This window comes from Aphelocoma coerulescens, chromosome 5, assembly GCF_041296385.1.
Source record: "Aphelocoma coerulescens isolate FSJ_1873_10779 chromosome 5, UR_Acoe_1.0, whole genome shotgun sequence".
NCBI classification, from domain to species: Eukaryota; Metazoa; Chordata; class Aves; order Passeriformes; family Corvidae; genus Aphelocoma; species Aphelocoma coerulescens.
The window spans coordinates 9,958,079-10,246,436 of NC_091019.1; the positions used below are offsets into that span (position 1 = coordinate 9,958,079).

The 288,358-nt window shown below is 40.2% G+C and overlaps 2 protein-coding genes across 6 annotated transcripts; one reads left to right on the forward strand and one right to left on the reverse strand.

Moving 5' to 3' along the window:
• The first annotated feature begins 5,298 nt into the window (after window positions 1-5,298).
• Window positions 5,299-13,039, forward strand: ARL14EP (ARF like GTPase 14 effector protein). Of its 3 annotated transcripts, XM_069016501.1 has the most exons (5): window positions 5,307-5,404; window positions 5,438-5,673; window positions 9,095-9,601; window positions 10,560-10,690; window positions 11,529-13,039. In XM_069016501.1, the coding sequence occupies exons 3-5, from the start codon at window positions 9,179-9,181 to the stop codon at window positions 11,755-11,757; spliced, it is 783 nt and encodes a 260-aa protein (XP_068872602.1). In that variant the 5' UTR covers window positions 5,307-5,404; window positions 5,438-5,673; window positions 9,095-9,178; the 3' UTR covers window positions 11,758-13,039. The 3 variants fall into 3 exon arrangements, with proteins under 3 accessions (XP_068872601.1, XP_068872603.1, XP_068872602.1); XM_069016500.1 differs by having other exon boundaries at window positions 5,299-5,673; XM_069016502.1 differs by lacking the exon at window positions 5,438-5,673 and having other exon boundaries at window positions 5,305-5,404.
• Window positions 13,040-48,409: 35,370 nt separating this feature from the next.
• Window positions 48,410-155,383, reverse strand: MPPED2 (metallophosphoesterase domain containing 2). Of its 3 annotated transcripts, none has more exons than XM_069015894.1 (7): window positions 155,133-155,383; window positions 149,984-150,226; window positions 118,052-118,233; window positions 96,040-96,265; window positions 54,115-54,230; window positions 51,312-51,425; window positions 48,410-48,621 (listed from the first exon to the last, which is right to left on the reverse strand). In XM_069015894.1, the coding sequence occupies exons 2-7, from the start codon at window positions 150,109-150,111 to the stop codon at window positions 48,503-48,505; spliced, it is 885 nt and encodes a 294-aa protein (XP_068871995.1). In that variant the 5' UTR covers window positions 150,112-150,226; window positions 155,133-155,383; the 3' UTR covers window positions 48,410-48,502. The 3 variants fall into 3 exon arrangements, with proteins under 3 accessions (XP_068871995.1, XP_068871996.1, XP_068871997.1); XM_069015895.1 differs by lacking the exon at window positions 155,133-155,383 and adding an exon at window positions 153,963-154,008; XM_069015896.1 differs by lacking the exon at window positions 155,133-155,383 and adding an exon at window positions 151,814-152,284.
• Between the last annotated feature and the right edge of the window lie 132,975 nt (window positions 155,384-288,358).

Below are 288,358 nucleotides of genomic sequence, written 5' to 3' on the forward strand. Positions count from 1 at the left end.
ACCAGCTACCCATAGAAGCAGTGTCAATGCCAGTATAGCCACGTCAACAGAGTAAATGTTTTCCTTGAATAAAAATATCACAGGAAAATTTCTCCCTTTGCAGAGAGTATCATACACAAGTTTCCATAAAATGGCTAATAATCACTGCTAGCTATTTTGCTGGATAGGTTTTCCAAAATTAGGACTTAACTAGAGTGCTTTTCACTGGCTGGTGGCAGCTATGGCACCGACACTTCTTGACCTAAATGCCGATCTGTTCGTTTCTTCCCCTCAGCTTTAGTGTTCAATTCAGACAGGCTTAGAGCTTGTTCTCTGTGGCAAACAGCATAAAAGGAATGCAGAGTAACCATGAATCAAGCCCTACGATTTAATAGGCAAAAATCATGGAAGGCTTCCTGGAGTGATGTATGATCCATAAACCCACCCTTACACTCTGCCATATAGCCCACTCACAAGCACTTATTCATGATCCATGCTCTTTGCTTCCTGGGACATAAGGGTGCATTGGGAAGAAGTAACACACTGAAAAATGATCCACCACACACCAATGCAAAAAAAGTAGTTTTCCCTATTTGATTCTTCACCAACTGTCAGATTAACAACCTTCATTTTCCATCAAGTCAAGCATGGAGAGGATGTTTTTCTTAGGAAAGGACAAATCCTAAATTCCTTGAACATCCTGACCTGTTACCAGTGAGTAAGCATTGACTGTCTTAGCTCTGTGCAAGGATTAGTTGCTCTGGAAGTCACTAGAAAGAGGCTGAATGAGATTTCTTTTAGAAATGTCCCTGCTTTTTGAATCAGAAATAAATTCAATACCTTTAGAGATGGGTAAAAGAAACTCCTAAACATTGGGTTTGTATCCCAAATGAGATACAAGCTGGCAGAGAGTCGCTGCACCAATCCCAAAGGACAGCTGGCATCCAAATTTCTGAGCACGTCCTCTTCAGCCCCAAAGCAAAGAACACAGAATAGCAACAGGGTGATGCTACATCATCTGTGAAGTTGCTCAAACAAGAGGAGCAGACTGGAAGCAGCAGCCAAAATCCTCCTCAACACAAAGATCTCACTGAGTAGACAGACAGAATGTTCCAGGCAATAAATTTATAAGGACTGTCACGAAATCAGCCTGGAAAGGGCAGAAGATTCCCAAAGAGGCATCTCAAGGTTAGATGCCAGTAAAGTAGAGGATTCTCTTCGTGACACAGCAATGATCAAAGTGTTGAGGGGGATTTTAGTTTTTTTTCAGCCTGACACCGTTTATATTATTTCTAGATACCTCAAAAATCGAAGCATGATATGAATCCAAATATTCAACAGTTGTGTGCCAAAATTTAAATGCAAATTTTTAAAATAATCAGAAGTCCTTATAACATTGCCAAATTTAAATTAAAAAATAGAATTACCAGGCCATAAAGTAATTTAAGCCAGTACACGCATGCTCTTATATCCACATCTTACAAAATAAAACTTATTAGCATGCTACAAAATATGCCAAGGAAATTTTTAAGATTTTTTAAAATTAGTTTTATGGTGATACCCAGACTTTTGATGATTCAGAGGTTTGGTGTGAAATAAACAGTTCTGTTGGTGACATTACTTCATGACTTTTAGATAAAATGCAGCACTTGGCATCACGTTTTCTACAAGGAAAAGCTCATGGAAGCTACTTATTTTCATTTTTCCATTTAAGTCTCAATGCTCCCTACCAAAACTATCAGCTTTTTTGTGCCTTTTTCCCTGCAACAATTGCCCTTTATATCTCCAACTTTATATTTTTGAAAGAGTAGATGACAATATTTTATAAGAAAATCAGAGGGAAACCCAAAGCAGACAACATCTAGGCCTACCTGGTGTTCCAGCACATTTTGTAGGAGCTGGACAGAGAGATGTTTGCCTAAAAACTCTGAAGAAAAGTAATAGGATCCCTGGTGGTAACAAAAATATATAACCACAATTAGATTCAGTTTTCTTTATCAAATATGCCAAACTGGATTCATTTTTTTATCAAATATGCCAAATATAGTAACATGGACATTTTATTTCCATTTAACACTAAAGTTTAAAAGAAACAGTTCATGAGATAGTGATTCTGTATTAGCGGAACAGCTTAGCCTGTTTCACTTTAATAAAAAACCAATTTAACAGCATCCTCAAACTTGCTTAGACTGAAGAAATTAAATCTCTGACCCTTACCAGTATTTTGCTGATTTCTAGACCAGACCACTTGGATATTATATAGGTGAACTGAATCTCTGGGAGGTTTTTTGGATAAGGTGTAAGATCCTAAAACAAGGCTGAACAATGCTGTTCAAATGATAGGCGAAGTTATGAAAAATTTTTGCTTGACTACCTCTGAAATTTGAGGTGAGCTACCTGGAATTTATACTATATTGAATAGTTACAAATACCTTTCTTCTGAGTCTATCCCAATGTTTTTTGCAGGTCAGCAGCAAATCTGTCACTCTTTGAACTCTGGAAATCAGGGCAACAGAAAACCACAGCAATTTTTAAGTGATGATGTATATCAATACAGCTTTATTGAGTGTTTACACGTGAGGGAACTGAGGCACACATGAATCACTGACACAAACTGGAGAGAGTAGGACTTCTGCTACTGTTCAACACAAAATCCATTAAAAATTACCTTGACATACATATTCCTTTGCAGCATGAGCTTTGACAGATGCCCTTATGAATGAAAATGGCAAATGGAGTCAACCTGCATTGGCAGAGAAACAAATTTAAACTCCTGCCCAGTATCACTAGAATATATGAGAATATTTCTACCACATCTAGTCTAGCTCCTCTTCCTGTTACCCTTCATCCTTCATATCTAGAATCCTTTTACTCTAAACCCCAAAGGTCTCCCTTATTAAGGCACCATTCCATTTACATAGAGGAAAGCTAATGTGATCAACCAAAACCAGTCTAAATCTATGGCTGGCAGATTTGTTACAAGCTAATTCCCAGATAACCTGAAACCAGCTCTATACAGTCAGCCTCACACATTGACACTAACACTGAAAAAGTGAATACACCTCACTGCTCTTCCTGTATTTATGTAACACAAATTGATGTCACAACCTGTATCTCAAATATCTCGTCTCATGAATTATTCCCCTTCATTAACTCTACATATTTCATCCTACATTTCAGCCACACAAGTCAGCAGAAGCAGCCTTATTGAAGCTTTCTTGAATGATAGCATTTCAAAGTCTCTGTCATCGTTGAGCCACTGTATGACTTAAGCAATATCTGTGGAATTCATAGGTTTTCTTTAATGGTCAGATGGGGAAACAGCTAATGGCACAACCTACATGCTGTTATTGCCACATTGCAGCTTTATATTCCCATGCTTTATAACCCTGGGTATCTCCTGAAGCAAGGATAAAATAATATCTCCACAGGCTTTAAATTATTTTCAGACAACAATCCCACCAATTCTTCAACACTGTTCAAAAAGTTAGGTGAAAAGATACCCTGATTTCCTGTCTTGCATTTTAAAGGCAATTTCAGTGTCATGTTTCTACAAGAAAATACCTTTTCCCTAATCTTTTTCCTTGTACTGACAAAGGCTAGTGTAAACAAAAACCCAAAAACAAAAACCACTTTGCTGCTCTGGGTCTTTTGTGATGTTTCTATTCTATGTGCCCAGCTGGCTTCAGTACTTCATTTCCTAACACAGAAAAATATAGCAAAAATATAGCAAAGTCATAAAAAAACTACCCCTAGATCTCAAGAGAGCACCTAGATCTATACCCAAATATTTATGACTAATCAAGGTGAGCTTCTATTACCCAAATTGCTGCCTCATCTCAGTCCCAAAATGATTTGCTTAGAACGAGGTGTCAGTTGTTAGCACAGCTGTGTGAAGCCCCAAGGAATAAGAATGGTGTAACTCGCTGTTCTGTTACTTACACCAGTTTCCATGGCTCACTAAAATTCTTTTTTCAGGTTCTCACCATGCTTTTCTGGATTTGCCCTAAGACTCAGCTTTCTTACTATTAACATCCACTGGAGATCTGTTGGAAAGCCAGTTAGCAATTATTTAGTTAAACCAACAAAAACTTTGTATGGGCACTAAGAGGTGACTTAAAGCTTTCTTTTAGATATCACTAACATCATCATAATTTGAAACCAGGGTTGGTATTATAAATTTAAGGGACTTATTAGGGCACTTCTGTTCTGTTTATTACCATCTTTGTTCCAAAACCTCCAAGAATAATTAGGATGCACTGACACCACCCAAACGTGGACCAAATGAAGGCTGATCAAAATTTCATACCTCCTGCCTGAAAAATCCATTGTTGTCCTGAAGATGTTCATAGAATCATCAAGGCTGGAAGAGACCTTCAAGATCATCCCAGCACATCCACCGTATCCCCTAAACCACCACACAACCCAGACGCCTCTTGAACACACAGCAGAATTTTAAAAAGCCAACCAAGCAAAAAACCCAAACCAAACCGACCAAACAAAAAGAGCAACAGACTTTTGAGAGGAATTCTGGTGACTAAAAGGCCGTGTTGGGTTTTCCTCCTGAATGAAGAGACAGAGTTGACAGGGCTTTGTTTTATTTAAAACAATGAACAGTTTTGATAGCGCTGATTTCGGGGCCGGGGTGAGGTGCGAAATAGTGTCTGAGGAACCTGAAGGAAGCACAGGGAACCCCTGGGATAGCACAGGGCTCTGTCGGGACAGCACAGGGCACCCCCGGGACAGCACAGGGCACCCCCGGGACAGCACAGGGCATTCCCGGGATAGCACAGGGCACTCCCGGGACAGCACAGGGCACCCCCGGGACAGCACAGGGCATTCCCGGGACAGCACAGGGCATTCCCGGGACAGCACAGGGCACTCCCGGGACAGCACAGGGCACTCCCGGGATAGCACAGGGCACTCCCGGGATAGCACAGGGCATTCCCGGGACAGCACAGGGCACTCCCGGGATAGCACAGGGCACTGCCGAGCCCCCGGTGCGGCCCCGCTCCCGCTCCGGCCCCAGATCAGTGCCGCACTCCCTCTGCCGCCCCGGCGCCGCACTGCAGCACGGCGGAGCCTGCAGCGGGCCGCAGCCCTCCGCTCACCGGCCGCCGCCAGGAGCGTTCGCTCAGCTCCGGCCTCGGCCTCGGCCCCGGCCCCGGCCCCGGCCCCGGCCCCTCCACCCGCGCCAAGAAGCGCCGGGAAGCACTGGGAAGCACCGGGAAGCACCGGCGCCCGCCGGACCCCGCGGGCCGTGGTCCCCCCCTCCGCGCCGCCAGGTGTCGCCGTCTCAGTTTCCTCGGCCGGAAGCGCCGCCCCGGCCGCCCCGCGGGTCTGTGGTGCGGGGCCGTTGATGGCAGCGCGGAGGGACAGAGCCCACGGACAGGGACCGGCACGGCGGGACAGACATCGCGGGGAGGTACCGGCACGGCGGGACAGACATCGCGGGGAGGTACCGGCACGGCGGGAGAGAGCCCGAGGGGAGGTGGCGGGGCCGCCCTGAGGGCGTGCGTCCGGCAGCGGAAGGGCCAGGCCTTTCTTTCCCTGTGGCAGTTTTAGGCCAGTGCTGCCCGTGTGAGGCAGTTTCCTCCTTCCCTTGTGCCCCCCCAGCCCCGTGCCGGCTGGGCGGCAGGCGTGCTCCGCTCTGTGCTGCCCCTCATCGAGCTCTGGGCTGTGGCGTTTGTTACGGTGAGCACTGATTAAACATTGCACAGGTGCACATACAAACCTTGTTTTTTGGGGTTTCAAGCGCTTTCCTGTTTCCACCAAGGAGAATTCACAGGAGAAGCAGCCGTGTGCTCCTCCCAAGGGGAGAAGAGAAGAAACGCGCTGAAGCTTCCTCCAAGAATTCCTGCGAATTAGGTGGATGAGATCCCTAAGTTATGTCGGCAGTTCTATCATTTGAACAAACCGAGGTGACAGACCTGTTGTGTTCTCCCGCAGTTTAATACAGGGAACATTACATGGCATAGTCTGCTGTCAAAACAGATACCTGACAGGGATAGCATGATAATAACTATTTGGGGGTCTTTTTTCCTTAGAAGACAAACTGGGTTTCTCAATAAGAACGTCTTCCAAGAGTTCTGACTTACAGTCCATGTGCAAATTTTAAAAATTCAGGCCATCGCTTGTATATTGACCTAGTGTGTTTCAGCCACACACACAAACCTCACCTTCTGCAGCAGGAATCAGTCAAAAATGCACATTAGTGCTTGAAGCAGGCTTGGTGCAGAGCCTGTAACAGCTTTCTTTGAGTAAAGTTATTTGATATTGCCTAAATTGCTGTTAAAATGTTAACTCAGCTGCAGTGAACTTTGATCGTTCACAGTTCTGGTTTCTGGTTACCTTGGTTTGAAACATGAACTTTGTGCAGCTAATAAAAAAAGATTAATTGTCATTAGAGCTGGTACACTAAGATGGTGAAGTTTGATAGGTGGTCTTTTAAAAAAGTTTCAAAAAATCATTCAAAGTCAGTACTGCAGTAGAAGCATGTAAATAGGTAAAGGCACTGGGACTTCTGTGTAGTGAAACTTACCACAGTCACTGCTCAGCAGCCACTGGAAATAAGAATTTTTTCAATTTCATTGAAATTTACCCTTTACTTCTTATGTGTGTTGTTCAGTGCAGATGTGAAAAGCTCAAAACTTCAGGAGTTAACTTAGACTACAGAAATGTGAGTGAAGAAGAGTTCAGATGGCCTAGCAACTTAGGAGTGGACTAGGTATAGCCCTAAAAACACAGGATTTAGGTTTTGACCTGAAAAATTGGTGTTAAGCATTAGAATACTGAAGTCTTTGTACTTTCAGATCACTTGCAAAAAACCAAAACCGGGTTTGCATTGTTTTCAGAATGGAACACACACTCTTTCTCACAGGTTTATAACATTGTATGTGTAGTTCCTCTACATTTAGGACTCTTTGTGCCTGTGTTTTTTCTTGCTTTAATTTAAATGTGGAAGTTGCAGCATTCCTAACAGTAGGCTGAGAAAACTTGTTTAAAAATGTTCGTTCCGTTATAATCAGTTGTGTCTCAAATCAGATATAGGATTATACTTTCAGACAAGTTTACTGGCCCAAGAGGAACCTCACAGATCATTTATATTTGCATCAGTTAAATCACTAGGAAATATCATGTCCTATGCAAGACCTTTCAATTACTGTGCATACAGTTTAACATATGGAAAAGTGTAATTGCTTCAGATACAAACATTTGCTTCAGAAAAACTGAAGTATTGCAGTCAAGAGCATTTCTGCAGCAAAAATACTCCAAACAGTGGCTTTCTAAATAATTCTAAAAATCCTATTGACTTACTATTCTCTTATAAGCTCTTGCATGGTTGTGTTCATATTTTTGTATATTGGCTAAACTTACTCATTTCATGTTGTTAGATTTTTATGATGTTATTTGATTTTATTTTATTGAGAGTAGAATCCCAGACTCTTTTGCACTGGACAACTGGTAGATTCTTCTATTGATTAAAAGGCCATATTACCCTGTTCAGTGGTTAGAACTAATAAATGTGTGTTGTGGTTTAACCCCAGCTGGCAACTAAGCACCACACAGCCATTCACTCACCCTGCTCACTGGGGGGAGGATCAGAAGGATAAAAGTGAGAAAGTTGTGGGCTGAGATAAAAATTAATATGATAATATAATAATGAGCTTAATAATTAAAAGACATTTCTAAAAACATTGTAAGAAAAATGAAAAGAAAACCAAAAGAGAGCAGAAAGTAAAAGCCAAGAAAAAACCAAGCAGTCCAAGTGAAAGCAGTTGCTCACCACCAACTCACCAATGCTCAGCCACTCCCAGCAACCCCTGCCCACCAGCCTCCACTTTACTGCCGAGGATGAGGCCACATGCTCAGGAATATCCTTCGAGTCACTTGGGGTCAGCTGTCCTGGCTCCTTCCCTTCCCAACTTCTTGTGTACCCGCAGCCCCACTCTGTCCGGGTGAGAGGCAGAAAAGGCTGTGGTGCTGTGTAAGCCCTGTGAAAACACCAGCGTGTTATCAACATTGTTTTGGTCACAAATCCAAAACACAGCCCCGTACATACAGCTATTGTGAAGAATTTAACTCCATCCCAGACACAACCAGTGCACTGCTTTTTCATTTTTCTGGGTTTTGCCTTTGCAGAATAGGATGTAGGTGAACATAAGCATCCCAGTTAGGCTATACTCACTGTAATTAAGGTAGCCTAACTGGGCTGATCTTGGAGGATTTGAGAGCAAGGGATTCCTTTCTTTTGGTAAAAGTTTGTTTTTTATATTTTATGATGCAGTGGAAAATAGGGCAAGATGGGCTCAGGCTCTGGTGTGTTAGGGCCAGCATTGGACTAGCAACAAACTTTGGCCAGGGTGTGAGACCAGTCTGCTGTGGCTCACTTGGTATTTAGTAATTTAATTTGGTAATTGAATTAGTGTATAACTGTATAATAACTACCCAATAGAGGGCACATGCACACAAACTGCACACACAGGCCACGTGACCACAAAACTGCACACATCTGGAACCACCAATCTTGGTGCATAGCCCAGACTGGTTCTTGGAAGGCTCAGATTGATCCAGGGTGTTGATCTGCACCTGATATACATTGGAAGAACGTACAGGAAAGTACTGCTGGATGGGAGTTGCTGACTGACATCAGCCAGTCTGTGCAGCCTACCTTGTGCAACTTTTTTTCCCCTTTGGAAACAGGATGGGTGAATTGTTCAGCCATCAGCAGTCCCTTTCTGTGGGCATTCTCGGTCTTGACTAACAGGGATTGTCCCAAGAGATGGGGTCCCCAGGAAAACCAATGACCAGAGCAGCCTGCTATGTGAACAATTCATCCACCTCATACCTTGCTCCCAGATTGCTCTTGAGAAAGTAATGCTGCTAAACATTTTGAATAGATATTTATTTTAGCAAAAAAAAGAAAAAAAAGCCTCTGAAAGAAACAGAAGATGCATGTTTTAATTCCAGAATAAATTTAGTATCTTTTTAGTTTTATCTAGACTAGAAGGCTGTAATTTCTTTACATGTTTTTTACACTACTTCAGTGCAGTATGTCTGGCTTATGGATAAAAGTTTGCATGGTGAATCTGATTGATTTTAATGCTTTCTTTAGGGTGATCTTCACAGAAGCTTGTAAAGGCTTCAAAGAATTCATTTTAGGCAAGATAAATGAAGTAAGTTGTTCTGATAAAGTAAAATGGATCCTTGTTCAGTTGGAGTTCAGCTTCAAGCTACCAATGAATGCCACAAGACCTATTACACTCGTCACACTGGCTTCAAGACTAAAGAAGATATATCTTCATCTGACCTCCTGCTGCTTCAGCTTAGGACTGGAGTAACCCTGTCAGAGAACAACACAATCTGCTTCCAGCATGCAAAAATTTACATCGAAAGATTTGAAGACTTACAAAAATCCTGTTGTGATCCCTTCAACATACACAGAAAACTATCAAAGAAAAACTTGCGAGCAATTGACTTAGATGATGCAACTTTTCTAAGTGCCAAGTTTGGAAGACAGTTTGTACCTGGTTGGAAGCTTTGTCCCAAATGTATGCAGATAATAAATGGAAGTGTGGATGTGGAACCTGAAGAGCGACAAAGAAGAAAACTGGACCCAGACGTATGTATATGGATCTGTTTTCCCATTCCCTCTACATTCTGCAAGCTATTAAGAGTTCATATAGCTACTACATAAAGAAATTAACTTTTTCCCTCATAGAAATAAGAAAGGATGTAGTCTTTTAGATGTGCAGGAGTTTACTGTATTTAAACCTTTATTTGGAGGGCCTTAAAAATCTTTTTCTCTAATTAAATATTATGGCCTTTAAGTTTTGAAAAATTGTGTCTGCTAGAGTGACTTACAACTCATAAATTCATGTAAATACCAGACTGCTGCTGGTATTTTAAGCTGTTATTCAAGCCTTGAAACAACAAACTCCTGTCCTTGAAACTGAACACTGCAAAAGTTGCTTCTAAAGATGTCTGTTCAATTAATAAAAAAAAAAAAAAAGGTGTTTTCTCTTGCAGTTCATTACAAAATGAACTTCATTGAGGTGAATTAAGTGTCCTCTTGTTGTGGTGTCTGGGCTGTGAAGGCCGTGGCATTTGGTCAAGGGCAGTGATGAACTGGTGTGGGAGGATAGTTATCCAAGTGCTGAGCTTGGAATATGGCTGGTACCTTGCTCAGTGCATTGTTCAGGCTGTGCACAGGGAATCTGTTGCGTGGGCAACCAAACCAGCAAGAGCTTGTCCGTGTGCACCCTGAGCAAAGAGGAGTTGCAGTCTAGGAGCTGTTCCCCAACTGTATTTTTCAATTACATGTCAGTATGATTAGGAGGCTGATAGGAGAGTAATTTGAAAGCATTGATTAAAACTGCTACTATAAAGCTTATGCTGCTGAGTTCAGAGACAGGTATAGGTCTCTGGCATAAAGATTTTAAGACTTAAATTGTGTCTCCTGGGAAATCATAGAATCATAGGTCAAGAATTCATCTAGGTTATTACAATATCCTTGACTGGACATTTTCTTAAGATTAAGATTTGTATTTATAATTAAGTGACATTTTCTCTTTCTTCAGGGGCGTACAGCTAAGGCTTTAAAGTCTCTCCAGTTTGCTAATCCAGGACGACAGACTGAATTCACTCCGGAGACCAGTAAAAGGGAGAAAAGAAGGCTGCAAACAAAAATTGCAGCGTTTAATTCAGACAGGTAATTTGTTAGTTGTATTTACATTAACTGCCATTTGAAAATAAAATATCCTTGATGGTCAGCCTATAACATTATCTATGTGGATGTTTGTGTGTGTATGGATTGGGTTCTTGATTTTAGGGATGCTGAGACCACTGTCATTCCTGAGATAAATAGAAGATAAAGTGTTTGCTTGCAGTCCATATTTCAGGCAAACACAGAAGGGTGTTTGTGAGGCACAACAATATTACATAGACCATAGATGTAGCTATTAATACATGCATAAGCTAAAATTCTGATAATAAGCTAAATTTGAATATAGTAAGATCAAGTAGGCTGCACTTAAAATATTGGAGTTACTGTCTTTCAGTAAACTCAATAGTTACACTTGGTAAAAAAAGTGTGCAAATTAGGACCTTACCTTCGTTTTGAAAAACAAAGTTAATGTCCAAGTTGGATAATACTGGATAACAAGTTACAACCTTCTAATGTGACTGATTAAAAAAAAAAAAAGGACATGTTCTATTTGTCAAAATATGCAAGGAATATCACATTAATGTGTTGCCCCTGCTCTCCACCTAAGTGTAACTGTACCAGACAGAAACAGACACTAGATGTGCTGCTCACCAACTACACATCCTTTCCTCTCCCTCCGTTTCTTCTGCTTAATTTGGGCACAGAGTGGAGATATAATTAGGACTGAGAAGTGTTGTCAAATACAGTAAGGTATGTATATCTTTGAAATTAACAGTGTTAAAGTGAACACCTGAAGAAAGCAAACTTCCCTCCACAAATACTAGCAACTTGGCATCAAAGTGGATTTTAACATGGAAAATAACTGTTGGTTTTCATTGTACAGGCAAGTTCTGCCAGCCAAGAGTAAAGTGTACGATAGCCAGGGCCTGCTGCTCTACAGCGGGATGGACCTGTGTGACTGCCTGGATGAAGATTGCCTGGGCTGTTTCTATGCGTGCCCCAAGTGCGGCTCCAACAAGTGCGGCACAGAATGTCGCTGTGACCGCAAGTGGCTCTACGAGCAGATCGAGATAGAGGGAGGAGAGATCATTAGAAATAAGCATGTTGGGTAGTGTAAGTGTGCATTATTTAATCCTGACTCTATGGCCCATGCTTTGATTAAACACCGCACATTCAGCATTTAGTAGTTGAATGGAAGCCCTTGGAATTTGTGATGATCCACATGATGAATGTACTCCCTTTCACAATCATTTTCAGTATGGACATAATTGTGCTGCTGTCTTTTCACACTTGAGTCTGCATTGAGTACAAACTCAGGCTTCTTAGTCATCCCAGTAAGATCTCACTGAGCAGTCTTTGTATTAAAGTACAGGGTGCTAAATTCTAATGTGATCTATCCTGAGCTGCTCACTACTGCTTCATACATTGTTTTATAGAATGTACCATCTGCATGTATCCCCCATTTCTCCTTCTCTAGTTCAGGATCTCATGGGTTTTAACCTGTTTTATGTGAAACACTGAAAGTTCTCAATGAATTAACATGCAGTATTAATAAGGCTCTCTAGTATTAATAGTGAATGCTGTATCATCTGTAGAGTATTGAAGCTACATCTGGGAAATCCAATCCTGTTCATTTAAAAAGGAGTCAAAAAGAGAGCATTTAGGTGTTCAGATCTCATCCCAGTTACTGGGATTGGCAATCAAGTTATCCTTATGAATTCAAGCCTCACTCTTAAAATACTGAAATTAAACCGTCAAGGCATTGTGGTAAAGTATAATTTATTACTTTGTTGGTTTCTGTAGAACAAAATTAAAATCATTTTGCTCTGTTATCAGTCTGTAATTGGTCTGAACCAGTACTTCAACAGCCCTCTCCCTGTTTTTTTCTCTTTTTACTGATTTTAAAGGTTTATACGCCGCTGAAATGAACTTGAGCATCTGTTTCCAAACCAAGGTTATCTAGGCTGTTACCAAAAAAACACTGCTGAATTGAAAGTATCTTTGGTTGATACATTATCTGTCCTCAGAATACTAAACTTTTACAATATAACAAGGTGTAGTGACAAGATTTTATAAATGAAATCTTGGTAACATTTTTATTCTTTGTATTTTTGTTGTGTTTTGTATAAATTTCCTATTCTTTGATAACTTGGAAAATCTGCATGTTTGTTGGGTCACATTTTTTTGATAATACTGTTAGCTTCTTACAAACATACTTGGTAAAGTTGTATAATCTTGCTATTTGTTCAGCAGATTTTTTTCTTTTCTGGCGAGTGTCATGAACGTTGCATTGCCAAAACCCGAAGTTATGCTTTGAGTTGTGCTGACATCTGCTGGTCCTGCTGGAGTAAGCACTGAGATACTACATTTTTATTAAATCTGTTATAAAAATAATCAGACTCTCTTTTTTTTTTGGTCAGAGCATTGGCTCTTCTGCAAGTGGGTATCTCTCATTGGCCTTTGGTTCCAGCCACATTTATCACAAGAACCATGAGGTGAGTCTTAGGCAGAGCCACAGAGTCTTTGCAGCTTTCCAGGCAGCAGCACCACAGCTGAGTAACAGCCATGGCTTGCTTCCCTTCCATGCCAGTGGCATCTGACACAGCAGTGAATCTTGTGCACTTGATCCGTGTTTGGATCTGTTTCATCTCTTAAGCAATCTTTTGAATTAAATGAAAATATAAACAGGTAACTTCCAGGATAGTGAGAGGGGAAAAGCTGGTTGAGGTTGAGTCGTGTCATTTACATGCGTTTATTATTTTCTTTAATTAGACCAGAGTCAGCAATACCCACTGTTAATGAGCTTAACAGGCTTCTACGTGTGTGATGAGTGTAACTGACCACTTCTGGTCTGCAGCCAGGTTTTGGATTCAATAACTACTGAATGCCTAGAGCATCCCATTATTACAGCTGTACTTCTCCATCTCCATTAAGTCTCTGCAAAGTTAGTACATTCAGCCTCTCATTTTACAGATGCACTAGCAGGTGATTACTTTCCCAGATAAAACACTTATTTCCTAACAAAATGCGCAGGACTGCTGTTTGACTAAAAACCTGCATCAAGTAGTGGGTACTGTCCCTAAGGAGACTTGGGGTTTGGGTTTTTTTCTGGTAAAAAAATGACTTCTTGGTGTTCACTGTTCACATATCATCCTAACATACTTAGGACATTTGCATTTCACTGCATTTCCTTAACATGCCTAGGCTGTAGTGTGTTACTAAGTTCAATAGCATGTATTTATACAGTTCCACGTGCCCCACAACTATTTTCCTCTTAAAAGACATTGTTACAAGTCAGACTTTACCATCTTGTTAGATTTAAAATGCTTATGGCATGAATTTTTCATTTTTCTGTTTTGACAAACACCACACAAGCTATTTTGTCATCATCTAAAGTGAGTGCATATGACTCCCAGCAGCACAGGTACTTCCCCATCTGCCAGAGTTACTCGCAACTAAGCCTGTTAAACAGGACATTCTTTTAACAGAGCCAAAGGAAACAACTACTTGCCATAAAATCCAAAATTCGTAACCACTTTAAGCTCTGCATGCAGTGAAGCCAACTGCAAGTATAGCTCAGTGGCTGTATTAAAACTTTTCTTTCGGTATTAATTGCAAAAATTAATGCCTTGGCAAAGTTTACATATTCAAGAGACAACAATTAATGACAGTAAAAGACTCTGGTTCATGAAGAATACATACCCCACGAATCAGTTGGAGTTTACTGAACAGAAGCTCCAGAATTGTGCTCTTGTAAGAAGCCAAGCCAGTTCTTAGCACGCTGCTTTCTCAGAGCAAACTTCACATCAAGATTAGAACATGGTCAAATTTAACATCTTCTAAAGTCAGCGAGGGTTCTTCTGTGGATCCTGTGAGAATTACCACACAACCCCATGGTCATACCTGAGTTAGGATGTGTCCCTTTGTGAAGCTGAAAGTTTAAAACCAGGTAAATATCCCTTTGGATTATTTTTGTTAAATACTCAAGTAACAGTATGGTACAGTCAGGTGATTAACTCAGAGAGGGTTTACATTAACATTTTCAGCATTATGCTACAAAAAGACATTTGTCTTTGGGAGTATGTTATAACCTTATCCTTAGACACAGCATGAATTTGGGTTTTTTTAATGAATTAAATTCACTACTTCAGTAACTAACATAAGACAACTTCTAACTTTTGAATCTCTTACCATTGAAGACATCAGAAAGAGCTGGAAGTGGACAGACCTACACAAAAACTGTAATTTTATAAATCCAGAAGTCAGAATTAAAGCTTCTAAAGGAAAAGAAGGAAACAATTAAGGTGACTAATTTTTACTTATTTTAGATCTGTTTTAATGTTCCTTTTAGCCTTTCCTCATAAGCATTACTCATATTAGCCAGAATGGACCAGTAGTCAACTGCACAAATGCTCTCACTGAAATCCCATAGTGACAGATCTCCAGTGACATTGAGTGTTTCGGTGGACATCTGTCACTTGATGTGTCACAGAAACAGCTACAGCTACCTGCAATCAGCATCAAGGCCTTAAGAGTTCTAGGTCTCATGACAAAGCACAAACATACAATTTCCAGTTTTAATTTGTTTACCCTTAAAATTAGAATTACTTTTTTTTGGTCATATTTGTGTCTCAATAAATGCAGTGTCAGCATTTTCCAACTGATCTCTCAGTGGCCTATAGGATGTGCTGACATACAGTAGCTTGTCCCTCAGGATCCAGGTCTTTTTCCCCAGTAATTCTTCAGCAATTATTCTGAAAGCTTTTTTCACCTTTGTACTGGCTTCTAACCAGTCAATACCACACTAATGCAACTTTATTTAAAGGCCCCTTTAAACACTTCTCTCAAGCTTCAAATTATATATGCTTTTAAATCCAACTGATAGTAGAGGAACAGTTTATTGAAATTATATTTGATGATTATTAATTACAAGTTGCATCTAATACTCACCAATGTGGAAGCCATAAGCAGAACTACTCTGTTATTCGTTCACTGCAATAAGATTTCAAATCATCCTGTCCTCCAACACGTATTAAAAAGTATTGTAAGGAGGTGTGAACACTTGCCATTAAACTGTCCAGTTCACTCTTTGAAGGAGTTTTGTGTCATTATCCTGCTCTGAAATAGGGGATTCATGTGTTTCAAGTCTCCCATACCCAGCAGAGGGCATCAGCCTACTGCAAACCTTGCCATGAGTTCCATGGTGCACCTCCAAGAGATGGGTGTTCAGAACTGGGGGTTTCCTCGAAGAGGAATTCATTGACAGGTTCAGAAATCGAGCACAGAACAAGAGAAGTGCCACCCACATCCATGAGTTTGCAGTATAGCAGACTCAGGTGTAAGATTAGCACTTAGGAGAAACTGATTTGCTTTTTGGGCTTTATGAGAGCTTCACACCCAATCCCCAAATACCTCGATGATTGCTAGCTCTTTAAGAGAAAAGCAACACATTTTTATAGATACATTTACATTTTTGATTTCACTGTGAGACCTTGGTTTAGAGCTCCTGCCTGAACATCACCTTAGAAATGCCTCCCTGGGTAGCCAAGAAGCCACTCATAGCAGGGCCCTGCACTCATTAGCAAAATGGCCAACTTTCTGACATCCACAGTGGTGCTTCTGCCAGTGGCACAGAGCCACATGTGTCCTCTTTCCCAGATAAACAGGGGAGTACTTGGACATCATTTTACTAGAGTAGCTACAGCAGGAGCCAGAAGCAGCCTAGCCTAAGGGCTGGGGTAGGGAAAAGACAAGAGAGACAGCTGGAGATGGGGAGTTTCCCTGGTTCTCCTGCCACGACTAAGTGGTGAGAAAATGGCCCTAATTCTTCTCTTCTTCCCTCAGCTTCCTTCAGTAGCCCTTCGCCTGTACTCAGCAGCAGATGAAATCTGCATCACACACTGACTTGCCTTTCTAAGCTCTAGTTAGGACAGTATTAACACCTTGTGTCACAAGCTCAGTTCTCCATCTCACCCACAGATGTCAGCATTACCCATTACAACCTCCTGAGAGTGGGTCCTTGCAGAGCTCCAGCCTGCAAGGCTGAACCCGAAGTAAAATCAATTCTCTTCTATCCTCTTCTGATTTTCTCCTTGTTATTCTTCCATTTGTTCTTGCATTTTAACTGATAGCTCTGCCTACTTTTAAATTGATTGTTTTAGCTGCTGAATTAGTACTATAAAGTAGACAAGATTAGTTAACAAATTTAAAAGAATATATATATATATATGCAACAGCAAGCACCAGCTCTGCAGCCTGGGTAAGATACTTACCAGGACCATCAGAACTTAAATTCTCAAAGAGAAATCACTGGGAATTCAATGATCCTACTTCATTCACAGCTTTTAAGGCCTCACAAGTCATCTGAGAAACCTTTTAACAGAATTACTTTGCCTAAAGGTAGAAAATAAGATTTTACCAAATTTCATAACATAAGTTTTCTTAATTCAGTATTTCTTTTTCTGGTTAATCCTGCATTAGAGTACTTTATAATCCAGGTGAGAATGAGTTTTCTTCTCACTTCATCCATTTTCTGTTGTAAGTTTGGAGCACACAAAAACCCCTCCCAAACCCACAACCAACCAAAAACCCCACCATCCAGCCTCCAAGCTGCTCCTTTCCTTCTGTTTTATAACATGGTAGTGCTCTCTCAGCTGACTTGCTTGTCAGTTTTCAATCAGATGGGCTGGATCTTGGCAGTTGACTTCAATGCTTCTGAAACTTTTCTCTTGACAACCATCTCTTTTTAATAGTCATTACAATTAGAGTGATTATATTTCGGCTTAGTTTTCATTTGTTATCTTTGTGCTGCTTCCTGGGATTTTCAGTTCAACCTCTAATAAAAGAGAAAAATCGGAGATACTTCTCTGTAAATACACTTGTGTAGGATGCCTAACCTCCAGCAGGCTCCTTAAATTGTACAGGCTCCTCATATCAGCACTGAGGGAGCCCCAAATCTCAGCTGCTCTGTTGCATGTCTCAGTAGTGAGCTCCTACTAACAGTCCTGGTGACTTGAGTGAAATTTCTTAGAGGAGTGAGCAAGCCAAGCAAAGAGGTACATTCTGCCCAGGTGAAATATGTCAGGATAAAGTGCTGAGACTGGCAGAACTGTTTGGACAAAGACACCATTCACCCTCACTGGTTGTGTGTGAAACAGGAGGAGCAATTGTGCCCTAGATCTTATGATCCTAAGAAGCCACTGAGAAAAGCAGCTACAGAGTGTACAGTGTACACCTAAAATAAAATCATCTTCTGTTGTGGGATTCCCAAAATAACATGCTGCGTAAGCTTTACAGGGCTGTTCCCTAAAGATCCAGAGAAGCCTGAAGTCCCTATGAAATATTATGTGCCAAATGCCTGGATCTGAACTTTGATACTTATGTTTCTCTTTGGAGTTCACAATGAGGCTTGGAGATGGGGACAGGGCAGCCAGACAAGCAGAAGCAGAACGGATGGCTTTTCTTGAGCTTTCTGTTGGCTGTGGTCAGTATAAACTAACTGGGTACATAGCTTATGCTAATGAAAGTTGGTTATATCTCCAGACAAAACCAGAATTTTATTTTTCACAAGAGGTTTTCTTCCTATTGGGTTTGAGGGTTTGGTTTTGATTTTATCAAAAATCCCAGAAAGGCCAAATTTATCCAGCCTAGTCTGTGCCAGCTACGTCTGCTTTATGACTCTCCTGTGTTAATTTCTTGTCTGTGAACTGCTGACTTTTTGAAGTAAAGATTGGGCTGGCTCTGGTGTGGAGTAGATGAGGATGCAGGGCTGCTGTCAAAGGACATCTGTCATAGGAGTTGCTGCAGAAAATATCTGCAATTTCTTCTGTGGTGGGAGTGGGCCGCAACACCCAGCTCTACATGCACTACACTCCATCCCAACCAGGCACCTCCAACCCAAACTGGGCTAACAGGGTTTCCTTGTCTACCCTCTGAGCACATCCTGACTCCTTAGTTTGAGGTACTATTTTTGCTCCAGAGTGGCAGAACCTAACTCACTAACATTGTACCTGTAACTTATTTAATTTTTATCTGTATAGTGCTCCAAATGCTCCAAGGCTGATTCAGATCTCAGTAACGTGTCTGTGTGCACACATGTGCTTGTAGTTCTGTATGTGCAGTTGATCCAGCCAAACTAGTTGGAGCTCCCCTCTCAGAAATACCAGGTGCAAGTGGCATTGGTATAAGTTGCCACTGATCTGGATTTGTTTGAATCTGTCCAAGAAGGAAGAAGTAAAACCACTTTTCTGCCTAAGTGTGTGTTCTGTCCCATAGGGTGTGAGGAAAGGGGATCTGCACTCCATTGACTTGTATTTGCTGTAGCAATTATTCAGTAGTTAGCTGGAAGGCTGCATCTTCTGCTCCAATGTAATTTTAAAGGCCCATCCATCACTCAGTTACAGCTGGTACCCAGCTCAGTATTTAGACACCTCCATGTGCAACAGAGACAGCTTCTGGAGGAGCAGAGCTGTAGCCCTTTCCCCTTTCACATCTCTTCTTTCCACTGACACCACTGATTTCACAATATTATTTTTCCCATCCAGCACTAGTTGCTGATGCTTCTCACATGTCCAAAATTGCTACTGACATTTCAATTTTGTTTTATTTTTCTCCTTTCTTTGATAGAATTATAGAGAACATTTATATTTGAATAAAAAGCAAATAATGCATGTCAGAGTATGCATCAGGGAGCATCAAATTGTTTTTTTCCAATTACAACTCTATTTCAAATAGGGTAATGCAATTAAAGGATAATTACTAGGAGTGCAAAGCCAAGGTTATGATCAGAAATGGTTACCCTTTCACTTCGAAGGGCTGTCTGACTAAATAAAACATTCCTGTGGGGCAAGTTACTCTGCATGGCTGCAGGTATCCAGAAGCAACGTCTGGCACTACAGGTAGAGTAGCTCTTCCAGTATAAACTACCGTTTTAGGAAAGGGGACAAATATAAGTGGCTTTATCACTGATTAACAGTGGTGTAAATTCACTTCAAGATAGGATATTAATTAATAATATATTAGTAGTTTTTAATAAGCAGCATCGTAACACATTTTAAATAGTAATTACGGTACACTAGTAATACTTCCTTAGCAGTGAATTTAGTTTGAGTTCTCATTGCTTTGATAAACAATCAGCAACAAGATAAAGAAGTGCAAAGGTAACTCTGGTGTTCCCCATGCTTTGCTCACTGAGCACGTTGTCCCAGCACGGCAGGGGAGCCATGCTGAGGGCCAGGGGATGCTGCTCCCCTGCAGGAGGGATCGGCCGTGGTGGAGGAGCTGGAGGGCAAAGCCACCAGTGCCTGGGTGTGGCTCAGCCCACAGCAGGTGCAGTGGGCTCCTGCTGCCATAGGCGTGTCCAGGGGCCCAAGCAACCTGGCACTGGTGACGTGGCTCTGGGTTTTCATCCCCGTGTCCCGGACCACAACCAAGCGAAACAAATCCATGTGTACTGCATCCTGGGGGGCCCTTCAGCTGCCTGCAGGGACACATTCCCTGTCCTTTCAAATGGCAAAGGACCTCAGCCTGAAACACTGCCAGAGGGACCTCCCACCTTCCTGCATCTCCTGTACCCAGTCATGGCAGAGATGGAGCCATCGGGACCAGCCTAGAGCAGGAATTGGGGGTATCCCCTCCCCCAGGGAGGGGCTTTCCCTCTGCAGTTTGGTTGTCTCCTGTTAGGAGTGCTGAGGCAAGCCAGTTTTCAAAAGTGCAGGATTCCTTTTCCAGAGCTACTTTCACCTCCTGGGGAGATGCACAGCGATGCTGTAACCCGGCTCCTCTCAGGGGCCATCCATTGGCAATCCAGCTGCTGGAGAAGTCAAGTTGTGCCAGCTGTGCCACCCACATGGAACACAGAACTAAAAGGTACTTTCCTGTGACACGAGCTTAAGTTACTAAGGAGCACAAAGTGTTAACTAGCACTGCCTCTCATCAGCCTCTGTGTCACTGCCAGTACCCTGGGGAATGGGGCTTTTTCCTTCAGCTGGGCTCAGAAAAGGTTAAAGAGGATCTAAAAGTAGCTGATGACTATGGGAGGTGTTGCTATAAAGGTGAGGGTTCTTCAAACTTTATTCAGGTAGTCATGGACTCCCACCCTTCAAAAGTCTGAAACTGCTGGAAAGTCCTGCCTTTCTTCAGAAGCCTGTCTGCTGATGCTTGAGTGTCAGATATGATTAGTAAGGTTTTGCCAATCTGTTTTATTTAAGTGCAGGAAATAAAGCAGCAATCCTTTATTATTAGCTGCTTTATTGGACTGGTAATAGTGCCTAAAAAGGGTTGGGACTCCAATTTGCTCCACTTGGAAACACTATATGCTGTGAGAGCACATGGTCTCATTTCCTTCAAGGGTTTCAGTGGGACAGGGACTGAGTCTTGATTCTGTTCTGTTTGTCTTTTTTCTGGAGGTGGCTGTCAGGCAATGCAAAGTGCCTGTTACCTGCATCATGGGAGCAAACCTTATTTCAGTAAATGTTCCAAACCACTTGGGTGAAAATGCAGTGGTTTTGGCTGTGCCCACTGGCTTTCCCCTGCCAGGCCCTGGAGAAGGGGTTTCATGATGTTATCTTGGGAGCCAGCTGAGCCCCACGGAGCTTCACACCCAAGATAACACAGAGGGGGTTTAGCCCCTGGTGCTGTTAATCCCCTTGTGCTCTTCTAATGAGAAGCCAGACAGTAAAATTAAACATATAAAGAATTTGTTTCATAACATTAACAAATATAATAGTAATAACAATAATAACAACAACAACAATAATGACACTGATAATAATAGCAATTATGATAATAATAATAATGATAGTAATCATAACATTTATATTAACTGATAAATTGTTTTATTTCTTATGCCAGTCTTACTTCCAAAACATTTATTTTGCCTGCATCCCACTGTACCTGAGGCAGACAAAAATGCTCCTCTGTTTACAAACTAGGTAAATGGGGCAGAGCAGCAGACCCGGAAATACTGGGACCTATGGAGCAAACAAAAAGTGGAAAAGCAGCTGAGGTAAAGCATTTCCCTCATTCCCTGGAGGTATTTCCCTATCTCAATAACTGGTGGAATAATAAGTAAATAAATACAATGTTTTATTTAGCCATATTGTTTTTGGAGTCCTTTGTCTGTAGAGTACTCAGAAAAAAACTTTTGGATTGATCTGGAGTGCACAAGCCTATTTCCTATTAAAGTGTATTAATGCCAGGTTCTGGGCAATTAGTGAAAAGTCAATTCCCATTACTAGTTAACACTATTGAATATCTGCTTTCTTTAATAAAAACCTATGTCCAGCATAAAGACAATAAATCGATAAGCAGCCACTTTCTAAATCTATTCTGTCTCCTCCAAAAATGCAGAGAGAGTGCTGCCATTTGGAAGTCAGAAGAGGTTTAGAAGAAGAGATCCCCTGAAACTCCATTTTTCCTTGGAAAAGCCTTTGCTCCTTTCTAAGAGCTGTACACATGCAAACTGGTGTTAAAATTTTACATTCATTCAGCAGCATCACAGCCTGGGTTGGCAGAAATCCTCCATGGAATTAAGTTGTCTCACAGGTTTGAATCATATACAAGCATTATGATTTCTTTTACTGTGAGGGCGGTGAGGCCTGGGCACAGGCTGCCCAGAGAACCTGTGGGTGTCCCATCCCTGGAAGTGTTCAAGGCCAGGTTGGATGGGGTTCTGAGCAACCTGGTGTGGGGACTTAGGGCTGGTGGGATGCTGCCTTTCCAGTGGTCATGGAAAGTAATTGCTTCCTACCACGACAGCAGAGATTTGTGAGTGCGAGGAGCACCTGAATGCTTAGCTAAAAATCAGATAGGGAGAAGTGGCAAAGGTCTGCTTGATGCATTTTTAAGCTTCTCTGTGCAAGTTGCATGTCTGGTTAACCCTCAAATAAATGAGGAATTTGATTTGAAATTAACAGAAAATAACTAAAACAGGAGGAAAAAACTTGTTTTTCTTGGGTCAGAAAAGTGAAAGCTAAACAAGAATTGAGAGGAAGTGTGAAAGATTTATTGTTCTGCTCCTGATATTTCTTTAGTTTACTATTGGTTTTCACTTTCACGGATCTGCAAAATCCCAAAGGCTGCTGCTTGAAAGTGAATAAAAGGCAACTAAAAGGCAGCTGCTGTCAGTAGCCTTTTTTTGTTGTTAATGGTACCTGCAGAACCAGGGGGAAAGGAATGACTGGGTGGCAGAAGAAGCTAAAGATGGCTAAAGGAAAGCAAATGTATTTTCCTTCATTCTTTACAGGGAAGGAAGGAAATAAAGCTGCTCTGCCTGTTTTAACGATCATTTGCTAAACATCCCAGCGGCTGAGTTGTTAGTCAGAATGAATGTAGATGAAATTCAGACATAGACAAAGCTATTTGTAGAAATTTGATTTTTATAGACACATTAGCAGTACTTTTTCCCCACAAGTATTACATTTTGATTTAGCTGAGGAAAAGGAATTATATTATGTGATTTAATTACACGATTGTGACTCACACTTTGTTACAAATACTGAGCAGTGAAAACGGAAGCAAAATGCAAGCTATCTGTTAGGTAAACATGTTCTTTTAAACTGTTGACTGAATTTGAATAATGAATAAATTGGAGGAAATGGCAATCTGCTTGTGGAAGTTTCAGAAAAATAAAGAAGGGCTAAGCTCAAAAGGTGAATTATTAATGTTGGTATATTCGCTTGGCTCCCGCTATTTGTAACATAGGAAATGGGATTTGTGTGTATATGTCATTTTAATATTAACACAGTTGCCAGCTCAGATCTAAAATAATGAGACAGATTCAAGTATTTCATTTCCAGAGAAGAATTTTTAATGCAAATGAAATCATATGGTAAAACATTCTGCCCAAGGAAGAGCTAGAGACTGGGGTTTGGGAGGTTTTATACTCTCCATTTTCTCCCCCTGTGGTGGGACAGACCCATGCACACACCGAAGAGGAGGATAACACACGCTTCTGCTTCTGAGCCCAGCACATGCTGAGATCTTATCTGCAGTGAGTTCGATCAGGAGCAACTACAAAACTATAAACAAGAATAAAAAATATCAGATACTTAGACACAGCTGTGTACAGCTGCAGGGCCTGAGAGTTAGTGAGTGAGAGCTAACAGCCTTGGTGGGACGCTCTTGGGGAAGCCTGCATGTCGGCAGGAATGCTGCACAAACCTTCTTCTTTCCATCTCCAGCCCTTCCTTACTATTGTATATAAATACAAATATCCATTCCCTTTTTTTTATGCTATATATAAAAATATCTTCAACTGCAAGTGCAGGAATAAAATTTAATTAAATAGAGTTGTAAATTACAGCTACATTTTTTGTATATTTGAGTGTCTTCTTAATTTTAGATTTGAGAGTTTTGTTAATTTGGTTGTGATGTTTCTCAGAAATGCTGTGGTTTTAGTACTTGCAGATGGCAACTGTTGGACCATGCTGGGCCCTGAAGCCTTATATTTTACCCCAGCATACAGACAGATCCACTTTTCAGGCTTTGCTTTGCCAACACGCCTCTGCCTGAGAAGAACCATGTCTGGGACTGAGAAGGTTCTCTAAAGTTTCACAAGTCAAGCTAAACCTAGCCAAAGCTGCTCTGTGTGTTGTTGAAGAATCATTGACACCAAAAAAGGGGCAATTTATCTCTTTCACGGTCTGTGTTTCAATATCAGTGTGTGTGAGCAGGTGTGCTGGGGATGTCCATGAACTCAGCCATGGCAGAGGAGCAGGCGACCTCCCCTCATACCTCTGCCTATGGATTTAAGAGTGCTCAGAGCCAGGCCCTGCATCACAGCCCCCACTGATGCTAACTGTCCAAGGGACATGGCTGTGAGCCCATGTGCTGGCTCTGGGCAGGCCACTGGAACACCACTGACAACACTGCTGGATGTACTGAGAGCTCAGAGGGCTTGAGGCTGTGCTGGCTCCACCACACAAGCCACCCCCAGTCCTTGTGCAAGGACCCTGACACCAGCGTGTGAGACAAGGTGTGTTTCAGTTTCCTGACGCTGAGTGGGGAAATGCCAAGGGTCTGGTGAGTCTTAAAGGCCAATGCAGTAGAGAAAAACTTAGGCCCTCTCCTCCTGTTTTGGGCCTAAAATGGGTCCTGCTGGTGTTTCCATGTAAGTTATCATCGAATTTGTCTTGGAGATCAAAGGGAAATGACAGACTGGGTCTCATCTGGCTTTGAAGCTGCTTCAAAAAGGAGGGAACCCCCTAATTTTTGAAGGAAACTCCCTAGAAAGCTGGCAAGATCCCTCAAGAGAGCAGATCTCCTTTTGAGGCTCCCCCTGCATCCTTGTATGGCTGCAGCTCCCTCTCCCATCTCTGCTTAGTGTGCCTGGTGCGTTTACATCAGAAAGGGAAGAGCCGGTGAGCAGGCCCAGCCACCCCTGTTCCTGTGGAGCAGCATCCATGTGAACAGGGCAGGTCATCATTGTTCCTGCTGTTCTGTGTTCAGCCCATTCAAGGAGGATCTTGAGCCCAGCTCAGGTCAAGTTCACCTGTGGGCTTTTCAGAGACCTGTGCAGCGTGGCTGTGCTCCAGGTGTGAATGAGCATAATGCAGAGGGGAGCAGATTTCATGGTAAGAAAAGCTTGGACCTATCCCTATCCACTGCAGGTATGAGCTGGGATTTTGGCTTCCAGGATGTGGGAAATACAGAGCATTGAGTATAACTATACACCTTGCCCTGGATGGTTACTCTAGACCAGTGCCTCAGACCAGAGCAGCCCTGTGGTGACAGGTAATGGCATGACAATGAAATAACACTCACCAGCTTCAAGATCAGCTCTCTCAGTGACAGACATAGAAGAAATAATAACGGGAGTTGGCTTTTTGTTTTTAACTTGGGCACAGCTTGTGCCAAGTTCACTGGCAGGATCACCTACAAGCTCCAATGTGTGAAAATAATACTGGAAGGCAAAATCCAGGTCTTATTTTCATACCAGAGGAGGATAGCAACTCAGGTGCAGTTACAGCTGGATAAAAATGCCTCTCTATTTAACTCAAAGGGTGCTGGACCAGAGGTGAAATCACTGTGGAGTTTGGCCCAGCACCTCTCCTCTTTATAAGGCTGTACATGTCTTCAGACGTGCAGCCCATGTTGTCTCAGGGTGAATCCAGCTTTCACACCGAGCTGATGTTGCTGAGTTGCCCTGCACAGAGGCCAGGAGTATGCTGGGTTCCTAAAGGCTTAGAAGTTTCCTCTCTTCTTATTTTCCATGGTGCTGATTCTGTATTCCCCAGAGGCTTCTTGTTAACAGCACACACCATCACCAAAAATTATAAACAAAAAAAGAGGAGGGGGGTGGGGAGAGGACAGGAAGGGTGAGGAAACAAGACATACCTGCAGCAGTCCTTGCTGTATATTCCCTGTGTCCCACCGACAGTGTCATGCAGAAGGAAAATTGTTCTATCAGTGACTATGTTAGATTCATGACCCCACCACAACCTTGAATTGGCCTTTAGTTGTCGCTGATGGGAACTGAAGAACAGCTCCTGTCGACATGATTGCTGCTCTCCAATGAATCAGAACACACAGGGCACAGAGCAGCACATTAAACTAGCAACAGAAATATATCACTGTACTTTTATATAGATGTATTGCTTTTGCCCAGGCATATAAATGATTGGGCTATCCACTTATTTTTTTTCCAAGGACTATAAATTAAAAATAAGCTAAGGGTTTGGAAATTATGTTCTCTCTCTTTCCCCCCTCCCCTCCCCTTCTCTTTTTTTTTTTTCAAAGCTGGGTAGCTATTTTAGGTTTACAGTAAAACATTTTAAAGGTAATCTTACTGCTTTTGTCTACTTGACCATCCTTTTTTTTCGAAGAGAAATCTAGCACTGCAGTTCTTGCTTAGGTAATTTAACACTTCAGTTTGATCACACTAACTGTATGTATGGATCCCCATGCTACTTCTGCTGCTAATGAACACCTACAAGGCTGTATTTTTTCATTTACTAAGACAAGTTTCTGAAATGGCAAAATCTATGTATGCCAGGTGCTGGGGGTTTTTCCCCTAACCAATATTTTATAAAGCAAGATTATTTCAATATACTTTGACCAAAGGTCACTTTGACTTGAAAGTTAGTTTGATACACTGCTGCATAATTCAGTGTAGTGCCTCAAAACTGGAAATGTTTCACCATTAAACTGCATTTAATTTTTGCAACTTTCTCTGCTTGCTGATTGAATCATCTGTTTAAGACATCCCTTTAAATCAGAGGTGATAGTACCAGATCTGCAAAGATTGGGGTACATTTTGTCCATTGCACATTTCCAGTTTTTTGCAATTTATCACTTACCAGCTTTGCAGCCAGATGTAGAAGCAATAAGAAAGCTGCTCCCCTTGCATTCTTCCCCCATCTTAGGGGATTTTATTTTGGATGAAAGGCAGAACTAGAGTCCAGGGATCCATTTTTTGTGGTCTGAGGCCAAGACAAACAAGCATCATAGTGTTTTTTCCAGTCCTGGAAACCCTTGTCCAGATGAGCAGCCCCTGGTCATGAAAGTAGAACAACTGACTACCAGAGGGCAAATTTTTCCTACAAGAATCTGTGGGACTGAGCTTGCCAGATTGTTTACTGCTACTTTTTGAATGTGTTGTAAAAGACTTTTTAACTTTACTTTTCTTGGGCTACCTGCTAAAGGAGTTTGGTGGTAACCACATGTCCATGGGCTGGATAAAATGATGTTGCTGGCCACAAGCCTGCAAAAGACCTGGTCAAAAAAAATGAATGAGCTGGTCACAGCTATTTCCCCCCAACAGTCATAAGCACCATAATAGTTTTCACCAAGCTTTGGGTGATTAAATCTTTACTGTGTACCACTTCCTAGCAAAACTACTAAGGTATAAATGAAAACCTGGCTGCATTATTATGTCCTTAAAAGACCAGTAATTTCCAGAACTAATGATAGTATGGTCTCAAGGCCCACAGTTAACCTGGGGCTGATGGATGAAGGGCAGCATTTCCTCTTTGCTGTTTTTTCTCAGGGAATGGAACCACAGCTCTTTGGGTGATCGCCTATATGGAGACCAACTCTTTGCTTGCCCAGAGAGTTGCCCACAGGAGCCAGATGTCAGGCTTGGACTCTGCTCCCACACTGCCACCAGCCAGCCAGACCCATCTCCCTGTGGATTCAATCCCTTTCAGAGCCCATCTGAAGGTCAGTCCATCATGACATTCTTAGGGTAATGGATGCTGATAACCTGTCCTCCAGATTTAAAAAAAATACTGTCATTCTATTTAAGGAAAGAAGAGACTTGCTTTGTGGCTAAAGGGCTGCCCCAAAGCATATCTCTCCCCAGTACCTGTGCAGTTTGCCACATGGGCTTGGGAAAGCCACGTAGCTGGTACTTGTTTGTGGAGCTGGACAATTAGGAAGGTTGGGACGTATTTCTTTTTTCCTTTTTACAGAATTGTTGTAAGTCATGACTTTCTAACAGCTTTAGTGTATCCTAATTGTTTATAAACTAACTTTTAAGCCTGACTGGTGCTCAATTCCAGAACTAATGGAGTTTCATGTCTCAGGATTTGCTTCTGAGCTGCTTTGGGCTGTGAGGATGAGTCTATTTTCATTGCCCTCCTGTCAGGCCTGGAGGCTGCAGGGGCATTTCTCCCTCTCTGTGCCCAGCAGAGGGGGCAGAGCCACAGCTTGGCTTTTGCTCTTTACTGAGAAAGGGTCGATCTCTCACTAAGCTGGGAGCCAGCTCAGGTACTTCCCTCTAGAGGAAGGGGACTATGAGACTGTAAGGGCAGTGAATCTCTGCCAGCTCTGGGGAGGAGCATGCCTGCATGTTGCTTCCTATAAAATACTATATCATTTTCTAATCTGGTCTTAAAAGACTGGAGAAAGCTCTTGAGGGCAGCCACAGAAAAGCAAGTAAGAGACTCTAGAAAGTATCACAAAATGGGATAGTGGTAACCAGTGAGCAGCACAGTTTCCCAGCTCAGTGTTCCATGCCCAGAACTATTTACCTCCAATTGTAACTCAAACTTGCCCCGATCTTAAGTGAGGTGAAGTTTAAGTGATCAACAGTTTTGTAAATGCCAGTCCCCAAACTCAGACAAACCTGAAATACTCACAGCCAATAATTATCATTCACACTAGAAGGATACATAGAAAGTCATTACTGAAAGGTGCTAACTTTTCTGATGAAAATGCATTAGTTTTCTGACTCCTTGAATGCTTTGTCAGCCCAGTCAGGAGATTGTTTATAGCACAGGTCTGGCATTGCTGCTTGCTTACTGATGTTATGAATGTCCATAATTTTATTTAGGGTTTAGGTTATCACCAGATGTTGAGATTGTATAGCGGTGGGAAAGAAATCTTGCAATATCCTCACCTGATCTACTCAACTGTTTGTCCAGAAGCTCATGTGAAGGGGAAGGTTGACAAATTCCTGATATCAAACCCAGCTGTCAGAACAACACGGGGTAATAGCTGTCCTTGTCAAACGCACCAATTAATTCACCAGCATGCCAATGCAGGTGTAATTGATAGACTCCACATTCTGGCTGAGTAATGAAAGTCTAAAGCATTACTAAGAACATTTCACCTCCTAAGAGATCCTGTAATCTCACCTGAGCTGTCAGTGTTGTGGTGAGGGGCACTTAAAAAAAAACCTAACAAACAGAACAACAGTTTGCTGCAAGAGCAAGTAGATATTTCATATGAATCTTCATTTCAAAAGTAGAAAAGGATGTGAAAAGAAAGACTATGAAACAATGCCCTAATATTTTGGAGTGACAGCTTTATTCAAATACTCCTTGAAGTCAAATAGAAAATACAATTAGAGGAATTGTTTCTCTGTGAGAACCCGTGTGTTCTGGAGTCTTCCTGTTAATGAGAGAGTTGTTTTTAGAAGAAAACGTGGCCATTGTCTTAAAAAGCTGTGGAAAGGCAGTGTCAGCTCAGCAGGCTCATTAACATAATCTTTTGTCTGACTTAGAAATATTTGTTAAGAACTTCTAAAACAACAACAAGAAATTGCTATTAGAGTTCCCTGACTACTGTGCTGACTCATCCATTTGCAACGTGGATTTTGTTTTAATAAATGCTTTGAGGTCTTCTGGCTTTAGAGTGCAGGTTTTATAGTAGTCACTCATTTCACCTAAAAAAAAAAAAAAAGCTTTCCTCTTTATCACCACAGCACAGGGATAAGGTTGCTGGACCTACAACCAGGCACGTGGAAGCCAGAACAGGTCTGCCAGGGGATGAGTACTCAGCTGTGGACTCAACAGCATCATAATGAAATACAGAATAAACTGTTAATGGGAAAGGCTAAAACAGCAGAAAAAAGAAGGACTGGCATTCTCCAAAATCCTGAATAAAGCGGGTGCTGCCCTGTCACGTGTTTGAAGCAGTCCTCTGCTCCTGCCCATGAGTTCAGCGAGGATGATGGCAGCCTCCCATGCCACAGTTGCCCCTCACACAGCCAGATGTTCTGTGCAGGAATATGTAACACACCTGAACTCCCCGGGGAAGGTACATTCCTCTATTCACCCATGAAATGTGCCTCACCCTCTTCCAGCACGCTGCACTGCCTCAGCTGGGCTATCACAACTGGGGGTACTGCAGATGCATCTAGGCTCTTTGCTTTGAGAAATACCTGCTTGCTAGAAAGAGCAGGGGGCAGGGCCAAGCCTACTTCTCTGGGGTAGCACAAATCATGAACAGGAGCCCCAGGGAGGAAACAAAGCCACCCGGGATTTTAATGGATGCTCTGAGAGTCTGAAATAAAAAAAATGGATCTTCTAAGATAATTTAGGAGAGCTTTTTATGGGGAGGGACTGCTGTATTGGTTCTTTATGCAGTTCAGGAGATGATTGAGGACATTACAACCACTGGCAATGATGAGGAAAGCAGATGAATAAGGACCAGCAATGCTGGTAGCTCTGCTCTCCTGCTTCCTAGGATTTATGTACTTATGGATGAATTTAATACTTAGTGATCAAAAGAGTTCAAATAGTGGTTGTATTAATGATTTCAGCATAACCTCTAAATCCCAGGATGGCAGTAGAAATCTTCAGCTTGGTCTTAATCTCCTGACGTTTTTTATGAAGAACAAAATTAAGTGCTGTTGCCTTCTGATAAAGCCGCTTACAGAAGTGTGAACTGTGGCACTGCCACTACAGTGAGTGTACACTCTGTGCCCTGGTCTCAAGCCCTAGTCACAACAGTCAGACCTTTCCCACGAAATGAATTACTGGAGGATAATATCTTCTTTGGTATCCTTTTAGGTTTTTTGCTGGTATTTGGTTAATTCTTACCTGGTCTTTACAGTCTATGGCTCTGACTGTGCAGAGTGATGCACATTATTGCCCACATTTGTTACATTATATACTGAGCCTATGCCAACTGCTTTGGTCCTAAATTACCACTTTTTCTTCCTGTTTTTCCAATAAATGTTTGGTACCCATTAAAGATACCTGCAGGGCTCCTAGCTCATACAAGTATTATGCATCTTGAAGCAAAACCTACCTTATCTTGGAGTTTAGCTCACCTGTGATCTGTGTTTTGTGGCCAAGGAAATATTAATATGCCTCAGAATAATATGGGAATCATCTCACCATTGCTCTTCTTCCCTTCCTCCCACAAACTCCCTGAAGCATATTGATTTTTGATGTGCTTGCTTTCTTGAGCCAATTTGAAGACAAAGTGTCTGAATTGGGGATGGAAATAAGTGATATTTGAAGCTGTTCTCAAACCTTAAGACAGTTTATTCTGGCTCTGCTCTGTGAGTCACAAAGACTACTCAGTTTCTCAGTTAGGGGTAGTGTTATCTGCTAATAAAAGTAATGGCATCCCCAAAGATGAAAACTGCCAGCTCTAATCTTTATTTTGAAGCTATAAAATAAGGCAAGATCTGATCCCAAGGGTCTTGAATGAAGGACAGGGATTTTGGGGTTGACATGCTATTGTACTCTCCCCGTTGCAGCATGGCTGTTAAGGACACTCCTATTGCAGAATTGGATGGTCATGCAGAAGTCAGACAAAATAGTTTCTGCAGTTCATAGTTTCTTCTCCTTCCTTACACGAGGGACCCCAGATCTCACAATATTGATTGTGATGTAGCGTGAGAGATGCTGAGGACAGGGATCTAATCACCTCTTCTACAGGCTGTGCTCATTCCAACACAGCCCTGATGCTGTTGGCCACCTCAGCTGCTATGACACTGCTGTTCAGCTCACTGCCTCTCCCACTGATTTTTCCCAGCATGGCTGCTTCCCAGTGCCGTGCCACAGGGTTAGTCCCTCCACAGTGCAGGAGTTGTGTTAGTCCTTGCTGAATTTTGTCGGGTTCCCATTGGCTTGTTCCTCCAGTCTGCTCCTGTCCCTCGAAACACTCAAAGATCTTTGGACCGAAAATGAAATGCTAATGTTATTTTATTGTTCCCACATATGATTTGAGGAAGGCAAGATGTTATACTGACAGCTCCTGCTTATTAAAATGCATCTAGGATACATCCAGAGGAAAAAAAATGGGAGGAGGACATGGTGACAGTATCTCCATGCTCCCCCACTCCCCTGACCACAGGTTAGTTGAGTCCCTGTTTGTATAAGATATGTGGCAATAATATCTGGATGTTGTGGCCTTCAGTGAATGCAAGGTTTAAGATGTGAAGGGAAGACATTCATAAATTCTCTGTGATGAATGGTTGGCAGTTTCATTTGAGTACTTTCTGCTACAGATATTTAACATTTTTTCCAAGGTGTCGAGGTTTAACCCCAGCTGACAATGAAGCCCCATTGAGCCACTCACTCCCCCCTGGAGAGATGGGGGAGAGAATGGTAAGGGTAAAAGCGAGAAAACTCCCAGGTTGAGGCAAAGACAGTTAGAGGGAAAGCAAAAGCCACACATGCAAGCAAAGCAAAACAAGGAATTCACTCCCCAGTTCCCATGGGCAGGCAAGTGCTCAGCCATCCCCAGGAAAGCCAGGGTCCAGCTCCCATAATGGTATCTTGGAAGACAAATGCTGTCACTGAATCTCCCCTCTCCTTCTTCTCCCCCAGCTTTATATGCTGAACATGAGGCCATATGGCCTGGAATATCCCTTGGGTAAGCTGGGGTCAGCTGTCCTGGCTCCGTCCCCTCCCAACATCTTGTGCCCCCTGAGCCCCTCACTAGTGGGGTGAGAGGAGAAAAGGCCTTGGTTGTGTGTAAGCCCTGCTCAGCACGAGCTAAACATCCCTGTGTTATTGACAGCACTTCCAGCACAAGTCCAAAACAGTCCATAGCAGCCACAAGGGAGCAAGCTGACCCCAGCCAAAACCAGCACGCAGGGCCAATGCCAGAGAACAGAATGGGGAGGTGGTTCCAGCTGAGCACTTGCATCCCTAGGGCATGGACACCATGGCCAGCAAAGCCAGAGCAGTTGCACATGGAGCACCCAAGTCAGGAGGAAGTGGAGTGGGAGCACAACTGGGTGATGGCAGAATGCTGACATTAACACGATGTGCTTTGCTGGGCAAGGTGGAGGATGCGACGTTCCCAGCTGGCAACTGCTGGTAAGGGAATACTCCCAGCTGGAGGCTGGGGGGGGCGATATGATATTCCCAGCTGGTGGCCACAGCCTGCCTCAGTGCCTTCCCATTCGTGCATGTGGCTTCCCGACACAATGGGAAGGGGTGGGCAAAGCGTAATAAAGCAGCTGGTCTATTAGAAGATAAGCTTTGTGGAGAATAGCACAAACATGCAGAATCTCCTTAATCTTAAACTTTATTACCCTAGATAATAGGCTTTGGTAGTGACAACAATCAGTTGAAATGCAGAATTGTCTTGGCTCCTGCAGCACCTGCCACGTCAGTCAGTCACAAGCCACCTCCTGCCGCACAAAAAGGTGGCTGTGTGGGATAAGCAAGCTAAAAGTTTTGTTGGTTTATTTTGAAAAGGCCAGGGAAAGCTGGGCACACTCCCTTTGCAGATTTAAGCATGCACTCTGAACCCGCCATGGGGGAAAGGCTAACAGGATATGAAAGCCTGCTTTCTTTACCTCCAAGGGTTGGAGCAAGGCTTCTTTGTCCACTGAAGCCCACTTGAAAGAGTAGAGCATGTTATTCCCACTCTGAATTAGGTCAAGTTTCCCAATATTCAACCAGCAATTAGAAAGGGAAAACCCGTGAAATCTGTTTGTAAAACCGTTATCTGTGTCCTTTGGAGCATTTCTGACATAAAACACATTTAATTATCTGAGGCAGAACTCGGAAGAAGCATCTCATATTCTCCTTTTGGTGAAACAATTGGATCCACAAAGCTCAATGCACACACGCAAGATCCACGCTTGTAAATGGGGAGGAACAGAGAGCTTTCAAATGAAAAAGCATTTTACTTTATAAATGGCCTTGCTCTTATTTATTTTCCAGGGTGCTTTTTAAGTTATATTTTTTCCACAGTCCTGTGATCAAAATATGAAGGGAAAAAAAATCTGCTTACCAAAAAATTTTCTTTTATTTAGAAATATTTCATATGAAAATTGATTAATCAAATAACTACAAAGTGACAGGGTGATTTTTAAATCATGAGACATAAAAGTGGTTCTAAAAAAAATTTGTGCTGCTTGTTTCAGCTTTTCTGGGCTCTCCAGCAATAGTTGCTACAAGAAGCGTAACAGAAGCTCACGGTGAAAGGGGCTGATTTAGGGAGGGGGTGTTTATAAATGTGCTGGTTTGGCTGGAATAGAGTTAATTTTCTCCTGGTAGCTGGTACCGGGCTGTGTTTTGGAAACAATGTTGACAATACAGGGATGTTCTCCTTCCTGCTGAGCAGCACTTACACAGTCTTGGCCCTTTCTGTCCCTCACCCCACCCCAGCAGTAATTAGATTGGGGTGCACAAGGAGCTGGGAGAGGACACAGACAGGACAGCTCACCCCAGCTGACCCAAGGGATATTCCAGACCATATGACATCATACTTGCATCTAGAGCCGGGGGAAGAAGGAGGGAAGGCAGGTGATGGTGTTTGTCTTCCCAAGTAACCCTTACATGTGGTGGAGCCCTGCTCTCCTGGGGACGGCTGAGCACCTGCCTGCCCCTGGGAGGTGGGGGAGGAATGCCTTGTTTTGCTTTGCTTGCCTGTATGGTTTGTGCTCTCCCTATTAAACTGTCTTTATCTCAACCCAGGGTTTTTGTCACCTTTACGCTTCTCATTCTCTCCCCTATCCCGAAGTGGAGGGAGGGAGGGAGTGGCTGCATGGGCTCAGTTGCTGGCTGGGGTTAAACCATGACAGGGCAGGTCCAGGCAGTATAGTTAACCAAGTCTAAATATTATGAATATTAAAGCTCAGTCCACTGGGTTAGATTTCTGTTCTTAGTTTTGCCCACAAATTCAGGATTTTTCCCATCCAGCATTTCATTATCTCCTCTGAAGAAAGTGTGAGTGGAGACATAAAAATCAGGAAATTGAAACCAGCAGTGTATTTTGACTTGAACAACTATAAACAGAGAGGGAAGAGAAGGTGCACTGAAACCTGCACTCTCTGCATGTCTCTGAAGACAGCAGAAGTCAGGGGTGAGGCAGCAGCAAGCACCCCAGCTGCACTGACTGCTGGAAAAGCATCGCCATGGCAGAGCAGATCAACCTGGCTGGGTAAGGGCTGGGGAACACTGAAACCTAAGAGAGGAGCTGAATAGCAGCTCAGCCAAGCTTTAGAAGAAACAGTTTTGAGCCTGGTTTCCCTCAGCTCAGTTGTCTTTGAAACTCCTTGTCTGGTTCAAGCGATTCAAGGGCTCCTGACCATTTCACCAACTCTGTGGCCCTGGTGTCCCAGCAGGATGAGACATCCTCCCTCCTGAGGCAGTTCCAGTTCCTCTGGCAGACATGACCAGCACACCCTGGCTTCCTTAGCGATGCCATATTGATTTTTGCAGGCTTTCCTCCCCTCAGGAACTGACTGCACTAGATCAAATTAAGAACAATCTGAGCATTTAATGGGGCCCCTTCAATATGATGAAGTTTGATTGCTTGAAGTTGAAGTTCATGATAATTATTTACGCTGACAGCACCCTCACAGACAATAAAGCCTGGCCCTTTCCTGAAGGCCTGTCTCTCCATCAGGGAATTATTTTAATCCTGCTGTGCTTACCTGATACACTTACTTCTCATTATTAAATACGAGAATAATGATCAGAGAATGAAATATATTATATTTCCACCAAAAGTGGTATCAAAACTCTGATTTTGGTTCTGTTCTCAGTTACCAAATAAAACCCACATGCCTGACCAGCACCAGCAGCTCACCTGCAGTTTGGAGGTTACCAGCAGAATATTTGGCTCTCCTGGGTACAGGATCAGGGCTCTCTCTGCTCATTTGCTCATTTGCACAGGACTTATAAAATCCATTTGTGATGAAAATTGCAGCATTTTTGTGCTAAGAGGTCTGTCCCGAGGATTGCCTATAATCACCACTCTGAGTTAATAAACAGGTTTAACTGTGAGCAGGTATTTTCATGAGTGACAGAGAGGCTGAAAATAAATCTCTTGCAGCTTCTTGAGTTCTGCTGTTAAAAACCCTCATGGCTGGGTATAGTGAAAAGAGTCCTCAAGGTCCGTGTGTGTGTTTGTGGGTATCCACAAAACCAGCTGTCCTAGCACCTGAGGATGTTTGTCAGTGCACAAAAAATCAGCAGGTTTTCATCTGTGGTGTGTATACACACAAACACACACATGAAAGTGAAAACAAGATGTGTTGTATTTATACACACATATAAAAATACACGTGTGAAGTAGCCCTCCACCTGCAGCTCCTATAAATGGAGCAGTGTAACTCCTCAGCCCCCACAAAAGTGAAAAGGGCACCAGGTAATTAAGGAAAGAAGCAATTTTCTGATTAATTTTTTTTTTTAACTTTCCTCCCCTCAGACAACAGCTACACCCATCCTACTTTTCTCTGGAACATAACTATCAAAATAGAATACATTTTGGGACAGCCCTACATGAATGCTGCTTTTTTTATGGCAGGGAGAAAAGCAATGAATATGGCTTTCTCACCAGGAATGTAGCACTCACCTGGGTTGGGGAGTCCTCCTGTGGTGGAGAGGATGGTGATAGGGCTCTGACACAGACTCATAAAATGGACCTTGCTCCTTTGAGCAGCCAGCCTGGGATCCCTGCTGTGTCTGTCCCATTCCTCCCCAGTGCAGGTTTCTCCCTCTCTATGCAAGTTCTTGGTATTAGATCGTTCAGATGCAGGAACAGCTGCCTTGCATTACACGGTAATTCTCCAGCCAAGGGACTGAGTAGAAAAATCAGTCTCTTAAGTCATCTAAATGTAAAAATGATGTTACTGAAGAAAAGTTGGAAAACGTGAGGATGGAAATGAAGCTGCAGGGAGGCAGCAGAGGTTCCCTGTGGCAGCACTCGTGCTCACACAGCAGTGACAGCAGCCCAAATCCATGCCCACCACTTCAGCTGGACGGGGAAGGAGCAGCTGATCAAGGGGAAAAAGCACATTTGAGGAGTTCCCTTAGATGGCCATGTTTATTTCTTGTCTTGGCTTTCATTTGCTCTTTGTCACATCTCTGTTCATCCCTTTTAGACTGTGTGTCAAAACAGATCTTGTCTCAGTGGATTGCTCTGAAACCTAATGATGCCTTGGCTTGTTCAATACCCCTGAGGGGCCAGGCAAAAGGAGGCTGGAGCTGCCTCCCAGTCCATGTCAGGGTTTGCATTTGGGGGGGAGTTGGCTACTTGGAGAAGGGGAGGGGTTTTGGGCAGCATGGCTTGATGCAATCAAAGAAAAGGGCTTAAACCTGCTTCTCATTTGAAAAAAAAATAAAGAAAGGAGGCAGGGAGGCAAGAAGGGAGCTGCTATATTTCTTTAAGGGAGGGAGTCTGTGTCAGCCCCTCTGCTGAGCAGTTCATGCCATTCACTGCCCTGCTCCAAGTTTTTCAGTGATACTGAACTCTGGGTGACCCTCACAGACAGTAATTGCTTTAACATAGGTTTGACAACAACAGCAAGCTGCTCCCTAAAAATAAGCAAAGCTTAAAATAAATTTCAACTCTGGAGCCCTGCTCATGTGAGGAATCCAGTACATCGCCTGTATTTTCCTTGATGAGCACCACAGCTCTTGGCAGCTGGAAAAAGTGACAGTTTTCAAGGGATTTCCAGTGCCTCCTGCTCAGTGCCTAACCTGGCAGGGAGTCAGCTAGGAAAGACAGCAGGTGGCCTTTAAGGGAACCTCATGGGATAGCTCCAGGCCAGCATCCGTGCTCATTTACCCCAATAGCTGCCTTATTTAAAACTGGGATTTAGAGAAAACCAAATTTAATTGCAGTGCCTGGGATAAATGTCTTGCCTTGCTTTGTAGCTGTAACATAGTTCATTAAAAATGGGTTCATTGTACCTGGCAATAAATAGTACCTGAAAGCCCTTCATCAAAAGTGCATTTAGTCACCCTTGTGTTGGGAGAATGAAACAACTCTCTGCCCCTCATCAGGAAAAGGGGAAATTTCAGCTGCCAGTGCTGTAGGAATTGTTTGTTCTCGAAGAGGTGCCCACAGGACATACACAGAGCAGATTCCAGAGCACTTTTAGAGCATTTCCTGTTAGAACAAACCACTGCAAATTAGCCCTGATCCTGCCAAAGCTTAAAGAGATGCACGTACCTTGCCGCTACACTGAATCTGGGGTGCAAATTTTCAGTAAATCTGACAGAAAGTAACTCTTCCTTCAACAGGGAAGAAGAAAGTGTTTTACTTGAAGAGAATGCAGTTTCCTTTTTCTAGCCCACACTGTGGTGGCATACACAGGATGGATTTCAATTTGATGAGTAATGAAGAAGAGAACCAAATTGTTTCTCTCTGGCTCTTTTTAAAGACGTTTTTCTCAGTTTTCCAGGCTGACTTCCTGCAGGCAGTTGTCTCACAATATGAACTATTGAAAGTTAAAATGTACCTGTCCACGTGGCATAGCCTCCCCTTGTTCATGTTTTAGTGGATGGTATGTCAGGAAAAGGCTCTCAGGGCATTGGAGAAGAACCACAAACACATGCATGGAATTGTACACGGCAGTCAGTGAGTAATCTGGGCTCCTGTGTTTTATCTCTTAGGAAGACTTCAAGTATTTCAAGTAAAGAATCAAGTTTCAATCCCCTATAGCAAACATCCAGAAAATAAATGTTTCAAACTTCAAATACCAGTGGGTTCCAGGATGTGTTGTGTGAGGCAAGAGGAGACAATTTCCCTGCATACAGTTGTCTGCAAATTGGCTCCTTTTTCTTTTCCCTCCCCCTCACCAATAAAAGCCAGAGTCATATCCCAACTGTAAACTGAAATATTCACCTGACAGCAAATATTCAGATATTCCAGGCAATTCTAAAGCAGCACTTTCTCCTGTGACAAATGAAAGATCTGAATTCTGAAAAACATATATATGGAGTCTACATCCTTTGCTTGTTTTCTGATTAAATACACTTCTGCTCTATCATCACTGATGAGGTCAGTTTGGTCCGATAATTTTTGATGAGACACAGTGGTGGACTTGCTGTTGGCTTTTTATTAAATGCCTACATTTTAGAAAAAATTGTCTGTATCAGCTTGCTAAATAAAACTCGTGAAATTGCTTATTTTAGTCATCATTTGGATTAGTAGTAATTATGCCTGTAATAGTAAAATGAGATTTTAATGCTGATTAATGAAACTGCTAAATTGTCAAGACTGCTAGTCACAGTTACCAGCCTCTGGAGACTGTCCCCTAAAACAGTTGTCATCGTATGTGTAATATGGCTTCTTTTGTAGGACCAGATGCGAAGCATATGGTGACCTATTACAACAGGGATGAGCTGTAAGTCCAGAAGGGCTGAATTATATTGGACAAACTATCCAAATGAAAAAATAATGTCCAGTGATCATTGTAGGATCATAGCAACTTTTTAGACGGTAAGGGATGATGAAGGCCTTGGGAAACTGCCTAGCTCAGGTAATCATCCCTGTAATACTGGTATTCTTTATTTGTATGCTAGAGGAAAGCTGTGCTGCTGTGCATGCAAACACACTAAAACATATTGCTACTGCTTGTTCTCTCTCCTGCCTGTTTCAGGGACCCATTCCCACTGCTGGAGGGAAATCCCGTGGGGGGATGGGTGCTGGCAGGGGGAACCTGCGGAGTTGCCCAGCAGCAGCAGCAACCCTCAAAGGTGCTGCTGCAGAGGAGGAAATGAGCTGGGTGGTTGGAAGGATACCGGGCCAGCCAGACCACAAAGAAGAAGGCAGGAAAATGAAAACTAATAGAATGAAACTCAGTGCCCTCATATGCAGAGACACAATTCTAGTGCGTTGAGCACATTTTACCTCCTTTTGGCCATTGTCACTGGGGCAGGGTCCTTGCAGGAAAGCAGTGAATGGCTGCACTGAGCTCAGGAGGGCCATCCTGAGAGCACTTGTGTCCCCTGGTAGGAGGAAAAAGAGTAAACTTCTCTGAACAACCATATTTCCCCTTACCCATTAATGTGATTGTTATTAAAAACCGTGCTTAGTCTTCAGTACATTGGCAGGTACAACCCAGAGCAAAATATAATGGGCTGCTTTTCAGTTTTGCTACTGCCACTTTGTATTACACCTCATATGATTCTATCATTTTATGAACAGTTTAACCTATTTACTCATGTGTAAATGGACAATGGTTGAAGATTAGAGAGGCTCCATTTGCTATGAAGAGCTACTATCTTGTCTCAAAGGAAGAAGAACCAGCTGAGCTGGATGGCAGGTCAGGCACTCGTACTGCAGATGTGCATCAAATTATCGGCACACTGTTGGCCTGTGTGTGGAGTAACAAATACACAACAGCATAGATACAGACTGCTTTTTAGAGGCCAAGGAAGTTTACACAGCTATTTCAGGAACTAAACACACAAGTCAATATGCAGGATGATTCAGATGATTCATAGGCACGTGCATTGCGCTTCACAGTAATTTCTAAAATCAGCTGTAATTGCTGAGGGTCAAATTTCAGGCAAGATGTTCTTGTTTGAATGCATGCTTGGAGGAGGGAGTAAACTTTGAGTTATCTACTACACACATTCCCAGTATTTCTTCCATTGCCCCATTCTTGGGCTTTAGGATTGTTCTGTCCAATAGAAGTGCTCTTCCTATAACTTGTCAGGTCTCGCTGTTTTGTAGATGGTTTCACAGCAGCCAACCCTGCATCCCTAACACACACGAGCAGTATCACCAACTTCACAAAATTAGATCCCCAGAAATGGTGAAACTACATCCTACAATTCTGTAGTCATGCAAGGCTGATCTACTGCAGCAGAAGTCCTCTTCGAATTGTCTGGCAACAGAAACTGAGGTATTTTTATTATATGGCCAAGCTTTCTGTGACAAACAGTGCTACCACAGCTTAATTGGCATTTATACAAATATTCAGATCTATAATGATACTAGTGGAAGCCAGAGCTACAGCTGGGGTTGTCTGCATATGGTTACTGCACTCCGGATAGATGATTTGTTCCTTGGAAAAGTCTGTTTTCATAGTAACGTGGTTACAAAGCAGCCTCTCAAGTGCCACTGTGTCGGGAAAGCACATCACAGACAGAAGGTAATGACTGCTGACACCAGACCAGCTTTCCTCTTGTTCCATATAAAAGCCAGCAAACTCTAAATCATCAGTGCAACCATGCCATGTACCTGCCCCCATTGTTCAAGCTTGGCTTTAAGCTGGGAACAAAATCCATCAAAATGCGGTTTCAGAAAAAAATTTACTGTGCGACATGTACAAGTCCAACTGGCTGGTCTGAACAAAACTAAACTGGGATTAAGATTTCAGCAAAGAGCACTTCCTACTAAGGAATAGGGGCCTTGGGAACTACTTCACACTCACAAAAAACCCCCCTCCAACACTCCACCTCCACTCTCCAAACAAAAGAAAAATCTGGGCTGAGATGGTCTTGGAATTGTTCCTGCCCTGGCATTTTGGCACACACCCTTAAGAAGGAAGATTACAGTAAACAAGCCATAAAATACTGTTTGTCTAACATTTGCCAAAACTATAGCCTGTGTATTTTAGCCTGGAAATCCAGTTTGTCTCTCAAATGCCCTTTCTGTTATCTATTGGTTATCATTGGTTCAAATTACAGTTTTAATGTGAAATCTTTTGTGGGCTTTTAAATTATTTTGTTTCTCTAAGTTAGGATTAGAAAGCTGGTTTGTTCTCATGGTATGATCTTTCTAAATAAAAAGTTGTGAGGAACTAACAGCAGCAAAAGGGCAGATCAGAAAATAAGGATTCCATCCTTAGCTTGGCTACAGGCCATTGGTTTAACTGTAGCTGATCAGCTTGATTTTTGTCCCACAGCTGCTCTAACAGTAAATAGCAGTTACTGGCTTTTTGCTTTCCCTGATTCTTGTTTGACTCGGGCTTCACAGTAAAGGGACACTCTGACCATGGTGGACAAGGAACACTGAGTCAGGAAAGTCTTTGTGTTCCTGGAGTGTAGCTGAGAGCTCCAGCTTTTATTCACATAGCTGACAGTTTGCTCTAGGGCATTATACTAAGAAGAGTAAATTTTATCTGTGACTAGCCACTGTGCTTAAGTCTAACTGGTACCTACAGTAGCTCCAGAAAAATCTTAGAACAACAGGTAAGATTTTTTTTTTTAAGACATGCCACAAAACTGGAATTCTTTCAACGTACTTCCAGCTACAAGTGATGGGGTGTTCAAGACTTAACACATTACTGGCAACCTAAACATATCTGAAAATCTGGCCTCAACTTGTTAATAGAAACACAAATCACAAATAAAAACAAACCATCTGAATTTCATTTTAAACTGATACAGCTCTTGGATTTCAAAGTTTTATATCGAGTATAATTGATTATGAACAAGCCCATGTATTTTACAGTTTCAAGTCTGCAGAAAATTCAACAGCACTTTGTGCAAGAAGCTGTTCTGTTGATTAGGAGACCGTAATCAAAACAATTTAGCTCCTCTTAGGAACTGCCCCTCTCCCAGCCAGAGTTGGGCTTGAGCTTTGTAGTGTCAGTAGGATGCTCAAACACACTGTCTCCAAAATTCTCTAGATACCTCCTAACACAAATCCAATAACAGTGTGGTGTTACTGACAAAGCTGCAGTTTGTATCTCACAATAATGCAGATTTTGTACCTGCTTCAGACCTGTTAAAGAATCTACGATAGTGCTCATAAAAAAAGAAACTTTACATTCTTCCTCCAATTGCAGCAACTCACCAGAAGAGAGAAAATATTTTCCTGAAGTCCTCACACAACAGTGAATGTTGAAAATGCTTGAGCAGAGCATGCAAAACCCTTATACTTATGGTGCTGTTCTTTTAGTAACTGAGGGCCTTTGGGAACAGACTGACACTACTAAGCCACTTCAATAGTAATGGTAACACAAAAATAGATGTTATTGCAATTTGAGGAAGACTAAGTCTTTTATTTTGTACTTTTAAGTCTGTGCTTTCTAGTCTGTTTTTTGGAATATGTTGCTGTTCATCTAAACTCTTAGGACTTCTGCAGTCCCAACTCCTCAGTTCATAAAAATGACAAGCCCTATTGTACCACTGACATCTACCTAGAGAAGTACTACCCACTGTTTGAGGAAGAGATGAATGTAGGCTGTTCATTCAGTTATCCTGAACTCAGGTACAGGTTTTTGTCACACCCTCTTTCACCTTGAAACCTTTACAAAATAAGTGACTGAACCATGTAGTAAGAATTGCAGAGAAATGCTGCCCAGAAGAAATGAAGGACTCCTCTGATTCTACTCTATAATCAACAAAAAGTAAATGGAGCCTGAGGAAAACAAGAGCTAAACCAAAATGAGATGTATCCTTATAGCCACATCCTAATAGAATCATTACAACACTGGCTGGCTCCTGCCAGGGGTGGAGGCACGGAAAGTGATTACTAGATGGGGAAGAAACAAATCAATATGGATGACTGAAAACTGATTTAGAGCACTAAGCTCACTCAGACTTCTCTTGCATTTTCTCTTGGTTAGGCTGGCGGGAACCGAAGATGAAAATGTTAAAACCTGACTTTAGTCTTCCATGCTGCACTTAGGCTGCACTCTTGTGTCAGAGTTCCTTTCCCTGGATTTCTGCAGGTCAGGCAGAGCTCTGACAGCTGGAACCCACCCACAGGGGTGCAGAGGCTGTCCTCTGGCAGCTTTATCCTTATCATCGAGCTATAACATGATTTTATTTGAGTAGCTAAAGTAAATTAGCTGATGATAGTGCACAACAGCCTGGTTACTGCAAATGAGGAATCTGCAAGGAAGTGAGGATTAGAATAAAGGAAAGAAAATACACTCGCTTTTACAATGCATTTCTTTTCCAGTAAGAAGCTATGATGTTAGGCAAAGAAAAATCAGAATCCCTGCCTGCCTACAACTGCTAGAGAATATCAAGTTGAAAAAAGAAGGGGGAGGAAGGGAGAAAAGGGGTGAAAAGAAAATTCCAGAAACGTAATTGAAACACATGGTCAAAAAGCAAGGCCGTAAAGAAGGCCCTTGGGTCAGTGTAACACAGAATGGAAGGACTACAGAGTTTGGAACTCTCCCTGTGACTTAAATTACAGATAGTTTCCAAAAGCTTCCTTAATAAAATTTGTCTAAGGAGAAAATATTGGTGTCAGTGAGGGGAAAAACTCTGATTCACAGAAAATGGAAAAGAGAAAGGCAGCTTCAACCGGGAGTCAGTCATCAATCTATTTCTTAGACAGAGTCTTGGCAAAACCCATTCTCCTGGTAGAACTTGCCTGGAGTAGACCAGATTGATTCGACAGTCTCTTAGCCTAATAAATGCTTGACCCCAAGGTCTGCTGAATTCACTAAATTCACTATGCAGAGAGAACTGGGAACCAATCACCTCTGGGGAACATCCTGTTCCCCAGCCCTCCCCTGCTAAAGGCCTTGACTGCTTTCAGCCTTATCGAGATGACGAGATGGAAGCTGCTCTCACAAGAAGAAAGGTTAATCGACTACACTGCTGTTAATCAATCACTTGGAAGGATTCAGCACTTACAATAGGTAGGCCCCTCTTCCTGCCAAGAGGTTCTTGCATGCTAACCAAGGACCATCTCCTCCAGCTTGAAGGATGAGTAATAGACAGAAACACAATCCAGAGAGATGCCAGGCATCTGATCCAGAGCCAGTTGAAGTCAACAGAAAGATTCCTGGTGAGTTCAGTGGGCTTGGACCAGACCCCAGAGAAAGACTTATTACCCAAGGTTTATTCTGCATACATGTATTGAGCTACTTTTAGCTACTTTTAGTAGAGAAACATCCTTGAAAAGAAGCAGATTCATCACACACTTTTGCCTCCCTGTGAAATCAACCTTCTTCAAACCATACTGTGTCCCAGTTACCCTGATTGTCAGAGATGGCTGACATCCAGCAAAGGAAAATTACCTGCCTGTGACAGCACAGACAGACACCTATACATTTCAAAATCTCTAAGGAGTACAAAAAGAAAAAAAGCCAAACTGCTAATATTTTCCCGGCCTTTTTGTAACTGCTGCTAGCCAAAATGAGAGCTTCCTCAGAAGAGGAAAACTAGATCAATTTCTGAAAGGACAAAAGAAAACTGAGGGAATAGAATTTAAAATACTCTGGCATGGAGGAGAGAAGCTCAGTGCTGAACCACCAGCAAGGTGAAGCTGACAGAGCCTGAGAGAGATAAAAATACCAAGAGAAAACCCAGGGTTAGACAGTACCCCTGAAGACTTCTGTAAGTTTACAGCCGCATTTAGCACCAACACCAACTGATGACAAAGAAGTGACAATCCTTGATGCGTCTAAATGGAAGGATGAAGTCTTAGCCTGTGGTTACAAATCCAGGCCTTGCAGAACCACTTGGTAACACACCTGCTGCAGCACGCAGCCAAAAAGCCACATGGCAAAGAGCTGAAACCAAGATTCACACCTTTAGGACATCTATGGCTACAGGTACCAGTTTAGAGATTATTGCAGAGGCTGCCTCTTCACGGCATTGCTTCTGGTCTTTTCTCACTACCAGTCTTACCCAAGGCAGACTCCTGGATGCACTTCCACTACCATCCACTCACTTTGCTGCCCGAAGTCTGCTCAAATCCTGGAACAAACCTGTTGGCTTGGAATTTTTGCTTTTGGAATAACCCATTTTTTGTTAAGAGGCAGAGACATGATAGACTGGTGCCATGGACTGTACCTGCTGTAGCTAGTGAAGAGATGCCAGGTCCTCCACAAGGCTGGAGAGCAACACAGATACAGTGGCTATTCTCTGTTCATCTGAAAGTTCATGGCACTACAAAGCATCTGAGGCTGTGGGTGTTTCCTCCTTATGCAGTGACAACAAGCAATGGATCAGTGAAACAGAATAATCAAAGGCGTGCCACATACATGAATTCTATGTGCTCCAAGAATTGCTTTCTCCAAGGAAGAACAGCCATCTCAAAAGTTCTCTGCCAGTAAACAGCTGTGGTTGTCAAAACCCATTTCCTAGTCTTCTCACTGCTAGCTAAAAAAAGCCCACAAGATAGATTCTGCATCTACATCCAAAAGTAAGGACTAATATTGCATGACCTTTTTTCCTTTGGCTCAATCGACAAAATAACCAGCACTGCAAGCGGAGAGGCAGACATCATTAAAGAGTGAAAGTATCTAGTATTTCATAAGGAAACCTGACAATAAATTCCACATACAGAACAAGAACTAGATTTAAGAGGTACAGCAGCTTCTTCCCCAAAAAAGACTTTAGTATAGTAGCCTTATAAATCTGAAGATTTCAGCCAACTCCACAGATATGGGTCATGCACGTTGCATCAAAATACAGACAGTGGCCCTCTAAGTTGTACTCTTGGATTTGTTTGTCTATAAACTTTGTATCAAAATAATGACAAAAGTTAACAACCTGCTAAGATAAATGGGGATACTCTGTCTCTCTCCAGGTCTTGTGAACAGTACTGCGGATGCAGATTCAGGAAAGCTGTGCCTTATTTTCTCGTGTTTGAAACTGGATTTTTGCAGCCATACCTTCTGTTTTGGAACAAGACTCTGTTATTATCTATATAACTGTATGCAGCAACACCAGCAGGCCCTGCAGTGTTTGTCATTCCACTGACACACACAGAACCACACTCCCCTGCGATTCCCCTGCCAGTGGTGGATCCCGCTGTAGCCACAAAACTGACAAGAGATCCACATAAAAAGTGATGTATTTCACCTATTGACTATTCATTTTTTAACCCAGAGTGGATGAGCATAAGACACCTGCAGCTCGGTGCTAATGACCAAGTGAGGAAGTACAAAGGTTACTGCCTGATCATTTCTTCCTCGTGTCATTTGGAATAGTGTCCTACAAGGCTTGATGGCACAAACTTGATCACACTGAACTGCAGCACCTAAAGACAAAATCCCCTCTGTCCAAAAGGAATGGAGAGATGGATGGCAGAGAAACAGAAGGGAAACTCTGAGTGCTTTATCGACCCAACTGACATCTGATGAATGGTCTGCAATATAAATTTATTGAGAAATAGAAAACTTCTTACTTACCCTTATGATCACTCCCCAAAATTGTTCATTCCACAAAAAAAACGTAATTCCCTTGAACCACGTATTTAAAAATCTTGCAATTTTATTTGCATATAAAGGCCGCTAGATATAATATCACAATAAATTTAAAGAAACAACTGCTTTTCTAAATTCCATTAACAAGGTAACATAAAACAGAACAAAGCTCAATAGCATTTACAGTGGTGGAACAGAAATAACTATCTGCAACAATATTTTGTGCTAGTGAGATTGCATTTACACACAGTGCAAAATAAGAAAAAGGAAATAAAAAAGACAAGAAGAATATTTAAATATAAAGGACAACTAAGCCTTATTTTATTTAGGCTTGATTGTATCCATTTGACTCTATACATGCCTGAACTACAACAAAGATTTAACTCAGGCTCTTAAAGGCCTTGAGCACTTGGAAAAATGTGTCACATCCTTCATAATTTAGATGTGCTGTACAGCATAATTTTGCAGATGCTATACTGGCAATATTAAATCCTAGCTTAGTTATAATGCACAAAAAATACATATATATATAAATTCATATTTAAAAGGAGTCCGCATTTACAATTTTTTTTTTTTTACTGCATGAAATACCTGCTCTTTGCAGCTTTCACCCCCAGTCTTTTAAAGCTAAAATAATTTAAAAAAAGAAACAATAGAAGGTAGATATCACATACAGGCTGTGGCTATCTAGATCAGTCTTTATAAAGCAGGTAGAGACAAACAACTGAGAAGTCTATTCTCCCCTTGCTGCATTCTACCATGGATAGAAACAAATTTAAGTACATGCACACATATCAAGAGGTAAATGGACCCCAAAACATTGTTTGTGCTACTAAAAAAAATTGATATAAATGGAGATAAAAAGCTAACATTTAAACCTAGGGAAAAAGAAGACACTTAAAAAAACCCCGACAATAACATAAGTTGTGCAAATTTGGGTGTTTTTAAATGCTGCCTATTTTTTAGCTTATAATATAATATTAAAATAAGGTCTCTCACTTATTAAAAGAAAGCTTGGCTGTCCTTCTGAGAACACTATAACAATTTACAATGGCAAATTTATTGAAAAACAAAATTCATTTTACAAATTCACAATGCTTTATCAATTTAAAATGAATGCTGCATTTCCAAAAAGCACAACCTCTAACTTTTCTTCTTGTTTCTTTTGCACCAGCAATTTACAAATAAAAAAAAAAAAACCCCAAACCCCACCCCAAAACAAAAACCCCCATGGTTCCCCCAAAATCCCCCCTAGCCCCTATTTTGAAATAAACATGTAACTGAATGTAAGTTTTGTAATTAGAAAATGGCAGTTTATAGACCTTCCCCAGTTCCAAATGTGCAGTAGTGCTTCAGGATCCTTGAGGGGTTGGAAGGTCAAATATGATGGGAGGGTTGGTGGGCTGGAAGCTGACTGTGCACGTGGAGGCGTTGATGTAGGTGGTGTAGCCGTCGGTCATGATGCCATAACCTGTGGGGACAAGGGGGCACGCTCACTGCCAGGGACACACGGGGCTGCCCCGGGCAGCCGCACCCCAACGCTGCTGGGGCATCCATGCTTTGCAATAAAAGCAAATTAACCCCTTCAAAGTGACACCAGCTCTTGAGAGCTGCCACAAAAGCTTGACTGAAAGAAATACATGGTACTGTGTTTGAAATAAGAACGGGTGCTTTTGGTTTATGTACAAATATTTCCCCACTCACAGAAAATCCTCTGTTGCAACTGGGTATGGCAGAAACACAAACCACACACGTTCTTTTTCTAATTACTTAATTAGTGAGCTGTAGTTTGCATGCCTGTCATGTCTGTCAGAAGTAAAAGACAATTCAGAAGCAAAAGATTTAGAAGTAACTTTGGTTTATCCTAAACACCCCCTCTCTGGGCAATGACCTGAGCTCTGTCATCTCTCACGTGCTAGCCCTTATCACCCAGTTCCTCATCCTAGCACTGCCCAGCTGATGTTCACACTGGCTTCTGAGACCTCAGGAACTCATCAGCAGGTTAAAAATATACACATGCACATACTCAGGCTGCCCAGAGGAGCTGTGTCTGCCCCATTCATGAAGTGTTCAAAGCCAGGCTGGACAGGGCTCGGAGCAACCTGGTCTAGTAGAAGGTGTCCCTGCCCATGGCAGAGGGTTTGGAATGAGATGATCCTTAAGGTCCCTTCCAACCCAAACCATTCTATGACTCCATTATTTAATTTATATATATATACTTAAAATTTTTTTATAGAAGTGTGAGCATTTTCAGCTGACATCCACAAAAAGCTAACAAAGAAGCTTGAAAATATCTAGGAAGTATTTGGCCCTAAATGTACTTAAAAAAAAATAATTGAAAAAAACCTCCAGAGTTTCATGGATGAAGAGAGCTTCCTATTGCAAACCCACAGAGGAAAAATGTTTTTCTTTTAAACCATTATGATACAGTACAGATCACTGCTGTCTGAAAACCAAGATAAATACAGCTACCCACAGTGCCTATCAGAAAGAATAATCACTTCCGAATTGCTGCACTGTCCACCTGTATTACTTTATTTATTTAGACTGGCAATTTTGATTTAGATCATCTCATGGTAGGGAAAACCTTGTTTGTTGTTGTTTTGATTATCAACCAGGGGAAAAAAACCTACATCACCAAAATGTGTGAATAGCCTCTGTTGGTTCACAGGAATGTGGCACCTGTTCATCTCAGCTGGAGTTGGATAAAAATTAATTGCACTATAAGATAATGCTCTGAACACTTAGCTATTTCTTCCTGTACTGAAACAAGCCATTCTTATGTCTTCTGTGTAAGTACTGGAAAGGATTTTAAGTTTTTGGTGGTATTCTTATAAGAATTTATTTGAATGTTCACTTTTAATATGTGCTGCCACTTTTCCTCGGAGATTTAAATGTAGGGTGCTGCACGTGGTTCCTTGGTGCTTTCTCATAATAATGGTCTTGTACATTCAGACACCCTCCTCTCTCACCCTTAGCACTATTACAACCAGAAGTTTCACCACCTAATGTGCCTACAAAGGCTGTAGACAATTTACACATTTTAGCTGGAAGTCTTGCTATATTCATTTATTTTTAATATTCACAGACTAATATTTGTACAAAATACCCAATCTTTTCCTGGGTGCATTAAAGGGCTGTTATTTATGCCTCTACGCAGAAGGTCATGTCAGTATTCCCAGTATAAACTCTTTATTTACAGATGCCAGGCATGGAAATCATTGTATGAAGTCACAAGGGCTTCAGGAAAACCAACACCACTAGCAGAGAAAGCTGTCCTTTTTTTATTTTTCTTTTATGGAGTCCTTGAAATCTTTAGGGCTATGGAGAACCTAGTTAGAGACAATGGAGAAACCTCCAGGGGGGAGAACATAAAACATTTAATGTGTAATTTTGAGTTCTTGGGTCATGAAGTCTTACACTCTCTCTCAGGCAGAACTCCTAGTGTTTGTCTCTCAGCCACACGAAAGCTACAAAATCATATTAAATATTTAAGTATCTCCAGAATGTGTTTAATCTCTCAGTCTTTTCCACTGCCACAAACTGAGCTCATTGTTTCTGAAGCTTCACACTCTGCCTGTCCTGGCACTGACAGAGGGGGAATATCTCTTCTAGAACATGAGACTCCTGGAGGGTAACACAGAGCACAGACTGCATTACAGGGTGCTTTTAGAAATGTATGCACTGTGACTTCTGGCAGTGTCTCCTCCTGGTGCCTGAGTCAAGATGCCCTCCTTTCTGCTTCTCCTTATACCTTGAAGGAGGTGAGCAGAGACAGCAAGTTGTCTTCGCGTTTGTTTTTTCTCTAGCACTTTTCTTAGCTCCTTTACTTGGAGTAATGGGGATAATTTTCATTTTGGCTTGCAAGTGTGGGGAATCTCATCTGTTTCTCTAACCAAGTTTGTCAAAATTTGAATTGCTTTCAAATAACCTGTATAGAACAACCTTTGCACAGTGAAAGATGTAGGTGGCTAAATGTAGCACACATTCCTGAAACAGTCTGTTTTAATTCTGGAATAAATTTACAAAGTGCTGTGCATGCAACCACTTCCCTGAACTCCTTCCCTACTTTAATCCAATATACCATTATCCTTTGCAATACACCATCAAAATGTGCTTCTTGAAATCTGAGATGAAACAGGGAATAGTACTGCTCCTTACCTTCATGAATCCCACCAAAGACATGGAGTTTGGGCCTTACTCGCCTCTGCACTGTGTTCAACAGCTCCACACAACCCACTCTCTGCAGCTCCTTCGGAACCCAGTCTCGAAAACCTGAAGGCACAATGCAATCAATACTGTTAATTTTCTCTATTCAGGTAAGGTTTCACATAGTCTTTCAGGAAGTCATAATTCACACAGGGTTTATTACATTATCTCTAGTCATAACCTCTCCATTAAAGCACACAATGGCTTTTAAGAAATGTTTCACTGTCACTTTGTCTTCCTTAAGATTTCCTCCCTCCATCTGCATTAATATTTTTCTGGATGTGATTTGTTTTTTTAAACTACAGGTTTAAACTCATCTTCCACCTTGAAACCCTGGGACATTTATTCCTGGCACTGCTGCAGATTTTTCTTCCCTTTCCCCAGCTCTTAGAGGAGTCAGCTTCTAACTATGTGGTTACTCCAGAAATGAAACAGTTCAGGAAGGTGAGCTGAGCTACGACACAATACAGTTGCCACCCCAAAGACTTAAAATACAGACTCCTGCAACTTCCAGAGGACCACGGTCTGCAAGCATCAGCTTACTTCTGAGCCCTTGTCACCAATCCCAAGCAATGCAGCAAAACAGCTTCCAACAAACCAGTGCTAATTGACTACATTGCCACTTGGTCCTACAGATAATACAGAAAAGTGTACAAAACCTGACATCAGTCCTTACAGGAGTCTGCTGCCTGGACTAGCATGGAAAAGGATCAGCAGGGCAAGGTGAATGAGGAGGAGTAAAAGGGAAATCAGAAGCCAGATCCAACTGTAGCACCATGCTACTGACTTCAGCAAAATTACAGCCTGTGCTAAGCTAATTCCAGGTAGTAAAGACATGCTGGGACATGAACTTGGCTAAATTTTAGAGTGACCAAGGAGTCCAGTTACAGCTCTACCTCCCTTAATATTTACTTAATAAGTAAACAAGTAAACATTTATTTAAAAAGCAGTATTTTATCAATATTATCATGCAGGCTGAGACCTAGAGCCCCTCATTTTAGGCACAGTACTGACACCTAATCTGTGTCTGTAGTTAAGATACAGTGCCAACCTTTTGAAATTGAACTCCATTATCTCCTTCAAACATAAAATTTAAGCACGCTTATTCAATTAAAGCACTCATTAGTGTCTGCAGCGTCACAGTATTTCTGTATGAACCCAATTCAGAGCAGATGGATGAAAAACCCATTTAGAACAGCACCCATGAAACATTACAAACATACTTGCAGGGCTTTTTTTGCTTCTTTGGGAAAATTAAGCGATTAAGAGAGTGCTATTCAAGGCCCTGGTTTGCAATATCCGGTGGCTCCACTGTCAGGGGATGCTGTGTCACTGCTTTAACACAGCAGCACGCTGGGAGCTCCAGGAAGGTTAAAGGGAATTTGCTGATCATCTTACAACATTCTCTAAGTAGTATTAAAAAACTAACCAGAATATAAAAGGATCAGTAAGTACATTGGTCAAAAACTTTCTGGACATTTTTTCACCTTAGCTTTGCTCAGATTGCTGACTCTTAACTTAATTGTGGTAAAAAAACAGAAGCATGCATCAATTCCTGACTCTATGAGAACACTGAGCCAGCCTGGAAGCACTTAAAGTGCTGGTTTATAATGGCACCATGCAATTCTGAGAAGATTTTTCTATATTCACTACCATGAATATAGTATGTGACTGTGATTCAGTGACTTCCTGTGATTGTGTGATCTGACCCCTTGGATTGCAAGAGCTTACCAAAACCCTGACCAAATCACTCTTCTCACAGTAAGGGTAATGAGGAGACTGCCACACTTCCTCATCCTGATAAGTCATATTTATAAAAGGCTCAGTTGTTGTAAACCCAACTGAAATACTTAAAATACAGCCCCAGACTGCTTGCCACATGTGTCTTAAAGAAAAGCAGTAAATAATATGTGATGCTACCTTGTGGGGCACAGGATGGAGAAAGGATAGTGGGGCTTTCCAAACAGTTGTAGTGTGGGCTTTAACGACTTCAGATATGCCAAAACTGAGTACCCCTGCCCCTGCTGAATGAGTATCCTGGTGTCTCTCTGAGACTATCAGAGCTTAGTTTAGATCTTAAGAGTTAAAACGGAGATCAGTGAATGACTCATATTGACAAGACAAGCAAAATTCAACTAAATGAGAAACTTTAGCTATCTAATGAAGAAACAAATTATGCATTCATAGACTGGTGCTCACCTGTCATTAGATCAAGTAAGGAACAATTATCTAAGAACATAATTTCATTCCTTCCCAAATTTTTTATAAGCCAATTAATACCTTTAAAACTATTCTTATATATTCCAAGTTTACAAGGACATTATCAAGGAGAATACGTGACTGCATAGTTCTAGACTCTTGACTGCTACTCTCAAACCTTAAAATAACATGACACTGTAGTGAGAAAAGGTTTCAAAAGTTTTAGTCAATCTCTAAAAAATCATATGGGATTGGAAACTGGTTGTCAGATGAATACTATTCTTAAATAAAATGTCAAACTATAATGGTTATAGAGTCAGGTAGTTGATCTTACCTAGCTTGAATTTAATAAAAAAATTCAAGGGTTTTTTTTTTATGGAAACTCAACAGATCAGCTAAGCCTAATCATAATTTTCCACTTCTTTCAAAAAGGTTTTTAATCCATAGTTTTGAGTTGGGGTGCAATTACAGCATCTCTTATAGCATTATTAACTTCGCTTATTTTGAAAGTAAAATTCTCATGCAAAAAATCACACAGAACTTTTGTTTCACTTACCAAGGGGAGGTCCATGTGTCATTAGTATATCAATTCCCTCAGGAATAAGGTTCCACTTGTCTAGCAAAGACTGACCTCTGGGTAGATTAAAGCCCCATCCATTAAACCATGGTGTCCTTTGGGGAAAATAAGACAAACTGCATCAGTGTAAAATAAAAATCTCTTCCCTTCTCCAATATTTTTCTGAATTAAGACAATTTCTGTGCTTCAGAGATTACTTGCAGACAGTCTTTTTGAAGGGGATGCCTTAAAACACATTGATTCAAATACATACATATGTTAAAGTATACATTTGAATTTAGTTAATGTCTGATGTTATTTTGGTACGTCAAGAGTATTCAGCCCTGGGGGCATTTATTCACTAGAGAGAAAGGAAAAAACATTAAAATAAAAAAGTCTAAATCTAAAGCTTTTTATCAAAGTTTGGGGATGTTCAAACGTAAGAACTCCTTCCCTATGCTAACTACCAAAACAACAACAAAAAATTTTTGGAGGCAAAAATCAATTTCTCCCAGCACAGGGTAGCAGTCACAGTTCAACAAGATACACGATGTGGCAGCTATAAGCACCATCTGTGCTATGGCATTTCACTAAACTCAAACTTGCTCCTTTTATCACTTTTAATACTGGAACACTGTCACCCAACTTGGTTTTGAACCCCTGAGCCTCCTACAGATCTCCATCCAATGACTTTTAAAAGAGACCTTATAATTTAAAATTCACTTGGTATTTCTTAAGGAAAACTGATACCCTCAGTGTTCTCTACCATGGCGTAGAGCTGTTCTGAGACACTGGTTTATCCACCAACCCAAGCATGTAGCACTGACAAGCACAATTTCTAGGTGTACTTTTTCAACAGATAACTTTTTCAACATATAACCTATATAATTTTGATACAGGTATATCACGATAAAGCCTTTCCTTATCAAATAAGTACACAAAGCAATTGTTCTGAAGAAATACTGGAATGTTTACATTTGTTACTAATAATGTTTTATACAGCTCTTAGTATTGTACTAAGTTTAAGAGTTTTCATCCATGTGCATGTTTCCTAAAGCTCAGGCAACAGTTGTACACTTTCTTTTCTAGGTAGGGTAATCCTGTCCTAGCCCTAGTCATATTTCTGAAACTTTAAGCTACTCCTGAAGTCTTCTGTATACTGCAGTTCTGAAAAACAGAAAACAAAAACTGGGGGCAAAAAACAACCACAAACCAACCTTAAAAAAGCCCATACCTGTTAAAAACAGAGACTGTTAGAGTCCTATGTAATTTCATTATGCAATCTGCCTCCTCTACCCACTAAATTATTCATTTTCCCAGCCTCAAATATGCATTTAAGTGGGAATGTCCTGCTGAGATTACATCTCTAATTTTTATTTTTTTTATAATTAAAGCATTTTGTTTTCCTGAGACAATAATTTGACCAATGAGGATTATACCCAGTTATATGGATGATCTGCATTCCTGACAATCAGCAGTATGGAAAAACAGCAGGCGCTGCTAATATAGGGGCAGGAAGGTCACTGGTGTCTTTGTAACAAATAATAGACATATCCCATGTAGTCCTGCTGAATAATACTTATACTACACACACACAGGAACTCATTCAAGCCAGCAAACTTCCTGAATGAACACTAACAAAAGATAGGAAAATTAGATGTAGTCAAACATTTTACGTGAGCTATGGGTTCCTCCTGTGCTCAGCCATGAAGCTTCACCTCTCACAGCTGCCTTGCTCTGCACCCACTGAAGGAAAAACCTTCCTGTGTTCTGAAGTAAGGTCGGTGCACCTCACGGGACGCTTGTAAGCAGCTGAATTAAAACTGAAGGTTGTGTCTTGGCTCTAACTAAACCACAAGAATTTCTGCTTTTCTAGGATTGGCCTTCCTGAAACATGTATCTAAATTTCCTTTCCTATAACATTCCTAGGTTTTAACCTATCAAGATTATTGTAACCTTCAGGGCTGCAGTCAGAAGTTAAAATATCGTTTGGCTAAACATTCAGCTGCTTAAAACAAACACAGAGCTTGGGTCAAGCTTTTCACTGTCAATTAATGATTCTTTCCCCACTTGCATTTCTCCTGCAGATAAGACTGTAGTTATTACAACATAGTTAAACCTGAAACATGAAACCACATCTGTGATTTCTCTGGAGCTCTTTGGAGACTACAACCACAGAAAAACCTGGATTTGTCTGCAGGATTTTTATTTTATTTTCTTCTGAAGCACTGTGGAAAGAGGAGGAGGAGAACCTGAGCTCAGATATATTCCTCATTCACCAACCTCTGTAATTAGCTGTGACTAACAGGCGCCACACGGGAATGCACTTGCAAGAAAACTTTTGAGAAACCTTCCTCATTATGCAGCATGTGCACAAAAAAAGATGGTCAAGTACTTATTTAATATACTAAAGATTTTCATACAAAATGGATAAATCTAAGAAAAGAGCAGGCATTTCTGGAAGAACACCTGGATTACAGATTTAGGCTGCAGACATTTAAAACATGAAAGAGTGCATATTCTCTGCACCCTGGCCAGGCAAACTAAGGGTCCCTGCCTTTCAGAGAGGGTTCAGGCCTTGCCAAAAAGCCAAGCATGTGTTCAGAACACCACCAAGAAGCCAAACAGCTGTGTGGCATGGGCTCAGGTTTAGGTGAGATCACAAGGAAGGTGACCTGATGTTTGCTGTGCTGCACTGAAGACGAGATGGGGTTGATGTGCTGTGAATCCCGTGAGCAGACAGTGAACAGCTGGTTATCCCAGCAAACTTTAAATGCCTGCAAGGAAGACAAAGCCTGCTCTGTAGGTAGGTAGGCAGCGTCCTGTCACGGGGTATCAGAGAGGGGTAATTTACTCCTGTTAGTGCCTTTTTTTGCATACATAAGGATTAAATAGAGTCACTGTCAACTTCTAAATAATTTAGAAGAAAAAAATTGTGCACAGACTTAGGTGCCTTCTGCAACATATTTTCAAGCTGATTATATACTGTGAGAAACCACTTCCTATCTAGGAAGAAATGTAGATAATGAACTTTGGCTGCACTGTCATGGTTTTACCCCAGCTGGCAACCAAGCACCACACAGTCCTTTGCTCATTACCTCCTGTAGGGTGGGAGAGAGAATCAGAAGGGTAAAAACTCTTACACACACTCATGGTAAATTGCAATCAAGTGCAAATAATTAATAAAGGCTACTTAGTCATTAGTAGCAATATTTCAGATCGGACCTAATTCCTTTTCCTATGGATCTCTAAGTAAAAGATACCAGTTAATTCCTAAAACTTCATTTTTGAGTATAGCTGGCAAGAGCAGAAAGCTGTTGGCTGTTGAATAATGCCACAAGGGAGGCATAGATGGAAAAGCCACAGGGACTGGTAATGAGAGATTACAAATGATTTTGTCATTTTACGTTTGATGGACCAGAACACGTCCTCATACCCGATGGCTGGCGTGTCAGCCCGTGTGCAGGAGAACCTAATTGAGCCTCTGCTCGTCAGAGCCATGCCACACTTCACAGCATCCCTCACATGCCATCAAACCGTCACAGTAATTCCCCATCCCGGCCCACCTGACAGCTCAGCCCTCGCCTGGCTGCAGAGCTTCCTTATCATTTAGGGAGAGCAGCTATGCTGGCACCAGATGTGACACAGGGAATACCCTTATGAAAGGCAGACACCTGGCCCATCCTTACTCTCCTCAGTTCTTCATTTCTACACAGGAATTCCCACAGATCCCCCTCCACCTGGCATTTTGGAAGCTATATTTTCTGCAATTAAAAGAATGCTTATGCAGGAGGCTGCAAATTATCTTCACACCTTTTGCTGCAAGAGATGCAGACATTACTTGACATAATTCCAGGAAGGAGGGAATGTTAAGTTTCCCAACAAGACTCATCCTCCTTTTACAGGTGCATTGGGAGAACCCCCGGACAGGACACACAAATCCATCTGCTTTTAACAGCAGAAAGCTGCAGCTTCAGCAGGTGATCAGATCTTCCGTCTCCCAAGTAAGCACTGTACAGCTCTATTATTTTACTAATACATTAAAAAAAACCCCAAAACAGACCCAAACCAACCCACAACAAAAGCACAGTGATGGAGCATCATTTCAAGACACAAAAAATCACAACTGCTCCTTGGTGCATCTACCTCAGAAGCAACACTATTGCATGAGGAAAGGAGACACAAAGCCACAGCAAATTCATCCAGGTAACACAGAAATATCAGCTCCTTCTGGAACTTTAAAACTTTTAAAGGATGGTAATCCTACAACCTACTTTCATCTCTTCTCTGACTCATGAATTTAATTACCTGATCCTCTGAGTTCAACAACTCAAAAGGTAAATGTACAATGAGACCTTCTAGATTCAGATTTTCCTCTTAACTCCACCAGTAAATCCATTTATTTCAATAGTTACTTCTAAACAGGATTAGAAAAAATAAATTATCTCATGGGTCTTTAATCCCAAATATTCATTCATTTTTAAGGCTACCCAGTCTCTTAGGAAAGCTTCAATTTTATCCTTAATCCAATGAGTAAAGTGCACAGGAGGCAAAAATCTCAGTCTGTCTCTTGCCACAGGATAGCAGCTGAGGGAGCATCTAAAAGGCATCACAGTGGGAAGCATTTCCACACAATCAGTAACAACAACAAAATGCTCTCTGTTCTTATCAGCATTCAAACTGAACACACAGACCTGGCTTACGAGGGAGGGAGGCAGTTCCAGCAGCAGAATGAAAAAGGTGGGACAGGACATGGATGTGCACTCCTAGGCTTGCTTAGTGCGGGACTGTCCTACACACACATCCCCAAAGCATCTGTTCCTGTCCTGGGCAAAAGCTGCAGCCTTGCAGTGGAGCAGCAGAGACCAGACTGCAGAGTGACAAAACAGCCACAAACAGTGCCCTTTGTGCAGGGAGAAGGAGAGGCTCTCAGTGCCCTCCCTGGCCTCAAAGGCACACAGGGGTTTGCCAGGGCCAACTGCACACACGCGCCCGCTGCCACTCACCCCATGCACGGAGCCCACCGGGAATACACAAACAGGGACAAGGGCAGGGAGGAGAGCCTGTGTAATCAGCTAGACAAAAGACTGAGCAGGGCAAGTGCACAATGGATTGAGGAAACACATTTTACAAGAGCTTCTGTAAAGGCTTTGAAACTTGCCTTAGGTGCCACAAAAGCACTTTTTTGGTTAAGCTCCTTTTTATAGTGAAGATTCAAATGCTTTTTCATAATGTAACAACCACCAGGAAATGGTAAAGGCTAAATTGTTTCCTAAATGTGCTCATTATATGCAGTGTTGTGACATCAGTAGTAAGAGGCACAGCCTGCGGGCTCGAGCTGAATGTCATTCCCACTAGCACTTACCTGCTGTGTCTCAGTGTCCCATTTAGAAAGTGAGAATAATAATACAGAATCGAAAGAAGCATCACGGAGCCTGGTTCCTTGGGATTTTGCTTACCCTGCATCTTTAAACAGCTGAAGCTCTCACAAAAGTGAATTATCAGTACTGCAATTATGCTAGCCATGTTACTATATGTACCTCCTTATTACCAACCTGCACTTAAGTCAGGAAGTCTATAAAACATAGTTCTGCTATTTTCACAATGTTAGAAAAATCTCACACCTCAACAGCTGCTGGTTGTTTTGATTGGTTTTGTTTTGCAGTTTTTCTCTCTCTCTCTCTTCTAACTTACAGTCTATAACCTCTAAATGCTGGTTATCTAAATGGCAAAGCATTTGAGAAGCACAACCCCCCATCTTCACCATGTTTGGAGGGAAAGAGCCCATGCAGTGCCCCTTCCCCAGGAAGCAGTCCTTCACAACAAGAAGCTGCAGAATCACCTCACCAGCCAGTGTGACCTGGCATACTCCTTGCACCAAGTCATTCTCAATTTCTACCTCAGACTGTACAAACTGGTCAGTGCAGGTTTTAGTTTAAACTTCTGTCAGATAGAGATTCATGCCTGGATCTGTGAGAGCTATGAAAGGAAAGAAAAATCCAGGACCTTTACTGCTGCCATACGTCACGTTCCATGGATGTGCTGATCTGGACCAGAGCATCACATAAAATAGGACAGGAGCAAGTGCAGCTTTAGCCATCCATACAGCTGGAAACCAGTACATGAAAAGAATTCCCTCCTGCATCTTTCCTCTCTCAGTATTTGCACATCTCTGCCCCTGCTGCCTCCAGGCTGCCCCAGCTGTTATTGACAGGTAACTGAGCTCTGGTTCCCAAATCTAAAGCCTGCTACCACTGTGGATACCTTTCACTTATTTCTCTTCTCTGATGGTCCACACCAGCCACTGACATCTTCTACCCTGTGTCTGGAATGGTTAGTGATCCTTCTTGGCAGAGGATTGTCCATTCAGTTCACATGTTTTGTGTTAACAATACCAGAACACCACAGACAGTATTTAGGAAAATTCATCTGTGGGGAAGATGTGTTTAAATAAAAAGAAAGCCAAAAAAAATTGAGTAAAGAAACACATAAAAATACGCCACTTGAGAGCAAAGGAGCAGACAGGCAGGAGGTTGAAACACCAGTAATGTCGCAGAGCATCACAAGACACTGAGGACAGCAGGACACAGAGCATGGGGCTCCCAGAGGACAGTGGTAAAGAACACACAATGAAGCAGAGGAGTGGGCACCTCCAGGAAGCCAGTGGGTACTGGAAAGGAGAGGGAGTAAAAGAATTTCTCAAATTTATGATCCAGACTTTGCTTAAGTATCTGAATTGCTCATCAAAGAGGAAATTTCCTCTAAACCTTCTGAGGCTTTCCAATCCCTAACTGCATTGTAATTATTTTATTTAGGGCTTTACTTAATGAGATCTGGGAGATATTTTAATATCCCAAAAATATGAAAATAATTCAAACTTGACTCAAGGGCTAATTTCATTCTACTTTTAAGAAGAACAGAATTACAAAGGCCTACTAATAGAAGCAAGTATTAGACCTTACATATTTCTGTGCTGCATATAGTTGGGGATGTCTTGAAGGATAGACCTGGTTTAAGTTAGGACCAGCCTCAAATGGATCCATACATTAAGCAAACTGTGTTTCCTCACGTGGCAGTGGTGTTGCACTGTGGCAGCAGCTCAGACCTATGGAGTACCATCCTGGACTGACTTGTAGAACTGCTTCTCATTCTAGAGAGAGCACATTTACCCCTTCATTCCCATACTGCATCCCTGTGCAGGGTATATGTGCCCTTGAGGCGTCAAAGGATGCTGCAGTACTGAAAAGAACTTAAATGACTCAAGTTCTTATGGTAAAATTTTGTGGTCTTCGTAAAAACACAGAGAATCTTAAAATATCTGTCTAAAGGAGGAGCTCTCTGGTCCTGAAGCTCACCACAACATAAATCAAGTGTCTGTTCCAAGGGACATGCCAGGGGAAAGAGGAAACAAAAGAAAAAAACAGCAGCTGTCTGAAGTATCGACTCAATTTTGCTCAACAACTGTGCATGTTAAAGAATGATGCTTGGATGCTTCATTTCTTACAGTAAGCATGATCATAATAGGCTAGTTATACCACATCTTAAATTAATTTTCTACATTCCTCTTACTATCTGTGCAGGAAATGTAAATTGACAAAGCTTCCACCCCAGGTCAGTCTGGGAGAAGCTTTTACTAGCTTCTGTGATGACAACACACATTGAAGTCGAGCAAAAAAAAAAAAAAAGTAGAGACCTCTCCCCCAACACACACTTAATAGTGCATATTTTCAATCCACTGGGGTAGTCTGTGTGTTTGACATGTAAAAAAGCAAAATCTGAACAGGTCTAATTACACCCAGTAGTTTCTGTTGAATATTTAATATATTTGTAAAAGCAGCATTTGGAAAATATTAACAGAAACATGTCTGCTTTTAAAACAAATAAGCTACATTTCAGTGAATTATGAAAGAAATGTTGCCAGATATAAGTTAGTATAACAAATAAAACACTCCAAAGTAGTTATGTCAACCTGCCCTATTAGTGAAATTGGTTCTTGCTCCTAAGAAACAGCCTCTAGATATTTAATTATTTGGAATGCCCCTTAAAACAGAATTCTTTAGCATTGATAAAGTCTTTGTAGTTCCTCCAAAAGGCTGTGAGGGTCAGCAGATGTGATAGCTTGTTCATTAATTAATGCCACAGACCAGAGGAATTCCAGATACATATTTTTATGTAGTGCTTCAGCACCCTTATATATGGTTATATATCTGCAGCCTGTACTGCTCCTAATATACGTAACCTTTAATGAGATCTACAGGAAAGGTGTGTCTTCCCCGTGAGGATGAATTTTGGCCAGGGACTCCCTAAGAGCCACCAAACAAATGTACCAATTCCTTGGTACTCAGAGGGCCACCACCCCCCATGCACCCATCACCAGTCACACAGTATCTCAAGTTGGAACAGACTCACAAGAATCAAAATCCAGCTCCTGGCCTGGTGCAGGACACCCCAAGAACACCATCATATGTCTGAGAGCATTGTCCAAATGCTTCCTGAACTGTGTCAGGCTTGGTGCTGGGACCACTTCCCTGGGCAGCCAGTTCCAGTGCCCAACCACTCTCTGGGTGAAGAACCTCTTCCTGATATCCAACCTAAACCTCCCCTGACACAATTTCAGGTCATTCCCTGGCTACCAGAGAGCAGCAATCAGTGCCTGCCCCTCCTCTTCCCCTCATGAGGATGCTGAAAACCATGATGAGGTCTCCCCTCAGCCTCCTCTTCTCCAGGCTGAACAGACCAAGTGCCTTCAGCCATTCCTCATACAGCTTCCCCTCAAGGCCCTTCACCTTCCTGGAGGCCTCCTTTGGACACTCTCTAACAGGTTTATATCTTTCTTATGTTGAGGCAGCCAAATCTGCCCCCAGCACTCGAGGTGAGGCTGCCCCAGCACAGGGTTGTCCCTCCTGGCTGCCAGGACACTGCTGACTCACATTCAGCTTGCCATGGACCAGGTCCCTTCCCACAGCATTGCTCTCCAGCCTCTCCTTCCCCAGTCCATACACACAACCAGGGCTGCCCCGTCCCAGGTGCAGAAACTGGCACTTGCCCTTGTTGAACTTCATACAGTTGGTTCATGCACCAGCTCCAGCTCTTGCAAGCCCTATCCATTTGAATCCTGACTAAAAAACCAGGGAGAAACCCTAGGTGATGTCACTACTTCCACAGGCCACGGCACAAACCCCAGCCTCAGATAATGGAGTAAAAGCAGTAGCAGGGCTACCTGAAGAGAAGTCACTTTTCTCACTCTGCTGTCCTCTAAAGATAACCCTCTGAAAATAAGAGACTTGCGGTTTTATGCTTCAGGAATACCTACTAAATACCACCTCTGCTTAGAGCCACTTTAAGAATGCCACCCATCACCAGAACCCAAACTCTCACAGTAAAACTGTGGTTAGTACACACCTAGAAAGATTTCAAGTTACAAAGTCTCTCAAAGAGTGCACTTCAATAAGAGACAAATTTTGCTTTTGTTCTTGCATTGCTTTAGAGCTTTCCATATAACACACTATGTGCTATGTGCTCTACCACATAACATCAAGAAGAAAAGGGTTTGAGTCTTTGTGCCTTTATGTTCTGGATGTCTTGGTTGCCCATGCTTTTCCTGTTCTAATTTCCAGAGTTATCAAACCAGTTTGTTGTTTCTGAAAAATAAATAAACCAAAACCAACCCAAAGAAACACACTAAGCACAAACCTGCATCACAGGAACTTGAAGGCTTTCTAAAACTCTTTCAAGTGCTTTATAAGTAATAAATAATTTAGGCTCAGAACAGTCTAGACAGAGCACTGTTTACAGAGGTACTGAGAAGAACTAGGTTGGCTAACCCAAGAATAAATTTGCCAGAATATATACTTGCATAAAGTGAATCAGATGGGGGACACAGAATTCTGCCCTCCCTGATTTTCACTATTAGTCTTTACCAATAAGTCAATTATTCTTAACTACTCCGATGACTTAAAATAAGACACTGAGATTGCTTCTTGCCAGATGGTGCTGTTTATCTATAAATACCATCACTATTTTTATTTATGTTTTGCTCAAAATGCTGGTTAGCATTCCTCAATAAGAAACTGAAACTTTCCAGAATGCCTGGTAGGAAAACCAAACAAGGCTCACATGTATTAAGTCTTCAGACACACACAGCCCACGATATTTAATTGTAGGAACTTGTAATGTAATCTTCTGAATATTTACAGAAAAGAATGGAAACAGTTAGTTATAATTAGCTCACAGGATACTCCCAGCATTTCTTGTATGTCTGAAGTCTGGGCTATGTTCCATTCCAGCTTATTCTTGAAGCTGGATGTAAAGTTGCTTACCCTCACTAACCAGATGAAAACTGAGTTTCCAGTGTCACAATACATGCTTAGTTGGCATTTAGGTACAGTATAAAATATCACGGCTGGATCTTAAGCCGTAATACTGGTTTACTGTTTAATTATAAGTTTTAGGAAGTGTCTTTTATTTAAAAGCTATGCAGATTTGGTTCATTCTCTTCATTTATTACAGGCCTTGCTTCATGCAGAAATTTAACATCTGGCATACTCGAAATTTCACCTTTGCTGAAAACCATGATCCAACTTTGGAGCCTGCAGGAGGGGAAAGTTACCAGCTCCTGACCAGTCTTAATCAAAAAACACTGCTACCTTATTTGCCAAATTCTGTCTACCAAGAAACTTCTTCTGTAAAGTCTTCTGGGGAAAGGGATGATCACGGATCTCAAAATGCATATCACACCTCCTTCTCAGCTCAGGAAGACTCAGGAGACTTGAATGCAAGTGAAGTTCACACAAACAGAAAATTCTATACCTGATGTACACCTGATGCATACAACATGTGCACTTGTGTGTGTGTGTGTATATATATATATATATACAGTATAAAAACACATTCGTTCCCTGCTGCTCTGCTTGTATCAGGGGAACTGACAAACAACTTGCAGAAATGGTACAATGCACTCCCAAACCAATGAGAACTCCAAGTGCTGCAGCACTCAAGCATGGCCACAGTAATGTGAGCGAACATTTTCAGGTTATTACCTGGAGGAGCTGTCTTATGTATGAGCCAATTCAGCAAATCAATTAAAGTAATGCAGTTACTTGATCAACAGATGAACACAAAGGGAAAAAAATGACAGAATAGATTGAGGGAAAAACATAAGGGTCATGAAAAAAGAAGCAGCTGAAAAGACTGGAGAGAGCATTCAGCATCACAGAGGTGAATAGAGCATTATTTTAATTGAAAAGGATCTTTTTAAGCAATGGGTCACTTGTTTTTGTTGCCCTCAAGATTAAACAAGGAACTCTGATTACAACTGGGTCATTTACACAACACTTCATTTTAAGCTCTCCCACCTTTATGTTGTCCTTTCAGTGTGGTTTGTGGGAGATGCAGATTACCACAGACTGGAGGAGAATTAATTTGACTCTTCTGGTGAAAAATCTAATAATAATAGAATAATATTTCTAATAATAGAATGATTAGAAACCAATGTATCAGAACTTCTGCATCTGTGTCAGTTACATCACTTGATAAACAAAATATTATTCATGCTTGACCCAGTTCTCACCTTGAGGGAGAGAGGATTTGACCCCCACATCTCTCTGGGGCCACATTCAACATCTAATTCCTCTCAAGAGAGTGTTAATGGAACATAATTAACTAGAAGCAAACAGCAGAACTACGATGTAGGGAAGATGTCTTTCTCAGTGGCCACCAGTCAAAATTGCAGATTTTATGAAAAGCCCGAGTTGCCTCCTAGTAGGTTGCAATGTAGTTCAAAAAGCTGAAGAAACTGCTTTTCCTGCAACCATAAAGCAGCAGCTCCAGTCTGAGGCACCACGCAGTGGGCAACAACTGCTGTTTCTGCGGCTACAAACCATAGAATCATAAAATGGTTTGGGTTGGAAGGGAGCTTAAAATCCATCTAGCTCCAACTCTCTGCCATGGGCAGGGACACCTTCCACAGGACCAGGATGCTCAGAGCTCCATCCAGCATGGCCGTGAACACTTCCAGGGATGGGGCAGCCACAGCTCCTCTGGGCAGCTGTGCCAGGGCATCACCACCCTCACAGTAAAGAATTTCTTCCCTGTATCAAATTCAAATCTACCTTCTGTCGTTTGAAACCACTCCCCCTTGTCCTGTCACTACATGCCCTTGTAAAAGTCCCTCTCCAGCTCTCTTGTGGCCATGCTAGGCACTGGAAAGCTGCTGGAAGGTTGCCCTGGAGCCTTCTCTTCTCCAGGGTAAACAGCCTCAATTCTCTCAGCCTGTTTCCATAGGAGAGGTGCTCCAGCCATGCTGTAGTTTCACAGTTACATATTCACCCCTTGGGATATTATATACTCATATTTTTAAAAAATATGCATTCAAAGAAAAGTTGTGAGTTCATATTACAAGTTCTCAGCTGAAGTAAATTTTTTACTGATGAGTTACCAGCCTATGAAATGGTGGTTTATAATAGAAAGGCAGACTGACATTTAAATAGAGTGGCACTAGAATAATGGCTTTACATTAGTATTTTATGAGAGGCTGAATAACCACAGAGTTAACATACTGTATTTTCTGGCAATAAAAAATCCTTTGAAAACAAAAGGTCATTTTATTTGATAATGTAAATGAATTAGATTTGTATTGTATGGCCAAGAGAGTAAAGGAAAGATTAATTCTTAGAGAAGAAGTCAATATATCAGGATGGCTAGGATTGGTTTGGTTTTAATTCTTTAAGCATGCTGTAAAGCCTGTGGTTCATAACCCACAGCCATATATTGCTGTACACTGGGGGTTTTAATACAGGCCCTGGACTTCAGTGTGATCTGATAAAAATCTGAAACTTGCAGTAGGCCATTATGTGGGCAAACTATTCATTTTATATTCACCTCCTTGTCGTGTCAGTGCAGAGGTCATCTAAAGAGGGGGCCTAATTAATCAAACTGTCAGAGCCGATGAGGAGGAGCATGTTAATGGGACTTTTATTTCACCCAGGAAAGCAGTGGTCTGACAGGAACCAGAAAATATGGCCTTGATGTTGCTGTTTATTAGCAATGCTGAGATCAGTAGTAATAGGTGCCAAGCAGCCTATGTTTGATAAAGCACTGGATGTCAAGAACCTGCACCAGCCAGAAATTAGACTGACAAGAGGCAGGAATCACCACACACTGATGACAGCTACTGAGCACAGGTAGGGGTTGGGTGTGAACACAGAACCCTGCACAGGACACGTTCTCGTTTCTTCAAAAGTAAATTAAAAAAAAAATCCCCAAACCCAACAACCCCTTGCTCTCAAATACCAAAACCCACCAGCTATTTTCCTGCACTTAGAGGTGAGGCTTTGCAATATTTAATGCCTGTCTGGCTTGCCTACTAGGCAAGCACAGTGGCACAGAAAAAACCCTAAATTTGGTACAAGAGTGCTGGACTTAAAGGATTGCCTTGATGGGAGGCCATGTGGTGGTGCAAGTCCAGCACACTGCTGATGCCCTCTGAGAGACATCTCTGATTCCCTCTGGGAGTTGTCAGAATTGTAAATGGTCCAAGAGCAGCACAAGACCTGACACTACCTGAGCAGATCCACGCAGGATGAAGGAAGCACAGCACTGGCAGGAGTCAGGTCTGTGCACCTCCTGCCTGTGCCAGATTGGGCACTCAATGAGTTCAACCATGGCCCCACAAAACACAATGATAATGCTAAAATAAACACAGTGAGGATTTAATTTCTTGCCCAAAGCCTTTCTCTAAAACTTAACACAAAATGCATGCCCAGAGTAAAGAAGAAAACAAGGATATCTAAAAGAGAGGGAAAGAGTGGGAGATATAAGAGATGCTCAGTTTTTGAAGGGCACTGGACTCATTTTAGCAGCAGCCAAGGCATTTGCTGTGTGGGTGATATATATAAAATTTTAAATTAATTATTTTAGTAATGCACCCCTACATGATTTCTCAGTCTGCAATGTATTTTATACTTCAGGCCATGGTAGGCTTTATAATTAACTACTTTCTGAAGCCATTTTAATTATTTTTTTCCCCCAACACCATTATTTCCAAATGAATAGAGAGCTAACATTAAATAGCCTTCTAAATAGAGAGCTGCAGGAATCTACTCTTGCAGGATAAAGCACTTGGAATTAAAGCCCTAGCAATGCCCCCAGAAAGGTTTAAGCAGCTGAAAGGAAATACGTTGCCAAAGGAAAACCTCAGACACTAACAGGGCATGCAAGTCCCCAACTGAGTTAAATTTTTTCTTGGTGGAAAAGGAAAGCTATTGTGGTTTTGGATGCTGCCATGGATCCAAATATCCTCATCCTGAATCATCTTCTTCTTTTCTCCATTGTCTGGGTCTTCCTCTTAAAGCCAGCAGTACTAGAATTGGAATTAAATGATTCAGAACCAAATTCTGTCCTCTGACTGGGGTGACTCAGCCTCCCAGGCTGCTGTGCTCCGTCCCAGAGCTCTCAGCAGGCTGTGGGAGAGGCAGGAGCCCAGGGTGGCTCTGCCTTCTCTGCTGGGAACAGCTGTCCCATCAAGTGGACAAGCATAATTCCATCTACAGAGGCTACAGAGAGATGCTGGCAGAAAGGTATTTTTCTTTGTTAGCAAAACAACTTAGAAAACCTCCTGCTTCTCTCCTGAGCCTCCCCCTGTTCCTCCCTGCCACAGGCACTGCTCTCTTCTGGCGGTACTGATGAGCCTGAGATGAGATCACTGACAACACCCTTGTCTGTAGAAACTGGAAGATCTTTTGGGCTATTTGGTTTTACAGGGTTCAAATCTTCAAGCAGCCCAAATATGGGATGGGAGAATGACAGCACTGGGCTCAGGAGTGGTTGTTCAGGGCAGGAACTGCTTCTCTGACAGCAAAACTCACAGCTTTACCATCAAACTACAGCTTTAAAGAAAACAATGCACTCCTGCTGTAAAAGAAATATATGAAGAAGAATAAAGACACTCTTCCTGTCCTAATCTTCTGCTGTTGACAATGCCCTTTTGAATGGTTAAAATTATATTTTCCCTTACACTTTCATACTTTCTAATTTAAACATAAGGCACACCCCCTGTACTTCACAGAAAATACATTAGATTGAAAATATATGCAGAAAGCTAAAATGTAGTTAAAATAACTACCTTTTAGAGCTTTAGATGGCTGCTTTCACAGCTACAAGAAAAATAAATGTTGATGCATAAAATCTTAATGGCTATGAGCTGCATTTTTATATTTCTCAATGGCAGTGGTGTTAAAAACATTAAAGTCAGTTCACTATTAGCAAATGGAATAGTACAAAAATTTGGGACTATGTTGAGCATCTTTAAAAAGAGTACCAAAGAGGGTTTTCTGGTGTTGACAGTGTATTACTCAACCATTGCCACGGTATTGTTAGTGTTAGGATTTTATTACCTATATTGTACTCTTAGCTTGTTGGAGGGGAGGTCTGAATCTTTTGTAATGTCACACCTTCATTTACAAACATTGTGTAGTCAAAGTACAACCACAAACCTCCTGCTTCAAAGGCTTTGCAAGAGTGTATTCCTAAAATGCCTGCCTAACTTCATGGAGATATTGCTCTTATTTTGAAACAAAAGAAAACCTGCACGTTAATCCCAATGACATTGCTACAGGAACCTTATTTACAGTATGATTAAAAAATGGTCCTTTCTTACAGCCTCATTAAATCTAAGCCTCATTTAACTACTAGGACATTTTTACAATGGGTTTACTGACATACCATGATAAATGTCTGTATAACATCCTTCAACAATAGCCCTGACTACAGCCATAACCACAATGTGTATAAACACTGCATCAGCTCTAACAATGCGCTGTCCTGAATAGTAGGAAATGAAGTAACACTAAACACATTTTTACTAAGCCCCACGTCTCCTGTATTTTGTTTTAGGTTTTTTCATTGGTTTCTCTTTTGTTTTGGGGGGCTGCTTTGTTTTGCCTTCTCAGTGGGAAAAGAAACATTCTCTTTAAAATTATGAGAATTAAGATGTTAAACTTTTAAAATATTACAGGATCCTTTGAAATTCTGACCTAGGCAGAAAGGTTTCCTGAAATTTGATTCTTTAGAGATAAAAGGGCTGGCAGCCGGATGAAAGCAGCCCTACCCTTTTTTCCATGTCAGAGAAATGAATGGAACAGCTTATGAATACATGTAACTCACCCATTCAGGAGCCACGCTGGTGCCTATTTGTCCTGAAATATCAGTGTTAGGTTACTGTGCAAAGCAACAGCACTGTGAGCCGGCATCGACTCCGTCCACGAGAACAATGAGGGCCACAATAAGGTTTTTGGAGATTTAACAAACTTTTTAAACTTCAAGGCAAGGCAAGGAATTAAAAGACATTTCTGTGGGAATCATGCTTTCAAAACACCTCTAAAAATGGTTATCCACTGTAACTTACTCCTACAAGGCACAGAGATCAGGAGTACCAGAATTGTACAACAAACTAAAACTGAACAGGCTCAAATGCGTTCCTGTTCATGGCTGGCCTCTGATTTAATTTCACATCAAATGATATCACAAAGCTGGACATAGTAAACCTACAGTATTTTCACTGGAGACTAGGGTCTGACATTCTGTCTAAATGAAATTTCCCAGTTGTCCCAAACACTTTTTATCTTATTTCCATGCTAGCAGTTTGAAATGTCACTATGCATTGCCACAATGACAGATGAGCAAAGGCACAAGAAAGCAACGGAGCTGCTTTCTCCAATGAACCATGCGTGGCAAATGTGAAAATTCACTTTTGCCCCTGGCTCCTGGCCCACCCCCAGGTATTGATGGTAACAGGGGAAGCTCTGTAATGTGACTTCACGCAGGTTGAAATACAGCGCATGAGTTAAGAAAACTTTGTACTTATGTATGTACATACCCACGTTATTAAAATACATCACTAAGGGTCAAATCTTGCAAATATTTTTTACTTTATTACCACAGGTTATAACATACTACTGACAGCAATAAACACCCTGGGATACAGAAGATTAAGTCATGTGGCCATAATACATATTTTATGTGGATTAATAGACTGAGGCTTAGATGGTAGTGGCAAAAAACTAAACATCCTTCAGAAAACATTTTTGTAAGAGACGATGCCTCATGCTCACAGGGATTTCAGAAGCTACAGACATCCCTTCAGTGACAGTGGGGAGGAGACCACAGTAACATTTCTCACTGCCATAACTTATGTATTTCTATCAACTAGAATGAATTGTTCTAAGGACAACTTCAAACTGTGAACTAGGGTTTCTCTTTGCTAAATCCGTTTTTCCTGCTGTAGTGAAATAATAATCTTCTGCCTCTAAAAGGCAACTCCTTTATATAGGCTTGCTCATGTCATACAGCTGACAACCAGCAGAAGAAAAATAAATGGGGTTATATTAGCAATTAACACCTGGATATTGCTTACTCTCTCCCATTTGAGTCAGTGCTCACTCTAACACTCCTGTTTGCCTCACCTCAGTGAGACAGGCAGAGCTGCCACTCCCTGCAGTGACTCCTTCTGTGTGCTGCTAAAACGGAGCAGGGAGCATTTGTATGCAGCAACCTCCCCCCAGGAACACCCCGCACTGGGATCAGGGTGTGTGAAATGCTGCTCTCACTGAAGTCAGTGCTTGAAATTTCACCCATGATTTATTTTTCAATAAGTCATCTCTTGCTGTCCTGCTCTTTGATATTGCTTTGGTTCTGAGAGCACAGAAGATATGAAAAGCTGCATTTCTATTAGCAACATCCACTTTAAAACTTCGCATGCTACCCTCTTTACAAGACCCTGCTGCTTTCCATTCTCTAATACAAGCTGTTACTCAACCTTCTCCTGCCTTTATCATCAGAAGAAATCATATTGACTAGCACAATAAAACCCAGAGGTCACCATTATCTCTTTTATAAGCATTAGGAAATAAACTTTTTAGTAGAAGTAGGGTAAAAATCAAGTTTTGCACCATATTTTGGCTACATTCCCCTGAAGAAGTTAATCTATACAACTCTTTTCTTTAAAAGTATAAAACCAAGGTCCCAGATAGACAGAATTTTCCATGACTGAGATGATACAAATGAGTTATACCATATTTTGGGGATATATTGTCAGAGCATAGTGGGATCCATCTGAAATCTTTCTCTTCCAGGCATGCAGGAGATTACATCTGCCCCCAGGACACCCTTAGCCAGAGCCATTTCCTTAGCTTACCATTCCCTTGCTCCAGCTGAGAGAAAAAAGGTGAAGGGAAGACTGCTGGGATGGTGACTTCAGTTTATACAATCCTCCAGTGGTTAAAAAAACTTCCTCAGAAATTTCTCATTCAGGAGGTATGAATGCAGTACTTTTCAAAAACCAAACAAAAGCCTAGAGGAACAGTCTCAACATCTACATACAAGGTCAGCACCTCTATGCATGCAGAAACACACATATATGCACCACAGTCCATATATTCTTTCATATCTACCTATATACATACATAGACAGGAGGCTACATTACATGCTGTGCAATTGCTACCAAGCAATGACATCAGCAGGATGATCTGGCACGTTGAAGTAGTTTGACACACTTGAATATCAAAACATACAAGCCCGACCAAACTTTTTTCATCAAATTTTTAAAGCAGCTCAACTTCTGCCTGCTAATATGAATTTATAAAAGGGAGAGCAGTATTTACTGCTCTGTCTTTGCCTAGCTGCTTAACTGCAACTTGTATTTGGCCAGATGAAATAACGCAGTATTTGAAATACAAGCAATGGCTGGCTGTCATCAGGAATGAGTTTTCCACAGTGTTCAACACTTTGCAGTGCTTCAACCACTGTCACGATATCCTTACAGAGGTAGCCTAATTTCTTACAATGCATCAGGAGCAAATATGACCTGTTTCCCTCAGCTACAGTGCATGCAAGTCTATTAATACTGCAGCTAAATTCAGCCGTTCAGAAGTCAAATGTTTGGTACAAGGCTCCGTTAAGGGCAATGGAGAGAGACAAGCCCTTTTGCACAGGGTACAGTTAGTTCACAGGCTAATGTGTAAAGCATCTGGGATGGATTGCAGGTGCTGCTTTCAGTCTCCTTTAATGAAAATAGCAAGCTGAGGAGCTCTTGCTTAGTTTCAACTTGTAATGTTTAAACAAAAAAAAAACCCAAAAATCAAACCTCCAACCCCAAAACCAAGAATTTACTGTACCTTAAGGGACATCATACATTACATAAAATACAGCTCCTGCAAAAATGTGGTGAGATAGGTGTTTGTTCACATGAGCATGCACGTATATATACAGCATATAAAATCTGACACCTAAAAAAATATGTATATCAACTTCTGGCAATATTGAAAACCCTTCAGCATGTTTCTTGTGTGCAATGCTTATAAGAAGGCAACTGTGATACTGTTTTTAAGCTATTTTAGTAAGGGCCCTTGACAAGCTTCACATAAAATATTCAGCATTGATGCTTTCAAGTCCACACTATTTAACTTGAAAAGCTCTCTTCTTCAACCCACATTATAAATAGGTTTATTATAAAGGTGGCGTGTGGATTAGATGCCTCCCTTACCCTTCCCACTTGCCTTCCCCTAAAGCATGATTGTATTGGGCTGCACCACAAACACAAGCAAAAATTGAAAACCATTTTCTTTTTAGAATTAAAATTATTTATTCAAAGTTTTGATCGTTTTTAAGAAATTCAGAGGAATTTCACATACTGTTTCAAATAGTATGTTACATCTCCAATCTGCATGGCTGAAAAGCAGTCAGAATTCAAAGGGTCCTCTATTAATTTAGTCCTCTAGTATGAAACTTTATTGCCCCTGCCTTTAACGGGAAGAATTTGTCTTCTAACCTAACTTTTGAAATTACATCCTGTTTTTACAGAACTGAGGAGCAAATGCTACTGATTTCAGAGGGAGCTGACTTTCACCCCTAATCTTTTATTTTTCATCTATATAATGTACCTATAACCTGCTCAGTGTAAGGAAGTTCTTAAAATAATACATTGAAATACTGAAAAACATCAATGCTGTGGAAAACACAGCATTCACACAACTTTTCAGACCATAGGGGCAATGAAGGACCCTTTGCAGGCAAAAAGAAAAAGCCTTTTTCAAATTCTTACAGGCTTGGGAGACTCCAATATATTTTTCTAAGCTATTTCGATGCCCAAGCTGGCATCAAGACAGAGACATGATTGAGCCGGCATGCTGTATTTCATAATGTAAATCTGCAGTCCTGAGTCAGGCAGAATTCCAAGTACAGTATTTAAATTTTTCTCATCTGTTGTCTAAGAACTTCAGGATCAAACACATGATTTAAAGCCTACTGAGATCAGTGGGAAAATCCTATTGGCTTCAATGCGCTTTGGATGAGACTCAGAGGACCACAGTCAGAAAGTTATCTAGGGCTGGAAAATGCATCTAGTGAATTCTTGGACAATTTTGTAGCTCAGCACCAAAACTTCTGGTCATCTTAGTTTTTATCTCAACTTTTCTACATTTCAATCCAAAACTTTACTAATCAGACATCTTCTTTATTCAAAAATCTAGTGTGTCTTTTTTGCTCTCCTTCCGCCCTCTTCTCTATTTGGTACATTTGGGAATTTTATCCTTGACAATAGAATTTATGATAGAATAGAGACCAATAATACTTTTAATTTCTTCTAGTGTTATGCAAAGATATTTTAACTGCTGTTGAACTCAAGCTATAGGAAATGGTGGTTTCAAAGTGAACTTGGTAGGGTCATTGAAATATTTCCTATAAATATTTTAGATGGCAATTCTGTTCTTCCCAAAGAGAAAATGACTTAATTATCAGAGGCTTCTGCTCACACTATTCATGGAAGCAGATATACTTTTTAGCATATTTAAAGATACTAAATTATGGAAAGCAGTTCACATAGGGTAATTATTTGATAGTTCATTATGATGAACAGTACATTTATTTATAATAAGTGCCATGTTTCATAGCATGATACCAAAATCAGACACTGCTTCACAGACAGAAAGATCTCCTTTGGCACTACCAGAGTGAAAAATCACTGCAGCCTGCTAGTCCAGTCCCGTTCAGCTCCAGGCACACTTCTCTTTCCAGTATCAATATTGCACAGCTACTGCAATCAATTCCCTTGCCCAGAGCCTCCTGGGTCAGCGTGCTGTCTTACAAGAGCTATGTATGCTGTGCACGTGGGTAAATACACTTTGCCATTCTCCATGTTTTATAATCTACCATTTAACCTTTAAGCACGTGTTTACCAAAACCTCTGCAAGCACAATGGCTTTCTTTAGCTGGAGAACACCAGGCACACAAGGCAAGGTTTATACAGTAACTTCTGCTTCACTGCAAAATATATCAAAACAGAGTCCCTGTTTATCTTGGGGGAAACAACGTTCCTCTGTCTTCTCATCCCAGATCTGACAGTCATTTACAGAGACTGAGACTTCATCTTCCACTGAAAGGAGGAGAGGTCTGCCCAACGATTTAAAGTGGATCAAGATTTAATTGAGGTGAATATTGGCAACACATTTACTGCAGAGTTATTGCAAAACACATTTCATTAAAGACAATGATACTAAAACATTGGAAATCCATAAAGGTGGAATCAGAAAGACTAGACAAAATGCTCATGGGAGTCAATGGAAAGATGGAAATAAGCTCTGGACCCCACTTTGCTTACAAAGCAACACCTTCTTTAGAGCTAAAATTTTACACAAAGGATTAGTGACGTGTTACTTATCATTTACATAAAATGCCCATAGAATAAATGTAAAAGAGTAGATGTGGATGGTGAAAACACAGTAAGGGAGTGGGAAGAGACCCAAGATCATGTTTCCACAAACACACAATTACTGACACTCATTCAGGGGAGCTGCTTGTAACAAGTGAAATTTTTCACACCACAATTTGCAGGAGGGACTCATCTGCCTACTTTCAGCAACCCCAACGCATATTTGAGAAATCAAGTGTAGAAACGAGAGTGTACAAACTTTACTTTGAGTTTTAACATCAGCCTTTCTTTCCACCCTGCACAGGTCCCCAAATGCAGTGTGTCTGGCCAGGAGCCACGGAGCAGCAGCACAACATGGACCTTGTGCTCAGAGCCCAGGGAGCTCCCTGTGCTGCTCTGCTACCTTGAAGGCAGCTGTTTTAAGGAATCACCACACTAATGAAAAAATCTAGTTGCTGGGCCAGAATATCGAAATGAGCAGTTCCTGCTCCTTCACAAAGTTTGCCCTTTCTTGTCAGCTTGTGCTGAAGTAAAAATGAATTCACCTGAAATATAACCACCAGAGTGAGGTGAGAAGAAAGTGCAATATTATTAGGACCAAAGTGAAAGCTGTGATATGAAAGTCACAACCCCCTCCACCCCCAGTATTTATTCCAACTAGAATAACACCTTTGCTCATGCCGATATTCACCTTCTTGTCACTTGAAGAGAAAAAAGTCAGACCAACTTTTAAATTAACTTACATACCACACCTCCAGAAATGATTAATACTTCTTGAAAGGATAGTTAAGAACAGCAACAAAAGAAAAACCTAGATTACTGTAAATGGGCAGAATTTCTTCTTGAACTAACCTCAGACAGAAAGATTTAATTGCCCATGTTGTAAGGTCAGCTGCTACAAAATTCTGATTATCTAAGGTTTTCAATGCACAATTCAGCATGATGCTTCTGTATGGAAGGCCATGACTGTGACAGGATCACAGAATTAACTAGTTTGGAAAAGACCTTTGAGCTCATTGAGTCCAAGCTATGACTAACACCACCTTGTCAACCAGATCATGGCATTGAGTGCCACATCCAGTCTTTTCTCCAACACCTCCAGGGATGGTGACTCTCCCCGGGCAGCCCATTCCAGTGCCCAATCACTCTTTCAGTGAAGAAATGCTTCCTAATACCCAGCCTAAACATCCTCTGGTGCAGCTTAAGGTAGGCTGAAAAACACAGGGACCTTCATTGCAGAAATAAAAGAGGCAAACAAGAAAATCTGTGAGAAATCCCTGGGGAAGACTGAACTGCAATGCCTGCTTCCTATCAGCCCCCATGGACTGAATTCATCAGCACCAGCACCATCCATGTCCAGGAGCTCCCTCTGACTGTCAAGGGCACTGCAGCTTTCCAGAAGTTGCCCTGGCCACAAGTCCACAGGGTTGATTTCTGTTTGCATTAGCTGTGCTCTAGAAAGCATCACAGAGCTCCAGAAGCAGAGGAATACTGAAGTGTAGCTGACTGTGCATGCAGGGTTTGCTTGCAGTGACTGCAATGGCTCATTATTATTTGTTGCAAGTTTTCACTATTCATGATGGAAGAATGCTGACGCCTCTACTCTTTTATTGCTTGCAAAAGGCATTCAGTCTCCAAAAATATTTTAGACTTTACTGATTGGTTGCTTTCTTGCACAAATTAATTTAAATAAGCTTCCATGGAAAAGGACATTTTGGAATACACAGTTAGAATAATTAACAACTAAAATGAGAAAATAAGGTGGAGCACCATTCAAAATCTTCAGCACATTGTTGCTGCAACCTTCTCACGTTGTGTAGCTAAACATAAACCCAAGTGTCACAAGCAGCTGCCACCCCTAGTACAATAGGGGGAAAAAAGACTCTACAGTGAGTAGAAGAGTAGCTTGACATGTGGCTTCTCTTGCCAGACTTGCAGCAGAAATAAAGATTCAAAATACAAATGGTGGTAGCGAGACAAACTTACACTGCTGATTTAATGAAAGTGGATTTTTATTTTGATATATATAACAAATATATATATTTTGATATATATATAACAACTTCTAGTTTGTATAAAGTACATTAGTACTATTTTGGACAGTTAATTATTTTTACCATTTACCCTAAAGACAGAATTACCCACATGAAGCCTACACTTACAATAATATAATAAAATCATTAATATCCAAAAAAATAAGCAATACTTACTTGTTCCTAAAGTTAAAATTAAGCCACTTAACTGAGAGAAGTCTCCAAATAAATATCTCTTAGAATTACAGTTTGCAGGAAAAATTTTTACAGGATTCATTTCTGCTTTTCTAGAAGATAATGTATTTTTTATTTCAGTCCATATAAGTAGTACATACTAATGCTTGATTAAAATGAAAAAGAAAAATCCCCCCAAAAAACAGGAATCAAAAAAAGAAAAGTACCACTTGCAATTTATGAATAAAAACAAAGTATAAAACACTATGTCCATTTTCTCTGTAATCTTGAAAGACTGGCTTGATCAGGAACAATAGATTAGTTTAAAATGCTGAGACAAAGGTAATATTTTGCCTTATAAGATAAAATTTGCTGTAATGAACTTTTTCCTTATGCATTTAGAAGTCCTAAGCTAGTTACATTCTGGTAAGAGAATGCATTTTAAACCATTCTCTGTTTTCATTTATAAATGAATTCTAATAATTTGCATCAAAAGACAGCTGGAATTCATGAAAAATGAGATTAAAAAGCATAATTCATCACTTTATAATAAGAAAATATTTAAGTTTATATACAAAAATAAGTGCAAAAATATTAATGTATTACATTTTTCTTCTGTTACTTAAATAAGAGTCAGCAGCATACTGTCCCAAGTTTAAAAACATGAAATGTTGCCAGTTATTGACACTCAATTTTCTTCAAATAAATAATCGCTTGTAGATTTTAACAAGTAAAACAGCAAAAATAGGAGTAAAATTAATTACAAAAATCACTTAGACTTGACCCAGCCCACCCAGTAAAAAAGAAAAAACCTCTTTTCCAAACAGTAACGTTAATTTCCATCTGCTCCTGAGGTTTTTCTCTAAGTAACGCTGTCTGCCTAGTCTTTGTGCAGCTCCTCTGCGGTGCCATCCAAGGCTGCACTTCCCACAGCGTGCCCTCACTCTGCCCCTCAGCCCTGTTTATCCACCTTATCAGCTCAGGAAGAAATTTCGGCAAAACTCTTCCTCTGGTCACCGATATCTCTGGGAACCGAACCCATTAAGATATTTGTGACCCCTACTCATGCTATTTTAACTGTCTGTTGTACAGGAAGGAGCTGATAAAAATAGGATTACAATGCCCTTACAGATGAACTGGAAGGAGGCTTGATTGTGATTGATGCCTGAATAAATATACAATAACAGGCCCTACATTTCAACACGGCTTTTGATAGAAGGTAAGAAGCAGTGTCGGTTTTCACCGCCCGGACTGCAGGACTCTTTGCTCAAATACCTGGGAAGTGCCTTTCATTGAAGATTGAATCTTCTACTCTTAGTCTGACTTTAAATAAAGAGCAGGAGGTGGTTATTAGTAGGTAGGAATGAATATTTGTTTAATTTTGTGAGGTACAAAGGTGCATTTCTTCCCACAGGTGCTCACGTGTGGCCCACCCTAAATTCCTTTGAAGTCTCAGTATCTTCCCCACAGATGATCAGTGCCAAGGTGGGTGTATTTTAAAAATACACAGCATCATAACAGCTGCGTGGAAAACAAATGGGCTGGACTTGGAGCTTGGGGTGGGGAGAGGAAGGCTGGGATTGTCCATGTCGTTGTCAACTCTTCTCTGCCTTGGGAGAAGAAGTTTTCAGCAGTCAATCAGGCACAGGCTTAAACTGGGGAACAGTTTCTACAGGAAGGGCACACGAGCCCACCATTGCTGGGGTTGGACAGCAAAAGGAGAGCTCAGTATTTCTAGCAAACAGTCCCAGACAGTTTTCCCTGACTCTACTGCAGTACAGACCAAATGCTGTATCTATCTGAAGCCTGCATTCTTTCAATCTTTCTTAATAAAATAATTCTTAATGAGTGATGTATTTACCACCTCGAAACATAAATTTCAGGAAGTAAACTCAGAGCAGTTTTTATTAACCTTCCTCTTTTGGAGAAGAGGGCTTCAAGTGTCCTGAAATCACACGTTATCAGCTCCCACTTCAAGTAACACAGCTATCTATTCCACTTCAACAGTATCTCAAATACGCCCCTTCTTATCCTGCAAAAAATAGACACCTACTTAGCTTTCCAGAGCAATGATCCAGCCAAGTACCCCAGCAAGTACACAAACTTCAAGGGGGCAAACACTCCCTCTGGCTCCTTTGAAATCATTCAAGGAAGAAAGGCTTGCATTTACTCAGGACTTTGCTGGATCACCTCACTAAAAATAAGTTAAGAATAATACTTGGCACTTTCAAAGTGTTTCATGTGCCGAAACTACTGTCTAAATGGCAATCCTATAACTGTTATTAGATATATTTTGTAGATATTTTGGAGAAACTAAAGGAAAGAAGCCAGTTATTTCCTGCACCTTGTACAGTGAGACAGTGTCAGAGCTGGGACTCCCCTGCCCTGTTCCCTCACCCACATGCTCCACCCTTCTGGCACCCACATGTTTCTCCTAACTGAAGGCACAGTCAGCATGCACAGCAGCTGCCTAGCAGTCTGAAAACAAACTTTAAAAATTCGGTTCCACCTCTTGCTACACTCTGCACCAATTAATGTACATCACATACTAAAATTAGTCCAACCCCCCTGCAATGAGCAGGGACACCTTCAACAGGTTGCTCAGGTCCCCATCCAACCTGGCTTTGAATATTTCCAGAGCTGGGGCATCTGCCACCTCTCTGGGTAACCTGTGCCAATGTTGCACTACACTCCAAAGGCCATCATTCACTATTCATCATTAGCATTTCTAACTGAAGTGCTAATTCTGTTCTGAAGTCATCATTCAACAAGACAGTAAATCCTATTTTGGTGTACCTAACACTAGATCAGAACTCTATCAAGCCCCTGCACCCCGAACCAAAGCACTGCAGCAACAAGATGCAAAGCATTTACCCAGTACAAACTTGCCCAGTTCAAAATTTGGTGCACACACTTCCTAACTGTACTCTGGGGAATAAAATAGAAACCCAGCTGACTTGGAGGCAGTCTGTGTTAAGAGGTAATATGGCAGAGCTCAGACTCAGCATGACTGGTTGTGGAACTGAGATTAAGCTGTGTTCCAAACTACCTTCCTCTCCCCACTTCCAGTGGTGTTTAAATGTTTGCCGGGTGACATCAAAACCACTGTGTCTAAAGACATTTAATGCAGCATCTCACTGCTTAGGGAAAAGGAAGAAATCCTGGCTCCAAGTGGCCAGTGGTGTCTGAGCACAGCACCACAGTGACTTTGTTCAGACTGCAGAGCTGCCCAGCCCTAACCAGCCAGGAGGCAGTAACAAGTGCTCTGGTTCTGTTTTACTATAGAAAGCTGGATTAGCACAGACCTAAATCAGACCTGTGACCCATATTTTAACACCTTTTCTTATCCCAGATATGATGCTTCAGTGGTGATTTGCAGAGCATGCCATTCCAACCAAGGTGGGCTAAACAAATTCTCCACACTACAATTTATAGAGTAAAAATGGGGGTTTGCACAGAGCTTGTAAAATCAAGCCAAACATAGTAAGAGAAAGTGAAATCTCCCAAGATTGGTTTCATTCAATTGCTGATGGTGCAGCTTGTTATTCAAGTTTATATTGATGCACATGATGTAAACGGAAAAATTGTGAAGCGCAAAATTTTTCATGTTCCACTTTAAAATATCTTGAATTGGAATGAAATACAAATTCAGTGTACTATTAACCAAATGATACATACCCCCAAGCTGCACAGCAAGAAAACACTTAACCCACATTGAGCTTATGCAAACAGATAAATCTTACAAATTTCACAAGGATGAAAGTGTGCACTTAATTTTAATGCAAGAGTTTACTATTGCTTTTGCAAACAGGTAAGTAAAATTTCAAATAGGCGTACGTATACTTACATTATATATAAAAATAAAAATTACAATATAACAAAATGACAACAGAGAAACAATCAGTAGACAATTCAAAAGTTGAAATACTAACAGACCAATTCCATCTATAGTACTTTTGCATTTAAAATCAAATCCTGGAGAAGCAATGAGGAACATGGCACTGATCAGTACACTGTGAATTATGGAGCAATACTGAGAATCCTCTCCTAGTAAGTCTAAATGCAGCACAGAATAAAATTATGGTGTAACTGGGGTGGGGGGTGGGTGGGGGTGGAGGAGGTGTAATTGCTCTAAGAAAGGAGAATTATAGCTACTCAGCTGCCAAGATCTCAAAGTGCTCCAAAACCACAGCTCTATTTCATCACATTTAATTTTTGTACATATATTAAATTCAGCCAAGTCAGTACATTAAAATAATATAGTAGATTGTAACCCAGACTTTGGCAAAATGTGACACAATCCCTTTTCAAAACCCTAAAATTGGCTTGCTTATGAGGACTATCACACGGCTGAAGAGTGGCTAAAGGGCTATAAATAAATAGATTGCAACAGCACAAGAGAGGTGCTAGCAGATTGCCACAGGGATTGGTATTAGGATCAGTTTTATTTAACATCTTTATTAATGATCTGGAAGAACGGGTAAACAGTGCATTAATTAAATTCACAGATTTCAATATAGTGAGAAGTGTTATAAACATGACAGTGGGGAAAGAAATTATGCCAAAGTAGTTTAGAAACACTGAAATAAGTAAGAAAAGAGGATTCCCTCTAAAAAAATGCAGGCTAATACATCTGAAGAGAATTGAAAACCACAAATAATCAGTGAGAGGAAGAAACCCAACCCTGTTAAGCTAAAATAAAAGACCCAGGGGCAGCAGCTGACAGCAAATTATGCATGAATTTGCAACATGAATAGAATGATCTGGGCTACACACATGGTTATATCACGACATGACAGTGTGACACAAGCCTGGACTTCCTGCAGAAGCAGAAAAACACAGTCACCATCCTACATCAGTGTTTCAAGCAGCCAAGGATCTCCTCTCAACACACAGCATGACAGAATTCTGCAGTTTGGTTCTAAGCCACTTGTGAAAATTAAAAAAAGAAAAACAACCCGGACAATCAACCAACCAAAAACCAATACCCAAGATTATAAAACAAATCAGAAGAAGTAACAAAGAGGAAAAGAGAACAATCTGAGAGGATTACAAAGACTGAGAGTATAAAATAACCCACACAGGGCCAGAAAAGTACAAGAACAAACATCATGCAGGGTACAAGAAATCTTTAGGCTCATCTCATCAAACAGGGCACAATTTAGATTTTTTTTTTTAAATAAAATAAACACTGGAAGCATATAAGCAGAGTAGCAGTTCCTGCTAGTAACATCTACACTACGCTTAGGTACAGTCTCAAATAGAATTAACTGAAACTGCTTTTCTTCATTCATTAAAACTTGGCATAATATTCAAAAATATAGTGTAGGAGACAATCCTGCAATAGCAGAATGATTTAATAGGTCTTTTCCATCTCAAACTTCTATGATTCCTTAAGAGACAATAAGCAGAGAGACAGCCCTCTGCAAAATTAAATCACTGGGATTCAACTGGAGAATGAAATTAAATCACAGCAAAGTATTTTCTTCTCTGTAAGCATTAGCATTAATCACATGCAAAAGTAAAATATTAGTTAATTTGATTCCCCATGCCTTCCAGACTCTGGTCGAAATGAATCAATGCAGGAAGACTGATTTCTCTGATAATTGGGGAAATGGTACGGACAGAGGAAAAAAGAAGTAAGGAGAAAAAAAAAAAAAAAGTAGAAATAGCTGGTGAAAATGAAATTACCAAAAGAAATTTGACTAGAGAAAACTATGTTAGAGCACCTATTTCTTCTCTATTCTTAGTAAGAACAATACAGGTAAAATTTCACAGTGGTGGCTTTGAAAAAGTGCTTTCTAACTATGGCTAGAACTGGGATAAGTCACCTTGGACAGTACAAATTGTTACTAATTTAGGTGACTAAAACATCCGAAAAATGGCTTTACTCTCTGTCCCCTTCTGGTGGTCAGCCCTCTGCAACACCTCGGGTTTGCCACAGGGAGAAGGTGGTGGCACACCAAAATCCCAGCTCCACCCACAAAGTAAAGACGGGGCACGATGAACTTACAATGAACTTCCGAGGCACAACTCGTTTGGGAACCCGCTGTCCTGGCCTGCTGTGAAATGGGACACTTGGGTGTGCACAAGGTGCTCGCTTGGCCGCTTCATCAGCAGCGTGTCCCCACACCGCTGCGTCACCCAGGGAGGGAGGGGTCACCCCAGCACTTAAATCCGCTCCTTAGGCCACAAAAGGTCAGCGTGGACAAACCACAGCCTAACCAAGCAGCTTGTAGCTGGGGGCAGGCAACACAAAGCCTTTCATTTTAGCAGCTAGATGATGGCACGAAGCCGTAAGGGACCACTTCTCAGTGAAGCCAACAAGAATTCACGTGCAAATGTCACTGGACATCAAGACTGGGCCAATTTTGCAGAGGCTGGTAATTTCAGCTTGTGCACTGGAGAAATTGATGCACGTGCCATGGGAATAGAGAAAAAATGGGCACGAGCACAGTGAGAGGCAAGCAAAGCAGCTGAGACAAACCCTGCTGCCTTGGGGCCAGTGTTTTCTCCAGACAGACAGCAGTTCTTTAGTTCAGTGACAGACTTTATTGAGCTGGCAAAGGGATACGTCATCAACATAACAAAAACTTAAAAAAAAAAAATAAATAAAGCCAAAGGAACAATATAGGAAAAAGTAACTAGGGGTCTGGTTTGTTTCTTTTGATACATTTTAAAATATGTACTTTCCTCCTACAGGAAAGAAATACTGCATTTAATTAGAAGAATAAATCATTACATTTTTATAGTTAGTAGTTTCTTCTACAATGAAACTAGATTAGTTTCTCACTACACATGCTGTTTATTGCTCAAATTTTATGTTAACTTCTAATAATTGAAGTGTTACAAACAGTTCAGTTTGGGTTTTTTTGTTTTCTATTAAACCAACTCTCAGACTATTCTTTTGTGTTTTATATATATATATATATATATATATATATATATACTTTTTTTTTTCCCACCAAAAATCTCTCTGGCTTTCTACCTATTGCAGAGAAATACACACTCTCTTAAATGACCCTCTGAATGTTACGGGGATAGACTTACCCCTAAAATTCTATGTAGAGTTTAAAACTTAGTTCCATCTGTGAGCAACGCTTGAATTTTAATCCTCACACTTCTAACTGGGCAGGTTCTTCACCTTCAAAACACAGGTAACTAGTAGTTCTTCTGTGACAGGACCTGTCCTGCAACATGTAGCCACAAATGTCACTTACTTATGCAATTTTCCATAGGACTGCAATTATTTTCCTCTATTTTCCCCATCCTACAGCAACAAAATCAAGATGTAAACACAAAGAAAGTGCAGCAGACACCTCACTGATTTCACTGCCATTTAAGACAGCCCCAGGAGCTCTGTGCTGTGGGCTGATGAGGAAAGCACATTAAGCACTTGCAACAGAACATCCAAGTAGACCTGTTTTGCAGCCTGATTAATAGAAACAACCTCTAAGGACTAATCACAAGTCAAGCCCTGTTTTGTAGATTAATAGAACAAAGGCACAAGAGAATAGGGAAGGTACAGGACTGGAATATAAATAAGAAAAGGTGTACATTCTAGGCAGATTGACTGCTAGTAATTATCAGCTAAAGGCACATCCTTACAGTGAGGTCTTGCTGTTGTGTGCTGGAACAGCTAATTTCCAGATGGACCCATCAGTCTATGTATCTCTGAATATTCTATCTCTAAAACCCACAAAACAACAAGAAAATACTTCTCTGAAACAAATCACACCTTCATCTCACTGTTTCAGTGTCACTTGAATTTCTAGGTTGATATTAGGTGATTCTGAAGTTTGCAGCAACTATTCTTTTCAGCTACACACGTGTACTGGCATGTAAGGAATTGACTGCTACTCAAACCCTGTAATATGGGACCAGATGCTGCAACCCAGCAGAGATGCCATGTGCCCCATCTGACCCTGCAAGGAGCTGTGCAGAGTGATCTGTACTTGCTTTACTCTGTCATTTTCGAAGATTTCCCAAACCTTCCACCTCTCCCAATGTACCACCTCTATACGTGCAGCAATATAAGCTCTTGAACCAAATAAATCCAGGAGTTTATAAAAAAAGATCTGCAGGTTAGGCAGTGGAAGACAATCTTCCTTAAAATGGCACTTTGCAGGTTTCTCAAGAAACATGAAACTTATGTTATATTCATAAACAGAAGAACCAAACTTACTAAAAACTGAAAAACCAAATGCAGGTACCCATAACTCAAGATTACAGTGGTTTAGGGCATCCCATATTAAAAATGGGAACACTTCAGGACTACAGCTTTCAGACTAGCAGCTCAGGTTACCTTTCTCCTCCTTCTTCTTGCAGCGCAGGCCATGGAAGTGTCCCAAGCAGCCCAGATGGAACACCAAGAGAAGTGTTAAAGAGAACACCTTTCTTGAAATTTGTTACGTTCCCAGTTTTGAAAACAAGATGCATTAAAATCTGTGGCAGGAAAAGGAGACTGAAAGACAGCCTTCCTTCTTACATAAAGCTTACTTATATAAAATTGGAGGCGATACACAATCATATGTATATGCCCAAGGTATAAACCAATAAACCTGACTCAAGAGATTAATACAGTTAGCAGCTGCAAATACCAGCTTTTTTCAGTAAGACACACTGATTCACATATGAACAGAAATAAACAGGCTTTCTCAACAACCAGGCCCCACAACCTTCTTGTCAGCTCTACCCATCCTGCAAATGCTGCCAAAGCAGCAAAACTGAAGGTGAGAGTTCTCCAGAAGCAGAGGACAGACAGGCTGGCAGATCTGCAGATACAAAACTCAAGTACTCGCACTACTTGCAAAATGAATACGATGGCACAGTTGTCAGATGATTTCAAATCATCACGAGATCACTTCCCAGGAAGCATTATCTCCTCTGCCAAAGCAGCCCCACGGGTCAGTATTGAAGGCAAACAGCTAAGCACATCTGTTAAGGAATATTCTGTTTAGTGTTTATCTGAAATGCTAAAGAGGAACACAGAATGGAGTAACTCCCAGTGCTTTCTCCCAGCCACACTGTGCACACAGACTGCAAAATGATGTCCTTGTCCATGCAATATTAACTGGGGAGGCAGCAAAGGTGGTGTGGCTTGTGAGACCTCCTGAACTCAGTAAGGGCCTGTGCAACTCAGGCACATCTGGGAAGGAACAAGGATAAGCTGTTGGAATCTTCCTGCTTGTAAACCACTGCCTAAGCCGTCTCTGTGTGCACATCACAAACATGGCTCTCAGCCACACTGAGATTTTGATATTTAGCCACCTGAAATGTCAGCAAGCCTCAGATTTTACATGTACACAAACCGTAACATAGACCAGCACCTAAATGTTTTAGAGGTGGTTATAAATACCCACACATCTCATTGATTTTCAAATGAATCCACGAGTGTTGACCACTTCTGAAATAAGGTGCCAGATCTATTCTACTGAACAGATTCTCATGAAAATCTGATGAATGTAGTTGTCACTCTTGACCTTTATGTCTATGCTCAGATTCACCATCAGTGGTCTCTTATTTAAAGTGCACGTGCAATTTTTGCTTTATTTCATAGAACTACTTTAAGCATTTTATACACATCAGGGTAAAGTTAGCATTCTGATCAATGAGTTTTAGATAAATATGACCCAAATCATCTGGAAGACAGTCATGAGAAATCTTACCCTTCACTGGGAGCTAACAAAATCTAGTCACTTACTGTTTGACTTACTTTTGGATTTAAATAAAATAAAAAATAATTGCTTCTCCATTTCCATTGCATTTTATCACCATCACATTACGTGAGCTTTATTGTCAACCCTACCTGCAATGCAAATTCTTCCACATTTTTTCCTGTCTGTCCTGAATAGATGAACTGTGAAACAAACCACTTGTAGATTACATCTGTTTCACATACCCAACCACCTTCCTCCCTGTCACCTCCTCCAGCCTAATTTCATTCATTTCACTACACCTTGTAAAGGCACTTGAAAGCATCCTTATTTTTGCAAGTAACTCAGCAAAGCTGATAATATGTATATCTGTATGTAACTGACAATTATGTATTTAATTAAAGCTTATTGAGCCAGTGAAATACTTAAGTAATAAAGGTGGCACATTTAGGTGCCAAAGTGGGGAATTTTCACTACATTTTCCCATTGTGGGTTGATATTCTGGCACTGTGAAGGTCTCAGCCTGTGTAGTCTCTTCTCACTCAGGGTCACAACTCCGGACTTAGAAATGATCCATGCATACAGAGCTTTTAAACTGGCAGCACTGCTGATAACTCCCTGAAAAATGCACTGATGTGTCATGTGCTCTCAATATCCCTCTGGAAACACGCACACACATTCATGCACACTGTCCTGTGTGGAGGGTGGGCCTTGGCTGGAGGCCAGGTACCCACCAAGATGCTCTATCACTCCCCTTTCCAGCTGGACAGTGGAGAGAAAATAAGATGAAAAATGATGTGTAGGTTGAGATAAGGCAGTTTACTAAAGCAAAAGCATGTGCACACACAAGCAGAGGAAAAAAATTTATTCCCAACTTCCCCTCAGCAAGTGATGTCCAGTCACTTCCCAGGAAGCAGGGCTTCATCAAATGGAGTGGTTGCTCCAGAAGGAAAACATTGTAAATATCAAATGTCACCCCCCCACTTTTCTTAGCTTTTATATCTGAGCTGATGTCATATGGTATAGCATATTCCTTTGGTCAGTTTGGGTCAGCTATCCCAGCTCTGTCCCCTTCCAAAATCTTGCCCAGCCTACTGATGGATGGGAGGGATGCTGGAGAAAACAGTGCTGATGCTGTGCCAGCCCTGCCCGGCAGCAGCCAAAACATGGGTGTGTTGTCAACACCTTTCCAACTTCCAAGGCCAAGCACAGCACTGGGAGGGTGCTGTGAGGAAACAAGCTCCAGCTCAGCCAGACCCAACGCAAACTGGATGGGCCTTGCCATTCCAGGATACAGCCCTAGCCTAATGTGTCAACCCTACAGCAAAGTCTTGGTATCCCACACAGTTCCTCAGTGGAGTCCTGGCTCCTCTGGCTCATCAGCTCCACCAGAGAGCCCTGAACCCTCCTGCCCTGTGCTCCAAGCATCCAGGCCCTGATTGCACTCACCCACACATCCTCCAACAGGCTTCTCTGCCTGTCACTCAAAGCATCCACCTGCTCCCTAATTCTTCTTGCTTAGGGCATAGGGGAAATGAAGCAATGAAAGTAATGAGGCTTGAAGAGCACCACACAACGTAAAATCCATTCTGATATCAGCCTGTCAAAGCTGAAGCCCCTCTCTTACTTCTCCACTCTCCTGCCGTGAAGGTGGCTGTCCTAGAGTGAAGTAATTTTTCTGTTAACCTTAACAGCATGGTATTTTCAGCTGTGTCCTTCCTCCCTTCTGCACTAGACTACCACAAAGCGGTGTGGAGCATGTGCAGGTGAAAGGAAATTAAAAAGTAGGAGTCCTGAAGTGCAGAAGCTGCATGGGAGAATTTATTCAAGCAAGCACCAACACATTGCAAGGAGTCCAGCCCTGTACAGAACAGCCCATCTCCAGATTTGGCTTAACTCTTGCCTTCTCTCCTCGTTCCCAGCTCCCATTATTTAAGGGGCTTCAGACCCCCTTCTTCCAAGACAAGTCTGATGCTACACAGCTAAAAATGTCAGGAGTTTTGTAGTATTCCGTTTCCTACTATTGGTAAGTCCTCACTGGGTGTGAATGTTTTCAGCCTGCTCCTTGCAAACAAATGCCACAGTGATCATTGGGTTATTTCAGTCCTCAGCTAAAGGAAAGCAAACTGCTTGTTCCTGGCAACTAAAAACACACCAACCAAAGCAAAACTACAAGTATAAGCACAACTTGTCTATCAGGATGTCCTTCTTGTTGAGCAAATCATACTTCAACCTACAAATAAGGAGGCCACCATAAATAATCAGCCCCCCAACAACACAGCTCACACTCATTCTGGCTGCTTTTTTGCATGGCAAAAAACTGAACTCCAGGAAAATGGGGCAAGAATTAGAGACTCAGAGCAGATTTCCACAACCATTTGCTTGTACTGTTGTGGAGGAATTCAAATTCCTGTTTCCACAACAGGAAAGACTCAAAAGAGCTAGGAGAGCTACCATTTTATGTCTGGTTTAACTGGCTAGAATTCCAGCCACAAATAGGCACAGTTTATGTGTTAACACTAGTAATGAATACTCTCATGTGCTTATTCCTGCTGAAGTCAAACCTGAAGAAAAAATCAAGACTTCATGATCTGCCCCAGTGCCAGGATGCAGAGCTGTCCAAAGAATTAAATAGGACAGGTTTGCACCACAGTATTAAAAATTACTTATGAGAGAGTGTATTTAAAATGACAAACATCCCACTCTTTATTTAAGAAAAAAAGAGGACGAAAAAAAGAAAGAAACCTTTTAAAAGTAAACGGGACAATTTTTTACTTGGAAGTGAATCTGGTATCAAGGAGACCAAAGAAAAAATCAGCTACATTCCCAACAAGGCAAAAAATGTAAACAAACCGCTGCAATTCTAGACCAGGGGGAATTCATTCTTTGATTCTAAATGGAGAGACCTGGCGGACAAATGCCAAGAAAAATGAAACAGAAGCCTGCACCTTTAAACACAACCACGCTGCAGTGGTGGTGTGTTTGTTTAACATACAGACAGGAGACTTCAGTCTTTGCCAATAATTTTCTCAGTTGCTGACTTCTACTGCATAAACACAAGAATTCCTGAAAAACTGGTGCAACACACACAGTTTTGTCCAGTCTCCCCTGGTTTCCTCACCACTAAATAGCAAAGAAGAACTTTATTGCTGAATAGTCCAATTTCTATCCCTCCTTTTTTTAGACACAAGCTAATTGCCAACTAAGACTATGAAAATAAAAGAAATGAGATCCATTCCAACCCATCAGTGTATGTGAATCCCATCATGTGAGTTGCCAATTGGTTTTCCAGTCCTCACGCTCAATATCTGCTGTTAATTTGCTTGCTATTTCAAGAACTTGAAGACTGTCAGCAAAATCCATGATGCATTACAAAACTTATAATTGGAAAGAAAAAAAAAATCCTCTGACACTTTTCTGACAGGATAAACAGAGAGTCTGAAAACACTGATCAGAACAAGGCAGAAGTACTAACTTAGAGCTGCATGTACTAAAATATCATTGCAAATGAAGCAGAGAAAGAAACTGAGTTAGAGAAATAATTTTAAACTGATGTAAAATCATTTGATGAAACCCCAGATTTTGCACTGGGCTAAAAAGAAAAGGAAAAGATTGCACAAAACATTATTTTTAAAGGAGATGGCTGAACCTCTCTCTGCTTCTTAAGGTTGCATTATCTATGCCAATTAAAATTTTGCTTCTGAAAAAGAGTTAAGGCACTTCCTCTAGAGTTACTAAAAAAAGCAAATGAAAGCCTTGGCTCCGCAGACGTGAGTGATAGTGAGCCGTTTGTTCTTGACCTCTGGATCACCCTACAGATCAAATTCTTGGACATAGGAAAAACCCACTAGTATTCATTAAAAGCAACTGGGAGGCCAGCTTTGTGCTTCTGTTCTTGAGACCCGAACAAGCTACAACTTGACAAACGCGCAGGATATCGCTGAACAATGCTGCTGTTCCTGTCAGGAGGGAAGAGCTTTATTCCCAGCTTCATTCAGGATGAATTAATTTTCATCACAATGATGCAAATCACAGATTTCAGTCATTATTTAAATAGTTGATTGTCATCTTTTACGTTTGTGGTTCTTTTTAGTTATCCCCAAAAAGTTGATTCTGTTAAACATTAATTGATTTATACTGAATTAGCTTTTACACTACACACTTTTTCCTTCAAAAAGATGCATATGTCTCCAGTTATCTAAACAAATATATAGGCTGAAAGTTCCAGATCTTCAGCTTTACTTCTCATTCTGTTAGATATGAGTGGAATTTGCTCACATACTTTCATAGCTAAAAATGATGTAAAGGATTGCTTTGTTAGATTATTTTATACTTACAGCTTTCAACATTTGTTGTGAAATTTTTATGCAGAACAGAACTTTAAATCCATAAATAATCCTATTGCCTCATTATTCATAAAACTAAGGACCACAAATTTCAATGCACACAAAATAAAGTACATCAGAATATTTTTTCATTTCAACTATTTTTCTCTTTCAAGCAAGCAAAAAAACCAGTTACCTATAGAGCTGATCAGCAGAACAAAATAAAACAGAAAAAAATATTCTCCCTGAACAATTGTTTCTGTCAAAATGTGGTTTAAACAAATTCTGGTTCCAGTTAACTGCAGTTCTCTGGTGGTTTGAATGCTTTTAAAGCTTCATTAGAAAACACACATTGTGAGAATATTTGTATCAAAATGTCTACAGCATACTATAGTAAATTCAGCCCTTAGCATGGATGAACAATTTCAGATATAATTTAAAAAACAACACATATTTTAAAATAACATTTGAATTTAAGTAAAACTTACACTAATTCACTTATGCATATTCAGCACCCAAAGCTGCAGTAAAAACAGACTGTCTTGCCTTACCCTTTCACACATACATCAGTATGAGTTATGCTTATGTTTACTTCACAGAGGGAGTTTTAAGATTTAAAAATTCATAAATCCATCACTGGTTTTATTTTCTGTCCTGTTTAATAAGTAGCCTCAATCTCAAATTTCCCAAGGAGAAAATGTTTCCACTGGAATCTTACAGAATTTTTTACTGCATAAACTATCAATTATTTTCCCACCAAACAAGCCAGGTTCATAGGGCAAAGTCAGAAGAAAGAGAAAGGAGGGGAATGTTTTTGTGGATTGTTATCTATAGACCAAATGGAAAATCTTCAGCCATTTTGTTCCTTCAAGATACATCAAAGAATCTCCTATTTAAGGTGTGAAAATGTCAGTTACATTCTTCACCTCAGAAAATGAGCAAAGCTCTGAATGTGATTTATGTCCCACCCTTGCACTTTTCTCTTTTAGGGGCTGATACTCTTCTTTTCAACTTCCCTCCAGCTAATGCCATTTAATACTCTCAGATCCATCAGGCTAAATTCAAATTTTCTGCTCCTTAGAGGCTGTTGTTATGCACCACCGCACATTCCAATTGCAAATACACATGAATGCTCCCATGTATTGTAAGTTATTTTTTACTCACAAATTCTGCTAAATTGTAAGTTAGGAGGCACTACTTGAATTCTCTTAGGTCTTTAGAAAGCTTTTAGATGTACCATGAGTAATAACATGTAATGAATATGAACTGGTATTTCTTTTCTGTATTTACCCCGAGTTGGCAATTTACATTTTCTAGATAGATGACTTATAGCCAGCCTTCCCAGTACTCTGGCAATTACTTCTCAGAAACCCCTGACAGGCTGAAACCTCCAGAATCACATCTGTTATTCTTGGTTTGATCCCTCTTTTTTAAATTAAAACCAGTAGCTTTATCAGCAAATGAGAATTTTTTTCCCCTCTGGTAATACTTAAAAAACTGCACATAAATTGAACATGCCAACTCATCTCATGTTAGGGTTGGCACATCTTCTGGGCTAATGACCAGTGTTCCATTTCTGTGACAGAACTAATTGGGGTAAGGAGGACATAAATACATACAAAACCCCACAGTTCTCTTCCTTTGGGGTAATCTGAAAATTTATAGTAACAGAACAAGGTGTGATTGGAGGGGAGAGAGTAAAAAAATTCAAGTGCTAAAATGCTTGTCTGACCATTCTGTCTCAGTTTCCAGGCACAGAACAGATTTAGAGCAGATTTTTTTAATATCTGATGGGACTCTTCCTTCCTCTGAAAGACCAGCTAAAAGACAAAAAACTTGTTAATTTTCACATTTTCTGGAAACCATCATTATTAAAAAAAAAAAAAAAAAAAAAAAAAAAAAGGAGGGTGGGGAAGAGAGAGAATGGATAGACAATACCACATTTCTGACCTCAACACAGACTGGCTGATTGATCTAAAAAGCTGCATTGAAAATGGTAGCCTCAACTCCACACCAATAGTTGCTCAAAACATGATTTGACAACAGTTTTTTGCAGCTAGACACAAATGAAGCATCACTCAAGAGAGAGAAGTCTGCACTTGGCTGGAGCTCAGTGTCAATTTCTAACAATCTAGCTTCATTTATCATGCACCACTAATCAGAAAAATCCAGTTATCAATGGATTATGGGAAAGATTAATTCAGGTTTGCCTTCCATGACTAGGTCAGAATACATGTGCCATTCACTTTTTATGGCTAAGACAACTCAGTGCCTTGATGTGGTGTCCCTTAATATTCCAGAACAAACATTCTAAATCCATGTGTACACCTACAAATTGAAAGAACTTCTAAATGCAGCTGGAGACAAAAGGATGACAGATTTCCATTATAGATTTGGGAAGCAAAAGAGGAGAAAAAAGAACACAATATATTGCCAGTACATATAAATGTAAATGTAACGGTGTATTGACACAGTTCTCCATTTCAGAATACTAAACTCTCTCTCCTCCAGACTTGGATTCTGTGTTCTCCAGGTCTCTCCAGCAGTGCTGTAAGGAAGCTGAGTTCAGGTAAATCTGATCCAAATAAATTTGGAAAGATGCCTACACTTTCTAATCACTGGGTGCCTGCAGAGGCCCTCCAAGTCTGAGACATACACACAAAAGCAGCTGAACACAACCTTAGCAGCAAACCTCAGCTCCTCACCCTGCAGCCCACCTCACTACCCAAGGCCTTATGTGCCCTGCCTTCTGTGCTGCCATTACAAAAAAATTACTTTGAAATGTCTCGAGGAGATGATTCCTAACCTGAATTAAGATCATCTTTCCCAATTTGCTGATATTGCAGGATTTAGAGCATTACTTTTTTTTTAGCTAAGCAATGTCAGGCTGATTTAAACTAGTAGCTAAAGGCTATGACTTAAATTATAAGATTAGTAGTTCAAGTCAAGAATGTGAGATACAGAGCTAGATCACAGCTTTCTAGCCAGCACTAATGCATACAATATGAGCAGAAAAAAGCATTGTCAGAAGCATCAATGTGTGTGGTATCACACTTATCACCAAGGTCTGCAGGCCAAGTCAACAAAGACGAGATGAAGGGGAAAATTTCTAATACATGTATGGGTTTGTCCCATTTCTTGGTTCAACTCCTGTCATTCTTCGTTCCTCTCCTACTTTCACCTTTAAAGCAAATCTGACATCAAAAATAAGTTATAAGCTTATAATAAACCCTTCTTATAGGTGTGCATAAATTAGCATCTCGGTACCTCTGCTGACAATTGAGAATGCCAAGCAGCAGAATGATTATCACCATCACTCAGGTTCAGGTCTCTGCTAAAGCCTGAAAGGACTGTGGCTGCTCTTAGCATGAGAATTTAGCACGAGCACTACTCAAGACTCCACAGAAAGATGTCAGGCATCACAATTGAATGACATGTAGAAAAAACAAGGAAGAACCTCCTTAGCACAAAACTGGGCAGCAATCTTTCCTGCATGACATACTTGACACATGGGTGGAATGAGACCAAAGCTGGTTTGAAATTTTGTTATCACAACTTTACAAGCAAAAGAAAACAATGCCTAGAACTGATAAAAAATAAGGCTTAAAGCACCTGCTGCCTTGTACCCTTATGCTGTGTAGGTGTTAAATGCCACCACACTAATCTATTAGCACAGCAGATACAAATACCTCACCAGTATACAATGTAATGGAAATTCCCTAATACATCCTAAAATGCCACCACAGTTAATCCACAAGCACAGAGTCGGCACTGACTCCACAGTTCAAATGCATTCACCAGGCAGAATAGAAATAGTTACAGTTCCTTTTGTTTCATTTCACACACATGGCTAAATAGAGAGTATCCAAAAAAAAAAAAGAAAAAAGAAAAGGAACTGTTTCAGGATGGTTTACAGCTAAGTCTGATACTGTTCTGCAGGGCAATGCAACAAAGCAGCTTCATGCACGTTCAACAGGAATGATTCCTGCTGTGGTTCAAGTAATAAACAGCAAAAAAAGTTTAAATTGAGACTTACCACGGGGCACCATATATTCGGAATCCTTTAACTGTTACCTCTGAATCTTGTAAGTAAATACTATTTGTCAGGAGTGACTGAACATTGTCAAAGTCCTCTGGTTTCAATTTGGACACAGAGGGAAAGCGGTAGTAATCTTGTTTAACAAGGTCTGCCATGAATTCCTTATCAAATGTCAGTTCATGATTCCCAGCAATCACTATTTTATATTCATATGGTAGGTTTCCTGAAATAACAAAAAAGAGGACTTAATTAGCACATTTCCTCCCACACCAGCGATGCCGGCACAATAAGCAGACAGCTAGCAGTGACAGAGTGAAGCACCCGAGGCCTGTGTGCATCTCCATGCTGGGCACAAGATACTGATGCTGCGTCTCCTGCACTCAGTGAACGGTGTCAAAATGTACAGGAACAGCACACAAAGCAACGTCATAACAAAGGGCCTGTACTGCAGAGTTCAACAAAACAAGCTGGCAGGAAACAAACCAGCTCCAAAGGTGGCATAAGCCACCACTGCTGAGCTATTCACCTGAATGTGACCATGAGGCCTTAGCCAGGTCAGAGTCAGCAGGCCCGAGTCCCTGTCCCAAGGAGTGACCTGCACTGAGGTACCTGGATGTCCGAGCAGGTAGGTGACCAGAGACTGCAGGATGCCTCCCAACTGTGTCCTGGTGCTGTTGGTTTTTAAATTATGGCATTATTTGGATTAATTTGTATTCCAGTGACATTTATCAAGACTTAGTCTATTCTCGAAAGCTTCAATTCATTTGCAATGTCCTTTTATTTTTTTTTTTTTTTTTTTTTGTTATTATGTTTATGGCAGTATCTCATCACTGTAAAAAGTACACAAGTAGAAGCAACCATGAAACTCAGCCAAGTAAGACAAACTAGGAAAAAGGAAATGTGGTTAATTCATTTACCATCAGAGTCAGAGGTAAAGAATTACATGTTTGCTCCCCTCAATTCAGGGGAGCTAATACCATTGTTTGGAAGGAGGCATGGATCATGCTCACTGAGCCAGATTTTTGGAGTTCAGAACAGATTTTCAAGCACTTGGTACCAGCAATCAGTGCCAGATCTTCCAAATAAACATACTGGGTGCTGAGCTCCCTTAAAAATACAGTTCCACACTGTCGTGTCTTCACAGAAGTTAAGCTCTTTTACAAAATCTGTCCCACTGTGACTTGCCAAAAATCACACGTAAGATTGCATCAAAGCTAACTGCTACTGCCTTCACAATAAGCCTGATTTCTTAGTCTCATACCTTATCCTTCATTTTGGTGTTTATTACTAATAATCATTTAGAAATGGTTGGGTTTGTTATGGGGGTGTTTATGCAGTTTGCATTTGGTTTTTTTTTCATAAATGCAGCAAAATATATGTAGAAATCTATGGGTTCATCTTCCAGTTCCGGAACTCACATCTGTCCCAGGGAAGACAGAATCAGATGTTACACATTCCTTGTGAGTACAGCTCTCCTAAACAGAAGTGGCTTTGCTAGTTTAAAACTTGTCTTTCAACTTTTGAAACTGTTTGGGTTTGTGTTCTTTTTTAAAGTAAGTTTCAAAGTAAAGCTGTAAGTATATACAAGATTAACTTTCCCCCAAGTAAGACTTACAGGGGAACCAGTCAAGACCCTCTGCTTTTCAGTATTTACAGCACAGAAACAGGAATTACACAAGCTATGTGTGCAAACATCATCTTTGCAAAATTAGTTAATTCTGGATAGAAAACCAAAAAGCTACAAATCCCCTGAAGAACCAAGCAGACTATGTTTTTCATAGACACCTCACGTCTGAACAAAATACAGCTTGTACATATTCATAACTCTCTGTGGTGCTGCATTAGAATAAAAGCTGGGGAGATGCAATAAATGCTCCTCTACAGGTTTCGACTCACTCCTTTCCCACTTTCCTCCCCTTCCCCATCTCTGCTATGAGCTGCTCTGCAATTCATTTTTATTTAAAAACTCTGTGTGGCAAGTACCTACAATTCCTGCTCTCTGTGACTCCTGGGCACAAGATAAAATTGCTATTTTCTCTTCTCCCAGGAAACATAAAAGATACCACCAGCATGAAATTTGAGACACTTGTCATAACCATCAATCCCCCAAAACAAGCTAGGTATGATAATATTCTCAGAGAAGTAGGATGGAGAAGTTAAATTCAGGTTTCTAGGAAGTTGTCAACATTTGCCTGTTTTAACAGAGAAAACTCTTCATCTTACTGGATAGATGTCCAAGCTTTACACTTTCATTTATTTTGGTAGACTTGAAAACCAGCACATTTTGCTGATATTATGCCCAATTAAGCCTGCAGCATTTTTGCTCAAAGTAAATGTTTTTTTTATCTTGACATTTTAAAAATAAGGGCTTACTTTGAAGACACACAGGACATGCAAAGGCAAACTAATGGTGACATCAGTAATTATTGAAACATATAAATGTAACATTATACATATTATATAAGCACCTGAGATCAGTAGGGGAAACACAGACAGTGTTTCTTGCAATTATGTGAAGACAGCTGTTGATATTTTTAGGAATAAGGAGATGGTCCACTTGGTCATTTCTTGAGAGGAGGCACTGGGGAGCTGGGGGGCACTGGCAGGGAACAGCCTCTCTCCACTTCTGCCAGGGAGCCCAGGACATGGCTCCACCAACAAAAACTAAGGACCAACACCAGGACCAAGGAATGAGGCAAAACAGGCCCTGAAGGAGAGCCCCCACAGGCACCCAAGTTCATCAGCACCCACCCTTGAGCTCTGGCTCAATGGTGCTGCATCCCACTGCCCGGGAGCTGGGGAGAAACCAGTGCTGGCTGCAGGTGTGACAGCCACCAACCCAGGCTCCCCATCCTGCAGCAGCCAGACCAGATGTGCTGCGCTCTGTATTTGTGCCTACTGCAATGTTTGCCACAGGAGGGGCACCGAGGCCTGGCCTTGCTCCCCACCCACGTCCCCAGGCCACCACCAGTCACATTTGCTTCTCGTTCTCTGGTGTTGGCCCAGGAGCTCGCAATGAGCAACACCACCCCTCAAAAGGCAAACACATCAAAAGCCAGGACCATGCAAAGGCAGGGCAGCAGCAAGAGGAAGTCTCATTCAATTCTTGTCTCTTCCCTGAGGAAAGACTATATAGCACTAATCACAGTAATAAATTACCTGCAATCAGATTAGCTATTTGTTCATCACATTCCAGTTTTTCCTTCTTGAAAGGCCCTGTGGCATTGCACAAGATCCACTCTCTCTGATAATATTTCTGAAATATTCTGGCATGTTTTCTTTTGGCAGACCTGCCCTTTGTCTATAATCTGTTGACCTTGTGTTTAATATGGAAGCATAAACAGTCGTCTTCAAAAACCTCCTACTCTATGCTAATTTAGTTTTATCTTGACCAGATTAATCTCTGTGTATCTGCATCAGTGCTGCCTGTACAGCACAACACACAGGTTGAAAGGCATTTCCTCATTTTCCTTCACTAAATCTTTGTTAGCTACATTTGGTCTTTATAAGTCTGATTTCCTAACTATCAAATCTTCCATCATGCATCAGTAACATTATTCATTCTAATTTATACTGTGACTGTGGAAGACAATTAGAAGACTCCTTTTCCAAACTAGAAAAAGTGTGATCTGTTTGCTGAGCCAAGCACTTCAGAAACCCCAATTATTAACTTCCAGCATAATAACTGAGTTTATTTAAAACACTTAAATGCTTAACAGGTGAGATCAAAAGGCTAAAATTGACACGACCAAAAATGACCAGGCCACTAAGTCTGTGAAATAGAGGTACTTATACTGGAGTATTTGGAACCCATATTTATGTGTATATACACACACACAACAGGGTGTGCATATGTGCATCTTCAAAATATATCTATTATTTTGGTTAAGATGTTTTTAAACATCTGCTCTCAACAGTAAAAACAAGGGCCCAACGTAACCACTGATCAAGAAAATACTGCAATTAGACAAGTTGTTCTTTTCTGGAGGCCGAAAGGTCAATATCGCTCTTGCTCAGGTAAAGGCAGTGATGGTTAACTCTGAATGACTTGTAAAAATGGAACTGTTTACAGTAAATACATTAATCAGGGAGTCTCAGAAAATTTCTGTGACTTCTGGTGTAACAAATCAACCTCAAGCTACAGTCCCAAGTACCTTTGTCCCCTCCCAATGGTTCATCTTTACTCCTGTGCCATGACACCTTCCTGCCAACACAAAGACTTGGTGGGCACAGAGCAGAGTGGATCAGGAAACTGATCCAGATGAAAACTGATGTAGCAAAAAGGAGTGGGGGTCTGTGAATGCTGCTAAGGCAGAACATCTCTCACTGGCTGCAATCACTTACACCACTCCAAGTGTCAGCTGAACAACAGACTGACTTTAAATATACCTATTACATGGGACAAGGGGGGAAGCTTGGGGGACAGGGGGTTGTGTGGTTTTTTTTTAATCTATGTAAGTAGTCATTTCAGTGGGTTCCTTTAAGTTCACCTTAAGCACTTGGATCCTAGGAAGCCTTAATCTGTTGAACAACCACTCCCATTTTAATAGCATGCTTCATATGAGTACAGTTTAGTCACACAACCCAAGTTCTGTAGAGCTGCCAGACATGAAAAGGAGTCTGCCTGGCAGTGAATGTTAACTGCTGAGTCCCTATAAAAATAGAAAATCACATTATTTTTCGACTACTGTTACCTGTAAACCCCACAGGGAAGTATGGGAATAAGAAATAATGTGATACTAGCTGTCTATATAGTGGTAGAAACCTGTATTTACACACAAATTATATGAAAGTGCTTTTGATGTGAAGCTCTGAATATGCATATGCATGTATTAACTATTCAAACCACACAACACTTCCATGAAACATGAAGCTTTTTTCATGCCTATTTCATAGCCTCATAAACCCTTTGGCCATATGCTGAGAAATAGGCTGAGAAACCTTGAAGTATAAATCTTAGCCCCCTCAAAAAGAGGGAAAATTGTACAAGAGAGAGATGTGTGTGCAAGTGAATCATCTCAAATTTATGGTATACTGTATATGCCTCAAAAGTGCAAAACTGATCATGGAGCATTTACTTATAACCAACCCCATACACGTCCAGGGATAAACATGGAATGAGCAGATTTTGTGTTGCTCCTACAGACTTCCAGTCCCCACAGCTGCAGCTGCTGAGGGCAACCAGCACAGCCCACCACTGGTCAGCAGCCATAAAGCTCTTCCTAGACAGGTTTCTCATGGAAAGCCCTTGGCACTGCAGGGCCATGGTACTCTCTATTCCCAGCATTTACAGCACAATCATAACGCACAGAGGCTCCTTTCAGCTTTTTAAAACAAAGACAGAATATCTCAAAGACTCCAATTTCTCCTTCAGCAGCAACAAGTAAGTTAGGCTGCATAAGTACAGTTATACAGACTCAAGCTTCCACAGGATAAGCTTGACCTATCCCACCAACAACCCACTTCAGGTACCGAGATCCAAAACTGGGTAAGAAAAACATCTTTTCTAAGATGAGACTGACCAACTGACTATGAAAATATTTTGGCTGTTTTAACCAAATCAGCCTTCACAAAAGTCCTCAATGGAACAGCTCAAACTGGTATCAAGCAACACACTGGCTGAAAACATAGCCCATGAATTTCTGTGCAGTTTAGCTCCCTGTGTCTGTAGAAACCTACACAATGAAACAATTAAAAACCAAAAAAAAAGCAGCAAATAAGAAACAGAACATGCACAAAGACAGAACATGCTTCTAAAACAGTACAAAGAACTGAAGTACAAGAGCTCTCAAAATCTTCCCAGCGAAAAGTATTCTACCATCAGTTCAGATGCTTCTTTTTTTTTTTCCTTTCCCTCCAGTTTTGGAGAAGAAAAAATAAAGGCAAAACTCACATGGGCAACACAGCAAGAGGAGAGGATGAATGAAAATTTAACTGTTTTGCCTTTATGCAAAGAAAACATCAGATCGCAGCACAGGGAGAAGCAAAGGCTGAGACCCTTGAATTCCTGTGATAAATCCAAAGCTTGTACATTAAAGCTCCCCTTTGTTGAAAACACTGTTAGACACAACAAAACAGAAATGTTAGGTAAGTGCAAGCTCTGCCTCTGACCTTTCCCTCTGTAACCGTCAGGCTTCATTAATTTTCACAAGGCCTGACAGCTCTAGCGTTAATACTCACACTTGCGGATCGAGCCACACAGCAGGTTCAGAGTCTGCTACCTTCTCCTCTGAAACTCATGCATTAGGATTTCTTCCATGCTGGCAATGGAAAACCAAGTCTAAGAAACATTAAACACAAAAAACTACGTTACAATAATGCCAAGGGTGAGTCATAAACCCATGAAAGCAAGGAAGCACTGAGCAAATCTCGCCTGAGCACCTGTAACTGAGATGAGCAGTGCCTAGGTGCTCCAGGACACAGGGCCCTGTCCCAGGACCACAGGCACAGGTGCTGCTCCACCTGGACAGGCACTGCAGAGCAGTTTGATGCTGCAGCATTGGTGGTGCCTAATACCAAGAGTTTCCACTCATTCTCTCTTCCACAAGTAAATGTAGTGACTTTTGCACAACACTGGGCCAAAACATTCCCACGTGCAGCATGAATCCTGTGACAATGCCAGGTGCACTGCAGAACCTACTCAACTACAGGTCTGATTTAACCACACTCCACCATTGGTGACAATTCCTTGCTTTTATGTTTTTATGTCTCAACCATAACATTATTCTAATGTAACTGTTTGTGATTAATATCTTCCTCCCGTCTGTTAAAATGAAAAATGTAGCACTACATAAGCGACAAGCTTTTGTTTCCCTTCAGTGTTCCACGGCTTCCTTAGCATTATTCTGACATAACTTGTCCTGGGCTTTGATCTCCAGCTTGTTTTGAACTTCACTGGGCTACTGTTATTGAAATACCTTTATTTTTTTTGAAACATGGAAAGGTTCATTAAACTTTTAACAATTAAGATATGATATTTCTCTGTTTTGAAACAGAATCTGAAGTTTTTGTTCAGTCTAACCTCAAAAGCAAAAAAAAAAGCCTCCAGATTTTGCAGCTCACAGCACTGCCAACTTTAGGTGTAAAAAGTCCCCCCAAATTGACTTTAAAATTATGAAATCTGAAACACAAGCAGCACAGATTGCTTGCTAGTCCCTGGAAAGGCTTTCTTCTCAGGCTTTTAATTATGCAACCTAAAAGATAGAGCTTTCAAGAGGGGGGAAAAAAAAAATCACATAACTTAAATTCAAAGGAGCTGGCAGCTGTTAAATTTAGCAAATTCTGACACAACACCCTACCTGGAAATTGCAATAGCCTTGTTTGTCCCTTTTCTTTTTTCAAGTGCTTCTTGCGTTAGTGGTAGTTCCTGCTCCTGTCCTCTTTCCCAGGGCAAAACAATCCCATGGCTGTGCTGGTGCCATGTGCCCCCTCTAAGGGATCCTTTAACGGAAACGGTGCTCACTTTGAAAATTACAAGAGTTTTTGAGGCGAGAACATTTTTTGTCTGGCAGAGCTGAAGGGTGTTTCCCCAAACAGAATTACCCCATATTTACAGCTACAGCGACGCTTGCACCAACCCCCAGCAGTTCAGGGTCTATGGTGCGTGTGTACTGTAAATATAGAGAAATACATTCTGTTTTGTCCAACAGAACTCTAGATTTTCCCTTGCAATCGAGATTTTAATGTACCAGGGCTGACATATTGTAGACCAATGTCAGCACATTGTGTGGTTTCAAATGGCTGCAACCTGGAACTCCAAATACTAATGCTGAGAACAGGAATCTAAGCTCTGCCTTCACAGTGCCAGTAGGGCTAAGTAGAAATGTCCTTCTTGGACTTAATTTAGACTTAATTGAAAAGGGACGTTTTTGGTTACTATTACATTAGGCCAAAATATAAAAATGAACCCTAATACTATCTAAATCTAATAAGAGAAAGCCATCTCTCTTTCAAAATTTTCAAAGCATTTTCTATAAATGCATCACAGATCAATTTACATGGTACTTTTGCCAATAAGCAAAACAAAATCACAGGTTCCAATTGGCTTAACTCATATTGGAAAGCGCGAAAGCAAATGCTAGAAAATGCAATTACTGCAAACAAACTCCATTTTCTCCACTCAGGTGGGAATTTCGGAGAACATTTTATTGCACTCAAATAATATTTCTAAAGGCATCAATACACAATTCTATTTTCTTTTCTGATTCCCCCACACTATATAACCTAATCCTCCATAAAGAAATTCACCAGATTTTGAAATAATATATTGGTTGTTGATATTACCTTGTGCACACACATACTGTATCAATTTAAATTATTTTTCTCCATGAATCTTAAGAATATAAAAAGCAACTTCCACTGCCTGACACAAACAGATCTGGACCTATTTCCCATAATATACCCTTTGTCTCTGTAACCTACAATTCCAATTAAGCCTTTTTTCCCCCCTAAAATAAATTAATAAAAGCCATGAAAAAGGAGGTCATCTTGAGAAACAATTATACAGAAAGTAATTAAGCTAATCATAATTATCACAGACAATGTCTTGGTATTTTAATGTACATGTATTTTCAAACTGCAAAAGGCCAGGGAAAGCTAAGGACAAGATTTTCCAGAAAAAGTGAAACCTTTATTTAAAAGATAAACAAGGTTTGATATCAATTCTTAGTGAAGGAAATGAGAATTATGAATGCAGGACCCAGATATAGATTCTGCCCCAAATTCTTCTACCTTGTTGACAGGGACCTTTAAACAAGCAGCAGAAGTTCCTTTTCTGCCCATACACCCCTATCAGGATCCTTCCAGTATCTACCCACCTATCTTAATATGAACAAATAAATACACCAGCCAGGGAAACATATCACCACCAAAACATCTTCCCGTTTCCCAAGTCTTTAAGCTTGTTCCCATTATTTGTTTACTCATTTTTAGAAGAAAGTCTCTGAGACTTACAAATGCACAAAGCAGTAGGAAATCACCTTCCTCTGTCTCACAGCCTGGTAGAGCCCAGTCAGTATTTCTGAAAAAAACCCCTCCAAACATCTCTTTTTTCTGTATTCCAGGAAGGTATTTAGAGCATTTCGTATGAAGAGAAAAATCTCAAAATATAAAAGAAACTTCTAAAAGTTATGTTCTTTCTATGATACATTATATTCTACATCACTTCTTGATTTTATACATGGAACTGAAATCCTTCCTTTCAAATTATGATTTTTGAGTACATTGTTGGTAAGCTACAAAACATACTGAGGTTCATAATTTACCAACTATCAGTACTAGTGTAATGTGGATAAATACCTGTAATGATAAGGAGAAAGACAAAAAGCAGGGATAGCAAGAATAATCACAAGGCAAATAAACTCAAAGAGAAGAAATAAGTGTTTATTAAATATCCCAAAGGCTTTAAAAGCATGAACTACTGTCTAAAAGCAGGGCAACAGCTTTTTAATAACTCTGAGAATGTAACATTCTCCAGTGTGCTAAAGCAATTAGCTACTTTTGAGATTTTACCCTGTGATCAAGGCTTGTGCTTTTATTTGTAAACATTAAAGCATAAGAAGCAAGTTTGATATTCAAAGGAAGTTTTAAACATATTTTCACGTGGTAATGCTGATGCTTGTTGGGAATTGTTTCTTCCTTTTCTAAGTTGGAAGAGCAGAAATCTAAAGCTTAAGCTAAACTCCACTTCTGGAGTCCAATATCCATGTGACAACATGGATAGCACTCTCCAGAACCACCTCCATGGTCCTTTTCTGAAATGTTTATGGAGGGTAAAACACAGAGAGAAACTGCACAGAGAATACAAACACAAATTACAGTCAACTAAAATATTCAGGCAGGTCTTTAGGAACCTCCAGTATTATTTTCTGAACCCCATGTTTAAATTTATTATTCTAAATAAAGTTAAACATTCCATTACAGTCTTTCAAGATGAACTTGGATACCAGGAATCTCCTGAGCCCTGTAAGGAAATTCCTTTTAATAACCCAACTCACAGAGAGGTTTCTTAGCTACTAAGAGAGACAACCAAATCACTCCAGCTGTATCATGTTATTACAAGGAACCGAATTCCTCTTATGCAGGTTTCTTTCCTGGCCATCTAGAATTCCCTGAGCAGAAGGGCACACAGCCCCAGATACCTTCCTTGTGAGTTTAAGCACAGGGACAAACACTGAACACCAAAAGGAGAGAGAGAAGGAAGCTTGAAGCCTGATAAAGGTTTAGAGTGGTAACTATGGACATTGGTGCCAGTGCTATCTGAGTTCCCTGTCTCACCCCTGCTACTGGTTCTTGCCACCTCCTCTGTTTCTGCTGGCTTTGCAGAATTTCAATTACTAGCTTATTATTGGTTGTCATTTGCATTACAGCATCCTAGGACCTCACAACAGATAGTTCAAGTTCAGACGGAAGTGTTAAGAATCCAAATCTTTGAATTTCAGAGGAGAAAACTATGTGCTGGAATACCTCCTAAACTGTCCTTCCAAAGGCAGGACAAAACAAGAATGAAGAAAAGTGCATGTAATGTAAACTCCATTCTGCAATAGAGTTTGCATGCTTTTATTTGTGACAGAATTCAAGTAAACTCTTGATCTTTCCTGCTCTTGTTACAAGGCCCTCTGCTGCTGCCATCTCTTGCTCTTCAGTAAGGATAATTGTAAGCCACTAACCTAGGAGTGAAATGTTTTAAAATCAAGTTAAATGAATGTGTGAGATTTATGGTACTTATCATTGTGCATTTGAACTTACAGTAACTTTTTCACAAGGTGCTTGAAAATCTGTGTGCTGCAGCATCTGTACTTTAGTGCAGAGAAGGACACTGAGAATTCTGGTCCACTAATAAATAGTTCTCTGTAATTAAATGTTATGGTTAATTGTTGGAGCATGCGATTTTTCATCTAGTGTGCTTTCTGCAGAGTAGGGCCTCTCCTGACATCCATTTTAGCCATCTTTTCTAGCCTTTTAAACAAAAAATGGGATGAGAAACCTGCTGTAATAAGGCATGATATGCAGACAAAGTTTTGCTGCATAGAGCAACAACTACAGTTAATCAGAGCCAGTCATTAAGACAAAGCACTCAGAGAGCAGCTATTTCAGTCACTTAGACAAAGGTAACAATTTATTCCTTATTTATACTCCTTTCTGCTAAGGTTTTGCCCTCTCACCTCGCAGGCAAGCATCATTGTTTTCACAGCTGGCCTCACGGAAGCAGTTGTTTATGAATTGCTGTATTGCTTCCACTCGAACTGTACACACTCTGGTAACTCACTCCAGGGCCAGACCCCTTCAAACACCAGAGCAGAGGCTTTTCCCTCCCCTGTCCCTGTGCAGCCTGGTTGGCCAGCACCGCAGGGCATCCCCTCCTGCCTTTCCCACTCCAGCTAATGGCACAGGATTGCAATTTACAGCAAGGAGACAGCAAATGGTGAGTGGCTTTCCATACAGTGTGGATTACTTCGCACGGAGTTTTATGAGGGGATATCAGTCCAGGATCTTTACTCTCAGGACCACAAGTATGGCTGCAGCTACATTATTTTATTCCCAGCGACCACTGAAACTTGCAGCAGGGACAGAGGAGAGCAGAAGGAACAAACTCCTTCCCCACCATGCTCAGGAGACATCTGCACAAAACTGCAGCAAACTTTGTGTCTGCCTTGTAGCTTTTCTGCTCATCTCTTGAATGAAGGCAAATGCCAAGTGCTGCTGAGGGAGCAGGGAGCCTTCAGAGCAACATATGGGGGAGAGCAGCTCAGGGGAAAGTAAGGACATGTGGGTAATTTTTTATCATTTGCAGCTCTGTTTTAAACTAGAACCCTTTGTGTTGGCTAGTTACACCAAAAAAATGTAATGGCAACATTGAAGAGAAAAGGAGCTACTGCACTCTGATACCCAGCCTGTCCTGTAATGTGAAAGCTTCTGGTTCATTAGAAAAGATGCACATAATTCTGAGGTCTTTATGGTTCACTCACCAAAAATTACAGAAATCCAAAGTACAGAGTGTTACTGAGCTCTCATTTCTTAATTATATTAACTTGAGAAGAGATATAGCTCTGGAAAAAGCAGGTGAAAAAAAGCAGGTCCAGTACTTTATATCCCTGTGCTCTCATTTGTCTCCCTCTTCTTTATAGTCTCCATCCCGCCCCCGGTTTGATGTTATTTTGTTCTCCCCTGTGTTGGTTTTCCATCTTGCCTCTCTCCACACTGCTGTCCCCTGGTGTGCTGCTTTGTTCCTTCTCCACTAAAGGTACCATCAGGAGCCAGTGAGGGTTTGGTGACTTTCACCTCTCAGCTGGGGTGCAGGACGAGAAAAGAGACCAGAGCAGCTCAGTGAAGTGAGGCACTGAAGTGACCTGAGCCTCAAAGCCACCACAAGTCCTGAGAAACTCCTCCGTTCCCAGAGCTGTGGAAGGGCCACCGAAATCCAGCCCTCCTGTGAGCCCAAGGCTGAGCCCAGCCTGGTGTCACGGGGCAAGGCAGCACCATGGGTCCTCCCAGCCTCCTACCAGGGCTGACCAGGAGAAGGTGCTGCCCGTGGGTCTTGTAGCTGCCTTACAGAGCAGGTGCCATTATCCATTCTCATGCCCAGGATGACAGAGAAGGATGAACAAAACAAAAGCTCCTTTAGCTCTGGGAAAAGGGGTTTTCTTCTTTTTCTCCCCACTACCAGAGTGCCCACAAATATAACACCCTCCTGTATTTAGGTCCTCCAAAGCAATATACTCCCTAAATACAGGCAATTAAGATTTCAAGCTCTCCTAGAAGGCGTGACAGGGGTGGATGGGAGAGGTGGAGCTGCACAGGTCTTTCTTTCACAGCCCTTTTGTGCCCAGACACATCCTTCCAATGCAGGATTTGCCCAAGCTCAAATACTCAGCTTCAGCTCGGTGCAACAAGAAGGTTAATTAACAAGCTATGCAGGCTGGTTATAGCCAGCAATAAGCAGCTCTCTATTTTTCTTTAAGAAAAAAAGAAGTCAGTAATTCTTGGAACATTTATTAACCCCCTAGTATAGGCAATTACTGTAAGATAAAGGTCTGCCAGTCTTGCATTACCATAAATTGCTGCATGTTGCTTTTCTATAGCACAGTAATGTCCACAACCAGTGTGAATAAATGCTAACATTTGAGTTTTAAGCTTGATTCAACCCCCTCGATCAAACACTTTAGCAGATCTTCACTCTCAGTGGCTGTTTGGCCACAAGAAAAATAATCATTTTATACAAGCCCAAAAAATCCAGGATGGTATTTCACAGTGTTTTGTAGCTCAGTTTAATCTCATATATTTCCTAATATGCAGAACTGAAAAGAGGAAGGCGGGTGGGAAGTACAAAACCCAAAGATCATTCCTGCTGTCTACTAGGTTTTGTAGTCACATACAACATAAAAAAATGGTGGCAATAAAAAAAAAAGGAAGAGGCTTTGTAATAGACAGAACACTGCCAACCAGCTTTAAATTGAATTACACAGCCTGCTAATCTTTATGATGAAATAAAATTTCTTTGAACACTACACATTATACTAAAATCCACAGTGCTTTCTCCCCAACCCCATCCCCTCTCTGCTCAAAGCAACTCCTCCACCCTGAAACCATTGTTCTTTCTAGCCTGGAATGTGATGCTCTACTAACAGAAAGACTGACTTTAATTAGCTATTGTTAATATGGTGTGCGCGGTGTGAAAATTTAGGAGAGAAGTATTTTTGCACTTTGTATTTTTGATGCAACATTGTAGCGGGTTGGGTTTGTAACCAGGCAGAAACACCAATTTAGTGTAGTGGTTTGGTCCAAAATACTCATTACTGTTTATTTTCTGTGAGATAAGAATTAGGAGAAACGCAAAGCAGGAACCAAACTTGAAAGAATATAAAGAAGTTTATTAACAGACCTAAAAGAGGGGAAAAAAAAATTATACCACACCTTCAGAACTCTCATCCTCCCCCCACCTTCCTCCCTTCTCCCACTGACAATGTAAAAAGACAACCCTTAAGTTGTTCAGTCTGTTTACCACTTCCATAATAACCTTGTTCAGTCCATTTAGAAAGAGAAGTCTCTTCTTGCTTGTGCTATGAAAACATTATCACACTGAGACAGCCACCCAGGTTGGTTCTCTGCTCTCATGTGAGTCCCTTCCCCCAACTTGCAGCTTTTCTCACAAATGCTTTCGAGGGTCCACTCTTGAAGTTTTTTGGGGTACAATTTTAAGGTTGAGCCGTTCAGAAACAAAAAAACAGAGGCCCTTCTCCTTCCCTGGGAGCAAAGGGTCTTCATCATCATCATCTTTAGGACTATCTCTGGGAGCATCTCTAGGAACTGAGGTTTTCTCCTTTCCCGTTTGGAGCAAAAGTCCTCATCGCTTCCATCTCTCTCTGTCCAAACTTCTCATGAAATTACAGCTGCGTCAGCATCTGCCTATCTCAGCGCAGGTGCTTTTGCTTATGGGTTGAACACTCCACCCCCCATATCTTCATGAAATTACAACAGGACACTCTTGACATATCATAGCTTCACAACAGAATTTCAGCTTTAAGCATCTCCTCTTTCTCTTCCCTCAGGTTTTCAGCTCTTCACAGCACTAAAAGGGTTAATCTCACCTGGGCCTTGCAGCTGGAATGTTGCTTAAGGAAGTTGGTCACCTGACCTCTGCCGGACAGTGGTGGTTGCTCTGGCTGCCCACAGCCCTGCTGGGGGGGGTCATCCTGGAGCCGTGGCCTGGCCTGGCCCAAGCAGGGCCTGGCCGGGCCCGCTGGCCCCCACACGGGGCCTGCAGCCACCTGTCCCAGCACCAGAAATGAGAGAGAGCTGGGGGGGATTCTGTCTATTCTTAACTGTGTATCACAGAGGCGGTCACAGCTTTAAGTGGCTTAAAGAATTGTCCATATTCAAACTGGCCAGCTGATAGGTTCTATCAGGTCCCAGAGGAAGCTGTAAGCACCCCTTAGCAAGGACATCCCTTCCAGGACTATGCTTGCTAACCTATGACAAACATTAAATTTGCAAGTGAAGAAATAAACTGATGGTGTACAAAGAATCCATCCTTCGACTGCTCTCCACTGAAATCATTCTCATTACGATATGTGGCTGTGGCAGCAATACTGGAGGAAGAATCTGATGAAAACATCTATAAAGGTTTCTACTTGAGTGGCATTCGTTGTTTCATGCCTGGTCAATACAACAGCCATAAATCTCTTTTCTGTTTCAAAGTGGATTCGCAGGAAAGGAGGAATTGAAAGGAAGGATTTGGAGTTTTTTATAAATTTGGGTTCACTATAGCTTGTTATAAGAAACCTGATCATCCCCTCCCCCTTCTAAAACAACATTAGCAGCCCAGGGAAGCAGATCCAAGAAATGACCAAGCAATTATTGTGATTGAAAATCCATTCAAGAATTGTGCAATACTTTGCAGTGCTCACTGGCTCCTTTCTTTCATTGAAAATTACCAAATGAATGTATTAGTTTAAACTTACAAAGAGCCGCTCACTCCACAACATTATTCTCTCTGAAAGCCCATTTTACCTGAGCCAACTTTTCTAATGGCTGTCAAATAACACCTTTATATTTGGTTTGACCGAGCATGGCCATTCGTAAAGAGAATTTTACACTTTAGAAGCAAACACAGTTTAAAAACCCTCCGTTTTTCTATAGACCATTAGGAGATAGCAAAAATAGATTTTTGTGAAGTCTCTTTATGAAGAATTGCCAGGAATAACAAGAGCAGAACACAAAAGAACTGATCAGATATGAATGAACTTACACTGCTCCTCAGGCATGAATTCCATTCTAGTCAGTGGAAATTTTACTGCCTCAACATTCATTTTATCCAATTGTTTCTATTTTACCTACTAAGTTATACTTCTGGGGTTCTGTTTCCCACAAAGCAACTAATATCTGGCCCAGAGCAGAGGATAAATAAGAAAAAGCAGCTATATAACCATGGCACAAAAGGAGAATTTTGTACTTTTTCCTAATTTTGTTTTCACATTGCACTATAGGTTGCTACATCAAGAAAAATTATTCAGCCTATTACCAAAAATCAACATGGTCGTATTTTCCCACTGTCTTATAAATATAATAAAATGAAACATTCAAACTATTTTTGTATTCCTCTGAGAAGAAAAATCAAAGACAAAATTAGTAATAGTATATCATAGAAAGGTATATGCAAATAAAAGCTGAGCACTGATGATTAATTCAGTCAAACCATATGGGAATTGAAAACTAAGTACAAATGGGAATTTAACCATGACGTTAAACACAGTTTGAGTTAGAACAAAAGCAAAGGAAATATTTTTAAGTAGTAATATGGCAATAAAACCTAAATAATCTAGGAAGAAGTTTTTTAAAACTTTATGGTAAAGACAGAGTGAGATACATAACCCAGAGAACTATGAAGATTCTAGATTTCATGTTATAAAATCTGGGGGTTTTTTAATGAAACTGCATCAACGTGCTCTAAATTCATAATATTCAGTATCTAGAACTACTGAGCATGCAGACACACCAAATCTGGGTGTGCAGTGCACCTTCAGGTCTCTGGCACTCTCCAGTTCAGACAAGGCAGCCAATCTACAGAAACCCTTGATGGTGTCAGAGGGACAGAGAATGCCAACTCCAGCAGAAGAGTCACCTGTCCTCAGCACCAGCTCAACTTATCAAGATATCTCCATCCCATCCCACTGTCTGAAGCCTCAGGAAGGTTCTCACCAGAGTCATCACAGAAGACAGAGTTGTTTCCAAATTAGACAAATAGATTTTCCAGGGAGTTGCTTCCCCCTCTCCCAGAACAGCTGTGCAAAACTCACACATACTTACAGGATTAAAGCTACCTCAGCATTTTCTTTCACTTGCAATGAATGCAATTTTTTTTCAAGTGCTAAGAGTTTTGTTTATCAAAATGGTATTTTATGTTTAGTCAATTATTCATTCGAGCTATAACAAGTAGAGCAATATAGAGTTCAAAATATGCTCCAGATGGTAAAAACACAAATCAGAAATAAATCAATTTATAAAAAAGGAAGAGATTTGTTTTTATTACCATAATTTTACTTTAAAATATTCACAAGCTTCCTTCTGGTTCTAAATTACCCCAGAATACTTTGAGCTAATATCCCTCTGAATCTGAAGAAATTTAGAACTTACTAGTTTGGGTTTTTTTTATAAAAATAGTGTGATGTCAGGTGCCAAAATAATTCACATCAGAAATATACTTTTACAGAGCAAAAGCCTTCAAGAATAAACACTTCATCACACTGAAACTGTTCTCAATGTACATTAGTAAAAGGAACACACTTACTCTAAACCCTAAATGAGCCATGCCTGGAGAGAAGATGAAGCCAGATAACTAAGCCAGACCAGAGAGATTGAGAAAGGATAAAAGTGGAATGTGACCCTGCATTTTTAAACAGTGATAAGAAAAGAGCTTGATCTTACTATTATACTATTCTGGAACAGTTCATTTTTTTTCAAATTGAATTATGCTGTCTTCAATATGAAACACATTCTGGCAGGTGTCTGGCTTAACAGTTTTGAATATGATTTCAAATTTCCACAGCACTAATGCATAAATTTAAGTGTAGACTGGAACCAAGTGTCTGTCCATAGTTCTGAGAGCAACACCACATTTCCATTTTGTCATCGATTCCATGTAACAATTCCAGCAGCAATTCCAAGGCGATGCTGCTATTTCCAATAACTAATATTCATACAGAAATCAACTTTAAAATAATTGACAATACTTTGCTGAGGACCACATCCACATATGCAGAGTGTAACAAGAAAACCTCTGCATTAAAATTATATAATCATTCTTTTTAAGTAACATGATCAGGAACTACAGCACAGAAAAAAAAAAAAAAGCTGGTTTTTTTAGCTCTAGCAACAATGTTTATACTAAAGGCAAACATATGTTACAGGTAAAGAAATATTTGTTCCAGTACAAACACATACATATTTTGCCACTAAACCATTCACAAAGTTTCTACAGTCATTACCCCAAAGAAAATTAAAGGAAATAAACTTTCAAAACAAAGCGTGACTTAAAAAACATGAAACAGTCAAGTTGCTAAATCCTAGAACAACTCAGGAAAAACCTAGCTAAATTCAACTTTCAGATCCACAGACAATAACCAGCAGTAAGTTCACTTACTGAATTTATCCAAGTCTATCACTGCAAGATTTTGCCTTGCTCATGCAGTAATATTCTTTATAATAGAAACCTTGCATGGGGGCAAAAACAAACAGACCAGAACCAAAAAATGAACACAGTACGATATAACCACTAAACAAAAAAGTACAAAATAGGATATTTGAGAATAATTTCTAAACTGAATTCAAATTATTCACACAAGTAAGGATATGTACAATCAGGCCCATAGTAACTGAGCAAAACAAACAAATCAACTCATTAAAGATCTATCTGCCTATATTTATCTTTGCTTTCTCTTCAATTCTTATGAGTTATTCAATCTCTTTCCATCATCCAGAAAAGGAAATATTGCACTATGAAGACAGAGCTATAATTAGATATTCTTCTATTTCATTTCACATATATGACTGAATGAGAATGGATGGAAAAAATATGAACAGAGATAATAATAGTAAGTTGAAACATCCAGTAGAAAATATATTGGGCACAGAATAACATCTCAATTCTTCCTCAGCACATAATGCTGTGTTTACTGCAAAATTATTTAAGTTACTATAAGAGACTTTTAATGAAAACAATTATAAATTTAAAATAACTGTGTTTAAAGCATTTAACAGTCCCTAAGGTCAAGTGATTACAGCAGTTACAAGACCCAAGGGACATGCTCACACCAAAACAAAGTGAATAAATTACCTCAGCCAGTGTATGTAATCACTAAGTGACCACAGAGGTTATTCAGTGTATAAGCCCAGATGACTTCCATGCAAAACCAATAATGAAAATGTAACAGCCAAAGAGAAAAAGCATTTAACTAGCAAAAGTTGCAGGAAGGGCTGAGAACTTGGAAGAATGGGAAAGAGTGTGCAGAAAGCAAGTTCCATGACTTGGCTGTCAAGACAAGGAAGAAGGATGAGTGTAAATTAAATGGACAGACAAGATGCCAAACATTTTTCCCAGGTGAAAGACCCGAATTGTTGCAAAGGGATTCAAGGCTCAAAAAATATAAAACTGCAGAGCTGACAGCAGGGCTCTCAGCCCTGTATAACTGTGGCATATGTAATGCCCAGTGAAGTACAAGCAAGGCAGGCGCTCAGAATAATAATCTTTTAACTTTCCCCTTAGTTTTACTGCCAGAAAAAAATTATTGTGTCTTAGTTACCCCATGATATAATTCTAATGGAGGAAAGACCCTGTTTTTTACCACAGAGTATGTAAGATAAGCTGCAGAATGAAACTCAGCTTTGATCTGGCTTCTCTCCCTCATGACATAAATGATACAGATGCCTTGTCTTCATTACAGCTTCACAACACAATTGCCAGTGGAGAAAACCACACCCAAGAAAGGCAGGAAAACATTTTTCTATACGGACAACCTTGTATTTGATGGCAGTTCTCAGTATTTAGCTTTGGAATAAGGTTCCTACCAACTATGGTCAAAAAAGATGCCTCCCATCACACTGCGGCAGCAAAAGGAATCCTGCTTGTTCATGCCTGCCACTGGTATGTATTTTTTTAACTACTGCACATCATCACCTCACATCTTTGAATGTATAAAATCTTCACAACACACACAGTAAATAATAAAAGAGTAAATGGTAAAACACAATTAACACATTTTGCAGACAGGAGTCAGAAAAAAGTGGCAGAAGGACATGCCTGACTTCAGTGTTTTGATTCCTGGTGAGGATGCACTGAAGCAAGTATTCAACATTCCCACAGATGAATCAATTTTCTGTCTTGCCCTGTGCCAGGAAGCTAATAACTGGTATTATATTTATATGAGAAAATGCAAGTGGACTCTGTGCACGTAAAAAGAATTTTCTCTGTATCTGAAATATGAAAGCCTGAGGCCAAAGCCAGTAGGCCCTTACACAGTCAAAGCTTCCAGTTTCAGTGAAACTGACTGCAAAATCTGCTTTCTCAGATAAATACTATACTGTCTTCTACAGGAACTATGCTAAGAAAGTCCCCTGGTAAACTACTGAGACTGGAAAACAACCTACTCAAAGGGTTATAATTTTTCTGTTGGGAATGTTAAGCCAAGGACCTATGTGTTAAAATAACATCATCATGAAACACCTGTTAGATACAAGGAATGTCAAGTGGCTGCCAACAAGATCCCCCACAGAAGGGTAAAAGCATCCTGGCAGATTGTTTGGTTTGGCTTTCTGCAGCACTGAGTGTTTTCAAATGCCAAGCACTGGACACAGGCTCTGGCTGAATCAAAACAGCATTTGTGAAATTACTCAAGGGCCAAAGAGGAATTCAGGTGGCCAGACACTGCTCTTAGCAATGCACTCAGGGTAGGCTGTGGAGGTCTGTGCTCTCCAAAAGGCAATTCCTCTTCTGGGGCTGCCTGGCATCTGCAACAACTGAACCCCGTTGAGCAGCAGCGCTGCCCAGCTTCTGTGAGGAACGAAGCTCGGTGGGACCCACCCCTCACTGCAGGGAAGCTGAGATTCCCAGAGCCTTCCCCTTGGCTACTCCTCACCTACTTGTCCTCCTCCTGTACAACACCAACATTTGCATGGGATCCCACAGAACACTCAAAAGCTGAGGAAGATGATTCCTACTGTGTCTCTTCCCTCACCCCATAATGTATCTACCTACTTCTCCTACCACTTCTAACTTCCCATTCCTGCAATTACATGCCCAGAAAAAGGATCATTTTGAGCTTATCAAATCTAGTATCACTTTCTAGAATAAGAACAATAAAACTAAGTTACAGTGATTTGATTAGAAAGCCCCACTCCTACATGAACAGCAATAAAAAGAATGAAAAACACTAATTAAAATAGGGTTGTGGAAATCAAAGGAGGTCAGGTAAAAAGAAGAGTATGAAGAAAATGCAAAGAAGGATGACAAGAGAGACAATGTAGAAGTTCTTCTATTTAAAATTCCTTTTGTAAATCCAAATGTTCCTTACATATCTCTTGAAGGGTCAGCCAAGGAACTCCAATGCAATAAAATGATTCTGTTAAAGGCACACAGAGATGCTGCCATCACACAGCACACAAGAGAGAGTGGTAAATCCTGATGACAAAGCTATGCTTTGAAATATTTTTTATATAATGCTGTAAATTCATTCTAATGCTTTTTGAAAATCAGCTGCTCAAGTCACCTTCAGCTCAGGGTATTTCTAGACCAAGAGGTGGCATGGCAGTGCCCAACCAGCCTACCAGTGGAATTTTAACAGGACCATCCCACACAAGTTCCCCTCCTTCATTTTGGTTTTCTGCTGTTGCTATTTAATTGCCCTCAATTCTAGCAATATGCTGTCAGGGCACTGCTGTCAAATACAGCAGAATATGAAAGGTATTCTACCAAAGAGATACTGGCTGCCCGTGATCAAAGTTAAAATGCCAGTACTCCAACTCAAAGGGGCAAGCACGTGAATATCACCCCCAAAAAAATTCTCTTCTTCCAAACAGTATTATTGATTCTGCCACGCGGTACTGTGGGAAGAAGGACTTTCATCATTTCCAAGTATGTTGTAACTGCCAGCACTGCCTTAAGTTACAGTAAACCCAAAATACAGTGAGCAGCAGTTTTGGCTGTGGATATAAAACCCTTCAGCCTCAACTAATGGGACACTGTATCCTTTGTATGAGGTGCCACCACCTCCTCAGCACTCCCATAGGGGTACACCGTTCTTGTTGTGCAATGACAGAAGGTAATGCAGAAATACAGCAAAGTCTCTAAATTTGTCTTAATTAACAGAATTATACTGAGGCTAGAAACAGCACATCACATGAGGACAAGTGAAGTAAGGGTGGGGGAGATTTTCAAGTGCCCTAATTCAATTAGGAGGCAGTGACTGACACTTGGACAGGAGAGGTTAATTGGGGTCACCAAAACGCAGTAATTCCTTACCTAACCAGTCATTAAACTTCTTAACCTCTGAGGGCAGTCCCAGCTCGGTGAAATCGCCCGTGTGAAGAAGGATGTCCCCATAAGGCATCTGGATGCCATCTGTTCTGGAGTGTGTGTCTGAGACGCAGACAAATCGCGTGTGGCCCGCTGGTTTTGGAGTGTCATATGGGATGGGGTCGACCCTAAAGCAGACACAAAGATCTCATAACAGTTACAAGGTTAAAAACCTCACATCTATTATTTCAGATATCAACACACATCTCTCTCCACAAAAGCGTGCACACACACACACACACACACATCCATTGACACACTCCATGCTCTGCAACAACACTGCCAAAAATCCAGGAGGGACCACAGTGCTGCTTAAAAACTTACCTGGTAAGAAAGGAAGATTAAAATATACACAAGATATGGCCACTTTCTGATACTAAAGTTTAGTTAAACATTGGAAAAATGGATTTAGGAGACTTTGAATTCAGATGTTTTACACTGTGTGCCATATACATGAACAGGTACAGAGGCCATGAAATAACAGGTCCCACAGGGGGGCCAGGAACTGGCTCTCACCTGAGCTGAGCAGCTTAGCAGCAGATTTTGTTCAAGGGCATCAATCCCACAGATTCCAGCATAGAGTATTTGTTTGCACACAATACATTCAGGAGTGCTTTGATGAAGGCTAGAAACTGCAGAACTGAGCCTAGTGACAACTTCCTAAACTCATACAAAGTCCTGAGCTCATCTTCCCAAAATCTGTCAAGTCAGGAACTGATGTGCTATCACACTAAGCAACCACATATAAAGCATTTTTTTTCTCTAGCCAACAATGTTAATATTTTAGTTCAATTGGTTATTTGCAAGCCATATTTGGTAATTTGATCTTATCAACTACATGTGACCCATCATGGAAGTTTGGTCATTTGGTTTTAGAGATTTATTTTTTATTATTTAAGCAGAATAGAGAAAAATAACAGGTAAGATAAATGTTTTATGCATACTTAGTGGTTAGAAGCTTTAATTTGCAACAGAGTATCTTAAATATAAAAGACAACCTATTGCCTACTTTGGAATAGCAATTATTTCTCTGCAGAGTTACCATAATTTGATTTGCTCAACACTTGAATAGCACAGCATCTGGATTAGTGCCACAGAAAATCCCATCCCAATTCCACAAAACTTCAACTCATTCCATTGATGTGCCACTTTGATCATGGCTAGAGCTTAGCTTCAGCTAGAAATTTTGAGGTATTTAGGAGTTATGTCAGAATAATAGTCCACTTAATGTCTCAAATTATCAGACTAGTGAAACCAAGCTCTAACTACTTTAAAGCATCAAAAATAATGCTTTTCTATGACTTATTTGGACAAACTGGCACAACAGGCATTCAAAAATCAGTGCCTGAAAGTAAAAATAAAATTAAACAGATCTTCTTAGTTTTGCTCTCCACACTAAAAAGAAAAACTAGTACACATCACTGTGAATTTGTTTGCCCTAAATCCCCACAGTTCTAATGAGATGCATGATCAGTAATAGAAAATAAAGCACAAACCTTAAGAAAATACTAACTTTTGAAGTATTACATAAGTTTACTGAACTGTAAACTAAATTAGCATTTTGTTTTTAATATACACTGAACTCTGTGAAAATTCTACCAGTGCCTTGAACTTCAGCTCCCTACATAGGTGAGAAAGACCAGAAGCATGCCCCAGGGTGCAAATCAGTACTCTGCTCTGGGGAGTTTTAGAGTGGTTCCAGAAATCAAACTCCATATGGATATGTCCTGGTCTCTGGTGGAAAAATGTCCCTGTGAATGTACTTACTAACAAGACTTTACTGAGTTAGAATTTAACTTTGTTAGAATTTGATAATTATATTATATTAATTATTTATTATATTTGTTAGAATATTAACAGCTAAAATATTGGTGGGGGAAGCAGTAGGGGGAGATATTTATTAGACTGCATTTTCTGAGGTACCATAACTAGGTCCTTCCAATCAAGCTGTGTGTACCATAAAAGTACCATACCTCATTGACATGGGCCACTGCATTAATTTGCAAAAGGCTCTCCAACATGATATTTACTTTAAAAACAGCTTCTATTGCCAGCTGGACTGGAGGGAAGAGACAGTTTGGTAGACAGTTGTGTTTTACCTCTTATTCCACCCAAAGCACCAGGTACAATGACCTGAGCCATGCAACTGGTTGCCACTTCAGAAACCCATGACAAAAGTCTAACTCCAACAATCGATGGATTTCTCTTCTCAGCAAGGGTCTGAAATTCATAAGGTTATTATTCCAGAGCAAAAATAATTTACCCATTGAAATTGCACTGGCAATCTGGGCAGAACTGCAATCAGAGGCTGTAGTGCTCTCCTACATAGTGTCTTCCTTCCAAAATATGGAGGTCTCCAACATTTCCCGACTTCCAAGCACGTTTACTCCAGTCAACACAAAAATGAACACCAGCTTTCACCACCACCACGTAACTTGTTCAGATGCTCTCTGCTTGAGCTATGACCAGCACTGCCAGCCTTGGGGAGTCCAGTTTTGTTTGTACACAGCAGCTACTCTTTTGCTGCTCTCTGCAGTTTGCAGCCAAACAAACCCCATTCTGCTTGAGGCAACCCCTATTAGCATATGAAATCTGGTTCAGGATTTTTCTATTCATGCAATGACTTACTTAGAAAATTCTATAATCAAAATTCATTAAGTCCCTGACTCTTCTTTCTCTTCTTTACAAACACTATGATGTTGCCAAGTAACCTTTTCTCTACATCTTAGCTTCCTTCTCTTATTCAGTAGTGCTTGCCTACTAAGTATTTGAAAGTGAGATACTGAAGGTTGTGTTCAGTCCATCAATTTATCTTACTCAAAATAGTGCTTCAATAAAAACTTAATAAAAGTGGTGTTATTGCCAGTCCTAAAGGCTCAAGTTTTCTTTTCATCCACAGCTACAGCATGGCAAACAGTAATACGAGAGTTTCCTTTTCCACTGCACCCCCAGAGGATTGGACTCTGAAGGTGAGGCACTGCTCTTTCTCAGCTTCTGGTGACACACTGCCCACCAGCAGGTTCTAGGCTGTGAACATCACCCATTCTTCCTGTGCTCTGATCACCTCACAAACCAGCAGCTGGGCATTACACACTGGCATTTCTAAAACCTTTGTGATAGTGACACATCTGAACCTTACTGCAGTTCAACAGCAGATAAAATAATTATTTCAGCCCTGTCCACCACCATTCTGCTGAATCAAAGCATGTACCTAAGAAATTCAACTCATTCTTTACCTTTGCTCCAAACACAGTGCATCCAGCTAATCTTGACACTCTCCATCACCACCGACACTTTATTTTTTTCAGTCTCCTTGATCTGGCAGACTGAAATGCTTCACAAATTATTTGATTACTGCATTTGGAACAGCGTACTCATGGAAAGATGTGATATTTCAGAATAATTTAAAAGTTCATATATTAGGATTAACACACTAAGCCAGAAATAGAAAACAACATAAGATATGTTGCATCTTAGAAAATCAGGCACTTGGCTTTTTTTTTCAGAAGTTTATGTAAGACTCAGAACGAAATCCCATAAGGCAGTTGAGCAATGACTGCTTTGTGAGATCATGACAGTAATGTAAGATCTGTCACATTTAATGCATTTATGACAAGGGTTCAGGAATCAGAAGGGACAATGTAACCTTCATACACTTCTGTAAGAACCTTGTTTGTCAGATAAATACTTGGCTTTACTAAACTGCCCTTACCACCAGTGGTTCTCATTTAGAGTAAGAGTCCCTCAGGTACAAACCTCAAATTTACAGTTCCTCACACACTGCTGCAGCTGCATGAAACAACAGCATTATCCAGGCTCTGATTTGGCTCGCTCAGGTACCACTCAGCAGTCCCTTCCTCCAAACCCACAGTTACCACGGCACTTCCAAGATAGTGGGTAACTCAGGGAGTGAGTGCTGCCCCTTGCCCTGCCAGCTGTGCACACAGCAGCCCAGTGCTGCTCCCAGGGACTGCTCCGTCTTGGGGTTGTACTCTGTCCTCACCCATCAGACAGCAAATTTCACCATGGCTTTAAAAGCAGATTACATAAGCAAGAATGAGGAACACAGATGATACTGAGGGGGCTTGAACAGCAAGGTAGTGGGGTAGTTGAATTCAGGAACTCACAGAAGAGGAGTAGCTTGGGCCTTTCACATGCACAGAGGCAAAGGACTTGATTTAGGATGTCATGCTATGGAACAGACATGTTAACTGTGTATTTCAGCCCAAGCTTACACCAGTTACTCATAACGATGTCTTATAAATCAGCAGCATTAGAAAGCTCCTCTGAGACAGACAGGGCAGTGCAGCCCTCCTACAGACACAGCTGCAGGCATAGCCACACTGGGACCCTGCTTCAAAAAAATTCAGAAAATATAAAAGCACCATTTTTCTGAGAGGAGTAAGTTTTGATTGTAAAGGATAATTCTGCACGGGTGAGTTCAAAGGCTGAAAACAAAGGTCTTGAGTTGGGTTAGATGGTCCCTGGGAACGCCTGTGGTTGGAGAGCCAAACCCCACAGCGTGTTCACTGCCCTGCTCTCTCAGGTTTTGAGATATGTAGACTCCAAATCCCCTCTTAGAGAGGGAGTCCCAAGAAACCAATTCATCCATGAAGATGGAATAAAAATCTTAAACATTAAGCCAGGAAAAATTTCCAGTTCCTAACATCCTAAATCACTCAGATGAATGCAGCACCTATGCTGGACAAAACATTAACAGATGCTGAAAATCCCTCCTCCAGCCCTACTCCCCACAACTCAGATCAGCATTATTCCTGCCTACAACCCACCACTCTGCAAGCTGGTTCTGCTGGCATTGCTACAGGTGAACAAGTCAGCAGGCAGCACAGAAAACCACATAATTTTACTCTTCCCAGGCTCTCCAGATGCATGAATAGTCCCATGACATACGGGCCCATGTCCTCCCTAGACTGTGTCACATCATATGCTGGCTTTTCATCTCAATAATTACTCCACTGGGTATATCCGTGACTGAATTTGTGGGTTTATTTTTTATGACATCTAAATTAGTATTCATTATACATCCATTTAAGCACAGACTTCAAGTCTGTGTGCCACATAAAATCCATGTGTGTTGTTGCACTTACTCTGCTTTGGGAGTCACTTGGAGACATCCTATTTAGTAACTACTCCATATTTAAAACATATCTATAGAACTAGCTTTTAAAAAGCATCCTTCTCATACTTCCTGTGAATAGTCATCGTATTTATTTACAGTTTAGCTTCCTCTTGTAAAATTTCATACTCTTCTTGTTACTCCTATTTTCAAAATTTGCAAACCAAATACTTCTTCAAAGAGCCAATTAGCTTGGTATATTTATTTTAGGATTAAAATACAAATATTTTCTGCAAAAACACTTTTAAAAGCTTGTTTCTTAGGGCTGTTAGTTCCCTGTCCTCAGCTAAGGCAATGAAAGACAATTTTTTTGAAATGGGAAAACAAAAGCAATATATTTTCTATATCTTCAGGTTTTTCTTTCTTTGAATTCATACCTCTGTCCCTTTACACGCTCCCTCTGGCATGGAAAATTCAGGAGAAAAGAATGGGATTTCCTGTGAAAACTGCTTGTTACAGTGCTTAATGTATTTGTTTCTGTATCCAATTCTCACAGCTTTGTTATGATATTTGTTACTGCTCTTAGACCCAGTCCCAAGTCCTGGAAGAGGGCGATCATGTGAAACCTGAGGCTTAATTAATTTTTCAAAATTTATCAATATGTCTCTCAGCTGAAGAAAAAAAGCATGAAATGCACCTGCATGCCCAGCAGCACCCAAGAAATGGAATGAAAGTAAAAGAAGTGTAATTGTTCTTATTTAATAAAACAAACAAACAAACCAAACCTCAGGACTATTAGGCCAACTTCATAAGTCTTGACTGAGTTTTTAATGCCACAGACTAGAAGGACTATATCAGACTGTAAATGTGTCTACATTTTGAACTAAAAGTTTAGTATCTTAATTTACTAATCTTCAAAGCATTAACATAAATGCAGTGTCATTTAAGTTCCCCTGTCAGAAAAACATTTACATGCCCATACACACAGAGCTGATTTTGTGATACAACACATGCTGAAGACACAAAGCCAAATACTAATTTCCTCTCAATAAACAAAATTAATGCCAAAATATAGTATTGCTTTAGTTGGCCACTGTCAGCCATTGTTTAAATTGTTTAAATCATACATATTAATGCTTTTGTTAACTTGACTCTGTCTTCCAGTATAGTCAAATACCAAGCCAACATCTGGTTTCTTCTCTGACTATAAACAAAGGGATGCAAATACCTTTCAACACTCTCACTGGCAGATTTTATTTGTACAAGCACACATATCTAAGAACAGACTACCCCAAATCAGCTAGAAAGTCCCACCTCTTCTGGAAACCTCCCTGTACATGTGTCACCCACCAAAGCCTTAGAGGGTTCTGGAAACTGTAAAACAGAGGTCTGATATTTACTACAGAAATGGCATTAATTGTGTCTTGGTGCAATGTGGAAAAAAAATAAATTACATTTACAACCCCACAGGAGGATTCAATGCACTGCTCAGCAGCTTACTGCTAACGCTTCCAACAATTATAGCTGCAGGGAAATGATGGATCTTTTTATTACAGGTTCTGGAGCTGTTTTACTTCCAGTGAGATTTATGAGATTAAACAGAAAGGACCTATATTACCCACTGTCATCATTTGGGCAAATTTAAGAAAACTCTCCTTTATAAGGAATTTATAATAATATATCTTCTCAGCCTGATTTAAACCTCAACTAATTAAGAGTCCAAACTCTGCTAATCCCAGATTCTGGTCAGTAATAAAACCAGAAAGAGCTAAAATCCAGATTTTCCATGGTGTTCTTTGAGGGGCAAATAGTCAGCTGGTCTTTTCTGAAGTACCTAACCTCTGCCTTTGATATTAATGGGAATTCAGAAATGAAATTGCTTGAGCACTTTTGAAAATCCTATTAATCATCACTTTGCAGAAAAAAAATCTTTTTAGTCAAAAAAAACCCCTTCTAAAATTTAGCTATCAGTGGCTTTCAAAAGCTTAGAGAAGCAAAACAGAACTGAAAAAAAGTATCAATACCAGTATCAGCATCACTCTAACGCCCAGACAAAAGTTTCCTTTAAATAAAATAGTAAACTACCATTCTTATGCTGGTACAGTTCCAATTAAAATTCATTAAGAAGTGCTTTTCCCCCATGCTTTTGCTGCTGTTGTTGGGGGACTGCTATAAATTATGTCTTCCTCCCACCCTGACAGAACTTATTTACTGGCAAAACTGCACGTCCTAGGAGGGAAAGTTAAGCTCTCTACACTGAAAGATTTTTATTTCCCTACAAATAATATACAAGCTAAACTATAATAAAATAGAAGCTATACAAACACCAACTCATGAAATATACTCAGAAAATACAATCTGGCATCCCAAGTTGAGATCCAATTTTAATTTAAGGACAATGAGGTTTGAAAAACACACATTTTTATATCTTTAGCAAGAGTGAGGCTAAATTAAAGCGTGGTATCCCTCCAATCATTTCCACTGCAGGAATCATAAAATGGGCTGGATTTACTTCTAGGACAGAAACCACAGAGAAGGCTTTAGCCCTTGTTTCACCAGCAAAACAATTTTTCCAAAATGTAATGGAAAAAAATGCACCCCAAAACAAGCAGAAGCAGTTCTCCAGGACAGATTACATTTAAGTGGTTTTGGCTCTAACTTGACATGCCATCTTCCTCAGAAATTAGGAAAATTCTGATCAGAGGGATCAAAGTCACAAGGTTCTGTCAAAACAGAATTGTATAAGCATGTATTGCAGCATGTATTCCATTTATGATGCCCATTTATATTAAGAATCAAATCTGGAATGTCCTAACATGTACAGAATTCATAAGCATAATTAAGAAAGCATAATTTGTAATTTTTTTATTAGAGATGATAAATTCATCAAATAGACAATAACTCTCACATAATATGGAAACTGGGCAACTGGACCTGAAGGTACATAAAATTTTGAGAACTCATTCTCTTTAGAATTTGCTATTAAATCTAAAATCTATCTTCATGTTTCAGAAACAAATACTCAATGTTTAGATACCCACTGGATTAAGCCCAGAGTGTTTGCAAAGATTCACTTGAGGCTGGTCCTGATTCTTTTCCCCCCAACACGTATTTGGCCTAAGGTGTAGTGGCTACTTGAAATTTCGCTGACTTTCAGACCAAGAAATACAAGTGTTCTTCTTTAAGCCCCAAGTTAAGTATACAGTGCAAGTCAGAAACTCTGCCCTTAGTCTTCTCAGTCATTTTGCTTTCTGACCTGCAGGTATCACCCTCTCCAAGGGAGGAGACACAATTCAATCTCCATGCAAGCAAAGGGCTAGCCCTCTCCTAAACAGACTGCTAATCACGAGCCTCTATGCTGCTCTCCCTTATGGTTTGACTTCCACAGAGGTGATGGAACCGAGTCAAAAAAAGCCTCTTCATAGGAGAAACAATTCACGCTGGGCAAACAGCACCAGCTCCCATTTTTGAGTTACTAAAGGCATAGAATGCCATCAGCATGCCTGTGGAATTGCCACTGATGTTAGTAGGAGATCAGCGAACAAACAGACTGGAACATGTAACTCAAAAAGAAATTTCTAGCAGTCATGCAGCATGACATACTATTTTAAAGAAGTAAATTGGCAGACATCGTATGTTATCTGCAAAATGAATTTGTGTATGTGAACCAGTACAAAAACCTGCCTCTGTTAGGATGTACAGTCTCTCCTGCATCTGAGCTCTAACAAACTTCTCAAAGGTATTACTCATAAAATGCTTCCCATCAAAATCCAAGCATCTAACGCTGTGTTCCTACTAAATAAAACCCTTCACAATAGCCATGCTGTCTTAAAAGGCCCTCAACCACTCGGCCTCATGTATATGAACTATTTCAGCCCTTGTCAAAGGTTTCTTTTCATTTGTTACCTCCTAAGGTTTAAGAAGCTTTGTACAGGGAAGATGATAATATACAGACACCATTTAGCTCTCCTTCTAAAGTTAAGTTCTAGAGTTTACTAGGAACAGAGAGGAGATTATTGACTGCCTTCTGCCAACACCAAAATACAGGTGTCTACTCAGCATCCAGGTTAACAAAAAACTCAGTACCACATTAAAATGGTTAATTGGAATTAGGTAAGCTTTCATGTTCTGTAGTCACACAGCTGGCCTAATAATTGCGTATTCCTAGAAATTCCATCACAACAAATTTTGACACCAGTTGTCTTAAGCTCAACTTGAACTCTAGATCTAGACTAGTGAGACATATGAATCAGTCCCAGCGTGTATAGAAAAATATACATTTATCTCATATAATTTTCTTTGCTGCATAGGAGGAAAGAAAAAAAACCCAACCAAACAAAACAAAAACAGAAAAAAAACCCCACCTAACTGCCAAAAAACTATTTCTGCTCTTAAGATACACTCTCAACCTTTCACAGAAACTTTGCTGGAGACACAGAAATGTAGAAGACAACTTTGGGCTTAAAATTCTGCTGGAGAGAATTTAGCACTTTAATCTTTCTATCCTTTATCTTTCCAGTGCAATTGTCTTCATTACAGCTAAGAGCATCTCCCTGACACACATCTAACATGAAATCCAGTCCCAGACAGAACTGGATTCAATCAACAGAATGCCACAATTCCTTGGTGACTGGATTGGAGAGGGCTGCAGTGCGCTGTACCATAGATACTGAAAGCAGGTTCTTTTATTTGTAAAACACTGTGCCAAATGCATTCCCAGCGAAGAAGATTCTACCAGATAGCTCTCTCTATCTTTTCTCCCTCTCCAGTATTAAATAACTTATGACAAGGAAACCTCAGGTCAAATAGTATACGTTCCACAATATTTCAAACATTAGTTCAAGTGAGAAAAATCTTGGTAGATAAAGCTGTAGCAGGTGGGGCAGAAAAAAAAATCTCCAGTCTGCACTAGCAGAAAGCTGCATGAAGGCAAGTCCAGCTGGAGATACTCCTTGGAAATGCACAATTCATTCTGATTTGCTTTCTCCTCCTTTCTATTTTTTTTCAAATCTCTTATCATTCAGCATTCTCATTCATTTTCCATGAGTACTTATATATGACAGAGGCTGCTGAACTCAGGACCACCATCTTCTTATAAAAATACAAAACATCTCACAGATAAAAGCCAGCACTGACTATTTTAGTTGCACCATCACTTTAACTCGACTGTGACATTTATTTGACACACATCACGTTTATACAATATTACGAGAAGCAGTGCTGCAAATACGATCAGGAGGTTTTATCAAAAATGTAGTTAATAGGCAGTGTGTTTGTGGGCAACCACAGTGCTACAGGTTACCTAAGAACATTTGTGTTTTGCTTATACTTCTATAATAAAAATTAATGACTTAAAAGTCTTCAGTGGGAATATCTAGGACATTCATATTTATCAGAACCGTTACTGGCTTCTGCAGTAAGCAATTATTCTTATTGCATTAAACCGTTTATTTCCAAAGATGTATCCCCAAAAATCAAATAAATCCAAAAATGAATTATAGTCAAGATAGAAATTTACCTCAGGGATACTTTTAGAAAACTCAATTTAAAAATGCATTTACTTTTGCCTTTGTGCCAGTAACAAAGGCAGGGGAAAAGAGGGAAGAACAACAGAATCATTTTGCTTTCAGTGTTATCTACAAGACAATTCCAAAGCCAAACAAGCTGAAACCTCTCAATATACAGCTTCTATATGTGAATGGTAGTAAGACATTGTCACCTATGACCTGGAGGTTGTTGCTAATTGTACAGACCTACTGAATAATACTTAATATGCAACAGAATATTGTTTTCAATGTTGCCCTTGAAAGCTTTGAAAACTCGCTGCTTCCAAATCCGTACGTTGTGCACTACCAAAATTTTAGTTGGCATGACAGATGTAGGAACACACTGCAGAAAGTAATTTCTATGTCAAATACAAATACAAAAGTTGCAGTTTGAAATTTAGAGAAAGAACATCACAACAAGAAGCCCCAGGAAGGAGGAAAACAAGCTGCAAGCTGCACCACATAACATTTTACGATACAAAATGAGATGTGGGCAATGTAATTTCACTTACGTGATTCATTTTATAAGCAATGCAAATGCAATCTCACTGATTACACTCTAAAACAAAAGAGGGAATTTCATTGCTTCAGCCAGTGCAATTAGACATGCAAAAATCACAAAACATCCTATCTGCAGCAGAACAAATAGAAACCATCATTTCACATTTAGATGGGAATAACCAAGGTGGGTGAAATGCATTCTGTTGTGGTGGGTGCTGGGGAGGCACAAACTGAATTGTGCAGCATTTAAGCTCACACAGTCTGTGGTACACACCGACTCATGCTCAGAGATTAATTCCACCAAACTTGTCATAAATGAGTGAGAAGGTACCTCAGAAACACCACAACATGAGGTAAAATAACCCCCAAACAACAATAAAACTAACCAAAAAAAAACCAGTCGTCCCCCCCCCAACAAAACAGAACACCACCAAAAAAACACCCCAAAACTGCACACCGATTTTTAATACAAGAGTCTGTTTCAGCTTTTATTTATCTTCTGGTTTCTTGAAGCTTGAGAATAGGAGGTTACTCTGAAGTAAGTCAGGCTGTGTGAATTAAGAGTACCGTTGCTTTCCTTATATGGCTCCCTGGGGAGTCTATTTATTAGGCACAGGCCTGTTTTCTGATTTAGCTTAAGCACTTTTCCTAGAGAATATGACTGTCCGCACCAAGAGGAATTTTCGAGTAACAGCTGCAGAACAGCCTTTTTCTGTAGGAACTATCTTGAATCAGTTCCCCTAAATGGATACACAGTACTGATTTTCATCTTCATACTCCTCTTAGTACTTAAAAGGAGAAAAAACATAAATGTTTTTAATAGGTATTCCCATAATAAAAACTTCAGAAAAGCTTCAGCTTCTTGAAAATTAGCAATAAAACTGAAACTGATGAAACCAAAATACACAAATAGATGGAATATCAGGGCACTCAGCTATACTAACTTGGGTGTGTTGCTTTTTGTTTAACAATCAAAACCACTTTTGCTTTGACTAAGAATACATGCAAAATTGCACCCACCTACCCACCCACAGTAATATCTCTCAGCATGTAAATGAAATGCAAGCTCTTCTCCCTTTACCCATTATGGAGTGGGAAAAGATACCTTCCAGGGACAAACTACAACAGAATTCCACAGCTCTGCAAGGCTATGGGGAAGTGCAAAGGAAAAAAGAAAAAAATGTTTCTATGAGTTTGCAGCAAAAAAATCATTACTAAACATTCTGTAAAAGATACAAGGATTAGGGTAGTTTGTAAGGAAGCAGGCTAATTCACTAGGTTGCTTAAAGAGACAAAAAAGAAAAAAGTGTGCAACTGTTAAAGCCTGGGAACAGCTGTCTTAGCCATTTCTTTCTTTACATCTGGATCCACTGGGCTGTTATTTTTCTTTACATTTCTGCATTCTGGCATTGCCAGTGAAATTTCCAGTTGCACAGCACCAGGGCTGCTTGTGCTGGTGCTTACTGAAGTCAATAAAGTCAAAGTTCACAGTGACCATAATAGGACAGGAATGTGAGCTAAGTGAAACTACTTTGTTCACATCAATACTGTTACAGTCACCTATATTATAAGAAATTAGCAGTTAAGATTCTCAGTTCTTTGACTGAAGTGACTAATTTCCTGCAACCTTTCTCCTCCTTCCTCCCTCCAAACATTTTGGCAATCAAGAACAGACTTACAGACTGTTTCATAACGAATACAGCCCTTAAGGGCAAAACTGGCAAGATACTCCAGTCTGTTCCAGAAATCCCTTCTGCAATTCATTATTCCATCTAATTCTGCTCTACTGGTTTACTCCAGCCTATAAAATCTTGAGCTCCTTTATCTTCTGCAGACTGTGAAGACTTGAGACTAACTATACTCCTAAAGGGCAGAATCATCTCTTTCTAGAATTAAAAAGCTCTGGTCTATCTACCTTCTGGAAAATCAACTGCTCTAAATCTTTTCTCGCAAAGGGCTTTGCCTACATGATGCTGTAAAAACTGAATGGTGACATGCTCAGAGGCTTTCCAGTATCGACTACTTTTGCCTAAGAAACCATCTCTAGCACTTGCTTTTTTCCACTGGTATTACCTACAGTAACAAGAACCACATCTATTCCTCTCCTTGTCAAATAACATGATAGATTTTTTAAATAATGATCACCTTCAACTGATGAACAGAATGCCATGCAGTTCCAAAAGCGATGCTCATCTCGCCCACACAAATGACATTTTCTTGTCTGAAACATCACGATCTCCCCAAAGACCATTTCTCACCAAAGTAATACTTTGCTGTTACTATGACTTGACAGTTGCATACCCTTCACAGTGTGTCACCAAGAGAGCAGCAAATACAACTTAGCTTAACAAGCACAGGTGCATACTTTTTGCAAAACAGCAAAATCACTTTACTTAGATCACTGACATTCACTGTGTCACAATACCTGTCCTTATAAGCCACTCTGTGCACATACACCCTCCCCCAAAACATGATCCAGTAAGCTGCTCTGCCCTTGACCTTTGCTAAGTAACCAGGCCCAGAGAATAGCCTGAATTACAGACTTGCATTTGAACTATGTCTCAGTTTGAGGCAACCTGCCAGGTGTATGCACCAACAGCCCCAAGACATCAGTGAGCAGGGGTTTGCCTTGCTGTGCTCAACCCAGACAAGCCAACTGTCTGAAGGGAATCTAACCTCACAGGAATTTAACAAGGTCTCTACTTGTGGCATGTGCCACTCACTCTTTCAGTTCCCAGCCTGATGGCAAAAATGGAATTCCAGTCCAAGCGTGATGGGAACATGATTATATATGGAGGGACAAGTACAGTGTGGTACAAAGGGAATTCAGCCCTGGGATGTTACATCTGGCCTGCCACCAGTTTAACAGATGTCAGAGCTGCACTCTGAGGCTACTACAGCGTACAGCCACTTTTACAGTTCGAAGTAAGTATGGGAAGTGCTGCTGACTCACAAACTATGCTGTCATTTTTCACACTGCTAAGCAAAACAGATGAAGTATTAACCATGAAGATCTGTTGTGTCCTGGATTTTCCCTGATCATTCTCAGCATGTGATTCTCTCTTTTATGAGTGTCCCACCAAACTCTGACTCATGGGAGATAATGTCTTCTATCAGGAAGCCTACCAAGGCCATTGTCTTTACCATCCAGTCCATTCACAGATCTGGTAAAGGCCACTATTCCTTCCTCTCCCACTAACCCAGAACCTGTATCTGGAGCCTATAAAGAGGTGGCTGCTCACACCCTCCCAACCATCCATTACCAGCCATGTGCTCAGCCACACCTCCTCCTGGCCCCATTCACAGAGCAGCTGCTCTAACAGCTGCCTTGAGTCACGACTTCAGACATCACAGCCTAGAAAGGAGGATTCACACAACAGCCATGCAGACCTAGGCCTAGATCTCTGTTCTCCTGTGTTTCACCTGCCCCTTCTCACAGTGTGGCTGCTGACTTGGACTAATCCTGGAAGATGCAAGGCCCCTTCACGAGTGGATTCAGCTCACCAGATGGGCACTGAGTATGAGCACAAGTGAAGCAACAGGAGCACTGGGGCACGGCCGCCTCCTTCCTGCAGAAGCTACACACTGGATCAACACAGCCATTTTTTCAACTGTTAAGTAGGGTGGTTTTTTTCCTATTAAGGCAAAAATAAGAACTTCCTTGGTCTAATGAGAGTTTTCTCTATTTGTAGACACAGTTTGATCTTGCATTGCATGTTCGACTTCCAGATGACTCCTTCTGTTAGAGGTGGTATTAGGCTTGGATGGGAAACAGACTTCTAAACAGGCAAATTAAAGGCAAACAAAATGAATTAAGAAAGAAAAAAGGAAAAGCAAATATCTTTAATATATTTAGATAATAAGAGCCCTGGCTGCAGTTTCTTAATTGTGCTACAGGGTGTATTTGAAAACCGTCGCACCTTCCGGTCACAGCATCTCAGTCCTAACCATCAACACTTCTTTGTTACTTCATTTTTTTTTGTATCTTCCTTGAACAAAACTGTATCCTCACATGGGCTCATGTAGGTACTTAAACAGTAAAAGCACCAAGTGACCACATTATACACAAAAAACCAAACTATGCTCTACCCAGTTTTACAGACTGCTTTTTCTTTGTTTTCCTACAACCATTTCATTTTTTCCTGAGGGACAGACTGACATGAATGCCACATTAACTGCCAACCCCATGAGAAGAACATTTCAATCACCCATTATAACTAAGAATCAGACCTCTAAAGTCCCCTGGCCAGGCTGTTTCATGCCCTTCCAGTAACCCTGCAGCATGGCTATCACTGCCACTTCTTATCTTATCGCCTGTTCAAACATTGTCTGTGAGGGGCAGACAACGAGCCAGACCTAAACAATGATGTTAAATGAAGACTTCCTCCCAACACAGTCTTGAACTTCTGATGAAACTGATCACTCCTCAGCAAGATAACAAACCGTGTTGGGGGTTTAAAAGCTTTAAAATCCAAGTCAAGAGAATGTAAATAGGAAGCAGGCTTCCAAAAAACAGCAAAGCAAAATTCTCTTTAGGCATCAGGTAACCACCAGCTATATGTACACATACATACACAGACACATGTAAAAACAAATAACAAATATACACCATCATGATGTTTCAATTCCTTTGTTTTTTAAACACGAGGGCAGGGGGGAAAAGCTCAGTCAAATTATTTTCTGTTAAAAAAAAAATTAGAGGAGGCTTTTTATCTCATTAGATTTTAAAACACAACTGAAGTGGCAGCAACTTTTCCAGAGCAAAGAACTCAGTGTTTTTTAATTCCATTAAAATTCAGACAACTCTGCACTAGAATTTGATGCTTGTTAGAGAAAATAAGTTTTTCAATGTTTTTATAAGAGTAAAAACTCCAATAAATATGAAACAAAACAAAAAACTTAAACCTAGGAAATAGCAAGACTTTTGGCTCCATACTTTTTCTTTATCAGGATACTTCCTATCCAGAAGATAAGCTTTACCATCACAATCTGTGTCATTCTTAGGCAGATCTGTTAACATGATTAACATTAGAAGTACACTAGCTGCACTGAAGTGCACATTTGGCCTCTATTCAGATTAACTACCCTTTCTTCCAGGGAGACACAGGTAGAAGTTCTAAATGGGGATTTAGGGTTTCCAAGGATGGAAGACATCCTGTCCTGTCCAAGGCCCCATTCATTCCATCTGCAGTGGGACCATGCCCACAGCTCCACCAAGGCTGCAGCATGGGGAAGCTCCAGAGTCACTGAGGGGTCCCACCCTTGAAGAGAAGGGAGCACGCAAGATTTGTAGCTCGTGGTTGAAAGGAACAACAATAGTCACAGAAAGATTTATTAGTAATTAAACACTAGGCATGGAAGTTGGTATGTTAGTCCCTGACCTCCTTGTAGAAGCACATGGTAGTGGGTTTTGAATGAAGGGGTAGAGCGGAGCGAGGAAGGTGGGAGAGAGGGAGAAGCAAGGAAGGAGGGAGAAGGAGGAAGGGAATCACTCAGTCCTGGCCCCGTCATTGATCCTGCAGTGTCCAGGGCCCTGCAACACATGAGCAGAACAAGCACACACTCTGGGTTTACTGTTACAGATTATATAGATTATAGATTTCTATTGATTTCTCTAGCCTGGAGATAAGTTTTTCACTTTCTATGCAAATTTGTTACCATGCACACTCTGTTCTTCCAGACCGTTCTGGCTGGAGGGCTTTGGGGGTGCTTGGTGGTCTTGTTCCCACCCTACAGCCCATGCCCGTTCTCAGTCTCATTCCTGCGTTTGTGTTGTGCTTATCTCCAGGAACTAGGACAAGGACGTTTGTCCCAGGAAAGTGCTGCCTACCACCACACAGCCCCCTTCTCCAGCCACATCCTGTTCCTTCTCACAATATGTTATTACCAGCCATCCTTGGCTGTTATTACCAGCAACCCTTAGTTGGCTCCACAGCCATCTGACTATGGGTATTTGACATGCACATTAGCCCCTTCTGGGCTTCTACAGACCCTGTCCTACAGTGCAAAATGAGGAGGTACTTTTGCATTCCTGTACCAGCCAGTGCCTTGCATCATCACCACTGTGACACCACCAGTGGACAGCTGGCAGCTCAGCACTCTTCACACTTCAAAGCACTACTCTAGCCCTGCAGAAAGTCAAATTCCCACTGATCCCCACAGGTGCACTCAGGCCCTTCAGGATGTAGAAATTATCTCATATTATTCTTGTAACTTTGAACAATGTAGGGAAATTGTTTATGTCTTGTTTGGAAATTACACAAAAGTCTCAGGTGGGTTCATTCTACACTTGCACTTCACCTACACAGTGAACTCTAAACCATCTGACACCACAAGACACATAAACCAGCCATTTCATAGCTGTGTCTCATGAAGTACCTTTGCAAACAAACTGCTCTCAGCCACACATTAAACACAGGGCCATTACTAATCTGTGCAGGGATACAGATCGATAACCTCACCTTTCAGCAAGTGCCAACCTCTGCAGCTCCCAGTCCCCTCTTGCTGTGCCTGGTTCCTACTTCAGGCTGTTGTGCCAGTACAACTGTACAGGGACAGATAGTGAACAGGACTGGAGAGCTGAACTGGGCATCGTACTCCAGGGATTACTCTGAATTCCCAATTATGCTACACGTACGATACAGGCACGTGGGCGAACAGAGCAGCACTGCAAAGGAGCAAGGGCTGCTCCAGTTAGCAGCACCACCACCCCAAACAAGCAGGGCCAAAGAGCTCTCATAAAACCATTGCTTCATATGCTCCTTGGCATTATGAATTCAACAACAGTGGATTGAACCAGCCACATGGGATGTTACAACAGAAATTAGTTTGAGCAGCCTAAAGCAGCCCCAAGTTGCAGGTCTTTGCAACACCACTGTGCAAATCAGATTGCTGGCCCAGTCAGGAGTTTAACACCACATCTGAAGGCAGTGGCAAGCCTTGACTAGGTGTGCAAGTGAAAGCTTTCTTTCATCAATGATTAAGCCATACAAAACAGACAAAAATACCACAGGAAAAGAAATATTAAATATTTTACCCTTTTTAGCAATATAGTTCAGGAGAATATTTCATGGCATCTTACTGTTTCTGCAAGGACAACGAAGGCAATCTCAAAAATCTTGATCCCATAGAAACTTGTCACAAAACTTCCATGCACAGATGCTGCATTTCACCACGTCAAAACATTTCCCCAGGAACAATTACAAACTGGCCTTTCAAATGCATATGATGGGGCGTGTGGCCCAGTGAAAGCACACATTATTGAAGTTCTACCCTCTTTATCATTTTCATAAACATTTAAGTCACGTGCTGCAGAGCAGCCTCACTGAAAGCTCCTTCAAGTTTCATTCCAAGAGAGTCGGGATCAGCCACCTTCTCACTAAGTGCAGGAAGCAGAAGAATGAGAAAGCAAGTAAAGCTGTCAATACAGGGAATTGTCTGTATGCCATTCCTCTATAAAAACACAGGCACTGTGGAACCTTAAAAGTCCTTTTCAGACACCGTGTCACTACTAACAGCTAATATAACAGGAAATTTTAAATCAAATACAGTATTAGCCAAAACTACAACAATAAATAGCAAAGTTGCCATGCCTCGCATAAAAATGAAACCCTAATGAAACCTAGAGCAGTTTGTTGATACCATGTGCAGTCTAGGCTACATGCATAATGTAACAGTGCAACTGCTAACAGCAGGCTCAGAGAAGATAATTTACGCTTGTTTTATGGACATGAGGAACTGATCTTTGAAGTTGTCCCTAATGAGATTCTGCTTGGCCCTAACAGCATCCTGAGAGAACGTGCTGGTTTTCTCCCCTGCATCCGGTGCATATTTATGATGCAAAATCCAGACCTATTTAAATTGCACATGTGGACTGGTGTCCCCCCGTGCCATTGCAAAGTCAGATTCTCACAGTGGGGGAAATACCTACCAAAATGCCTCAATTTAGTTTCAAGTATTTTCTGTAATTACCCATTCCACCTTTACTAAATACCAAAAGATACATGGGGGTTAATGAATATGGTTCCTTTTTCCTTTGTACAGTTGACCTCCTAACTTGATTAGAGCTGCCAGGTCAATTGGCAGCCGTATCACACACTGAGGAAGACACATCCAAACCACAGTTGTAAGGCTCCCCAGAGAAAATACAAGTGTAGCTCTGCAATGGATTTCAAAAACACAGGCAGCAGCATAAGTAAGGCAAATAGGAAAAGATTTTTGCTGTGCCCTGTGTAGCTTTAAGACTATACCCACCTGTTCTTAAAAGCCCTTTCAGTTAAGAGATCTGCAAGAACCATTGAACCAACATCAAAAATCTCAAGTTGTAACTAATGCAGTAGCCACAACACCTCCTACAACTACAACGTGCTGTGGTACAGCTATCAAGACCTGGCAGTGGGGGAAACACAATGTTCACAGGGAACAGACCTTACCCCTGTCACACTCACAGAACACAGGGCACCACATCTGTGATGACACAACCCTTCTACAGTACTGGACCAAAAATGACTGCAAAAGCTGGATAAACATTTAAGAACATTTGTTTAAATGCTGCCTGATGTACCTTTGGTATGTGAGTCCCCGGAGCAGTGCTGCTAGCAAGTGTCATTGCCCACTTTGGGCCTGGGCACTGACACACACTTGGCAACAAATCAAATAAGGACAGCCTAGATTTTACTCTCTCTTCCATACTACTCCCAGATATAGCCATCCATATACCATGGTTCTTGATTATCACTGCTGCAGGTCAAAGTATTCAAGCAAACTAAGGGCAAACTAAGGCAGTTCAAGAAACTTTTTCATGCTCCATTCAACTGTTTCTTCTGCAGGAGAACAACTTTTTGGGAGGGTGCTAAAATCAGAAGGTTGGCCATTCCAGCAGCTCCCCATGTAGCTGAAACATAATATTACTTCAGTTATACCATCAAAGAATGAACATATTTAACTCTTAATTTTCTGTCTTTTCCTGTTTGGAAGATAGAGAGGGGGGAAAAAAAAATCCATAAATTCTTTGAACATACCTGTCAGCACTGTCCATGCTGTACGAATGCAGAGCATGTTGTTTAAGATTAGATGACTCAGAGGACAGATAGCAGGATGCCTGATTTTTCATTTAGAGCTCATTATCTAATAACGCACTAAACAAATAGAAATTCTACCCCACTGACAGCTGTTTGGTGCCTTAAAAAAACAAAACAAAACAAAAAACCCCCATAAAACAACAAAATACCAGAAAGAATTGTGCTTTAATTCCTATAAACAACAAGCACAGCCACGCTTCTGTGCAAACAACTACAAGGCACAAGTCTGGAAGTTCAAAATCTAAAAAACCTTTTTGTTAGGTAAATAGTAAAACACATGCAAACACAAAAGACAGGTTCCAACACTGCCACCACAGCAATACTGTGATATGTATCACACTGCTGTGCTTCACGCTAGGGCAGGAAGGTCTTTAAACACATATGCAGCAGTAAAATCGTAACAAAGTAAATATGGCTGCAGGTGCAAGGTGTGCCGTGTCCCAGCACACCTCAAGCCAACATCTTCAGTCCGGTTATTTCTGGGGATTTGAGATCATTTATACATTTCTCAACTTCCATTTATTCTGTGTTGGTCATCTCCACTACATTCCTCCTGCATTTTATTGTATAATTGTCTGGACCTGGCACTGTCTCTTTACAGACAGATATACAGAAAATTGACACATCTTATTCTAAATCTTCTATAGGACCCCATTTAATTGGAACTAATTAATAAAAAAACTCTACCAACCTCCTGGCTCTATGTGTTTCAGTTTATACCTTTTAACTCTTCACTGAATGAGATGATTCACAAGAGGTCTTTCTCATTCTGTAGAATGGCATCTTAAAAAACTTCTGAGAGGAACACTCACTGAAAATAGTGACAGTATGAAATGATGCCATGAACTGACTATCAAGGAAGCCAGGTGATCCAAAATTAAGTTTCAACCTCAATTGATATTTCTCTTGACAATCTAGACTGGATGCAAGGATTCTTTTCAGGAAAACATACTCTGTAATAATGATATCTAAAATGAATGAGCCAGAACACAAAACAAAATCCCCCTAAATACAGACCATTTTAATTCCTTGAGACCAGGGATTTCCTTTCTATTCTCACTCAAAGAAAATGAAGTCTCCATTCTACATTTATACATTTTTAAACCAACCTGTCTTCTTGCAGGCACAGAACTCATGGTGATAGATAACTAACAACAAATGAAAACCCCACACGTTAAAGGTCTCTGTTTTGCTGCCAAGATGATGTATCAGGTTCTGAGAGGAGTAGTGTGTGTGATCCTTCCATTAACACAGCAGCACTCTCAGAAAGCAGCCATGCAGAGTAGCTGAGCAGAACACCACCAAAGGTCACAGTGGAGATAAAATAAGGAGGGAAAAAAATCATATACCACCCCAAGGATTACCATCAGCATTTTAATTCCCAGAGGGTGTTTGAAACTCCTGTTACAGCATTTGATCTGCGCAGTCTCATTATACATTTCTAGGAGAAAAACTGTCTTAACAACTTTATGCAAACAATTAAAATAACCTCCAAAAGGAGTTACAATATGAATCATAACTCTCTCAAAAACCCAAAGAGTAAGTGGAAACTTTCAAGGTAGAGAATAGCAATGAGAGCAGAACAAAATTAATTCTTCTTGCAAACATGCCTTCCTGTCAAAGCTGCAAACATCCCTGTTTAACAAACAAGATGATGGAAAATCAAACTAATGTCAAGAGAGATATAATCAAAATGAAACAATTATATATAAAAACTTTCAAGTAATTCAAAGATTACACCTGGGCTATATATAATTTTTTTCATGTATAGTTGTGTATTTATTTAGTTTTAATTTATTTACTCCCTTCCAAGAGGAAAAGTGAATGCCTGGATGACTTTAAACTTACAAAAAAAACATACCACACAGAAGAAATTTCCCTCTTCCTTAATATCTGTCAATTATCATAATCTTATATGTACATTGCTAACAACCAGAGAAAAGAAGTCCTTGAAAGAATCATTGCTTAAAACCGAGGGAGCCACTTAACCTGGCATTTTTAAGTGACAGGTCCTGTCCCACTGGAAGCAACAATGATGTCACTAATCACTGCATTTTACAAGTATAAGACAAGGCTCCTATGTATTAAATATGCCGGACTACATGAAATTCAAACTCTGAACATAATTTTCCCCAAAACTACTACTTCACCCTTCACAGGAAAGCAAATAACCCATTGTTAATGCTCACTGCTGGCCAAAAGTGAATGTGCCTTAAGAAACAAAGAAGCCTAGAGTAATTAAAAAGTAATGACTTTTTTCTTTGTGCTCCCTATATAAAAGGAACAGGAGGGAAGATATACTGGACTAGCACCTTTTCCTTCCCATAAACTGATGCAATAGCTAAACATTTAGGAGTAATGTGCTGACCTTCCTGCTCACAGTCACTACACTCAATTCCTTTTACCAGAGAAATTGTAAACGTGGTAAATAGCAAGTTTCCTGGCTTACAAATACATCAGATCAAGTCCCTCTATCACGCTCCTTTCTCCTTCCCTCCCCCATCCTCTCTCCATCTGCTGCCCTCCTGGGAAGGGAGCGCTACACTTAATGGCTGTGTGCTTTTAAGTCTAATGTGCTGGATATAAGCTAATGCCCAGTACAGTAAGTGGAGACTTTGCTGCAAGGAAGCCTCTGGTGCTGTTTTTTCCCTGTCCAGCAGAATCTCTGCAGCCCTAATGTCAGGCAGGATGAAAAGAACAGAGGGACTGGGAATATGAAATCCACAACCTGTGACAAAAACAAGTCCTGCAAGACAAAGCCCAGTAATTTAAATAAACTTTTGGTAAAAACAGGAGACAGATTTTATTTGTCACTCCCCTCAACATAACAATTTAAATTTAGAAAATATGCTCATTATAAAATAGGACATATAAAAATAGGGGCAAGCATCTCCCTATCAGTGGAGAGTACACAGGTGAACTCTGTTGATAGCAGAAATAAAATGGGTCTTATCCATCAGTTATGAAGTGGACACATGTATTTGGGGATTATGAGCTGACCTGCCCCACTCCAAAGGCTTCAGCAGCAGCAGCACTGCTCATCCACCAGCACTTAGTGACAGCCAAGAGCAGCAGATCCTGCAGGATACATAAAGCTCGTGTGCTGGGAGAAATCTCCAGGTTTATCGAGGTTATGACCAAGCTTTATGGTCGACTCTTCAGGAGATAAATAAAATGACTGCAACGCCAGGTACCTAAACTTTATTGTTTGGAATCCAGACTTGCCCATTTTCTGCTCCAACCACTTGGTACTGCTCCAGGAATGTTACTGGGTGTAAGATTATCCTACCCTAACTTTTTCTTTGAAAAAGGCAGCAAAATCAAAACCATTAAATGAAGTCTAGTCACATTTACGATAGGACAGAATTGGTTTGACTTCAGTGTTTTAAATGCACACATGTTCGCTGTTTTATTTTATGTGATCTTAATTTGCTGGGTTTTTTTAAAATTTCTTTAGCAGTTAATATATTGGTTTATATTGTGGTGGACTTGGCAGTGCTAGATTAATAGTTGGAGTTGATAATCCAACTTAAACAAGTCCATAATTCAGCCACAGCTTCCTCATAATTAAAAACAACCACACAGTAACACAAAACTTGCCCTCTACAATGCACAATCTAAAAATTGCAACCTTAATGGCCCACATCAAAACCGAAAGTAAATGGGTAAGACCTGAATTTCCAAATCCCATCGAACAAGCTGTTTGCATCTTCTGAAATATCTGCTGTGAAGTATGTGTGTGTATATACACACACAGCCTTAGCTCCTTCCTTTCTTCTGCGCTGCTCTGCACAGTCACGGTGCAGAGAAGACCTGAGAGCCATATCAGGCCCTCTGCAAGCAGAAAACAACCTCGAAGAAGTCCATAAAACTACAGCTGCATGTGCCAAGTATGATTCAAACCACTGGAAACAAGAAGTCATTGTTCCAAGGACCAAAACTCACAATTTGCTGGAAAATCCACTCTAGGGACTTGGGAAAACCTGGTGAATTATGAAGTGAATGATTTTCCCATGCAAGACTGAGGGGACTTCCTACCCAGCACTGGCACTCCCCTCTCCCTGCCGGCACATATCACTGCAGGGGATGCAGGTAACCCCAGCAGCAGACTGGGCTGTGCCTTCCCAGCAGTAACTTTACAAGGCCACTGTTCAGAGATGCAACTTTTAAAGGCATCTTCCTGCCTTACTGTACTTCTGCTATGCCTAGAAGCATTTATTTTCTCAAGTTACATCATGGCATTGTACAGAATTCAAAACCAAACTGTTCCAGTGTTCCTTTAGGGAGGAGACACACTAGCCCTCCATTTCTGAATTTTTCCATGGATACCAATGTTAGGCAATTGACTCTGAAATTACTGACTCCCACCTCTGGGAGCTCAAGATCAGAAATGTAAACTCAAGAAATTAACATGCCAACATTGAGTACAAAAATCAATGTCCATGACCAACACTTGATCACTTCTGAAATAGTCTTGCATCAAACATAAGCTAGCTGCATATAATAATTTAACACATAACATAGACATCTAAACTTACATTGTTTATAGGGCTTTCCTTTTGCTTATTTGTCCAACAAAAAATTCTAGCAAGGGTTTGTAAAAGAATAAGATGTGTGATAGGTAGCTGCAGCACTTTCCTTGGAATAGCCATGTGTCACAGGGAAAAGGAACAGGCTCCCTCATCACTGCTGTCAGGGGAGACCAGCCTCATCCTGCCACTAGGAGAAAACCATGAGCCAAAAATTCTCCAATGGAATTAGCAGCATGGGGCCTGCAAATTTAGTTATTAACTCTCTGTTTGGAAATCGATGCTCTAGAAGTTGTTTCACAGGACAGATTGTATTCTCACCCTTCAAGCACTAAATAAAAGCAAGAATCTGCTGCTTCCACAACAATATCCCTACCGCCCTGATATTTTAAAAAAAGAAATTAACAAGTTTCCAGTGACAGTACAACATCCTGATTGCAACATATATCCATCTTTTTTGTCTAACTACTTCACAGCAAAGAGCTTCCTTGGTGAGCAGCCTCCCTCCAGCACAAGGTACTGTGGCAGGAGCCACTGCTGCAAAAAGCATTCCTGGTCAGATCCCATCACACATCTCCCACAAGGTAAGAATACACTGTGTGTTGCACATAAACATGAAAGTGCAGGTCAACTGTGTCTCAGTATGACTGACCACTAAATGAACCATACAGGTAACACTATGGTGTAGAATCAGACCATGTAATGAAAATTTCCTTTTATAGTTCTCAGCTACTGAGATGGGGCCTTACATATAGAGTGTTTGTCACCCGAAGGCTCCTCTGCATGATTAATACAGCGCAAAAGAACACCAACACACATGAACACAAAAACCTTTTTCTTTTTCTCCCTCTCAGGGTTTACCAACAGCAGCCAGACTGACTCTACAAGATGTTTTAACAGCACACTTTCACAATGAAAATCTTCATGTAGTCTTATTTCTGCAAGAAAGGTGAACAAATATCCCCCTCCTTCTATCCTTGCCCACTGGTGGATCAGTAAGCATAGTGCCAGCTCCCTGTGCTGGCCACCTCTGTGACCCTCTACTGGTGAGGCTGCACCAAGAGAGAGATCACTGCAAGTAGCTCATTAGGAAAAAACAAACAAACAAAAAAAAACAACAAACCAAAAAAAAACCCCACAACCAACCAAAAACCCCACACCACTATATGGATGTTTCTAACCTGGACTGTTCCAGTGTCACAATCCATACAGCAGCCTCCAAAAGGCTCTGCCAGCGCTCCTGGGGAGGTGGCAGAGCGTGTGGCACAGGGGCAGGAAGGAGCAGCTGGGGAGCAGCAGGTTCAGCGCTGAAGCCTTTCTTTATCTCAGGGATCTTCCCCCCTTCCAGCCCTTCGAGCAACCTCCAGGCACAGCTTTTCTCATTCAGACAACACGTGGGAGCTGCAGAAGGCTGATACCTCACACTGAGGGACTGATGGATTGATTTTGATAGGCAGAGACTGCTCTGGCAGCCTGATCCCACCAACACAAGAGGTAAAGGGTTTATCACCAATTGAAACCAGACCTGGCTTCCATCTCAGGGCAGGGCAATGTGGAAAGACAGTAATAATAGGGCTATGGTGACAAAAAATTATTTTAAACCTGTCCTACATTTATAATAATAATAATATTGGCACTTTTACAGCATTAGCCTTCCAGGGATATCAGACCATTTTTTTAAAGGTAGCTTGGTATTATTCCTTTTTACAATGACAAAAAGAAAGGTCAGAAATTTAATCAATTTTTCAAGAGTGCTTAGCATATTATGACTGCACTGTATAAACACAATACAAGGGGCCTAAATTTGAATTTTAATTACATAACTGTAGTTCCTGAGCCTTACATCACCGCTGTATGGACATTTTGAGTATGCTCCACCCTCCAGCATCCCAAAAGGCTCTAGGCGTAGCTTTCTTTAAAAAGTTATTTTCATTTTACATGTAAAATTTAAGAACTTACGTGATGCTTAGATTTTTGCACAAGTAAATCTGAACAATGTAAAATCAGTGAGATGGTAGAGATCTTCACTCACACAGACATGCACAGGCACCAGTAAGAGAGTTTTCTTAATGACAATTAAAATTGGCATCGTTGCCACACGGTTTCCATTGTTCTGTGGCAGAAAGACCACAAAACACCACCAGTTCCTGGCCCTCTTCTGGAGTGGGGGACTGTTTATTTTGGGACAGTTGTAAGGGTTTTACCTCCACTGTCTCCCTGCCTGTATTCAGCTGGAATCCCCACCAGGCACTGCAGGGAGAGCTCAGCTGCCTCGGGGCAGCTGCTGAAAGGCTCCTGCTCTTGGCTAAAGAAAAACAGGTTTGTTTTCCTTCACACACCGGGCTGGGAACTGCTGCAGTCAGTGAGGGACCAGGCAGGGAAAGGAGACTAAACCTGCACCAAGGTAAGCTGATTGTGAGCCGTGACCCCAGGAAAAAAATCCCTGTGTCAGAAAGTAACGCTCGAGTTTTAAGCACACTCATTCAAAGCATTCCTGTTTTCACAGCCAGAGCGTTAATGTCACTTGATTGTTTCAGAGAGTACTGGTTTATTTATTTATTTATTTGGAAAAATAAGTAGTGAAAAGAAACCTGGGTGGTCATGGACTGTGTATGCTTTTGTAAAAAAAAAAAAAAAAAAAAAAAAAAAAAAGTGTTATTAATGGGCAGAGCAACAATTTCCAGCAAAACCACAACTCTGTCACATCAGCATCAGCTGAAACAGCCTGCCCAGTCACACGAGGCACGGCTGACTGGTGTAAGACTGAATCTCTTATTATCTCAACCAGTAATATTACATGTACCAACTCCACTTTTCTGTAAATGTCAAATGAGTTCATATACTGCTAAGGACAACTCTTTTCCCCTCCCCCTAAATATTACACACCTTACATGAAACAAAAATCGACAATATTGCAAATCAAATGCATGATTTCCCACTAATCTCAGTGGGAGTTTATAAAGCCCATTAGATGCAGGATGGTTTCCACAAGAAAAAAAAGAAAGAAAGATCCTCCTCCCTCTCAAGGTTAGTAGTCTAATAAGATCGCTGGGTTTTAACAATGTAAGGCTTCATCACAGTTGAAAGTTTTTTATTCTATGATCAAATAGCTGTGTTTTTATTTTACTATTATTATTATATATACACATTTACACACAAACATTTACGTACTTTGTTCAACCATACATATATTTCTACCAATATAAAACTCTGCTTATACTCTTTGTTTTAAAATAAGAATATTCACATGGGGGATTGCTCTAGTACAGAAAAGGCAGTAAAATTATATAGTTACAGATTGAAAAACGTATCTCCAGGTATGAATAAACTTATTTAGAAGACTTTTGCTCTGGCACAGAAGCCTCTATCTTTCTACTCCCCTACTACTGAATTTAAACCATAACAAAGTTTTAACATGCATTCAAACTACCCTAAAACCAAGCCACCAAGCCATGCTGGTGAGACCAGAGGAAACCTGATGAACTCCTCTAACAGGCTCAGCCTGCAGCAGCTCAGGGTAGAGCTGTTTTATCTTCACAAAACTCCCTCATCCTCACCAGATAGGCCTGTCCAAAGGGGCATTTTCCATAACAGATATACAAGGTTTATTACACTCTTCCCTTTTTTTTACCCTCTGCAAGTAAATGGGGTGTTGTTCCTAAACAGGAAGATTCTTCTGTCTGGTTGAAACCTAAGTAAGTAGTTTTTCATTTGAATTTGTCCCCAGGCTGCATCCTACTGCTGCTCACTGGTATTGTTGGTACCACTGCTAGCAGCCTCATACAGAATACCTCAAAAGTCTAAACAGGTTTAAAAGCTGGTTTGGTTTTAAAAAACAAACAAACAAACACACCCCACCCCCCCACAAAAAAAAAAAAACAAGCCTTCAAACACACGCTTATACAACTAAGGAGCAAGAAGCACTTCCCTCTTTAAGTCACAATTCTTGACAGAAAAAAAAATTGAAAGTATGAAAACTTTCAGAAGAATAATAATCAACATGAAGCACAGGGAAGCATATTATAGTTGTTATTTATTATTTTGCAGCTGCCCTTGAAAGCAGGGAACTAAGGTGATGCAGTTAATTAAAACTAAGTGAAAGTAAACATTAATTGGACAAAGCACTCAAATACAAATGCTTTATAACATTCAGAAAGCAAGTGAAACGTGTGGGTGGGAGCATTGCTTCAAGATGACAAAATAATATTTAAAATTACATCCCTTTATGCAAAACAACTGTGCAGCAAAAATTGCCTTTAGAATACCTGTTCAGACATTAATTAGTCAAGAAATAAAATAAAAAGGCTGGACAAACTGATTCAAAAGTTATACTGACAAAACTGCTGTTGCTGCCACCCAAGCAAAAGGAGCTGTAATAAATACACTGCTGTTTACCTGACAGTACACTTAAACAAATTGACTAAGGAGTGCTGGTATAAAAATATGTATAAAGATAACTGCATCCCAGCTGATTGAACTACATGACACTGTCACATGAAAGGCACAAAATTAAAGTGGGAGAAAAAGCCCAGGATATGTGTCCCATGAACAGGCAGAGTACTGGCAGTAGTGCCTTATTTACCAGATTTATGCTGGTGATATTCCATGGACTCTCCTTTACTCTGTGTGAAATCAGAGGCCCAAAGGATATGAGAACTTGTAAATGGCTCAGTGTAGGCCAAGAACCCAGTTCTCACCTCTGCACATGAAGATGCATATCCATAAAGACATTACTTCTAAAAACAGTATTTTCTTTAGCAAAGAACACTGTCCTTAAGCTGCACCCAGCTACTGATTTATGGCATGCAGCAGGGTCCTGCAGCAATAGATTGCCCTGCTATTCACACACATGTCACAAAATTCAGCTCCCATGTTGCTTTACTCATTTCTCTTCATCCCATGATTTTTAAAATGAATTTTTCACTAGGGAATAAAGCCTCTTCAAATTCCCTCTTAGGAAAAAAAAAAAAAAGCAAACCACAAAACAGAAAAAGAAACCAGCAAACCAGACACATGCATTACTTTAGAAGACAGCAACAAAGAAAAGCAGACTGTAAAACCAAATCAAATCAATCCTGGCGGCAGCAGCAACGTGGCACTAACAGAGATATAACAGGGTAAAGAGATCATGGTTTCTTTGTTAATACTGCTTTTACCAATTTTCTGTTCAGATTTCTCACTTGATGACAACCTCTTTCAGAAAAACAGACAAAACTTCCATTACAATACATTGAAAAGACAAATACAGACTCCATCTGAAGCTACCACATAATCCAGTCTCCCCTTTCCAGAAACAATGCCACTGTTCTTACATCACACAAACCCTCAGCATACCCATATCTTCACTTCCTTGCTTTCCTCTACCCACCTGGTAGGATCCTGTCTTTCTCAACACGTTTTCTAAACCACATCATTTGCTATCCAGACTATACCTGAACTCGCCTCCTGCACTTGAGCATTGCTGTCTCCACTTCCTCTGTGAATCTGAGACTAATTAATTTCCAATTTTTCTAAATGTTGATCTCCCTTTCGTGTGCCACAGCCTCCGCTGAAACAAAATTTCTAATTTTAAGAAAGTTGCAGTATTTAAGTTAAAAATTATTTAAAATACTGTCACTGTACTGTACTTTGACATTTCAGTTTTTATTTCAACTACACAATTTTTTGAAAGAAGAAAATTATCTTTCAAAACATCCATCAAGCTAGTATCATTTAAGAGATACACTATCCCTTAGAGAAGTGCCTCTATAAATGTTTGTGAGATTTTTAAACAAAGCATGAACAATTTTTACAGCATTGAACACCACACTTAGTCCTAAATTCAGCTCCCACTGAAGTCAGTGTCAATAGGAAGGGGCTATTTAAAACTGCTTTCTGATTTTCTTTTGTTTGCTTTGAATTCATTCTCTAAATAAGATTTGTACTTAATGTCAGTCAGAAGCACAGCCTGGAGTGCAAAACATGCAACAGAAATTTGCTGATGGAAGGTCTGAAAAGTGCATCAAGACATGGAAATGTTTCTAAAATCAAAGTTACATCATCGTAGTAGTAATAAATCAAATCAAACGTAATTAATGGGAAGTTTTTCACCTTGAAAAGTCAGTCACATTCACGACAGACACTCTTCAGCATCCTTCCTAAAGTTGCCTTTAGGAACATTGTAACCACATGAAATCCTATTAGAAGGTGCTGAACTCCTACATTGTGACTCTTCCGGCAGGCTTCTACATAACAAAAATGCAATGAAGTACCATACAACTTTCCCCCCTTATTATGCAAAATCCTTATCAAATTCAATAGTGTGACATGGTTCAAAATCCTGCCTAACAATGGCTCTCAGGATGTCAAGAGATGTCGGCTTTGTTTTAGCTTCACGTGCTTTTCAGTCTATTAATGCTAGAAGAAAAAGAACCTTCACATAAATAACCGATAAAGATCAAACCCAACTATACAATGGGAAGGAAATTCAGAGTTGAAACTGGTAGTTAGCTCTTTGCTAAGCAAGCAGCCCATTGTGCCTAGGTGCTTCGGGCACAGCGACCCTGGGTGCCACAATACCAGGAATAACAAGGAGAGGGAAGGAACCTCCAGCTCCCCACTTCCCATGGTTTTGTTGGTTCGGGCCAGGGCTGTTGTTTAAAGAGAGTATTTGTAGTTCTTCGGAGAAACTAGAGGGCAGCCCCCGACTCCTTTGTGCGGCAGGTTGCGAATGGAATGTGGAATGCGGCACACGTTCCACTCGCAACCAGGAGGACAAAGGATTCACTGATCAGGGGGGACAATTAGTCCTAATTAGGCCTATTTCGCAGCTGAGTGTAAGCGCTGGGGGAAGGGAGCTTAAATTTTAAAGCAATGGGTCCCTCAGGCGAGTTAAAGGGAGATCAGTAAAGTGACAAGCTTGAGAACATGGGGCGAGTTCCACCGAGGTGGTGGCACCGAGCCCCAGCCACGGCACCTCCAGGAGAGGATGAAGCAGCTTCTCAGTCCTCAGACACACCGAGTAAGAAACCCGATAACCATTTTGCCTTTTAGCTTCAATGACTAACTAACCAAATGTCTCAGCTTTCAACCCACTCCTTGAGCAGCAGTCCTCCGTCTCAGCACAGGCAGGCACACAGGCAGGCACACAGGTCGGGAATACTCACATATGCACGTGTGGAGGCTGGAACCGGCTCTGATTGATGTTGTAGTGTGTAAACGCCTGCGTTGGGTTGGAGCTGTATTCATCCACCGTTATGGTAACTTTGCCTTGTGAAGGAATTCCATGAGCCATCCTTCCTCCTTATGGACATGAGCAGCTCACAACTTCCCAAGGCCAGGAGCAGGGTAGGGCATTGTGGTCCGGGCAGCTCCTGATTCCCAGCAGCTCCGCATCAACTCTGTGACCTCTGCCAGGAGAGAAAGACAGCACATGCTGCTATAAGCCATGAGATGTAAACACACACAGACCTATTACTCTACACTGTCCTGATTTCCATTCAGATCTGAGATCTTTTTCTATATTCTTGATGTACCCATCACCTTCTCTAAGCATTACAATTCACTCTTTTTTTAATGACCTCATCATCCAACTCCATCATCATTAGACACATCCAAAGGATGAATGCTTAAAGTAATGCTTTATCTTCAGGGGATGGGGGAAGGGGGAATAAAATATCTGTGTTGAAAGCTCCAGTTAAATACTCCCCATTTCACATCCTTTATTTAAAATAAATCTTATATTAATTGCAACCACAAAAATTCACAAGTGGACCCAGTTTCCTGAAGGACAAATGACTTTCCACAAACATGCACACTTGTTTTCAAGGCGCCGTTGTAGCTTTAGAACACTGAGTAACAACGGAGAGACTTACAAGAAACTGATGTAAAGAACATGCTACAACTGCATAGCAAAAGGAACACCCAAATATCTCTGAATCAAAGTATTTATTTGTCCAGAGAAAGGCAAGTATCTAGGCAATGCTAACAAAATATCCATATTATAGCTCACTAGCATTGAAACTGGCTTGGATTCACTGTTACCAGACAGTAACGATTTATCTGACAGACTTAAGCATGACTTTACGCATAAATACTTCTGCATAAGATGAAAGAAATAGGCTCTTCCCTCTCTATGCATCCCTATCTTTCACTTCTTCAGAGTGCTCTTAAACATATTTTGCTTTAGGACTGGATGTATACTGTAATATTAGCATAACCCAACAGCCAGAAATCTCCCAAACACACTCCATTGAGTTTCTTGCACAAAATCTGAGCTTCGATTTCTTCAGTCAATAAACTGAGGATACCTCAGCTGCCTTCCTTTCAGAGGGACTCTGTGAAAATTGATCAGCTGATGTTCGAAGAATACTTTCAAGATGAGCAACTTTTTAAAAGCCCCATTTATGAGGCATATCCTCAGCTGGGACATGCTATGCTAGCTGCAAGGACTTACATGAAATCATGATACTCAGAATCCATCAATATTCCTCCCTTTAGCTGCCACATGTAATAGTGGACTTTTCATATCAGGAGTAGGTTTTACAAAAGTAAATCAGTGCTTACTGGGAAGACAAAGAGATGGGAAAGAGAAGAAAATGACTTGAGCCCTGAGCATCAGACTAAGCAATATTTTTCGAGTGCAATTTTCCTGGACTTCTCTAGCTCCCAGATAGAAATGTGCTTGCCATGTGTAACATTAAACATTTGAAATCTTTGATTTGTATTCAAAATATATTTTTAATACAAAGAGTAATTTCCAGTTTGGCATGAAGCATGATGAAAATGCTCTGCAAATGGCAGATGGCCTGCTATAGGCCATTTATTTTACTATTTTACCACCTCAGGCCTATGTAGGCTTCCATATGTTTGTTGGGTTAAGACATTCTGCAACTTGCATTCCAGTAACTGGATTCTATCCTTGGAAGGAAAAAAGTATACTAAAAAAAAAAAAAAAAGAAGAAGATGAAATGTAAAGCACCAATTTAAAAACTCACTAGAGATGGTACAGCATTGTAACTGTGGTTATGGTCTGATCTTCCCCTGTAAGACCTAGCAGACCTCTCTTGTGAGAACAAGGTTTCAGCACCAAAAATGAGCAACGGTGAGCTTTGCTGAAACAAATCATTGCTGTGTTAGATGCGATGTAAAATGTTGCAACAACTGCTCACATAATGTAGTGGTTATCACACCAAGTTTGCAGCTGTTTCCTGAATTTCCTTTACAATTATATTTTAGTGTTATTTTGCATAACAGTAAAACACAACACCTGCTTCAAACTGCGGTCCTGTTCCAAGCACTGCAATTCTTTTGAGATAGAAACTACGAAGAGTGCACAACACAGAGCAGCATAATTGCCCTGTACTGAAAAGTAAATACAAATGAAAACATCTTCCTGCCAAAGAAATGACTGTCATTAACGAAAATGCTGGCCATCAGAGCTCCTGAAGAAAAAAACCCTAAGAGTTTTTCTTTTACACTGCAAGAACTTTAGAGCCTGTATATATTAAGAAGTAGTGTGAAAATTATATGTGTAATGTTATTTTTTTTCTGCAATTAAAAGCAACAACATAAAACAATGCATTAAACCAACAACAAAAATATGCTTGGGCTTTCAGGAAAACTAAATGACACTGTTTTCAGCAACCCAGCATAAGAAAGGTCAGAACATTAAATTTCATATTATAGTTCACTCATGGAAGAAAAATCTAATTTGTTCATGAGAATGAATTATACATAAACATAATAAGCATTTTTTACAATGTTTATAACAGTCCATGTTACAGAAAGAAATTACAACTAACTGGCATAAAACAAATGACAAGAGAATACTTAAACAGCTGTATTAAATACTCTTAAGTTGACTCTCAGTAAGACTATAAGTGTGTAAGCTGCAATTGCTTCCCATTGTTCTAATCTTTAATCTTAAAAATAAATCTCTACTTAAATTAAGACAAAGCTGAACAAAGCATCCTTTTAAAATGAAATTCAACAGCAAATGCCAGACTGGGGGTAAAAAAAAAAAGTATAACTTGAAGCTGGCTTCTGTAACAATTCTCTTACTTTCCATTTAGTACTCCATAGAGTAGTACAGCTCAACTATCACAAGTATCTAATTATTACCTTCTTTACTGTGAACGTCTCTGAAGAAAATAGAAGAAAAAAGCTGAACATTTCAAAACTTTAAAACAAATGTATTTTAGTCGCAAGATTAAAAAAAAGAAATTAAAGAAGACTTCTTCGAATCACTACCATTCTTCTTTTTCCAACTATGAGCACTACTTGAAGGTTACACACAGGAGATGGGTACAAAAAAATAAAAGTTGCATTCTTTTCCCATCTATCAAGTAAAACAACCTGTAATATCTTCCACACCTTTCGAGGCAGTTTTAAGTAAGAATGACTACATTAAAAACCTAGCTGATGATTTTTCAGCATGTTGGATTTTCCCAGATACAGGCTGTTATCCTTTTCCAGCGTGGATTTGTACCGGCAGCAAGCCAGGAGATGTGCCATTGTACACATCTGCTCAGTGTTACAGGTATAAACCGGCACTTTTTCGGAACAGGGCTGACCCAAACTTGGGTGCAGCTAATTGTAAATCTGTACACTGCTGCCCTGACAAAAAACTGCTACGGAATCTGTACAGGTAAGTAATTTTAAAGGTAACGTTACATTGCACTCACACGAGCTCTGCGTACGTACATGCACACGCAGGCACGCGAGAAACCCATTTCCCCAAATAAAATATTTACGCCTTCCTCATCTGAATTTCAAAAATTTGCCTCTGGCTGGGCTCCGGCTGTAGCAGAAAACGCTGAAAGGCAGGAGCTGGGAAGGGTTAACCCCGTGTCAACACCTTCTGTTGATACATCCACTATCCCGGCGCTGTTACAGCGACACGGCACGCTGCACCCGCCCGGGGCGCGGGCACCGGCCGCGCCTCAGCCCCCGGAGCCCCCGGCACTCACGGTGCGCTCTCCGCGCCCCGCGGGGATTCGGCAGCGGCCCCACAGTCCCCGAGATGCTGCGCTGCAGTTTGCGGACAACTCCGGGCTCCAGCTACCCATCGAGTCCGGCGGAGGCAGCGGGGGGGCCGGACCCCGACACTCCCCCGTCCCGTTTCCCCGCCGACGACCCTGGTACCTGGGCTCCCGGCCGCTCCCCACCTCTGCCCGCCGCCGGCTCCCGGGCCGCCCCGGCCGCGGCCCCGCGGGGCGCCGGGCTCGCCCCCCGGTGATTGATGGCTCCGGGTGGCCAATGGCTCCGGCGCGGCCCCGTCCCGGCGTGTGCCGCAGCCCCCGCCCCGCGCCCCCTGCCCTGCCCTGCCCCCGCCCCGCGGCACCGGGGGGCATTTCTGCCCTGTCTGCGCCGTACGTGCCGCGCCGCACAAAGTTCACACCGCCCCCGTCCCCGTAGTTGCCACGGACCGAAATGGCTGTGGGGGGGAGGATGCTGGAGGGAGGGATGCGATGAACTCCACAGCAGCCGCGGGCGAGCGCGGCGAGGCCGGGCGGGGAGGGGTGATGCCCGCTGCTTTTTATTCCGCCGGTGCCGACCCCCGCACCGCGCCCCCAACCCCTCCAAAGGTTCCAAGTGTCTGAGGCCTCCGGGATCAGGGTTTCAGAGCGGCTTCTCTGCCGGCGAAAGGGCGAGGGGCAACTCCGCCGGGGAACGCCAAACCAACCCGCCTTTCCCTCCCTACTTTTGCAGCGTGTCCCCCCCTCGCCCACATCCCCCCGGTCCCTCCGCGCCGGCAGCCCCGTCCCCGCGCCCGCCGGGCTGCTCGGCGCTGCGCCCGCTGGCTGCCGCCCGCCCGCTGGCCCCAGCCAGCACAATGCTCGCCGGCCTACCCTCCCGTCCCCGCCGCCGCGCCCCCCGCCCCGACCCCGCGCCGGCCCCGCACACCGCCCCCGCCCCCAGGCCGCCCCCGGCGCCGCCAGCCCCCCGCCGCCCCTGCGCCCGGCCGGGCAGCGGCGGAGGGCAGCGGGGGCACGGCCTGGGGAGCAGGGCAGGGCAGCCTCGCTCAGCGCCGCCGACATCGCCGCCTCGGCTGCAGGGAAGCGCCGCTGCCGCCGCACCGACACGACCCGACCCGACCCGGCGGGCTCAGGCGGTCGCGGCGGGAGCGCGGGCGGCCGGGTTTATCCTCATTATTGTTTGCGGGAGGCTGGACCCGGCGCCTCCACCGGAGCTCCTGCCCGCCCCCCCCGCCCCCCGCTCTCGCCCATGACACGGCACCTCTAACCCGCCGCTTTGTGCGCGGCTGCCCCCGCCGTGCCCCCCTGCTCCCGACACCGGCCCGGGGCCGCTCACCTTCCCTCCGCCGGCTGCCGCTGCGGGCGGGTCGGGGATGCCTTCAGCGCGGGCAGCGGGGCCGCTCCATGGGGCTGCGGGGGCGCGGCCGGGGCAGAGCCTGCGCCCGACCCCGCGGCGGCGCCCGGCGGCGGCGGCGGCCCTGGGTCCGGCTCCGGGTCCGGCTCTGGCTCCGGGTGCGGGAGCGGCAGCGGGGCGGCGGCGAGGGCGGGCGCGGTGCAGTGATCGGGGCTGCCACTGGGGTCAGGGAGCAGGCACCAGGAAACACGGCGGCCACGGCGCGCTGCTCGCACACGCACACACACACACACACACACACGCACGGCTCCTCCCGCTGCCTCGCACTTCACCCCCCCGGGCAGGGAGGGAGGGAGGGAGGGAGCGATCGCTGCTGCATTTCCCAAGTGTGGCACAGCCTCCCCACGCCGAGGCGGCTGGAGCGGCCGGCAGGAGCGCAGCGCTGCCCGGGTCACGGCGGGTGCCGGCGGCCACGGCCGGGGAGCGGCAGGGCAGAGCCGGAGCCCACCGGGACCCCCTCCCCGCCGAGGGGCAGCGCCCGGCTCGCTCCCCCAGACACGGCCGGCTCCGCACCACGCATCGCCGATCGGCTCGTCCACTGCCCACAGAGATAACAAAATAAATAAGTAACATCAGCAACAATTAAAAACCCAAAATCCTCGAAACAGGTTTTCGCATCTTCTGCCGCACCTTTCGTCAGTGGGTGTTAATGCGGTGCCCTGCTCCTTTGTAGGTAAGCTCACCTCAGCGACCAGAAACACCAGGGTTCGCCTTTGAGGCCGAACATTTTCTTAGGGTAACTGGGGCTTTTCCACGGAAAGATAGAATCAGGGACGTGGCTGTTGTTTTTTTTTTTCTCCCCTTTTTTTCCCCCCTCCCCCCAAATCCACAGCAATTGTGTCAACAGCCACAACAGTAACAAAGTAAAGATTAGACGTGTTTGTTCTTTTACTTTCAAGACAGCAAATGGAAGGGGAGACTTCCAAAAACATATTACAATGAGGAGAAAAATAAAATAATAAATAAATAAGGAATAAAGGAGAAAAGGAAAAAAACCCAAATACTTTTGAATAATCGAGCAGACAGAAAATAAATAGCAGGCTTCTAATAGTAAGTTAGTGGTCTATATATTTTAAGTAAGTACTTTTGACTCTAGCCAACCTTCAGATATGCATGGCAAGTAGGCAGTTTTTTCTTTGTTGCTGAAAGCCATGAGAAGGGTGCCCTGTATTGCCAGGCAGAAGTCCACTGGGATGGATTGTCCTGTTTAGCAACATGGCAAACTGAGAAAAATCAATCTGAAAAAGACTAAATGGCATAAGACTTTTTTTTCCAAATTCACCCTTTCAGTCTGATTTTTTCACTATTGTCATTATCCCTTTTGATAGAAGTAAGACTATGAACCACCAAGGGAAGATTCCTGTTTCAGACAAAATGGCCCACAGATGAGTTGTCCTCCTGACCAAATCAAAGCAACATTTCCAGGGAAACTTTTCCTGGAATGGAGTCTGAGGCCGTAGTTTCACAATATTTTTAGCTGACTTACTCTGACACAGCTGTAAAATAAGCAATCCAGCATCCAGCCTACTTCCCCCTCTTGTGTCCCTGCACTCGCCCTCTTGTGAGAACAGGGAAACCCCACCTGGGAAACCGATCCATTCAGCACCAGGGAAACACATTCTGGTTTGGTGTGGGTCAGTCTCCTCATCCAATCCACTTCACAACTGCACAAATTCTCCTGCTGCCACTAGACAGGGAGTGAGATGAGCAGCTGAGGGCAGAAAGAGAACAGGATAAGCTTCCCTGGTACCAGAGCCAGCCTCAGTACAGAAACATGGAGGGGGAGGTGAGGGGAAGCAGGCTGGACCCTGAACCTGCTGCATCCCTTCTCCACTATCACAGCAGAAGGAGTTTTCCTGTAGTTGTGTCCTTATACATCTGGAGCCCCTGGCACTACAAAAAGGAGCTTCTAGCACAGAGGGAGAAACAGGGTAGAAGCCTGTGTAAGGGATTGGCCAGGGAATTAGAAAGATCACAGACTTTCTCTCTGGTAGCTGGTGAGAGATCAGACATTACCCTGGTGTCTCAGTGCCCTGGTACTGAAATGAGCATTTACCTGCCTCACCAGTCCTTGTACACAGCAAGCCGTGGGGCCTGTAAGTAAGTGGTACTTGGGTTTTGCTTATATGAATCCAGAGTGGGACCTGCTTCTAAGGTCACATCTTTTCCACATCTTTTCCACAATACTACCTGCTCAGCAACAACACCAAGCTGTAATACAGTCATCAGGAGCATAGTTGTTAATATATGACTTGACAAATTTGAAACATTTTCTGTTAAGGGCATACAACAGAACTTTTCCCTTTTACAAACTACGTGTTTTCAGTATGTTTTCCAAAGAGGTACTCACTTTAGAAATGTGCGCACCCCAGAGCTGCTAAAAGAAAGAAAAAATATTTTACTGAAATTGATTAAAGGGTTTTCTGAGGAAAGGAGTTGAATTCTGTTGACTTTCTTCTCTAATTCACAAGAGCAGCATCAAAATGCAAGTACACAAAAATAAAATATCTATATTATGGCTGGAACATGTATTTATTAATACACACTTGACAAGCAGGTTTCAGAGATAAATTCAGAAACCTAAAAAGTAAATGAGATGTTTATTTTGAGTGTCACAGGACTGGTTTTTCTAGCTGGATGAAATTCAAAACAGTGAACAAATACTTTTTCTTTACCTTAATACTTCCTATTATAACACTAAAAGCATATGTTATACATGAAAATTTAGTCATGTTCAGAGCAGGCACTGGATTTTATTTTTTCATTTTTACAAATCCAAAGTGAGCATCATCAAATGTACAGATTCAGGAGATGCATGTCAAAAATTATAAAACACTGTAGTATCAAGAAAGCACACACATTCCTCACAATCTATTATGTCATCTTTAATACATTTCATAGGTATCTCTGCCTCCAGTTTCTGCCAAGCACAGGACAGAGCTAACAGCTTATGAGACACACACAGGGTAGTTCAGACACATTGAAACACAGACACCTACCTAATTTTGCTCTTTACTTCAGGAAAAATCTTTCTTAAGTATCTGTAAAGCAGTACAAGAAAGTACAATTTAAAGTCCACCTCTGAGCACTCATTCCTTAAATAATAGGATTTTTGAGAGATCTTTTACACAGAAAGGAATTAAAACCAAACCAAAACAACAAACTCTTTCAAACACAGGCAAACCACACATGAAGAACAAATTCAGCTTTTAAAAAGGCTCCTTCCAAAAGGTCAGAAGGGGTTTTGAGGCAGACCAGTTCCCCAGTCTAGCACTGTTGTGAATGCTTGTGCTGGCACAATACAGTGCCCCAGTCTGCAGTGCAGGACCAAGGCTGGCACAGGGTGTGCTACAGCTCCTGAAAGAGTTAGGCCACTGTTTCACACTATCCTTTCCACTGGACACAGTATCAGGGGGGTTTGGATTGTTTACATATCCTGGATTTTTTAGCTGTTTTAAGACCAGAGCACCAAAGGTTCTCATTTTCACTGCAGTTTCGGCCTGCAGAGACTGGGACATTCTGGTACAGTACTAGACAATGCAATTTTAATTTCTTAAGATTTTACCAAAGTAGAGTTTGATCCAGTGGACAGCCACTGGTAGCAATCTACAGTAAAAGTCACTGGATTCACCATATGTCAGCACAGACCAGTGCAGTTCTGCCAAAAACTGTATCTTAACAGGCTTGTTCCCCTCATTAAAGCAGAAATTCTTCCCTAACTGTGGAACAGAAGACTACAGAAGAAAACTGCATTAGTTTAGGTTCATGCCCCACAACATTCCAAATTTGCTGAATGTAGTTGGATAGATTTGAAGTTCTCCATTGCTCTCTTCTTTCACTTGTAGGCCATAAGTCACAGAACATTGGCATGCTGGCCAACAACATGAAAAAACCAGAAAAATGGGAAAAAAGGTTGTTTGCTTATAAACAACAAACAGAAAAAAAATCCAAAACAACAGGATTCCAATTTTGCAAATTGGGTTTTTTAGGTCTTAGAGCTTCTTAACGAAGTTGCAGACTGGAACTAGTAGCTAATTGAATCCTAAAAGCTGAAAAACCCCCAAACCTCATGGCTTTGGATTTTCATAACCTGTCCCATTATGAATTTTTATCTAACTTCTTCCCTCACAAACAGGGCCCCATACAGTAACCTGTTCAACACTCCAGCAAACACTACATCTTCAGAAAGAATCCACAGCCTTTCCACAGAAACACGCCAGCTTTTGGAGGAAAATGACAATTTCTGAAAGGAAATGAAATTTGAGCCTTCTGTCAGGATCTGCAGACATAGAAGAGCACGTCATTTTTCTGCTGATAGACCATCAGGTAAGATTACTGAAGGAAATATCACTAGTGGCCCTCTGGGCAGTCTTTTCATATTTGATGGACCAGAATTTTGTCACAGGTTAATGCTTGCCTGCTGCCCTGCCCCTTTAAATTAAATTAAACTAAATTAAATATTTTATTGGAATTTTCCTACTTGCCCTCTGTAGAAATAAAGTGATGCAAAAAACCCAGCTTGAGGTGGATTGTTTGTCCTTCTAAAAACTCCCCATGTAACTGATAGTCAACTTACCTGGAGAAGAAATCATTCCCTTTTTTTTTTCTGAACTTTCCACTGAACATTCTTTTTTCAGAATTAAGAAGGATACATGGGTGATTTATTTCTTCATAAAAGAGCAGGCAGTGACTTCAGTTTTGTATGTACATAACGATCCAAGTGTTGTTTGATGGAGAGCAGTTACTGCAGAGGCATCACTGCAGGAACTCCCAGATGCTGAGGGCTCAGGGCACACTGTGAGGAAAGGTTTTGGGGGGTCACACTCTGGTCAATGAGCTGTGGCAGGGAATACACAACTGTGGGAGTACTGTGAGGTGTTTTAACATCCTATTTATTGCATAACAATTTACCTGTTTAGGAGAAGGTGGATGCCTTTTTCCCCAAGTGATCGTTTTATCATTTAATTAGTTTATAATGCACTGAGTCAAAGCCAATTCATGAGAAAAGCTTCAGTTTAATTCACCTGCAGTTCAAGAACTCAAAGCCCATTGTACCAAATAATTCCAAAACTTGATGGTCTGTCAGAAAGCAGGCATTCATACTACAGTAGAGTGTATTACAAACCTCTCCTCTCCTTGACCTTTAACTTACTTAACTCCCTTCCCTCTTCATCACATAGATTATCTCATCCTGTGGCAGACACTGGTCACACACTGTTCCTGCTCCTGATGTAACATGAACTGTGTCCCCAGGAGTCTGAGGAGTCACAGTGATGGCCTCCTGTCTACACTCTAACTCTACCTATGTCCTTCTGACTTTAGGCAGAAGATTCAGTGGAATGGTTTTCTATCACATTGAGTGCATTTTTCAAATGTCAAACTCCACAAACTGAAATTCCTGCAGACAGAAAAATTCTTCTCTCTATTCCTGAGAAGAGGTCAGTATTGCATGGAAAGTTATGTATGAAATTCTCAAAATCAGTCAAAATTCCACACAGAAAGCAAATTGCAAAACTGAAATAGATCTTATTTCTCAGTGCAAGTAAAGCATTTTACATGGTAGTGCAGCAGAGAGAGTATCACTCCTGTGCTATATTGAAGACATTTTTTTGAAGACTACAGATTTACCAGCAAATTCATCTGATGATGATGATGACAATTGTCAACAACTGCTCAGAGTTAACCTCTTTACATCTAAACAAATAGAGCTTCACTTCATGCCTTACACAATTAACTGTATGCTTTTGACAGACATAAAGAACTATGGTCTCCAGCAAATCTACATCTAGTTCCAGTTTATGGAATCCAGATTCCATTTGGGTCAGAACTGTGGTGCCTTTATAGCAAATTGTAGGATGAGCATAACAGAAAACTTTTAAAGGTGTCAGGTGTTCCTACGTGGACATCTTTCCAGTCTGAGCAACCAAAACTCCCTACATGAAGGAAAAGACTTTCACAGTCATCCTCAGGAGCCTTGTCACTTTAAATGTCCCCAGTAACACTGCTGATCTGAAGGTACACATAAACCTAACAGCCTGAAGACAAAATCTTTACTATGTGTTAATTATCATCATTATCACATTCTGCTACAGAAAATACAGCTCATGTTGCTTATGAATCCTCCCATTCTGTGGGAAAAGAGCAAACCTTAAATTCACAGGCAGTGCTCTAATGTAAGATAGGTTTCTGGAAAGAAATGGCAAAGGTCCTATGGTATCATCTCTAGTCAATGTTAATTTTTATCCCTTGATTTGTCATTTTAAAATCAGTATTCCATAGCAGTTATTGTCTAGATTTTGAATGCATCCAGGCTGAAAACACTTGCTAAGAACTGAGGGATTCTACACTCTTTGTTTCAGACACCCTAGGAAAAGAAATCCTGTATTCCAGTTATTGTCTGGCATTTGAGTTCAGTGTTGGCAAACTGGCCCCTGCATGTCTTTGAGGCATATGGAAATTGATGATGAAAGTGTCTAGTATAACTACAAATATAATTTGATGAAAACTGGAGCAGTGAACTGTGAGAAACTGCTAAATCAGTGTCATCAAACTCTGCTTGAAAAGTAATGAAACAGAAATACCACTAGGACACAAGCAATGCAGTGCAAAGGCTGTGAAACCAGAGAGCAAATACAGAAATTAAGGAAACATACAAGATATTATTTTAATTGTTGTTGTTGAAACACATGCCCAAAATACAGTACAACTTTCCTGTTCAAATTCACTTTACAGAGACAGTTACATCATGTCTCCTCCAAATTGTTGAAGCCCAAAATCTTGGCACAAGCTGTTCCAATAGAATATCATGTTTAGCCCTGGCACTCTCACCTGTCTACCCACAACCATGTGCAGAGTAAGAACAGCACCGTGGCCAATGCAAATCCTAGTTATAGCTCGAGTCCCTGGGGGCAACAGAAAAATACCAAAATAGAAAACATATTACAGTTTTAGAGCAATGATATTACTGAGGGAAATAAAACAAATGTAACCTCAGAAGTAAGATGACATTTATTGCCTAAAAGTTAACAATTTCTGAAGCGGTAAAAGTATAAATAAGACCTGAAGATGGCAGTGAAAAGATCCTGATATTGCTTTATTCATACATTCTGAATGAAAACAAAACAAACTTACATAGAAATCTGAGAGCAAGAGGACAAAGAAAGAAGATATTGTAACTTTTTTATATGTATGTTTTATTTGCTGATGTTTGCCTACATCAGTAAACACACTCAAATTACTGAAAAAAAAAAGATTCTATTCAGTTTTACCCAGGTTTTGAGATAGCAAAATGTGTATGTATGCCCAAGAAAGAGATATAAGCATGCATATTCATAGACTTGCCAGAAAATTTGTACAAAAAGATCACAGGGAGACAGAGACAGCTGGAAAAATTGGAGCAGGGGCTCTGATTTTCATGCCAGTGTTACACCTAATGCAAAGGGAATGCAGATGATGGACTGCAAGCTATATGTTATTCCTCCTGACACTTTGTAGTCTGCTTGTAGAGCTGAGCAAGGACTGGGAAGTAACAAAAAAAAAGACCCAACAACCAAACAAAAATCCCCGTAAATCACACAAATTAACAACAAAACAAAACAAAACAAAAAAAGACACAAATTATAGAAATGGTGCTATGATAAATTAAAATATTTATCTCTCACACTTATTACAGTCACATCAGCATTTTCATGTACAAAAGACAATGGTAAGATCAAGCCGTGGATACCAAAAGTGGATTGCTTTAGAAGCACTAGCTTCTAAAATTTGAAAATTTAACATACAGATGGCAGAAGGAATGAAATGGAAAATGACCAGACACAAACATCTCTTGAATGTCCTATATCATGTTTTGAAAGAATTATAATGAGACATTTCTGCACATGGATTTATTGAGATTAATTATCAATAAGCCTAATTAGAAAGCTATGCTAACAAATATCTAGAAGATTCCTTTCTATTAGGGAATATAGAGATAGGAGGCTTAGTAGAAAAAGGGGAATTGGAATCCTGAGAGGCCTTTCCAGTAATACATTCAAGTTTCTAAACTAATCTAGGTGTGATTTCCATGGGTTCTGAAATATTTTCCCATGAGGTGACCTCAAAACCTATGTGTTAAAAAGTCATTTTCTCTGTTGGTTAACCCAAACTATGCAGTTTAGGAGCCTCCTTTCACCGTTTCTTTCCCACCTCAGACCTATTGACCACAATTCCATCTTTTGTGATGTTATTACTGCAATTTAAAACTGTGATCATACTCTAAAAAGTACCTTCTAAAAAAGAAAACCAGCTTATAAAATCAGTTATAAGTCTCAGTTAGAATTTAACCAGGATACCTTTGTGTGCCCCTAGGGAGGGTTCCTGTGGATTCCTGTTGTGCATTCAGACTTGCACACAGCACAGCCTTTGGCAGTAGCTGGGAGAGGCTGAGAGCAGAGGGTCTGTTTGTACCAACCTCATTGTCACAGTGACCCACCCACTGAGATGTCTCACCTCGGGAAAGGAGAAGTGAAAAGGAAAAGATTATAAATACAAAAATGGCAATGCAAAAGACAAAGGAAGAAGTAAGGGTTCAGTTCCAACTTTCTGCAAGCCTGGTGGCATATCCAGTATAGGGCCAAGCCTACAAAACACTTCAGCTTTTAAAACAAATCCAGACACAAAACCTTTCCAGGTCAGCTTGTGTCTTTACCCACAAGCAAGATAAGCTAATAATCTGCCAGTGATTTTTTCCCATTTAGAAAAAACTCTTAGCCTTAAGAAGGTCAAATCTAGAATAAACCTGGACAAATGTATATTTAAGCTTCTGCCCAAGCTTCAGACTAAGGGCTATACTTTATGTTTTCGGGTCAGGGAGTAGAAGATACAGGATCACCTTCATCCCACTGAAATCCTTGGCTTCACTTCTGGTTAAATTGATAAAATTGAAAAGAGCACACGTTCTGCCCTGCCTTGAGATCAAACTCTTATTTTTGAGATTACACATTATCTATGGATATGAAAAACTTTTCCTTAAGTATATATGACTTTTTAGCCAGCTATTTCATATGCAAAAACTATTAAGCCATACTATTTTATCCACTGTTGTTGGCTTCTTTCTATTCTTTGAAGTTTGGCCTGTCATAAAGCTCTCTGTAAGCGTAAAGAGAAAATTTCCCACATATGGGAGTTCTACAAAGATTAAATTACTTCTCCATATCTGGGGGTCTCTATCAAAATGAATAGTGTGAGCCAATGTACAGCAAGGGAAGAGAACACTGCTGTCAGTCCGTGCTTTGATTCCTTCAGTCCAGAATCTACCTGCACACACTCAGGTTACTTTGAAGCATTCCCTTATTTTCTGATGGATTTTCATTAGTGTGCTCTTTACCACGTGTTTGTCGGATCTGAACGCTGCAGTTACCCACGTTCAATACTGCCAAATTAACAAAGCAAAAATCAATGATTAAAGCCCACCAGCCACAAGATTGCCATAGTCTGCAAGCTGCTTAATTTCCATTTCTTCAAATACTTTGTTCTTGTTACATTGTTGTAAGAGTCCCTGTGCTGTAATTCTGTATTTATTTCAGAACGTGTGTAGGTGCAGCACAGGCACTTATAGAAAGCTCCTGTGGCATTGCCTCTGGGTGAGCTCTGGTCTCCCCAAGATGAGTGTGACCCAAAATCTGCACCCACAGGGAGCTCCTCCTGATATATATACATCCTTCTGATACATATCTGATAGATATCCTTCAATACCAGGTCTTAGAGCCTCTGACAGAAGAGAACTCCAAGGTTTTGGGCTCTGGGCTCTTGCACATGTTGTAATCAAAAATTTATTTCTCTGTGAGACTCGCAGGAAAAAGAGTCAGGCTGTCAGGATTTTAGAAGTCTGGGTTTAAAAATGGAAACAACAGGAAAATATGCTCCTGAACTGTCCAAGAACTGATCCAATTGCCACTGTCTTAAAATACCTCTGGCCATACCGGTACAGATTTATTACTATTGTTTTGTACTTCCCTAAGAGGAGTGACAGGATGAGAGTCCTCAGATGAGATATTTTACCTGATTTATCAAATGGCAATGTTTTGCAATGACAAACTGTAGCTACAGAATCAGAGGAGTTGGAGGGGCTCAAAAGATGCTGTTGAGTAGGTACACTCTCGATAGACTACAATTTCTCTTTCAAACACGGGGCTGAAGCACAGGCTTCTCACAGAGCCAAAGGCTCCTTTCAGGCCTAGCACAGCACACTTTGTCAGTTCTCCTCAGCAGCACTGAGGCAGGGCTTTGAGAAAGATGGGTTTGATTCCTGTCCAGTGCCTAAAAAGTATCCCTTCCAGCACCAGCATCAACCCCCTGCAAACCAGAGCTCAATCTTAGATTTCTTTCTTCCTACTACATCCCACTCTTCAGAGACAATTTGGGATTTTCAAGGAATGCAGGATCCATTTCCTTTCAGATTCTAAATAAATATTTAGAAGTCAAACTTGCTCCTCTGAAAGAGGTATGAGTTTTGCTGTTAGTTTAAACAGAAGTGAGAGAAAGTTGCAGACTTACAAATCTGCACCTATCAGATATATTTCCTTTTTCAGGCTTGGAGTTTGAGTCCAAAAAGGTCACTTCAAAAGCAAACAGCAATGTAATGTACTTGGAAGTCTCCCTAAAAGTGCCAAGAGCAAAGGTGTCACTGTTGTCACTGTGTAACACAGGATGTTGATGATGGTGTCATCTAAGCTGCACAAATCTATAAAGACTCTGTTTTAAACAGTAGCTGGTGCTAAATCCAAAGTTCTTATTTGTGAGTTAGAGTGTTCCACCAGCACTCAGTGATTTATGCTGCCTGCTCCAGAACCATGCAGCTCAGGATTTTTTTTTCTGTTAAGCTCACACAGCAGTTTGAAAGTCTCATCCAAGAGATATCAAGGGAATCCCAGCCAGCAGTTCATCCATACACAGCCTCCTTTAGCAAAGCCAGGATTTGCATTTTCTATTCCAAGACAATTGTGAAGTAATGGACCTAGGCATATTTTATTAACAAAAGTCTCCATGTCCAATAATCCACTTGTCACTATTCTTAATTTTGTCTCTCACAGCATTTATTTGGTACAGAAGGATGATACATGCTTTATTTTAAATAGCTACACTGAAAATGAATATTAGAAAATCCTATATTGTATTTTACCTGTCAGAGGTCATCAGAAGCTATATTTCAAGAAAACTGAAGGCATTAGATGTAGTTTGCCCAGCAGATTAATACTGAGCTGTGAACTTTCATCCTCTGCAGCAAGATTTCCATCCAACTGACACAGAACTGACATGCAGTAACACTTACAACCAGGGGGATCCAATTTAGACAGAGTTCAAATGGTTTCAAGCTACTCATAGGTCACAGAGGTAAAGTATGCATAGGAGAGCTGGCTTTAATCAGAAGGTTTTCAGTAATGTCACACCAGAAGTGATAGGCCACATTAAAAATGAGCTGAATGCTAGGCTGAAGAGTTAAATTACCAAATATATTTAAATATTCCAAATATATTCTTTAAGATATTTTCACAAGCCCAAAACACTTTGTGGGTTTTTTTTCAGAACAATACAGAAAGACATGGAATTCTGCATGAGTGTAACAAAACCTTCTCTCCTGTGTGGTATCATATCTGTGATGTCTATCTTCAGAAGCTTTTGGGGAAAATATGTGATCCAAACCTAAAACAAAACAGCTTCATTATGAGTGACAACTTGGAAATAATTCAAAAAAAGACTCAACATTTTCTCCGTAATGGTACATTAGAACATAAGAAAATTGAGAGGGACAGGCAGGATTATAGTGAGAGAGAGGATTTAGGAAAGTCCAATTTTAATGCAGTTATCAAATGCTGACCTACTTGTGGAACAGTCAGGTGGAATATCTGTTAAACATTTCATACCAAAGAACAATGTGAAAATGAGAGAACTCATTGAAAGACATGTCACTGAAAGACCATGTGTTATTCTCTTGAGACTTTTAAAGGTTACATTCCACCCAGAAACCCCTGAATCTGTCAGGTGTTCTTATTTCAAGTTTCCCTGATCAGTTTGACTGCACCCAAATGAGCCCAGTGCCCTCCTTTTTAGGCAGATAGGCTGCAAGCTTTGTCTCCATGCCATTAGGTATGAGAGGAAGTAAACTGGGTAACTGGCTTGGTAATACAAGGGAGAGTATCACACCTTCTGTACAGCCACTCCTATTGGTTTGCACTCTGTTGAAGAGCTGCATCTCAGCAGAAATACAACAATTACTGCATAAAGCCTATCAGACAAGGTATGTTGAGTTTCTGAAGATTTTCATCGAGTTTTGTTATGAAAAGGATTAAAATCCTTACTGCTGTGCTGTCTACAATATTCTCTCTTCAAAATTTCAAGTCAGTGCCAGGAAGAGAAGGGGGAACTTGAAGTCTGTCAGTAGAAATACATTGCTGGATCTCATGTCACATTACAGCAAATGCATCTCAGCTCAGATCAGCAAAGCAAAACAAGGAACGTGGCAGAGTGGGATCCAGGGTTTTCTTACTGACTACTCACCCAGAAGCAGCATCACAACCAACAAAAATACACCTTTGTATTAATTTCACTGCATCCTGCACTGATGATTTAAAATCTATAAGCAGGAAAGAAAACATAAGGAACTCAAACCCAGTGTTTTCTTGAACAGGATAAATTAGGGCTTGTTGAGTTCCTTGCTATTAGAAACCAGATTGTTTTCAGTACCTGGATTACTTCTTTACCTCTGTTTCAGGTAGCTCTTTACAAAACTCCAAAATGTGTGATACAGGCACAACTTTAAGCATTGGACTAGCTAAAGTGTCTCTGCCTCTGTTAGTAAAATAAATATTTAAATTTTTTCCCCAAACTAGCAGGCTTTTAAAGAACAATCCATCACTGCTCCCTAAGTCCATATCTATTTTTCTTCCTCATACCGAATGAACAACTGGTTTATCCCAGTCAGAAAATCACTTGTTTTACAAAGTTGAGTCTTGCGTTTGTTGTGCTCACTCACTGGCCGAACTAGTATCACAAAATTATTCCTCAGTTCTAATCACACTGCACCTTTCAAACTCCTACATATCCTCAACTCTGTAGGAAAAACAGCTTCACTGTGTGAATAGTCCACAGAAACTAAGTATTGTGAGAATCATTCTTTTCTTCCAGTTTTTCAGGTCATATAATTCTTGAATTACAAAAAAGGGTGATTTTTTCTTACTTGTCATTGGCACCTTGTCTTAACAAAATAAGATTCTAAGCCAACAAGTACTAGCACCGTCCCATCATTCCAAATCTTCCACATAACCTGTTCAGCCCTTCCTATATTCACTCTGTGTAACTCTGAAGCCTTTGATTATCTGTGTTTCAATTTCCGTAAGTAATTTTACAATTCTATGCTGATGGACATATGAGCACAGGAACAGCACCTAAGAAAAACTGCAGCATACTGTTGTTATTAAAACTTTCTATAACGAAGTGAGATTCAACTTTCCTTCTTCATTTTTGCTGGGAAAACATACTACGCTCTACTTGGCCTTTTAACACATCCGAATGACTCATGACATTTAAAATTGAGTTAAATATTTTTCTTAGCACAGCTGTATAATGTTTTACTTCATAATTTTGCCAAGATTTCTCATATATTCTTCCAACTATTACAGTTTTCCTTTAATGTTTTTAATTTTTAGTTTCCATGGTTCCACAAAAGAGAAGTTGCTGAATGAGCTCTGAGCTGATGGCTGGAAGTATCTCTTTATTCCACCCCACAACCACCTAGGACCTTGGATGGACCTTAACAAATCCTTCTGGGCATCTTTTCAGAAAGCAGTCCATTAGACTCTAGCTCCAGGTCTCCTCCTGAGGCACTCCATCATTAAAACACTATCTAAGGCTCTCTTATACTCTCCCACTAATCATGGGTTATGTTAGCTCTCCTTCTGAACGCAAAAACCCCACAGCAACTGGAGAATTCAGAAATTAGCACATTCAGAACAGAGAGGAGCTGTTGCAGCTTAGCTTTTCATTCTCCTTGAAGGACTGCATTTATTTTCACATGGTGAAATAGAGAAAAATAATATATTGTTAGGATGCATCTGAGATCAACTGAATGTGGAATGGGAAACACGTTTAGCTGCACTCTCAAAATCCTTGCTGGCAGAATGTCCTTATGTGGCAGTGGATGGGGCTCCCTTCATTCTGCTGCTGAGTGACTTCATCCCATCCTGCTTCTGTCAATGATCTGGCTTCGGTCACTCATCTCCCTTACCAGGGCATCACATCTGGCAAAAAGGTTTCTGTGCTAAAGAAAATCCAGTTAGTGCAGAATGCTTCAGTACATCCCTTCCCCAATGCAAATGACCATTATTCACCACTAGATCCTCTACATTTTACACTAGAAAGCCTGGGAATCCTAAAGCTTTGCACTGAACTACTATTCCTCCAGCAAAACAGACTCCTAAGCAAGAAAGTAGAGCTCATCTGTAAGGCAGCAAGCTTTTCTGTGAAGGCTGACCTAAAACTGCAGAATGAACTGCCTTAGGAAAAGGATCATCTCAAATCTTCCCCACCATCTGCAACTTATTTTAAATTTAACATTAAAAATGAATCCACACGTGTCTTAAACACAAAAAACCCCTAAAACTCTCTGAATCAAGCATAAAGAGAATTAGTCACAAACCCTACCAACCCCCCATCCCCCCAAACCAGCCTGCAAAGCAGATTACCCCAGCTTAAAAAATCAAACACCTCCAACTGCTACTGAAGAGGTCGTAGAACCTGAACATAAAAGTTTCTTGCCCTTCTGCAGAGCTTTCTTGAGTGCTATTTAAGGAGCCAAGCACAGCACAGCCCAGAGCAGTAATTTTGCTGTAAAATAAAGATGGCAGAATGGAAATAAGTATGCCTCAACATCTACATGTTATCCACACCAAGCACTGCTCACAGACTTCTCTTCACGCTGCTTTTCTTTCATTGCCTTCCCAGGCTCTACTCAGAGCTCACTCTACTCACTTGAATGAATCACCCAGTTATGGCATGGCAGCTGAAAAATCCTCATAAGAATAATGTTTTCTTCATTGAATTAAAAAAAATACACAATACCCATTAAACTGACATTGGATAGTGATGCTATAGGACATGAGATGTTTCATGTTTTACAAATGATTAGCATCAAAATCTCTCTGTAAAAACAGTGACAATTACAGCAGTTACGCCACCTCCACTGTGTGTTTGCACACCATGTAAGAGAAAAATCAGCAGAGGATGTTTATGGTAGTCCTAAATATGATTCATCTGTTGATTCTTCAGCATTCATATGTCTAAAGCCTCCAAACCATTAAGCTATCCCACAAGACAAATATCCAAAATCATCCTTAACTGCCTCCATATCCAGAATAACAGAATGTGTGGATTTGAACATTCTGGTTAGCTGGCTCAAAGGGATCAAAGAGTCGATTGCCTGGGAAAGGATGGGAGCTGTAAGGGTTAACTTGTGGGCTGCCTCAAAACACATCTGTGTTCTTTTGCAATAAAACACCAAACTTAATGACCATCAAATAATGGTTGCATGATCTGAGATTTGGAAAATCTAGACACATTCAATTGTTTTCTCTGATTAGGTCCGTACTTATTTGGCATTACCAGAGATATCTCAATCCCTAAATAATTAACCTACAACCAATACGTATGAAATTGCCTCACTAAGCTCACTATCCAGGACTGTTTGCTGTTAAATTAGTAGAATAAATAATTTACACCAAAAAAGTGTGCACAGGATAGTGCCAATAAACCTGGGGGAACTTGTTCATTATTTGCAAGAAAATTGGATGAAACACAATTCCCCAAGTACAAGCCATTCTGTAGAGTAAAAGGTGTATTAGTATTATTGCAGCATGTAGGGAACAAATGAAGCCTCCTGACTGTTCTCTTCAGAGTATGCTCTTTTCATTAGCCTTTTCTCCACAGCTGTACATAAATACTTGCAGTATATTGTGCATATGAGAACCTAGGAGACTGAAAGTTTGCATACAAAGTATATTTCTGTAGGGAAAAAAAATCATAACAATATTGTAGTCCTATCATCACTCATTTCTGAATAAGCAAGGACCTAAAAAATAGTATTTAACACTGAAATGACAGCTGTGCATCATTTGGGAAATCCCCAAATCATTTTTTCTGGTGGCAAAAGTCACTGTAGCTCTCTCCAAATGCTCAACAAAAGTGCTTTGTAAATCTGTAATTCGCAGGATTTTTATCATTTTAAGATCGCTACAAAATGAAGTGTTGATAAAAGTTATGTCTTGTAAAAACTCATCTCTGCACGGTTACTCCTATACACCTTGCTCCAGCACATAATGAATCAGTCAGCATCTTTGCACTAACGTCCCTGGGAGCTGGAGCAGGCCCTGCTGGCTAAGAAAAACAATCCTGACTCTTTGTTAGAACTCCGAAAATAGTTTAAGAATAGTTATTCAAAAGGCATGTTCAGAATTCACAACTGAAAACTGACATTCAGAAATAAATAAATAAAACTCACTGAGAAGAGTCTGGCACAGAAACTGGTGCTGAGGTCAAAACAAAGTTCATGACTCGTGTGGGCCCATCTCCCAATAGGTTCTGGAGAACTGCAAGCTCCTGTACTCAAACTGCTTGCAGTGCTCCAAGGAATGGCTTTCCCTGCCCAGCAGGACAGAAGGAAGAGACTCCCCCTGCCCACTGTGGCTTTTGCACGGAAGCGCAGCTTCCCTGCCCTCCTTGGATCACCCTGAGGAGAGGTCCAGGCTGGGAACGCCCTGACCCGAGGAACAACCTCCAAGCACTGTCTGCCCTTCCAGCTGTGTTTTTCTTACGGAGATCCCAGCCTCCTGCTCTTCCTGCAGGCCAGGGACAGAGCCACAGATACATTTACCTTACCCAGGGAAGGTGCAGCAGAGTCCCTGGCTGGATCCAGCCCCTTGTCTGAGCTAGAATCAAATGCCAAGTCTCAGCCTGATTTGTGGTGGTGTGTTGCTTTTTTGTTATTTGATAGCAAGTATCCTGGGATGTGTTTTTTGACCTCGCTCTGTATTCATGCTGAAAACAAACAATCCCTTTATAAAACCCCAAACATTTCTCCTTAGATTATGAATCATGTAGTTGCATGACCTGTGTCCCAATGCTTCCTGCAATCTGTCTTATTTAATACTGAAAGAAATCATAGATATGAATGCCAGCTTGCCTGTTCTTCTAGAAAACAATACTGGGAATACCAATTTCACTCGTCTTTATCCCAAAAGAACAACAACAAGTCCAACAGAAAACAGGTTAGCCCTGTGGCGTAAAAGGTGTCTCAGTGTCATTGTTGCATGCAAGGATCAGATAAGCATTTGGTTTGTGCTGTCTCTGAAGACAGCTTTATCCAAATAAAGCATAGTGCATTTTATCATTCTGTAATGGAAAAGACCTGTCACTCTTTGAATATCATCATATGGTCGGTGGCCAGCAGATAATGGACTGTTAAGTGTCAAGGTGACTGGCTTTGAATGTGCACAAAACTAAAAATTATAGACCTGTCATTCCACAGGCAGGCCACAATTAGCTGTCTATGCAACTTGAAATTTCCATTTTGCCAGCTGAATAATCAAGTACAGTTTCTCAATATGGGTGCATTTTTAGGCTCTTTGCAGTTAGGATTTTACCTTTTTTATAAGGTTTTTCAAGTAACTGTGTGATGCACTTAGGCAGAGGGGGTTAGGAGTGAACTGCATAGTTATCTACTTCCCAGACATACACATGAACACATTCACTAATATTTTACAATCAACAATTTTTATGTTCATTTCCTCTCACTATGCTCTATTCTATATTGTTTTTGCCAGAGATGTGGTGCTAAGGAACACAAGCTACACAAAAGTCAGAGCTTCAGACTTCCTAGCTGTTGTTTTCTATTAGCAACATAATATTCTTTTTCTACATTTCTCTATTGGTCCACCCTGATATGAGTTAATAATGCAACCTGACTTAGAAATAATATGTTTTCAATGGCCAGCTTCAGAAAGGAAAATTATTTTCTTTTGGGACAATTTTTTTCGATATCACTAACAAACGTTTAAGGTGGTTTTGGCAAAGACATTTTATCTGCTAAAACCAGCAAAGATAAGTACAGTGATATATCCAGAATGACTATTAGTCTCTGCTTGGAAACTAAAGAATTAATGCAACCAAAAGAGTGGAGAATCCCAGGACATACATTAATGTATGTACTGCAGTCCTTTTTGTCCCGGACAAGTAGTAAGCATTTGATGTCTTGCAGGCCATTCTGCACTTGAGAAAGAAATTGCTAATAACATTGTGCCTAAACGTGAAAACAAATAAGGCTAAATTCTGGGTTTATAAACAATGTAACACCAGGACAATTGCTGCTTCAATGCCTTTTTGATATGAAATCCTTTCTAAAGAAATTTTATTGCAAATGTTTTGGTTTGGGTTTTTTTTTTTCCTTTTTTAGCTTAGCCAAAGCCACTTGGAATAACAGAAATACATCTGGGATCATCACTGGACATTGAATCCAGCTGCACTATGAAGCCTTCCATTTTTATAGTGCTTCATTTATTGATAAAGCCTTTGCATGCAGTCCTGGGAGGTACAGGGGTACTTTGATTATCTAAAGAGGGCTGCTGATCACCAAAGTCTATGGCTGAGCCTGTAATTAAATGGCATATGGGCTGAAGGGATGACTGCCTCAAGTGACAATGGCTTGAGGAAGCCCTGGGCTTCTCTCAGACCCACGCTCATTTCCTTTCTCACAGCACAATTTACTCTTCCCTCATTTGCCCCATTTAAGTGCTCCCCCATCCTTTTTTGATGATGACTTTTAACAGCAGTTATTTGAACAGTATAATTTACAGCAAGTCATGAAAATAGCTGTATGCACAAAGCTGAAGACATGGCAAATTACAGTGACAGAGCAGGAACAAGAGGCTGGGGGGAGCAGAGGGGAAAGTTCTCAAATTCACACTGCAGAACTACACGGTTAGCCTGAATTTGCTCTCTGCTTTTTCTGCTCTCTCCCTCTAGAAATAGAGGGTTAGGCCATTAGAGAATTCAATTGGTTCCAGATGGACCCTTAACCCAGTTCTTCTAATAAAAACATTTTACTGTTAAACAACCTGTGTCACATGGAATAGATGAAATTCATCTTTAGTATACTGCCACTGAAGCCTGGAAAGACAAACCTAAAGTATGAGGATCTTTATCTCAAATATAAAAGGGTAATGCAACAATGATTTATCCCACAATTAGGCAGTGGTAATTAAAAAGTAATACTAGAAAAGGCATACAACACAAGTCTCTAAGAAAAGTTATAAAAAATAATGTGTCTTTTTTAAAGGCAGTGGTCCATTTTGAACTTTTATATTATACTTTTGGAAAAATCAAAATATAACAGTGTGTCTTCTAAGTAATTTTTTTGTGAGCTACTTCCATTATTAAAATATTTTGTTTCATTTTACTTCTGTTTTTTAATACATAAATCAAAGACCCAGCTTTCTTTGTATAGAAATCGCTGACAAAAATCTTCCAGTTGTCTCATCAGACCACGGTCAATCCTTTTTACACACTAGACCACGACTTTTACTGTTCTAGATTAACATTTAAGGTACCTGAAAAATAAAAAGAGGCTGTGATTTTGCATTTGGTAGCAGGTTGCTTAAGTAGCTCCCATCCTCCTTCCTCACAGCCTTTGCTCAGCTCCTCGTGCCAACCAGTGTTTTGGCTGGCACAGTCGTTTGTGTTGCCATGTAGTCAGCATATATTTTATCTTTTACCAGCTGGATCTATTCCTTGATCAGGTTCACTGTACTGCTGTGCAAACAGTTGTGGCAGCAAAAGCAAGAGCTGGGAACAACCTGCCAGGAGGGGGGTAGATGCCCGAGCTCCCTAAGCTGTGGCTGCTAGTGAATAAATGTTCTCAGTACCACAGCCTGTGTAGGCTGTCTGTTTATTCAGTTCCTCAGAGAGCTTCTCTTTGGTTCCAGTTGCATTCAGATATATTTTATCCAGACATCCCCTTTGCAACCAGTACTGCAATTCCCAATTTACAGCTGCGGAACTGCACCGCAATGACTATTTTAAAAGTATCTTTCAGACACTTAAACTGTGAGTACCTACAATGCTTTCAGAATGAGGTTTTAATTGACCTAGATGCTTTCAAAATTATTTCCTTAAAAAAGCAAGAAAGACATGGTTTCTAGGCTAGCATCCTAACCAGCAAGCTGTCCTGGCACTCTTTGTGCATTTCCTTCCATTTTCCCACTAGAGATGACTGTGATATAATTTATTACAATAATGAAACTGATTATGCATTCTGAAGTCAGCAGATTTACCTTAAAATAACACAGTGCCTCAGTGAAAACCATTACATGTTCACAGTGGAATTTGTCTGGGCAAAAGAAAAAAAAATAAAATGCAACTTGCCTCAGGTTCCAGCTGCCCTCCCCCAACACGCACACATACTCTCACTCTGTTTTATTCTGTTACTATTTTTGTCCATTCTGGAAATTAAAAATTTTACAGAGTTTGGGTCACTGGATATTCCCTTCACGTTTCTGTGGGGACCTGTGCTCAGAACGGTTTGCTTTCTGTTTGATCCTTTCAGTGCTTTGCTTTGGGAAAAGGGAAGAGCTTTGGCACTGCAGCCAGGAGCATTTGTGCCATCTCAGGCTATGCAAGCAGCCTGCATGCTTTGCTAGATGCTAGCAGAGGTTTGAAAGAAAATTTTAAAAAATCACATATTCACATTTCTCTTTCTAATGTCTCTTCACCTCAGAGGCAGCTCTGTGGCCAGACCATGCACAGAAGGCTGAAATCACTCTCAATTAAACTGGACTTTGGTTAGATCAGTCACACACACACGCTGCCTTGTAAAAATACTTATTTACTTACTTTCACCAGAGCTTTCCTATGGAAGTTTATTAGCCTTGAGATAAGGAAAGCGATTACATCTCTGGAATTCCTGTTGAGAGCATATGGAAACATCTCAGAACGTCAGTTATACGGAAACTTAGGAGAAGGGTAAAACAGGGTAACTGGCAAAATGAAGACAAAGCATTTGCACAGAGGCATAGATTTTTGAACGTAGAACTGTACAAGCTCCCCCCCACCTCCGTGCTTTTGCTTCTTCAAGTAACACTGCTTCTGCAGCTCTGTTCGTGATCCCTTCTCCTGTTTGTCCTGGTAGGCTTTTCAAACTGCAAGGGGCAATACTGTGATGCAAGGTATTCACCAGAGCGACTGCTGCTCTTCTGAGTGCAACCTCAAGGAAAAGAATCGCACCAGCACCCCCCGCTGCTGTCTGAGGTGATGTGTGTGAGATGCAGTTCCTCCAGCAGCACTGGATATTATGTACAGCCCGACGATAGTTGGAGAAGTTACCATGACACCAAATCACCCCTGCCCTCCATTTCACTGCGTGGCATTTACATCTCCCTTCGAGGTGAAAACGGAGAAATCAACACATACAGCACTAAATAAGCCTGGACCTATCCTGCTCCACCCCGAGTGTGGCCACTGGCTTCACCGGAGCAGGGACAAGCCCTTTACCCGCACCAAGGCCCATATAACTTTGAACCACGGCAAAGGACTGCGGCTGCTCCGCACACCTGATGGGTGAACTCTACGCAGTTAAACTCTCGAAGCAGTAACGCTGCCAAGACATTCAGCCGCTAAATGAGGTGCAATTAAGCAAAAGATTTTGCTTAATTTCTGAGAATGAGAAAATACTTGCTAAAAACTACCGAGCTCTAAGTTCTGCAGCTATTTCACCTCAAAAGCCTTAGGTCTCCAAAAGCCCACTGCTGAAGAAACGCGATTTTCTTTCCTGAAGAAGAGGGTACACTTAGGTTCTACATTAAATCTAAATAATATAGCGACTGCACGTGTCAAGTTAATATTACAAACAGGGGCAGCGTGATGCATACCAAGCAGCGACGCTGCCCCTCAACCTTACACAACGCTGGTGGGTTCCAGCACGGGAAATGCACCCCGCTCGTTTCCCCAGGGGAGCTCGGGAGGACTCCTGAGCCCGCCCGTGCCACGCCGAGCGCCCGCGGCGGGGCGGCCCCGGGAGGGACGCGGGGCTCGCTGCCCGCCCGGCCCGGCCCGGCCCGGCCCGGCCCGGCGCGGTGACAGCCCCGCTATCGCCCCGCCGCCCTTACCGGCGGTGGCCGCTGCGGCCGGGGCCGCCCCTCGCCGCGGGCTCGCCAAGGTCACCGCGCCGGCCGCGCGCGGGATTGGCTCCGGCGCCACGGCGTGTTATTACTGTCTGGTTTGATCGGAGCGGGGGGTGGTCTCCAATCAAACAGAGAAAAGGTCCTGGAGAAGGTAATTAAATCCTGTCAGAGGCAATTATCGGTTCCAGGGCCATGACTCTGGCACTGAATGCAGATGATCTGAAGCTCTATTCTTGTAGAAATTCAAGAGGGCTTCTGGCACGGATCAGTCAGACATAAAGGAAACAGCAGGCTTTTTGCAAACAATGCCGTGCTGTATTTTGAAGCTCTTTGCAGATCTTTTTTCCTCCCTGTTCTCAGAGTTTGGTTACCACTGATCAAAAATATTTCCTTCTCCCCACATTCTCATTAATTTAATAGATAAGATTTACTTACGTATTATACACGTAATGACAAGCTACATAAGAGAAATCTCGTTCTGAAACACTGCCCACTTAAAATGTCTTTCATCAAGACAAAACCGCTTTAGACAATAGAAGCATATCAAATTATTTTGTTTTACTGGAAAAACCAAAAGCATCAGAATTGGATTATGTATCCAGAAGGGCAATGGCTCATCTCTGAATCCCATGGATGCCAGAAGGGAATAAATAAATGACTACTTCCTACCCCACTATAATGATGCCAACACAAGTGTATCAGATGTGGCCTGATGTTGAAAAAGACAAGCATTTCACTAGTACAAACAATACACTGTTTACATTTAGTTCCACAATGCCCAAAGTATTATTTATTGTATATTCTTTTTATTTTACTCTGATGTGACAAACCCATCTGACAAATAAAACCCACATTTTTTTTACCAGAGATTAAAAATACCAACCCAAAAAAAGAAAATAAAATCTCACAGTTCTTCTTTATCAAAAGCATTTTCCTGATTTTACACAAGACCTTTTTTCACTCAAGTGTGCATCAAGTTATTATTTCAGAGCCAGATTACAAGCTCAGCTGTGACACAGTAAATCAGGATTGACACCATTAAAGTACATCGAACTACTTTAGCTTTTACAGAGAGCAGAGGCAGAGCCCCTGCCTGTCACAGCCTGGGCTGCAATCACTGCCACATCCATGCACAGGGAAGGGAAAAAGAGCTGGGGTGTGTGAGAGGGCTTGTGGGGAATCACCCTCAAACTGCAACTGTAGGCCTTCCTGAGCAGGCTTCGCTCACTGGCAATACATTCTGTTCCAAATGATTTATACTCATCTCAAAATATTATTCATTTGATAAAAAAACCACATGTTTACTAAGCCTTTCCTTTCTCAAGAGTTCTGATTTGCTGAACTGACTTTGTAAACTGCTGTTTAAATACAAATATTGCTGCTGCTAAAACGTTTCCCACACTATTAATGTGAGTTCTCCATTATTTCTGCAAAGGCCCTGGGGTTTTTGTCCGGTCGGTTCCCTGGCTCTCCCTGCAGAGGCCATGCACTTGCATGGCATCATTTCATTTCATATGAATGCACACCTGGAGAGAGGGGATTATAGCTGCCGTTTCACATTTCCTCATGCAGATAAGGCATAGGGCTGGTTGAAAGAAATGAATTAAAGCTTTTCTTTAACATTTCAGTCACCTCATAGTGTAGGAAGAAGGTGTGTGTGCGTGTGTGTGGTGGGTCCTATAATCGCTAAGGAGGCAACAGATTATTTCCCCTCATAAGCAAGCACAGCAGAGGGAAAGACCTTTCTCCCTCAGGCCATGCCTGGAGGCAGATCCTTCTGTCAGCCTGACCCACAGCTCATTTGGGGTCCTGTTCCTGCATCATCACGGAGCCTCACGAGGGTCTCCTTTTGACCAGTGAGCCCATATTAAAAAAAAACTCAAGAAAGAAAATTGCACAGAGAAGTACAAAGGAAGAGATGCTCGCATAAGTCTAACAGCTAAAACTCAAACTCCATGAGTGTTTATAAATCCATATAAGTGCTTTCAGTTGCAGCAAGGAGGGCAATTACAAGTGTGGTAGCAAAGGAACATCTAAGTCCTTATAATTCACTCATTCTTGAATTTCAGTGCAAGATTACTGACAGAGGCATTTCGGTTGGTGATAACCACCACAGTAGTTTCTGGAATTCAAGGCATTTGTCAAGGGTTGAACGAAGCATGAACTTGGTTTACACAACTGTCAGCTGTCAGGGAATGACTCCTTCAGTCACCCCCAGCCTCCAGCAGGGTCTAAGTGGTGACACATTGCCTATCACAAACTAGTCAGGCCTTCCCCCACGCTTAGTATTGGCACATTTTCCCCTTGAAACCTTTCAGAAAAGGAAAATTTTGCTTCTGACTAGTGTCTGTGAAGGAACATAATGCTGATCCTGATTTTGAAGAATAATTTTTGAGCATAAAATGGCAAAAAGGACCACCAAATAAAGCTTTGGCTTTACAGTGCTGTCTCTGTCCCAGCGCTGTGGTAACACAGACCCTTATCCATGCCACTTTAGATTCTCAGCCTTGTCAGCATAAACATGTGCATACTCCTGAACCATTTTACAAAGGCTTTAATGAATTAGAAAAACTTTAAAAAGTACTGATAGCTTACACAGAACTGAACAAGATTATCGAGAGAACAAGTTGTCTTACATGACCTCATTTTCAGTCATTATCACACACTCTGCTATTCTCTATAAAGGCACATCAAACCCAAAAGACTGAGCTCGTTCCCTGTTCTACAGATGTCAAAGCTGACATCAGGATTCCATACATTTCCTCTAAAGTTGATACCATTCTGATTAATTTATATTTGTACCTGTATTTTAAAATATGCTCATTCATCATTTAATTATTTTCATATATAAATCTGTGTGTAAGAGACAGAGGATATATTTCTGTTTATAGATCAGTAATTAGGAGAAATATCATTAAATGTTGTCACACCAAAATATTTGGTTATTGATTCACAGACACAGTGTGGGACAAGTTCTTATTTGTATAAAAGCAAATCTTAATCATCTAAGTAAACTAGATATTTTGTTTATAATGTAAAAAGTGTTTTATTTCATGGATGCTCTAAAATATTTTCAAATCTACACTTACACTTACCAGGAAATTTGAGCAAGAATAAAAATAAAACTTGAAAAAAGCATAAAGAGTGAATATCAAGTTAATTACAAATAAATACCTCCTAAGCTTTTTTTTTTCAGTATTTGTTTATGTGTCATTAATATTAATACTCTTTAAAACATAAAACCAGAAAGGTCAATAAAATAGCTGATTGCACCAACCATAAAGGGATAGATTCTTTTAGACAATCCACAGTCATCACATTACATACGTAAATTTCAAGGAGCCAATATCCAATTTTCTGTGGTTTCTTTCTTCCCACACATGTCACACTTCAAATTCGTTTTGACAACTAAACAATGTTTCTTTTATTTCATTATAATTCCCTTATCTAGAGTCAAAGCTTCATGACAATTCCATACAAAGAAACATGAAAAGACTTTCTGGTAGATAGGTTCCTTATTTTAAAGATTTCTTACAAAGATACATTGACAAACAATCCAGCTGCCTGGGTTTTCACAGGCAATATCTAACTCTTACCCCACTCACAAATACCACTGTAGATCCAATTCCTGTGATAAATATTCAACCTCCTAAAAATACCCCCAAAACACCCCAGATTATTCTTCATACCTCATTTCGGCATGGTTTTTTTTCCCTTGAAGCTGAAGCATCTGTGTTAATTCCCTACCATCAGCATATACATTTTTAATTTACTAAATGCAATAAAAAAATTAGTTGTCGTTTTCATAAGATATATTCACTTATACTTTTTTTCAGTTTATGTATAAATGTAATGTCATTCATAATCATGTAAAAGCATTAAAACATATTTCAGGATGGGGATACAGCCACTGCTTACTAATGCACAGCAGCAGAGGGAATTAATGCTTACCCAGGTTCCTACCACCCAGCAACTGCAGAAAAACTGAGGGCTTACCAGAAGAAAGCTGCAAAAATGAATCAGAAACACATTCTGAGATCAGTTTTCATGCCAGACTTGAGTCTAAGCATGTCTCAGAAGGAGCCCCAGAACTCCCCAGCTGTGGTCCCCAAAAGGGATGCCCCACCTTGCATTGACTGGTGAAGTTTGAGGGCCCTTTAGTCCTTTCCCTCCAGCTCCCACATCCACATCTCCTGCAGCACCAGAGGTGTCAGGAGATTTGTGTGATGCAAACCCATAATCTGAGGAGAATGAAGGAATTCAGACCTATTCCTCAGTGTAAGGAAGGCTAGAATTGGCCACATATTCTGACCTATACTGTCACCGCAAAACTGCAAGAGGCAGAAGGCACATGTAGAAGCAGCAGAGCAGCAAAGTCATAACCAGTAAGGAAAAGCTCAAGAAAACAAGTCATAGTATCTTTAAAAATCTCAGCTGGTGTATCCCCTGACTTTATGACACAGTTGAAAATTACATTGTTGTTGTTCCCTCAGTGCCATGCCATCGCGTTCAAGATGCAGTCTGAGACAGGTGGAAAGACCATTTAATGAATCCCAAACACAGGGTGGGAAGGAACCTCCTAAATCAAAATTAATTGCCTGCTATCACAAGCCACATCATCATACAATCTGGCTTATAAATTAATCATACTTCATTTTAATAGTACCTTGGCATCTTTCTCCCGCTTCTATCATCAAACAACATTTCTGGCATCTCCCTTTTCCAAGGATAGAGGTCTCCTCAGAGATTTCCAGCCCAAATGTCTGTATCTAAGACCAGGTGACACAGAATTTGTCCTTGTGCCAATATTTTCCCTTCTCTTAAGCAGGGAAGGGGTTTTGTTTTGTCTGGTGTTCACTTCTTTAACCTGTAGAGAGCAAGGTCTCCCACAGTTTTCCTTTGCTGGGTTGAACACACCGAGTTCTTTGAATCTCCTCTCCACAGAGATGTTCTCCATCCCACTGAAAATCCTTGCAGCCTTTTCCTACACCTCTTTCATTTGGAGTCATATTGCTGGAGCAGGGGCAAGAACAGCATGCAGAAATTTAGATGACATGTAGCAGTGTCACACATATGACCTTAGCAGTTTGCTGTGCCTTTTGGAAATACTTCTCCAGGTGCATCAAACTCCTGCTTTTCTTCAGCAACCCACATCACAGTGGCAGCTCCCCCTTGTCCTGTGATCTGCAAGTAGATTCTTCTTTTTGTTGTCATTACCAATTGACCAGCCCAGATCTTGCAAAAGAAATCCTTATGACTAGTTTTTAAAAGCATAGCATCATGCTTTGTGGCATTAAATGACTTCCCCTTTCCATTATCCTCAATCATCAGATTTGTTCTTTATGAAGTCAGTCTCTTAATAACATAATTTAATTATGCTGTACCTGTTTTTTCCAGTGTTATAACAATGATTCAAAGGTGGCCTTTAAAGAAACTTCCAATCAAAAGTTTCTGCTCTTAGAACATATTTTTCTATAATTCTTCAACAACTTTAAATGCTTTCCATTATTTACCTCTATTCCTTCCTTTACTGAATCTAGGTTTAAATTTTAAAAAATCCTTTACCTGAAAAATCTAATTCATCAGAGAGATGTGGCATAATTTATCTTTGGTAAATTCAGCGTGTGCTATCCAATTTTAAATCAATCTCCAGAAGTTTTTGTTTGTTTATTCTAAATATCTTCTCTAAGTTCTGAATACTATTAAAGCTTGAAAAACAGGTAGTTACCTAGGCCAATCCTCACCTCCATGCATTACACTTCTTACACAAAACTTTTATTCTTCTGGCTTTTGGCACCATCTACAATTTTACTGGTCTTTAAAAAATAAAAAGGAACTACAGGAACCATAGTTTCACATGCCCTTTTTTAAAAGACTTACTCAGGTTTTTCTTTTTCCTTCTTTCTCCCTGCCAACTTTTTATAATATACTTTCCAAGTTTTCATTTTATTTTGGCTTTGCTAAGATTATATTTTCATACTTTCTATTCTCATTAGGAACTGTGTTGCTTCCTTGACAACCCCACCACCACCATCCGACTCCAACTGCTTTGGCCAAAACTAGATTATCCTTGGTCTATATCTCATTTACATTAAATACAAGTCCCACTTTCTCTCGTCAACTTCTCTTCTTTAAAAATATAGAAAAGGAACTATTTACCATGGACTGACATCGATTTTTTTTTTCTCAAGACTTCTTGACTTTGGCACTTGTCATGTCACACTTACCAGAGAATTTTCCTACCCACAACAGACCTCTTCCTCTGTTCATTGGCTTCTTTTCTAAATTCTAGTCGATTTTTATCCTTCATAATCCTTCAGATCATTACCCAGATTAACACCACAAAACTGGGCCTCAAAACCTTCCTTACAAGTTTATACCCTCTGGCTTAAGATGCAAATTTCAAACGTTTTTAAACCAAAAGTAGAGGTTTCTGAGTTTTACAGTCCAAGTGATTCCAATGAATAGCGCTTTACTTTGATGTCTTTAAATAATTTCTTCAAAACCAGTCTGAGATATATTTCTCTTTAATTTGAAATTAATCAAAGGATGAACTAAGCAAGAGTTTTCTCTGTGAACAGCTTCTTATTATGTACTCACTGCTTATCAGAGCATAGGATTGCCTTTTATTTCTTCTGTAACTACTTGATAAAGAAAAGCAGCATTCTCGCACTGAATTAAAATTGGCTCCTACCACCAATTTCTTAGTTTTCCACCCATTTTTATGTGTTCTCCTCACTACAACCCAGTTCTAGCAGTGCTCTGTCAAACCATGTAACAGCGTTTTTTCCTGCCAACCAACACTTAGCCTGGTAGCACACAGCTCACTGCTGATACTTTTCTGTTAGGTCATTGTTGAACTAACAGCAAAGCATTTTAGTTCCAAACCCCTTGTTTTAGCCATTCTGTCATTTTGTGTTACTTCACAGGTTGATTAGCACAGAAAGTCCCCAGTGACCTTAATTTCAATATTTCCTACAGGCACACATCCTTTGAGAGCCGTGTGTCAGACCCCACTGCTCCCTGCCCACCTTGCTTTCAGCCTGCAGTGTCTGGTGCCCAGTGCCTGCCAGCCATGTCCAATCATCTCACTGGTGAGGCACTGCTTAGCCCATAAACACTTCTGAAGTTCCTCATGTCATCTGCCAGTTCTCTAATTGAATTAGACATTTTTCTCAATTACCTTGCCACACACCTGATTATTGTTGCCACCACACTTACGCCTCTCCTGATTAATGCTCCTAATAAGTGCCACAAGGCTACACTGAGCTAGGGAAACTGTCATAAATTCTTCTGAAGTTTCATTTTCTTTTAATGATAGATTAGTGCACTTTTCATCTCCTTAGTTTCCATTTAAGGGTAATATTATTTCATACAGATATCAATAGTTCTTTATATGTATATTAACACAGGTAAGCTGCCATAGTTGTCATAGAGATTTCTTTATATCATTTCCCTTTTATTAAAAGAACTTCTATAATTGTCACTCTCCTGCTTGAAAAGGCAGCAGATACTATGGCTGATAATGATTAGCTCAGAGTCTGAGTAGTGACATCAATGCAGCCAATCCCCACTCACAGCAATGGGATTGAGATTTCATTCCTGCCAGAGCTGCAGTGAAGCATTAGGATCCACTGCAAGGTTTGGTGTTTGAAATCAAACACCAAATCATTTAGTTGGCCTCTGGTGGATCCTAATAATTGTATAATTATAATTGTATAAGTAAGTCCACCTTTGCAAATTCTCTTGATATTATGGGTACTACTTAAACAAAAGCCCCAAATAATATCTCTTATATAAAAGAGATTTGGGAAGAAACTGGAACAAAGAATAGGGTACACAAAAGAAAAAATTAAAACATTTTGGTTAAGGACCTTCCCCAATGCAGACTTTAAAAAAGAACAGAATTGTTGAGCAATTTTACACCTGTTCCCTATTTGACACTAGTTTATTACTACATGATAGAAATACTTCGTTTTAAAGCACGTCTCTTCTTGGGAAGTAAAAGAAGTATAGTTCTAGCAAAGGTTAAGGTTTAGGGTTTTTGAAGAAGTCTTCTTTTTCTGTGATGTTTCATGACCCTTTTACCTTGAAGGACCCCATCAAATGACTCAGGCTGTCAAGAGTATGTTAGAAAGTTTGATTCTTCCACAAAAATATAAAAGTAAAGAAAAAAGTTAATTGCAGGCTGCATGCCTTTCAGAAAGCTGTTTCATCTCTGGATTAAGAAAAGAAAAGTCTGCTACTTTGGGATTAGTATTTCTGGAGATGAGCAAAGGTAGGTGTTAAAAGGAAGACTCATTAGAAGGACATAGTCTTCTTGCCACTGAACATCTCAAACAAAATAGTATGTTTGAAACCATCCAGCTTTGAGTGAGAAAATTCTGCAGTATTTACAGCTCTGCTGTGTGACAGGTGTTCATCCTCATGAACAAAACCTACGCACAATAAAGTGATTGGAAGAGACATAGTCAGCATCCTGCTTTGTTCTCTTCTGATACCTCTCTATTTTTGCCTGACCCAAACAGTCATCATAAAGAAGCTGACAAAAATTAAGGTAACATTTGACAAGTAATTAAAACAAGAGAATGAAACTGAGTGTAATTAAATCTCTGTTGATTACTATATACACATTCAAAATCATACAGATATCATTTCACCCGCTGCTCATATTTACTTAGAAGCGGAACTGTTTAACAAACAACTGAAACTGCAGAGAAGAGAAAAAGTACTTGCCCAAAAATGAAACTACAGTAATACAGAAAGAATATAGCTCAGGATTTACAGCTCTGGTCAGCTTTAAACCTTATTCATATTGCAAAAACCTGAGTGTAAAATCTCTCCCTTTGCACTACAATGAAAATTACACTCAATCCTGACCATCAGCAGAGGCTGCCTGGTAGAACACAGTACATGTAAATGCAGGTAGGAGCAGAAACCCATTGGCAATAGAGAAAAAAAATCAAAACACCAAAGGGTCGGAAATGCTTGCCCAAGCCCTAGTAATACTGACCCAGTGTGGTCATACATGGAGACGTATTCCACATGCAAGCAGTTGCAAGCCTGCCTACCTATCTTGTATTTAATGTTGTGTTGTCCTGGGTTGAAGTGTATTCTATTACCATCCTCATGAGCAGTGGAAATCAGGTGGGGCAGTGTTTCCTTGCCTCCTCCCCCCAGACTATCTTGCTGTTAATGGCCCATCATTGTCCTGCTGCATGAGTCAGAGATAACTCCCTCCGGACTATCTTCTGTTAATGAGCCTAATCAACACTTGGCCTCATGACTCATTACCCCATTGTGAGATGCTCCACCCAGAGGGAGGAACCAAGCATCCCATCGTGGATATAATCTGAGACTGAACACCAGAGCTAGGCCTTCTCCAGTGGATTTCTAGAGGATAGGAGCTACACAGCCACCACTGGACCTTCTGAGGAATAACAGACCTTTTTTTCTACAGGATCACCACTTCAGAGGACTGCAGCCACCATTCTACCAGACTGCTACCACCACCCTGCCTAACAGGGACTCAGGTTGTATCTTGACTCTGTCAGTGTTTTCTTTTACTTTCTTTTCCTTTCCTTTAATTTCCATTAAATTGTTATTCTGACTTGGTGCCTCCCACTGGTTTGTTTTCAAACTAGCACACGTGTCTAATATCAGCTACACAGCACCAAGGTGCCATGGAGTGAAGCTGCCACTGCAAGTCTGGAGCAAATAATATATGCTGAAGAAATAAGGTTGCTGCTTCCCAAAAATACTCTGTTAAATGCTTTGCTGTTCTCTCCCTTCCCAGGCAGCATAAGGAATTATTTTTTCATCAGGAAGAGCCAGGCTCTGTAATGTATTCCTAAAATTCATCATATTGTCTTAAATAGCCAGAAGATTGCTTACACTACCATGTTTAGCACATACTGCTGGCTTTGTTATATCTCAGGAAAGTTTTGCTGTAGTCTGATCATCAGTGCCTACCACTGTCATTTTCAGGGTACTGACAGATTTTCTGACAATGCTACTCCAGCGTAGCACCATCGGACTGCAGATACCAAAGTCTGGCTGCCAAAGTAAAGATTTCTTACTTGCTTGTAAGTGATGGTCACAGATGGGAAGAAATTGGCTGTCTCAGACTTTCCTCTGTGTGAATCCCCTCTGAGAATCTGAGAGAAAAAACTGCATTCCAGAGAAATGTCACACATATCTTTAGGTTCTATACTCTACTACCCCTTTGCTTAAGGATATAAATTTTTTCCCTCTCAACAGAAAAACTATGAATTTCTGAGAAAATTCTTAGTGTACACAAAAAATAAACTGAAAAGCACTGCTTGAAAGAAAAGCTTTTTCAAATTATTTCAATCAAATCATACTAAAATTTTATTTCAAATATACAATACCCTCCCTCTCCAAATACGGCCATATTTGCAAATATAAAAGCTGAGCACAAAGAAACCCAAACTGACTGAGGACAGTCAACTTTTTAATTGAACATTCACTGCTGTTGCCTTATTTTCTGTTATTCTTCATCTGAGAACAGTTTGAAAGTTAAAGAAGCTTGACCCCAAGATAATTACTGTGATTTATACAAGGAAATATTGCTGTAGTTTTTCACCAACAAATTTTTAAGGAAAATAGAACCATTTTTTTTATATGTTGATACATATTGCCAGAATTATAGAGCAAGACTTAGAAAAGAAGGCTTTTGCAGCAGTCTTCATTTCTACTTTTCACTTAGAAGAATACCTGTAGTGGGCAAACAAATGCAGTGCAAACATTGGGGCTCTGGGGACACCATCACAAATCTTTCAGGTGAGAAAGGAGGAAATTCTATTCAAAATGTGCATGAAAGCTCCGAGTGTGTTCTCCACAGGAGTTTTTGCTTTAACTCTACAATATTGTACCAAGTGTCATTAGTTATGCTGCTGTCTGAAAGTAACCAAAATATGAAAGAACTTGAGATGTCTAAATCATAGAATGGTTTGGGTTGGAAGGAACCTGTACTGGATTTGTGTGGTCAGGTTTGGGGGGGGGGGGGGCTGCAAGAGTGACTGCAAGAAGCTTCCCCCATGTCTGGCAGAGCCAATGCCAGCCAGCTCCAGGATGGACTCACCACTAGTCAAGGCTGGGCCCATCACAAATGGTGGTAACACCTCTGGGAGAACAGATTAAAGAAGAAGAAAAGAAGTATTGGGTAGATGTAGTTGCAGCCAGAGAAGAATGGGGTGAGAACATGTGAGAGGAACAGCCCTGCAGACACCCAGGTCGGTGCAGAAGGAGGGGCAGGAGGTGCTCCAGGTGCTGAAGCTGGGATTCCTCTGCAGCCCATGGTGCAGCCCATGGTGAGCCAGCTGCACCCCTGAGTGCAGGGAGGGCCATGAGGCTGCAGAGATCCACCTGCAGCCCCTGGAGGAGCCCACACCTGAGCAGGGGGATGCCTGAGAAGAGGCTAGGAAGCTGTGGGAGGCCCGTGCTGGAACAGGCTCCTGGCAGGGACCTGCAGACCCATGGAGAGAGGAGCCTATGCTGGAGCAGGTTTCCTGATAGGACTTGTGATCCTCTGGGGGACTTACATGGGAGCAGGCTGTTCCTGAAGGACTGCAGCCCGTGGAAGAGTGACCCACATTGCAGCAATTTGTGGAGAACCATTGCCCATGGGATGGACTCACACTGGAGAAGTTCATGGAGAACTGTCTCCCGTGGGAGGGACCCCAGGCTGGAGCAGGGGAAGGACTCCTTCCTGAGCAGAGGGAGAAACAACATTGATGAACTGACCATAACCCCCATTCCCTAACTCCCTGCACTGCTGGAGAAGGAGGAATATCCCCATACAGGAGCTTAAACATCACTTTGTTCCAAACCCCCTGCCATGGGCAGAGACATCTTTCACAGGACCAGGTTGCTCAGAGCCCCATCCAACCTGGCCCTGAACACTTCCAGGATGGGGCAGCCACAGCTTCTCTGGGCACCCTGTGCCAGGGCCTCACCACCCTACAGTAAAGAATTTCTTCCTAATATCTAATCTAACCCAGCCCTGCCCTGTCGTATGAAGCCATTCCCCCTTGTCCTGTCACTTCATGCCCTTATACAAGTCCCTCTCCAGCTCTCTTGTAGCCCTTTTAGGCACTGGAAAGCTGCTGGAAGGTCACCCCAGAGCCTTCTCTTCTCCAGGCTGAACAACCCCAATTCTGTCAGCCTGTAAGAGAGGTGCTCCAGCCCTCTCAGCATCTTTGTGGCCTCCTCTGGACAGATCATACCGAAGACTTAGGTTATCGCATATTCATACAATCCAGAATAGCATTGCCATCCACCTGCACTTACTGATCTGCACAGGTGTAAGCAGCTAACACAGCTTTGACCAAAACTTTTAGATAAGATTAAACAAGTATTTAATAAAAAAACCAGTTTGTGTGATTTTAGGTGCTTTCTCTGGCAGTAGTTTTGTCCTTGGTAAAATGAAGTTAGACATGCATCAAAAACAAAAGCATTGATCAGAAAGTTGCATTACAATCCCAACCAGTATTGTTGCAGATGGAGCTGTTGCAGTAAATTGTTCAAACACAAAATAAACCAAAGAGGGTTTTATCTGTTTTTAATTTTTCCATACTCAGGGTATTAGAATATTTGCAATAGCAAAATACTTGCAATAGCAGTAGTACCTACGTGTTCAATAGCTCACATACAGTTTAGCCAATTAGAAGCTGTTTTATTTGGAAAAAATACAGTAATATTGGCCAGGACAGCATAAGGATAAGTCATGGTGTTACTTGTGTGAGACTGACTGCGATAAGGAGATTATATGAGCTTGGCAAAGTGGTAAGCCTCTGTGGATTGAATAATTTCAGAATCTTGGGAAGACTGGAAGTGCTTTTGCTGCACTGAACAGCACAGAATGCACAGATCCCTGAGTCAGGGCTGAGCAAGCTACCTGCAGAACCAGGGGCAGCATAGTCACACCAGGGTAACACTGTCCCATGGCTAATTACCCACTTTTGCAGTTCACTTCAATCATTTGGAAGAGGGGGTGCATGTGGCATAACAAACATCATCAACAAGCAAGGGAAAATAAATAGTAAGAACTAAATATGCTGAAAAGAACCTAATTCAGAACACCCACCCCCATCATGCAGCAATAATTTATCTGAAAATTTTTCCTGCACACTTGTAACTTTACCTGATTTATTCAATTTTGTAAACAGAATAAAAGACTGGTAAGGCAGACACACCAGGGTATTATTCTAGAAAGCCACGTACAAATGGCAGAATCAGCATCAGTGATTTGTGGCTACTATTGAAGAAATTAGAAATAATTGCAACCTTTCATTACAAAACCTGTCATTTGGTATCTGCAAGCAATTTGGTGTAAAACTAATCTTGACGACTGAGTCATTGCCAACCCTAATAATTTGCTGCATAAACATTAAACCATATAATTGCTCAAGGTGAATGCAAGAATCTATAACATTAACTGTTGCTGTATCAAGACCAAACCAGGCAGTTCTTGATTCAAAGAAATTGAAACTGTAGGATCAGGCTTTTAATTATTTTTTTTCTCTTTGAACATAATGTGGGTTAATATGAACTCAAATTTCAGGAAAAAAATCCATCAGTGAAAGACATAACAACATTTCCATTAAGCAAGCTTATTTTGGATTACTCACATGAACTGCTGAATTCACAAACACTGGGCTCAGGATTTTGCAAATTTATACCTAAACTGCTTCAGCAGAAAAACAATTTCACAATATGAAGATTAAACCCAACAGATTTTTTCCACATGTAGACTGTGGATCAAACATCTTCACCACACACAGATAATAGTTATGCCTGGATTCTACATTCTGCTTCCATTTCTAAACATTTTTCCCCTAGAAGAGTTCCTATCCTGTTTGCAATTAAAAAAAAACCCCAAACCCAACCATATACTTCATACCATAAAATATAATTGATCTGTCCCTTCAGCATCAGAACTTTCACCAGTTTCTCATAAAGCTGATGTAAAATCAGCATTTCTGTCATAAAAAAAAAATCAAAAAGCTCTATTTGCAGCCTATCCTGTCTTGCCACCTACCATTGTTATACCCTAATTACTGTATGAATGTATTTTAACACACTGCTGTGGGTTTAAGCCCAGCTGGACACCAGGACACATACCTATATGTATATCCTGCTTCTCTGTGACTTCTGTTCCAAGGATTTGGAGAGAAAGGTGGATTGGCAAGGGATTTCAGATGCTCTCACAACATGTGAAAATAAAGTTCAAGTCACAGCATGGTGCAAAGCATTATTGGAAGAGAAAAAGAAAAACTCTATCCTACAATGTGTTGAAAGCTTCCCAAATGGTGAGAGTTATTTCAGAAAGTTTATTTTAGGTAAAAGAAAGCTTTTTCAAGGAAGTGGTAACATAGGATTACACATTACAAAAGGTTGCTTTCCAAAGCAAAGTAGAATTACTTTACTTATACTTCTCTTTACAATGTATCCTACTTCTCTAGGACAGAGAGAAAATGTCTGGAGAAGGCTAGAAAATATCACCTGGTTGACAGCACATATGTATGCATGTGGGTAGATTTTATTTTTTAGCAAAATTCCAAGCTAGAAACTTGTTCCTTTAAAACATAAAATTGTTAAAAGAAAAAACCTCTTCTTCACATTAAGTACTTGAGTAAAAAATATACTGGGTGTCCACAGAACAATAAAGATTCCTCAGAATACTGGTTTTTTAACGCATTTCAAGAAGCCTTGAAAAATGAAATGTTAGAAATTCATTCTACCAATTCTACCCTAAATCAAGTAGCTGCATCTCTAGGCCCAAATATGGCCTGTGTTCTTTAGCTTTAATCTGACAGGATCTCAGGAGCCAAACAGTTTCTTCCCCTCCTCTGTTACACTTCTGAATGAATAACTGGGAAATGAATTTGACTGTGATGTTGTGAAAAAAACTTCCAAGACAAAATAGACCGATTTTTTACAGTAAGCTTAAAAATAAAATGAAATCTAGAATTTTTTGTTATTATTATTACTCCTACAAATCTCCAAGAGACTATAAAAAACAGAGTTCTAGTAGCTACAATTAAGAACTATGTCCCTGGAGAGAAAAGGAGTCATTTTTTACATATTGAAGTTGTCCCTAGATTCAACCAAAGCAGGTAAAATATTTGATTTCTTTCATGCATTTCCAGTGCAAGTGACCTCTGTATACAGCCAGACACCTACATCAAGTGTAATGTAAGCCCTGTTAATGCAAACAAGTTCTTTATTGATCTACTGTAGTGAAGACTTCAGCCTACACAGTAAAATAACACGGGGGAAAATCCCTGTACAATTTAAAAAAGGATTTTTTGGTTTGAATTAGTGGTTCTTACAGCTCACTACCATCAAAAGCTACTTCAGTAAATTTCACATAAAAGTGGAAATCTTCAACCATTTCTGCATTTGTCATGATAGTCAAGTGTTCCAAGGTACAAATGACTGAAATAACACAGGAAACAGACCAAAGTTTTATCTTATTAAACCTATTCAAAAAAATTATTTCCCCTCTTGCACACAGTGGTATGAATGTAACATGCACTATGTGGAAGGTCTAGGTCACATGGGTACCAATAAACCATGGCTTCTTTATGGAACAATAAGGAAATACATACAAAGTTAAAAGGGTAAACTTTACAAGGAAGATCAGTAAATGCAAAATCAATTTTGCTCATTTATTCCCCTAATCTTGTCATGCTGTAATCGAGTTTCAAGTTAGATTTTCCCTGCCCCCTCATCTAGAACTTAAGCAAGCAGCATGTTAAATCACTGCAAATGGACTCTGGCTTTCTAGACCCCGAGAGAGTGTGGCTGTTCACTAATGTATATCTAAAAATAGGTGTTTTTTGGGCAAAGCTCTTCTTAGTGCTCCTGAACATTAAATGGTGAGCAGATTTTCAATGGTTGATCACCGTGAGATGAATTTTACTTCAAATTGTGCCCACACTGCAACTCAATGAGAGAAAATCAAGTTTTCTTACTTTCATTCTAAACAATGCCATTACCCCATTAATTCATTTCATTGTCTAAAGCATGAAAACCTGTAGGGCTTCACATAAAATATTTTCGTGGCTGTTACTAAGTAAAAGGACTGAACACTTGAGAAGGTTTCTGCATAAGTCTGAAGGATGAGAAATACTTGCAAGGGTGGTCTTCTGTACTCAAAATCATTGCTATGGTTCCTCCTGCAAAGGTTCTCTCTCACCAACCAGCATTGAGCTTCAGTTACCAGTGCCTGTGTGCACAGAAATAGGCTTCCAAGTTTGTGTGGCACTTGAGAACCTTATAAAAATACCAAAAAAAAACAACAACCAAAGAAAACCCCCCCTTTTTTTGCAAGCTCATACAGATGAAGATTTTGTGGATAAAGCATACATAAAGCAGAAGTACAGATATAAAGGAAGCCTCAAAATATATGTTATACAAATATTAAAGTTATTAAACCTAAACTCCTGGAAGTCCACTATAATTGCTTCTTTTATATCTAGCATTGCACTTCAACTACTGAATTCCTTAGCTTCCAAGAGCAGACTTATGAAGATGCTGTACTATTTGATTTGGCACTATTCACAAGCCTTGGCAGATGATCAAAAATAGAGGGCACAGAATGGCAGGAAAAGCCTTAAGAAACTGTCTGGACTGCTGTTGTTACTGCCTTCATAGGCAGAAAACTTGTAAGCACAGAGTAGCTGTATGATTCACTCTTGTTTAATTTTAGACTGCTTTTTTATGTATCTTGACAAAATAAACATCAGCATTTCTTCAACAGATACAGATTCTCATCCAGTTTAACTCTCTTCTCTTGCCAACAGGTAGAAATTTTATTTTTTCCTCTTTGCAATATTTTGGAATATATGAGTCATGTTGTACACCAACTGAAAACTGAAGACAAAACTGTTACAAAAAGCACCAAGAAGTAAACAGGACAATTTAAAAGGTACTTAAAAAAAAAATCCCAGATTAAACCATGATTAAAACTGGAAGGTTTAAAACATTCTGTGTATAAATATTCAAAGAACGTAAAACTGATTTTTGCAACTTCAAGAGGACCCAATAATAAGCTGGGGAGTCCTGAAAAGCTGCCAAGAAAACTGTGCTCATGTAGAATACCACGGGGAGAGGGAGGGAAGGATGTCCAAGTCATCCAGAGGCAGTAGAAGGTTGTCCTAGGATGCTTACACATGACTGGAAATTCACAGGAAAGCCTTCCATGTAAACAGGAATCCCCAAATATCAATACAATCATGAAAAAAGCTTTTACATGCAGTGCTTAACTCCTCATAAGATCAGGCCATGTCCAGAGACAGGGCCCAGAGAAGACATAAGAGTCGTTCGCCAACGTCCCGGTCCCCCCATTTGCTACCACCAGCAGCAGGTCCTGGAGACAAAGCCCACAGTGTTGGATGTCTGCCCTGCCTCTGCTGCCACCATGAACCCTCCAAAACCTTCGTGGGCAGAGGACACTTCACTTCTGCTGAGCAGGGTCTGGTGGGAGCAGGGAGGGAAAGAGCAGGCTCATGACTATTAAGGGGAATTAATGCTCTGAGCAGTTTAACTCCTATTCAGATTTTGACTTGGAGAGCTGCCAGGTTTCCAGGGAAGCAAGTCATACAGAACAGCTGCTGCCCAGTTATGATCTTCTCTCTCCCCAGACTTCCTCCACAAACATAGAGCAGATCCTTGTAGCCAAGCGGCGCTTTTTATGGCCCCCACAGCTGAGAGAGGGCCAGAGCTCTTTGCTTGCCTATGTCTTTGGCTGTTTGTCCTCCCCAGCTCTGCACTGCAAGTGGAGAAAAGCAGATTGTGCTCTGTGCAGCATGGCAGTGCTGGGTGATGCCCTTAGGAAAATGGGCAGTGGGGATGAAAAAATAAACTTTTCCAGTTAGTGCACAGCCCCTTCTGGTTCAACAGTTAGGAGAGTCAGATGACTGAACCCATAGCCCAGCCACCAGCAGAGACACGCTTTGTAAATGGCATCACACTCAGCTACAAAGACCAGTATGACTGTTGTGCATAAGAAATTAATCCTCATAGAGGATTACATAAAAGCCATCCCAGAGTCTTCCTCCTTTTTCAAGATTTGGAGATCACTTTCCTTTTCCTCCTCATCTGCCACTCCTGCCTGCACCATGCTTGGGGACAGACATGTCCCTTAGCCAGCATGAATGCAGAAAAAGTGCCTTCTTCTGAACAATGCTTTCATCTCCTTATTCCAAGACTTTTAAAGTCTTTAATGGTCAACTCGGCTCAGATTTGCTGCATTACAAAAAGTGAAGCAAAGCTCCCCAAAGTCAGATGTTTTGTCTCACGTCCCTTTTGAAAGAGAGCCTGAAGGCTCTAGTGCTAAATACGCTACTTGCATATGTACCTGTACAAGTGCATTAAACTGAAGGTCTCTGTTTCTAAGTTAAATGTTCAAGTGCTTTACTATACTACTTTGACGGGTATTCTTGTGACAGTTCAACACCAGAAGCATTCCCTACAGACAAATATCTTTTACTGATTTCCTTCAAACTTCCTTGCAGAGTGCACTCTCTGATTACTGGGCTGTTGTTCTAAAGCAGAACTATGCAAGTGAGCAGCATCCAAGAGTGGTGCATTCCTGTACAGTTGTATTAGACAAAAAAATATTCATCTAGTGGCCAAATTCCGATTGCAGTTATGGTCCCTTAATGAAATTACATCTTAATGGAACTGACCTAGTTATACATTAAGACTACTGTACCTAAAATATAACATAGATGGAAACATATCCTTTGCCATTTAAGCTGCAATTTACAATATTGATTTTAACCCCAGATGAGACCTTGATCTAACTAAGTGCACTGTGAATCCAAAAATCCTGACCTCCAGACCAAATATTTGTTCTTTATTATAAGTGCAAGCAGACCGCCTCACATTTGGGTGATGGATGTGACCCAAATCTCTCAGTTAACACTGGTTCAAAGAGTAATCCTGCTGCATGCAGCTTTTTTTGGCATGAAAGCTAACCAGAATGCTCACCCACACAAAGTAATGACTCCAAGTTCTCAGTGACACCAAGAACCACCAGGGTATTTTCATGAGAAATAGGAAAAAAAACAAACCCAGAAGTTAGAGTTCTAGTTTGCAAACAGAAAAAGTAATCTTTATTCCTTTATACCAGAGAAAATTAAGAGAGAAAGAGTGATTTCATCTTCTTTTAGAACAGACAGAACTGTTTGACCTCCCATCACAAGATCCTCCTGCCCTGATTGAGGCATTCTTGAAAGATTTATTCATTGTAACTAGAAGCACAGGAAACCTCCAGAGATTTGTAATACCTGTGTGCTGGTTCTCCCTATAGTAAGTGATACCTAGACCTTCCACAGGTATTTAGGTGCTCATTTCCTACTGGTTTAACTGGGCATCTTACTGCCTTTACACTTATTTCTGCTTAACCACCCCTCTTCCTCCTAGTACATGAAGGTAGTATTACCTCCCTGCTTCAAAGACAGTTAATGAGAATGAACTACTGACATCACTGAGTCACTTCAAATTATATATGGTCACCTAAATAACTTTGAGGACTTGGGACTCAGTCTCAAAGCACAGGCACAGTGCAGCCCCATAGAGTGGTGCAGGCTTACTACCTACAGTGAATGAGATTTCAAAAAGTAATTTAATCACAACAACAGGATTTGGGAATTAAAAAAAAAGGAAATTGTGATCCTAAGGAGTAGAGGAGACAGCTTCTCTAATTCTGCCCTGTGCCTTTCAAAGAATCTCTTTAAGGAATTACTAGACTTTATATGACTGAACTGTACCCTCTTTACAAAGTTGACTCCACACTGAAACCATGGAGCAAATCAAATGTAGTGGACCCTTTTAATCCAGGAGAGCCTCTCTACGTGACCAGCAAGACAGACTCTCTTTAAACTGATCTATTTAGTTTGATAGGCAGTCATAAATGTTCATCTCTCTTCCCTTCTTGCAAACATGAAGGGAGCAGCACTGTCTCAGGACTCATGTTCTGGACATCACTTTATATTAAATCATTAGAAAATAACAGCACATACGAAGAGCAACAGGAAGCAGAGGCAAGTATTCTGCATTACTATAGTTACTATAAACTTCAGTTTTAAATAAGGAAATCCATAGAAAAAATCAACCCAAACAATCCGAAATATAATCAAACTTGTATTTACCAGAGTTTCAGCTGATTTACTTGAATGGAACCAGCATGGTCTGCATGGAACTGGGATTAAGATTAGAGTTGCTTGTTTACCAATACTTCTGATTTGTAAATGAAAATAAAAATATCACAAGTGCAGAAAATTTAAGAGCATTATCCAAGTTGTTAACAACTGTAGGGGACATGAAATTAATTCATTGAATGTCCCCAGACTTTTCTGAACAGCAGCAAATTTAACATAAATTTTCAAAATGTCAAACATGAAAGACCTCAGTCATGTCTAAGTTAGCATGTGACCTTTGATCAGTCATTTTTCTCTTGGCCCATAATTTCTGGGTTGTGTTTACTTACACATTACAATGTTCCATGAACTTAATATCAGTTAAATGAGTTCAGTGCTGCTAGGAACTCAACACTTACTATGGTTGGGAGTTTGATCTCAGGAGATGGGGCTAGAAAAAAGAATAATTTATCTGCACCACTACAAAAGACAGCGAAAAATCCTAAACACTTCAACTATTTTTGCGTGCCTCAGTAAGTCTTCAGGGTGAGATTCTGGAACAAAGACTTAACATTATTATTTAGTAAGTGATTTCAAAATACTCAAGAAGGACAAAGAGAATACTACTAAAGAGAAAAGAGAGGGAGAAAAATTGCTTTCTAATAGGAAAAAAATGTGTGTTCTTCCCACAGTAGTTCTCCCTGCTCTGTGACAGTTTTTTTTAAGCCTCCATAATGGTTTTATTTTCGAACAGGATAACACAGAAGTTCTTGGGAAGGTACTTCTTCATGACCATTATATAAATTTTTCAATGGTGCAGGTCAGATCAGAGAATTCTGAATTTTGCTAACAGAAAACATAACTTTCTGCCAAGACAACGATCAAGAAGCTTTGAAAAGATCTGAAACTTCATCAATGATATGAGCAATCACAAAAAACCCACCAAACACTTTTCCCAGAGCTCTGTGAAACAGAAAAAAAAAATACACCACAGTGTACATCAGCCATCGCAGAAGCACATATTACATTTGCCCTTCAGATGAGCACCCTGCAAGTCATGAGTGATACACTGGACTCCTTCTTTTCCTCAAAACTTCTGTACAGAAGAAAAGAGTTGAGTATGCAACAAAGTAGAGGCATGTGTACCTCGATGTCATCTCATATTCTAAGCAAGTATTGTTTTAAATTATTTTACTAACACAAAAGATCACTTCTTATTACATCTAATTTTCCACCCTTAGGCTGAGGGTCCTGTAAAGCACTGACAGGACCTTTTTGGACAGCATCCAACTGTCCCTCTTAAAATTGTGATGTTTACTTAGTGAGAACTAATTCAATTATAGTAAAGTGCAGCAAACAACTGAGATGCTCTGGTTTGATTTCACAAAGATGGGCTGCAGTGAAACTCTGAAATAAATTATAATGCCAAAGGAAAAATTCTTCACTGTTGTCAAAGTGTTCGGAAAGTGTTAACATGGTTCATTCATTTTCAGCTGGAATACCATGTTGAAAACATACTTTTGCTGGTCTGCAGTTGATTGATGTACATTACTCATATCAGGCTAATGGCACTTTATTTTCCAACAGTAACAAGTAATGAGTGACCTTGAGTGCATATTGTTTTGCTGAGAGGTTTTGTTGCTCCGTGTACTCTATGAGCACCCCCAAGGAAATGAGGGCCCTGTATTGGTGTTTTTCAGCAAACCTCATTTCTTTCATGGCTTTCTGTAAAAGAATTTGATACAGGGATAGAAGCTAACCTCAGTGAGTAAATGAAATATTGATCCACACTACTCTGGCCTTGCCTTCACCTTGTCCCAGGGCTGTGAGTTACTGACTTTTCCGTTTTGGCTGTAATAGGAATTATTACAACAGGCCTGTGCGAGTAATTACTTGGCATGGCAAAAAGGAGGGTCCATCATATATTTCTGTAGAGACGTTAGTTTCCATCAGGCCAGCAGTCTGCTTTTTTGGCCCTGTCTTTCCTACTCTTGATTCAATTCCTTTAACCATCATTAATCAAGTTCCTTGTCAGTAGAAGTTTATCAAAAGTATTAAGTGAGCAAGGTTGCATGGCCTCCTTAAAAAAAAAAAAAAAAAAGAAGTCAAGAAAAAGAAGCACCAATGCAGGGCAGTAAATTTCAAAATATGGAAGGCTGGTTCCATGATATATATGAGTGTCTCTTCAGCTGGAATGAGCAGTTTGTTTTAATGATAGATATTGTAGTTTGAGCCGTGATAGAATCCTTCTCAAGTTTATGTGCCACAGACTATCATTTATGAGAGACCATGTGTTTCTAAATGGTGAAGGTCATGGCTGATGGCAAAAGTAAAAGCAGTGGTGATTCATTAAAAATAGTTAATAGGGCCTGCTGTTGACAAGGATAAATAGCAACACCCTGCATTTGCAACCCACAAGCAACTAGTTTAGGCAATGCTTCTTCCATGTTTTCACCACCCCTGATTACCAGACAGCTGTGAACATATACAGAGACATCAGCAAGACTGCTTCCACCCTGCTAATAACAGATGCAGATGGATTTCCAGTGTGAATGACTTCTCTGGATACAGATTTTCCAACCAGCAGCTTTGACAGACTGACTAAACATCCAACTCAAAGTGATTTGTTAGCTAATAATCAAGTTTATGCTGTACACTGAATTCTTAGGGACCAAACACATTTGCTAACTACCCTGCTGGGATTCTATCCTTTGGTTTGAACACCAGCTGATGTCCCAGGTGAGCCCACATGACATCAGTGGAAGCTTTGCTGCATAAAGGACACTAAGATGGGACCTCACAGCCTTGGAGTGACTAAAATACTAATGATCTTTATTGTATCCTCAATCAGAAAAGCTAATTTCCTTAAGGTATTTTTGTACTATTCAGAGAATGAACTCTCAAAATTCAGTTAGAAAGAAAATATTTTAACTGGTTGTTGTGACGCTGTTCCTTTTTTTGTTTTTACTTTATTTTTAAAATGCAAAAACACAACAATCATCATTAAAACAGAGGTTTACTCCACTTAGTAAAATTTACAAATATAGTTTGCCAAACAGATTTGGGACTGCACTTTAAAAACAGAGTTTGGTGAATGTTCTCTCATGGACACAACTCTACAGTACCTACCAATGATAGCCTATGGATTGCCTGTGGTTTTGTTTGGCTGGTTGTTAAATACAGAGGGAAACTATTAATATATAGTCATTGACTTTAGAGAACAACTAATATATAGTCGTTATTTCCAGACTAAAATACTGGAGAGAGAGGTGGTTCACATTTAATTTCTGATCCTCCTTTTCCAACCTGTTCTGTCCCTCCTGGTATTTCCCTACCTAACACATTAAAACACATTAAAGTGAGCTACCATCATTTATTTTAGGAGAAAATTTTGTTGATCATTCAGCTCAAGTCATTTCCTCCTCAAGTGAGCTTTGTTTCAACTATTTAGAGAGTTCCATTTCTTAGCTGATCTTGAAGCACCATCAAAATGAATGCAATTAATGGCTTCCCTAGGAGTTGATCATGTTCTTCTTGAGTGGGCACTGGAACAGTGCAAATAACAGCAGCAAAGGAAAAAAAAAGGGAAAAAAAAGAAAAAAATGAAATCTTCTGGTTAATCAAAAATAGTAACAAAGAGAGGAAACGAAAATGAATCCATTAAGGCTTGGTTAATTCTGCCATCTCCAGTCCTTTCTTCTTCATATGATGCATATGCTTTGCAGCTGCCTAGGTCAGAGCAGAAATCCTGTAATTACAGAAGCTCCCCGACTTTCTTTCCTCTTCCTTTACTGTGGAAAAAGAAGGTTAACTTTTCCTTACTTGATAGCTGAATACAAATGCTTTTTTAGGCAAGCTAGGAAATAGGTCCATGTTTTGTAGCTGATACCCCTTCTTAAAATGTACTTTTGTCTCAAATGTTTTCACCTTTTTTAGGCACTGATTAAATGCTTCCCTTGGCCAATCATCTCCAGAAACAACACCAGCCTTTACATTAGAGAGGCAGACAGAGAAAAATATTTGATTACTAAGTAGAAAGGTAAATGAGGTATCTGTTGTGATTATTTTAATGCTTATCTTTTGATGCTTCTATAAAAGGATCAGTTACCCTAATACAGTCATCTTGAGAAAGACAGTCTGCAGCGGTTACAAATTGACTTTTTATGGAGAAAATAAGACTGTTCCTAACCTATTGCACTGATATTATATTTTGTTAATATTTTATGAAATAAAAGTCCTCCCATTACGGGTGGCAAATTGCTTTATAATTATAGCACTTCGCACACTAGAATGACTACTTCATTTTATGGAAAAAAGCTCCAAATACAATTTCATTATCATCCAGTGTCTTTTCAACCTTCTAAAGGTTTCAGCAGAAAGCACTGTTATATGCATCTCCAATATATCCTTTTTCAAATATTAGTTCAATTTAAAGAAAAGAAAATTATGACTCCTGTTTTATTCTGCTCACTGTTAATGAAATAGTTGTGTACAGTGAACATTTGTACCTAGATCTAGACGAGTCAAATGAACAACGTGATCAACTATAAAATATGGACCTTTTAACTTCTACATTCAAAGGTTGATTTATATCAGTCTGTGCACTGAGTTAACTGAAGTGGTTTAGAAACAGATTTAGTTAAATCTGTGCAAGTCCCTGGTGCAGTCTCTCTTAAATCAGTTTAAGAGAAACTTAAATCAATTTAGCCTGATGTGGTTTATAGATCTGAATTGGTTTCTAGACCAATTTAGTTACAATAGTTATCCAAGTCGTAATCAGACAGTCTCCCAGTCAATCACTCTGATCTCAATCCGAATCATTACACTTCCGCAGTTCTCAGATGAGAGCCAAACTGCAGCACCAAAGAATTTTTTTTCATCTTTCCTCTTTGAAGATTTTGATAGAACCATTAAAGCCTTCTGCTGGAAAGCATCAACAGTCTGGCATAGGTACAATCTTGTCTCCTGCCTGAACAGCCCAGGGACAGTTTTGGTGCCTAGGCCTGCAAGCTCAAAGGTTGTTTGATTTCCACTGGAGTGATTTGCTTGTCTGCTAGAAGATCATCACTGCAGCACTATAAATACTGCAATATCAAATCTATATTGCAAATGAAAACTCAACTCATATGTGTTACTGGGAAATGTTGTCAGTAAAATATGCTAATTCTAGAAGCATTAATTCCAAAATACCCTAATTTAATCAGACATGATGCAGAAACAGCTATCAATCATAAAAACAAACAAACAAACAAAGCTCCCCCTCCCCCAACTGTAAGAACCTTTTGGAATGATCTCTAGAGACCATATTGACTCCATACAAACAAAGCAACAGCAATAGTGAAGCAGAAAATCACCCCAAACTCAACCCCAAACAGAGATGCTTTGAACATCAATAAGCCTGAAATGTATCCTTTGGACACTGAAGATTTCAGCCAATTTAAATGTCAAAGTGGGAACGAACTGATTGTTCTGACACAAGCCCAAGACTAAAGGATCAGAAACTCCAGTTAATCTTTCCCAAACACTGCATAGTGTATCAACCTCTATAAACTAGGTTTGGTTTGCTTTTGGGGTTTGTTTTCCCTCTACTCACAGAGAATAAATGTTATATTTCTACTCTTTTTTTTTTTTTCTTTTACCCCCCTCTTTTGATTAGTGCCATGACATCTTGTCCTCCAGTTTCTGGTTTTACCGTTTTAATTGCTAACCAGTGAGCTTCAGTGCTTGAGGAAGGTACAGGATGCATCTTCTGCATCTGCAGGATAAATGCCATTTCCTCCATATGTGGAGCATTGTCCCTGCACCACATATGTTTAATAAAGTCTGGTATTTACTTGCCAAGAAGATACAAAAATAAGTTGCCTTTAACTCTTCCACTACAATTATGTTTTATGAATTTCAGCCTTTCACAGCTAGTTCACTTTGTTAATTTAAATACTTTGTTAATTTAAAAAGGTAAATTCTCCTTGTGGCACAAGTTGTATGGTCAGACACCGAAGAAAACATTCATTATTTCTGTTAGGAAAACTGGCCTAGCTAATGGATTTTCATTTAAATATTCTTCTGAGTTAAAAAAATATTAAAACCAACAAAACTCTAAGCACTGAACTAAGGACATTAAAAGCCAGACACACCTTTCTGTTCTCTTCTGTCTATGTCAGCAGATAAAATGTAACTTGGTCTTTCTTTCAAAATAAGCAAGCAAAATATATTGCTCAGTCAAGGTTGTATGAGCTTATTCTTCAGTGAAAATAATTTTATTATTATATAATCACCCTAAGTCAGAAATAAAAAATAGTCTGGGATGAAATTATTCATGTCCTATTTTTTTGCCTAACATAGTTTGGCATGATGCTGTTGGGCTCTGTTTTATGGGACCTTACAGTAAAAGTATGAGAGATGTCAAAAGGACAACCAAGACACGGAGCTGGCAGATGAAGCTGAGGCAGCACACAGAGAGGTGTCTGAAATTTGCCTTTGTGAGTGCTTCAAGTGAGTTATGAAGGTCTTGCTTATTTTAAATGGTTTGTTACTGTCAAGGACAGATTCCAGTGGGTTTTTGATATTTCCTAGACCCTCAGGATCCCTGCTCTCTGTGAATGGAAAGGACATCAGTGAAGGAAGATGTCCTTACCCATCTAGACTATTAGAATGTAAGCCAAAGATCAACTGCTATTTTGGTTTAAATACACTCCCACACAAGACACTTCCACATCTCATTCTTTGTTGCATTTAAAGACTGGAACATGAATGGCTTCAGACTTCAGTTATGGTGTGGAGGAAGAGAAGGGTTTGAGCATTCATAGTAATAGCTGAAAAGAGAAAGAGGGGGAGGGATTTTTTCCAGTCTTGTTCTAGCCTGTACCCCCCCTTCTTAGATGGTATCTGGCTCTGGGAAGACATCCCTTGAATGAAAATCCACACTTTTCCCTCTTCCCCAAATTCTATTACAGACTGCAATTTTTACACATCAGGACCCTTAAATTATTTCTGCACTGGCTCTGTACCAATATAAGCACTGGCAAAAATTCAAAACATTTTTCAGGGAATGATTAATTGTGTAAGTGTTTTGGGATTTACAACAAATATTCACTCATTTGAATGACCCTCTCAGGCTCTTGTTAGCTAAGATCACTTTGCAAAAGCTTATAGGACATTTTGACTGATTTCAAACAAAAAATTTAGGGTGCATACACTCCAGCCAACAGTCAGAAGCAGGTTAAACAGACAGCTTTATCTTTTCTTTCCTTATATGACTTCAAACGTTTATTTTTCTGTAAACAAAAATATTTTTGCAGGCAGTCATAAGGCCTCATCAGCTTTAACACAATGTAGTGCAGCAAGCTGTGCAGATGTGTGGCTTCTGCTGCCTCCCTGAGACGGGACCAGAGCTCCTGGGTGGGGCAACAGGCACTGCCCCAGCTAGATCCAAAGGTGCCTGTCCTGGCCACCCTGCTTTTGCACTTGCATGGCTTTTTGCCAGTAACTTAAGCTGACCCAGGCTTTAATCTGACACTGGGAATCTGGTGGTTCATTCACTAGTATATACTTACCATAAAATGTTTTTATTTTCAGCATTTTTGGGAGGATGATCATTCTGCTGTGTATACCCTGTATACTTTCACAGTACTTGTGTCTCAGACAAAAACACACCTTGCAAAAATGTGTTAGAGGGAATATTCAAGCTTCTTATCCAAACACAAGCCTTTTTCTAGTTTAGTCTTATTACTTACCTAGCTTATGCTCCCCAACATTTTAAATGGGAATTGCTTTGCTACTAGTCAAATAAACCAAAGTATGGATAGCTGAAATTGACAGACTGCTGTAGTTTTGTAAGTGAATTTCCCCGGTACAGATCACCTGATGCTTGTTCCTTTCTGATTTTTTTTGTCTTTTTTTTTTCATTCTAATAACATAGCTTTTGCTGCTATAAACAAAAAGGTGATACAAATGCATATTGAAATGCAGCACATTACATTTCCCAGCGCCTCTCAATGGCACAGTATTTCAACAAACTGTCAAAATGGCTAAAAACTGCTTCTATTGAGAGTCTCCTGCTTCCAGCAGAACAAAGCATAGGAACAGATCATCTCACTTAAGCCAAAGTCTTACTTAACCTTTATGTTCTGTGCTGCTTATATCCCACTACAGAAAACGTATGCACCTTTAAACATTGTTTTGGGAAAACAGATAGATAGGTAGATAGATAGATAGATAGATAGATAGATAGATAGATAGATAGATATAGATATAGATATTGCCACAATCCAAAGTAAATATTTGCACTTTGTGGTAACGAACAGTGCATCAGAGCCTACAGGGTTTTTCTCCCTCTTTTGTTTCCTGTTCTCATTAAAATATTTTTAAATGAAAATGTCATTGGAATGTCACATTATTTCACTCACAGTCAACTCTCAGATGCTCATTACTCTTATTCTTGAGACAAGTGTTGGTCTAAGAACAAAAAACCTTTTTCCCCTTAGGAGAAGAAGGATAGTATAAAAAAGGAAATATAAACTAACTCACCAGCAAACCCCATTCAATTCAGAATATTTTTTCAAATGTTTTAGCATTAATTTAATACCCTAAAATTGCAACATTCACTTAAGTCTAAGTATTATCTTAAATTTTCTTCAGTATACATTTGTATTTAGAAAGCAACCTCTATTTAATACACTGAACAAGACCATGGAATTCTAAAACCTAAGGGTTAGAAAGTAGAGAAAATCTGATTAGAGACAGATGCAGAAAGATGTAGACCCATAGAACTAAAGTACATGAAATCAAAGGCCTGGAAACAGCGCTCTCAACCCGACTGTTTAATTAATGCTTTTCCAATCATCATTATTCCTAGATGAATCTCCAAAGCCATTATTAATCCCTAGATAAATTATTAGCACACACACATATGCATTCATGCTAATCAAGAGAGTCACGCAATTGAGAATTGAAAGCAAAAAAGGACAAACACCAGAAGCAGGTTGAATTTTTGGAACTCTAAGACTTTGTACCCAAACTTCATCAGACAGAGAAAACCCAACTAAGCCTTGAAATATGTATGTAACTTGCTTCTGCCACCGGCAAGTAGGGACGCCTAACTGCAACATTTAAATGCAAAATGCTTGAGGTGTTTTAGGGTGGCCCACTCAGTAAAAAGATTTAATCACAACAATGAGTTGCAGGCTTTGTGTGTCATTTTTCAGACACTGAAAAGACTGCTGGTACCACCAGTGGACAAATTTATTAGAGCAAAAAAATTCCACAATCAGAGACTAAAGTTTCATCACCTTAGTTTTAAATCACACCCATTCACAAAGGCTACTGACTTCAAAAAGCACAGTAAATGCAGCTATATCTTTGAGTTCACCCACCAACACCACAAATGTGGGTCCTGTCCTAACATGCACAGTTTTGGGGAGACAGTCCTCTGTTTTATTTTGGTCAGGAGCTCATTTCCAATATATGCCTGTTGGAAAAGAAGGGGCAAGAAAATAATCTCTTTTCTGACAGTAATATTCCCAGTAAGGAAAACACTCAAATGCTACCTTAAAATTGGCAGGTTATTTAAATTATTGCTTCATGTAAGTTTAGATAAAGTCAGATAGAGCTTTTGAAGTCTGTAAATTGAACCCTTTTTTTTCAGAGGCTTTTGGGTCATGGCATGACCCAAACCAAAATAAAGGTGTATGTAATTATGAAACAGAAACTTCAAATCAGATTCCATCTTTCTGATCCACAAAGCCCATTTTTTTCCCTAGTGCTTTCCTTTAAGCCAAATAATTAGTGCTTTATGAGAGATCCTAATAGTAAAACTGAAGCCCCATCTGCGACTGTTTATACAAATTGCATTCCTCATCATGTATTACTAGTGGTGAAAAAGAGAAAAATATCTATTACATATTCCCATATTTTCTTGGGGTGATGCTTTTAAGAGCTGTATTTTGTTTACAGAAGAGAAAAGTATTGCCAAAATAGTGATTTCAGAAATAGCTGTAAATTGCCACCAAAATTAAAGTAACAAGACCATTTCGTTGCAATATATATTAAAATACTGATTTGTCAGGCTCCTTAAAATCTCCTTAAGACAGGTAAACAATATTTTTGTACTATGAAGGAGACAGACTGCCTACAGAAACAAATATATAAAGGAAGGAAACCTTCCTTTTCCCTCTCTAACAGTTTTCTGAAGCTTGATTTTGAAACATTGGGGAAAACCAAAAAGAAACCGTTAGCTGAAATACTGTTGTATTGCAACAAATAAAACATTTTTATAAGCCTTGAATTCAATGGCAAACATGCAAGCCAGGGCAGAAGAGGTGGAGGAAGTTTCCCAAGCCTGAAGCTGTGCTGGCAGGGCTGGAGTGAGCAGTCTTCCCCCTCTTCACCCCAAAGAGCAGGGGCTTTGTTTTCACCAGTGCCAGTGCTCCCCACATCAGCAGCACCACAGAAAGCTGAGTGAGCACGAGGGGATGTGAGTGAGAGGCCCAGCCTGGGAGCCACTCCAGCCAGCCCAACTTCCAACAGCAATGAACTGTAAAACTACATCCCTGAGGTTGACAGGTTTTAGTTGCAGAGGGTATAATATAAAGCTTGACTGGTGCTATCCTGCTTCTCAGATTACGTATGCAAGCCAACTTTTAAAAGTTGTCACAGACATATCCAGACAAGTTGCAAACACCTTGATGTTAATACAAAATACAGCTCGAGCTCCTTACAACAGAGTTTAGCTGATCATTTGCAGTTTGGATGTAAAGCCAGTGCTGTTAATTCACACTATCCTACCCATAGCTATAATTAATGCCAGTATGGCAGATATCTTTATACCCAAAGAATTTGTTTGGTATCCACATGAACATTTCCACAAACATCTTGCTGCAAAGTCTTGTAGCTTCAGAAGCAAACCAGTCAGCTTCCCACAAACACACTCTAACACCAATAAAGCTTTTCATTAGCTACACTTCCTCCTACATAGGGGGGGTATTTTTACTTGAAGCCAGCTTTTTTAGGCACCAAGTAAAAATACCCCTCTATGTAGGAGGAAGTGCAGTTTAGTTTTAAATCCAGAGCATATTTGTCACAGCTAAATAAACATATAGTTTCAAAATAATATCTACCTAGCCCTATTATCTAAAGGGTTTTAAATGAGTAAACAGAAATTAGGGTTTAGCATGTAAAAGGCTGCTGTAAGTACTTCCCCATGGCTCCTTCTCCATTTTGGCTCCCACAGGGCCTTTGCCCTTCCCAGAACATTCCCTGTCCAGAAGAAGGCTAAGACTTTAACATATCACCACAGAGAAATTACACTATTTGTGACTGAGATCAGAATTGAAGTTCAAATAATTTTTAACAAAAGACATCTAAAAGAGGCACAGTGTTCCCAAAGCACTGTCTCATCCCTCCCTAGGTGTGCTAAGCCAGTGGGAAGTGACAGGGACGTGGGGGCTTCCCTGATGGCAGGGTTGGACCAGCACCCTAGCCCTGGAGAAGGTGAGCTCCCTCCATTTCCACAGAGCCTTAGACAGTTGCTGTGTCCCCCACACAGGCAAAGGATCTGCTGCTTGAAAAACGGAGACAAGAGTAGAGTCAGCCTCACTATGCACAGCAATAGGGAGGTGGAAGATGAAGCCTTGTTCTTCCTCGTCCAGTTGTGCCGGTCCCTTCACAGGCACCGGGAACCTGCGCCGCTTCCCCACAAGTCACCGCAGAGCACAAACTCCATTTCAATTACTGATGCTGCTCAGTCACGGGTGAGCCTCTGTTATCGCTTGGCTTTTAGTCACTGCAGCATCCCTGGCCTGGGACATCGCTTCTTTTCCATTATAGGGGACCTGATTGTCACGCCCAGAAATGTGCCCGCCCAGGGGACAGCTGCAGGCTGTGCACAACGAGCAGCTGGGATCAGGACTGTGGCTATAGGGCATTTTCTCTGGTTTGCCTCATTTCTACAGACCTGGCACACCTCAGCTCACATGAACACCCACCCCACTGTGTGGGCATTGCTCAGGGAAGGGGAACTCCATGGCACCTGCAAGCCAGCTGCTGTGCGGGAACATCCCTGTGCCCGAGACAAGCACCCCAGGCAGAGACTGCAGCTTTGGAGCTGTGTGAAGTCCCAAAATGTTGCAATACACTCCAACATTGTCACCTTTTTGATGTGCCTAAGCTCAAACATTGAATGGGTCGCATGAATGGCTATTTTTCAGCATCGTACTCCAGACTCTTCAGAAGGCTGCTCATACATCATGCAGTATAAAAGCTAATACAATTCCAGGAGCTGTACTACATGGCCAAGGTCAGGGACATTTTCTCTGCACTCGCACTTTCTGAGCACTTAACAAAAGCTTGCCCTAAACAATAGATTTGTTATGATAAGACGAAACAGCCCACACTCCTGAGGAGCAATGGGATTGTATTTATTGTTTTAACCTTTGCAGGCAATGATAGTTAAGAATTGAGAAATCCAAGGTAATGCACAATTAAGGGGCTAATTTGCATGATTATTTGTCTCACACGTATCAAGTGCTACTTACAAATGGCCTGCTAAATACCTATTTGTAAATACAGATACAGGATTTGTGCATAGCAGATACCCTGCCTACTCTGACTACAGTTTTGGCTACTATCCCAAAGCACTAGGAAATAATGAATGTGTGGATACGAGAATGCAAGTATTTAAATAATTCAGTACAGTATTCAAACCCAAAACTTTGCTTTATTTATTCTGAAAAAAACACACCCAATTCAAAGGTCTTCTATTGAAATGAAGTTCTAGGAAGAAAAACCTTGAAATTACAAATCTTCTATTCCCAAATAACGCTATTTTTAAGTAAATATCCACAAATCAAGTTAACTTTATTACTTTTATTACTTTAATATTGATAATGACTAATAGCAACACATTTACAAATGCTACTTGAGAAAAAGTGGAACATAATTAAATGCAATATTAACAAATAAAACCAGCATGGTTTTGGGGCATCTGAATGTTAGCCTTCCTCATGAAATAAATTTTAAAAAAAAATAATAATACATACAGTACTCTGCCCACACTGTAATTTGTCAGCTGTTGAGGAAATTGGCATGTCTTTTCTGCTGATTTATTGGTTAATCCCAACAACTCACTGCAGAAAAGGCCAACAATGAATTACAGTGCAAGGAAAAATTAAGCAGCATGTTTAAAAAGTGCTTAACTACACAGCCCTTAAAGCAAATTTCAAAGTTCTCATATACCTAGCTAAACAATTTTGGGTACTATGGTGGACAGTATTTTCTTTCTCTTTTATGTGTTATATCCTCTATAGTAGCTTTGCCACTATTGATTTCAAATATGTTTGAAAAATATACAACCCTTGGGTTCCCAAAATATAAAACATGAAGGGGTGCTGGATCTATTATGTTGATTTCCTAAGTACTGGGACTCTGGGTATTTCTGTGCATCAACTAAACAATTTAGTTTAAACCAATGACTCACTGTGCTTATTGTAATGGGATTTCTTTGAGCATGAGGCAGGTTTTGAAATAAAAATACCCCAGCATAGGACTATGCACTTCTAGACTTACCTTATTTTCACATAAAATAACTTGCAGACCTTTAAATTACTATTCATTTAATGTAAGTTCCTAGAGAAGTGTAACAAAAGTGAGAGCTATAGAGTTTCTTGAACTCTGAAGAGGAATCAAGTAAGGCACCAGCGAAGTCAGGACTTCAGGTCCCCCCTTCCCTGTCACTCCTACACTCACACACAGCCTTCAGCTAGGACTAAGCTGTCAAGTTTGATACTGGTTTTCACACTGTGATTCTAGCTTCAGCTGATATCTGTAAAATATTGGTAATCAGATTTTGCTTTCTCTTAGGCTTTACCATGCAAGAAATAGGAAATAAGGAACACCTTCAGCTGAGGTAACAGAAGCCATACAAATTAAACCCCACTTGCTGCTTTGGGACAGAATTCAAAGCTTAACTATAGTCAATGGGAGTAGAGCAAGTTTGTAGCAAACACTTTCCGAGGGCAAACCTACACTGCATGGTACAGAACTGTGCAGAAAAATACCAGTGGCAGCTTACAGTTCATATCTGGTTTATACCCTCAGCTTACACCCTCTTTTTAGGTAAGACCTTTGAAGAGAACATTGGGCTCCACTGTGGCTCCAGTTGGGTCTTCTGTCTCCTGGTGATTCTTTTTGAGAGCTGTGCCAGATTCTCAATAACTAGTTTTCAACCTGAATTTATTCAAAGCAAAATTATGCACATTTGTTCTCCCACCAGATCTGCATTAGCTTAATTATTGTTTTGGGGTACACAATGAACATGATTGTTTATGGGTTGCATCCCTTAATTTTGGCCTTAAATTATCTCTGTTGTAACTCTGTCCGATGCTCTGTAATTAGGTACTTGACTGCACATTTCACTGGAATTTCTTTAATTTGAAGTTCCAGAGCACTTTTCGGTTCCATACACTCAATTCCCTAAACTCTTCAGAGCAGCTCATTTCATTGATCCATCCTTAACTGATACATTTCTACATTCTTCCCTTCTGACATTACTTTGATGTTTATGTACCTTCTTCCATGTAATTTAAACTGAATCACTTGTGATCACTTCTTTCAAAGTTATCATCTCCCCATTCCCCATAAGTCACTAAATTTAAATCTAAAGTATCATCATGTGGTTGGCTCCACACAGCACATGCAAAAATGGATTTTTCCACCTTATGAAAAAGCATAAAATGCTTTCCAAGACAGAATTCACTGCTTCTGTGTATTTTCAAGCACAAAGCATCACCTTTATTCTGCTACCAAAAGTAAGCAAATCTTGTCTTTGCCATGAACACCCACTCTTTGAGGAGTGAACTCATCAGGAATTTAGTGAAGAGCAGTAGCCTGCTTAGCAGTGACAGCTGAGCTCCAGGTGACCTTGCCCGGTGTCACTGTCTTGTCATCCCCTTTTGCACTCCCACGCTTTGCTCAGCAGTAGTAAAGAGGAACAAATAGCAGTGAGGAGGCACCACGGGCCAAGTTCCTGGATTACAGAGTGCTGCCCTAAAGCCTGGAGAAAAACCATCCCTGGGTCTTGGTCCAGGCACTGCGAGCAAAAGTGAACAATGTGTGGCAGAGTAGTGGTGTATGAAACATGCTGGGGCTTTCAGGAGAACACCAGATCCATTGATTAACCAGCACTTTATCTATACCTAACATTTACCCAGATGATTCTTTTAATTGGATAATAATGCTATACTGTGTATTCACTTTGGAGAACAGACATGCTTAGTTTAAAAATAATGATAACAAAAATATATCAACAAAACTCAAACCAAATTCAGACAATAAATTCTGCAGAGTCCACAAATTGGTTTTCTTATTCTTGTTATTATTTCAGTAAATTTCAAAGTATTTGCCTTGCAACCAGTCAGGAGGCTATAACTAAACCAGAGAACCTGGGAAAGAACAAATTTCTAAAAATAACAAGATATTATTTAGAGCAAATATTCTAAAATAACAAATAGCTGTTCAGTTAGCTCTAAAAATTAATTCCACTTTCCACCCTGATATGACAAGATAATGTGTCTAAAAATATCACAGCAATCAGAATACAAGACAGAAACCCTAAAAAGAAAATATCAATTTTTTTAAAAAATTAGGAAATCTGGGGTTTGAGTTAGCTTTTTTGGTTTGTTTTTTTATTTTTCTTCACAAACTCAGGTACCAGTTTTGGGTCCCACCTAGCCCAGAATGCTTGACACAAACCAGTAGCACCCACTACTTTCCAAGAAGGGAGAAACAGGCCTGTCCATCGTCCCTTTTGGTGTACTAGCAAGGAAAATCTGCTAAGAAGATTCCAGTACTGCTACTCCCAAACTGTATTCCACCAGGATACATTATATTCACTGACCCATCCTCTGTCATTGTCAGATCACATCTGCCACTCACGTGGTGTCAGTGTGTGCACTTTGCCACAAACCCCTGCAGTCACAGGACTTCCACTATGTTTGTGGTGGAAGTGCAGACCTGAAAGAAACGAAGAACAGGAACAGATGGAGTCATATCTGGCTATTGGTAAATGCAGTATTGATTCTAAATACAATTGTGCCACTCCAACATTTTTACTCTTGAGATCAGTAGGCAGGGAAAGGACTCCTGTGTATTAATAATTCTAGTGAGAGCAAGGAGATCTCTTGCTTGATTTGCTACAGATACAGTTGGGTTGCAAAAGTAAAACCACAATTTGGTGAGCCCACATGCAAAAACATGGAACAGTCACACCACAGCAGTTTTTCTGTGATGTTTTAGAGATTTTTTTTTAGGTGCTTTAGCAGTTCAGTCATGGGAACAGTACACTGTAATCCCAGCAAAACACGCTATGGAAAAATAAACACATTTGACTTTTTTAGTAATGCACAAAGCACATTCATCAGCACCAGCAACTCTTGCAATTCTAAAAGCAAACACCTCCTGTACAATTAAAAATTTTTATCTGTTGAGTCTGAAATACACTCATAAACTACAAAATTTGGGAAAACATCACTTTAATCCCATATTTTTGCCTGTTGCTGAAAAGGACTGTGATGCAGACAATGCTCTTTAAAAACAAACAAAAACAAACAACATACCAACAAAACCCAAGCAAGTATACACATGCAAAATTGAAATTATTATCAAAGTAATTTACCAAAAGGTTTAATTTGGGCCATCCAAGATTTCATGGCCAAAACTAATAAGAAATTTGTGAGAAATCCATTGAAACAATCTTGGAGAGGAAAAAAACATTTCTGAAGATGAATATTCTTACTTGTCAGTTGTCAACAGCATTGTCCAGTAACAGCAGTATAAGGCCAGATTCAATATATTTCTGTGCTTAGGGAAATCTGAACCTTCATTTCTCACTCCACAAACCAAACTAACACACAGCCTCTGCCTATGTACTCTCAGTTTCTGCTGTTGATGCTCCTTCAGTTAGTACAAAATACACACATATTTAGTAAAACAAAACCAAACAAAACCTGCATCATCTGAAAGAAAATTAGTCTACTGCCCAGTCTTGCAGTCAATTTTCTGAGGGATTCAAGTTCAAATTTACATTGGAAAAGTCGTGAAGCAGCAGACTCCATTTTGTGCTCATGTAAGTTTGAATGCTACGATTTGTTCAAATTTCCCCTTTCATTGAGATGAGACAATAAATAGTTAAGATTTGCTCCAAATCAAAGTAAGTTTTTCACTAGCATTTTTTGCCCTTGGCAGCCGACCTGAAGACTCCAATAAAAGTTATTTTCAGATGCTTAATTGTGATTGCAATCTGCAGCCAACAGGATTACCAAGAAGAAGAGGTACAAGTATGAGGTCCATCTGCTTGCTGATAGTCTAGAAACTAGAAAGGAACTATTATACCCCACCAACAAATCCCATGCCAAGAAATCACACCAGAGCACACAGCAGCTGACAGGTTATTACTGGGAAAGGCTATTCTTTGGGACAGGTTGTTATTGGGAAGCCTATTGACAGCTTATCAGCAGGCATTACCAATACTGCCTCTGGGGAACTCTGCTGCACTAAGTGAGGAAACCCAGAGACATCCCTCTGAAACAAACCAGTGACTGAGAAGATGAAGAATACTGCACATAGCTAGAGCTGGCAGCATGACCACCTCACCAGGGCATGAATCTCACCAGAGGGTGAACTGAAGAGATGCACCAGAGAACTGCATGAAGGGACAAAACAGCACTCTCCAAGAGGTATTTGGCGGCACCAGTACCACCTCATATCAAAGCTACCACTCAGCAATTTAAAAAATGACAGAATTATGACACCAGAGTGGACACTGCAGTTTTTGTGTGTGTAACACAATGATCTCATTTCACCTGCCCAACTGTGTATTTAACATCCAGTGCCTCTGTCTTGTACACAAGCACAGTCTCAGCTTTTCAACAGTGATGTCATTTCTGTGCATTATATGCACCATGTAATGTTGTTATTTGATAGAAATCCCAGATTTGTGTGATGTTATTAGTCCAGATAACTGCAGATGTATTTGATTTATCCTCTAAGAATAAAAACTATGTAATCTCATTTCCACATTATTTGAACTCCTTAGCTGCTGTTTATTTCTTACACTGAGAATTTTACCATCTTTCCAAACTAGAGATCAACCATCACTGTTCATTGCAATAGGTCATTTCCTTGGTCCTTACTCTGCTGTTCCAAGGGAGTTTATGGGACCTAAAGCTCTGCTATAGCAGCAGCTGGGGGATCCCCAACCACAGGGACAGTGCTCCATGGGCCAGGTCAGCCAATCCTGTGCTACACTTTCAGCTTCTGCAAGAATACTGGTGCTCAACATCATGGGAAAGGCACTGGAGGCAGAGAGGGGGAACAGAGTAAAGCCAGCACAAACCATGCCATGCAGCTTCCAGATGAGAAACAGTCCCTTGGCAATAGCTGGGAGCTAACTGAGGACAGTCCAGCAACATTGCTCAAATACTGGGAGACTCCTCAGAGTGGCCATGGGATCAAGGGTTGCAACAAAGGTGTTTTGTAATCACATCTAAGGCACAGTTGAAGAATAATCCCACAGAACATATGAAGTGCCCAAATTCATTCTGATTTTAATGGTTATTGATTTTACTATACTGCTCTTCCATGTTGTCTAGTAGCACTTTATAAATGTTTTATGTAAAATAAATAATTCAAGAAAGACACTGCTTTCTTCAGTAAAGTTTATGACATCATGAGAGCTATTTTTTGTGACTATGCTGACTGCAATGATAAAAGAAAAAGGAAAACTGGGATCTAGACATTTCAAACGTGACCATTTTCTAAATCACAGCTGCTTTTTGTGTTGCAGCAACACTATGTTCAGAACTGTATTAGAGATATATATATTGTATTTTAGATATAACATAGTCCTATCCCTTTCTGGTACCATTTTTAACATTTTTCCTCCCCTCTGACCCCAAAGCCAAGTCCTTAAATAAAGTAGATTGCTGTTTGTTGCATTTTAATAAAATATTTTCTGTATTTCCCCATCATGTTGTTCCTTTTATTCTACTATGTTCAGTAGTACTTCCATTATATCAAAGGGAGAACCTGCAAACTAAGAGAAGCACTTTCAACTTAATTGAAAAAAATTGGAATCTTTTTTTAAGACAATTTTGGTCTACTGACATGGCAACAGCCAATCATAATGGTTAAAATCTGGTCAGCAAACTCTTTCTAATAAGACCATACCTGTCCTTATTTACACTCTCCCTGAAACACCTTTCTGTCAATTCTTGTGGACCACACAATAAGACTGAAAAATTGCCCATACAATATCTTAAACAGTGGTGTCTCAGTGTCAATGTGTTTTACATCAGCACATTAACATTTACACTCATCACTGAAAGGGAATTAATAAATTATAAACCATGGTTACATGTCTGTATTTCTTACAGCTGTAAACCCAGCTCTTAATCCTTCCGTTTAGAATGATTCCTGACTCTACAGAATCATTGCAGCACACTGAAAATCACATGAAATGAATAAATCCTGCCTGAGGCGCACACACACACACACACACACACAGATAGTGTCGTGCAAATCTTGCTGCAGGTCATCACAAAGTCAGAATGCTTCTCACCTCCCAGGAGTCTGTCCTGGAAGGCAGATGGAGAGAAACAGGGATAGGGACCAGGAGTTGGAAGCATTTTACTTTGTTAATTTTGTCCAGAAGGATTTTCTTATGCATTTTGACAGCAGTCTTCGAATCTATTCAAGACACAGTAGAAACCCAAGGATAACTCTTCTTTCTTGAAATTTAATAAGCCTATGGGCAAAACTCCCCCTCACCTTCAAGAAATCATCACAGCACTTTATAACAGAAGATTTCTGGGATACAGATAAGCTCAAACCTCACAAACAGCAAGTAAATAAAATGAGAGTTTTTGCTCACTTTTCAGTGAGCCATTAAATGTCAAATGCCATTCACCATCTTTCACTACCTTACTCACTAGAGCCGACTACTTGCAAGTTTCTTAGCTCTAGTTGTGACAGCACTGTTTTAGAAATGTTAAAAGTGCTAAAAGTGCTGGGGGAGTGAATAAAAGAAGTAAAAAAACCCCATTGTTTCAGATAATAATGAAAGTCATTAGCATTTTTTTCACCATTATTGCTTAACAATCCAACAATTTGGTCTTATACATCCATACATTATATTCTTGTCATATTTTTTAAAAGTGACACAGTCTGAGGGCAGCTAAAAACCAAATCCTGTCAAAGACTGAAGCGGGGTTAACAGTTGGAAAGCATAATTGATCTTTACTGCAGCTGATAGAGTCACACACATCAGTGCTGAAACAGACATTTCCAAACCACAGTGCAGTTGGATAAGAATCTTCTCATCTGAGGTACAAGCACAGAGATTACAGCTGGCAGCAGTAGGAAAGAGATCCTCTGTCAGAGAGCAAAGTGCCCTTCTGAAGGAATGGGAACCCTATGCTAATGCCTGCAGAGATTATAGGACCAGTAGGAATAGTTATGATCATTGTTTAATCTTCTGAATATAATAAGCCTTTCTCTCTTGTAACTTGCTCTTATCCATTCAGAACTTGAACGCAATTATCCAATGTGCAGTGGTAGATGATGGGCAAATGGTACCAACCCATAATGATGAAGCAGCACAAATCCAGTTCCATTCTGCACTAAGCATACAAAAATATACCTCTAGTATTACATCAATGCTGCTATTATTTCTTCTGGTAGAATTCAAATGAAAATTTAAAAAACCCCACCACGCATTATTTATCAGCCTTAATTCATGGCCTCCTGGATGGAGACTTTACTGAAGATTCATATTTGGGGTGTCTGATCTGCCTCTGGAAAAGATGTGCACTCTTTTTTTAACACATTGCCAGTATTTATCACTGCCAGTTATTCCAAGTTGTCATTGACACTTAGAAATCACATAATTGAAGACTAGAAATGTATATAAACCTTAGGAAATTGCTGGTGTGAAATGTTTCATCTTCACTGACTCCAAATGTGCATGGCCCATGCAAAAGAAAAATTAAAATGTTGGCATGCAAATGCACAAGAGACTTGTAGAGCACAATTTCTGCCTGACTCATTTGAGGGAAAGTCAGTGCCCACAGGCAGCTTGGCTCACCAGCCCATGCTGCCAGTGAGCTGTGGTCCCACAGTGGGCTGTGCCCTGCACACGGCCAGGTGACTGCTGAGCACACTCTGTAGCAACCTAACCACATTCTCCTGCCTTCTACGCTCAGCCTTGGTCAGTGATCAAGACGTTCAAAAAACGAAACATCAATACCATCACCAAGACACCAGGACACGTGGCTGCTTCTTATTTCCATGGCTCAGCGCAGTGTCTGCAGCAAGTGCAAAGCATTCCATGTACCTTGTAAAGGAAATTGTTTCATCTAAAACAAAATTGCAGGTTTTTTTTTTAATTTTCCCAAGTCTAAGATGACCAATTACCTCAAACTGAACCCTGACATTATTTACTTCCTTGGAACTGGTTGTCCTAAAGTTCCCAAGGACCACAAAGGTAGTGCAGGTAGCTGAAAGAATAAACCTCCTGTTGGGTTTCCTTGTTGAATGAGAACTCCTAGCATAAATGTTTTGTGTCATAATCAATAAAACTTGTTTTACAAGTACAAGTTTTTTTGCTCAAACCCTACTGAAAATTTTATTTTTAAAGACAAAAGTAACATATACGGATTTTTATTTCTGTCGACAGTGGAGTTAAGTCCTACAGAACAAAGGTTTTTGCTATCAGTAATAATACACAGCACGCCAAAGGCATTTCCTGACAGAAGGACACTTTGTGCCGGTCAGAGAGGTGAAGCTCTGAAGGGTTTCTGAGGTAAACAAATAAGGTACCAAAAAAGTTAAAAAGGTCTTTTGATTAAGTTTTGAATGAACAGGCAGTCTCCACATTTTTCACAGCCACGTATATATCAAATAGGTTAGAACAGCAGTGCTCTAAGATGGTTCTGTATTGGTATAATATCTACCAATCCAGAACAGCCCACAGTTGGGTCCTCTACCTTGTAAACTGTGTGACATAATATGTTCAGATTCATTTTACATCTTAAATGGCAACATTTCTACACAACTTGCATTCACACACAAAATGTTCAGTGAACTCCCAAATCCCATCTTCTTTCTCTGGATAGTGAGGCAGTTTTGACATGCCCTTGTGCTAACAAAGGGTTAAAACCTTTTCTTATGTTCCTAGTGGGTTGTAAAAGAAACTGCTGAAGCTGATCAATGACCACTGTTAAGACCTGGAAACCAATTATAAACCTGAAATTTGTGATGAACAAAGCTCTGAAACACTAGGATGAAAACTACTGAATTAGTCTAGTTCATTAAAATCATTAATAGTCATGAAATGAAAACCACCAGAGTCCAAAAAGGCTTAATGCCCTATCCATATTAATTAGATGGGAGCAAATCTGAAGTGAAAAGCAGCACATGCTTTGTAGAATTAGCAATTGCTCTCTACAGACTACACAGATCTCTATTAAAATTCAGTTTAATTAAAATTGATCACGTTAAGAAACTGATGTGGCTAATTAACTGAATTCCTGAACTTCTTTTCATACATTTCACAAATGCATTGTACACTGTTTTCCTGGGTGACAGCTTACGTTGCAGTGAAAATCTTGATTTCACAGGTTAATGCTGCATGTTCCATGAGGCCTAAAGTTCCCGTGTCTCTGCCAGGAAACCCTGACAGCACAGGGAAAACGACAGGCTTTAGAAACTTCCAAAATCTACCACCAGAAAACCCAGCTGGAGTTTTAAACAGTTTCTCTTTTAGGTAAGTGTGGAACTCTGGGCACGTATGAGGAAACATCCCAAGAGCTGTGATCTCATAAGGTCTCTCATTAGAACTACACAAAATATACAAGAAAGCTACCAACAGATCCATACATGCAAGTATTAGCACAGACTGATATAAATAGCCAAAGGCTCTGCTCTGTGCAGTTAATGAACGCAAACATGCAGACTGCAAGCATTTCAGCCTTTACAACACATTGTCTCCATGTGTCTCACCAGGACCCGTGAAGCAATAGGACTTGGCCGAGGGCTTAAGCCAAGAGCTGCCCAGGAACACAGAGCTGGCTCAAGCTGCAGGGCTTGTGTTCTGCATGGAGACTCCCAGAGCTCCAGCAACACGGTACCTGCTACCATCCAAGAGGACCATGCTCTAAACAATGAGGTAACCATTTCCATTTAACAGCAGACTTGGCAGAGCTGGGTTAATTATTGGACTCAAGGATCTTAAGGGTCTTTCCCAACCTAAATGATTCTGTGATAAACCACTAGTGCCCTACCAGCTTCAGGAGAAATACTGAATTGCATCTCATGAAGATTCATTTTTATCATGTTGTTTTAAACAGTAAGGCACTGTGAATTGTGCCATTCTTTTTTGGTAGGACAACTTCAGAATTTTCTTTTCCATGTCCTGTTCATGAGCGTGGTTTATTCTATGGAAGCAGCTTGGTAATGAAGTACTGCTGCAAACAATTCTTATCCTTTCCCAGAATCACAAAATACCAGCAAATGGTCCAGTACCTGCCTCTTACATAAGGCTGTGAAAGAGGAGACCAATGCAGCTGCTGTTTGAAAGGAAGTAGATGGATGACCATCTCTGTGATACAGCATAAAGGTTCATGCTACAACATCTAGATTAACATCTGAACTGCCAACCAAGTGGCTTCCCAGCCTTTCAGGGAGCAGAGTGACACATGGATTCTCAAAGACTGATAAGCAATGGACACAGCCCTGGGGACACCTCAGAGATAGAACCCAAAATTTTAGAATAAGGAAGAGCGTGGCCAGACAATAACTGAAGGGGTGTGGATGTAAGGTCTGAAAATGGCACAAAGTCTAAATGGAGGCTAAAATAATTTACCTTTACCTAAACAGAGCTAAAATAATTGAATTATAATACAATAAATGCATTACAAAGAACAGAGTTTTACATATAAATTTTACATGCCTTTGATTTAAATTCAAATCTATATGAATAATGGCACTGAATTAGGTAATAACCACATCTCATTCTTCATTACTTCTGACCGCAATGTAAATGCTAAAGTGGTATTTTTTTCTCTGAATTCATTTTACTAAAATAAAGTGCATCTGACCAGGATATAAGATACATGACTGACTCTTAATTCCCTCGTGGACAAACCCTTGTTAATGTCTTGGCCTGTTTCAGTAAAATGATCATGGTTCAAGTAATGTAAAACACATGCATTCAATCATTTTCCTTTTCCCTAAAGGCAAATACTTTCTTATCATGGTAAAACAGGAGTCGTGTGCTGATGCATTGGAGAGCCAAAGTTCTTTTAAGCTTCATCAGGAAATTGAACACTTACTGCAACCTATCATTTGGAGCTGCAGAGGGAAACAAAAGCATAATGCAAACAAACACAGGAGGTTCAGTCAGCATTATCTAGTATTGCATAAGCCTAAGCAGCTGCCTTAGAAAATGACAATACACAAGCAAAGACCCAAAATCAAATAGAAAAATTTAACTTTAGGAAAAAAAAAATCTATTCATATTTAAATCAGGATTTCATAGTTAATAGTTAAATACAACCAACTGAAAGGAGATGCTCATGATATGCTTGCCTTGGAAGAGGAGTTGTTTCTCCCAAGTAACCACAAAGACAGCAAGGCCTTAACACAGCAGGTGTGCACTCTCTACTTGTGCAGCATCTCTTTATAATCGTCTTTTTGTAACAAAAAGGGAATAGCCATACTTGGAAAAACTGAGTGACAGTACAACTGGATGAAATATAACAGAATAAAAGAAACTACATGGTAATTAAAGCAGGTTCTTCACTGGTAAAAAAAAAAATGTTAGAACATGACATTGTAAGTTGTCCTACTCAGGTTTCTTATGGACTTCTACACTGGATCTTCAGTTTCTCTTTTCCTGGGCTAGTATGTCGAACCACATCTCTTCCCTGAGCAACAGAAGAGTAAATGGTCATTGTCCCTTTCAAAGTAAAAGTCAGGCGAGCTGACTGGAGTCATGAGAGGTGACAGAAAGGGAACAAGAAACACATGAGGATTAAATCCGTCCTTTACGGAACGGGGCCAGACCCCAAACCCTGAATGACTTCCTGGGTGCTCACTGCTGGAGGTTCAGCATTCTCTAGAGCCACTCTAGCCCAAATCTCTCGAATACTCAGCTCCCTGAACCTGCAACTCCACAAGATCCCAGAATGGCATGGCTCCTCAGGCACACAAAAGTAACACACTCTTTTTTCCAAAAGGGCAATGAGGAAGCCCTTCCCCATCCATCCATGCATCCATCCTTTTCCCATCACATCTTTCCTGGGAAAGGTGATCTCCAAAAGAAGATGATCCTGGTACATAAAGGGTCAACTCTCTGCTGCTCTCCTATCAACCTCCTTTACTTGCTGCTAACATGGCTTAAACACAAGCATTAAACCCCTTTCAGCAGTGGATGACACAACCTGTCATTGGTCTAGAATGAAAGATGTCGTTAAGCAAGAAAAGGGAGCAATCTTTCTTGTAATTAAAATAGGATTCAAAATCAGACCATACTTTCCAGTACCTGAAGCCCCGTAAATGAAGGTTTCCAGTTTGTTCAGCCCTTTTTAGCACTGCCTTAGTGCTAAAGTACTTTTCTGGCAGAATAATCATCACAGTATATAAGGAACAGGACTCCTGAAACAATTCCATGCCATGAACAGGCACATCATTTTAAGTCAGATCTCATAATAAGTACTTATGAAGGAAGTTACACCCCACAAAACTGAATGATACTTAACACAGAGCACAAATCTTCATCTGTTTTATAACCACGCAAAGCTACTACAAATCTATTAAGGTAGTGGTTTTCTCCCACTTATATGTGAAAGCAACAGAAAAGAACAGAGAAAACCTTTGATTTGCCACAGTGTAACATCATATGCAGCAGCCCAGTTTAAACAAACTAGAAGGACAAAAAACCCAAACTGAAATCCACATCAATTTCTTTCACAGTTAGAAATCAGAAACTTCAGAAGTAAAGATGTTTACCAAAAGACTAGTTTAAAAACAATAATAGAAAAGTGTTATACTCCGTTATATGGTCAACATCAGTTAATTATTGTATATGACTTTCGCATGCCTCATACACAAAGCATGTAAATTCAATAATTCCTGCTCTGGGTTTCCAAATACATCTTGGGCCTATTACCTGCAGCAGTAGGTACAGAATGCAGACTTTGTCTGGGCTCAGGGTAGAAGATGATGTAAATCATTTAAATGAACATGTGGAAAATGGAAAATTTCCAAAGTCTGCCTGAGTGCATTAAAGGGAAACTGCAGAGAAATTCTCACAGCTGACTTTGGAAAAAACCCAGGCAATATCAATTCTCTATAAAGCAGTACTAAAGCTACAGTAGGATATAGTTTAGTCCAGTATCTTTTCAACTTACTAGCATGAAATCAATGAATGTATAGAACTTGTGTGTCTCATGCCTTCCTATGCACAGATTTAAAGACTGCATGGAATATTAGAGATCGTTTAATTATTTCTTGATGAATTCCTAAGGTTAAGTAACAGCTGCAGTCAAAATCTGGAGCTGACAGGTACTTTTCCCTAGATTCTATTTATTCATTTTATTTCCATAATTATTATATAATTTCCATAATTATTATAATTCACATAATGAGTATTTGTATTCATGGGTACCTGAAAGAAATGCTGTGCTCATACACTGAACATTTACCATTTTCTGAAAGTTCAGGCTCATCAGGATATTTCAAGGGAATGTTTATCTTGACTGAATTCTTCTACCTTGATGAAATTCCCATCAGTTTCTGACAGACTTGTTAGTCTCCTATCTTTTGTCATCTTCCTTGGTGTGACTCTTTACCCTACAAAAATTGTCAAAATTTAAAACACTTAAAGTGAAAACAACCAAACTAAAATTTCAGGAAAAAGGAATTAATAATTGGATCTTATATATGAAAGTCTCCCACACTATACAATTGCATTTGAATGAAAAATTTCTGTTCTTCTTGCAGTTTGGGAAGGTAATGTTTTCTGTGGGTATATGAAGTACATAGATGCTTCATGCAAATTATGTACCTTGTCATAAGTAGAGTTGTTTTACTTAGCTAAACACACAAAAGTTTGTTACTGGTAAAATATATTAATTATTCCTACAGTCAGATTAAAACCTTCATCTTGCTGCTGAATTGAAAGAAAAATGTTACAAAAATTACAAGTTAAAGCACCTAGAAAGACATGTAGAATGCTGGACAGGAAGGAGGATGTACACACGAGGAGCCTACCCTCAGTAAGTTCACTTACAGTTTATTGTATCATACCAGAGCCCCTGTTTCAATTATCTATTCTTCTGCTGTGCACAAAGCAAGGAGCTTTGAAGCAAACTCTTGCACTAATTTTGCAGGGAAACGCCATCTGGCCCTAAACAACTATCTAGGCTATGGATCTGTTAGAGCCTAGATATGGTCAACATGATTTTGAAAGGTCAAAGAAGGGTCTAATTATATGCCTTAGTACTTAGAGGCCATGGTCACTGAAGCACGAACATATTCACTCAGGCCAAACAAGACTCATTTATAATTTTAATTATCAGTGAATCAGACATGTCTTGAAGAGTTGTCCATGTAAAAGAATTATATGACTGTTGCTCAAAATAGCTGTCTTGTTTGTGTCTAAAATAACCTCTTGAGACACCCTCAATAATTCCTTGCTCATATATTTAGAATCCATCAATCTTTTCAACCACTGCATGTTAACATATTTAGAGTATTGTATAATTGCACACAAAAAACCCACCTTATGTTCCAAGAGGATGATCTGTTACAATGGACTTATCAAAACTCCAGAATTCCAAACCTGAGATATATCAAGCTAGAGCTCACCATACAACTCCATTCTCTCCCTTGTGTGTAATGATGCAACATGTACAAAAACGACTGCAATGATATTTTAACAAGTCGCTTGCCTCGTTCACTGTATATGGTGGAGTCCTTTGGGGGTGGGAAATGAGCTGTAACTAAAGGAACACCCACTCTGGCTGCTGGGGAAAAAACCAGTTTTGTTTGAAAGAGACCAGGATGATGCAAAATGAAGGACATGTTAGTAGATACGCTGATCTGGAAAGTATACAACCTCTTCACCTGCCATGGATGCTACATAACATTATGTAAATCACTTAAATAACGTTTTTTGCCCTCAGATAGAATCACAGGATATGCTGAGTTAGAAGGGAGCCATCAGGATCATCAAGGCCAACTCCTGGCCCTGCACAGGACACCCCAAGAATCCCACCATGTACCTGAGAGTGTTGTCCAAACGCTTCTTGAACTCACACAGGCTTGGTGCCGTGACCACCTGTCTGAGGAGCCTGTTCCAGTGCTCAATCACCCTCTGGGTGAAAAACCTTTTCTTGATATCCAGCCTAAGTGTCCCAACTCAGCTTCATACCATTTCCTTGAGTCCTGTCCCTGGCCAAGAGAGTGAACAGATCAGTACCTGCCCCTCCTCTTCCCCTCGTGAGGATAGTGAAGACCACAAGGAGACCTCAGTCTCCTCTTCCCCAGGCTGAACAGACCAAGTGCCCTCACCCACTCCTCATACAACTTCCCCTCAAGGCCCTTCACCTTCACCTTCCTCGTGGCCTCCTTTGGACACTCTCTAATGGCTTCATGTCTTTCTTGTATTGTGGCACCCAAAACTGCCCCAGCACTCCAGGTGAGGTCACCCCAGCTCAGAGCAGAGCAGGACTATCCCCTCCCTTGCCCAGCCAGCAATTCTGTGCCTGATGCCTCCGAGCACACTGTTGTCCCTCCTGGCTGCCAGGGCACTGCTGACTCATATCCAACTTGCCATGGACCAGGACCCAAAGGTCACCTTCCACAGAGCTGCTCTCCTGCCTCTTGCTCCCCAGTCTACACATCCAACCAGGGCTGCTCCACCTTAGGTGCAGAATCCAGCACTTGCCCTTGCTGAACTTCGTACAGTTGGTAATTTTCTGTCTCTCTGATTTGTTTGAGGTCTCTCTGCAGGGCCTCTCTGCCCTTGACAGAGTCAACAGCTTCTCCCAAACTTAGACTCTCATCCCTTCAAATAATTGCAGCTGATCCATTGAGCTACTGTGGCTCCTTTCTCGCACAACTACCCCATCTCCTCCGAGAGGGAAGCACGGCACTGGGAGATGGTGGCTGCTCCATCAGGCCTGACTGGCTCCAGCAGACACCGGCACCCACAGCCTGCAGGCAGGGCCACTCCCAGTGTCACAAAGTGCTGCTGGATGCGCTCCCAGCCACCGTGACTGCTGCTCTGAGCACTGTGCACACACAGAGCCTACTTCCAAAACCGGCCTTCAATAGGAATAAATGCTGAGCACTGCAATTCAAGTCTCAGGGAAAAATCTCTCGCACACAGAGTTTATTTGCCCAAGTTTAAAACAATGACGTCTATGGCCGTTACTATTCATTTTACCCATTCATAGCTTGATGCAGATTTCTCCCATGGTTTTACATGGGTGGCAAGAAAAGGAACAGATAGTTGTATAGTCAAGGCAGCTGGAGTAAATCACAGAGCTAGAATCAAACACGAAGATACTTATCAAATGGGAAAAGGTAATAAATTGGATCATTTGCTTCCATATTTCCTTTCAATCATTAATCAAAACCATTTCCATTTCTAATTTTACAATTTTTCTTTTCTTTTGACCTTTAATAAAATGTTTCAATTGATCAGGGTAATAAAAATGTGAATTATATGAGCTGGCACAGACAAAGAAAGACCATTGAGTAATCTGTGTTCCAGATATAACAAGGAAAATGCCTGTAATTAAGTATGGGCTAAAAGTAATTTTAAAAAAAATCCAAGTATTATATTTTTAACTTAAGAATTCAATAAAGTACAACCTTTTAAAAAAAATTCTGAACATGAACAACCAAAACAAAGAGTTTGTGGGACTACAGCTGTCATTGGGTTGACATATATAATATATTTGTCCATTAATAAAAAAATTTTTTAGCATAAATAAGAACATATTTTCCTTTGCTCTTTAAGTTTATTTCAATTATATCCCAAACACTAAATTGCTTAAATAGTTTAATAGCAAAAGAACTTAAAAGTTGTTTTTTGGATTTTCTAAACACCAGCGCAGTACTGTCAGCAAGAATGTAATCAAAGCAAAAAGCCTGCTGAGCCTGCCAACCAGTAATATTATTTGTTTCAATAGCTTTCCTTTGAATAGAAGTATTGATTTTCTACATCAGAACTCTTCTACAAAGAACATTAAAAGAGAAATTAGACTTCCTATTTTTTCTCCATCTTATTAAGGACCATTGTTGAAGCCTAGAAATAGAGTCACCAGGGATTTAAAAGTTTGAGCTAAATAGATCAGCCAGTTAGGAATTCGAGAAAATTTTCGTCTTTTGTAAGAATTCCTGCTATGGAGCAATGCCACTCCTGCCAGAATGGACAGGGCTGGTTTTTTTCCCCTTGGATAGAGGCAATTAGCTAAATTGCATTATTCCATGACCATCTGGCCTCAGCTACGTGTGTTCCTCACATAAAGTTCAGGTAAAGTGAAGGGACTGTGAAGGGAGGTAAGAAAAGAATCATAGAGTGAAACATACCAGTGGACTGGTGGAAGAAAGAGGCTGAACTCTGCAAAAAGAGATCAAGGTCAGAGGTGTTTGGGAGAAGGCAACAAAGGGAATTATGGCTACCAGGAAACAAAATTTACACAAATTCTGCACTTGAGAAGAGTTCTTAGTTCAGAAAAATATCTACATGCCAGGAGAAACCCCTAATGACAGGTGGTTCAACAGGTTTTGTTACTCCTTCAGCAACATCCCCAGCCTGCCACACCTACCTACAGTCACCAGAGCCTAGGAGGACTTTTAGGCCTCAGGTAGCAACACCCTTTAGCAATGCTTTTTCAAGTAATAGTAGCGGTTTTTGACTTCCACAATTTAATACCTATTCTTTAAAAAAGGCCAATGAACTAGCGAGCTACTACTGAGTCAGATTTAGTGGGATTAGTCACATACATTGAAGAACAAAGACTGGCCTCACTTTTAAATTTTCACTTTAAAAGTATCAACATTTATTAACATAGTCATTATCACTAGCTGAAGATCAATTTTCAACAGTTACATTTCCATCATACTACAATAAATTTGGTGCAGTTACTTACACATCAGCATATTTAAATTGGAGTTAACATAGCTACAAAGCAAAGATTTGCCCCACTATCATTGCAGTATTGTTGCCAATGTTTGGTTGAACAAGGGTGACCCTGGAGTATCCCTAGTGACAATTACTGCAACAGGATCACTAAAGAGACATGAGCAACATACTGCCTTTGCACTCTGACCACACACTTGGGATTAGAGATGTCCAATAAAAGACACAGGGCTCTATAAAGAACAGGCAATGACATTTAACTTCTAGGCTTCTGATCCCAAAGAGGGAATTCAGATTTCAGAGTCTAACGTCTGCAGTGCATGGACGAACTCGACATTTCAGAGTGGGATTCAAAACAACTAATGCACTTGAAGTCCAGAGAAAAATCTGAGCACACAGAGCATCTTAAATGCCACAATGGAAACATCTACTCAGAGTTGCAGAGAAGTTCTAGCACACAGAGTACTGGACCTTCTTCTTAGGGCAGGTTTATGGGGTCTGACAGAGGGTTTCCTAAATATGACTGATATGGTGGTGATTCCACTGTTCACCTTATACACTATCACAACCCTCATACCTTTGCTTAGGGTGTAAGAGGTCATATTCAATGCCATCCTTACCTAACAAAGTTCAAGTCCATGTTTTCCAGCTCCAAGGAAAGCCTTTCCCCCAGGCTATGTATCAAATGACACATCAAATTCTTCCTGCTAGCCCTGTCCTGTTATGCAGAAAGAAATACTGACCTGAGAGGGAAAAAAGCCAAACCCAAACATGAGAAAGAATCATAGCTAGTTTAATCACTTTTTAAGAATACTTTGCCTCTAGGTTCCCAGATGTTGATCTCAGCTCCTGAGCCTGTTCTGGAATAGCTTCTACCCTACCAGCAGTTATCTGTACATGCACAGGTGGCCCAAACCCAGAGAACTGAGGCTCCTTTCTAACACTGCACGCCACACACACTATACTCCATCACCTCAATCCTTCAGCTGTTCCACCAGCTGCACTGTAACATCACTCATGCCCTGCAAATTTCTGGCTTTCCTTTATAATTCCTCTCATTTTTCTATATTCTAATCCATTCTTTCAAGCACTAACATATTTGAAGTTATCCGTTTGAAGCACTTTCTCCCCACAGGAAAAGCTCCCACATTTGTGCTTGAGAAGCAAACAAATGATGAGAAGAGTCCAATACAATACTGGGAGTAGAAGTCTCCAAAAGAGAGAAATGGGGTGGAGGGGAATCCAATTAAAGAACAACTAAGGAGAAAACTTAATCCCCAGCTTAAACAAAATCTAAGAGGAAGCTGTGATTACTACAGTATGTTGGAGTATTGGTACTGGTTCTGGACTAAAAAAAGGATATTCAAACAAAAAGCATATTAACTCAAACTGCACATTTTTATTTAATTAGAGGTAAAACAGAAAGACCAGTAATAGGTCAATAATGACTTATTACTTCCTTTATGTGGCACATTTACAATAAATGGTAATTTACCATTAGAGAGACTTATTAAATTTTTTTCTGCTAAAGAAATTAACATTAGTCATGTGGAGAAAGAGGACACTCTCCATTTCCAGCTTGAGGATTTGCATTCAACAAGGCAGTCAGAGGATATTACAGATCCCGTTCCCCCTTTAGCAATGCAGGAAGAATTAAAGCATAACCATGTATGACATCATTCCAGCTGTACGCTGATGGGCTACAGATCGTTTCATCCATGCTATTTGAAAAACATTCCACTTTCCAGTCATTAGGCCTGCTAAATGGATTCACCTGCCATACCCTTGGAATCATTAAAAAAAGAAAAAAATCTTTGGCACACAGAACCGTACTTTAGTTTTATTCTTATGGCTGATGTACTATTACTTTTATGTCCTAAAAATAACTTAAAATTATTTTTTCACTTTCTCCATTGGAAGCAAAAAATCGACGTCTATGTCCCCTGCTTTTACTCTTGCTCTAGGCTTATGTCAAAGTTTGTGATTAACTATCTTAGCAAACAAATATAACATGACTTTCTAGACAAAACTTGTCATTACCAGGGCTGCACTTTGCCTTACTATTTTTAAATAACTGCCTGTTAGCCTGTTCTAAGGAAAACAGGATCAGTTTACTCGTCTGAAGTCTACTTCTGTTAACTTCCTTAATTATTTGACATGAAGATAGAGAGCTGCTATTTAACACTTCTTCTAGTCAGAGGAAAATATCACACTATTTGTGCACTCATTATGGCTCTTAACTTCAGACTCATTTGAAAGCTTCAACTCTACAGGTGGGATTTTCAAAGCCGCCTCTAAGTCATTAATTTCTAATTGGACACCGCAACCCTCTAGGCAAGCTTTAAAAATCTCATCCTAAATAATCAATATTCTACTCCTTAATAACCTGATCTGCAAAAGAGTTGACAGGACAAAACATTTAGCTACTGAAGGGAGAGTGCTGTGATCATGGCAGGAAAAATAATAGATTGTATATCCTCATCTTAATGGTAGGATTATTTCCTACTCCCCATAAACTGTGAAAGGGACCAGACTGACAAAAGATGGAGGAGGAGAGAGAATCCTCAGAAAAAAACCAAACGAATCCAGAATCAAAGCTTCATACATAGCAGGAAAACGAACAGATTCAACAGTGCTGTGCACTGCTTGGGTGTATATTCAGAATAAGTCTAAAACAATATGATCCAGATGGCAAAAAAAGCCCAACATTAAAGAGGATAATAAAATGCTATATAATGCCACAAAGCAATGTATTTGATAAAAATAAAACCAAATAATTAAGGTATCATTACAAATCTAACCCCACATTTTTGAAATGCATAGTATGGGCATTTAAAACACCAAAATAAGTATCAGATCTTACTGGGCTAACTAATAGTTAAATACAAAATAAGAAGATTTTATTTAGGATATACATCAGCCTGAATGACCTAATGAAAATGAGAGAACTAATTATATTAAATCTGAGGCAACAGCAGGAAAAAAAGTCAGAGAAACATTTGGGAATATCTCACCAATTCAAGACTGTAAATAATTTGAAACATACTCTCCAAATACATCAGAAAGGGGGAGAAGGTAATCTAATATAGACCATCCCTAGTCTAATTAGCAGGCATTTGAACAACTGCATTTTCTCAGAGGGAAAGAAAATAACCCTCCCAAAACCCACACATTTAAAATTTTAATTATTATTTTCTCTGAGTTTCCTACATTCTATAACAGTTACAGAACTGGGTAATAATTACTTTGTGGAGTCCTTCCAAACTAAAATACCCTTAATCACCTTGCAGCAGAAAAAGGATCTCATCTGGTTTAATATACTGTATTTAAAAACACCCCAAATCTGCATTTTGACATCCAGGTAATTCAGTGTAATCAGAATACAGCTCTTTCCCTTAATGGTTCAGCCTATTTGTTCTACCTGACACTCCGAGCCTGATACAGCTTAGAGCAGCGTCGTTTGCATCACAAAAGACTTGATCCCTACACTGATTACACCCTGGCATTTGCAGGCTGGATAGCACCCTCATTTCTGTTCCACTGGGCAGCGGGCACGATGAGCCGCGGCAACGAGAATCGCCACAGAATCAGGCAGCGAGCACGGCCACAAAAACTGGCTGAGAACGCCATCCAAAGAGCTGCATGTGGCAAATACAGGGGGTGCAAGTACATCACAATCACTTAAAGCTGAAAGATACTCAGTACAGTAGCCACAATTCTTATCTTTTCACACAAGTAACCACCAGATTATTTGACATGACAAAACAAAATGCTTCCTCCCAATAGGTCGTAATAAGCATCAGTACAGGTTATACAAAAATTTAATAAAGAGATTGTAGTTCTTCAGTAATTTCCAGGTTCAAATTTTCTATAAAACCTCCTTTGCCTCTGCCTTGATTTTTGCACAAGTTACCTGATGACATGGGTTATGCAGGTAAAACCACAATAATAATTGTATATCTTCAGCTATTTTTTTTTTAAATCAGCCTTTTTTTGGCATTAGGTGAACAAAAAACAATCAAGATTTTAGTACAGCATCTATCAAGGAAATTCAAATTTCCTTACTTTGACAACTTCACAGCTGACTCTTGATATAATCCTGTCAAGTACCTATTTTACATTTAGTCTGACTTGAATTGGTAATCTGAAATACTTAAAAATATTCTGTTACTAATACTGCTCTCTAAATCAGCAGATGATGTCTGGAGACATGCAGAGTTATGAATTTCAGATATTTCAAAATATTTTAAATAGATCTTTTTATTTTGAGCATAGCTAGGAGATGCACTTCTAACTGTTTTGTTTTATATAATCACTGTGTATGTAAAATTCAAGGAAAATTAAAAGAAATTTTTGCATAATGAAGAAGATCAGCTTTTGAGTGCAGAGGCAGTGTGGACTGAGCAGGTTGAGTTCCTGAGTAAGGTCAACATCAGGATTTTAATGTGCCCAATTCTCTTTGTGACTTTGTCCAAAGTCCTAGCTCAGACTCAATTAATTCTACATTCTCCAGATTTCTAGCTGTGGCAACGCAGTAATGGCGACATTGATGATACTGAGACATTCTTTGAATTTCTCCCACTCACAAAGTACCTTAATGAAGCTTTTCTTTCTAGTATATCAATAGCTAGTGACTTTGCTGCCTTTCTCTAAAGAGGTATCTTTAGAGATAGGCTATCTGCTATAACACAAATAAAACTCTAGAGCTGCACCAAAGACCGGCAATTGTTTTTTAATAATCCCTGGTGTTGATACCAGGATATCAAAATACTGGAAATCAATTTTGCAGACTAGTTACACACATAGTTGGAATCCCAAATTTCATTCGAAGGAACTAACACACTGGGGCTTTCAAAAGGTAAGCAACACTGGATACCATCTGATGAATAATTTCTCTTTCCTATTTTGATGCTACAGTTTGGAGTTGTACTCAAAAGGGCTCTGCAGTGATCCAGAGCAGATGCCCACCATACATCCACGAGTGAGTGATCCACCTGACAATTAACCTGTGCAGCCTGGGGCCTGTGCCACGCTGCCTGCACAGCCTGCCCTTCAAGCCTCTGTGTGATGTCCTGGGAGTACCTTTTGGCCACAGGACAAATTCTGAGTAAACTTGGCCCTAATAGGAACAGAGAAGCATGTGGGCAGCTCCCACTTGGCACCAGTGATTATGTCACTTGTCTGACCTTGCCTTCATCTAACAAGTGCAGCAACAAGTTCTCATGTGAACACCCTTTCTGTCTGACAGAAGGAGGGATTAATAGCTTTTTTTTTCTTCTTAGAAAGTGCTAGAATAGCCTGACTGACCAAAATGGGGCAGTGCTTTCCACAGACAGGCCTGCACGGTGTGCAACTGTATTTAGGCCAATTCACTGCAGTGTGAAATACTGTACTATGTGGGAAGCAGCCACACTCAGCTCATCCATAAACTCAGCAGCCACACAGACTAGACTGCAACTACAAAATGAAGTTGGTCATGGCCTATTGCAAATTAAGGATTCCCACTGTGTACACACGCTTGTACCAGTGCCGATACACACACGGCACTGTGCATCCTGGCACTCCCAGGTTGCACAGGGAATTGCTTTACCCAGTTAATGATAAAACGTGCTATGCTAGAGCTAACTTTAACTCCCCCCTTCACTCCTTATGTGAAACGGGTGTAGCCACTGTAGTGACAGTGCCACTTTTCCTACACAGGACAGTAGCAATGCTTCACAACTGCATGTGCTGCATTTTGGATTAAGAAATCCTTCGTGTTTTCCACATTGTCCTTAGCAGCTGTGACACGAGAGGAAGGAAGGAAGAGACTCCATGTTGTGCATTGGTGACAACACAGGCAAAGCCTTGACACCTTTTCTGCTGCCACTGATGTTCATAGCAAAGGTACAAAGATCCCAAAGAACAGAGTCCCCAGAAGAGCACGTATCTGCTTCTTTGTCCCAGTCATTTCCCCGCACATTGTGCTGAATCACCCCAAGCAGTTCCTCTGTGAATATGTACAATTTTCCATAGAGATAAATAGGCAATTGAAATGTAAAAGCCCATGACCGTTCACTTTCTATATACAAAATGCTGTAATCTTGTAATCAATATGCTATTTAACACAAAGCCAGTGCAGCCCCTGGGGGAGGGGAGCTGTGCTGGGAATATTTAGTTCGGGTGATAAGGTTTGATGCCGTCTTTCTGCTTCATGGAAATAAACAGGACCTAAACTACAGCTCAACAATGCTATCTGATGGTCACAGTGCATCAGATTCATCAAAAACAAGGACAGAAAAGAACAGTGAGGCAGCCTTTGAAAACAGAGCATACCTGTTGGTTCAGGCATCCACATCGTAGGGCTGAGAGGGAATTCACTACCATTTACCACAGCACTGACAAGGGTTTTGAAAACTCATGGCCAGCTGGGAGAGGCTGAGAAACTATAAAAAAACCAAAACCAAACACATACAGCATTGTTTGGCAGAACTAGAAACACTGGCACGTTTCTAATAATTTCTATTAGGAAAGAGTTGTTATGCAGGAGCAATATTTACAGACTCTCACACTCTAAGAGAACTCAGAGAAGAAGCAGAACAGCATCTACTGAATAACAACTGGTTACAGAGACTATTTCAAATCTAATGAAATTACTAATCTATTCTTTTAATCTGATAATCTACTAGCAAATACAACTTTTTTTTTTTAACAAAAGCATCTGATACTACCATTTCTTTGGATTTAATTAGACAATAAGGAATTAAAAGCCAGTTAGATAAAACTAGAAACAGTCAAAGTAATTTGAAATCATTAAACAATTTCTTCAGGTGTATTTAAATAAGTTGTTGCCTTGTCCTTTCTGACCACTGGTGGAGACAGAACAGTGAATTACACAGATAAGAGCGGCATAATAACTGACTAGAAGCAGGATATTAAATACAGAAATTGTCTCATGTGGAATAGGAGGGTTCTTGTACTGGTTTTAGTTTACATTTTCTTTTGTACTTAGGGAAAGAGTGTGATAATTACAGCTGATAGCAATTAGAGATAAATGGCAAAAATGTATGAGATTACAAAATTTGAAGGAGCTACGTAAATTAGAAATACATGCAATGTGTCAAATATAAATCAAAGCACATAGAGAAGTTAAAAATCAACACAAAGCAAGCTGTCAAAAAAGAGCATTTCCCTGTGAGATGTTCCAAATCCTATTAAGCAAAGTTCAACTTCCTTGATATTTGCCACCTTACCCTCTGCTGAAAGCTGCAGAGGCACATCCAGGTGATGTGTCCATTCTTCAGTTTCCAGTTCAGAGGCAGGCACATTATAATGGAAACCACTATTGATTTCAGTTCACTTTAATACCCTGGACTGTGAACTGTGGTCGTGGTGGGCTCCAATTTATAATCCCTGTCAGATTTAGCTCCCACAGCTAAATCCACAGTGGTTGTGAATAAGAGAACTTAGAAATCATTTCAAAGTGAAATATGATCCAAACAGGCAAGTACAGTTTGAGGATATATACACTGAATCAGAAGGTAAATTATCAACTTGCTCTTCTCCTAAGAGGGACAGTTTAATTGAATGAATGCCATGAACCAGGAGCTCAGACACACCCTGTTAGGAAACCACTGCCTGTGTGGCAGAGGCAAATAGAAGTTGTGGCAGAGCTCCTCCCATGTTCTGGACACTCGGCAGTGCAATACAGCAGCCCTTCAGGGAACTAATTCCCCCATGTCTCTTCCCTCACCCTAAAAAGTATCTCCCCAAATGAAGTGAGCCTAACAACTTCATCAACCCAGTCCTCAAAAGAGCCTCCCACAGATGTGCTGCACTCTCTGGGTCGGCAAGATTACCACCAGTAGTGCTGCTCAAAGGTCTGTGACACGCAAGCATTGCACACACAGGGTGTGGGTTCCTTGACATTTTGCTTTTTTGTGCTTTTCCTTCCCAAGCCCACATCTCTTCAGACCATAACCTTCTATAGACACCCACCCTCCAAACTATAGTTCCTTGGATAAAGCCAAGGATTTAAATCTGTAGAAGCCTTCTTAGGGTAAAATTAATAATGTCATGGGTATCTTCTGTCTCTCTAGTGATAAAGCTCCACAGTCACAATATCTAGCCCAGTGGTAGCTATTTATCTATTGATACATTCAATACAAGATTAACTCTACCTCGAGTCACTACAAAAATAACTAGGAGTCAAGAAAAAAGAGAATAAGAACATCAGATTAACTATAAAAAAAGTTTCTTCTATACATGAAATAAAGGTGCCACATCTTCAATTTTTAAATTTTCTGAAGGATGGGGCAGATGTGTCTAACACATGGTCCTTAAGTAAAGTTCTGCTAGACAAGAAAAGTTGATGATTTAGTAGTAAGTTGATGATTTTCCATCTGCAAGTCTTATTATTACCCAAACCAGTGACAGCCTCTGCTGCCTATTGGCACCCAGAAATACTTCTCCAGCATTACATGACTAACCAGAAACACACTAAATCTCATCCCCTTACCTAGACTACTTCTGTAATTTAAGAAAACAAATCAAAACCAAAACAATGTGAGTCAATCAAAATGAGATAGTAGACAACCAGAACCCCATTTTTGTTTGCATTTACTTTTGCAACATTTTACAGTCTGCACTTTGGCAGGCAAGTTCTGTCATCATATACATAGAAATACTTGTAAGAAATAAGTATGTCCAAGCACTTTCTTCAGGTCATTATAATGTGTACAAGTTTTGAGAATGCAAGCTGTAGTTCACATATACATAGAGGAATCCCAGGGGCCCGCCCAATTCATAGCCCTGGGGAACCTAGCAGTTCACAGGGGCAATATCAGAAGACGAGATATTTACAGTGACAAACTGGCACCACTGAGGCAAATACTAATGAAGCAATGTCAGAACGGAACCCACAGGGCTCAGGAGCTTCTACAGGTATTTTAAGAGAAACTTATGATCTCTGCTATCAAAAGCCACAGGAAGATCAGTAAGAATTAAAATTGACAATGTGCCAGAATCCACCTACTATGAAACAGAAGGTCACTACAAATCCTCATTAAAGCTGTCTCTCTGCTTTGGCCTGATTGAAATTTTTCAAACAGTTTATTATTACCATGAAGGCAAGGGCTGCAGTTGCCCTGCCACAACCTTTTTCCAGGACCTTTGCTAGAAAGGTAGATTTGAAACAAGGTAGAAAACTCAGAAATTGCCTGAGGACAGCAAAAGGCTGCTTAATCAACTGCTCCAATCTCCAGCAAAGAAGAAATTCTTCAAGATGCCAAAGAGGTGTTAATGATAGATATTATAAAAGGGAGCTGCTACAGTATGTCTTCCAAGGACTGCTACAAAAGCCTTGCTGGCAAAAGATCAAGAAAACAGCTTGCAAGTATGAGACCATATCTATAATAAAAGTACAATGTGACAGGTTTAAAATCCATAAGCTATGCTGAAGTACATAGTTCAGAATCCCAATGACCCAGCTGGAACCGAAGTTATTGAAAGCCTTGGCATTTAACCACCACAGAAAAAGAAAAGACCCCAAAGCCTTCTCTCATCTTCTCACATCTCTCCAGTAGACCTTACGCCAGGAAGCACAGCAGCCCAGATTGCTTCTGTGTAACCAACCTGGAAAACCATCATGCTTGGAAAACTTGAGCAGAGGTTAATCATTAAGAATGCTCAACCACAGCATTGAGTAACACAAAATAAAACCACCAAGCCCACCACAGGTCCTTGAAACAATGGGACAAGCTGAGCAGCTGAGCATGTATATGGCAATGATGGTCTCACAGGAGCTTTGCTGGCCTCTGAAGCAGTGCCTTAGCAGACAGTGTGGCCATGCATTCCCAGAAGTACGGCGAGGTCCTCCCAGCTCAGTTCCTTTGACTCTTCACTTACAGTGCTTTGGTTCCTTTTGCTCACCACATTCATTGCAGTTCTCCCTGTCCCATGCACTCAAAAAAGGAGTCATCTTTCTAGGTCAGAAACCAGAAAGAAAATCTGGAAACATCAGTTGGTTGCTCCTTCAGGACCAGCAGAGTATCACTGTACTCCTGAACCCCAACCAAACCACAAAATCTCCCAAGAGTCCCAACCTCTCCCCCCAGATCCAAAGGATGATAAAGGAGCAGCATTTCAGTACTACCCTAAGTCTGAGAAGGATCAGCATTTGTTCATGTCTTTGGCAATCTCACTTCTTTTGTGCCCAACAAGCACTTCAATTGAGCAAAGTTCAACTAACTTTGATCCTGCTAAACATTTTCTTTCAGCAATGGCATCATTATCAAACATCTGGAATAACCCAAAGGGACTGTATGTAAACACAACCCTGCAGGGAAGCTATTGGGAAAGGAGCACATGGTCACACTCAAGTCCTGAGATATGAGCTGGTGAGAATGCTCTGAACTCTTGAAAGGACAAATACTGGTGGCTGGAAGAGGTGGTGTGACAATGAATGTCATTGAAGGAACAAGCAGATGTCTGAAGAGTTGGAGTGAAGGGAAGGAGATGCATTAGTATTGCGTACATAGATGAAGTTCAGCAATCATGGAATTCACTAAGAAAATGAGGTTGAGGTCTCTTGAGAGATTATTAGTGAATGGACAACAAGGGAACCAACAACAGAACAGGTCATAAGTGATCCATGACAAGGAAATGCTGAAAAGCAAATAAATGAAAAAAACAGCCTACACCTCAGTTCTTGGCTATGTCCAATATTAAAAGAAATAGATAAAATCTGGGTTAAATCTGTGACCTAACACACTATCCTCTTTACAACAGCAACTGGTGCCAAAACTTTTGACAGCATCTAAAAAAATCCCGTAACAAAAAATTGTGATTTCTGGAAATACTTGCTTTTTGTCTTCTGCTCATGCCCTTCTGCAACTCTATATGCTCTTACACCACCTCTGTCCTCACCTCAGCCAATGGCATTACTTATACAAAACATCCACTTCTTTCTCTCTCTCCTGAAACCTTCACCAGGCTCTGATTTATCTTCATAGCAATGAGAAGAAGCAGCTGTTTGACTGTTACATTAAAAAGTATCTTTCTCTGGAAAATTTAAAACATCCTGCATCTACCTCACTTGTATCAACACCATAACCATCCCAGCTAAAGGAAGAGAGGATAAAAAGCATCAGGTTATGTCACTGTAAAGTAGTGACGTCAGACCTGCATACTTTTTACCAATTTGTCTTTGTTTTATACAGATGTAAGGAAATAAGGACTTAATTATTTTGTCCAAAACCAAATAAAGGTCAGTATGATTCCTTACAATATCTCCTGTTTCTCCTCCAATAGCTGTTTGTTTGTTTCATATTTCCGATAAACAATGATCAGGGTTCTCCTCTTGAGCTCCATCTCTATATGTTGCTGTACTACTTGGATGTCACAAAACTGTTTTCACATTTGGGTTCCTGCAGGTGATAATCCAATACTGCACCATAATAAATGCATTAATAAAAACTTTAAACGCTTTTTTGTAACCTGGCTTCCCTCAGACTTGAGCCAATCAAAATACAGGAGTGCATTGCATGTGTGCTGAACACAGTGACAAGAGGTGTGAGTGGCACACAAATCACACAGTAGGCACGCTGTGAGCTCATTTCTTTTCTGAAATGGAGATGTAGTTCCCTGGTCTGGCACATAGAAATGTGAAACTTTGCAACAGAGTTGTAAAATCCATCACAGCTCTCACACAGAGCCAGGTCTGTATTTCAGTTCTGCTGGTCTGGACATGAGGAATATATGGATATCACAATCTAGCTAATGGGAAAAAAATCAAACAGATGGGTATCTTCAAATTCTCACCATTAGAAGAATAGAGTGTGTAAAATGCAGTTTCTCTGTCCACGTTTTAAGTTCAACATCTCTTTGCTTGACTACAGGTTATCATGATGAATTATATTTTCTTTTGAATTCATTCATTCATTCACTTTGGAATGGAGGAGTTTATGGCAAAAGGATAGCCTGAAGTCTTTCTATGATGATGCTCAAAGTTCCTTAAAGTTTTGTCTGCAGAAGCTAAGCACTTATATAATGAAAAACACAGGAGGACACAGAATTACTTAATTCCACAGCTTTGTCCCAAGGAATAAATCTGCTGGAACCCTGCCGTTTTGCAATACATGATCCTCTTAAAGTATGATCTATTGTTTAGTTGCCTACATACAAATCAACTGATAGTGCCTGATATTGTTTCACTTAAGAATTATGTCTGAAGCTTTTCTAGGAATATGGTTCACATAATTACCCTTTTGCATGCATGCAAGAATTCCCACAAAAACCAGTAAATCAGCAATACCTGTGGGTGCAAAATGTATTTAATATCTCCACATTTTCAAGCCGTGAGAAAAGCTCAGAGTTTCCACCTGTTTTCACAGCAGCAGGAGGCTGGCCCTGGTCATTTGAAACATCCCGTGGGGCTCCAGATGCAAACCATGATGTGGTCAGACACTCTACCAGGCCCAGTTCAGCTTCCCACATGGCACACAGATAACTGGGCATGGTGTCACCTTCTGCCAGTGAATGGAGCAGGAACATGACCGCCAACAGGAGCAGCAGAAATGGTGGAGATCAACCCTCCAGTGCCTGGCTATGCCTTCGGCATGAAGATCAAACTGATTAGCAACTTGGGAACACAATTTCCTCCCAGGCAGCTTGCAATAAGCACCATGATCCCACTCTGAGCCATGAGCTTCTTGCATAGATCAAACAAGAAAAAGGAACAAATACAGAAGGGCAGGAGCTCAGATTTACCACTAACCTCCTCACTTCTGACCCAAACAGAAAGCAAGCTACCACCTCATCCTTGCCAACAGCATGTATTTACAAGCTGGTCCACAGAGGAAAACATTTCACCTTCCGCTTCAAAAAAACCCCTGTTTGGGAGATAAGGAGCTGAAAAGATATTAACATATCATTAATTATGCAAACAGAAGGTATTCAGGTGTCTGGATTAGGAGACAATGCAAGAAAGCATTTGGATAGAATCACAGAATCCCTCAAGTTGGAAAAGACCTTTAAGATCATCAAGTGCAATCATCACCCCATCACCATCGCCATGTTCACCATTAAACCACACCCTCAGGTAACATCTAGATGATTTTTTAACACCTCCAGGGATGGTGACTCCTCCACTTCCCTGGGAAGTCTGTTCCAATGTTCTACATTGCTTTCTGTGAAGAAATTTTTCCTGCTACCCAATCTAAACCTCCCTGGGTACAACTTGAGGCCATCTCCTCTCATCCTGTCACTTGTTACCTATGAGAAGAGACCAACACCCACATCACTACAACCTCCTTTCAGTCACTTGTAGAGAAGGATGAGGTCTCCCCTCATCCTTCTTTTCTCCAGGCTAAACAGCCGGTTTCCATAAAACAAAACAGGGAACAATAAGGAAAAATCCATTCTGGTAGAAGCTGGGCCATTCTTGTGTGAATATATGGATGTTCTGATAAGTAAGATAAAGAAGGTTTAGTACCATTGTTCAAAGGCAAAATATATTTTCATTTGTCCATAAACCACAAGCCACACTACAGCAAAGACACTGCTTGCCTGGAAGCTGACCAAATACATTTCTCCTGAAGTAGCAAAGTACATCAATAATATCCCTCCAAGTCTTTTATTTCTCACTTGGTAGTAATTACTTTACTTACTCCACATCACCATTTCATCTTTGTAAAGATGCATGGAGACCCCAAATAAGTTCCTACTTTAGCACAGCATTAAAGCACTATTGGATTTAAGTACCAGTAAGTTCAGCAGGGATGTTCACGTGCTCAAATCACCCTTGGGATTTCTGAATTCAGATAAGCAGCGTTATCACTGGGAACAGGAGCACTACCTCACCTGTCCATCACAGCCCAGAGGAACGATTCTGTCTGGCCCCATCACCAGGAGCATGGGGCAAATACCAAAACACCCTCAGTGGGGAGCAAAAAGACTCCTTCTCCAACAGAAACTAGTGCAGCACTGATGCTATACAGCAAACAGCAGGAACATTTGGCTGTAACATTAAATGATGCTGTTAGAACTGCCTAGGGCAGTGGGAAAGAAATGCTTAAGCATAAATGCTTAAAGTGAATAAAGGAGCAAAGGAACTGCCATAACAGACAAAAACAATTCCATATTTTCCCTGCAAAAACAGTATCAGGTACCACAAATGAATACGTAAAACATCATGGCCTGGGCAATTAAATGGCAGCCTAACTACAATGAAAATCTCACTCTTATCTCAGTGTTCAAAGGCTGGCTTCTATTTAAATCAAAAGAGGCTCTCTCTCTTTTATTTTTAAAACTCTGAGACCCACCTGGCTGGGTTTTTCTGTGCTACACAAATGAAAAGGGAGGCCTACATTAGTTTAAAAAAAAAAAAGCTCAGAGACAAAACTAATACATAGATTATAATAAAAGAGCTGATAAAGAATATTCTGCCTCAAAGTTCATGCCAAGCAGGAGCAAGAACCACAGGATGTTGACAACAGGTACTTTAAACCTCAGGTCAAGGATAGTTGCTATATGCCCTGTCAATACACTGTTAACCATGATTGATTTGGTCCAGTGACAGATAATCTATTATGCACTCGTACTTCAACTCCACTAAATCAAAGATAGTTTGTCTAGCAGAACAAAATGACACAATATAGGAGAAAGCACAGGGACAAAGTAGCAGTCTTCTTTTCACCCAACATTCTTCTATGACAGAAAGAAACCAACATATAGCAAAAGGTCTAGCAAAACACAAAAGCTTATATTTCTGGAGGATGTAGAAGAGGAAAAGAAGAACAGTGTAATTAAAAAAATATATATACTGATGAAAGAAAAGCTATAGAAGACCTAGTAAAATGTCAGAGAGAGCTGCAAATAGCCTAAACATAAAGAGCAAAGTAGGGAAGGAAAAGCTGCGCCCGGAGTCAAGCTGTGTGATGTTTATCTAAACCTTTGCAGTGGGGGAACAAAACCAGGCTCACTATTTCTCATCACCTTCAGTACAAGGGGGGTGTCTTGGGGTGACTTTAGGATGCTGTATCCCCTATCGCCTGCTCTATGCCAGACATGAATCCTGTGCCTTTCTGTGTCTTGAACGCAGACCCAAGAGAGAGGGGAGGCAAGGCGGTGGAATTCCTTTGCCTCTCAGCTCTCAGCTTCTGCAGCAGGAAGAGAGTGGCATTCTCTTGTTTTTTAGCTAACTTCTCATTCATTAGCTGAGGAAAGGTTTTCCTGGGACTTTGGCTTCTCCTCTTCTGGACTGTTCAGCAACACCAGAACATCACTGGGAGGCCCTTCACCGTGACCCGGAGGGGCGCAAGCCGCGCCCCAGCTCCGGACAGAGAGCAGAGCCACGCCTACAAAGGACTTTGAATTTTACCAGGTTCTCTCCACAGCGAGAGGTTTTATTATTTAGCATTATTCTTTTTCCATGCCTGCGTGCACTCTGCTTGTTAAATAAATAACTTCTTTTCCACTTTCCTCCGAGGAATTTCTTCCTGAACTTGTGGGGGAGGGGTGGCTGAAACCTCTCCTTTGGAGGAGACGTTCCTTCCAAAGCATGTCCCTTAATTTGTGTCAAACTTAAACAGGGGGAAAAACAGACTGGATTCTCTTCAAGTATCAAATAGCATAGTTTACATGCTTTTATTGCCTGGCATAGACTTGCAGTTTCCACCTTATTCTCCCACTAGCTCTTTCCTTTTTTAATATGGATATCTGCCTAGAGACAAGATGATTGGGAACACCACCTTCCAACGTGAATCCCAACACTGATATCCTGAAGCTAAAGACTGCCGAGTGTCCAATACCTGCACAATCCAGCAGTCTGCATGACCACGGAGTGCATTCATCCTCTTTCATTGTTCACTCTTAATATCCTGACATTCACAGCATCAGTAGCCTGTATTAGAAAGAGGCAACACGCTTCTGTGAAACACATGAACTCCATTACTCTGTCACCCAGATACCCTTTGCTGGTCACAGGGACTGAAAAGAAATGGACCCATCCCATATAAAGAATTAGCTGAGGATGTAAGTAGACTAGGAAGTAGAAGACAGGTGCTCTATGTACATACAGAGCTTGAAGCTGAACATGAAATGCTCTGCTGACTGGCATCCATACTCTGCACCCATCCATCTTTATACAGATTATGAAATAGCAGCTGGTTACTCTGAGTTGGATAAAAGTGTGACAGGCAAAACCCCAAAGGACTGTAAAGACACCTGCAGTATGTGATTACAGCACAGCCCCAAAGCAGAAGTGCCATACAGACTCTCCATCCCACTCTGCCAGTCCAGGACTAGAGGGATGTGCTGCTGTTGGCCACCCTGTGAGCTGAGCTGTCCTCTGCACACCAACCAATGCCTTTCACAGCTGCACAAAGGCATTTGGGGCTGTGCTGAAGCATTTGATTGCTATGCAGGGGTGTAAAGGGTTATTAAATAAAATCTCCCCCTCAGGCCTTTTCTTTTAGAGGTCTACATAGTGTGGGCCAAAACTAATTTTCTCTCCTAACCACATCTAGTGAGAAAAGCTCAGCCATACACAGAATCTGTGTAATATTTGACAAGGACAAAAAGACTTGGAGAACAGTGAAATATTAACCTGGATATAGTGTTCATGCCCCTCACCATTTAATATGGGACAGAAATAAGTGGGTCAACCCTCATCACAGAGTAAATAAATAATATTTTACATTCTATTGGGCAAATACATATTTTCAATGCAAAGTCATTCTACCAAAGTCAAGTAGCCTGCACATATTTTCGTGTTCCCTCAGCTTTATTATTTCCTTCCTTTAGATTATACAGACATAGATTTTCTTTTAATTAAAGTATACAGTTGTGTATAATTTTTCTCCTCAAGTTTGGCAAAGTGTTGTCAAAGCAAAGAAGGGAAAAAGCCCACCATAGTAGTGATGGTGACCTGTTTCACTTCTGTGCAGCCAGCAGAATCAAATTTGCTTCAGCTTTAAATGTACTGCCAATTTGAAAAATTTAACACAAGCTTTTTTCCTTCTAATAATAGAGACCATTAATAAGTAACAGTTACAGATTGCTTCCAGCCTTTACAGCATCTCCAATGTGCAAACCCTCATATTTTTGTAAAGGCTGAACTACAGAAGACCTCCCCAGAGGCATATGGATCAGACCTTCTGCTCATATGAACCTACCCTGATACCTCCAGGGGTTTAGGGAAACCATTCCAACTTAACCTGGCTGAGGAACTGGCAGCTTTAAAATGTATTTATTTTCATACTCTGACTGACACTGCACACCAACTAATCTAAGTATTTATTCCATTTTAGGCATCACTGAATTAATAATACTCAATTTATAGACAGTGAGTAAGGGAATGATGTGCTTGCTGCAGGTTGCACAAGAAGTCGGGGCCAGGGCAGAAATAAAAACTTGCATTTCTGACAATAAGTCATGTATCTGACCAAGACGCCATCCCATCCTCTACTTAAAAATAAATCACATGTACATTTGACCACAGAGGGGACACATGTTCAGGTGGCACAAATGGGCACAGCTCTTTTCTTGTCAGCACAGTTGTGCTCCGTTTCAGTAGCTCGTCTGATCCAGAGCTTATGCATGTAAAAACTGACTCAACACACGAGAAACAGAAAGCTTAAACACATGCTAGGTGTGTTTATATGGTCAATCTAAAAATTATCTCATTACCAATGAAGCTCCCCCCACCAAAGAAAAGCATTTAAATTCAAACCATTTAATGGTACAAGCTAATTAAAGTAGCTGTTTCTAAAGCAGCCCATCTCCCCTCAAGCAGTTAAATTAGGCTTATGAAAAGAACATCAGATGATGTACTCATTTCTTATTACCATAAGAAGAGTGACTTCCTTGGCTGGATGATTTTTAAAGAAATCACATGGTGGTGATATTATTTCCCCCGGTTAATAACTTTGGTGTGTCTGAGAGGCAAAGAGAGAGAAGAAAGGTCTCATTACACCAAATAAAGAGCAATTTGAGAATATCTACTGTCAACTTTAGCAAGACAAAACAACTTAGTCATATATATTCACATATGTTCAGTTCACTAGAAACTCTAAGTAGAAGCCCAGATCACGCTTGACACAATGGAGAGCATTCACAGGACACAAATTGCAGACTGTTTCCTATAACAGGCACAAAAAAGAGAAAGCACATTAAGAAAATGGAGTGCTTGAATATCTCATAAATAGAGAATGTCTGCCTGAGCAACCTGCCTTGCAATCAGTCCTCAAGCACCAAAGGCACAAACTTGTGCTGTATTTGCTGACTGTGGCAGAGCCCTACCCCAAATGCATCATTTTAAGAAAAAGGTTCCTATCAAAAGTAGGTGGGGTCTTTTTCCCCAAGAAAAAAAAAGCATCCCATCAAAGGCACAGTCACTTGGAAGGAGGCATCTTCCTCTGAAAAGCAGTATTTCAGTAATATTTGATGGATGAATATTCCAACCCACAACCAATGCCTCAGCCCATCTGTGCCCTGCAGCCTTGCTACCCCAAATGCAACACCTGAGAAATAAATACAATTGCTGCCTATTTCACTGTATACAAAGGGCCTAATGAATTCACATTAGAAATAAACTAGAGTCATTGAAGCTTTAGTGCAGCCATATATTAAGATACGAATATATTGTTCTCTGTCCAAGAAGACTTCAACACAGGAGACATTAAGCCATAAAACCTTTACTACCCGGCCAGCAGAGCTGCTGCGTGCCTGCCCGTGGCCATGACGCTCCCTGTACTTTCACAGCCCAAGGAAGTACTCCTTCGGCTCCCAAGGGAATGAAATAAGTCACCGGGCCAGTTTCCTGCCAAAGAATATATATAATTGTAAACGTGTGCCCACCTAGGAAACAAGCTGTATTTATGCACTTAGGAACAACTAGGGTAAGTCTGGCAAGACTTCCAAAACACAGCTAACAAGTCGGGAAGAGAACACTGAAAAATATGAACTGGAGACTGGAGCACTTTAAGGACAGGATCTGAGCAAGCACGGGGGTGTTCGCAAGCACCTGAACGCAAAGTCTTTCCTCAGACCAACGCAGTGAATCCCGATCCCCTCGTTCATCTTTACCACGACCCACCCAAGACTTGCAGGAGTTCGGAAAAAGTGACTGGCCCTGGGCATAAACTGGATACAAACTTCGTCAGAAAAGCCTCCAGTGCTTATTTCCCGCCGTTGGGTAGCGACGCCTCTCAGCCCGTGCACGCCGATGCCCTTCGAGCCCCTGCACGACCCCTAAACCCCAGCTCGGCCACCCTGTGCAGCTTTTCAGCCCGGCCCGACCTCCCTATCCCGCCCCTCAGCCCGGCCTGACCGCTCCAGCCCATCCCGGCCCGACCTCCCTGTCCCGCCCCTCAGCCCGGCCCGGCCCCTCCAGCCCATCCCGGCCCGACCTCCCTGTCCCGCCCCTCAGCCCGGCCCGGCCCCTCCAGCCCATCCCGGCCCGACCTCCCTGTCCCGCCCCTCAGCCCGGCCCTGCCGCGGCTCCGAGGGTCAGACCCCGGCCCGCGGGGTCGCCCCGCCCAGCGCGCACGGGCCCGGCGGGGGCGGCGCTCAGGCGCCACCTGGCGGTGGCGGGGGGGGCCCCGCCGCGAGCGGCTCGTCCCTCATGCGGGGCGGGCCCTGCCCGGTAATTAAAATGGACAAAGGGGGCGGCAAATGAGGGTCCCGACGAATGAAGACCTTTTCCCGACCTTCCCAGAGGGACGGGAAAATGCCAGGAAGGGGCCACTTCCCTGAAATCATTGAGTCATCCTTTGAATTGTGGGGTCTTCCCATCAGCCAAACAGTCCAACAGAACGCTGGGCGAGAGCAGGTTTGGTGGGATGAGAAACTGTCGTCCTGTTAAAAGTGACCCTGCTCCCTGGCCCACATCTGCCCAGGTGTTCTGGCTGTTTATAGACTGACACCAACGTAAGAGGTGTGCCAATAAAAACATGAGTTAAAGAGGAGAAAGTCCTGAGCTGCCCAGCAGTCGTGGCATGGAAGCTCTGGAGAGCTGCGTGCACCGGCTGCGGAGAGGATCCAGCACTGGAACGAGGGCAGATCTGAGGCATGGAGAGAGAGAGAGAGAAGAGCAAGGGAAGTACAGGGAATACAGACCACAGTAATGTGATCACCTCCTTTAGCAGCGTTACAGCACACACCCAACTTCTGGACTCCAAGGAGGTGCTCTGCAGGGTTGTGTTTTATGTGTCCCAGCACTCGGTGCTCTTGGGCTGCGATATCAGTTGGAACACGCTTACTACAATAATAAAAAATTGACTAATTAAGTCTGAAGGGCTTTTTCAATGCTGCATCAACCTTGTGCAAGCTGCAGACATATGTGGCACAGCCTCCCTATTCACCACATGGCAATTAACAACAACAAAAAAAAGATAATGTGTTGGCTTCTAACAGTACGTTCTTTTTGGTTTTAAAAGTGTCTCTGTGCTATCATTATAAGCCACTCTGGTGTGTTTTCCATGAGAGTTTTAGTTGTCAGGATAAGGCAAAAATCCATAATGATCATTAGTCTGTATTTTAAGGACTCTGAACAAAAAGACTGCTGTCACATTGTTGGGCTTAGGGGCCCTAAGTATTCTTGGTGTTTTGTGTGTGCATTACAGAGATGAAATATTAGAGCAGCAAATACTATTTCCTGACACTTGTATTTTACAATATGTACATATGCTTGTATTCTGTTGTACTTTCCCTTGATTTGTGTTTCAGAAATGCAATAGTGCATTTCCTGTCTTCCTAATAACAGTTGTTGCTTTTAATATGCTATAGAAAATCTTGCAAGTGTTATGATCAATGTAAAACCAGCTTGTATCCTACCAGTCCTTTTTTTTTAAAGGAAAACGATTTTCTTAACCTTCCATATCTTGGGATCTTCTTCCTGAGCCCACTCCTGCAAGTTGCTGAATGGCAGAATCTCTGAAGATCGCAAGGGAAAGGATAGGAAATAATCTCTGTTTATTCAGGCATCATTACCATAAAAGAAGTAACAAAAATATCAGAAGGAATTGATACAATTCCCCTACTTCTTGTTGGTACCTAGGACTAAGAGCATGCCCTTCTTCCTACAGAGAAAGCTACATTTATTGTCTGAAGCAAGTTTTAATATAATCTTTAAAGCAATAGTTCTACTTGAATGAAACTACTAAAATAGCTATAATTTATAAAAGCTACTGTACAAACCAAATAACAGTTAGAATCTCTGTTACATATAAATGTACTAAATATGACAATATGTTAAGAAATGTACTAAATATGACAATATGTTAAGGTTTTGGGTTTTTTAAAAAAGTATGGGATCAGACTATATCAGAATAGCTGGAACTATGAAGAAAAGTTCTATTTCTGCTTAAAACTAGTAAATGAATAATTTTTATGACTTAAGAGAAAAAGCCATGGCATTTTATGGCATGGGCTGTTTCTTTCCATTTGAGATTATGCATTAATCCAGTGTATCCAAAGGAGTCAAGTACTACAAACAAAACTCCAGTGGAGATTCTGCCAAACACCCTTCTGTATGTCTACACTGCTGCCTCTGTTTTAACACTGGTCCTGCACTTATTACTGTGTGTAAGTTCATTTTGAGACATACACTGACTTTTTTGGGAAGTTCAGTAACTATCCCAAATTTTTTAAACTCATAATTTGGGCTTCGTACTCCATGGCTGTGTAAGGACAAAAAGCACATGCTTTACAGAGTATGAAGTGATTCCAGTGGAACTGTGTCTGGAATCAGATCTAACTGCAAGGGATCATTAACCTCCCCTGCCACCTCCCATTATTGCACTGGGCTTTAGATTACACCTATTGCATCTGGTGTTAGCCAGACCTGTCAGACTTTTCTGACACAAGCCCTGCTTTGCATTGAAGACACTGAGAAGCTGAGCTCTAGGTACACACATGCTGAACACAAAATGCATGTCCTTACTGTCCTTATATAGAAATATACCCTAAAGATGTATTTCTTACATAAAAATCTTCCTTCCTGAAGGGCAGTAGGGTAACAGCTGGTACAAACCTGGGCAAGGCTCAGGCTGATGAAAACAGTGTGGCTGTGACTGGGCTGTCTGGTCTGTGACACCATTGCTTTCCATTGCTCTATCACATCTTTCTGGTTTTACTTTGCAAATGTTGTAAGTTTCATATCTGGAGACAGAGGCAACATTATAAAGCCTTTCTAATGTTTTGTAAGACTTGTAAGCTAAGTTTACAGAGCTCCATCTCAAATGAAAAAGAAGTTTATGTAGTAAAGAATACACAGACCCACAACAGTACAGAAACATATTCTACATCCATGCCAAATTTAGTTATTGCTGGAATTATTAATCATGTAATCAAGACAGAAAAAGAGAGAATTGAATTTTGTTCCAAAGACACCAACCACATATAGTCTTTCTTGTTTAACACTTAAAAAAAACAAGAAGTTACTATTTATAGATCCTGCAGTGACTCCAGGTGCCATATGGTGAACATACAAAAATAGCACATATCAAGATATTAAAGTTGTTTCCCAATATAAAAAGCAGCCTGTTATTGATAATTGTCTTATTCTTGAAAGCCTTGCTCATAGGAGAAAGTACACTACTGCTTCTCTTGATTTAAATACATCTATAAAGAAAAGTAAACTCTGTGACAAAAATTTAGAGGAGAGATTTCATTGTTCTTTGCCATTTAACAGCACTATTATTTACAGTTATTTGGAAAAAATCACCAAACTGTGATATTATTCAATTAATACACCACAGGAAAATTAAAGTTATAAGATTGTGATTCAGTAAAGCTTTTAAGCAGCCTCATAATTTAACTTCACTGACAACAAGTAAAATACTCACATTTTCTTTCTGGGGAAGTCATTCTCTCAACCACTTCTAGTTAGCTGATGTAAATAAAATCCTTGGAGGATGCTGCTAGGACTGTGCCAAGATCCTCTTTGCCCACACCTCAGGGTAGACAGTAACTGACTCTAATATTTGCACATCCTTTTATTTGAAGGTTGTTTGATATGTACTGGTGACTCCTATTTTCTGTATAGAAATCTGTAGCATGTGTTTACATAGCTTGGTATAAATGCTTATGTCCAGGAAAGCTATGCTGCAATGAGTACAAATCTCTACATCATAACTGTCTCCAAGTCTCATGTTTTAAAAAGATTACAAGACAATGAGAAGCCACATTTCCTCCTGTCACATCTATACAGTTTTTACTGCTTCATGCCTGGCAAATATCAGTAAGTCTCTTGACTGTCAGAGGGGCTCCAATTGTGGAATAATCAAAATCATGTGTCATAACCAAAACTCTTATTAAAACTACTCTCATGATTTTTAAATAGGTATTTCAAAATTCTGGGCCTCACTCTCAGTTACATTAGAATAACCCCATCAACTTCAATTACGTTAAAATAATATGAAGATCAGAGACTTATCATTGTCCACTTGCTGCTATCTCTGTAATAGAACACTGTGGGCATCAGATTTAGCTTTTTTTCTGTGGAAAATGATTTCTCTTTTATTCTTTTAATAATGAGATCTAACATAGAATCAAAGTGACTTTTAAGAACTTATTTGTTCCTTTTTGATTAATTTTTCTTCCTAATATACCCTAAAAACTTTAACCAAAATCTCAAATAATGACATCAAAACAATTTAAATTAAAATACATCTCTATACTATTGAGTTATGTCTCCTTCAATCATACTAAATAATACAAGCTGAAGAACTATAGCTTCCAGCCAAGTCTTTTATGCATTTGGAAGAGCTTTATCAAGGCTAAGTTAAAAAATGTATTAAACTACATGAAAGTTTTATTCCTGATGTGTATAACCACTGACAGCATTTCATCTATAACCTTGCCCCGTTTCAGTTGTGAGTTGGATATGTGTGTGTTATCCCCAGTGGTGAAATTTGCCATCTCAGTATGTCCTGGATCTTCAGTCTTTAGTATAAGGAGATACCATGTCAGATGCTGAAAATTGTTTTCTCCTGATAACAGATGAGTTTGAGAAAACTCATAATCAAAGAGGGAAATACAAGAGTATCCAATTGTGCTGAAATTATTCAGTAAATAAAGACTGCTGAACTGCAGCTGGGAAATAGGCTATTAGGTGAAACCAGTTACAGGCAGGTGTATCCAGACATTCACAACTATAAGGAACTTGTGTCATGGTGTTCCAAATTCTTGTGTTTAGTCTTACCTTTGAGTATATTCTCCTCCAGTATGTATTTTCACACACTAAGGAAAAGGATTAGAGAATTTTCTTCCTAATGCCTTATTTTGTCTTTCTTAAAATTGTTTTTTCTTTTTTCATTTTCTTTTTTTTTTTTTTTTTTAATCTGAATAATCACTACACAGAATTTTTTGCTGTTTCTGTGTTTTCTTCAGGAAACCTGAAATGGGTGAGCCTGGCCTAGCCATGACTCTGAATGTTAAATTTCTGGTTAAAACAGGGGAGCAAGTTATTTCAGCTATGGATTCTGGAGATAAATATCTGTGTATTGCCCTCTGGATAACTAGTTTTGTGCAGCCTTACTTAACAAAACTCAGAGATTAACTAAAGAGAAGTGACTTTTCAGAATAATGTAGTTAATGTATCTTAGTATCTGTATAATACAGAAATCTCATTTCAGAAAAAACAGCCCAAAAAAGAAATAGATTTGTTTTCAATTACAGGGTTTAAAGTCATAGTGATGCTGACTTAACTGGAACATTTCTAATTTACCTCTGGTGACGATCTTGCCTAGTATCTCTAATTTTAAAATAATTTTGGATATAATGCAGATGATGTTGTAACATTTCTTAACTTTTTAAAGAAGTCCGTGTTTAACGAGTAAAGTCTTTTAGTCTCAGGTAAATTACATCATTCATGCTAATGTGCTTCCACTTTTCAAATCTAGAACTACAACAAAAGTCTTCTCTTTTAGACAAGTGTTTTAGAATATACGATTTAAATCTTTGTATTAAACTTCATAACACAGGAGACGGATTTGCAAGAAGACTCTCCAAAAATTCCTTGAGAGGAGATATTTGTACCACCTTGATACCTACTTGAAAAATCTAATTTGTGCATGAAAAATATGCCTGTAAATTCCAACTAACTTATAGCATCAACTAATTATAGGATTTAAAAAAAAAAACTTTTTAGATGATTGTCAAAGGTAATCTGACCTGCTCAAGGAAAGAAGTAATATGGTTAAAATTTTCAGAGAAATTAGAGGAAAAACAAATTTTAGTAGAATAGATGCATTAAGTTTAATAAAGGTTTTAAAGCTTATAGATGCCAGTCCCTCAAGATCTCATGTGAGTTATGAAATCCAATTTTATTCTCATAACTCTGTAATAAAGTTTTAGAAATGTTATAAAAAAACGTTTTTACTAAGAGTGAACAGAAATCTGAACTATCTGGCCAAGTAATAAAATTGCATTCTTTTGTCCCTAAGTGTCAGAGAAGAAGTTTTCCCTGAAAAATTGATTGGTAAATCTTCCTTTTCCACAGAACTGCATTCATATTTTCCTTCAAAGGATAGCTTTTTTAATGGGTTTTCCATTAGCATCTAAGTCAACTGCTAGGAAAAGAAAAGGCAAACATAAAACAAAGTGAGGGAAATGGTCAAGAAAAAAGCTTTTCAATCATTGATTATATTGCATTCCAACTTTTCATTGTGCTCTGCTGTGTTCAGTTCTTACTCATTGCAATAAACAGTGTAACTCTAGGCTCCCTCCAGCAGCGCAAAGAGGGTTGTGAAAGCTGACTGACCATCCTTATGGCAGGCTAATCCCAAGTGCAAGATCTGATATCACCTGCCATACACACTTGGAAAGGATCCTGTGTTTCTAAGAAAATAGACTCGTTTCCAGTGTTCTGGCAGGAGCGCCCCGAATGATGCCTGGGTACCTCCCCAAACACCTCTGTCCTGAAAAGATTGCAATAGATTGCTGGAAGATGGAGCACTTGCCATACTTTCAACTGCTGCTTATTTTGGGTAGAAAAATCTGATTTTTAAAATGTTTTTAATAACATACACACTTGAGAGAATAATTGTTTTGAATAATGTACACACTTTAAGAACAATTTTTTGCTGCATTTGTTAGCTTTTGTTGCTGAACATCTCTAAAATCCCTTTTTTCACCCTGAATATTGCTTTTGCAACTGCAGATCAATAATTCTTTTCTCACCATCACTGAAAAATAATGACATGTCTGTGTATTTGATCAGCTGCAAATTAGGCTCCAGCTGAAAGGCACCCCTTGGGCAAGTGAGCCAGGATGGAGCAGGGAAATTATTTTGCTGTCAGACACAGCAGTGCAGACACAACGTGGAGCACACCTTCTTGGTCTGCACGAGCATAACGAACATAACTCAGGAGATTACTGGAGCACTCAGAATACAAGTTGTGTTCCCCTGCTTTGCTGGGCAGGGGTAGGCTGCTTTCTTTATGCTTAACTGCCCAACAACAAGTGTGGCCATGGCATATTATCATAGTGTCACATCGTCATATTGTCCCAGTCACACCATGGTAATATTAAAAACAGCCTGGAACTGTTAAAAGGTATCCTCATTCGACCTCTTTCATTAAGAATGTTATTGCATTAATGCTTATAATTGCTTCATTACTAGAGATTTAAAGAATGCCTAGATTCCATTTTCACTCCTCCACCAAAATTATATTTATACATGACTGATATGTTGTGCTAGTTTGAAAACAAACCAGTGGGAGGCACCAAGTCAGAATAACAATTTAATGGGGAAAATTAAAGAAAAGGGAAAAAAGAAAGACTAAAAGAAAACACTGGTTCAAACTGACAGAGTCAAGATACAACCTGAGTCCCTGTTAGGCAGGGTGGTGGTAGCAGTCTGGTAGAATGGTGGCTGCAGTCCTCTGAAGTGGTGATCCTGTAGAAAAAAAGGTCTGTTATTCCTCAGAAGGTCCAGTGGTGGCTGTGTAGCTCCTATCCTCTAGAAATCCACTGGAGAAGGCCTAGCTCTGGTGTTCAGTCTCAGATTATATCCACGATGGGATGCTTGGTTCCTCCCTCTGGGTGGAGCATCTCACAATAGGGTAATGAGTCATGAGGCCAGGTGTTGATTAGGCTCATTAACAGAAGATAGTCCGGAGGGAGTTATCTCTGACTCATGCAGCAGGACAATGATGGGCCATTAACAGCAAGATAGTCCGGGGGGAGGAGGCAAGGAAACACTGCCCCACCTGATTTCCACTGCTCATGAGGATGGTAATAGAATACACCTCAAACCCAGGACATATGTGCATTGTAATGAAATTATTCCATACTTCTAAAGTCTGTCATGATTATCTTGGAGACAACTTGTTTTAAAAACATGTTTTAATTAGTGATTGTCTTAGAAAAATATACGTTGTTTCAATCCTTCTTTTATTGCATAGGAAGCTGGAAAATCTCCAATGATCACTGGTATTACTGTCTTATAAATTACTGTAACATATTTCTCAAAATTTCACACAGTGCTGAATGGTTTTGGCAGTACAAAATGGATAATGTGAATTAAGGTTATTATTTTCTGTAAATATGGAAACTATGAAGAACCTCAATTTTCAACCAGAAAACTCTTCTCATGCCTTATTCCTTAGAAATTATTTATTCTGAAAGGAACAACACAATGGCAAAAAAAAAAAAAATAGAGGAGAGAAATAGGAAATGAAAAAAAAACATTATTACATTTTGTAGCAGTTTGGTGAATAAAATACACATTTCAACTAAATCAATTAGATCCAACTCCATGTAATTATCCTGAATGCAAACCCAACTTGAATTTAACTTGCTACAGGAACTATGCAGTTTGCCCATTTAAAAAGACAGATTTTATCACCAGCTAAAGGCACTTCAATTAAAATTGGAGGCTTAACCACCCCAAAGCCTGCTGGCACTGCCTTGATGAGCTGTAATTCTAATTGGAAACTCTTTGCAGTCAGTGCACAGCAAAAAACCATGGCTGTTTTTCCAGGGATGCCCACGTTCTCTGCAGGTGTTTCCTACATAGCACATCTGGAAGGGGGTTCATTACGTGCTCCAGGGAAGGGGGGGAATGAAGAACAGGTTTGGATCCACCTGAACCACAAAGTTGGTTCATTCTTCTTTCATGAGAAGTCTTGATTTTTTTATTATTCTGGATCCTCTAAAATACTTTTCCTTCATGCATTTTAATTTCATTTTTTCATGGGTGCAGTTAAAATCTCTTCTTTCTATCCCAGCAAAGACCAGAGGGGTTGGTTATATGCTAGACCACTTTTCTGTGGAGCTGACCAGCTTGAAGCACCTTCAAATGAAAGCTGTAATATTGGTAACTTAAGCAATTATAGTTAAATCTATTAATGTATTTTAGAGCTTTTGATAACTGATTCGATGCATTTGTAGCTGACAGAGTCTGTAAGAAATATCATCAACATCGTTACTAGTATTTAATTAATGTTAAATAAGCTCTTTGTTAATTTGTGATTTCTTCAATTAATGTTTGTAAGTTCTGTAGTTACATAGACCAAGAGTACTCTATTGCTTTTTGAGCTCTATTTCCTTAGCATATTCCAGCTACTGAATTTAGTGTAAACAGTTCTTATGCCCTTGTACTGGGCCAAATGTGTTGGGATTTTTTTTGCTTTGTTTAGTGGTTCTTTGGTTTAGGTTTGGGGTTTTTTAAAAGCAAGAAATCCAGGATAGATATTAACACCAGAGAGTTCCAATTTTAGGTGAAACAACATCACAAAACACTACTCTCAGTTCAATAACTGTGATACTTTAATAATTAGAATGGACATGGGTGACAGTTTTATTTCCATCTATATTATTTTTTGAGGTTTTGAGCAGATTTTTGTGATACCACTTGTGATTGTGATAGCCTAAATAAGTTTACCACTGTTAAGCAATGGAAAGTCCAATATTCAGTACAGCTGCTTACCTTTTTTCAAATGACAGATTCTTGATCAAAAATCACTTCCAAAAATCATCTAAGAATTTCTCAATGTTTCATTTTTGCACAGTTTGAATATTTAATATGCACATCAGTCGCCACAATTGGTATAAAAATGGCCCATTTTTTGTGTGTGGCATTGACAGTGATTTACTTTCATCTTTTTCTTATATTCTTTCATGATTTCCAAGGTTCCAGTAGTAGGCTCAGCCTCTGCTGACACAGCATTTCTGCAAGCAGAATTTCTCTGTTCACTCTTAGGACTTTCAGCTGAGAAAGGATTGACTCAGCTCGGAATGAAACAAGTGATCTAACAGGGCCACCAGGAATTGCACCATTGAATGGTGGCAAAGATGGGAGAAATAACTGAGTTTAAGAGAAAGAAGGGAATGTCATGGGATGAAAGAGGAGAAATATGGAAATGCACAGAGAAAGCCTTTCAAATTACAGGGCTATTTCGACTCTTAGTTGCAGATGAGACATTATTTCTTTGAACTCGTTTCACTGAATCACCTTGAACATTTTCAGTAGGTTTTGGGACATTTGCCAGAAGTCAAAAGGTTAAGTCTTCCACTATATTTTTTAATCAGTTTTGCTGGTTTTAAGTCTACATTCGTATCTCAAAAGATTTTTTTTTACATCAAAGGAAGAAGGACAAGTAAAAATTCTAACTGATAACATTTTAGTGTTAACACCATTTTTCTTATGGGTAACTTTTCTCATGGTAACTTTTTCAATCTCACCTTTGAAGAAGAAACTAGTGATGTATTTTAGGCCCTTTAAAATAACCTAATGTGGTATCTTTACTTTTTTTCAGGATCTAATAATAATGAATAAGAGCAAGATTAACCCTTAAAGGGAATCCAAGTTTTCTTTTTTCCTTTCTCACTTCTGAAAATAGAATGTTCCTTGGAATCAATGTTTCCTTTACAAAAGAATACATTGCTAGGGTTTGGAATTTTGATTAAACATGACTCTCAAACTAATCCTGCCCGAATACTGGTACTACTGTTTGTTGATTTTCTACAGCAATGTCCCTTGGAAAAATAACCATACAAATAACAAGGATACTTAAAGACAGTTTACATCTTCATTCCCGCAGTTGGTGCATATATGTTTTAGCTATTTCTTTCCTTCCCAGTAAGTCACCTGCAGGTATTCACACCTTACTCTTCTTAGACTGCTGTGTCAGGAACAGCTGCATGGAGTGACTACACCTGACATCAGGTGAAACTCAGTACCTTGGAATGATTCCTAGAGTGTACTCTCTCCCCTAAAAGCACTGTGTGTGGTGAGTCATTCACACCGGTTTGTATCTGTTGTATTCTGGTAGAAAAGGTAGTAGCTACTGCGAGGCTCCTTTCACAAGTCAATGCAATAATGAGTGGGATGCTGATCCTCAAAATGTAGCTTTCCATGAGTCTGGAACTGCCAGGCTAATGTTCCAGTGGGGACTGAGTGGTTAATATAAAACTCCAGCTCTGACAGGCAGGATATCATTGTGATAAGGTGAGTTTCTAATTATCAAGCTTCATGTAGGCAGTGATCTGTCTTGGGGCAACTGCTAACAACATCAACAACTGTGAACTGCTTAACCATCATGGTACTGAAAAATCACATAAGCAGTTAAGATTAGTTTTTTATTCTCCAAGATTTGAAGATTTCCTTAATTTTAAGCAGAAAAGAGTCCCAGTGAAGACACCTGGCATTTCAAGTTGACTAAAGATACAGCTGTTCTTAATGGTTGCATCATGCTTTGACCCTGAGCATGACAAATTGTTTTAGCTAGAAAACAGAAATTGTAAAAGATTCTGCATTTGGGTGGTATTCACACTGCTTGCCACTTTTCCTTCCATTGTAGCAACTTTTCATTCCTGTGGTAGCGTACAGGAACCTTCTCATCAACACAAATCAAAGCAGTTAAAGACTTACATGTCCCTCAATGCAAAACATTTTCTGAGGAAGTCCTGTAGAATCATGGGCAGTTCTGGGATATATTCTATGGAGGGCAGCATTTCTTCAAAGATCTGTTCTGTAAACTATATACAAACCTCTTTTTTTCTACAGCTACTTAAGAATACTGATTTCAGTATTTTCCTTTTTTCCTGTGTGTAAGAGGATCCATTATGGTTGCCATTTTTTCTGCCACACATTTTCTTCCTTGCTGGTAATAGGCTTAGGCTTCAGTTTAGCCAAGTGTGTGAGCTTGACTTCACTGTGGTGAACTGTACCTACATAACTTTCCTAAATAAGGCACCCAGCATGAGGAAATCCATTCTCCTCAAGTTTGAACTTCATGTTTACAGAGAAAGTCCTCTTTAACAATTTTCTGAGAACCAAGCCCTTGAGAATATAGGATCTTTCATGTTGCTATCACTTTCATGCTGTGGACAGTGTCATAGCTGTTAAATATGTGATAATCACACCATTTCTGTTTCTGGCCAAACTTCTCAGAAATCCAGCTTCCAACCTGATACTAAGCTGGGTAAAATATCTGAAGACTTTATGCACAGGCTCAGAAAGACATTGATTGCTGGCTAATGACATATTGAGCAATCTGTTCTTCAAGCAGTGATGGGCACTGCTAATAAGGCTTAGAAGTAAACCAGGAGTTCTGGCATTAATAGAAAATTACAGTAATCATAACTGCATCACAATATTAACATTTTTTAAAATTCTTAAATTCGACATTGTTTAAGAAGTCAGCAGTTTGGAACAACATTGTTTTCTCAACTTCTTTCAGCATACATCTAAATGCTAACATTTTAATAATAAAAAAACATCCCAAAACATTAATGATCTGTTAAGGAAACTGAACAGCCTCCGTCTGTATGTAAGAAATCAAATATTCTTCATAAAACAATCCAGAGAAAGAAGGCCATGGAATAAGGTTATTCATAATGCGTAATGTGTATTTATATGTATAAATATGAAGTTGTTCTGTCAATAGTACTATAAGCATATAAATTCTATAGAGAGAAGAGAAACAACAAACTCCTGAGCTGGATTTGCATATTTTGCAATCTTGCAATGTATATCTCTGCCTCTTCTATAATTGATTTGAAGCTGCTACAGCAGCATTAAAGTGTCAGAGACTTCAATTTATATACCACTCTGCCCAAACCTGCAGTCCAGTCATAGAAAGGGAGCTATTCACAGTCACAGCATGAGTTATTATTTATTTTGCTTGAAAACACCTTGCAAATAAATGCTTTATGGTTCTCAAATCCTCATGTTAATTATGGATAGGAAAACTCTTTAGACAAGAAAAGCATGAGATGTGCAGACAAACACAGTTCTCTTGAGGATGCTGAGTGTGCACTATGGTCACTGACCTGTCACTGCTGATTTACCTTTGGATCACCTTAATGTTCCTGTAGCAGCAGGAAATATATCTTCCATGGGATGCTGTCAAGCTCAGAGATGTTGGTACCTTTCAAGTTTAATAACAACATGGCTTCTCATTCATCTGAAAATACTGGGTTCTGATTTGTGGCTTTCAAATACCTGATGCAAATTTTCAAAAGCCTTTCAGGAATGACTGGGTTTGTTAAAAAATTATGGTACGTGGCAATCAGATCCACAGGTCATGGTTTAACCAAAGAATCTATGTAAGATTTAACCAAAGAATCTATATAAGATTTAACCACAGGGAGTATTTCCACACTCAGAAAATGAAGGGTTTTTGAGGGAAAAATATGTAATTTAATTGACAAATTTTCCCTTAAGAATGAAGATGAACATGCCTTCAAATTTGTTTATTTGGTTATAGAAATCTCATTATTCAGACTTAATTTAAAACACCATTTTGGTTAAATACTGAACTATGATAACACTTGCTTTTATGTGTAGTTGATAATATACTGGAGTTTTAGGCAGTTACCTTTCCCTTAACCATTGGGTTACTGTAAAACTGGACACAACAAAGATTTCTACTTTTTTTTGTTTGTTCATTTCAGGGTATTAATAGGAAATTAAATGAAACTGGAGAAACTCAATGAGGAGAAGTAATGGATATTTCCTTGCAAGCTGTGATTTCTTTCTCACCATGCTAGGAGAAAAGGAAGAATTATTTCCTATAGCTGGGATTATTTTTGTAACTATAGAAATGAGAGATTTAGAAATGAGAGACGCCATTCTGGAGGAATTGCCACTGCTTATATCATGGGGAGCAAGAGGGAATCTGGGGATTTCATTTCCACTCCAAATGTTAGTCTAGTTCATCCACACTGGAAAACAGCCTTAAGGAAAAATTTGTCTAGAGAAAGAAGGTAGATGAGATTTGTGAGTGAACGTTCTGGCAAAATGAGACCCTGCAATTTGCTTGCAGATGAGATGGAAAAATGAGGGAAGGGAACAGTAACAAACTAGTGACAGTCAGGTTTTGATTATTAATTCTGACTCAATATGACTTCTTATTTGCATGTTTTTAAAATGGACTAGAGCATTAAAAGCAAGTTTCTCATGCATTTTAACTTTCTGAAAAAGTAGATATCAGACTTCTTTACTCACTTATTTGGAGAATTTCTTCGGGTTTTGTATTCTATTTGTTTTGACAGTTTTATTGCTTGCTTTCTACTGAAGAGAAAGCAAGCATACGCCACATTAAAAGGAAAATATTACAAGTGACAACAGCCCCTGGAAGTTACAGACACAAATTAGATGACAAAGGTTCCTAGGACATGGACACAATTAATTTAATTCCAAAACAGTGTCACAGAAATTCCTTTTAGATTCACTTGAATCTGTTGAAAAAAGGAATGGATTTTATTATGCATTTACCAATTTTAAAGCATCCATTGCTCTTATAGAATGGAAAGCATATTTTTAATAAAATCAAATAAAAATCTTTGATTATCAGGAGTACTGTGTGTTTGTTTTAGTGGGAACTTCAAATATGTTAAATTCCTGCTTCTGAATTCTTGTGGGAATCAATTCTGCATAAATTTGAAGTCAGAAGTTATAGCAATGAACTGTATAAAGCTACTACTGATGGGCCACTGTGATGGAATTGGTAATTTCTAGTTTAAAAAAAGAAAACAGTAGCTACGTACCTTTTCTAGATTGTATGTAAAATACCTATGTCAAAACACCTGGCTGTTGCATTTCTCTGGAGGAGAAAAAACAGTTATCTGTGGCAGCTGGATCTTGCTGTTTCCAGATGCTGAAATAGCAACTAATATTAGTACATAAATAGAAATACATAGAGAGTAACATTTATTTTATGGAGTTAGTTTGTATTCTGTCCAAAAAACCATGCAGAACTAAATAAATAAAAACATAACCAGATGAAGGAAAATACCAAGTATACCTATTATCACAAACTATCTGGCTTTAGCCTACAGATTGCAGGCTAAAAGCTGCAATAAAACTTAAAGGAAAAAAATCAGAATCTAAGGATGATAGTGTGTCTGTTGGTCAATTGAATATTAAACAATTTTATATTTTTGACAGCTGCCCACAAACAGAAAGCTAATACAAAAGGAGAAATAAATCACAGTAGAAAAGTAGATTAGACTGGCTTTTGGAATTTCTAGGTTGTTGTATTCTCACACGTAAGGTTCCTGGAAAAGGAGGAAAAAGAGATACAGCTCTTGGTCCCAAATATTATTAGAAAGTAGTCCCAGTTTAGGAGGGAAGGCATTCAGTGACGTTTGTCCCTACCCCAACCACTCGGCAGAGCATCTCTTTCCTGATCCATCACTCCCACCATTCCCAAAGACTAATCATTCCTGCAGAACGATAACAGCAGAAGGACCACAGGAGATCCACACAGAAAATAACTTGGATCACTGTTCAAACATTTGAGACTGCATGAAATCCCTTTCATATATTTTGTTCTAATTATTTTCCCAAAATCTTGGGGACCTCTGATGGCACAGAACTCCAGTGGAATCCAAGGAAAGCTAGGATTATTGGTATTGCTCCTTCATCACCTCTCAAAAGAGGATCATCATTTCATCCCTTGCAGAAGTGGAAGGGATAATCAGGTTTTAGAATTCAAGCATTATTGGGATATTAGGTAGATTTAAGTTAGCATAAGGGGGATTGTAATACCATAGGCTGTAGAGGTTGAAAAACCAAGGAGATATAAAACTGTAAGCCTCCAGTTGCAGTATGAAGCAGTAAACCCAGAAAAATGCTGACATCTGTAATGCATCAGGAATGTAAATTAATTCATTGTAACATAAGTGATAATGGAGTATGTTCACTGATAATTTAGGATGTCTGAAAATTTTAAAATCGTGCCTGAAGCACAATGTGGAGCTCTGTGAAGTTTTTAGCTACTGTAAAGGTTGGTCTATTTTCTTTGCAGTTTCTGTGTGTTGCTACTGCATTGCCTGTGTTTCCTGGTATTCTTTCAGTTGTGTATACAATCAGAGGCTGCCTTGTAAGGTTCCTCATAAAAATTACCTTTCTGTCTATGTGCATGTCTTTTAATGTTGATGACTATATTAAAAGGTTTTCTCAATCACAGTGATTCAAAAGAACAAAGTGTAATATTAAATTCAGGTTTAAGGCAATCTAGTTTATCAGCTCCCATTTTACTCACAATATCCAAAATATTGTAAAGGACAAATGAAAAGGCATTCACAGTATACACACTGCAACTGAAATGTGTGGTTACCAGTGGAATATCTTCTGGTCATCTTATTAAATCAATAATGTTTAGGATCTGAACGCCAAGCAGTTTATTTTCCCCTAAAGTAAAACCTCATGGTAGAACTCAGATTAAAAATGGCCTAAAGAAAGGACTTAATCTGATTAGGAGATGACAGCTCCATCCCATATCAATTTACAGAAGTCAGAAGTGGTTAGTTATATCAGTTTTCCTTGGTTATTACGTTCAATCTTGAATAAATGAGGGGGAAAGTCTGTCTGTGCTCCTCACATGCAGTCATTTAATTCACTATTCTTTTCTGGCAAATCTCATTCATAGTGCTCCTTTGAAATATGATTGGTGATGCCAATTACCAGAGGCATATTGGCTGAACAGAATATATTTCATTTTATTAGAGAAAAAGACATCAATGGAATCTGCTGTAATTTCTCTGTCCCTTGCTATGTAATTCCTATACTGTTTATTTTTTATTTCAGAGGGTGAGCATGCATCCTCTGCTCCCACTCAGTTTCTCATTATTTCTCCATTAAGTCAAATTACAATATAATTCAAGAATATCCAAATTGATGAAAGATGGTATTGCTTTAGCTTTTAAAAGCTAAAGTGCCATAGAATAAGCAGCTTCCCTCATCTGTAATCAGTCTTATCAGATGCTCAATTCAATTGAAGACAATATAAATGTAGGAGTTTAGAAACCAACAACCAAACTCATACACTGCCTACAGTAAGGATATTTTATCATGAGAATGTCAATAATCTCAGAAATAAGCTTTAAAGGAGAACAGAAAATTCAAATTAAAACCAGGGGGTTCATTGACATAAGACAAATTATCATTTAAAACTGTTAGTTAAAAGAAGAGAGTTTTATATGAAAGTCTTACTGATATTTTAAATTTAGCTGAAGTCCTGGCTTCAAAAGAGTTTGGATTTTACCCACAGTGTACAGCTACAATAACAGGCATTGGCCATCTGGCAAGGGTTGGCAACCTGTTCAGTTTTTGTGGGGTACATCTGATTAATTACCTTCTCTGCTCATGAACAGTTTTCCTGAGGAAACCAAGAGAACTATGCCACTCTCTGTGTCATCCCAGGGCTTGTGCACTTCATCCTGGTGTACAAAGAGCCTTTGCAGGCTCTTGCACGCTGAGCTGAAAGGGGCAGATAAAATGTAGCAGATAAAATAAAGAACGTATCAAGTTAATCATTGTGTGCTCTGCTATAGCAATTTAAAATAGAGCCTTAACATAAAATCTCTAAGTACTATAAATAAATAAAACTAGATCCTGGTGTATAGTGCTAGAACAGAGCACAGCAGTGATTTCAAGAGCAGCTGTATATGGCTCCTGACAACGTGGGTGACCCTACGGCCCAGGCCTCAGATCTATGCATTAAGTGCACTGATAACTCAGCCAAAATCAAAGATGGTACTTCATTCTGATGCTCACACAAACAATTGACCTTTGCTGCTGCACTTTTGTTATGTTTTGAAACACACACAACACAAAGAGGGAGGTGAGGATTTCCCTTCAAAATTCCTCAAAAAAAAAAAAAAAAAAAAAAAAAAAAAAAAAAAAAAAAAAAAAAAGAAGTTTAACCATAAGGCAATGTAAAAGATAGAGGTTGTCAAAATACCAGAGAAGATGACAAACTTGTGAAGTCCCTTGATTTACAAGGGAGGCCCAGAGCTACAAATATTTGTTCCACTTCATTGGGCACAGCACAATCTGCTGGTCCAGGACAGATTTATCCTGCAGCCTCAGCCAGCCAAGTCACACTCACTTTCTAACACAACCTGTTGGGAACTCACCAGCACTTGAGAACTGTATCTGGATCTCATCTACCAGGTGGAAAAAGAATTCAACTGGTTTGTTTTATTTTATTTACTTGTAGTAAGCAACTTCAATTTATCACAGCCTTATTTTATGCATCATGTGGATGAATCCTGCCTATAAAATAATCAGAAAATGTTCACATTTTCTAACTATTTTAAATATGATCTTGCTACTTAATGGTATTCTTTAACTTTTAAGATAATATCTAGCAGCAAATATATTTTAAAAAATGGTTTATAACAATAAAAGTAAATATGAATACACTATTACAGTTTGACTTAAAACTCCTCAAGCAGTATGGAAAGGTACAAGCCCTGGTATACAATATTTTTATACTTAAGTTAAATATAAACTTAAATATAATTTAAATATTAAAAAAATATATAAATATAATAAAAAGCCATTAATACCCTTTGTAGAATCAAGTGCTTTTGTCATAAGCAATAGAAGACTCTCACTTAAGCATTTCTGTGCAAATAGGAACAATTTCAGCTATAGGGAGAAATTTTGCTGGAGGTATTTTAATGAAAGAGTGAGGGGTAGCAGAAAGCTGTAAAACTGCTGTAAAACTGACCAAGAAAGCAGCAAGATAGTATTAGACACAGTGATACAAATAGAATAACCCTAGAAAATGTATATTGGCAAGAGAGCTTTGGAATATTCTCTAACCAAACTAGACTTCATAGTCTATACCTTAGGGTCTGTATAGTTCACTTTACTGTGGGTTCCAGGGACTGCATGATTACTCTAGAAAAAAAAATTAAATTCATTGCAAAATAAGTCTATGTATGTGTCATTTAATACCTATAGTGCATTATTCTTCATTCTCTTTCTGCATTGCATAGTTAATCTCTTCAGCAGAGGTTTTTTAAAGTCATTTCTGTGCAATACTTGAAGCTGATAGGTTGTACACATTAAATACATATGAGATGAACACAAGAGAAGTAGACAGCAATGAGAAAATCAGTTTTGACCATTTCTTCATTAATTACATGATAAACACATATACAATAAAATAGATTTTTATATATATATATATATAATATTGTATACACAATATATAGAGTGGCTCTTTATAAACAACAACACAGTTAGAAACTCTAGGTAAATCCTCAACAGCCTGACTGTGCTACAGGCATCTGTGGAAATAATCTAATAAAGAAATCAATCCTTGAATCTCCATCTTTTTTGCAGTGGGCTTTGAGTCGTGTTGAGCTGCTCGGTCATACAATGCACGACTTTTGACAGTCAGGTCTCTTATTTAGCACCTCTAGCCCTGCAATTGTTTTTCCCAAGGCATAAGTTCCCTGGTTGGGTTTATAAGCATTGAGATAAGCACAATTTTTTTGCAGCTGGTTGATCATACAAACATCTGTTTGGGCGATGGCAGTTTAAGTAATAATGAAAAATTTCTTTGGAGTTGCAACAATGAGCAATACGTCAGTGTGGCAAAATATTCAGGTGATGATATTATCACAAGTTTCTCTCAGGATTTTAGATATTTTAGATTGGTAAATAAAAAAAACAATTCCTTTTACTTCAGTATATTGTTAATAAAACCCAATGTACCTGGGCTTAGCCAGCACTGTCTTCCTGAATGAAGTTTGGTTCCAGAGTTGATTATGGCCAACAGATGGTCCAGATATTGCTTAATTGTAATTGAGATATTTCAGTTTTCGTTTATATTTCATGGCTGGATCTTTACACATCTTATACTGGAGAAAAGAACTGTTTCTGCCCTAATGCTCAATTTAAAAATTGCTGGTTTTCCTCTACATTCCGTGTTCAGAATAGAAATGTGTACTGTCCACAGTTTATGTTGTACAACATATGCTTAGCTAATCGCTCCAGTCTGATTTTGAAGCATTATTTGTTATCTTATGTTGGGCCTTATTTCATTAAGTCAACACCATCAACAAGCTGCATAACACATCAACAAGCTACAGAGTATTAAGGTTATTAGCACCAGTTGTTGTTTTGCGTTTTATAACCCATGTAATTTCAACATAGCTCTGAGGAAAATGTTTCCAAAGGCAAAATGAAAAGATGCTCTCCAGTTCTCCAGCATATATCCTAAGATCTGATCACATATCCTCTGCATGACCAGGTGCTGAAATAGTGATTGCTTACCATATGAATGAAAATAAGCTTTTAAATTCTGAAAGCAAACAGTATCTCACTCCTTGCTCTTTTCACTCCTTGCTGTTTTGACAGTCACCCTAAGGAGTTATTAGCACTGAATCCAGGCCTGTTTTACTGTCCTGTATGTGAATATTTATGCACATATCCATATGACTATTTTTTAGTCTCGGTAAAGATCATAGTTCTTGACTTCTAATCAGTCAAAATATATTTACACCTAAATCACATGTATATTCAAGTCTTTTGTTAAGGCCTTCATAGACAGTGTAATTAATCTGATCAGTATCCCACTGGGGTCTTTAAAAATCAGTCTTTGATAAAGCTCTCGAATAAGACAAAAAATACGGTGTCGATCTTCTAGGATATAAAAAGTGTATTGAAATACCTTTGCATATTGTATATTTGCATTGAATTTGAGTTGGTCCTGAGTTTTTTAGTCCATCTGCCGTGGGTTTTCACTACCACTGGATGGGGTCCTTGTCTGAGCCAGGGTAACTGGTTTAAAGGCTGTTATTCACCTCCCTAAAATGGAAATAATGTATTTCAGGTTACTGAGCCTGAAATACTAAAAAAAGTGATTTTTAAGGAAAAAATAAAAGGAATTTTTCAGGAACACAAAGCTCTAGCAAATGCCAAAATATCATTCTCTTCAGAACAACTAAAAGGAAGAAATAATCTGTTAATCTGATTTATATCTGAATTAGTCCAAGGGTTCATATGTACAAAAAATTTGTTAGATGTTAAAGCAAAAAGAGCCTATGTAATTTTCTTTCCATATTGTGTTTAACTTCTGTTTAGCAAGCCTTTTCCCACTGTTGAAAGACATACTTTTGGATAAGGGGTTGTTTGAAAATAACCCAAATTTACTTTATGTTGGCTGTGCTTTCTATCTCATACTCTCCTCAGAGAGCACCTGCTACATGATGACAGCTCTGGTACACAGCAATAAACTCTATTTAAAACTATTTTAAATTTTAAACTCTATTTTAAACTCTGTTTAACTCTATTTTTTAAACTGCTGCGTTTTCCACACTGAGGTTTATCTACTACTCTTTAATATTAAGTGCCCTCCAGCTGCCTTGCATTATGGTTGTGGATTTGTAAAAACTACAGTGAATTCTACCCCTTTTGTGAAACTGCATCATTTAACTTGCTTTCTCATAGTTTGCTTCCTCAAAATCAACAATACTATTCTTCCAGTGCCCCATAAGAGATCCCTTTTGCCAAAAATCTGTACAGACAGAGCTTCATATGGCACAAAATCTTCTCTAGGTCAGAAGATACAAGTGCCCAAGTGCTAAATTGTGTGAATAAATTTGGAATTGCAAACATACTTACAGCTCATAAAGCCTTCCAACAAAAACTACTAACTACACTCAAAACAGTGCATTGCTGGACACTTTATAACATAAATCTTGTAGCTTTCTCCATCTGAATTTTTTGGCATCTAGGTCAGTAATAAGTGTAATATTTTCTAAATAAGAATCATCACCTTTTTTCCCACATCTGTCAAAAAATAGGTACAGTGCTCCCAGTTCATATAATGGTCCCATTAATAGATTCTTGTGGATTTGTACTAATCATTTAGTATAATCACAGCTATTATAGACAATACCTCTTAAAAAGGTGAAGAGTGAAAAATAACCAAGTGCCCTGAAGAAGTTCCAGAAATCAGGTGGATTAACAAAAATATTTGAAAGTGAAAAAAACTGTATTTATTTTAAATCCTCTTTTTACATTTACTTTTCCAGTATTATACACTTCATGGCAGTGAAGATGGTGTTGTGGCACCTTATTAACATGTACCCACTGCTTAAAACTCTTACCCTTAAAAATGAAACCTATCAGAAAAACAGCCCCATTTCCAACAGAAATAAGACCTGTGCAAGAGCAGGAGGTCTGCTCCTCTCTCTTGGTCGTCCCTGTAACACCTTTCAGATCTGATGGCTGATTTCCAGCCGACCTGACAGAAAAATAAAGGGCTGGGGTACATCACCTTCCTAAAAATGACATTAAAATGGGCGTAGGGTATATGAGACAGACCCGGATTTTCCCCTGAGGAAAGGCAATCATTGCTCCTGGCTTTGCTGCTCCCTGAGGCAGACACACACACACACAGGCCATACATTTAGCACAAGGGCAGGTCTCACCCCCTCTTTCCTTCCTCTGCTGTGGAGAGCTGGGAGGATGCTCAGCAAATACATCCAGCCCAAAGGATTTCTCCATTGGAAACTCAGATCCCTCTGAGCTTTCTGAGGATGTACACAAACACACAGACAGCTCTGAGGTTTAAACTGCTGGATTTATTGAGGATAAGGATGAATTTCTTTCCACTCTTAAAATTTTTGCTTTTCCTGTATTTTCAGAGAAGCAAAGTTTCTAACATGCTAGGAGGAAGAATTTATGCTGATCTAACTAGTTTAATTTAAGCTGCCTACACTATTTCATTCATTTGTTCATATACTGAACATTAATAAATCAAAATTTAATAAAAGGTTGAGTTATAATAGTTATATTACAGAAGGACAGGATGACCAGGAAGAAAAATCTAATAAATATTATTTATTATAATAAAATAATAACCATAATCACCATTAATATCACAGGAGTAGAAGGTCACATTGCTGAATGGTCCATGATGGAAAACCAGTAAGATGTGTAAAAGGCCTCTCTGCCTTTGGATGTTTTAAAAAAAAGTCTTTGTACTAAAACTGAGTGGGATATGGGGATGCAGATATTGTCAAGTCTGAGCCACTACTGCTGGAAGACAAGGGAGGTACACCACTAACATCTTACAGGATTATAGAAGAAAATTTGGGTAAATAACCTTCATGAGATTTTTACTGAAACCTATTTAAATTAAACTTAAACCCAGAAGAATGAATTTTTGTATCCAATATAGTTAAAATCTCATTTTCTTGTAACAGTTTTATAGTTGTTTGGTTAATTACAGGAATGAAAAAAATGCTGTAATTTTTTGTATAGAAAAACTTTATAGTAGAAAAAAAATTTTTTACAGATCAGGACTAGAACATAAGAGTGCCTTTTGATATATGCCTTCAGTAATGTTTTCTGAGACAACTGAGGGGCCTCAAGAATGGATTTTGTTTAGGTCATGAATCTCAGTTTTTTTAGATGAAGATGATCTTTGACGAATCAGAAATTACTTTGTGAAGGACTAGGAAACCCAGGAAATTATTAAACCTGCCTAGGAAACTGCTGAAGAATGGACAAGTGTGAGGATCTTTAACAAAGGAAAAATGTTACCTTTCCTTTTGTACTCTACATAGAACTATTCAGCCATTTTGGTCTTCATGTGTCTGAAGGGATTAAAGATGCTGTTTCTCTGATATATGTCAACCCAAATTGTCATTATGAAGAGAACCTTTGTATTTACCTCCCCAAAATCACTTTATTGTCTGTCCATTTTAGTTATTCTGGTTTATTATACACAGTACAAAGGCAAGCATTTTCTGCAACGTGTTTGAATTCCATGTGGGCTATTTGTGTCTCTTGTACAGTGTAAGAAAACTGTAGTGTAACCAATCCTTTAATTTCTGTGTTCTTTAGGTTTTGAAGATCCCTTGCCTTTCATCTGGATCAAATTTTACTTCTGATGTACACAGCAAGCCTAATTCAGACACAGCACAGGGATTCAGGGCATTAACAGTAACAATTTCTGAGACTGCTACCTTACCATTCTATTAAACAGATATAAGATGGGAACATAATGTGTGGTAATTCCCAGATGATCTTTTTTTTGGCAGAACATTTGATATTCTAATGCCAGGTAAACATTGCTTTAAAACCTTGGCTTTAACAACAGGGATGTTAGAAGTCTCGGATTTATTAATCTAATAATTTCAGTGACAGCAGTCAGTTATTTATAGTATGAAGATCACAGCTTTTAGATCTAAAACTATTTTTGGCATTATAAGTCTGAGTTAAGTTATGGCTCAAACTGTATGACACAGAAAGGCATGTCCAAATGCAAAAAAATCAGATATCACAGTATTTTGTACTTCCATAAATTTATAAAAGTCTAAAACCATCACAGAAGCAGATTAAAAGGTGGAATTTCTCTGTACTTTGACAAGGGCTACCTTTTTGATACTTTGTGTTGAATCATAGTATTTTCATTTTAAAAATTCATATGGTGATAATGTCATGCAAGCAATAAAATAGAAGATTTTAAATACAACAGAGGGATTAGGAATTAATTTCCTAAATCTGCTCTTTTTTCTCATAATGCTTCTCACGAAGAAAAATAAAAAATATTTAACTACACAAACTCGTGGATTCAAACAGGTAACCACCATAATCATCCAAATTTGCATTACCTACAGGCAAAAGAAAAATTGTGGATCTTTTCCTTAGGTCAGTTCTGGAATTTGTATTTTTAAGCTATAGGTTATGTAGCTCGGGTGGGATGTTTTAAGAGAAAGTCCTAGATAAGTCAGCAAGTCCCTATCTTAAACTCGTATTCCTTATGGTGTAACAAGATATGCAAAGAGCAGAGGGTCTTTCAAGTAACCAAGTCTCACGCTATCAATGCTAATACAATGATTTAATCTGAAGTTGTAAACAACATCAGCACAGGAATTTGTGTCTAATTTATTTTAGAATTACCTAGAATTCGAAATTTAACACTACACAATGTTAAGGAGTCTCCAAAGTTCTTTTGGGGGAGGGAGAAAATTTGCATTTGAAGCACATGCAAAAACATCTTCTCTGCTACCAAACAGGTGGTATAATCCACTGCACAGGAACCTCTATTATCGGCAGTATCAGTCTATACAGAATTGTGGGGGCCCGTTAACCCCATGGCTCTGTATGCTCCCCTTCTTCCCTCCCTAGCCCTGGCCACTCCCTCGGTTTCTCCCTATTTGCTCCTGTACCCCAACCCCGCCCAGGGATCGCCCCTGGGCCCCTGACAAAACCACCCCGCACCCAGACCGCGTTGTCTCGCTACCTCTGAACATCGAGGGGAGGAGATGTGATTAAAGCCATCCCAAACCCTCATGAGAGACCCTTCTCTGCCTTCTTTACCCCCACTGCATTGTAACGCTGCTGGCTGCTGGAGCCAGCTCGCGGGGCTGTCCCAAATGGACTCCGGGATGCGACTGATGGCACGGCCCCAGGAAACCCTCACTGGGCTCTCAGGGAGCTGCAGCCTGCTAGGCAGGGTCCAGCGGGTACCACCCACAATAACACTCAACACACACAAGACATTAAAAGTGCAGTTTGAAAATTGCAGTGCTGTTTTTGTTTGAAGTGAGTAGTCCCAAATAGGGTTTACATTCATATTCTATACCACATCAATGCCAGACAAACCATTCAACATTCTACAATTAAAGAGAGACATTTCTCCCCAGGTTTTGAAGCATTTCTTCTGCTCTTTTTTTTTTTTTTTTTTTTTTTCAGCTTTCCCTTTCTTGATTTCCCTCTTTTTTCGAATTTATTTTTGATACAGTGAATCACCATTCTTTGCAACATCATAGCTTTACAAAAGATGTGTCTGTTTAACTTCTCTCCCATCTATTAATTCTCCAAGCAGCATGGCACTCATTAAAGTTAGCTGAAGTGTATACATTCTTAGCCCATCGATTCAGTTTTGCTAGCAAAAGCATAAAAAAGAAGTGACATTGGCAGTTTTTGAAGAAAGGATGGTATGTCAGGAGTCCCTGCTGCTACTAGTTATACCTACAGAGTGATAACTACCACACAATCATCCTTTTATTATCACCTTTTATTGAACTTCATCATTTTTACAAGCGAGGTAAATGGTGTTGATTTTCAGAGGGTGAGAATACAGCTTCAACAAGATAGCAGCTACCTAGAGATGGACAAAGTAGGAATGAACATTGGTTATGAAATGGAAGAAGAAATGAGGAAAAGGAAAAAAGAATTATCAATTGAGTAGGCGTGGATATAATCACTATGAAGCAGAAATTGCTTGGAGGGTTAAAATAGGGCTTTTGGTGGATATTTTTGAAAGTACAAGAGGAATTGAGGTATGCAGCAGTCACTGCACTTCAACAGAAATATCAAGGTACTTGTTTTGGTGCATAAAAAAGGGCTGGAAGACGGAAGGCACTGAAAACCAAGGAAGTCACCCACAAAACGAGAAAGTGATACACTGTTCACTGAAGAGTACTTCATTCTTCATCTCCTTTGTTTAATACAGTATCTTTCCAAGTGTTTTTTTTTTTTATAAGTCCCTCTAATTAGGTTTCTCTCTGGGCATGGAAATAAGTTCCCCTCAGCTCCTGAGATAGTATCCAGTGTCCAGGTGGGTAACCCAGCAGGTCCAAGCAGCTCCAAGCTCTGGCTCTTCATGAGCAGGAATTGGAGGGGAGCACAAAAGAAACCAGCCATGCTCCTTGTACTCAAAAACAGGGTGGGTGCTATCCATCCCCTGTTTTTATGACAGAGTTTAATTGTTAAAGCAGCCACTGAAGAAGTCACAGGGCCTGATTATTTTTGTCCCACTCTCAGGAGCCTATTAAAATACAAAATACAGCAGGGCTGGTCAGAAATCTCATCACTCCATGAAATAGGTCATTGTACATTTAAAACTAATGAGGACAGAGACACAAAACCCAAAAAGGACTATTATTCTTGTGTGTAGCAGTTACGTATTTAGCAAAGACAGAAAAACTTCATTTCAGGTATTTCCTCTCCATTATTTTCTGTCCACATGCCTTAAGTGGAATTCATTCAGTGGTATTTATGGAACAAGTTGCTGACTTCTGAGCCACCACTTCTGTGGTATCTAAGTCCTGGCATTGATTGCACAACTTCAATTTTAAAACTTTCAAAAATGCAATGATACTTGGGGATGGCAGTAATTCTGACCTGATCTGAATTTACAGGAATGATACCCATCTGATAACTAATGATCTAAAAATAAAATTGTGAATTTAATATTAAATTCCTTTCTATTTTTCGTATGTGTTGCTAATCTTTTAGCTAATCTCACATATTTGTTTCCATTTTATTACTCTTTCAGTTGACCAGCATATAAAATGGATTCATGATTCCAATAAGCATAGAATCACAGAATATGCTGACTTGGAGTCCAACTCCTGCCCTGCATGGGACACCCCAAGAGTCACACCATGAGCCCAAGAGCATTGTCCAAATGCTTCTTGGACTCAGACAGGCTTCGTGCTGTGCCCACTTCCCTGGGGATTCTTCTTTTTCTTCCAATTATTTTAAAGGCATTGAGAGCAATCAATCTTTACATACTCACAGATCTATCAAGTAAGCAATAAAAATGATTAACAGTAGTATCATAAAAATTCCTCAGAAGCCTATTCTGAAATGTGTATCATCTTGCATTCGATACTGATCAATTAATAATTTGTAAGTAGTCTGATATTTATTTAATATAACCTTTACACCAAATCTGATTTTCAATAGCATTTAATTAACCTGTGCAATGACTGAAGTTGTGTACATAGATTAAAAAATTGTAAAAGTAATGGTCAGTTAGGCAGCAACCAGTAAGATTTGTACATACAGTGACATTAATTATGCTTTCAAATTAGGCACATCATTGCTCTGGATGATGTAGAATTCTGGCCTTATAAGTGTATTCCCTTCCACTTTTCACAAATGTTTCAAAGTATTATCTATACATAGTGCAACTCATTCTTAGTCCAAAGAGATTCTATTAAAATACAAAAATAAACAGTGTATTTATTCAATGTTAATATTTTTTCCAACAGAGTTATTTTTTTCTGTCAGAAAATAAAAAAATCAAGGTAAAGTAAAGGGTTTCCACAGATAGTTTTAAGCATTTATTTGGAAAGAATCTTCTTTTGGTTCCATAACAAAATAATATAGCAGCAAGAAAAACAACCTATATGCAATTTGACACACAAAAAGAAGAGTTAACTGAAACTTTGAGATTGTCTTTTTCACCTGCAACGTCCATTGCAGTCACTCCTTCAACAGCATCACAATTTTAGTTTTCCCTTCACACTTCTCTCCTGAAGGTGGCTGTAGTCCTTTCACAGCCTGTGACACTTTCTTGGGCTACCACCAAAGAGGTAAACAGCAAATTTGTGTAGCATGAAGTAAGTCAGCCAAAGAAGATCCCACTTGTTCAGATGAAATTTTTAAGGGAAAAACTCATTCTGGGTTCTGAATTTATGACTCCTCTGCCACCAGGCTTTGATCTTCTCTGCAGGACAATCTCAGGGGCAAAAATGAATGGTAACATGCAATTCTCTTTGAGTGCCTTTTGCAACAGAGATTGGTCCCCAAACAACCTCTTGTTTCTCTCTCTCCTGTCCTTTGGAGGGTAAGTTAATGTAGGTAAAAGTCTGTTCTCTGGGTGTAAAATGAGCATTTGCTGGTTTTGATCTGACTCAGAACTGTACAGTGATAGGAGTGGTTATTTCCTCTTTCAATGGACAAGGGAATTTCTCAAATGCAGTTCTGTAATATCTCTGAATTTTCCCCGTTCATTCTCCAGTGAATAACTATTCCTGCTATTTCCTACAGTAAAAAATTCTGTTCATGAGGGAAAATTATAAAAATGTCAGTGTGTTAAAGTTAAAGAACTAGAAGGAGATACATTTTTTGATGGAATGAACAAACTTGAAAAGACAGTCAGTCCTAAAAAGTTTCTTGTTTGAGCCTTCCCCAGGAGGTCACAGGTTTTCAGTGTCTGGGATTTTCACAATTACCACACAGTAGCTATCTTTTCAGACTAGGAGAGACGGAAATATTTGTCATTAACTCTGTTCCCTATATCATTTAGATACATGTGATCCCTGCCCTGCACCATATCATATTACTACAGTGAAAAAAATTCACAGCCCCCTGCTATTTTTCTTGGTATTCCCAGTTGTTATTTTTAAAGGCACAATATTTTATACTGCAGTAGAAGGGTCTGCCTCTGCCATGGACAGCATTCTTTAAGTGCCATACAATGACAGAAATTAAAGAAAATACTGGTATATAGAATTACATTACTGGTATATAGAGTTCACATTTCAAAATAACTTCAGACCCTCAGGGAGAAAAAAAGCCATTTGAACACCACCTTCATTTTGCCTGGCAGCTTGTTATATGAAATATGGACAGGTAATCACACAGAATTTAGGACTTTGCAAAATGCACCCTGCTGCTTTAGGACTAAAATAGTAAAATAGAATAAAATAAAATAAAAATCACTAGGTCAAATTCAGAAGAAAATCTAGTGAGTCTAAAGGGATTTTAAGTTGGAGTGGCTTCTATTCCTCTGCTGTACCACATCTGAAACATGTTGAAGTAGTTTGACCCCCAGCAGTTAACCCCCACCCCACTGGTGACTCACACCCACCCAGTGGGGTGGGGAGAGAACAGCGTGGACAAAAGTGAGAAAAACCTCGAGTTGAGATAAAGACACTACTAAGTGAAAAAAAACCCCAACAAACACAAAATCAAGTCATGCAGAAGCAATCACTCCCTATCTCCTACCAGCAGTGAGGCCCAGCCCGTGTCACCAACACCTTGAGAAGGTGGCATTGTTTCCATGTTAACATGAGGAAAAGTACTTTCACCAAGCTAGCTCTTATTCCTTACATCCTTATACCAATTAAAGCTGCTTCTGCCTGATGTGACCAAGAAAACATTTTTACATTTTTATTAATGTTATTAATACATTCCTGTATTTCTGTTAACATTCATTTTTACTTCCATTACCTGTTAGAGCACTCTGACCATACTTATTTTCTCAAAAAGAGGCCACCAGAATAATAGTGAGTATAACAGCTGGACTTGATGATCTTACCCAACATAAATGATTCCATGATCCTATAACACACTGGAAGCTTTCCTTGCTAAATACAAATTGTGTCCACAGTGTAAGTGCAGCAGCAATTCTGCAGTGCTACAGTTCATACAACACACACAGTTGTGGCCAGCTCAAAATGAAGTGTTTTTATAATAACAGCCATAGGGCATTGTCTCTGGAAAACAAAAGATTTGATGTAAAGAAAAAATGATGTTGAATCCCACAGAAGAAAAACATAAGAGCATGGGGTTGGTTTTTTGTTTTTTTTTTTTTTTTGAGAATAAGAATCAAAAGGGGGTTAGGAAAGTGAAAACATTTTAATTAATCAGTGAGTATTAAATAAGTGAACTCTGATGAGTTTTATTTTAATTTTAGTTTTTGCAAAATCGTTAAACAAGTTGAGATATAATGAAAAGTTGGTTTATCAGAAATGTGTACAAGGACTCGGAAATATAGTCATGGACATATAAATCCATGGATTAGTTTTGATTTACAGGAGATGCAGGGAGAATGCTGCTGTTGGAGTCAGACACTTTTTTTCTGTTCATGAAACCTACTTTGAATTTCTGTTGTTACTGCTGAAAGACAGAGTTTCTCTCTTCATGGGTTCACTGACTGATTTAATATATCTTCTGTCATGCTGCTGCTGTGGATTTCATCTCTTAAGGGAAAAAAAGGTAGAGAAAAAAGTATTAAACTGCACAGCAATCTATAAAACTATTGGCATTTCGAGCATTGTCAGTGTGTCTCTGATTAAAGGCAAATGGTGCATCCATGCTGATGTTTTCTCTCTGTTTTTTGAAGGACATAATGTCTGGGTTCATTATAATAATACTAATCTGAGCCTCTATAACAATATCCTATTTTTGTTTGATGATATTGTGGCCCTAAGATCATTCCTCACGTTGGTAAAGCTTTAAAGCAGAGAGCACTTCCCATATCTATCCAACAGTCCACTATTGAATGACTGTGATTCATTAGCGAGATGGGAAGAAAGTTCCTTGAGATCAGTCCTGAAAGCAATCTGTCATTAGAGCAGCACATTAGCTTTCTTCAAATTCATTTGTGAGACTCTTTGCAGGAAATAGTGCCTAATAAAGTAAGGAAATGACAGGAGAATATAGAAGATCTATTAAAGCATTAAACCCCATTCTTTCCCAAACACAATAAAGGCCAGCCAGACAACCATCTGTAATGTTGCATTAATTTTCTAAGAAATAGTGAAGCGTCTGTGTTCGTAACACCGGGGCTTTAAAACACGAGCCAGTGCAACACTTTCAATTGTCATTCTCTTTGCACACTGGGGTGGCTGCTGCAGTCTGGAGACTCTTCCACTCCTGTAGCCTCCATCCTAACATCCAGGACAGAACCCCCCCCACCCAAAACCAGAGCCTGGGAAGGCAGAGGTTGTGCTGTTCTCTGAACTCAAACCACTGTGTTGCACTTTTTAAAATCTTGCAGATTGTCTCAAAGCAGAGAGCTTTGAGATCTGAATAAACAGCTAAATTTCACGTTGATAAAATGTTCTGTGAACTTGAAATATTGATTGCTTTATACAAACATTAGTCTTCAGAGTTTTATACTTTTTACTCAAACTTCCTTAAACTGTATTAGAAAAATAAGTATGATGCAGTCTTGTGGACAAGGAGATAGAATTGACAGCTTTATTTAAAAAGAAACACAGAAAAAATGAAGAGAAACTGGGTGGGAAAATATTCCAAAGAAAGGCTAAGGCCCCGGTTCTCTTGTGATTTTTACCAGTTCACAATATCAAATGATTCTTCATTCTTGTCTTTTAGGAATCCACTCAATTTCACCAATGTGTTCTTGCCAGGTGTAATTGTGAATTAAAAAGCAAGAATTCACTTTATGTTTTGACTTGGCATGTGAATTGCTTGAGAAGATAAAACAGAAGAGATAAAACTATATTTTGTGCAAAATATGTTCTGCAGTGGACACTTTCTGTGTCCTTCATCTAAGGATTAATTTATATATATATATATGGGGGGGTGTGTGTGTGTATACATTTTTTCCCTCCAGTACTAGTTTGTTAATACAAGAATATTCTTTCCTAGGAACCAGAGCCCAGGATACTTTCTGATGTGTAGGATGTTGGCTGCAGAGCAGTTACAGTTCCACCTATGATTTACTGTCCTCTATGTCAGAGACAGGAGAAGCTCACTTTTTATTAATTTTAAATACTAGAGGAACACTGGCTCAGAGAATGATCTCCTAGTTAGTCTCCTTTATGGAAAAGGCAGCAGAAATTATGGCAACTCACCTGGGCATCTCCCAGTGAATACTGGAGGGAGTCACTGTCTCCTGGCTTGCCGTGTGTTTCTCTGGACACTCCAAGGGCTTGGCAGCCAGCACGAGCCCTTTCATTTTGCTAAGAGCTGCTCCTTGCACCCACATGCAAAGGCCAAGTACATGTGCAGTGCTGCACCGGGAATTTATGGAGTCTTTTTCAGCAAGTAGCTAAATTAAACCTCTTCATCCCCCACAGACCTGTGTACTGCATCTTTTGTAAACAGGTAAAATCCCTTATATTAACAGTGCTCCTTGGGAAGCATCTTTGTCCTGGTACTCTTTCACATCGTATCATCTTCTGGGCTGAAAGACCACGCAGTAATTACACACGCATTAATTACACTCAGAGAGTGACCTCAGCAGGGAAAGGCTCTGGGATGTTTTTATATTTAAGTTCTAGATATGTAAAAGAGGCATTTTTACATGGTAGTCTCCTCCTAAAACTACCATTTATCCGTAAGTGATACACACACTGAGTTTCTGAGAAACTACTCTTATGCTGGCTTCCAATAAGTGTCAATATATGATTTATAATTGTTTTAGAGAGATGCCGTATCCAACTCTCCCAACACGTGAGAAAATATCGCCATCTCTTGCTCCTTGCAGGAAGTGCAGCTGCTTTCTCCAGGGCCTCTTCGATTTTCATTGCCCTCTGTGTACCTCTGCTGTTACAACAACTCAATGGTTTTCAGAAAAGCTGGGCTGCTTCTGTTTCACACTAGAAGGCTTTATTTCAATGAACTTGCATGGTAAAATGTGGAAACAAGCATAATGCTCTTATTTGGCAATGATAGGGTCGGTTAAAGACTAATGGGAATTATGTCATTGATCATAGGGTAATTTCCTAAATTTTTACAAATTCACTGTTGGGGTGGTCGCTGAGAAAAATACCAGTGCACTTGGTGCTGTCACTGTTACTTAAAAATCCTTGGCTCTTGCCTGGATGCTATGCCCTGAGGTGACTGTTGTGGAAACTGTTTAGAATTTGTAAGAGAGAAAAACATGGAAAGAATGATAGTCATTCCAGTCTTATTCCAACATGTGCTCCTCCTAAACTCCTAATATGTGCTCTCTGAGAAAGGCTTTTATATTTTTATGGTTTGTTTTTCCTTTTTCTTCACACAGATACTTAGGATTACAATTTAATCTTGTCATGGCCCAAAAAAAAAAAAAATCACCAAAGCAAAAAATTCCACATAGAACAAAAGTTCTTCAACTCCAAATAAGATTTATGGTGCCCACAGTCTTCTGCTTTATTCCCAATTTGTTCCTATGGGCTTGAACACTTCTAATTTCTCAGGTCAAGTATTCTTGTTTTACGAATAAAAGTCACACATGAGAATTACATCTCATATAGAGGGCTAGAGAAGTTTGGTTGCATTTAGGAAGGCTGTGGGTCTTTCAATCATCTGTATTTGAAACTGCTTTTGAATTCTTGCACACATGCATCTTATGGGACAGGAGAGGGAGAAAACTAGCATTTGCCAGGGGAAGCAAAAATCTGATCAGTGCAAAAAACACTATCAAAAGTACTTCTTGCTTTTATTTTGGTTCTGACTTCCTGAATAAACATCTCCTTTAATTACCCCCATCCTCATCCTTACCTTTCCTGTTCTTTCTCAGTCTTCTCATAGTTCCCAATTCCAAACCATATCTTATTTCACTAGTTTTGATCTATAACTTCTTGAAAAACTTCCTGAAATTACAAATAGTTCAACACCGATGCCAGCTTGTTCTTGGTACATTTTGGTCATAATATATTATTTCCAAAAGGCATAAGCCTTGCTCACAAATATGGGCAGCATAGTCTCATCACAGTGTCCACAAGACTTTGATTTCCAAAGTCTTCATTTATGGATGCTCATCTACAACCAGCAAAACCAGGCTTGTCCATTGGGCTATGAATTCCTGCAGGACCAATAGAGGCCATGTAGGAATGTTGGCCTCATTTGGTTAAAGTTAGGGTTTGTGTCTATTGTGGTGCCTGTAGAAGTACCATGATAATATGTAACCAACACGTATCTGGCTTGTAAGTATTTTATATACATATTTATTTCTTGTGCTAAAATCTATGGATCACAGATGTGAATGTGGAGTTCCAGACATCTTACAAATAATATTCTAATTGGTTTTCTGTATTGTCTTTTTTTTTTTTTTTTTCTTCTTCTGTTTGCTCCTCCAGCTCCTTATTTAATTTTTTCTTCCTCAAAAGTAGAACATCTGCTCACAGACAGTCTGGCTGCAGCTGTACTTGCCTTGTACTTCTGCAACTACCTATGAATATGCAGCTATCACTGGATCCTTTTTTGTTACCACTGTAAAGGGTTAGCCACAAAATGTTTTTAGGGTATTGGCAAAAACTAACTTTTACTGTGTAAAAGTCAGTATGAGTCTTACTTCTTGAAGGCACTCTGATAATTTTGAACATTTATCCCAACCTTACATTCTCCAGAATGCTCTCTGAACTTTTAAAATGTGGTTTTGACCATTCCTTTGTGACTCTCTATCCTGATTCTGAGACAGAGGCATCAGCAATATGACAGGATTATTCTGTGTGCACATTGTGAAATCTGTATCTGTTTTAGCCACCTCTCTGAAGTATTTTCTTTCTTCTTTTTTTTTTTTTTTTTTTTTTTTGCTGTGCCTCTGCTCTGTTGATATCCCTACCTTCTCTTTTATTGATGCTATGGGGATTACACATATATTTAAAAGAAGGCTGCTCTTATACTGCCTGTTGTGCACAGTTTTCCACCATGATCGGAACAGTTTTGTTCATTTGCAGAGGAACAGCTGTGAAACAAATGCCCATTCTACAGCCAGGGTAAAAAAGAGGAAGATGTGTAATGTAAGACAGCACATCTGAGTTGTGATGGACATCAGTGACAAGTGGTGTCCCTCAGGGGTCCATAGTGGGATGTATTTATGGCTGTGTATGATGGATGGATGAAGTGTTAATATCTTCATCAAGGACCTAGACAAAGGGGTTGAGTCTCCCTCAGAAAATTTGCATGTGACACCAAGCTGAGTGGTGCAGCTGACACTCCTGAAGGACGGGATGCCATCCAGAGGGACCCGGACAAGCTCGAGAAGTGGGCCCATGGGAACCTCACGTTGTTTAACAAGACCAAGTGCTGGTGCTGCACCTGGGTCAGGGCAGCCCCCAATACCAATCCAGGCTGGGGATGAAGAGATGGAGAGCAGCCCTGAGGAGAAGGACTTGGGGTGCTGGTGGGTGAGAGGCTGGACATGAGCCAGCAATGTGCACAGAAAGCAAATCCCATCCTGGGCTGCATCCAGAGCAGCGTGAGAGCAGGTGGAGGGAGGGGATTCTGCCCCTCTGCTCAGATCCCACCTGGAGCACTGCATCCAGCTCTGGGGTCCCAGCACAGGAAGGGCATGAACCTGTTCGAGTGAGTCCAGAGGAGACAACCAAGATTAGAGGGATGGGGCACCTCTCCTACAAGGAAAGGATGAGAGAATCGGGATTGTTCAGCCTGGAAAAGAGAAGGCTTTAGGGTCACCTAATTGTGGCCCTACAGCACCTGAAGGGAGCCTGCAAGGGAGGTGAAGAGGGACTTTTACAAGGGCCTGGAGTGACAGGACAAGGGGGAATGGGCTCAAACAGAAAGAGGGCAGGTTTAGATTAGATCTTACAAATAAATTCTTCCCTGTGAGTGTGGTGAGGCACTGGAACACATTGCCCATTGCAGTCCCCACCTGTGGCTGCTCCATCCCTGGAAGTGTTCACTGCCAGGTTGGATGGGGCTCTGAGCAACCTGGTCTTGTGGGAGGTGTCCCTGCCCATGGCAAGGGAGTTGGAACTGGATGATCTTCAAGGTGCCTTCCAACCCAGGCCATTCTAAAATTTGTACCATAGAAGTCAGTATTCTGGCTTTCTGCTTTTATCAGGTTATAAATAGGTTTTCTGAGAATATATGAGAGTGTTGATGTTTCATAAGCATTAAAAATTCCTTTTAGTAATTATTTTTCTTGCTTAGATGTTATGAAATGAAGATTTTCCGTATTCATAAGCTGAATTTTAATATTTACTTCAGAAGATTTCTTTTTCTACAGTGAAGAAGGCCATGTTCTTTGGCCAAAGTATAAGATTTATTTTTCTTCCACTAATCAGTAAAGTTGCATCATTCCTTTAAAGTTTTTTCACCCTTGAATGTAATGATTTATTGTCTTAGAAGTGACACACAAAGACTATTACTATTGACTTATTAATTCAGTAAAGATACTGTTCATGACTTAACCTTTCAGTTCCCAACATCTTGCAAGGTTTTAGTCCAGTAACTGGTCAGTAATTTCACAAAAAATTAGGAACTGAGCCATACAGAGGATGACATAACTACTTGGATAAGTCAGAGTCAGGGACTTCTGTTCAAAATGCAATTAAGCCTAGAAAACTCAAAAGACAAAAATTATGATCTGTTTTTTCCATTATCCCTCGCCATCACTGCTGCAGGAGGGCAAATGGAGCATTTTGCTGACAGAAGATTTCACGTCAGACACGGTGTGGCAGCAACATCTTTGGCCATTCTCTAACCCTTGCTTCTGCTGGCTTGATGCTGCTGAGGTCACCAAGGAAGTTGATCGAGGAAAATGAACCAACCTAAAATATGTAAATACAAAACAAACTGAAAACCATGCACACAGGCTAAAAAACCTCAAGCCAGCAAACCTCCTGTGACAGGAAAAATTCACTGATGTAGTTTAGAGAATAGTCCTACAACAGCTGGACCATTAAAAAATGGTCAGAAGTGCGGGATGGCAGAGCAATGGGGGAATGACCTCAACTACATCCTTAAGCTTTGATCCTGCTTATATTCTGTGAACTTCTTTTTCCCTTGACCTCTAGGTGGATCCCGTGCCTGAAACAAATGTTAAAGTAACACAAGCGACAAGGAGGGCTACTTTAAGTAACTTTATAAAAAAGAAATTCATCAACTTAACAAAGAAAATGACAAAAAAGTCAAATTACTCCAGAATCCTTCGAAGTCAGAGGTGCAGCAGCTAGAACAATTCATTAATGCTCCATGCAGGAAGATCTGAATTATTTTAAGAGCACTGTATTTGCATTTTAGATATAGCAGAATGAACTAATTATGAAATGTATGCATCAAAGATTTCAATTTCAGGGTTGACTTTACTTTGGAGATTAATTTTTTACTTTATCATTTTTGCAGGCAGTTCAATGGACAGCCTTATTTGAATGTTACTCATTGTTCAGTGATGTATGAAGTGTATTTAATCAATGTGAAGAAAGTAATATTAAACTATTATCAGAAGCATCAAATGTTCCAAAAAATCTCAAAAGGAAGGTCAAAAGGTAACATTTCTGCTAACAGTATGAGAAACATATATTTAACTTATTCATTGCATACAAGTTTTTCATGGCACATTCATTATCCTTTTCACATAAAATTACAATGTAAAATGTGGAGGGTTATCCCCTTGATTAAAAATATCATATGTAGAGTTGACCAAATAATCTTTCAATGTTTAGTAAAAGATATTTAAACAACTATTTTAGAGTTGATGTGCATTTTAAATGGTTTGCTGCAAAAACCTTTGACAGAACAGTTCTTGTGCTCATCTTTAAATCATTTGTGAGGTACTACAGAAAAAGGATGGTCATTTCAATAATTTCCATGTTTCTGCAAGGATTGCAAACACCTCTGTTTTAAGACCCAAACCTGGCCTTAATAAAGCCATCTGGTGAGACATGAGAAATTGTTTGTCCAAAAGCCATTAATGGAAAAAACATTCCTTTTGGAGCCAGCAGTTCCAACCCCATTGGCCAGCATTGCTCCAGATAGGATTTCAGACCCTGCCCAACCTTCTACAAACATTTCCACTGTGGGTGCCAGAGGTAAAATCTGGTAGATATAAAGGCAGAACTCTCTCAGTGCCACTGCAGGCTCATCCTCTGGGGGTTAGCTTTGTGTGGAGGGCACACCAAGCCAGCTGGAAAAGCGGCTGCTCGAAGGAACCAGAGCTATGCCTTAAACTTGCACTGGAAGCATTTATTTTTCATATTCACTGCCTCACACTCATGGATCATGTAATATATAATGGTGTAAGAAATAATAAAGAAAATAAAACTCCTCCCAAGTCTATATGGCTTGCACTTTCTATGTCAAGGAAGACTTCATCTCTAGCTCACAAGTCCAGAAGTTCCTTCTGAAATGAACAGAAGGGATTTGAAGGAAGAGATCACGTGAATGCAAGGCACTGACATGGTAAGATATGATCAAAGGGTAATTTTCAATGTCTGTTTGAATTAAGAAATGAATTTGTCGCATACTGAAAAAGTGGTGACCTGCACTGTGGTTTTTGGAGTAAGCTACTGATTAAATTATGGATAACTGATTTTTTTTTTCTAGTTTAAGATGTACTCAAAGTTAACTGTGTTCAAAGAAATTCATTTTATACCACTACTAAAATGAATTACTGTGTCCTTACTCTCTTTTTACCACACTTGTGACATCTCTTCCAGTAATAGCTGATAGCTTTGCTTTTGTCTCTCCTCGATGACAATCAGCCTTGCATTTTCAGAGGCATAAAGCAATAAGACTTGTTGACTGGGGTCTTCTCTAGTGAATGGGCTATTAAGAATGAGCAGTACTTCAAGTGGCTAGTAAAAGTGCTTTCAGTAAAAAGAGCAAAACATTACTGTAATTTGATAGATTTGCTTCAACAAACCCTCTCAGTTTCTGCTTTGTCTCATCAGCATCTTGCAGAGATGTGCATATTTAAAGTTAACCTCACACAAGTATATTGTAAATGTTTGTAGAGAGCAACAGCATCCCCTATGCAAGAACACAAAGGAAAATATTTCCAGCTTCTCAACCTTGAAAGCAATGAACATGCAAGACCATCTGAAGTTTCAAAATAAGTATTCCACAGGACCTGTTCCATCTTATGTGTGACCTTCATTCTGCAAACGCAGCAAACGCCTTTTAAACATCACCACCATTATGGTGGTTCCCTTGGCTTGCAGAAATCAAGCATAACTAAGTCTTTTCAGGAGTAGGATTTTACTGTCTTGCAGAATACTTTGCCTTCTAATTTTATGATCAGAGGTGACTGTGCAACATCCCTGGTGGAAAGCACTATTGAAATGCACCCAGCTATTTGAAACAGTTTTTGGTGTGACTGGCATTGTCCCTCTTCTTCAGTTACTGTTGAGCACACATAAATTAGTACTGTCCCCTTTTCTTCCCCTCATGTAATTTTTTAATCTCTATTTCAATAGATGTATTGGCAAGTGAAGGCTGTTAAACTGCACAGCCTGACAGATAAGTCACTTACTGAAGCAGACAACTTTTGTTTCAATTCTTGATTAATTATTATATTGAGCAAGGTTAATCTATCAAGCTTAGGTTTAATACAGTTGTAAAGTTTTATAATTTAAAGTCCAGTTATGTCACCCTAAAACACTCCAAGTTGTAATTACCGGTTATCAATTTCAACAAGTATGTTCATGTGATTAAGAATGGAGCTATATTCTTCAAAGGCAATAAAACCATTGTTGCTGTAATTTAAGATTATTGGGTATATTAAAGAAGCCCAACACATAAAGCTGTTAAATGCAAATAAGCACTACAGATATGAAAGGATATCTTTGGGCCAAGTTGATCCTGTGCCAAGAAAGCACCTCTTTTTTTGGCTTTATGTGATTTACAGGTGAACATTTATGAAATAAGCAATGGGAAAAAGCTTCTCTAAAAAGCTAAACTCTCAGTAGCATGCTGTTGTGGAAATAGCAACCTCTGAAGGCATTAAAGGTCAACAGAGTGAATTTTAAAGCTTCATTTTATTTCCTGTGATTTTTCATAACCAAATAATTCTTTCTTTTATTCCTTTTCAAGTGGCAAACTACACACAATCTGTCTGTACAGCAAATTAAACCTGATCTGCTTTGTTAGATTCAGCA

What these genes read in the sequence shown, in the direction of transcription:
- MPPED2 (XM_069015894.1), bottom strand. Translation starts at nt 150,111, where the DNA reads ATGGCTCATGGAATTCCTTCACAAGGCAAAGTTACCATAACGGTGGAT. An exon ending in CAGCCTCCACACGTGCATAT is followed by an intron (nt 118,234 to 149,983) that starts GTGAGTATTCCC and finishes TGTCTGCTTTAG; the next exon opens with GGTCGACCCCATCCCATATG. An exon ending in GACACATGGACCTCCCCTTG is followed by an intron (nt 51,426 to 54,114) that starts GTAAGTGAAACA and finishes TTGTGCCTTCAG; the next exon opens with GTTTTCGAGACTGGGTTCCG.
- ARL14EP (XM_069016500.1), top strand. Translation starts at nt 9,179, where the DNA reads ATGGATCCTTGTTCAGTTGGAGTTCAGCTTCAAGCTACCAATGAATGC. An exon ending in GAAGAAAACTGGACCCAGAC is followed by an intron (nt 9,602 to 10,559) that starts GTATGTATATGG and finishes CTCTTTCTTCAG; the next exon opens with GGGCGTACAGCTAAGGCTTT. An exon ending in GCAGCGTTTAATTCAGACAG is followed by an intron (nt 10,691 to 11,528) that starts GTAATTTGTTAG and finishes TTCATTGTACAG; the next exon opens with GCAAGTTCTGCCAGCCAAGA.